Source organism: Lepisosteus platostomus, chromosome 8 (genome assembly GCF_059453375.1).
Source record: "Lepisosteus platostomus isolate fLepPlt1 chromosome 8, fLepPlt1.hap1, whole genome shotgun sequence".
Lineage (NCBI taxonomy): Eukaryota > Metazoa > Chordata > Actinopteri > Semionotiformes > Lepisosteidae > Lepisosteus > Lepisosteus platostomus.
Window position 1 is genome coordinate 6,967,001 of NC_142618.1, and position 279,651 is coordinate 7,246,651.

Genomic DNA, 279,651 nt, shown 5'->3' on the forward strand with positions numbered 1-279,651 from the left:
CCCGTGTTTTGACTCTAGCACATTTGCTCACCTGTTGCCTTATAGCTCTGATACTGATTACTGCAGTGAGGGTTAATTAGACTTATTGCTGTTTTTTTACATATAAGATTTGTTTCATTATAATTTTGTAAATTGTCTATTAACTAGATGTCAAAAATCTTAATCACGTTCAGCATTTCTTGTGGTTCAATTGTATCACTATTGGCAATACAAGGACTTGGATGTGAGTTTGAAATATTTCCAGAGATATTACAGAATACTGCAATAATAATGTAGTGATAATTGAACTGCAAAAGCAGTGAGTACATGATAATCCTCTTTAACTTAATAAATAAATATACAAAATACGAGATATATTTTCTTACCCATTCGCGGATTCCAAAAAAGGATTGGTGGAAATACAAATTTTGCAGTGCAGTGCGACAGTAATAGAAATGGTTAAATCATGCAAAAGGTAATGTAGTAGCAAGAAACATACGAAAGCATCTATAGGCATTTAATGAGTCTTTGCATTTCATATTAAAGGCCTGACGTGAGGATCACACTGCTGAAATGTCAGGTTATAATATATGCAAGTGTCTATACATTTCCAAATTTTCCTTGGAGAGGCAAAAATTAATAGAGTTGCTTTCGGACCCTCCACATACATTCGTAGTCGAACAGTGCTTAATTTAGACATCGTTGGCTGTCTTTCCTGCACACACCACCCCAGCTCCCACACAAACTGGGTCTCTCCCATTTGCATCTTAACAAGTGGAGTCTGCGCAGAAACTTCCAAAGTTCCATTTCCCAAAAGTGAAAGCTCCTATTGTGCACGATCAGGCATGCGTTTGTCTGAATGGAAATTCACAAAGCTGACAATTTACATCCACTCCTTATACAGGCGGACTAAGGCCCTCATCAAATCAATTCAAACCTTAACCCACTGCCGTCCACAAATTCCAAACATGTCAGTGGATGTGGGATTTCATTTCTTCTGGTCAGATACTGCCTGCGTCTTGCCACTGGAATCCTGCTGTTTAGTCAGAATTCTCTAAAGGTCAGTCAGTAGGTCAAACGTGCTGTGAAGAGACAAGACATGAGTTTAATAAGAGAGGAGGGCAAGGGTGTCAGAGAGGTGGACACCCAGAGAGGACTCAACAGTTAAAACAGTGATTGTTCTTTCTACTTCTCAGTGTCCATTAAATTCTTTTAAAATGCTGTGGCATGAGAAGCTTTTAACTTTCATCAATGGTGAAAGTGGGGTTTCTTCAAGCTGCTTTTCAAAGACATGCTGACTATGTCATTTGATGTGTCTAAACACTCCCTCTATGTGAGTCCAGTGACCGATGATGACCTACTGTGCCCCCTGTATCTACATCAGTGGGCTGTGCCACACTGCAGCCTTCTGGATGAAGCAGCTATAGACAATGGGTGGATGATGATGAAAATACATTAAATGCTCATTTAGACACTTATGAAATTCATATAAAGAGTAGTTTATGTAAATGTATAAGCATGTGTATGGGACAATGATGCAGCATCATACATAATGATGATAAAATATAGCCTTCTCTATCAAGTGGTGCTCTGTTTCCTCAATGAAATCCAGTATGAATTCCATTGAGCTGTGCTTTCTCATGCAGGATTGGGCCTCAGCCAGAAACTCTCAGTATTAGCAGTTTCAGATGTCCTTTTAAGGCTATTATGAATTGGATTAGCAGAAATAGCCCTCATGCAATCACCCTGCACAGCAGGAGCACACACTGGCTTGTTAAAGGGGTGTAGTTATACCACTGGGTTCATACCTTCTGGACTAGTATGAATAGTTGGCAATACTGAAAAGTAAAGCCAGGATAATTCAAACCATCAGAAAAAAAGAGTTGTTTTGTTCTAGATCAACTGATAAGGATGGTGTTTTATATAAGAACAAGTAATAGGTTTATTCCACGCTTGAGAAGAGAAGAAAGAAAACACAATGTTTCGGCCATGGTGCCTTCTTCAGGTGTGAGAGAGACAGGGCAGTAGGCAAAGGTAATGTAGCGGGAGAACAAAAGCTGGGAGAGAGGAGGAGCGCGAGGCGGGAGCAGGGGACAGAGAGTGGCCAATCATGGCTGTCAGAGGTGAAATGAGAAACAATAGGCTTGGAGAAATCTTTAATCTTCACAGCCCTAACAGTCTCCTTCCTGTTTCCCCAATGTAGATGGCTGGATATTTAGTGCAAGAGATACAGTAAATAAGGTTGTGGAGGATACAAGATGTCATCTGAGTGATCCGGAATTGTCCTGAGGGGCCTTGAATGAGTGTGGTGTTAGATATGTACTTGCAGGTGATACAGCGAGCTTTGTTGCAGGGGAATGTACCTGGTGTGGATGATTGTTGAGGGCGGTCAAGGGAGCTGTGAACAAGAAGGTTACACAGATTAGGTGGTCGGCTATATGAGATGATGGGGTGGTCAGAAAAGGTGTTTAATATATGTAGGTTTGGAGCTTGTGAAATAGTTTTACACTAAAGGACAAAGATGGTGGTTGTAGAGAACAAGAGACAGGTAATGAGACACTTAAGGGAACATTAATAAGGGATTATTTATCTGAGCCACGGGGCAGTTCTTCCACCTGTAACAAAACATGATTCCAGCACTGAAATAAATCTAGTTGAACTGCACACAGAAAAGTAGAAAGAATGACAAGCCTGCTTCAGGTATGTGGGAGAGAGGGAAATGCTGAGGACCTGAAGACGTGTCATACTTTTCAAACAACGCCTGTACTTCTGGAATTACTGGTACTTTCACCTTCACAATGTGGTCAGTTCAAGCTTGACAAGTCTTATTCCACCTATTGTGAGAACATGCATTTCAAAGGCATTTCAGTTAATTCACAACTGAAGGCAACACAAAAGCAAAGTTCAAGTTTTAATTGAAACAAAATATCTTATAATATAAATAATAATGTAAAAATGCTGCCCTCAATAAAAAAAGATGATTGTTCAGTTCACTTATTCTAGGTGTATATGTAGGTGTATGTGTATGGTATATAAGAAACAGATCTTACATATTAAGCTATTATTGAATAGTACCCAGTGCAACTGAAATTTTAATCAGTAAAATTGACCTGACACAATCAAATCTTGTTTCCCTAATTAGATGGTCAGGAGGACTGCATTGAGTTTAAGGAATAGATCCATTCTGAATCATTTAAAGTTATGTTTCATAAAATATATTTAGAAAAGCCTCCTACCTGAATGAAGCCCCGACTAGCTCTGTTGGTAGAGCATGAGACTCATTATCTCAGGGTAGTGGGTTTGTGTCCCACGTCTGGTGCCAGGTCCTCCATGTTGGAGGTTGGGCACAAGGCTAACAACCCTGGCCTGTAAAACAACTAATGTTACAGTAACAACAACAGGATGTTGCTGCTCCCACATGTCGGAAGGCATAATGGGCAAACATCCATCTACCTGAATGACCAATTATTGTAAATAAAGTAACTGGCTAAGGAAAATGGCATTCAGCAATGTAATCTGTTTTCTTTGTGATAAGGTGTGTTTGCAATACCCAACAAATGTAAATCTATTCAATGTATAAGTAGATTTGCAAAGATTCTTCTTAGTTTATCGGTACATCATCCATAAGGTAAGACAGCATCTAAAAGGTTTTTAAAAGCATTTATTGTACCCCACCCATAATGACAGGCTTTTCTATTAATTCCAAGGCAACCTACTTTCAGATACTACTGATAAAACCAAATTCAAACAGGAGGCTGAGACAAGATTCCTGAAGGTAGACTGTCTTGTTCTGTAACCCTCTCTATCAGTCTGTGAAAAGCTTTCTGCTATGTTTCTGGAACTTTCCTCAGCTACGATAACCCCTAGTACAGAATCCTGTACAACACAGTTTTCGTTTTTATGTCCTTTTCTTTAATACAACTCTATCGGTATGCATTTGACTGTCCATGACATTTATTCCTTGTCTTGAGCCAAGACAGTGCTGAAACTGCTGAACTGTAGTGTAGTTTCGGTCTGAAGACTTTTAACCATGGATATGTAACGTAAGTTTAGATACCTTTTCAAGTGGACTTTTCAAGTTATGATCCAATCTTTCATTTACTTAACATAATATATCTTAGTTCAAGTCCTGTAGGTAGCTGCATCAGCATACATTGGCTGCAAAGGAACAAATAAAGGTGTATTCCATGCTGAAAAGAGAAGAAAAGAAACACAACGTTTTGGCTGTGGTGCTTTCTTCAGGTGTGGTACTAAAGGTGGAGGGGTGGCTCTGTGGCTAAGGATCTGTGCCTGTGGCTAGAAGGTTGCGGGTTCAAATCCCACAGCTGGCAGAGGAATCCTACTTGTTTAGGATTAAGGCCTGAGCAAGGACAATCTGGAGAAATTGGTCTAGCCTAAATTGGATCCCTTGGAGGGGGAGTGTAACCAGGGAAAAGCCATGCAAACACAGGGACAACATGTAAACTCTCCACAGACAGACACCTCTAACTAGAATCAAAACCAGAACCATAGAGTTGTGAGGCAGTAGCACAAGTCACCATGTGAATGTGCTGCCCAATTAGCTTCTTAAAAATTTGCGACAGAAAACGTTTAGCTACCATTTGGCTGCAAGTCTTTTTCAGTATGTAGGCTATTTCCTTATTGGCAATTAGAATTGTGCACACTACAGGTATCTGGCCTCTGAGCTTTGTGAACCATCGTTTATTTTTGCCAGTGCAGTTGAAAAGCAAATCTACATAAGACTTGCACATAGTTGCATGATTTTTTGTAGCATGTGGGAACTATTTTTCTGCTTTTGTGGTAACTATTTTCTTCCCCATGTGAGACTACAAGCTGCTCTCTGGTTGCTTATTACTCATCACTTCCCTGAATTAGAATTAAAGTCAAGACAAACCATGATTTCGCACAGAACAGACACAGCAAATAGCACCCAAGCAAAAAGTATTATCTTGCTTTGGTCCAGATTTTTAACGAGACTTTCCTGTTTACCTTGGATAGTTCCACAGGAGTAAAAGATCAAACGTCAGTAAAAACCTACCCACTTTTTTTTTATCTTCCTTTTTGGTATTCTGCATAAGACAATGGGATCACTACCCTTTCACTTCAGGATTTTCAGTAGGACTTTCAGGCGTCACCTGCGTCCAAACACATCGACACCGGAGAGTGTGATGAAATGAAATACGAATTCTGAAAATCAGGTTTCATTTTGCTGATCAGCAAAAGTGTAAGTCATTCGTGTGTTTCGGTTTTTCTTCTGGTGTATCCATTGCTATACTCAAATAATAACGTCCGCCCCTGCCTGGAACGACCTCCTCTCTCTCTCTCTCTGCGTCTCCTTCCCAGTCCCTCCCAGACGGGACACAGTATTAGACCTAAAACCCCAGCTGCCTCACGCCCGGCCCGGTGTCCTTGTTTTGTACACACAGGACTGCCCCCGGTCCACGTGACGCCCTGACGTAAAGCTCAGCCTGCGTCTCTCGCTCTGGTGCAGGGGGTTTCCAACATGGCGTCCATGCAGGTGAGTGTCCAACGGGAGCCGGAGCCGCTCGGTGTAGTTTGGGTCCGCTTTTTCCTTCTCGCCCGCCTGCCTCCGTACCCCAACGCGGCGGAGGCAGACGGGTGCCCGGCGGGGGTCTCTGCCAGCCCGGGAGTCGGCAGAGTCGGAAGTGGCGGCCGGGGGAGGCTTGGAAGTGCGGAGAGAGGCGGCTGCCCGCCCGCAGCCCGTGTTGGTGTATCACCTAGCTGGAGCGGCGGGGCTGTGTGCTCGCACAGGTGATCGCGGCGGTACCTGCAGATCGGGACGTGGTGTCCAGCTAGTCATCGGAGATGTGTGGACGCGTGTTAAAGTGTGTGCTGTTCTTTTTTTTTTTTTGGCCAAAAAAAAAAAAAGAAACGTAACAACGACTAAGGGGATCTTCAAAGTAGAAACCAGGATGTTTCCTGGAGTTTCTGCAAGGAGACGACTGAAGACGAATAACGACGTAGGCGGCTCTTGCTTTACAGTGCATTTGTTTCCCAAAAGAGACAAACAAACAAAACAAGTGTGCGTTTGAGTTTTGTCGATGTTCTAGCTGGGGGGTGTCGTTCGACGCTTTGGAGCAATTTCTAATTTCGAGAAATTAGTGATGAGCGGTGGTCGTAAAATATTCGTTACGGCAGATGGTTCTTGAATGGGGGTGAAGGTGGTGGTGTTTTTTTTTTCTTCAGGGGTAGCTCTGGCCCTTGTATCAACCCCAGCAACGGGACAGATCAGCGCTCCCGGCGCTCCTGCATTTGGAATAATGAGTTTATTCCTCATGATGTCTCTGGCGTCGTGAACGCCGTGTGTTTATTTTTAAAAAAATCCGTCACAATGACCTTCTTCGCAGAAGTTTTCTGTGGTGTTGTCACGGGTGCTGTATTCAGAGAGGCCCCTTTTTTTTTCGTTGCTAGGCTTTTAGTGATTGAGATCGCTCGGACCACAGAGCACCTACCGGTGTCTGCCTCTTTGTGTTTGGAAGGGCTGTCACGCACAGACACATGCTTTTAGTCGGAGACGGACTTCCACGACCGCTGCACTCAGCACTGACTTTTATAGATCCAGATTCCTACTAGCCTACGAAAATAATGCCCCCCACTCCTCCTCACCGTACTGTTGGTGTCATCTTCCACACATTTTTGATTTGGGAGGTTTTGAGGTCTTTGGTAGAGAAAAGTCAGTATGCACAGTTCAAACTGGTTGCTAAAAGCTTATATAACTGGACTGGTCTTGTATTCTTTTAGCAAGGGTGTCTCCATATCATAGATTAGAAGAAACTTTTTAGAGATTGTCAGTCCTACACTATATTTTTAACCAAGGCGGCTTGGATCAGGTGTTAGACAGTTGCCATTTCTAATTTCATACCGTCACAATCTCTATGCTTTTCTGAAGATGTGAGTACATTCTGTTAGAGACTAGTAAAATCATTCTTGCAGCCTTGTTTTGTAAGTGTAACCCATGTTAACAAAAAGCCAAGAGGAATTTGCTTTTTCTTTTCACATGTAGTTAGACGTGGCATCTCTCTGTCATTTTTACTGCTGTTTTTGTTCTGAAACTTATCTTTCCAGTTGGGAACCCGGAATAAATGTGACTCCAATCGCCGACACTTTTAATTTGTTTGGTTGGCAGGTGCCCTCATCCAGGGTGATTTACAGAATCTATAGACCTTGCATTGTGACTAAGTAAAGGGATCCGTCAAGGAGATACAATAAGGTAAAAACAAATGTATGACAGTAAGGCTAGTGTGATGAGTGCAGCTTTGATTCTGTTGGGGTTTGATAAGGATACAATAGGGTAAAAAACAACAATAGGGACAAACTGGATAGTGATGCAAGTACTGTGCAAACAGTCAAGCTAAAACACGATAATTGCACATCTGTGACAGATCGTTTACGTTACGGTCTCAGTCAGTTTTTAAAGTGTTTTTGCCTGGAAAATTCTTGTAACACCGTAAATGCATTTTGCTCCTCTTGTATCTGAAGAAGGTGACCCAGACTTATGACTTCACCTTGGAAATGTATTGATTCATATCTTGCATACAGTGGACGCGTTCCTTTGGGGGAAGACACCTTATACTCCAGCAGTGTTGCATCAAAATTCACCAAGATCTGAAATGCATGTACTGCAGCCCCCAGGTCAGAAGCTATTTATAGTTGTCATAGTTATTTCTGGGAGCCTTGGAGCTTTCATGTAATCAACAAATTTGACAAGAGACACCTTTCAAAAATTTGTCTTGGATTAGTCCTACTCTAAAAGAAAATATTCTAAATAATTCAGGCAATCAGTAGGAGCTACTGTAAGGCTGATTGTGACTCCTAAGGTCTTCTGTTGATCCCTGATTTTTTCGGAATAGTTCTGTTTTTAAAAGCATTTACCTGAATATGTGAGCTTTATAGAGTATTTCAGATCTTTTCTTTTTTTTCTCCCACTTTATAAGTTTTTCCTTTCTGCACGCCCTCCTTCTTTTAATGAAAAACAATTATTCCTATAACTCCTGTTTGGTGAGTTGTTTGAAAACTTTAGACCGCGTAGCCCTGTGTGGACCTGGATCCCTGAGATGGGGGAAAAAAAACTCATTTGACTTTTTCAGTCACTAGTTAGAAAATTCGTTTTTCTTGCCTTTTTTTGTTTTGCGAAAGCTTGGCAAAGCTTTCTACTTCATGTCCACTGTTCTGGAATAGGATAACTCTACCTTCTACCTTCACGTTGCAGTCTTGCCGTTAATAATATCTGCAGGCAGTTGTCTGAATGACCGTTGTGTTTTTCATTGTTTTCAGCTTTATACCCACGCAGTATAGAGTTTCCAGTTGTTTCTCTTGGTGAATGCTCACGGCTGTCCCCCCTGTACTGCCAGGGTGAATGAGGAAGTGTGGAATTGCTCTCCTTACTTCCTCACTTATCAGCCAGTCATTTTTGTTGTGCTTTAGCCTTCGAGCTCCTGCACTGACTGGTCTTTCACTGCCGACACCTGGAGGGCAGTTGTTCAGTCCAGCTAGGTTTTTAACCACCTGCATTAGCTCATTGTTGTGTCAGATGAGCCAGCCCAACAACTTCTCCCCACTTGTCTTGTCCTGTCCTGCTACTTTATAGAAACTTGGAATACCTTGCAGGCAAACCACCGGCCTTCTAGAACCTGGTTGTATGCTTTTAAACAGTCAGCTTTACTCCTGAGGGGCCAGTTGATCTGTGGGTATTCATTCCAAGTTGGCTCTTACCACGTTAGATCAGCTCGTTCCTGCCTTAACAGGTCCAGTTGAGCGGTATCTTGCAGGCACACCATTTCTTCAGGACTGGGCACCCCTGGTCTAAGTATTTATAACATTCTTTTTTTGTTTTACTACTTAGCTTGTTATTGTATAACTTACAATTTATGTAAGCTTCTCTAAACCTCCCCCACCCCTTACAGTAATTCTCTCATTGGTGCTTCAGGATCTGTTGGCCATTGTGTTATAAATAGAAGATTACTGTAGCGTTAAATTTAATGTAGTTTAAGGTCCAGAGAGACAGTGCCCTAGCAGAATAAAATGAAAGTGTGCAAGTCAGACTTGGGATGAAGACTGAAAGCAATATTAAACATTAAAATGGAAGTGGATTTGTTAGTGTTGAATATTTTTTTTATATGCAGGATTTGGTACCTTGAAGACTCTTGGTTTATGAGAATTGTACTGTGGCGCAGGTTGTGCCCTAGCTGTGTGAGTCATCAAAGTGGCCGTTTTAGTGTGTGTTAATCATAGCTGCTAGTCAGGGTGTCCCCGTCTGAGCTCTGTAGGACAAAATCTGAGATATCATGCTTCTGTGGAAGGCGGTATCTCATCTTTTCTTTCTTGTTTGTGGAACAGATGCATAACTGTTTTGATTTAGATATATGGAATATTTTTGGCATTTATACATCTCAGTGTAATTTAAGAGAGGTAAAATGAACACAGTGATTTCAACTGCAAGCAGCAACTGTGTGGGAAGTCTTAGCTAAACAGGTTTCTTTCCTTGTCCAGGAGAGAGTGGAACAATCGAGAGATATGATGGTGTGTTTTTGAAGGGCACAAATGAAAAACGAGCACCAAGCATTGAAACAAAAAACACTGCAAACTGCACTTTTGTTCTCTTGACCTTTAAGACTTGCATACGGAGCCAGGAAGGCAATCTCAGGTTGCCACTGCATGATCTATCCTGTCTGTGTCCTGTGGGTGAAGAGAAAAGGTCTTGTACAGAGATGTCACCTGCATAAGCAATTGCAAAAAGTGTCATTAAACTAAACACTTGGTTTAGAACAAATTCTCATTGTTTCAAAATTACACAGGGTCAGTAATTGTAAGGGGCGACCAATAATCCACGTTTTAGATATACTGCATACTTACTGAGCTATAAAAAACAATGATATAAAGTTACCTGTAAATGCTTAAATTGAAATTTAGCATGTCTTAATTATAATTTTACCCTAAATGCAGAACCTGTAAGATTGTGAACATTTGTTTTAAAACATTAAATTAAATTGATATAGGTAAAAGTTGTCTACTCCCTTCCCTCTTTTTACAGAAGTAATTTGTTTGTCCTTGAAAACTGTTCTTAAGCTGGAAATTTGTTCCCTGTACTTGTTAAACCTTTCAGTTTGTTCCTGTGGTCTGGACAATCACCCAGCTTATCTTGTTTTTACTGTAACAGAGTACTGAATCGTCAAAATAAGAACCTTTTCTTATGATAATTACCCTTTTAGTATGGTAGTGAACAAGACAAAGAAAGACATACTGAAGATTTGTGTGATGTGGGAGGTCTCCTTATGAGCATAGTGTCTTCCATTGCGCTACACAGGACCCTCCTGCGCTGAAGCAAAAATCTCTTCTTACCATAAAAACATATTGAAAATATTTTTCATGACAGCAAAAATTCGTAAACCATTTTTGTCAACTGAGGGATGGGTGTGTTTAGTATTTCCTGTGATAAATTTATAGAATGATTTTGTTTGGTCCACTTTCTAACAATGTAGAATCGAATTTAGGAGAAAAAAAGCTTGGATATACGAATATATATATACACGGATATAAGAACTTAAAAAGGGCTGCAAACTTAAGAGGAGGTCATGCAGACCATTTTGCCTGTTCTGTAAATAGTAGTTAATAGAACCAAGGATCTCATCCAACTTGAAGGAAGCCAGGATATCAGCTTGTTCCACACTCCCACATGAGTAAAGAAGTACTTCCTGTTCTGGGTTTGAATGAACTTCCCCGTAGTTTCCAGTTGTGTCCTTTTATATGCGTTTCACTGTTCGTTCTGAAGAAGTACCCTGTGTTGCCTTTGGGGATTCTGAGTACTTAAATCATGTACCCTTGTAAAGATGTCTGTTAAAGTGTAAAAAGGTTTAGTTCCTTCACTCTATCAGTGGAGGACATTGCTTTAAGCCCTGGAATGTTTCTGGAGGAGCAGCATCCTTTGTCTTTCAACTGCAGGTTTCATACAGCAATAGCCTCTCTGGTATTGGCGTTGCTTCTGGATTTAACATTTCAGGACATGTTTGGTTTTTCACATAGCTGTTACTTTACATATCTGATCTAAGTGTTAAGTACATCATGGGGGGGGGTGAACAAAATAATGGAAATGCCCAATGAAAAGTCACTCCTGTTGTGAAGTAACTTAAATCACAGTTAAAAAGGATTCTTTAAAAAAAAAAAGAACTTTGAAGGAGTTCCAATAATTGTTGCCTTAATTGCAGGTGAATTAGTCACAGAAATCGCAAGGGGGAAACCGTGTCGAAAGTCATGATGGTTTCTACCAAACAAGGGAAAACAGCATCAGGAAGGGGGATCATGGTCACATGTCTCTTTTCACTGACAAGGAGAGTTGCTGAAATTCACAAAATGGCCTCGAAATTCACAAAACTTACCACAGAACTGAATCTACACCTACATGAGCCTGTCTCAATAACTGTACATTACGAGCTTCACAATGCTGGTGTTTAGGGATGCCATTCAGAGGCTCCTGCGACCAAAGCCAAGGCATAGCAACATTTTATCTGCCACTGTAGAACTGTTCTTATTAAGACCTAGAATTAAATTAATCCTAGTCATTTCATTGTCAAAATCAATTTAGTATTATTATCTTGCTTCCATCTTATTGCTTCTGACAACTTAATCAAAAACACTTGGCGGACTACTCAAAGTCAGCATTGATTGGCATTAGATTCACTCTGGTGTCCAATCTAATTGATGTGATGACACTAACAATCAGTGAATCATTTAAGACTTATGGTATGTCTCTCAAAGTCTAGCTTTGGAAGTGTGGGTCTAGCTAATATCTTTCTGTCACCAGTCTCCATCTGCCTCCCACACATCTTTATTTTTCAGACTTTTTTACTCTTTGGATGTAAAACCTGTAAGAATGGCCCTTTTCTGCAATGAATTTATACACGTACAGAATTGTCCCAAATTTGTCAAGGTGCATTCAGATCCACCTACCTTTTTAAATATTTTCAAAAGAGCAAGAAAAATGTGCTCAAAATGATGTTTTAAATTTAGCCTTTTTTGCTCTGTTTCTTTTTGTCTTTAAAACAAGGACTTAACTACAGTATTTTCTCCGCTCCTTCAACTCATCAATTTCTCTACTTTGATCAATTTAATGGGTGTTTGTTAAGAAGTACACAGTGATAAATTCTCAAAATAATGCGACATCAGTAATAGGTGAAAATTTACTCCATTATTATGAAAGTATAAATAAGCTCTCAGGACAATGTTCTACAGATGTCACGCGAAGAACCCAGTTATAGTGTAATGCAAATGAGACATTTCAGAAGGAAATATAGAATTTATACAACATATTTTTGCTTGAAAAATGTATTCACAAATCATTTTTGTATTATTCCTTTTGTAATCATGGAAAAGGGGGGAACAATAAAACCAATAGAACTTTTCAGGAATTTAATCTGTAAAACATTGCTTCTGTAAATGTTCTGTGGTGTTTTATATGTTACGGTGCTTACTGTAATCTGAGGGCTTTCCTATTTGCCTCAGATTGTATCCGTTTGCTGAACAAGTAGTGACTCTTAAATTAAAAACACTTTTTTTTCTTTGCTTATAGAAACGGCTACAGAAGGAACTATTAGCTTTGCAAAATGATCCGCCCCCTGGAATGACGTTGAATGAGAAGAGTGTACAGAATACAATAACGCAGTAAGTATACCAACAGGGTTATTATTGAACACCTTTTCTGAAGGACTGCTGTGTAGGGCTTGGTATTATTTTTGGTGCTATTTATATTATTTGAAGAGAACATCACTAGGAGCTCATGCAGCATCTTTCTTGATCTGAGAAAGTAAATCTTTCCCACCTGGCATATGTTGTTGTGAGGTCATGTTTTGCTTGAGGGTTTGAATTGCCAAAATCATTCATTCTTTTTTTTCTTTAGCAAGAGTTAGCTTGGATGCTGACTTCCCTTTGTGTGTTGTGCTATGAAATCTCTCATGTCTTGTGTGCATAGATTGACAATATTTTGAATGAATGAACCAAACATTGAGACTCCAGTGCATTTATCAACCTCTGTAACAATTTATATGATACTATAAAATAGTAAAGCTATGTAATAAAATAAAAAACCATGTAATTAAATGTGAACATGTTTTATATCTTTTTTTTTGGGATGTAGCTACTGATAAGAGAGCTTAATCCAAGGCTGTGTGAGTAAAATGCACATGATCTGCTCTTGCTAGTGTTCTGTATGCTGTTATCAGTCTGACTGATCTGGTGAAGCAAACACTTCCATTCCTTAATCGATTCAGTTTAAAAGTAAAGAACAAAAATACATTTAAAAAATCTTTGTTGAATCTGTGTATTACCGTAATTCATATGAGTAATGTATACTTTGCCTGCTAAATAATGTTCCCAAGATGAACAAAGGAATAACTGCCAGACTCAACTACATGTTGGGACCTCCTGTCCTGTTTAATTAAATGAAAATGAATTAAATGAGGTGTTCAGTATGTGGCAACAAAGGCGTTTTGTAACGGCAGGATTTGCACTATGAAGCTTTGGAGGTTAAAAAAGAAAGCTGATGTTGGGCCTCACTCCCTCATTGGAACCAGTTGTTCTGACTGATCAAATGGCGTTGTCATATACCAACTGTATCTTGGGAGCTGGGAAATCCACCTGGAGTAATGGTCCTCACTTCCTTGAAATGGAATTTCAGTGCCTGTCGTGACCCTCTACACGCATTCAATTTCAAAATTTTAAGTATGTTCTTCAGTCCCCTGACTGTCTTTGAGCAAACATGACCAGAGAAAAGCAGAGGAGGCAGATGCTGAAGTATGGGGTGAGTTTTGTTAAGTAAAAATGATTTCTTGGTTGTCTTTTGGAATTCCACCCATCTTCCTGCTTTCCAGCAGGAAAGATGTCTGTTGCTAATTGTCTTTTGTGTGGATGATATGAGGGAGATGCCCTCTGGTCTCAATGAAGATGCTTTTAAAGGTGAACTCCTTCAGAACCAAAGCGGACCAGAAAGACCGTTAACACTGCTTTGCCAAGGCCAGTAAAAAGCTGTCCCCCCTTTCCTGAATCGGTTGCACCAGCAGTATTAATCTTTCTACATTTTAATTTTTTTTCCACAGTTAGAATAGGCTGATTTACTGTATGTTTTGTAGGCTAAAAGCCTGTAAAATTAAAGTAAAAGCAGCTGTAGTTGAAGGCATTTTTATTTAAAAATTAGCCCTTTTCCCCTCATTCTCCAGTCGTACCGTATTAGTCATCTCTTGAATTTACATAGTAATTTTTATCCAGAAGGGTGTCAAAGTGCTCTGTATGTAAGAGTGAATTGACTTAATCTACTGCTGAAGTACAGCTCCCACCTAAATGATGTACCTCAGATCTGCTCCATTGTTAAGAAATCTGCTCCATCAGCCTATTAAGAAATCGTGCAAAGTAAGGCATTTCCGTTGTGTATTTATATATTCTCTTCCTGCCCTTGTCTTGACATTTATGGTATCGTGAGGTTAGCTGGGGCTGTTCTTGGAATAAAAAAAATACTTGAGAATGATTAAATGATTGTAGTTTACAGTTTTGTTTCTGCTCTCGTTGATCATCTGAATAAACTGCATACAAAACTTCAGTTGGACTGCAAATCCCATCCCTACCTCGTCTGTATAGCTGATGGGGTGGTGAAGTAAGAAATGGCTTCACCAGTGAATGAGTACTCTCAATTCCTGCCTTACACAATCCAGCGTTGCTTATAACCCCAGGAAACATCAAGATCAAGAACAAGAACAAGATCAAGATCAAGAACAACCTTTTGTTAAAGTTATACAGGGGTGAATAAACTGAAAACTGACTTTTCGAGTGATGATAATGAATGTATCTTTAACAACTGAATACAACACATTTAACATATAGGACATTAAAACAACAGTGTTCTCTATGGATTATTAAGGCTTGAAGAACCATGATGACATTCGGTATATGTTACTCAACTGTATTGGAGAATTATTAAATGCTTCATGTTATTGTGGGGGGAGGGTAATATTTTTTTCATGTTTTATTTATTCGAATAGTAGAAAGGATTAGCAAAACCTATGGTATTCCCATATGCATTTGCTAAACACAGTCTGATACACTAGAACGAGTCACTGAAAGTATTCGGATGTCTGTGGGACAAGAGCAGTGGCAGCCAGTTCTCGTCCCCTAAAGACTGAGGCCTTATTGCGCTGAAAACAAATTAGTACACCCTCTTGTTCTAATTGTATGTTATAATAGAAGTGTTGGTAATTTGCATATTAATTAATAGAAAGCCTGCTGGCATTGCTGTCAGGGATTTGCAATTTTGAGGTGTCAATTTACAAGCACACGAGTCTGAGATGATACCAGTTGAATGTATTTTTGTCCTTGGTCACTAAATAGACAGCTGACATTGATAAGAAGGTTAGAAACTTCAGGCATCGGTGCTCTGTATAGTGCCAGGTGACTACGTGGACACTCCCAGACTGTGTTTATAAAACTTTAAAACACTTTTATTCACTCTTGATTATATGTAACTTACAGTACCCAACCTGTACTGGAGGGCCCCAGTGTAAGATGTATATAATCCTCAAGAAATCCAGAGCTAGTTGGAAACAGTGGTAATGTAGACCGATTAAGCGAACAGTTGACTAAAGTTTGGAGTGGAACGAAAACTAGAACAGGGACACACTGGCAGCCCTAGCAGTAAAACTGCTTTTAAGTCAGAGCTGTAGATTATAAATAACTTAATATTTGTATTAATATTATTATGCAAATAACTTTCCCAAATGCAAGGGGTGCTGTACATAGTGAAAAATAAGAAAAAGAGGGGAAAAAAATACAATAATAAGTATAAAAGTAAACCAAGAGCTTATAGTATAAACTGTAAGGCAATCTGGCATAGGCCCTAATAAAATCGCAGGTCTATAAAATGAAAATTATTCACATTTTGAGCTGTAGCCTAGCAGTAGGTTCCTGGGCCCTCATTAGCATTAACCCGGGACTTCCTAGAGAGAATTTCAGCAAGTCCAAGTGAGTGCGGATTGGAATCTGTGAAACCAGTCCTTAGTGTGTAATACCATTAGATGTCCCTGATAAAATATAATTAATTTTAAGCGCCATCGCTTTGAAAGTTAATTACCTGAGGAAATTACATTTTCAGCTAATTAAAGTTGACTGGATTTTTGCACAAAGCAAGTGTCTGTATCCAGTATTGTTAGAGCAATCTTTAGACGGCTTTGTATTCAGAGGAAAGAGAAAACTGATGCCTGTACCTCCCTTTGTTGTTCAAATCATTTTGAGCCAGAATCTGTTTGCATATGTTGAGAAATTTGACACACCGTTTAATATTGCTGCACAATTGAGCAGCTTAGATTAATTTTAAGATGGAGCTGGGAGATGACTGGAAATGTCCTGCTTTATTGTGTACTAGATATTTGTTTACCAGGAGTTCAGTACTATCCTGTGACTTGTCATAAGGTTGCAATAATTAATTTAGCTTATAGAAGTCACTGTAGATATTTTCCCATCCTGTTAATGTGATCTTTCACATACATCCCTGTTAAGATTGGCCTAACTGTTATCTGGAGCTACAGAAGACATTTTTGTATCTGGATGTTGTGTAACTGCTTTATCCAATACATGTTTGCTGGGGATCTGGAGCCAGACCCAGCAAGTAGTGTGTGTGAGACTGGTTATCCCCTGTAAGGGATGTCAGTCCACTGCAGGGCTCACAAACACGCACACACTCGCATCAGGGCTAATTCTATCCATTACCAGTATAAATCCATCCTACCAGTATATGTCCATGACATTTTCTTGGCTTAACATGAGAACATGATATTTGCAATGAGAACAGCACCTTTGTCCAAAAAAAAAGTCACAATATGCCCGTTAATCTGTTTATTAACTAAACTGCGTTTCTGAGGCTAGTTGTTTCTAAAAGGTGCCTGTACAATGCCAGCTTCAAGATTAAAGCATAAAGAAGAACAAGCAGACCTCAGGTCTTGATTAAAGGTTTACTCTTGGTTTGTTTCTATTATTTCTAAATTATTAGCCTGGTCGTTCTGGGGAGGATATAGTATAGTTCCTAAGACCTTAAAGACAAGTCTAAATACTGTAAGATCATTATCCAGTTTATCCACAGGTCCATACCTCTGTCCTGTTAATGTGATCTTTCACTTAATTCATTTTCCTGCTAAGATTGGCTGAACTGTTGTCTGGAGCTACAGGAGACATTTTCCTGTATCTGGAAATCATCACAGGACTCCTGTTTGTTTACCCGCAGAGGTTTTCTTTGTGACTTTAATAAGCAAAGCCTAACGGGCAAGCCACTAATCTGCTACAAAACAGGGTGGGCGATCAAGCTTGTCGAGAGCAGCACCCATCATCCAGCTGTTCAGAGCTCTGCGAATTGCTCCAAAGATTGCAGATTAAAAATGATCTGTCTGAAATGCAAATTCATCCTGTAATTTGTGTACATGTATTTATATACCGTGTGCAGTATGCTTCACAGTTTCCGTGTCAAGAATTAAAAACCTCTGTGGGTAGAACTGTGAAGGAAATTAGTTACATTTCCATCAGTGTTTCCATGGAGTTTAGTAGCATGTAGTTTTGTGTGATGCACTGCTGCTTGAGCCCTCTTGGTTTGGAAATGACCAGCCAACAGCCAGATGAATAGTCTCTATGTGAAAACTTCATGTGATACCAACACCTGTAACGTCCAAAAACCTTCCTGTAAATTTAATGTACACAGTTTGGTATATTAAGTACACTATACTATGCATTAAGGATGTAGATTGACTTCATTTGTTCTGTTTTTCTAGTTAATGTCATAGAGAGAAGTAAAAATCACAACATTCTACCTGGTCCAGAATAAGTGAGACGTTTCTTATCCGAGCATTTCAAGGACTTGCTTACTGTGATATACTTTGCAATGGCACCTTTTCAACTAATAGCTTTACTTCCACCACTGCAGTCATACGCACAGTTAATGTATTATGTTCCATTTGTTTGTTTTTTTAGCTTTCTTTGTGTGCACAAAGAGAAGACAAAAGCAATTTTAACAGGTTCTTAATGTTTGTTCTGCTTTTCCAAATGGAAATGAATGTTATTAATACCTGAAGAAATGTTACTGTAGGTTGAATTAATGCAGCAACTTGGTTGTTTAGCTTTAGGGATGCTGCAGGTAGGTTCAGCGTTTTGGTACTGTAACAATTAATGAGCCAGGTTCTTTTTCTGCATTTTATTGCTTTACCCAGAAGTAAAAGCTCTCTTCATCATATGTTGCTCACCCCTGGATTGGTACCCATACTATTAGCAAGAAGTGGTGCAGAAACTAACCACATTTGATTTAAAACATGATTAAACTTTGGGATCAAAATGTGGGACTGTGCTTATTAGTTGGCGCATAACTGCCATAACGCATCCTTATCTTTAGGTAGGTAAGTCTGTGAAAGAATGACTAGAATTATTTTCTTAATAAGTGTAGATGTTTCATGTTGTGCTAATGTTAAACATAATGTTTCATGTTACCTATTACAGTTAATTTTTATCTTTAATTTTATGATTTTTTTGGGTATCTATGTAGTTGTGTTTTAAGAACTTCAGAACAATTGTAAAATAATAGTCCTGTTTCTAGTTAAGCGTGACAGTCTGAAACCTGCTCTGACCAGTTTTGATCCAGATTGCTTCCCTGAGGAACATTTCAAAATTCTGATCCTGCAACTTCTTCATTTGTTGCCTTAGGATTTTATGTAACTTTGATTTGAAAAAGTGACTTTTTCAAGCCTACATCTTGTAAATCGTGAATTTTTGGTAAAATAAGTTGAACTTGTTGTTTTTTAAAACTTTTTGCCCATTTTGTATCTTGGAGGAACTGTCCTGTCTTTGTTAGGAATTCAATACATGTTTTTGTGCTTAAATAAGGAAGGAAATCTTCATCTTGCCACCTCCACTAAAACTCACTTCTGTGATTTCATCCCAGATGTAATTGTCTCTGTCATCTGGTCCTCATTATATCTGGGCAGCCAGAACTCTTGTATACTGCAACTTCATTAACAATGTAATCATTTCTATGTGTACTTTTCATCCTAAAGCACTGTAGAATAGCACGCACTGCACAACAGAAGTAAAAAGAAGTGAGAGGCAAATATACAACTAATCCACTTTGTGATACCAAGAGAAAAATTAAATGATCAATTACAGATTAGAGGTTTTAGTGAAAAAAAGTCTTTTAATTGAGTTTTTAACTGTCGAGAGTGTTCTTTAATTGATTAGTTTCACAGGCTAGGTATTGTTGTCCAGTTTGTAGAGGCTGGTTGTAGAAATTAGGGTAAAAACTGCTATGTATACTAGGGTGTAAATCCTTACAGCATATGTGAAGAGGAGAAGATTGAAGTTTCACTGGGATCCAGGACAGAAGTTAAAATGTAAAATTTACAAACAAAAGAAGACCATTTTGCCCATGTAGCCTGTTTGGTAGCTAGTAGCTAATTGATTTGGTGATCTCATCAAGGCATTTCCATGAAAGAATCCATATATCAGCTTCTGCTTGCTCTTTCATGTTTCCCTGTTCCTGTTCCTTCTGAAGAAATCCAGTGTGTTGACTGTCAGTGCCTTTGAGGATTTGTACTGATACTTGTATCAGGTTCCTTCGTAGCCTTTAAACCGAAAAGGTTTGGTTTTGTAGAACAGAACCCTGGAAAGTATCTGGTTGTTCTTCTCTGGACTGATTCCACAGCAGCAATATGTTTTCTATGAATTCCAGAACTGTACACAGTATTCTAAATGAGGCCTTACCTAGTGTGTAAGACACATTTTCTACATCCCTTGTTTTCAGTTTTATGCTTTTACTGCATGTTCTGGCAGTTATTTGCCTTTTTGAATTATTTTCCCCACATTGTTTAGAGGCCATACATGATGTCATTGTGAACACCCGAGTCTTTTACATAAGTATCCCCTCCTAGCTCACTAAAAACCAAAACACAAATTGGGAAACTATCTGCATGCAAAACCCTCCACTAGTCTAAACTTCATCTTCCATGTGTTTGCCTGCTCGTGAGTTTGATCTTTTTTTTAAATTTCACTGGCTGCTTCTACAGTGTTGACTAATCCTCCTGTTTTGGTATCCTCTGCAAATGTTACTAGTTTATGAATTATACCAGAATCTAAACCTTTAAGAGCAGCAGATCCCTGTGGGACTTTGTTTGTCACTTTGGAGTATTCACTTCCAATCTGTACCCTCTGTTTTCTATTTAAGAACCCATCCTCAATCCACTTGCGTTTCCCTGCTAAACACTTGAATTTCCATAACACCAGCGTTATATTCTAATGCACTGAACCTTTAGTTACCACACATGCAGAGCAATTCTGGACATACTGAGTCCTGTTTACTACCTTAGAATATAAACAGGTAATATGAGCCTTTATTAATTGGATATTTCAGAACTTGCATATATGTAACACTTTTCATTATTAAGGGAGGGACGCACATCATCCACCGATAATGGACCAAGCTTGAGTAAATATGCACCACTGGCTGTCCCACTTCATTATGGTTCAAGTAGGTTTCCCTACCTGATTAAGAGGGACCGTTGGGAATGCCTACTAAGTCCTGAGTGGAATTTATTCAGCACACCAGCAGGTTTAGCAACCTTGTCTTTTGAAAAGTTCCATGTGCTATTTACTAAGTAGTGAGGGCCTCTTTTTAATGTAGTTTTGAATGTATCATGTGAAGGATGGCACTTCCTATAGTGTTTATATTGCCATCCATAGGGACGTGACCCACCTAGTGGTCCTGCTGCACCAGTTGAAGCAGCAACCTGGTTTCCTTGTAGGTCTTCTGTGGCGGTACTGACCCGTCCCACCCTTGCTTAGCTTCTGGGATTGAACGGTGTTAGGGTGCAGTGCATTGTAAATAGTTTTCCAGTATGATGGAGATCTTAAGTGAGCAATGATTGAGCAAAGAAAGATAACCCTGGTGATCATATGTACTTCAAACGACGGTCAAAAGTTCACCAAAATGTCTCACCTCATTCACTTGAGGTTTGATTTCGGCAGCACTGAGCTCACAAGTTATGCAAAGCTGTTGTTGGAAGCCTATGGGCATAACCTCAGTCATATCAGAGTTCCCTTTAAGGTTCTGTTGCAACTATATGTTTATGCTTGGCAGACACCAGTGAGTGCAAAAACTAGTATTTGATGTAGTCTATAAACTGGGGTGTCATCAATAAGGAGCTACTCAGTGTGGAAGTCACAAAAATGTATGTCCATGAAATTGCACTTCCATATCAAACTTAAATAGACAATATAATTTTTATTTTTCACAGATGACTGCACGTCTAGTGTAAAAACAAATGAAATGCTATGCTTTCCATTAATCAATTAATTTTGGCTGTATCAACTAGCTATGCATCCCATGCATAAAGTTAATACAATAAAGATGGTGGACAAAGGGAAAAGAATATTTTACCCCAGGTTTGTCAAACAGTTCCCTTCAGGTGTCTTGCAAAAAGGCAAATGGCGATTATATTATTCCATTCACCTTTTAGCGTTATTCTGGATTTGACAAGAAAAAACAATGGAATCCCACATTGCATCTGAATCCCATATTGAGCAAGATTATAGCTGAGGCTTGTGACAGCCAACCTCACAAGCAAGTGAGATTTACGACAATACTCCAGCGATGAACCGAGAGAGGTTCAGAGACTTACACCACTGCCAGCATACCATTAGAGAAGATCAGCAATCTGAAACTATGGGAATACTTGGACAAAAAAACATTCAACGTGCAAGTAATCTCCCGAGATCAAATACATTTCTTGATTTTCGAGAAATTGTGTTGCACATCTAGTTTTTTAAAAGGGCTGTTACAGAATGTAATTCTATGTTGGCTGTCATTGACAGGATAAGATGCATGGGACTAATATATTTGACACATTTTGTTTGTAGTCGGTTCCTGGAAAGAGAATGGTCTGAAGGTTTTTTGTAAAGGAGTGTTATTTTTTCTGGCAGCAGAACAGGCTTTAGTGAAGGCCTGAAGTAGAATTACGAGCTCTGAAGTAGAATTCAACAAGGTAGCTGCGTTTATCTCGGACAATGCCATGTACCTGAAGGAATTTCCTAATGGACTCCACAGAATGATGACGGATGAAATTTACCTCATCTGCAGCAGTTGCATTCTCTCCCCCGATACGTTTACCCGATAGGGACATCCTGTCCTCATCACTCAAAAAAGCATCCAGACACTGTCCAGGCAGACAGATATGCTACAGGAATTGGTGGCAAGTATGTTCAGAATCCCAGACAAACGTCTCGGCAAAGAATGCATGCAAGTTCATGGAGCTTTTAACTTTGAAAGACCAACGGTTCTAGTCCATAAAGAATTGGAGAAAAGTAGTGTAGCAGAAGTGGTCTCAAAGACCTGTTCCAAGCTGAAAAAGGAAACTCCAGTTGGCTAACAAGCTGAAGGTTTACAGCGATGATCAGCAGCAGCCTCCACCCTTCAGACAGCCTGCAGCCTGCTTTTTTAAGAGCTGTATGCATTTTTCTTCCCAGTTGAGTTCCACTTATTTTTCATGAGCCGGCACTGCTTGAAATTCCTGCGTGGAAGGGAGAGATGACAGCGAACCCACTGCATACCTTAGATTTACAAAGGAATTCCAGTAGACTGTACAACTGTTTTAGGTTGTGGGCCTCTTTCAGCCCGGTATCTTTTATCTCACAAAATTGCCTGATAGTTCCTGTTAATTTAGTGGATGCAGTGTGATTGGTGTAAGGCCAGGTATTCACACCTCTGAGACAAAAGATGTCCACTGCTTCAAAGGATGGGTGCTATCCCTTAAGCAAAAGGAAGTCTAGGTGATCTCTAGGTATTAATCCAAGCATTCCAGCTGGAAGCTGGTGGTCTAAGAATGTATTGCTGATCTCCTTTGTTGTACATCCTTAGATCCATTAATCTCATTTAGTTCCTGGGCTTTCTGCTGTCTTAAACAGTCAATTTTCATTTGACAGTATATAGAAGGTGGAATGGGATACGGTGGATGTTCAAATAAGATAATTTTGCTGTGATCTTACCTGGGGACACTCTTGGGGTTGACTTGATTCTGATGTCTGTATATGCTGAGTGCTGGTCTTTAGTGTGTTTTAATTCAGAATTACTTTACCATTGCCACTTTTATTTTTAATGCTTTTGTGATCTGTTTTTGTGCTTGCTTGTGCCATCATTTTAAATAAGAATATTTTCACAGTTGACTCAGCTATTTAAAGCAATCGATTTGAATTGTGGTTTGGTCCCCTTGGCTGGTCATGTCCAGCCATGGAATTATGACCATAAGGATGTCACCGAGTGGTAGAGATTTAACCCATGTGCATTAGCTCATTTAGTAAATGGTTACTGATTGATCCATGCTGATTGATCTTGTTCTCTTTTCTTGAAGGATTCCAGACTATCATGAGAACAAAGTAAGCAGGAGCCCCTGGAAGCAAACGGAAAATGAGGATTCAAAATGAAAATTACTGTTTAGGACTAAAATACTTATATAAGTAGAAAGTTTTATTAACCAGATTTGAAGAATGCATAAAAAATAACTTATAAACAAGAACACAAGGCACATATTTTACCAAGATAACATTTGTTTTGACATTGAAAATAATAAAATAGGAGCATTCAATTACTATAAATGAAAAACAGGATCTCTCTTCCTTCCGAGTTTTAGCAGATCAGAACCTAGAAGGTCCTGCACTGAAACCTTTGTAGGAAGGAATTGCAGGAATAAGTGTGGAATTACTTAAGACCAAATGGCAAGGGAGGTGAGAACAGTAAGGCTGAGCAGATGGGAAACCTTTTATGAACCAATTTGCCTGCATACTTCAGGTATGCTTCAATCAGCTTGAGCTCTGAAAAGCTTCTCTCAGCTCCTGCTGCTGTGGCTGGGAGAGAGGCTGTAATCCGAAGGCCTACAGGTTGAGTTCCCGGGAACCTCATTAAATGAAGCACAGGAGGAACCGCCAGGAAAACGATGCGTTTTAATGCCGATTACGTATAATCGCTGATCAGTCTCTTGTAGTGCACGTTCGCTTTCACGTTTTTGTTTGGCGGACCAGCGCCTGTTTTTAGCCAAGCGACCCGCCCGGCGTGGGTACGATTGCGGGGAAACGTGAATCGGTTGACTTCCAGTAAAAACACGTCAAGCAGTCCACGCGTCTATCTCGGAAATGTCTGCCGTTCGCGATTTGCGTGGACCTAACAGGCTCGACACAAAATGATGACATTCCCATGCATGTTGTGCATTCTTACAGTGAGTTACTTTGTCTGAGCTTATCCCGCTCCTCCTTTCTGCTTCAGAAAAGTGCTCAATTACGATTGGTCGGTTTTTTGACCGGGCGTCCATTAGGATAATGAACAAGGGGGAATTTGTTCGCACGTATTTGAATGTGATGATTAAAAATGTTGTCGCACGTTGAGGGAGGGGGGCCCTGGCCACCTCTGGGCCCTAGGTAGTCGCCTGTTTTGCCTACACCCATGGCTGGCTCTGGTAGGGAAATGTATGGAACATTGTTTATAAATGCATGTCTCACAAATGTGTAATTTACAGTAATATACTTTTTTGACATGTATGCTATATTTGGTAATGATTAGATTTCAAAACGTTTTTATTTCATTCATCATTGGATAATTTCTTTCCCCATACATGAAGGGGGGACATCTCTTTCTCCATCTTATGGACTGTGGTGGCTGCTGCTTCATTCTCTCGCTCTCTCTCCCCCCTCAGTGATCCGCACACACACCTGTTAACCATTAAAGGCAATAAACCCTGGTGAGCCTGCAGTTCTGCTCTCCTGTCCCTCCTCACTCACAGGCACAGCTAGGGCACGTAAGGTGGGGGGTGTTCATGCAATGGCTAAGAAAGGGCCGCTTCCGATTTCAATGAAATTCAGGATACGTAAAGAGTTGTGGAACAGTACAGAATAACAGAACAGAAGAGTTGTGTTCTGGCCCTCCCATGTTGGAAATCTTGAGGTGTAAAATATTGGAAATAATCATGGAGACAAAGGAAAGGGTGCGTATGTGATCGAAATCCTTCACCGAAGAAAACGTAACTCGTTATCCGTGTTAAGTCATCGGTTTAAGTAGTGGGCAGTGGATCCATATGCATGCACTAGTCCTCACAAACGGGCACGAAATAAAATTGGCTCTGGTTATACTTGTTTCAGCATGTGCAGTCATCCTCAAGGAATTGTTGTGTAATGCTCCTATGTGGAGCAGTGGTGTGGCCTGAGCTGTCCCAGTGTGTCCTGCCTTTGCCGCTGTGTGCTTTATTTAGCTGTTGTCCTGAATCCTGTTATGGTGTGCAGGCTTTCCTGTGCCTGTCTCTGGCTGATTATCACAGCGACTCCTGTGAAAGCACGATTCTCCTGCCAAAAGTGATGCCGGGGCTGCTGGTGCTGTGATATTGAGCACTTGCAATATTGAAGTGATGCTGGGGGTTGTGTTCTTGCCCTTCCGTGTTGTAAATCTTGAGATGTTATTTATTCCATACTGAGCACCAGAAGAAACATCACTCTTTATCCCTGTTAAGTCATTGTTTTACATGGTCATAGTCCTAGTCTAGTTGACTGAAATGTCTGTTAGACGTAGTCACATTTTAGTCACCCTTTTAATGTAGTCGAGTCGACTGCGGTTTGACTACAATTACACCCGCTTTGGGTTGACTAAAACTGAATTAGTTTGTCAGATTTTTGTTAGACAGTTTAATTAAGTTGTACCTTTAAGTATAAAGGTTTTAGTTTTAATTTATATGTAGTCTTTGCAGTATTAAGGAATTAGAGTTTAGTCTTTTTTTAATTTACAATTAAGACTGCCCTAATTTGATTGCCTTTAAATCTATAGAATTGTGTGGCGACTTTTCACTTACCAAACTAAGCAAGGGACAAGTGCATAAAACAGATAAAGAGACCTTATCTATTAATCTAAGAAACTTTAAGTTTACATTAAGACTTTGAGAAAAAGCATTAAACAAATCTTTTTAAAATGGAATTTGAATTTGATTTTATTTCACTGTACCGAGTTGGAATAGTGGAGTGTTTTCGTTGGTCTTCCGAAGTACAGTAGAAGGACCACAGTCTTCTGCAAAAATAACAGGTTTTCTATTTAACTTGACTAGCTCTAATGTGAAAATGGATGTTCAATCAATGCAGAGTTGTGAGGGTGCTGTTAGTCCAGATGGTGTTTTAAAATGTTTTTTTTTAATCTCATAATGTAGCCGTGTCCTGTTCTTTTGTCTTCAGGAACAGTTTTACAATCGCTTTTTTTGGTTTGCTTGTAGGGTATGAAGGTACTGCTAGACTCAAGATTTTTTTTCTTTTAGTTGAAAGCATGGAATATTACAAGAAAGTATTTTTGGAGTCTTCATGACTTTTCTTTATTGTCATAGTGCTCTGCTTTTTTAATCTAATTCGTGATATGGGGTGTAGAGAAGACCATCTGGAAATTAAGGACCGTTACAGAAAAGAAGAGGGAAAGAACACACCCCAGTTCTAGCCCCGAGACACTGTGCAGTCCACCTACAGTCGCAGTCCTGGGATTATACCCATTATAGCCAGCCTGCTATTAGCCAGACAGTAGGTAAATGCTTAAATGGTAAACCTCATCTGATTAAATACATTTTTGCAGGAGTTTTAGTCAAACAAGTTATTTTGTCTCATTTTAATTGTCAAAAATGCAAAGCAATTTAATTTCTCATCGTCAGTGTGGATTATAGCTCATGTGTATCGTTATCGTTAACTAAAATGAAAACCGTTGTTGAGCGTTTTTGTCATAAATATCGTCAACAAAATCAACATTGCTCTATATGCATGTGTGTTTGCAGAAAAATACAGGAAGGTTTCAACATTCTTGGATTCAGTCATTCACAAGCGAAGATTAGCCAGACAGAGTTGGGCTGTTACATGAAAAATTCATTTTGGGGCAAATTCCAAATCTTGTGCACAGACATTTCTGTCTTCGCGCTAATGAGCGAGCACCCATCTGTCCATAGTCACCCAAGTCTTCTCATCCGACGGCCATGAAATAGGCAAGAGGTTCTTTCTCTTGCTGTGCGATGCCCTGGGGTGTGCAGACAGGACAGGTACAGCAAGCTTGGCTTTATCGTGGGACTCGACAAATGACTACATTAAGTAACATCACTTGGTCCGCCTTCGAGATGTATGTCTGGCAGATGGATTTTCTTCCAGAACAAGCCCGTTTCATCTGCATTGAAGACTTTTTTTTTTTCCAGCCTGTATCTTCTTCCCATTTGTGAGCTTCTCGGGAAACTTTTCTGCAGCCATATGACCACCCAGTGCCCTCTCCCCCTGTCAACTTACAAGTTCAAGGAGCTTGAGGATCATTTATTTTGTCTTTTATTTGTGACAAATACTATTTGTTTCCATATTTAACACCTTGTAGAAAAACAAAATAAGAGGTTATACGCTGTGTAGATTTTTGCAAATGGCAACTTTTGCAAAGGGCTTTAAACCTGTAAACCTCAAGAATGTTAACTCTACTGTAAGTGCTGTGATATTTTGGATATTGATTAAATGTTTTCACCGTTTTGGTTACTTGAAATTCATGACTGACTGTGATGCCCAGGCTGGCTAACTTGTTCTGTGCTCCTGTAATCCTTAAAGAGAACTGCATATGTATTATGCAGAGTGAAATCCTGACAAATTCAGCAGACTTTTTCAATTAAAACATCTTTTTCCTGTAACAGCATAGTAAGTACCAAAATTATTTAATCTCTTTTCATCTTTAAAGTGTGAAGGGGGATACCTTCTTTAATTGACAGTCTTTGCACAGATGACCTTTGGGAGTTCTGTATTGTAATGCTCTCTAATCATCACTACTGTGCCTGAAACGGCCAATACAGGTCACAGCACAAGTGAAAATTACAGTCACACTTATTTCTGTAGCATTACTTAAAACCTTTTTTGAGACGTGTTTGCACGTTTGAAGATGTGCTTCCAAAGGCAGTGTATTTCAGAAGCAGACATTCAGTAGTAAATGAGTGGAAACTGAGACTTCGGTTCAGGTATTCAATATTTTATTGAGTGGCAGTAAGGCCTCAAATGACCAGTTCATTTTGAATGAGGGTTTGATTGATTGTTTTTGAGAGATGGTCTTACCATGCCTAAAAATGTATACATTTTCTTATTTCATGCACTATATTGCAATTAAATAGTAAATTCAGTCCAATATTTATTCGGTTTCTTGAGAGAGCATCTTTGGCATACCTTTTGTTCATGAGTTCCTGGTGACCTGGCTAGACTTGATTTGAGCTCGTGTTCCTTAGCTGCTTACATTGATTCTGATAATAGGTAATATTAACCACTTTATTTAAAGTGTTGTACAGAACGTTCTAAATATTGACCAGGAGCATGATGTGGTATTTAATAATTCATTTATGAATTGTCTTTTTACATCCAAATGATTTATTTGTACATTACTGGAGAACCTGTAACCCATTCCTAATTATGCATGTGTAACTGGTGCCCTGTTCTTGTGTAATAGGTCTTTGTTGTGAGATCTGTGAAAATAGTGTTTGGATTAAGACATCAAAAAGGATATAGCAGAAAGTATTAGTTCCAAGCCTGTAGCCTATAGTACATGAACTATTTAAACCTCTGTGATGCGTCCAGGGAAATGTACCATGCTGTTTTGTTTTTTATTGTCTGCATTACTGCAAAGTAGTAATAGATTTTTTTTTATATCGTTCTTTTTTTTTTCAAATTTTTTGGAAGAGAAAGAAAACAATACTAGGCCATGTCCTCATGAAAACGTGTGCAGATTTTTTCAGATTTGTTCACTCAGTCTAACATTTTTGTCAAAGCTAGTAGACATGTTGGTGGAGTTGTCTCCTGAAGAAATAAACAGTAAAACGGGTTTGTTTGTTTTGGATATTCCGTGCTTGTCAGCGGTTACCGAGTAAAATGTATAAAAGAAATGTGAAGGTTTAGACTTGATGACCCTGAATTCTAGACCCTTACCAGGCCTGTACTGTGTATACTTTCCAAGATGATTCAAGATCATTAAGAGTACATCCAGTTCAGGTGGAAACTGACCCTGAGTGCCTTTGGGGGTGGGGTTTAATAGGTTAATATTTTTCTAGTCCATGGGTTTAAGGTTTCCTTGACCCTGACTAGGAATTAGCAGCTTTCTGAGTCTCACGTTTCAGTGCTGCACGATCTACTTTTCACCTTTTAGGGAATCATGAGTTCTTACTGAAAACCGTAGTAATTGAATTTTTTTTCTACAGGTGGATTGTAGATATGGAAGGAGCCCCCGGTACACTCTATGAAGGAGAAAAATTTCAGCTGCTTTTCAAATTCAGTAGTCGATATCCCTTTGATTCACCTCAGGTAGGACTTACATTTTTAAAAAAATGTTTTTAGAATGTTTTCTTAAAGTATTATCTGGCAAGAGAGGTCAAGTCACATTAGGATTAGAAAGTGACTTAAGTATCATTAGTGGTTAGTAAGGCACTATTGTTTTTAAATGTTGAGCAATATAAAATGCATACATTTGTAATTTTATGTTTAAGGTATCATAAAGTTGTCATTGGTACTTAATAAGGAAACGGCAGCATTGCTGGCTCTGTGTGGATTATTGTGTCTCCTGAGCACGCTGAGGCGGCTGCAGTGATATTGTCAGTGATGATGGTTCAGTAATTGCCATCCCTGGGGAAACTGATTCTTGGGGTTTAGTGCCTATTCATCAGTTACTGCTCACATTATTCAAGCAGTGCTTCTGATGGGTTAATCGTGATCTGCACCCATAGGTGTTGATAAGAAATTTTGCTCTTAGACAACATCATATAAACCTAATAATCAAACCTGAATTAATTAAATTAATTAATTAAACCACAGGGTGAAAAGGTTAGTATAAAGATATCCTGATGCATACTTGAATTCCAAGCACTGTTTCAGAGCAAGAAGAAACATTACTAATCAGCAAAATCAAATTTCTTCTTTCAGTGTAATTCATTATTTTTAAAGAACACAAATTCGTAAGAACTTTTGGTTTTTTCTGTTGCATTTTATGGGGGGAAAAGAAGCACATCTTGCCAGAATGTGTGCAGGATTGAAGTAACAGTGAATATAATGCATGTGTTTATGTGCCTATGCAGAAGTTTAGAAACAGCAGTGGTATACCGAGGGGCTGGGGTTGAGCATGGCTTTGTTCTAAGGTCTTCTCTGCAGTCTCTCAGCCTCTGATTTTGTTGCATCCCTTCAGCAGTGAACTTTCGCCTCCAAAACCCTTTGACAGATGTTGATAAGGAGGTTGTCTTATCGGTGTCAAGGCCGCACCTCTTTGGAAGTATAACGCAGGAGATTGAACGAGTGCTGTCTGATAACACCAGCTTTGGCTTGGAGTTAATTGACGTTTTTAGGAAGCCAAAATCTTTCCTCAGTCTGTCTGGGTTGTCTTGCTAATGACCCCATAGCAATGCGGAAACTTCACTTTACCCAAAGCCAGACGGAGACGATTTGAAAGTAAGGCTGGTGTCAATAATTGAACTGGGCAGGCCTATAACATTTTCTTTCCCTTTTAAAGTATATTTGAGCCTTTCAGTGAGTGACCCTTTATAAGCCTTTAAAGGATTTGCAACCATCCCCCTTCCCTACACACACACACACACACACAAAAAATCTTTAAAATATAAAAATATTCTCAGTTTCCTCCTGTTTATATCCTATTTTGTTTGTGCCGTGTTGGCATTAGATTAGCTTTTAGAATTCACAAAACAGTCAAAATTGCATTTCGTGCAAAAAGACGTATATTCCCACCCTTACATAGAAAAAGTAGTTCTGACTGTGTGAGCAGAATGCATATGACATGGCTGCCCTCTGTATGATGGATAAACTTATCTGCGTCTTAAAGGCAACGTTGTTAGAAGTTTTATTCTATGAATTATTACAGATCTGGTTTCTTGCTTTACAGGTAGTATGTAAAAGAGCTCTCCCCAATCCAAAGGGCTTGCTTCAGAAGTGAAGAGTACTCAGAGGATCACTTACTGATTTCTGCTCATGCCTGCTTATTTTTGTTTTGCATTGCTATTGAATAACGTAAAACTATATAAAACACAGAAATACGCATCTAGTTCTCTGGGCACGCAGGTGGAAATATGGGGGTTTTTATCCCAGGTAGGGCACTGCAGATGTACCCTTTTACTGAAGGTGCTTGACTCTATCAAGCTCTGCTAAATAAATTAAGTTTTTAATATCTAAAGTAATTAATATCTAAAGCTTTCTTACAACTACTTGCTATTTGCTGTCTCCATATCCTATTACTTGCTCTCTCTCTTCCTTTTTAAATTATCTTTGCGTTCCTAAAGCATGGGAAACATGCAAATGAAAAAGTGAAATCTGTCTTGAAAATCTTTAGAGGATGAAATGTCATCCTCCCAGTATTACTTTTGTTTCCTTGTTACTAAGCAAGGGTGGGCCTTGCTCTGTTAAACAAAGTATAACTATGAATTGTATATCATACCATCAGAAAACATCTCAAGCCGTTGGCAGAGAGTGGACCAAAAATATGATGAAAATGTTGCAGTGCCTGTCTGAGCTGTTTGCAAAAGTACAAGGATACAATTTTTTTTTCATGACGGTTGTATTTTCTTCTAGAACTTTAGCACTTTAACTTGCAACGTCAGTTCATCCCGCCTTTACTTGTAGGACAGCTTGTTACTTTCTCTCTCTAAGTTGGGCTCACCAGTTTCAGGACCTGTTTAGCCAAGAGTCTACTGTTTCATCTTAACTCTCCAATTAACTGATAATCAGGACTTTTTGAGTTATATTCAGTGGTAGATGGAAGGCACAATGGCACTGCTGGGGCCCTGGGTTCAATTCCTGGGGTGCCATCTGCATGGAGTTTGGTCCAGTTTTCTCCCACAGTCAGAAGACATACTGGTAGGTTAATTGGCTTCTGGGAAAACCCACCCTGAAGGGATTGTGTGCTTGTCTGTGCCCCGTGATGGACTGGCGACTGTCAGTGTACCCTGCCTTGTGCCTGTTGCTTTTCAGTATTAGATTAAGCTTTTAGAAAATGGAGAGATGGAGTTACATCTAGTTTTGGAACCTCCTTTGTAATTTCCTGGTAAAATTTAAGCAGAAAACCAGCTTCAAAGACTCATCACCGTATATCATAAGAAGTTCTTATTTTTTCCACTTATATAAGGCATTTTCACTTTCTGTCCTGTGGAAAAAAATATTTTTGTAATTACCTTTAAAGAAGAATTAATTTTCTCAAGCTGCCATGCAGAGTGGTTTTCCTCAAACGTCTGATGTCTCTTGTGTCCTCCTTGGGGTTTAAGTGTCAGCTGAAATGACAGGCGTGGGTATTCTTTCATTTCAGCATAAAACCAGCACTGCAGCTGTAGTGCAGTTTCTTGCCCTTGCTTCCTTTTTGGGGACATCAACTATATGGACTATTTGAGGTGCGGATTAGTATTTCTGACCGGTGATGAAAATGATCTTGGCTTGCAGCTTTGTGGAAAATGAAATAGTATCCATGTGCACAGTACCTGGTGCAAAAAAGCAATAGAGCACATTTCCAGTGGGTACGTAGTGAAGAATATAAGGTTTTAATCATCCCGAGCAATTCCAAAATAAGAAAAAAGTAGTAGGACTTTGAGAATATTGTGTGTGCTATTCAAGCGCCAACTTGACAGCAAAGAAATTGCTGGCTTTGAAAAGGAATCGTTTTCAGCCTGTTATTCACATGCTGTTACCGATGACCTATATCAATTATCTAGATGCGCCAATCCTTTTGTGGTGGCGACTCCCGTACAGTACAGGACTGTACTGGAGAGCGTAAGAATAGCCCAGCTGTGCTCCTCTGACCCACCCACCCATCTTGACAGTCATCTTTTTAGCAAGCTGCAGGTCCCAGAGTAATGCGTCTCTCACTGGGCCTGGAGCTCTTGCGGCGTGTCGGAATACCGAGTCCTGACTGCGTCATCCCATTCCCGTCCCGGCTGGCACTCGATTGTGCCACCGTTGCCCACCATTGCTTAGCAGTTGGCTGGTGACATAACTTAGACTCATGCTTGTGCTATCCAGGCCTGTGCTTTGGAATCTTGTAACGGAGACGGATACGAGAAAACATGATGTGCTTCTCTAGAATTCTGAAATGGGAAAGCAAGGGTAGAAGTGGAAAGTAATAGGAAATACATTCTGAGACCAAAAGTAGAAGTTGTACCTAAAAATGTCTGGGGGGGGGACTACATAACCATGCTTATGAAGCTTGCTTGAGGGGGACTTTTCAATAAATACCTAGGTGTGCTTCTTGAAACAAGTCGGCTATCGACAACCAAAAGAGGAAGTGGCGCTGAATAGTCTCCTCCTCTGATGTGTTAAACTTAGTTTGTTCTTACACAATCTGCACACGTTGATTGAGCTTCAGCAACATCAACACAAACCAGTGGTTGATAGACGTGAAAGTGGCCCGGGGGGCTACTGTATGTAGTTCGTTTCAGATTGAGCGGATCCAGCCATGCTATGTGTATAGGTTATATATATATGCCAGCAGCCATATCACCCTGCAACTCACAACTGGCAACCCACTGAAACTAAGCAGGTGTGAGCCTGGTCAGTACCTGGATGGGAGACCTCCTGGGAAAAACTAAGGTTGCTGCTGGAAGAGGTGTTAGTGGGGCCAGCAGGGGGCGCTCACCCTGCGGTCCATGTGGGTCCTAATGCCCCAGTATAGTGACGGGGACACTATACTGTAAACAGGCGCCGTCCTTCGGATGAGACGTAAAACCGAGGTCCTGACTCTCTGTGGTCATTAAAAATCCCAGGGCGCTTCTCGAAAAGAGTAGGGGTGTAACCCCGGTGTCCTGGCCAAATTTCCAATTGGCCCTTACTAATCATGGCCTCCAAATAATCCCCCTCTATGAATTGGCTACATTACTCTGCTCTCCTCCCCACTGATAGCTGATGTGTGGTGAGCGTTCTGGCGCACTATGGCTGCCGTCGCATCATCCAGGTGGATGCTGCACATTGGTGGTGGTGGAGGGGAGTCCCCATTACCTGTAAAGCGCTTTGAGTGGAGTGTCCAGAAAAGCGCTATATAAGTGTAAGCAATTATTATTATTATTATTATTATAATTCAGCACCTCCTTTTGAAAACTGAGCGCTAGCCCCTTAACTGGTCTTACTGCTTTTTTTGTAAAGCAATTTGTAAATGCTTTTTTTTTCTTTCAACATCCTACCCGTTTTGTGGCATTTATGTCTGTTATGCTCCATTGCTTTCCTGCCTGATACAATCCTTGTTGGGGAAAAAATGAAAGCGGTATAGTGTGCGCAGAGAAAATCAGGAGGTGCAAGTTCCTGAAATAAAGCTTTAGATAAAAAAAAAAGAAACTTGCATTCTCAATAACACACCAAATACATGGCTGGTGTCCTACACATTAAAATATTTCTTTTGAGTTGTAGCGGTGGAAGTGAATTGTTTCTCAAGATAGTGGTAAGGTCTGTGTTCCTGTGCATGCTTTAGTGGACATCAAGATGATCCAGCATTGTCCAATAACAATAACCGTTTGATCACGATGTAGTGCACAGCAGATGTCTTATTTTCTGAAATGGCTTTTCAAAGGCAGAAGATGCTCTTCATTACCTGAAGGATTATAGGAATTTGGAAAAGGCTGTCCAGCCAGGTTGTTGAGACCGATGCCCTGGCTTCTTTCAGGAAAAGGCTGGATGAGATCCTTGGATCAATTAACTACCAGTTATAAGCTAGATGGGACAAATGGCGTCCTCTCATTTGTTCCTCTGGCATAAGGTATTGGACGTATGTGTTGTTTTGGGTGGAAAGTGGATGAACAATGGGGAACTGAAGACGTGACCGCATTGCTTTGTTTTGTGTAACAGGTTTCAGCCATTGACCAGTGAAACCTGTCTGTCCTCCTTTTTGCTGCTAGAGATTTACCTAACATATTTAGTTTTTGTTCTCTGTTGCATCCCGGGTACTACTTGTTCCTAGGCAGCAGAAACAGAATATTTTGCACCTCCTCATAAAATATATATCTTTCTGCCCTTTGCCTTGTATAATTTGTTGCTTATTCAGTTATAGAACAGTACAGCTTGTTTTGATATTTTCAAAGAGATTTGTGGTTATGGCATTATAAATTTTTACTTAGGCTTAAAAAACATTTTTATGTTAAGGCAGTTGGGCTCTGGATCTGATCCATCATTCATCATGGTCATTGCACTATGAAGTGTTGAAATTATACTTCAAATTGTGGAGTTGTCTAAGTCGAGTAACTCTGTTAGTAAAGAAGATTATAGTACTACATGCCAGAAGCTCAGAAGGAGAGAATAGCATCGGGTGCATCCAATGTTAAAAAAGAATGAAGCATCTGGCTACTGATGCAGGAGCTAAATCTGGATTTTGAGACTTATTTTGTAACATCACAAATTGAATCGGAGAGCTTCATTCCTAGGCATTATACTCCGAGTAGTGTTTTTTTACATGTATAGCCAGCAGCTGTATCACCCTGCAACTCACAACTGGGAGCCTACTGAAGCTCAGCAGCATTGAGCCTGGTCAGTACCTGGATCAGAGACCTCCCGGGAAAAACTAAGGTTGCTGCTGGAAGAGGTGTTTGTGGGGCCAGCAGGGGGCGCTCACTCTGCGGTCTATGTGGGTCCTAATGCCTCAGTAGTGACGGTGACACTATACTGTAAAAAAGGTGCCGTCCTTCGGATGAGATGTAAAACCGAGGTCCTGACTCTCTGTGGTCATTAAAATTCCCAGGGCGTTTCTCGAAAAGAGTAGGGGTGTAACCCCGGTGTCCTGGACAGATTTCCCATTGGCCTTTACCAGCCATGGCCTCCTCTAATAACCCCCATCTCTGAACTGGCTTCATCACTCGGCTCTCCACCCCACTGAAAGCTGGTGTGTGGGGAGAGTATTGGTGCACTTTGGGTGCCAGTGCATCATCCAGGTGGGGGCAATGCATTGGTGGTGAAGGGGAGTCCTTCATTACAGTCCATTTCCTGTAGAGCTCTTTGTGTGCAGTTTTCTTAAAGCTGCTATATAGGTGTAAGGGTTATTATTATTTAATGATGGTAGTAAGATGTCTGCTAAACAAATTAACAGTATACTGTATGTTTATCCAGGATGATTTACAGTGAATGCCAAGGTTTACATTAAGTGAAGTTACTTTAGTATTAATAAATAAGATATTACAATTATAATCAAATTAAATTCTTAAAACTACAATAAGGCAAACTGAATAATATTGAAAGTGCAATGTAAGTGCTGCTCCAAAATAGAATAAAAAGGTAAAAACTAAATTTTGAGGTATCTATGTGAAGAAATGGATACAAAGTGGTTTGAGTTACAGAAGAATGTAGCAGAGAACTGAGAGGTCTTGGTTGTAGCCTGAACTGCTGAGTTCTGAGGAAGTGCGTGCCTAAATGTGGCAAAGGTTTGAAATAAGTAATACTTTTTACTTTCTAACTTAAAAATCCAATACTAAATTTGTCCCTTTTATTGTCAGTCCTGCACAGTTTCATGCGTTTATTTGTGTGTGATTTTGTAATATTCATACCCCAGTTCCACGGGTAGATTATACAGCATTCCTGTCCTGTCTTGTTCTCGGTCATATAACTGTACTCGGATACAGACATTAATATATTTTCCAAAGGTAGATGCCACATGACCAGACAAGTTGATGTCTTGATTGGTGTCCTGTCTAATTCTCAATGCACATGGAATCTTATCAGAATTAACTTCTTTTGGTATAAGTAATGCAGACCCGTTTTGTGACACTTGGGGACTCTATGCTTAACAGGGAGTGGGCATACTATAATTGCTAAATAAATTGTCACATGACAACTGTCCATATCAAACATTGGATACAAATCAGTTCCAGGCAATTAGTCATTGTTTTAGTCCACGGCTGTGGAGCCTTCTTCTCTTTTCAGTGTGAAATAAACCTATTACTTGTTCCTTTGCAGCCTATGCATGCTGATGCAGCTACCCACCTGAACTTGGTTTTTAATATACTGGAATGTGCTTGAATCATAATCATAACAATCATTTTTGCTATAACAATTAATTTAAAAAAAAATGAAGAGTAGTTTGTTAATATTGCTTAAGATTCAAAGGCACTACAGGTGATACAGTGGTAAAACGATGTTGGAATTATACTACTAAACATGCATGCTTCAATTTGACACGTTCCATGTGTAGATTATGTGAAGTTAAAGTTTTGTTTGTGTTTGCACCCTTTAAGATTCAAAACTTTGCAATTGTAGACTTCTCTGTTAGGTGTATAATACCCCTCAAAATCTGTGAATCCTTGTCCTGCTGCCAGGCAAGTATTCCGTTCTCTTCTCCTAATCCCTTGGCTTTATGTAGCCAGGAGTATTAAGATGCTTAGTACACACCTTATTTTCTGTTTTTTAGGCTAAAAATGTAATGAATCCAGCCGAGTGCTATACAAGTTCATCTTTCAATTGTACATCATGATCGTACAATACCCTGTGTGATGTTGAATTTTTTTTTTCAGGTAATGTTCACTGGCGAAAATATACCTGTTCATCCTCACGTTTACAGCAATGGACACATCTGTCTATCCATTTTAACAGAAGATTGGTCTCCAGCTCTCTCAGTACAATCAGTCTGTCTTAGCATTATCAGCATGCTTTCCAGTTGTAAAGAAAAGGTAAGAGACTTAACAACTCAGTAACCCCTTTAAGTTCTTCTTTTCCTACATGCATTTACAATCTTTAACATTCAAGCCTTGTACTTTGTATTTGTAAGAACCTGCTGGATGGTTGGTGACATTTTCTAAAAGGCTTTCTTTTTTTTGTAAATCTGAGACAGTAGCAGGCAAACACCAGGGGAGGGAGGTGTTTTTTGGACAACAATGATTATAATGGTCAGCTCTATCAAATCTAAACGGTTTAGGTATTTTAAGTGTCACTGTAAATGTATCGACCAGTTTTGAAAATGTAGGTGCAGAAGCAGTTCATGTCCTGACTGTGTCCTGTCTGCTGCTGACAAGCCAAATTAATAGCTGATGGCTTTAGTGTAGCTGTGAGTGCAGAGCTGCACGTGCATTATTCAGGATATATGAGATCAGACAAGTGTGAATGCCTTTATCATGGTACCAAACTATCTCAAAATCATTCGAAAAGAGGCTCTTCAATGTTAACATGTTCTTCGTCTTCATCTTATTAATAATGTCATCAATTTGCCTCAATTTAAGGATGCTAGTTTGAATTCTGAAATATCTCTGATTCCTAAGGATGGTCTTCAAAAGTTCCACTACATTTCCAGACTGATGTTTGTTATTATCAGAAAAGAAGAACTTTTCCTTTATGTGAAGTGTTTTAAGGAGATCCCGAGCTGTGAAAGTCTGTTCCATTATTATGAAAACCTTTTCTGTCTTCTTGGAACATCAAGCACACAGAAAGGTTTAGTCCTATAGTTGAGCAGCATGGAGAAGTGTGCCCTCTGGTGATCACAGAGCGCAAATCATGTGTCTTAAAATAAGAGTGAAAATCAACCAGTTGTAAGCTCTGGAAAAGTGCTTTTTTTGTATAAATTAAAAAAGATATATAGTGTTCTAAAGCACATTAGTTTTTTCTAATAGAATATGAAAAATAAAATGAAGTAAACTTCCATTATAAACTACCTACATGAGTGAAGTGCATTCTCTGTTTCTTCATAAAAAAATTTGTTGCTGGTGCTGATCTAATTTTAGTTGTCTAGATTTACCATTCTTCTAGCTTATTAATGATTAATATTTATCATTTTTACTTTCTTCCAACAGAGGCGGCCTCCCGATAACTCATTTTATGTAAGAACGTGTAATAAGAATCCAAAGAAAACAAAATGGTGGTATCATGGTGAGTTCTTCCATAACATTTTGCATAGGAGAACTGAGAATGTCAACACCAGTATGTTCCTTTAGCCCATTTGGTAGTTAGTAGCTAATTTGTCAGGGGATCTTATCCATTAATTTCTTGAAAGAAGCCAGGGTAACGGCTTCAACATCCTACCTGTGTGTCTTGTTCCATCCTCCTTCAACCTTTTACGTAAAGTGACCCCTGTTCTCAATTTTAATCCACTACCACATAGATTCTATTTGTTGTGTTCTCGGTTTCATATGTTGGTGTTCTTGGAACAGGAACTAAAATGCACTGCGGACACAACACCTTTTGGGTTACTTATTTTCAGGCTCATATTTGTTGTCCTCCAGAAAACTCACTGATTTTTAGAACCTAGATCTCACTTGGGTTTATGCTTGTACATTTTCCTACTGGAACGTGTTGGAAAAGTGGCGATGCCACTTTTCTTTTTGCATTTTTATGTCATTACCGTTAACACGTATGTATTTTTGCTTCTTTTAACAGATGATACATGCTAATGTTCAACTTTATAATGTTCCTAGAAGAAAGAAGTCCTACTGAGTACATAAGCACTTTGATCATTCAGTCTTTGAACTTTAACTTGTTGACTGGAACAATGGACACCATGGGCTGAAGACTTCCACTGACTGCATTTCTACAAGTGGGCAGTTGGATGCATGTTGATAGCTGGTTTTAAAAATAAAAGAAAGGAATGCACCCAACATGGATTCATTTGGTATGATGTAGATATGCAGAAATTAAGGAAATTTTTGTAGTGACATTATTTCCTATTTTAAATTTTTTATGTTCTCTTCCTTTTTTGAAGCTTTTTTCAGGTCCTTATGTATTGTGCAATAACAAGGATTAATGCATGTTGGGGCCTTCAAAGACAGATTAAACCCAAATCACATATTTCAGCTGTGGGACCTCAGCATCTTAACCCCAAGGAAAATGTGCTTCATCTTTTATACTTACATAATATGCACTGTGGAAAAAATACAGTTTAGTGTTACATTTAACATCTAGTTCTAGTTAAACTACTCACTACATTTTCTATTCAGGTAATAGGTGTTATTTTATTATATTCTCGACACAGATGAATCGTGAAAAATAATACTTCTTAACTGGTTTTATAGATAACAAAATCCAAATACTGTCCCCTATTACAAGTGACTCGTTTGACCGTTTTCTAAAGTTAAAATGCTGACAGGGTAGGATACCACAGCTAAGAATGAGGAACTTTGCTTTATTGTAAACTAAGATACTTTTGTGTAATTCTTTACACACTGTTCACTAGAGATCTGTCGGCCCTACTTTTTCAGAGCAGGTCAGCACCACCCTTCGTTGTTTTGAATGTGTGAAAAATTATTTTGTGTTTCATTTTTATTTGTGTATATTCTGTTGTAAGATTGTCATGCTTTAATCTTCTTAAAATGTATCTGTTTTGAAAAGCTTTTTTTGTAACTTATTTTTCTTTGCTAGTCAACATCACTCTGAATTTTAATTATGGAAAATCAGTTTAGAACAAATACATTTTGAAGGATGCTAAATGTTTTGAAAAATATGTGTGGATGTCTTATTTATCTCACATGAGCTCCTCTCTGCTAGAGATTTGAAGGTGGTTAGGGATGTCTGTGAGCAATACTAAAATATATGCTCTTTGCCCCCAGGTTATAAGACTAGAGTGAATTGACTCATCTAGTCATCTTTATCTGGCTCAGGTACTTTTTCCACTTAAGAACATTAAACATACCACTTGCACCAAGAAGACTGTTAACATTGCTAAAAATACTTCACATGTCCAAGGAACCTCTTGTAAATTTCTCTTTTTGATGTTAAATAATGAAAAACGCCTAATTCTGCAATGGATGCAAGGTAGAAGGCATTTTCTTTAATGAAAAAATACATTTGAAACTGTAAATAGATGTCTCTTCTGTTGATACTCTGGATTATTTGAAGTTGTGGACGAGTACAACATTTGCAGTCCATAATAGAACGTTTTTTTAGGCCGCTTGTTGTGTTAACTATTGAAAATGCCTTTTGCCATCTGCACTTTTTGCTAAACTTGGCTTGTATAGTCAAATGTGCTGAAAAGGCTAAAACGTTAATGGCCACAGGAATAGGTAAAATTTTTTAGACCTGTGGCACTGCTCTTTCTCAGTAGCATCAGAGTGGGTAGCACCTGTGTTGGGATCTTGAAGTTTAACTCCATATCTGTGTCATACTACAGTAGGTGTGCAAATGCGACCACAACATGAATAAACGCTGCTCGTGAAGAAACCACTCCTCACTGCCGCCTCACACCTCTTCCAAAAGGTCTTTGTAAAGGGAACTTGTCAGTGGGCTCTCATGTGCTTTCATTTTTGGCCCTTTTGTTGATGGTGATTTCCGACCACTGTTAAAATGATTTGATCTACAATTCTCCTGAAACAAAATAGGCATCAAATCATTTCAGTTGGTGTAAACTGCGGAGAGAAGGAATCCCATAAAATGGAAAGGATTTCAAAACATTTTGGCAGTAAGAGTTTGGCATTCAAGCTGACCTCCCTATTGGATTTTTGTAAAAGATTTGTCCCAAGCAGGTTTATATTTTGCTGCAACCTGCAAATTATCAAGCTGTGGTTTCATGGAAAAAAACATTTTCCTAAACTACTTGCACTCTACCTGTTCTATACATGGGCCCTGCTTCTAGGTGTTTTTATAGTGCTAAAGTGAAGTTACTTTTGTAAGCATTGCTGCCCACTGATACTATTGAGAAGCATAAGTACACCAAAGTCAAAATAGGATCCTGAAAGAATGTAAGAATGAGGGCAAATTCTATAAGTGCTGGGAAGAATGTTCTGATTTTTTTTTTTAGATAAGTGAAATTGTTTGGAAAGAAATAACAGGTGTAAGAAGGGGTTGGGGGGAATTCAAGGTTTAAAAAGTTCTCATGTTTTTTTTTTTTTACTGGGAGGGAGGGGATGTTTTTCTTTAGTTGTTGCAAAACGCTTGGCTTCTGGTTTTGTTCAATAAATTAAGATGAGGGTAATGTAAAATCAAAAACTCTTGTAGTAATGTAAAGCTACATGTGAGCTGTGCCTGTCAAAAATAAAGCACTGCTTCACTGCTCTGTAAAGCAGTGACACCTTACTCTCCTGGCAGGCATTGTGTGAGCTGACTTTTCTTTGTAGGATCGAACAGGATTATTCTTGGATGTGGGAATGAGCAGAAACCAAGCAGGTTAAAGATGTCCTGCACTCCACTTTATTTACACCACTTAACATTTGTAAGGTTTACCGACTTTGTAAATTCAATCTGAATGTAATTGGTGTGATTCATCCCTTGCCTGTCTATTCTTTGTTCTACATTTGAGATGCTTCCTTTTACTAGAAACTTTCAAATCAAGGCTAGACATTGGCAAAGGAGTTTCATTTATATTAAAATCCACATTTGGAAAGGTGCGTGTGTTAATTGAGTGGGTGGGTATCAGTATTATATCTTCTCCTTTGTATGTTGTGATGTTAGAAAAGGTGTAGGTTTGTTAATGTCCCTTTCCATGCATTACAATGTCTGTTTGCAAGACAATATCACCTTTAATGGTGAGAATGAAGTTCAGTACTTTATTCATAGTGCAATTCAAAGCTTAAGCTGATGTATCTTATTTCCTAAAAATATTGTGTTTTCAATATACAGTTGTATGCAAATGTTTGGGCACCCCTGGTCAAATTACATGTTTTGTTGATTTTGAAGTGAAAAGAAGTTAACAAAACCTCTGCAGCGAACCATCTTAAACTTGACATATTTCTGCAAATCTTAATGCACAACTACTATTTGCTGAATTTAACAGATTGGGGGAAAAAAAGGGTAAATGTGGCATGCGCAAAAGCTTGAGCACCCTTTCAGTCAGTACTGTACTTAGTAACACCCCCTGTGGCAGAAATCACACCCTCCAAACATTTCTTGTAGCCAGTCGTCAGTCTTTCTATTCTTGCTTTAGGAATTTTTTTCCCCACTCTTCCTTGCAGAATGCTTCTAGTTCAGAAATATTCTTAGGTCATCTTGCATGCACTGCATGTTTGAGATCTACCCACGGATTTTCAAAAATATTCGAGTCTGGGGACTGTGAAGGCCGTTCCAAAACCTTAATCTTTCGGGGGGTTTTTTCTCCAAACGAACCTTTGGTGATTGTAGCCAGAGTTAAATTTTTACTTCAGCAGACCACAGCCCTGGCTCCAAAATGCCTCTGGCTTATCTAAGTGTTGCATTGCACACTTCATACGTTGACTTTCTGTGATGAGATCGCAGGTAAGGTTTCCTTCTGGTGACTCCTCCATGCAGATCATGTTTGTGCAAGCAACGCTGCACAGTGGACCGGTGAACCACTACTCCCCACCCAGCTAAACCTTCCTGCATATCTTTGCAGTGATATGGGGGTTTTGCTTTGCATTCCTGACCTGTCTATGAGCAGTTCTATCAGAGACTTTTCTTGGTTTTCCAGATCTTGTCTTGACTTCCCCTTAAATTCCATTTCTTAGTGTCATTTCGGCCAGTGGAAATTGCAAGCAGGAAGCGTTTAGATGTTTCTTTATAGCCTTCCCCTGCTTTGGAAGGTTCAATTATCTTTATTTTCTGAACCTCAGCCAGCTGCTTAGAGTAAGCACAACACCCTGAGAGGTTTGAAGACTTCGAATTTATTCAGCTCTTTAATTTTCATCACCTGACATAGATTAAGGCCTAATGAGTCAATTACGTTTTGAGACCTTACAAAAAAATGACACTAGTGGATCAACTGGAAGGGGTCCAAACTTTTGCAAATGTCACATTTACTGTTTTATTTTCTTCAATCTGTTAACTTCAGAAAATAGTAACCATGTTGAAATTTGCAGAAATATGTCAAGTTTAAGTTTATTTGCTGCAGAGGTTGTGTTAACTTCTTTTCACTTAGAAAATCAACAAAATATGCAATTTGGCCAGGGGTGTCCAAACTTTTGCATACAACTGTATATACTGTACTGATTTCTGTTTGGCTTGGTTTATGGGTGGCTCCGCATTCATATCCTGAACTGCATGTGTGGTGGATCTGTAACTTCTAGATCATTTCTAGTTCTACACTAAAATCCGTGTGTTCTAGATCTCTGCATTGTGCTCCAAGGATTCCTAAGGGCTTCACTAGAACATCGAGTCAAACTGCTCCTTGGATATTGAAAGGTAACCACGTTCTGTGGGGTTTTGGAATTCTGAATTCTGATCCCATTTTGACAGAGCGATCATCATTGTAAGTAAATAACATCAGGGAAATGTTACAAACTGAAGAGGCCACTCTGTAGCATTATTTCCTTTTAGATCACACAGTTCCCCTTCAGTACATTTTAAACTACTTAATGGAAACTAAAGCTTCTGTTATTACGATTTTGGGAATCAGCTCAACAGTCATCGCACCATATACAGTATGTTCATGATGCATATATGTGGTGATACTGTATAAATGATGAATGTGAATAGAGACCATATCCTAAAAATACTTGAATTCTTGCCCTTAAAATATTGAGAGCACTAGGCTCACTTTAAGTTATCTATTGAACTACAATTTGTGACAGAACAGAGTACTTGAGTACAGTCAGTGGTGACTGGTGGTCTGTAGACATTTGCTGTTGATTGAGGTTTCATGAATGTTAGTGTTTATTGAGAAAAGGTGCTGTATAATGAAAGAGGGAAGGAGCTAGTTATGAATTTAAAGAGGCCATAATTTTTCAGTTGCAGAACAATAATCTGCTGTTCTCTGTGAAAACAGGACTTATGAGTTGCTTTTGAATGAAGGTTATGTAAAGGAATCAACCCTTGTTTATTATGCAACAATTTTTATATGCTTTATGTAACAATAGAAAAAACATTATATCCAAGAATTGGTTTAATATTTTTAATATGCATTTGTAGGTTCGTTTTCAATTTGTTTTTGGCTGTTAATCTTATGTATTAAAATTTGAAAGCAGGTGTCGTATTGATATAGTTTTCATATTGTTTTTAGTTGAATCTTAAGAGAACAATACGTGGTGGTGGTGATTATGCTTTCTAGACCAGGAAGCTGGAATGTGCATCTTTTAAGAACAAAACTTGTGCTGGAAGTGAAGATACAAAAATGCTTTCCATCATACTGCTCAAAAAGGAGTTTACCATAAGGACAGATGCTTAGCAATCACCACTGCGCACCTACTCAGGTTAGGGTAGAGATCTCCTCCAGGGTAGGGACTCTGATTATACAGGGGTGTAGAAGGGTGTAAGTTGATTTAAAACTTTGACAGAAACAGATCACACACAACTTTACTGAAAGGCTTTTTTTACCCTCACAGTTATGCCAAGCCTTGTTGAACTATTTCAGACCCTATTTTTGTGCAACAACACGGTGCATATGCCCACTTCCTAACTCAGGTATTTGTTGTTCTGTGTTCACTCATTAGTTGTAATTCAATCATAAGGTGACGTAATTTTCTGTCTGATTTGCTGTGCAAGGGATCGGCTAGTTTTACTGTACTTTCACTAGTTGTTTCAGACTTGTTTCATGTTTGTTTTAGAACATGAGGTTTTAGAAGTGAAGGGAGAGCCTTTAGTTCACTCGTTTGGGTCCCAGTAGATTAGATCTAAAAAAAATGGATCAGTTTCTGAGAGCATCCCAATCAGTCGGCTTTAACTCCAAGAGTAGGGAGCTGGTTTCAGATTCCCAGAGTCATCTGTAAAAAGCCATGTTTTCCTGTTTTCTGTCTTGAATACTCTAGTTGCATCCCCGAACGCTTGCGTTACTGCCGATCTTGTAGAGGTCCCCTGACTTAACCTGCTCAGTGCTTCTCATGCTGTTGAATCAAGTCTCCACATGACTAAAAGATGCAGTTTCCCTAAGCCAGTCACATGTATTATGACATTTCCTTCAAGCCAGAAATTATTCTGGTTTCCTGGGTTCTTTTTTTCCCCTGTGTGTGCAGTGATATCTTGGAGTCTGATGTCCAAAACCTTTTTTTTTATACTAAGCTTTTTTAAAATATTTTTTAAAAAACATCTAGTGAACTTAAAGCAAGAACATAATGTACATCAGGTGGAGAAGGCCAGGTTCAAGATCTTCCAAAAGGAAAATGGTTCTATCCTGTCCATGCACCTGGCATGCCCTGAAGTAATCTGTTATATATATATAGCCAGCAGCCATATCACCCTGCAACTCACAACTGGCACCCCACTGAAGCTCAGCAGGTGTGATCCTGGTCAGTACCTGGATGGGAGACCTCCTGGGAAAAGAGGTGCTGCTGAAAGAGGTGTTAGTGGAGCCAGTAGGGGGCGCCCACCCTATGGTCCATGTGGATCCTAATTCCCCAGTATAATGACGGGGACACTATACTGTAAACAGGCGCCGTCCTTTGGATGAGACGTAAAACCGAGGTCCTGACTCTCTGTAGTCATTTCTCGAAAAGAGTAGGGGTGTAATCCTGGTGTCCCACACTCTTGACCAATCTTGAATCAAAATCTAATGTCCAGAAGATTTTATAGCTATTCCTTTTGCAGCTTTTATTAAATACTTATTCTTGCCCTTGTTTTATTCCTAGTAAAATCCCTTGATTCCCCTCTCAAGTGGCAATCATTCATTCCAATACTATTGAATAGAAGGAATAGAATATTATGAATAAAATACAAGAGCTGCATGTGGCAGTGATTGTAATCAAATGAATAGTGCATTAGCCTGGGTTGGAACGGTGAACTTTTCATTAATGTTAACCCCTGGCCTCTGGTGGAGGCCTGCAGTGGTCATTGATTTGATAATTGGCTTATTACACTTACTGAGAGGTATTCATCCTAATTATAGAGAGCTCAGAAAAATGTTTTTTAAATCTTTTCGCATCTACCAGCAGATTCCAGGCTTTCAACTGGGAATTCTGTATAATGTATTGCTAAAGAGCTTATCCTTCAATGTTAATGTAGTTATTAAATTCAAATTATCTTCAAATATAGCGGGATATAACACATTTTACTGACTGCCAGTAGTTAAAAGCATTCTGAGCCACACTTCGCCCTGTGCTAAGGAAGGAATCTTCAGTGCATATTGTGCAGCTGCTTTCATGAAATCATTTCACATGGCTACATTTTTAAGGGTCCCGTTTCCCCCGGATAGCAATTCATTAAATCTAAAAATTACTTAACAGGCCACCTGTAGACACTTTATTTCCTACTCAGCTTAATGGTGGCTAGTCTTAGGGAGATGGGTCTCGTTTAAGATGCCTGTCTCTTGCTACTTCTTGATCACCTAGTTAGATCAGCCTCTAGCCCTGTTAAAATATGACACAACCCCTCCCAATTCACCCACTCCACTTATCCCAAAGATATTTCCACATTCACTGCTGGTACTTGAATCCCTTGTGGTTTTCTTATTGATTCCTTGTTGGATCCCCTAAAGACTTCAGTCGTTGACTTGATTTGTTATAAATAACCACTATTCCAAGTATTCAATTCCCGACAAGTCCTGTTAGGCCATCCCTGATAAATATTGACAATCGCTATCCTAAGGTAACAACTTCCGTAACCATTACAATCCCAGACGTTTCAGGATTTTGTTACAGAGTCCTGCAGAAATGGGTTTAAAACTGATAATATATTATTTGCAGCTTGAGCTCTATGTATAAACAATAGTTTGTGTACGGTTCAGAATCCACTTAAGTTCCATGTGTTTTCCATTGTGTCGGTTTCCCCAGTGTCATTTGAATGACGCAGGTTGTGTTTCGGTTTGTTTCAAAATATCAAACATCTTGTCATACTAGAAGGTTTACAGCCATGCAGCTGACTTTTGTCATGGTAAAGCGAATGTATCGTGTTGAATGCTTATGAGCATGTACATTAAAATTGAAGATGAACAAGGGAAATAGCAGAGGTTAATTTCAGGCTGAGTAGTAGCATGAAAATGTTTTGGCTGTTGAACTTTCATTTGACCCAATCAATTTGGTTTTTAGAAATGAACTTGAGAATTCATCCATCTCGTTCTTGAAAGAAGCCAGGGTATTGGTTTGAGCAACATGATTGTGTAGCTTATTCCAGGACTCCCACAACTCTTTCTTCAAAGAATTGCCTCATATTCCCCATTTTAAATGCACTTCTACATAATTTACGCTCGTGTCCTCTGGCTTGTGTTTCACAGTTCATTCTGCTGAAGTCCTTTGCGTTTAATTTGTCGATTTGTCGTTTAATTTGAGAATTCTGAATACTTGAACAGAGAATATGACAAAGGAACCTGGTACAAGACTAAAGAGATTCAGCTCCTTTAGTCTTAGTGTAGGACATTGCTTTGCACCTAGAGTAACAATGGTCTGTGTCTTATGGTCCACAGAATTAAACACAATATTCTAAATTACTTATTTGCTACCTATGACCACTGAGGCAGACATTCAAATGTCTGCCTCAGTGATAGATTAACAAATTTAAATTCTATGCTTCTGACTTGTGTATATCCTAAAATTTTAGATTTTTTTTTACTTGCCCACATTTTTGAAGATGTAAGTCATGCATTTTTCATAAACATTTTCAAGATCAGTATTTCCCATTTTATAAATATATATTTACGTCTGTATGTAATTCTCTGCAGTTGTCTACATGAAGAATCTGGCAGGTGTTTTCCCAAACTTGAATTCTATTTTTATTTTGTAGTTTGTGCAGGGTTTGCAAATCCACTTGCTTTATTTGTGTAATTTATTAAACTGATTGGTTTACTACCTTTATCTGAATCTAGATCATGGATATAAATGAGGAAGAGAAGTCCCAATACAGATCCCGTCACACTCCGGTATCACCTTCCCCCTGTCTACTTCTGAGTATTCACCCAAATTCTGTACCCTCGTTTTCCTTTGCATTAAGCAAATCTTAATCCAGGTATATGCACGTCTATTCTGTGCACTTTAGAGAAATCGTTCATGAGAAAGTTTATGAAAGGCCTTCTGGTAACTTATAAATTCCCGTTCAATTCATAATTTTGACCCACTTTTCAGTTCATTATTGTGCACAGCTAGGATAAGTGTGTACCCCATTTTTAAATATCCGCAGAGTAATGTGAATGAAATCCGATGGCCTCTTATACACGCAGAGTTACGACAGACTGGTATTTACAGCATGTTGACAGAGTTTGTAGAGCTCCCCCACCAGGCTGTACAGCAGGTGTAGTTTAAAACAGTTGCCCCTGTGAGCGAGAATGCGAGTCCAGGATCTACCGCATTAATGGACAAAACCTCTTTTTGTTTTACTTCATGAGGCTGTGTAACGCTACAGACTCTGCGTGGCCGGCAGTGGGAGATGTAAACCCACAGCAATCAGGACAGGGCCCTCAGTAGTCTGCCCTCTTCCTAAATTTGGAAGTGTCTAACATTCATACTGGATGGAAACAGACCTCGGATCATTTGACGTGGCGGAATGTATTGTTCTGGGATGCACCCAGTCGGTCCTGCACGAACAGATTCCGCTTGACAATGCCGAGGTCCCACGGCTTGATCTTTTCACGGGTCCGTGCAGACCACTCAACACGTGTCAGCCCAGCCGGCGAGGTCCCGAAAAGCTTATAAGCCATTTTGTTCCTTTCTTCTTTTTTTTTGTTGTTGGTGCCGGCGGATCTTAACCCTGGCCCGTGTTTTCATGCACGACAGTAGTTCTGGCAACGGCTCTGCCCCCTGCTAATCACTGCCACCGGCGATGCCGCTCCGTGCGCAGGAAGACCCGAACTGCACCGCCGTCCAATTTCGCTCAGGAAACCAGACTCTACCACTCCAAGTGCTCAGGGGGGGTGTGTGTGTTGGTCTACTCTCTGGCCTGGCGTTACTTATTGCACGTTAAAGGCGGAATGCTCTAACTTTTTTTGAAATCGAAACAAAATCCGGACGGTTCGGAATCGCCCGCACCTGAGCCGTTCGCCCCCCTCCCCACCCCCTACGCCGGTATCGCTGACGGATAAAAGTGGTTCGCCCGGTGACCGTCAGTTCTTCTCTTTAGTGTTTGCCAATGTTGGAGGTGTAACTGGGCTCTGTCCCTGGGAAAAAGGTAAAATAACGCACGTTAAATGTGAATTCACGCCTCGCTGAAACGCCTCGGGGGGCTTGTAAGCGTGTAAGCGTTATGCCAGGGATGTTGCGGCGATCCGCCCGGGTCCCAGCTCCTTCCGCGGCGATGACGAAGCCGACGGTGTCGGATGCGGGGCTCGGGGGTGCTCGCCTGTTTTTCAGCCATGATGCCTGCTCCCGTGCTCCCAATGCTGCGTTGAATCGCGCAGCAGCAGCAGCGAGGCGATATGGGCTCGCCAACAGCTTGCAGCACCGCGGGCAGCGCCGGGCGGGTCGGTGGCGATGCAGCCCGGGGGCCGTGGCGCCCCGGTGGCGGGAGGGCGGCGCTGTCAGTCGGGCTGAACGGGGTCGGGTCGGGTCGAGCCGAGCCGAGCCGGTACGTGCAGACCGAGGCGTGATGCTCGGCACCGGGCGGCAGGAAGCGGATTTTAATAGCGACGGCCGGGCGCTCAGCCTGTTCGTGCATTTAATGTCATGTCGTTTTGTGTGTGTGTGTGTTGCACTGTGTTAGCCAAGGTTGCAGGGGTGTGTATGAGGAGGGGAGGGACAGTTCGTACCTGGTTGTCGGAAATAATTGTGAGCGGTATGCATGGTTGGATTGCAGGTCTTTTCTGTAACGTTGGTCAAATAAAGGAAAAAAAAAACGTTTCTTTCGGTTTTGGTTGGAAGCGGGGCAATTAGAAAAACAAACTTTTCTGTGGCGTTTTCTGTTTATTATCGATCAAATAGGTTAAAGCGTATGCAGCAAAGCTTTCAACTGTGAATACCGTTAAAATATTATACAGTATTCAGCTGTGACTACGATTCTTGCAACTAAAACTTTAATCATCTGGCGGAACGAAGGAAAAAAAAAAGAAAAAAAGCAAGTTAGTTCCAACTTTTTGAGGGCCGGAAATGTTTTCGGTGTGGACCCGATATAATTAGGAAATTGACTGCACAGAAGGATTCATGCACTGCAGTATGTGGCGAAAGGTGACGTACGGTTTCGGACAGGTCCAGATGTGCTGTCACTGGTGCTCAGGAAGTGCACGTTGTAGCTGTTGTCCAGAGTCCCGAAGGGTGAGCTGAACTGCGAGGGGGAGCATTTCAGAAGAACGAATCGGCGATTTGTGTAACTGCTGCATTACCGTGCAACTTTAAATAATAAATAATTGCATTTATTTATTTTGTTCTTTTAATTCTGCAGTCTGTTGTAGTCCAGTCCCGTGTCCTGGCTTTGCGGGTTGAGTGTATTCCCGATTTAAAATATCCACAGAGAGTGGTGTGAATGAAATCCGATGATACCTTCTGCACGCAGAGTTACGGTAAACGGGGGTCACAGTACTCTGACAGAGCCCTTTCCCGGGTGTAGAGCTCCCCCTCCTGGCGTTACAGCAGGTGTAACTTCAATCAGTCGCCCTTGTGAGAGAATGAGGGTCCGGGATTTACTGCATCTCCGACAGAATATCTTTGTAACACTGCAGGCTCTGTGCAGCCGCAGTATAAAATGTAGACCTATGTAACAGAGGAGAGCAGCCCATTCGGCCCTTCCAGCATGTTTTAGGTTTTTTACAGCTAATTGAACTGGGGATCTAGCTTCAGCAATGTGGTTGATTCGCTTGTTCCACACTCCCACAACTCTTTGTGTAAGGAAGTGACTCCTGTCCTCAGTGGAAGATCTCTTTCAGCTGTTTCTAGGAAGAAGCCAGGGTGTCAGCCTGAACATATTCCCCTGACTTCACTGGATAAACAGGGCATTTACAGGATAGATAGGACAGGACATAAATCTGTGTAGCTGCTGGATGGGTCCTGTGTTGTGACCCATACAGCAGGAACAGGCAAAATGGCAGCACAGAGCTCTTTATTAGTTATAAGCTCTTGTCTATCCTCATTAGGAGAACTTATACCGTGCAAGCATATTATTCACACTGGAAAATGGAGCAGGCGTTAAAACTGCTATTTGTTTTCGCCATAGCATGGAGAAATGTAAGTTCCGTACCTTGAATTTAAGTGGCTGTGTCTTTCAAGGCTGTTTAAAGCAACAGCAGAGTTGAGACCCCTTCAGCTCGAGAGATGTTTGAGAGACCTGTTGAATATTTAGGATTGGGGGGAGATACTGAACCGATTTCCATGTATTTGGTTACTAAGAAGGAGACCTTGAATTTATAAGGCGAGGAGTGAATCAATACTCTGGAGTGTAGGAATGACATTTAGACTGCAGGCTTGACCCTGCTTCTTTCAGACGCTGTGAAAGGGCCTGTATCACATGACGCTCCTCAATAGCCTTGTCGCCTCGGTTTTGACCAGGAGTGCAGACAGCTCAGGGCTCCTCCGTCGGTGAGCGTGGATAGGTTTCCCTAGTGAGTGTGCAGAGAGCTGCTGGGAGCTGTGTGGGCGTGCCAGGGCTCTGTGCCTGTCAACCGCTTGTGAACAGCTCTAAAAAGCTGTTGTTTTCCTCCTGGCCTCAGATTCTTAAGCAGGTCTGCTGATTTCAGACCCTGCTTCTCCACGTCTTGCAAATCCCGTGAGCGGGGAGTGTCGTCGCTGGCGAGAGTCCGGCCGCGTGTCTCTGGAGGGCAGTTTCCCCGGGCACTGCTCGAGCACTGCAGGGGGCCGCGATGCGAGCTGAGGAGGACCCCCTAAACAGCGCGAGCTGTCCGTCTGCCCTTGTCTTCCGCTTACAGGTACAGAGGATGGCACAAGTGAAGGTGCAGACGGCGGCCGGCCTGCCCGGGCCTGGCATGTCCCCCATCGTGCCACCTGCCGCGGTGCCCAGCCCAGGCCCTGTCAGTCTGCAGCCCTCTGTCAACGGAGCAGTTCCAGCCCCGGTGCCCAGCTGCCCCAGTCCCGCCACCGGCCTGCTGGATTCTGCTGCCCCTGCGAGCCCACCAGGTAGGGAGGAAGGTCCTCGGTTTGAAAACCAGACCGGCTAGTGTCGGCATCGGCCCAGGGGTAGAGCCAGGCACGGTTCTCCCTAGAGAGAGCACCGAACAGGTGTCCCGAGCGTAGCTGCGAGGGACAGTCGGAGAACATCGGACAGGTGACAAACTAGAAGCCCTTCTGCCCTGTTAAATAGGAGTTGATTGATCCATGGATTTCACTCGGCTGTTCTCTAAAGAAGCTGAGGTTTCGGGGTTCAGCCCCATGGCTGGGTTGCTTGTTCCACACTCCCACAGACTTTTGTGTAAAGAAGTCTACCAGAGGACAGAATTGCAGCAGAATTGTTCTGCAGGAAGAGCCTCTCTCAAGGCTTCCTGTGACGCTGTCTGGTTTCTGGTTTTCCATTGGTTAAAACGTTTACTTTTCAACTGTTCCTGTCGGTTTTTAAGAGAAACCGGCTTTGTCCCTGACCTCTACAGGCAATACATTGATGGCTCTGTCAGTGCGGCCACAACCACCAATTAGAGCATTTCCTATATCACTTCACCAACTTCCACTCATTCCTCAAGTATTCAGTAAACATATCTTCCACTACTCTTCCGTTTCTGGACATAAATGTCTCCATTAACCATCCACGACTCTCCTAACGTCTGTATCTGTCTATTACAAATCCATTAACTCGCACTGCTGTAGGTATAGAAGGTAAAGAAGCATCTTCTACCCAGCTGGCAAAAAAATATTTGCAGAGCTGGGTCCCCTCCTGGTGCCCAGGGCAACTCCACTAAACGTTACATTGGGCACAGACCAGACACAGCACATCTCCGCGACAACATCACCATCCCTGCAGTCAAGCATCGTGATGCCAGCATCATGCTGTGGGGATGCTTCTTATGAGCTGGGACTGGAAAGATTTTGAAAGATAAAATGGACAAATCAAAGTACAGGCAAATACTACAGGAAAACCTGTCAGCCTCCTAAAGAGTCAAACCTGGGATGCAAATTCACCTTTCACCAGGACGCCGATCCAAAGCACAAGTCTAGAGCTGCACTGGAGTGGGTTTACAAATAAGAGGGAATGTCCTTGAGTGGACAAGTCCAGGTTCTGAATTGAATCCTGCTGAGGAGCTGTGGAAAGATTGGAAATGTGCTTTCAGAAAGCGATCCCCGAGCAACCTGAGAGAGTTGAGCAAACCTGCTCTGAAGAATGGGCAGAAATTGCATTAAGTCAGTGTGCAACTTTGATAGAGACTTGACCAAAAAGACCTGCAGCTGCTTCAGCCACATATTTCATGGTCCTGAATACTTTAGCGATCAAGATGTTTCCCTTTGTTCTCTTTAGGTTTGCTGACATTAACTGTAATTTATCTTACCCTTAGAGGTCTTCAGTTTGAGTAACCAAGTTCTAAATAAAATAATAAGTTTGAAAATATGTATGCATCATTTTATAATTTCACAGAATGGGACACCATAGTAAGTGTCTGCATACTTTCACAAGACATAGTAATATACTAAAAAGCAATACTAAAAAGGTTCTGTGGACAATCAAAATGTATTTTGATTATTTAAAAAATAATATCAGACCTGGAAAAATCGACTACAACAAACAATATCATAGACACCCACGTGGAGCCTGAAGGCAGTAAATTCGTGCTCTGGATTCCAAACAAATACAGAATGACAATTCAGACATCCAACATTTAGGGGAACAGTACCCATGATCTATTCCTGGAATTGCTTTCGGAATCTAATGAAAAGAAGGCTTTATAGAGAGGAGTAGTAGTGAAAGAGAGGACTATAGTTTTGGAAGGGGCAGGACAGGGCAAGTGTAGATCAGAAAAGGAGCATGGCACTCTTCCAGAGGTGGAGTCATAGTGGTTTGGCTCACACACAGAAGAATCTGCTGATCGCCATTCTTTCACATATTTCAGTCCTACCATGGCAAAAATCCACAGAACTGGCAGACATGGATGTTGTTAAGATTTACATTTTACAAATCACAAATAATTCTCCTGTAGAAAGCATGGCAAAATGGTGTTTTAATCAAGTTTGGGCATCCCACTGCAACTTTATCACATTTGGGGGGAAAGGAATAAACATGGATCGTTAGGAAGTTGTGTGTTATGCAGATAGGTTGGGTCATTTCAGATGTTCAGACTTCACTGGTTTCATTTCTGACTACTGATTTGCTTTGAAGCATTAAACGGCTCATGATAATAGTACACCTTGTGAGAAAGAACTTGGCAAAACAGATTATAAAGACCTGCAAGAGGAGAAGGTATTAGGGGAAATTGCCATCGATAAGTCTAGAAAACGAAATTAGTATTTTTCCTGTTTTGTGTATTCTAGTCTGTAGGAGTTTGTCTAAACAAAATCCACGATATCAGTGCTCTAATTTTCTGTTCATTTATACTAGAACGTACACTATTTTAAAATTTAAAATTAAATTTAGCAGTGTGTGATCTCTTTTCTTTAAAAAAAGAAGGCGGTACCAATTGAAATTACTTGCCAACGTCCCTCCAACCCTCCGTCACCCCTGTGTCTCCTGCGAGAGTAGCAGACGTTCATCCCTCCAACCAAGCGGCCAACGGCCGAAACATCAAAGAAAGACATTATCCTCAGTCGGATAATGGGGGTTTATGTGTGGAACGTTTTTAGTTATTAAGCTTTTGTTGTCCTGCGAAAGAGAGTGTTGCTGCCTGCAGTCTTGAGTTTCCTGATGTGGCCATGGTGCTCTTCAGTCATTAATATCTCCGATGGTGCATAACACTCTGTATGAGCATTTCATAAGGCATCTAGATCCAGCACTTTACAAAGGCATTGAGTCCCTGAGATATTTTAAACACATAGCTGGATGAGAATCTCACATCAATACATTACCGCCGGTGATCTGAATCTGCTCATCGGCCAACCCTTGTCCGATTGTCGCTGGGCGAGAAAGGGCCCTCTTCAGCTCGGGGTGTTCTCATTCAGCGTGTGCCAGATTATAAAGACACATGCCTCTCTGACCACACAGATGGGAAATGTTTTAAAGATACCTTCCAGGTTAGCACTGAGTATTATGCATTACTTTTTTCTATCCTTGTTGTCATAAGGTTGTAGTCTGTGCTGGACACAAGTCATTGCCAGACCTATCTGAGGTTTTGGTAACCTGGCCAAGGAAGACTTAAGAGTTGCCTTGTCAGCGCAGGGCATTATTTCTTTTCTATAATATCTACAGTGGGTATAGAAAGTCACCACCCCCTTTCAAAATGTTCACCTTTTGTTGCCCTAAAGCCCCCAGGGAAGACAAATCAGGGCATCTGGCCCCAGCGGCCTCCTTCGGTCCTGAGCGCTGACCTCTCCTTCTCTTCCCGCAGCTTCCTCCCAGGAAAACATGGCAAACCCCAAAGAGAAAACCCCCATGTGTCTGGTCAATGAGTTAGCCCGTTTCAACAGGATCCAGCCGCAGTACAAGCTGCTGAGCGAGCGGGGGCCGGCCCATGCCAAGGTAAGAGGGGGAGCTCGTGCTGCCGGTCTTCTGGTAGTGGCCGTGCAGATGAAAAGAGGCTTTGCTGTTTGTGCCTCTCTGCTGGGATAGTCAGGCACACCTCGTATAAATATACCGATGGCTTTCCCAGGAGTGAAAATGGAGATCTTGTTTTCAAAGTGCAGTGTGCTTGAAGTGCCTTTTATTGTATATTGCTTCGGGCAGTTCAACAACCCTTATTTCAGACTCAAAATCGATATATATTCCTTTGAGTCTGAAATTTTGGTATATTCTTCATTTAGCAGAGCATTTCTAGGTGTACTTTTCCATCCCATTTTCTTTTCCTTCCCCTTGTTTTCTGCCTTGTGAATACAAAGCGCTGGTGTTTTAACAAAGGTGATGATAACAAAAAAAGGTTTCAGGCTTCATTCATCCTAAATAAATCTGGAAGCAAATGTCCTTTAATTTAGCATTTGTTGTTAGCGCTATCAACATACACAGAGCATTAAATTAGTGTTTTTAATCTAAAGGCTCGATAAATGTCAAAGGCGATCCTAGTGTGTCTGCATTGAGTCTTTGCTTTCAGATTCATACCTATTATGTTTCAGTTGATAGCTCTTTCAAGTCCTGTTCTACCAGTCGATATGTTATTGAGGTTCTAATTTCACTATTAGAAAGTGAAATGTTCTAATTTCACTCAATCCACTCAAAGCGCTTTACAGGTAATGGGGACTCCCCTCCACCACCACCAGTGTGCAGCCCCACCTGGATGATGTGACAGCAGCCATAGTGCGCCAGTACACTCACCACACACCAGAGTGATGAAGCCAATTCAGAGATGGGGATGATTAGGAAGCAATGATTGCTAAAGGCCAATCCACAAAGATCCCAGACAGCATCATATAAATATGGTGACCCACTTTGTCCACTGCTGAAGTACAGCAACTACCTTGTTGACACTCGGCGCCCAAAATGTACCAGCAGTCCCACTGCACAATGAGAGGGTGCTTCATTAGTGTGTAACAGACCGGTAGGTTCAGACAGGATGATAGCTCTCATCTGAACCTCTTTCCCTCTTGCACAGTTTAACCATAGGGAGCATTAGTGAGGGTAGATTATTGAAGCACACCATGAACTTTACCCACTACGCTGGAATTAACCTCCCAGCTCTTCCGTTACGCAACAGTCAGGATTAAAGGATGTCACCATTGGAGACTGAAATAGCAAAAGATCTTGATCCTTTTTAGTCTTGAATGGAGAAGACCGTCGGGGAATCTGATCCAAGCATTTCAAATTCTCAAGGGCACTAACAGTGTCACTCCAGTGAACATCGATATTAACAGTGAGATACAAACAAGAGGGTAGAACTGTGAGCCACGTGGAAGTATGTTTCAATCTGAGAACATGAGGCACTTACCCAAGGGGATATGGGAGAGCAGAACAAGCTGCACAGCCTTGTTGTTGAAGCCGATACCCTGGCTTCCTTCCAGAAGCAGATGGATGAGATCATTGGGTGAAATATTTAATAACTACTAGATGAGCCAAATGTACTCTCATTTGCAATCATTCTTGTTTTTTCATGAGATTCCAAAGTAACAGTTGTTCTTGATGTAATGTGCTGTTTGTTTTGAATGCACCATAAGATGTGCAAGGATACTAATATTGCCGTACAAAGTGCGTGTTCTTTTTCAAAATAGGGCTAACATGAGCATTTTTTTAATTTTAAAATTACAAGATTAATTTAATCCATTCCATCACATCTCATTGTCTTTCACACAGTTTCAACAACTGTTTTGTTGATGAATTGTATTCTTTTGGTTTCTGCTCAGCATTGTGGTTTAGAGCTTACACTTGTGAGCAAGCTATTGTCACAGAAAGTAAAGAGTGATCCATTTTTACTTGTGTTTATTTTAAAGTGAAAATTTCAGATCTCTGTCATCATAGTTCTGTTGTAAGTGGAGACTACAGGTTGCGCACAGGATGTGCTGATCCACAGTTTCCTGTGTGGTGGTGAGTTAGTCTGAATGATATGATTATTAATTGAAAGGAAAAGGTGGAAACGTGGATGTGTTTATGTCCTCTCATTTACGACAGACACAGTCGCACGGAAGAAGGCCTGATGTCTCTGAAGCCACACGCTACACATTGCCTTTTCTTATCCTGTGTTCGTCAGTGCAAGCAAAACGAAAGTCTTTAGCTTCCTCTGGCAGAACAAACCTGTAGGTTTACTTTTCAGAATCTGATGTCCCACAGCTTTTGTAGGAGTTCCTTTTTGTAAGATTGTGCAACAGGTGTTCTCATTTCCAGAGTTCTGTGTGCTTGCTGAGATAGCTCAGTGGTAAATGAAGCTTGCAGGTGTAGGAAGGCAGAGCCTTGTCAGTGCTGTGGTGGGAGAGGTTTCCGCTGTAATGGTATAGGAGGACCAGTAGATGGTGCTTTTCACTCTGCCCCACATTTCCCCACATCCAGTGCCCCAGTTTGGTCATTTCATATCCTGTGGCATAGTTCATAGCAGTGGGGTGTTTACCCTGGCGTCCTGTTTATATTCCATTCTGGGCTTGTACAGTTTTTCCTGAAATTCCCCCTTGATTCACATTTGTGAGGCAGTTTCTCCCTTCGTGGGGCTGTTGGTGTAGAATGGCTGCCATGAGTCACCTACAGTAGGTGGGAACCTTTGGGTTGGGCCGCGCTAGATCGGTGTAGTCAACTGTGATTGTAATTTAACTACAACCGCGAGTTCAGAGCACTCGTCTGTGTAGCAGAGAATTAGATTTGAAAAAATTGTATTTGAGTACAATCAAGTTTCCGTTCAATTTCTGCTTACTGGGAGCACAACACCCAAAGCAGATTTTCTACCATATTTAAAAAGTAGTCAGTGAGAGCCGTGCATCTGTATTTGCAGCGGAACGTGTGAAGCACCTACTGTAGATGTGTGGAAACACTGCAAGAGCCACAGCACTGGAGTGTCACGTGTAAATGCTGGACGCAGGTCACTGAACGTGTGTTGTGCTCTGCTGAGGATACCGCTGTATGTTTTTTGACCCCGTTCTGGCATTGCCTTCCGGTGCTCGCAGATCTTCACCGTGCAGCTGGCTCTTGGAGAGCAGACCTGGGAGGCCGAGGGAACCAGCATCAAAAAGGCACAACACTCGACCGCCTCCAAGGCCCTGACCGAGAGCCCCCTCCCCCGGCCTTCGCCCCGCCCCCCCAAGATGGACGCCAACAGCAACCCAGGTAGTGGCCGCGGGCAGGAAGGGGAGAGTTTCTGTTGGAGGTATTGAAGGTTTCGTACAGCGTTGCGCTTGAGACTGTGTGTCTGTTTCCAAGGGCAGCCGACTGACTGACTGGGCCCATTTAGAGGGTGACGGCCACTTTTTTGAAGCCAGCTCGGTTTGTCTCTTAAGACGTCGCTCTGTGAGTCTCTGCCTGTGGTCTTGCACCAGTTGAGATGTCTGGTTTCTTATTGAATTTATTGGGTGTAAAATGCTAAAATAAACAGATAAAGGCAAAACTTAAGACTGGCCGTGACATTCATTGTAGACGAGGGCAGGGAGTTGCTTGCAGGTAGCAGAGACGTTAACTGTAAATACAATTGGAGGTAATTGGCCAAACGCTCAAACACTTTCTGGGCAGGAGCAGTTTGTGTGATGGGCACATTTCACTGTATTAGGTTCACCGATGGGATATATCTGGTACCACGGAAGAAGGCAGAATTTTACCGGGATATTACTGTAATGAAGCAATTTTTAGCTGACAGGTACAGTATATGATCAAGAATAATGGAATAAGTTTTATACAGTATATTAAGTCCCCAAACATTCTTGACTTTGATCCCTGCAAATGCATTTTTGACTAAGCTTTTGCATGTACATTCCATGTAAAAAAAGCCACAGTTTTTTTGCAGCGGCAGATTAATTCCAAGTGTTCAAGAGTTTAGAGCTTTCTTTTCACGTAAAATACTTTCTCAGACACTTGGTAAAGCTCTTCAGGAGTCTGAGACAGACCTCTTGAAAGGACTTACCCTCTGAAGTGTCCAGCTCTCTCTCTCTACTTCAGAGTTAAGCACGGTAAGTGCTGACGGTGGTAAGTTGACCAAGATTTTGATCTAAGGCTTTAATAATGTTGACTGAAATGCTTATTCTGAAGGCCAGTGATGTCTGTACGGAGGGCAAAATACCATTTTAATGGAAAACCGTCTTTATGATCTAAAAGAGACGTAAATAAGTCAGTAAACAGTTAAAAAGCATGGTTAATCAATCTAAAGCATTGCAATGTTTTTTTTTCATGCACTCACAGGCAGTATAACCCCTACAGTAGAGTTAAATGGACTAGCGATGAAGAGAGGAGAGCCTGCCATCTACAGACCCCTGGACCCTAAACCTATACCGAATTACAGAGCCAACTACAACTTCAGAGGAATGTTCAATCAGAGGTACACTATCTTTGTTTGATATCTCGGAAAAAGAGATGTATCTGTACCAAGTAGCGGAGGATCTTAAAGCGTCATTTCAAGTGGTTGTAAGGTGACGAGAAGCTCGCTTGAAATGCTGATATCGTCTGATATTCTTCGGCTGAAAGTCTTGTTTTTTAATTTGAAGAGCAGATCAGTTTTTCGAATTAAATGTCTTCTGTGCCAAATGCAGGATTTGCACTGCTGCATTCACTCAAGTTAGAGAATCCAAAATAAAAACAGGTGCCTCCTGTCAGGTAAGGAAGATGCAGGTTGTGCACAGGTGTGCTTTTTTTACTTAGTATTTTAACAGTGTCTGTAAGTAATGTGCATTGATCTCGTGGCTGTTTTTAGCACGAAGTTACGAGGTCAACCAAAGAATTTATAAAGCTTGTAGCTGAGTGTCGTATGTAAACCTGAACAGAGATCGCCTGCCTGCCTCAGCCATCCCATCACTTTTATTCTCGCGATTGAAGTTTTCTTTGTCCGTGCTTGTTCTTGAACAGACGGCTTGTTGTTAGTTGCCCTTTCAAATGTAGTATCACTAGATAGAATGTAGTATTTTCACCACTGGGGTTGACGCAAAATTGGGATTGTATTGTAATTTTACTACGTTACCTTCACTAGCTTCTTCAAGCAATAATTAGGGTACAGAACAGATCCGGATGACGTGACTTTCAAAACACAATAAACATTTGGAAAATGATAAGGAGTACTTACTGTTTGACTTATCCACTTGTGATTTTAAACCTAGCCTCCATGTTCCTGTCTGGGTGTATGTTGAAGAGTTGCTTTTAGATTGCAGAGGATTGACAAACTGCATTCTGTGTTTTACATGACTGGTGTCCAAAAAGAAGGTTTCTGTATTTACGAAACACACACTTCATGCTATCAGATGCCCCCAATTTGCAAAAGTAAATTTGGTTTCACAACAAAAGTAAAATTAGCTAAAGAGCTGATTTTCAATTTTTCTTTACGGTGTAATGTGTCCATATGTGCTTGTCATCAGTTGCTTGTGTGCATTTGGAAATCTTGAGCACTCCTGCAGCCCAGGCCTGGTGCCTCAAGAACTGTTGTATTTCATGTCACCCTTTCCCAGACTGCGAGCACATTGTGATGCTCAGCCGAGATGGGGGGATTGAATGCAACAAACAACATTGTTCAAACATGGCTAAACGTGTGCAAAATGATACCCAGAAACAAAAGCTGACATTCTGTACTTTTGTCTCATATTAGTCATTTGATCTGAAATACAGATTTCATTAATACAGAGCAAAAATGACCAATTTTACTTCACCATCCCAATACATTTGGCTATGTTTAAATGATGCATGTTTAGAAATCAGTTTATCAGTTATGGATGCTGGTGTTTATACCTAATGACGCAAAATGAAAACAGCGAGTGCTACCCAGCTCAGTGGCGTTTTGCAATGCAATGTATTTCTTCCACCAGTGTCTCATTATGTGTATTTCAGGTTGATACAGTAACATACAGAATAGTTACAAAACTATTTGTGTTTAAATTGAAGCATACTGTAATCCTGGTTATGTTAATGATAGAATGAAAGTGGGAACTGCTATAATTTATCAGAAAAATATTCTCTTGCACCCCTAGAGGGCAGTAGTGGTTTACTTTAATTACAATGTGGTATTTTTGGAACTACTGTATATACTGAGCATCAAAACTATTAAAGCTATACAAGCTCCCGTGATTTCTAACAGAAAAAAATGACATCTTACAGATGCTCTGACATTTTGTTGAAAGAGCATGCCATAGGTAAATTCAGTTAGCATCGCTGCCTCACAGCACGGGGGCCCTGGGTTCAGTTCCAGACCTGCTGTCTATGTGGAGCTTGGAGGTTCTCCCCTGATTTGTTTCTGTGGGTTTCGTCCTCATCCATCTATGGTTTCCTCCCACAGTCCAAAAACAAGCTGGTATTTTAACTGAATTTGTGGAAAACTGGCCCTGGTGTGAGTGTGTGCCCTGCCATGGTCTGGCATCCCATCCAGGGTGTTTCCTGCCTTTAATAATAATCATTCCTTTTAATTATAGAGCACTTTTCTGGACACTCCACTCAAAGCACTTTACAGGTAATGGGGACGCCCCTCCACCACCACCAGTGTGCAGCCCCTACTGGATTCTGCAACGGCAGGCATAGTGAGCCAGTACTCTCCCCACACACCAGCTCTCATTGGGGGAGGAGAACAAAGTGATGAGGCCAGTTCAGAGATGGGGATTATTAGGAGGCCATGATTGGTAAGGACCAAGGGGAAATCTGGTCAGGACACCAAAGTAACACCCCTCATTTTTTCAAGAAACACCCTGGGATTTTTAATGACCACAGAAAGTCGGGACCTCGGTTTTACGTCTCATCCGAAGGGCAGCGCCCTTTTTACAGTATAGTGTCCCCGTCACTATACTGGGGCATTAGGACCCAAAGTGACACGAGGATGTGTGCTGTCCTGCTGGAATGGGGACATGAAAGGGTGAGCCTGAGTGAAAGGAAACAAGTAATGTCCCAGGACTTGATCAATATAGTGCCCTGCAGTGAGGCTCAGACCATCACTCTTGCACCTCCTCATTGGTCTTGGTGAGACATCGTGACCTGCTGTCACCCATGTAGTGACCTATTATTGACGCACTGTGTTTGTCTGTAAAGCTTAGAAATTGCTAAGCACCTCAGACGCTGAGTAACTGCGTATTGATATGTTACTCTCTTGCTAAGCAGAGCAGTGTTTCCTTTGCGATTTTCCCCCAGTCTTTACATTTAAACTGTTCCAATCACCTCATCACCTGTGCTCAATCAGCTGGCTCACTTGAGGTGATTTTGTGTTTATGCAACCGCGAAAGTCACTAGAATTATCACACTTGTGACTGGTTATTTAATCAAAACGATGTCAAAAACACTTGAATCAGCATCTGAAAACCATGCTCTTGACTTTTCCGACAACCATACATAGAGCAGTAGTTTCTTAGATGCTCAGTACAATGAGTTCTTGGTGTCCATTCTTTGTTTTTGTTTTACCATTTAGAACTGATTCTCAAGCAAATATTTAGTCGCTGCTAACTGACAAAACCAAAAACCAGAAGTCCCACTATGAATATTTGCTACCCTCTAATCTCGTGGGCTAGAGTTTAGATGACTTTTTGTGTCACTAGCAGTGACAGTTTATTTCCCAAATATATAGTTAGCCATCATTTTGCTAAAAAGGTATTGTTTCTTTAATTTCTAGACAAAAGTGTTTATTTTGACGGCCATGTTCAAAATCTCCACTAACATTTTTGCAGTAGAGGAAGAGTAATTGTGACGAGGGACTGTGTGGAACAGTGCAGTCACTTGCGTGGCAGAAGAGTATGATGATGCAAATCTCCCATTTCTGTCATGTTTCCAAAGGGATGCTTTGTAAATATCCATACATCATGAGGCAGGTGCAGTGAACAAGTCAGGAATACCCCCTGGATGGGACTCATGTCTATTGCAGCCACAAAAACAAGCTTTCTCTGACCACCACACATCTGAGGGTATGAGAATCAATTAAGAGCCTCCAGATCACCTGGACAGCATGTCTCTGTACTGCAGGTGAAAACAGGATTACCAGCAGAAAACCGACACCAACACAAGGTGAAAACGTTATGACAAATTTGAATTAAATTGCACCCTGCAAAAGTATTCATTCCCTTCCTCTGATCTCCTTATCCCCTGATTTACCAATGATCTCTGTGCGTTTTTCAGGAAATATTTGTAATCCAAACTTGAATACTGAGACAAAATGCTAGTATGGAAGCCACAAGTCTTCTTAGATAGTGCACTGCCTTTGGTGCATCCAGGATGGTGCACGTTTTCACTGCCTCTTCTTTGCTCAAGCTCTGTCAGGTAGGTCGGGGGTCGTTGATGGGCAGCGTTCATGTCTTGATTAAAAATAATCACTTGATGGAAACATGTGTCTCTTGTAATTCAGCAAAATGGGACAACGTTGGAATACTTTTGTGAGGCACTGCAGATACATGTGGATTGTCAGTCTTTTGAAAAGAAAGAGCATTAATAAGCGGAGACCTTGCCATCGAGCCAGACAGGCAAGAGATGATATTCTGAGACACAGAAGCCTTTGTGTTAATCTGATCGTATCTATGGAGAACAGGGAAATCCTGAGGAGAAACATACTTAGACTTGAGGCGTGGTGGCAGGTTGGAGTGTGTGCCAAGGAAGGTTTTCTCAAGGGTTGGTTCGACTTCCTTCAGGCAGGTATTTAAGAAGGAATTTTATCACCGAACACATCACGGCCCAGCCACCTTGGTGTCCTGTTAGAACAGTCCCCAGTATCTGCTGAGCTCTGTGTATGATATATTAGAAGTTCTAAAGAGCTGTCTCCTTTACCGTCAGCAATAAAATACTAGGAAGCGGAAGGAAGTCATTAATCAAGCTGCTTGTGTTTGAGAGAAGTTCTTCCCCTCCTGCCTATATTAGTGCGTAAAACTTTAAGCAGTTTTGAAGGCTTCCAAGTATCTGTCAGCTTAATCAATCAGTGCAAGTAAACTGAATATAAACTAAGGGGACATAAAAAGACATCTTCCAAATTTGGGTCATTGGCCAAACAGTATTTTTTAAGAAGCAGTATTTCAGGGGGCAGGTGGTAATTCTTTGTGGGTATACAAAGTCTTGCTGTGACATCTGAGGTGCAGGTCTGAAAGATAGTCTTTGTTTTAATGAATGCTGGCAACTTTGAAGTCAGTCGGTGTGAACACAGGAAATCGGACCTACTTCTAAGACGTCCATGGTTTACTTCAGAGTATCATTTTTTTTCCAGACAAGAGGAGACCATGCAGCCTATCTAGTTCATTTAGTTTCTGGATGTTAATTGATCATGGGATGTTATCCAGCCATTTCTTAATGGAAGCCAGGATATTGGCAATGAAGGTTAATGCAATTCAAGTTCAGTTTAATTCTCTTGGGTAGCTTGTTCCATATTCCCACTGCTCTTCATGCTTCCCGTTCTCAGTTTTCAAAACACTTGCCCTTGGTTTCTAAAGGTCCTCAGGGTTAACGTTTTGGTTTGGATCAGGAAACTTGAATCAGTTTCCCTTGTAGTCGTCTTTGAATTTGTGAACAGAATGGAAGTCGGCTGTATTGCCACTAGAATGATATCTACTTTAATTCAATTCAAGCTTTATTGTCCCCTAGGCGAAATGTGTTTTAATTTGTGTTTTGATGGGAGTTAGTATACCCAGCAGTCCTTGGGGGAGAACAGCTTGCGTGTGAGAGTCTGCGGTTCATCAGGTGGCCGCTGCCCTGGCGTGTGTGTGAAAATGAACGTGTTGCAAGGTGCAAATAAGAAGCAGCTTTGCTTGTTCGTGAAATCTGATTGATTCAGTTTGATTTGTGAGAACAAACTGGCGATGTTAATTGTATGTGAGTTACACTGATATAGAGCATGGAGTTAATTCATTTTGGAACAGGAGCAGTGTCTCTGATAGGTTGCATTTCTCAAAATGTTTTATGGCCCTTTGTTGTGAGTGTTAAACTTTTCCTATCAGCTTTTCAGCTGCAAACTTGAAAAACAAGGTCAAGCGGCCACCTTGTAAACACATGACAAGTGTGTTTAATATACTGAAAGCCTAATAAGACTGGAATTTGTGTCCTTGTAGCGTATATCAAATATGCTGAATTTTCACGTCTTATTTTACTTGACGTTGAATAAATGCCTTGACGAAAGTTGTCCTGCACGGCTGTGGCCACACAAACATTCCTCTGTCTCCACTCCCTGCACTAACTCTGGTTTGAAGTTAGTCTGTCGCAAATTGTCTGCGCCTCTTTGGAATATAGTATAGCGCGCACTAAATAAAATCACGCCTCTGCTTCCTGGGTCGCTTAATGTATCTGAAACAAAAACCAGGTGGTTCAGCGGATCGCAGCTGTTCACTGAAGAAGCTTTAAGAAATGTCCGAAACCCCTGAAGGGTTTTGAAGAGGTCCGCCTGGCGGATTGCTTTATTCTCGCCAAGGACACGGGTGCAATAAAGCATATCTAGGATCAAGAACAGGAACTGCAAGCCGGGATGTGGAAAACATAGTGAATACAGACTTTGGCTATTCCATATTGGGTGGGTGTATCCAAATTGTTGATTCTGAAAATCTAAATTAAATTGAAAAGAGACTAGATTCACTGTGTGTTGTTCTGTGGCCATGAAGGGATATCTGCACTGTGTCTTATCGAGCAGAATTTACAACAGGTCAGGTATGAGTCGAGACTTTCTGTTTAACGGGCAGTCATGTTTTTAGATGATAAGGAAAGTGTTGGGTGAATAAATGCTACAGTACCTGGAGGCCATGAATACTTTGTATCTTTTTGCCCTTTATATTTTCCCAGAGTTTTTCAGCTTTGCATTTTCATTTCTGCTCCTGTCATTTTATGTTAAAATGGGCAGAAGGTTGAAACACGGAGGTTGCCCAGATACTGCCTCTGTACAGTGAAGACGACAACAGACTTTTTGTTGTCCTCCCAATGAGCTTTCCTAAACTCTTATATGATAAGAAAGTGGAACATGAGAGCAAGCAGTTGCTTGTGTTCAAACCGCAGGACTCGGCGGTGTTGTTCAGTGTCCCATATAGCAGGGCAACAAGCTGTGTTTCTTCAGCATCCATGCTGTCACTTCTGTCTTCACAACTGAGAATGCCAGAGCTGGTTTAGTACGATACCCTGATTTATCCCCATCTGATTTGCTAAGATTGTGCTTTTAGGAAGAAATGTTTGAACAGCAGAGGGGAATTCTCTTAATGGATCTCCTCTTTTCTCTCTCACAAAAAGGTTTCCGCGTGATTTTGACTGCCGCACTGCACAGTTCTTCATTTCTCGTAAGTGTCGAAAGTAGGCGTCTGAGCCTCTGTCCCGGGCTGCTTCATCACAGGACACTGCCGGGAGTCTGGAACTGCGGCGGAGTTCAAGAGTGCGTCACTAGATTCCACAGGGCAGTTGGAATAATAGTGATATGGGAGTGTACGACATGGAATTTGTGGAAAAAAATGCTTTGCAGTTTTTCATAATGGGTCAGCATGTTCTGATAACATTAGTTCACTCTTAGTAAGTAGAAGATTTATTTTTTTATGATTTCGCATTCATCAGGAATCTGGTAGACCTGAGTAGTTTCTCGGATCCGTTGCGCAGTCTGTCATGTAGTAGCTCCAACTTTATTTGGAAATATTCCGAACCCGGCCAGCAGTCGTAACGTATAACGTATTGCTTCAACAGGGTTTGTGTGGCCTTAAAAGGAATCCCTCGGTGAGTTTTTGTGAGAAATGATGACTAATTGTTTTATCATATTAATCTGACCATATACATTCCAAGATTCCAAGATAAAGCACGAAAGCAGGTGAACGAAATGGATGCCTTTCAAACTTTCTTCTGACATTTTATTAATGTCACAGAAGTAAAAGGGCACTTCTAGTTTCTCGTGTGTGTCACATCAATCATGTGCTCACCTAATTTAAATCCTTTTCCCAATACACTTATCCCCCGGTTTATGAAGGTAGTTATTTCCTTGAAAACTGTTCATAACGTGGCTCGTTCTGTTCCCCCACAAACCTCTGGGTAAAAAGTGCATATTGTTCTTTTGTTTTTAAATAAAATGTTTAAAATGCCCATTACTTTTCAGTTAAAAATGTACAACCCTTTCAAGGTTTAGAAAATCACCCAGTACAACTCATTGTTACCTTTACAGAACACTGAATAATTTATTTAAACGAAATAAACTAAATTAAGTTTCAAGGTAAGAACACTGTTGTTTGACTGATAATTAGCTCATTTGGTTTTTTCCTTTGAGATGGTAGCTGATTGAGAGTCCTGTGAAAAGGAAACTGAGTACATTGAAAGGAAAGGGGTGTCCATCATATCAACCTTTTTAGGGCCTACCCTGCTCTTAAATAACATGGCAGCCGTATAAATGGAACGTTACAATATTATATATATTTTTAATTCAGTCTGAAAACAAAACCACAAAATAGTGCAAACGAAAATACAACAATTGGTCCTGACAAGAAAAAAAGGGGTGCCCAGGTCACTAATTCATCCTAAGACAAGCAAAAGTATCTGGCTGTGCTGTCACAGTTTCTTCAATGGCAAAGTGTAGGTCTACCTCAGCCATACTTTTATCATTAAGAACAATTTCTGCAGGCAAACACAAACGAGTGCAATTTAAGGTTATCTTGGTTTTTCCTCAGCTTCAGTAAAACAGATGTTTTGCCTGCAGTTAAGGCGCAGGAACAAAAAAAGCTTTGTGGGTTAGCTGGTGCGCAAAGAGGAAGAAGATGTATCGTCCCAGCGCGCGTTCGAATCCGGACTGTGGTCCAGCTCGTTCAGACCTGCATCCCGTGCCAAGATCACCAGAAGGGTTGCAATTGCAATTTAGTTAGCAGATTGATAGGAAAGTCAAGAGAATTAAAAAAAAAAAAACAGCACCCGTGCGAATAAAACCAAAAAGTAAAGGCTAATTGGAGTAGTTCTGGAGTAGCTGTGAAAGCACATGTTTGGCGATGGGGACGTGTGCTTTTACAGATGTATCCCACACACGCCAATGAGCTGATATGCGAGTGAGGCTCCTAAGGAAAGGCGGGATACGGGACTCCAGCTCCCTGCCTGTGGAGGTTCTACAGGAGTGGATATGGGGGAGAGGGAAAGCTGTGATGTGTGGGACGTGCAGCAGTGCAATCCCCCTCACCTGGGAGTGTCACTGACTGGATTGAGGAGGAGTTTCACAGAGGCCCAGATTCTACAGGTCCGGGTGGAATCGAGCCAGGACACTGTGGGTTTAACGCCCCCTGGGTGAGTGACCCAGCAGTCGAGACCTTGATTGAAGTTTTCATCCGAAGGACCGCACTCCCACCTCCTGCGGCACTCCTGGTCGATATTGGTGCGATTGGTTTGGACATTTTGGATCAAAGGGAAGAGTATCGCCTATGTCCCCAACACCACTTGGCCCAGCCTTGCTTGGGTCTCATGAGATCAGGCTACAAGGAGGTGACACTGCTTTCTTAAACAACATCGAAACATCAAAAGTGTGTGTTGCATCATTAATATATTTTTGTTCAATGCAAAAATAAGCTGAAATCAACCTGTGTTGGTCTTGGCTTAATGCAGTCCCTGATTGTTAGCGGTGTAATGTAGACACATGGTTATTAGTAAACGGTGTAAAAGAATGCACTAGAATATTCTTATTTTGTATAGTATTTTCTTGTAGAGTAAGACTATACTGTTAATAAAAAAACATCAGGTTTTCTGAATATATCTATAGAAACAAAAGCTGTAAGATAACTTAGAAAAACATGGTGTCAGATGGCAATTTAAAGACTTATCTTGGGTGGCATTCCTGGCTCTTAACAGATACTGTGTCTTTGTAAAATCCTCAGCAGGTTTTATGTGAAACCTCGAAATAGTTGTGACAAAAGTTGTTTCAGATCTCAGAAAAATGCCAAAAAAATCTATCCTGAAACTGAAAAAACTTACGGCCGTGAAGGTCCATTTCAGCAGTACATGTCAATCAGTTCTACAGTTTGAATGGAGCCATTACAAAACGAGCCAAAGAGCAGCTTGCAGTGGCTAACATGAGGATACCTAGTCATCCATAAGAGCCGAAACCTTTTCAGCGAAACACTTAGGAACGCCAGCGAACAGCACAATGCAAATCTAATAAAAAGGTAACAGAAGCTCGCGCCATCATCTTGTCTGCTCTGTGAACAAAAGCCCTCATTTTGTGTTAATCCCGACATAATACAATGAGAATTTTTTTATAAAAGAACTAAGTGGAGCGTCAAAACTCAAGTCAGTGCCCTGTCTAATTCCCAGAATTCTAATATTCCTTGAAGGAGAGATCAGATTAAGATCAGCTAAGGGAAAGGGCACCTTGCTCCACGTGAGGAGCAGCGTCCCTGCCCCCTTGCCTTGCCAGGATGTACTGTTGGCCAGCGTCGCCAGTAAAAGGGTGATATTTAAGAACTTGCTTATTGGTAATATCTTGGTTCTGACGTGTTGTCAAAAAAAGCAAGGGGCAAAGAGCCCCGAGGTTCTATAGAACTTCACCCGACTTGTCTTGACGTCACAGTGACCCAGTGAGACAGAAGACGGAAGAGAAGAGTCAAAATCCTAGCAGCTCTGTCTCAGGAGCCAGTGTCTCCGAGCTTGTTTAGCGGCCTCTGTTACAGCAGCACGTGAGAGTCGGCATCAGTAATATGGGATTGACAGAGGTTTCGGATTAGGTTTGGTTAAGTTGGACACCTTACGTATTTCCATATGAAGACATTATACGGAAACCAAGGTATTATACGTAAACCGAGGCTCGAGGCGAAAATTAAAGAGATGTTTAGGTTGAGGAGTTTTATGCAAACTGTCAGATGATTTAAAGAAGTCTCGGTGCAGTGACCAGGACTGAAAGTAGTGTGGGTCTTGATCCAGTGTCGCTTTGCTGCTGAGAGGTTTCTGAATCTAGATGGTCACCACCTATTGGAATGTCTTACAGAATTCCATATTGGAGAGAATTCTGAAACTTCTAAAGAAAGCAGGATAGAGTACTGTATATGACATGAAGTGCCTGAGAGATCCAAAATGATCAGAAGAGAGTTCATGAAGTCTTGACACTGCTTGATTATTAGGCAAGGGAAACTTTCCGGTAGTTTACAATGCTTGTGAAGAGTGAACCAATAATTCTTCCTGTTTGGGGGAGGCTGGATAAGGGATCTAAAGTAAAAAAAAATGTGGGGTGAAGCAGGTTCCTCTCAATTCAGAAAATCAGGTCTGAACAAATCCGAAGTGGTCATCTGAATCCATGCAGAGCAGGAAAACAGAATTGCAACTAGGAAACAGACTACAGGTGCCTTCTCTCATGTTTTGTCTACGATGGAATTCAGAACCAGTGCATTTTATGCAATAACCAAAGGCTTTTGTAGTTTTTATTGTGAAAAATAAAGTTAATTTGTAAGTTGACCATAGGGAACTATAGTCAAAGAATAAGGACACTAGCTTTTCAAATTAAGAATGTACAGTATAAGCTTGTTTAGTTGATAGTAGACCAAATACTGATCTTGGCTACCTAGAAGAAAGACCTGCAGTGCCTTGAAAAAGTATTTTCCTCTCTTCCAATGATATCCTACCTTCTTGAATTACAAATGAATATTGCACTTGGATATTTTTAATCAAATCTTAAATGATCAAACTGAACACAACAGCTGGGCATCAAAGAAACTGACATTGAAAGAGTTATAGAGTTCAATGGCTGAGATTGGAGAAAAAAGACATCTGAGATCCCACATGAAGTTTGCAACAAGTTGTTTAATGGATACGGCAAACATGCAGCAAAAGGTTTTGTGATCAGACAAGACAAAATTTGGAGATTTTTGTTATAGTTGTAACGCTTTGTAGCATGGTGGCAGTGACATTGGGGCTGCTTCCCATCAGCGGGAAATTATTTTTTAATCATTGTGCAGTTAAATAAACAGCTGCTGTAACTGCTGTTGTACTGATTTAAATATTTTCAAGGTAGATGTGAAAGTTCATATGGAGTATAAGGCACAGACAAATGTAGAATTTTCTGGTTTTGTTTTTCCACGGCACTTCATATAAGTGCTTAATTTCTTTGGATTACTTAGATGAGTTCATTGAGGACAAATCCTTTCTTCCAACAAACACCTAGAGAAGTACATCCATTTGTACTACAGGACATGTACTGGAGCAACAAGAGTGACACATTTACTCAGAAGGTACAGCAGGTTTCTCACCTGGGGTTTGAATGATTGCTGCCGATTGTACTCAATCGCAGGGTCGGCATCTTTCCCACCTTGCTTAACCGATGATACATTACCTAACCTAGCTGTCTCATTCACGGGTAGTTGAGGTATTAGGTAAGACAACTTAATGGAGAGGTTCCATGTTTTATTAAGGCACCTTCCACAGTGTCTTGATCAGTGCGGATGGAAGGTTTTCAAAAGTTTCATGATTTCTGAACGTCATACCTGCTTTTGGTATCACAGTGGCATCTCACTGTTTAGGTTTTGCTAATGCTAACTGAAGCAGAACCAGTTGCACGTTTGCACTGGAAAGCTGGCCAGTGGCTTCACGTAGACCAGGCTGTAACAGTCCCCTTTCACAGTTCTGAAACAGTCTCAAACAGGGCTGGGTTCTGACAAACATCTGCGCTCGGGGGTCAGTGTGTGAGAGAGGAGCGAGTGCTGGAATATCATCCCTTACTGTAACTCGGCACTCACTCATCCTTCCCACAGTTAGTCTTGGAAAAGGTCTTTTCCCCTGGCGGGTTTCCAGATTCTCTCTGTCAGGGTTTTTCTCAGAAAATGGGTTGAGATACAGCGGAGTCTTACAGCAGGGTGACATCAGAGAGGCAAACTTTTCAAAAACACAATATGACCCTGAAGCGTATTTTCAGCCTACGATGGTCTGTTTTGGAATTAGGGTCAGAACCTTCAGACCAGCACGCAGTCACACTCTGGACCCTTCTCGGTCTGATATTTCTGCAGCACGGAAATAGAACAATAGAATCCAAAAGGGGCCTGGGACTTGGCAGTCCTTTCAGGCCAGGAGCCCAGTCTCAGAGGAGATGTTTTCTATTGTGCTACTTTCAAGTAGGGTGGCAGGTTGGCGCAGTGGCCAGCTCTCCATCGCAGTGCTGGGGCCCTGGGTTCAATCCCAGAGGGGCTGTCTGTGTGGAGTTTATATGTTCTCCCCGTGTTCACATGGGTTTCCTATTGGCGCTCCAGCTTCCTCCCACAGCTCAAAGACATACTGGTAGCTTAGTTGGCTCATGAGCTAATTGGTCCTGGTGTCAATGTGTGCATGTTTGTGTCTGTGTGTTACGCCAGTCCATGACGGGGCAGACTTCTGGGGTGTAATCCTGCGTTGTGTGTGTTGCTAGCGAGGACAGACTCCGGCTTCCCCCACCGCCACTCTGAACTGGAAGAAGTGGTTTGAAAATGGATGGATGGAATTCTTCAATCAATACATTTCCTATAAAGCTTTGCATGGTCACTCACAGTCTTATGAATTATTATTTTTATTCTGTACACCCGACCCAAGTTTAACTGCTTTCTATTTCAAGGAAAACTTTGTCAGGCAGATGAATGAGATATTTTGACATTTCTATGAGGGACAGACTTTCAATGTTCGTAGTTTAAATACAAGTTAATCGGGATAACTTTAATGGAAAAAAAATATTTTTCTGAAACATGCAATGATAGCCTATGTGTTGTTGATCCTGTAGCTTTCTGAGCTATGATCAGAGCTGTTTTGTCTTCTTCAGCTCTGTTTCTGTGTCTTTAAAGTCATGAGATACAGACAAGGGACTGTGCAAATTTAACCTTTTGTGAGGATGAAAGACTGTGTCCTCTCTTAAATAAGGTACTGAAGTATATAGGATACTGACTTGCCTTGTAATACCTTAAATAAATTCAGGTTTGTAAGCATGTGTGTTTTGTAATATGTTGTAATGTGTAAATCTGACTGAAATACTGCCAATTTGCACAAATTGGTTTTAACAGAACAAGTCTGATTCATTTGACTGAATTAACATCTTACTGCAGAGATCAGGCTATACTCTAACCTTGCTTTAATGGAAATGAGTTATTCATATTTTAAGAACTTTCATAATTTGAACCAGTCACTTCATTAATTGTAATAGTGGTATGAAGTGCATGCACTCTACATTATTTTCACGTGTGTGGAATTTTTGTCATTTTGAAACGTGTTTTGTTGCCGGTTTTATTAATGAAAACAAATCTTCAAATTTCTGAAAGGACAGCTAATTGTTTAAAATTGTTTCCACTGCCTTCTCCGTATGATATCAGTGCTTTGGAAATGGTTTCTCACCATCACAGAGCGTTTGAGAGACCCTCGACCTGTCAGACAATCTTCCGTTTCCTCTCTCGAGACGAGTGTCTGTACCACCTCTCTTCCGGAAATGACTCGCTGCTCTGGAGAAGGGGCCTCTCGTGCCCTCACCGGGCAGGTTACGCGATATCGTTTTGCTCTGCCATGTTTTTTGCATTTACTTCAAGGAAAAACACTCGAGGGCAAGGAAAAAAAAAATCTCACACACACACACACACACACACTGCTAACCGGGTAGGAAGAGCAGCTGGAGGACTGGAAGTGCTTCCAAGATTGTTTCACTTCAGACTGTGAGTGCGTAGTCCACGACTCGCTCGACAAGGGCCGCAGAGCATCGAACAGGAGCCCTGAGCGAAAGGACTGCATGCCGTTTGACACGGGGCACCCTGGAGTTTGAGTTAGGGGTGCAGCGGCACTTTCCTTTCAGTGAAGGAAGTACAATCATCAGAATTATTTGAACTTGCTTTAGGTTTGACGTTTTTGAATCACTCATAGATATCTGTATTTTTGTTCTGTGATCAGATGGGACATAAAGATAAGCGAGAGGATGCCAGTTTTGCTATTACTCATTTATTTGACTTGGACTCAAAACAGCTCACATCTGCACGCATTTGTGTTTCTGGGTGTTTTACAGGATCAGTTCCCCACAATATGCTGGGTGACTGAGTTTTTAATAATAATAATAATAATAATAATAATTGCTTACAGCCATAGTGCGCCAGAACGCTCACCACACATCAGCTATCAGTGGGGAGGAGAGCAGAGTAATGTAGCCAATTCATAGAAGGGGATTATTAGGAGGCCATGATTGGTAAGGGCCAATTGGAAATTTGGCCAGGACACCGGGGTTACACCCCTACTCTTTTCGAGAAGCGCCCTGGGATTTTTAATGACCACAGAGAGTCAGGACCTTAATTTAAGAGTTAATTAAGAGTTTAGAGGAAAAGATGCCCAAATAACACCACACACACACACACACTTGTCTTTTCATACTGAGAAATTATTTTTCTTCTGTGCCTTGGTTTTTTTAACTGCCAAGCAGGCTGCACTAGGAAAGGGTCACTTTTTGCAGCCTCACAAGCCAGATTAAAGCACTGTGCAACCCTGTAAAACAGCAATATAATTCTTAACCAGGAGGAGTTCAGAGTCCATTACTCTGGCTGTGGTTGACAAAGAAACGTTTAAGACAAATGCAGCAAATTAGTTTACTTAGTAGAGTAGTAACTATACATATTTACCCAGAATTTCTCATTGATTCTGAATAGCCCATCCTTTGTGCTAGCACTTGTATTGGCAGCTGACAAACTACTGCACTAAAAATGGGGCAGTGTTTAAGACTGTGCTGAATAAAGGAACTGCAGGGTTACCAGACTCCCATGAGTTGTAAAATCAAGTCTAGAAAATCGTTATGACAGTCGCAGGACACCTGGGAATTTTTTCTCCTGCACACATTTCATTTGCCAGCAGGGGAGTTGGTGTGTTGTCCCAGTCCGTCACTTTTAGAAGTACATGTATATGAGGGCAGTGGCCATCCTGGTGGGAGTATCCCTGCAGTGGGAAGAAGGCATTTTCTGGATTCTTCTGCTTCTGGTTCCACATCAGGTGGCTCCTGAGAGCATTTATCGCCTTATTAACATAAGGAAGGTTCCAACTGAGAGGGGGCCCATTCGTCCCATCAAGCCCATGTGATAGTAAGGCGTGTAACTAATCCAAGGATCTGATCCAGCTCTTTCTTGAAAGAAGTCAGGGTATCGGCTTGAGCAACATGGCTGGGTAGCTAGATCCAAACTCGCACGACCCTTTGCGTGAAGGTTTCTGTCCAGTTGCAGGACTCAAAAGCAGTTCCACATAGTTTCCATCTGTGTCCTCTGCTTCATGTGTTTACTCTTTTCTTCTGAAGGGTCCCGGTCGTTTGACTTTGTCAATGCCTTTGAGGATTTTGAATACTTGGACCGGGTCCTCTAGCAGTCTTTTGGCCTGTCAGGACAGGGTATTACTACAGTATATGCCTGCTAATGTATGTGGTGGCTCTGCTCTGCTCTGCTTCCAGAGCAATATATTTTTGTAACATGCTCGCCAAATGTGTCCAGAATATTGAAAATGAGGTCTTACAGTACTAGTACATTCTACAATTTTGAAATATCTTTACTTTTAATTATATATACTAATGTTTAAGTAGGAAGCTGTGTCAGCTTGCGTAGGCTGCCAAGGAACAAGTAAAGGTTTATTTACTTGACACCCGAAGAAGGCTTCCCAGCCGAAACGTTGTGTTTCTTTTCTCCTCTTTTCAGCATGGAATACTCTAATGTTTGCCTTTTTATTGCTTCCCACATTGTCCAAAAGATCGAAACTATGTGTCAACGTAAACATTTGAAGTCTTTTTCAGAAGTAGCCTGTTCTCGCTCAATGTTTCCCATTTTGTGTCACTAGTTTGTTTTTGCTACTTGCATGTAATGTGCTTGTCTGCATTACTAATCCGCCTGGTGTCTCCCCCCCCAGTCTTTGAATTCCGTCTAAATCTCTTCGAATTTCGTGACAGTGTTTGCTGGTTCCATTTATTCGGCTCTTCGGAAACCCCATACGTTTGCCACGGAGATGTTTTCTGTTTTTCATTTTTGGGCTTTGTTGGATTTTGGCGGCGAGACATTTTATTTGATTTTCCATGGTGGTGGGAAGGGGAGGGGAATAGTGCTAAGAGTCCCAGGCTTGTTGCGTTTTCCCAGTGGCGGGCCCCTGTGGTAAGAGGAGTCCTAAGGAGAAGAGATGGATGGAAGTCATCAGCATCTCGGGGCACGTAATGGACACTGGTGTTGAGACGCAGTGCCGGGACAAAGAAGGAGCTGTCCCGGCTGGTGATTGTCTGCTGCTGCTGAGCCCTCCCTCCATATCCCCCCACCCCCCCCCCCCCAACACACACACCCCGACTGAAAAACCCCTCGGCATCTCGCTTTTCAAAAGAACTGTCCAGGTGACTGATCAAGTCGGTATTTGTCTTACCGGCTTCTGGACAGGCAGGAGCTTTCTGGCTGCGTTAACAACTCTCGTGCTGCGCTTTTCTTCCTCCTGTCTCTCAGGAACGCCCGGGTGAAGCTGAGCTGCGCCACAGCTCCGCAGCAGAAAGAAAGAGGGAAGTGAGACAGGCTGGAAAGTGTAACTTGGTAACGTAATTGCGATTTGCTTTCTGAGGTCATATCTTTACCTCACTTGTAAGGAATTGTTTCATTATAGCGGAGGGCTTGCGTGGGTACCAGATTCACTGTTGACGACTGTCACGGTCTTCCATGGGCACTGCAGTGGGCAGAATGAGCAGTGCTCTTTCAGCATTACCCACTGCATCAGGCGAATCAGGGGGGAATTATAATACGGTTTCCACTTGTTGCTGTCAGCCTGAGTATCTGCTAATGGCACATGCATTGAATATTCCACTGGCATTTGCACATGCTGTCATTTTTTTTCTAGCCTGGAGGTTGAAAGATAAGACTAGAAGTGAATGGATTCAGACGTGCAAGGGCAGAGATTTATTCTCCTTAATTGTTCTGTACTGTAACATACATCACCCCAGATATATCCCACAGTGCACTGTAGTGCCTGTATTTTGTTGAACATAAACCCGGAAAAAACAAAGAAACAATGAGCATTGCTCTGTGTGTCACCTTTCTTGTGCTACCTGTTGTGAGGGTAGGCTTAGTATGCACTAGATCTGAAATTTCAGAATGCGACTCCGTTAAGTCTAGACATCTGTATTTGCGAAAACTGAAAAACCTGCTTTCTGGATGATTGATGCACAAAAATGAGAGTGCTACATTTTCCAGAACAGTCCTAATTAAACAGGTTTTTTTTTTTAATGAGAGAAAAAAATGAAAAGGAAATTTCACCAAAGAACTGTGCCACTGTAAAGCTCAAAATCACTTTGTCTAATAGGATACAAAGATGTTAAAAGCAACCTGGTATTGTTGACCAGGATTAGATAAGGTCTCATTTTGGGGTGCTCTCTCCCACATTTCAGGAGTGGTACACCTTTCAGAGACCACATTGCCAGAAATGCTTTTAGTGTGGCACATCTCGAGATTTAAGATGTTAGAGTACTTAGAGCTCTGCACGAATGATTCAAGGATTGCGTCAGTACTGTTATATTGTGGACACAAGAACGTAAGAGTTACAGAGTATGAAGAGACCATTTATCTCCCTCTCCATGTGGTAGTTGGTAGTTTATTGAATAATAATTGAATGACAGATAATCTCATTTGATGTTGGAGTCACTGAATCCAACAGCATTTCAGCCTATGGGCTGTTTTAATTGTTGTCCGAGCATCACTGTGTAAAGCATCTGTGATACGACAGTGGCACGCTGGTGGAATCCATCACCGTTATTAGTTCTTCCTGATCTTAGAATACTTGCCCATTCATCCATTTTTAGTCCGTTTGTCCTGGTGTGAGATAGGGTGACTCCATGTGAAGGAGGGAGGACCAGGCGTCCTTTAGCAGTGTCCAACTCTTGCTGAGGAATTGCCAAGCATTCCCAGGCTAGCTGACAGATCTAGTCCCTCAAGCATTTCCTGGTCTAATTAGCTTATTACGGATTGTTGGTTTGTGTCAGTGGTGTGTTTTGATTGACTTGTTCAAATTACATTATGTGGTAGCTTGCTGTTTCATCTCTGTTTAATGTTGACTGAAACATGATGATATTGCATGAACTAGAAATAAACATTCCCAGACAGCTCGGCACTAATGATGATTCAAGGATACCATTGGTAACATTAAAGCTCTTTAATGTTGTGATTAATTAATCTTCTGGTCCATCAAAGTGATTTTTGGTTTATGAAATTAAATGACTAATTTGCGATGATTTACTCATACAAAATGACTATTTACTGGATTCAGTGGTGGCTTTGCTGTGCTATACTGTAAACTGCAAAGTATTTCAGCTTGTTAGCTGGTTTAATTATCTCCACATGCTAGACTGAAGTGACACAATAACATTTGACAGAATGACATGGCTTTGCCATTGCAATAAAATGTAATATCTGTACCCTCGGGTCCGTTTCTTACAAGGAAACAGTAAAATGTTAGTAAAGGATGCGGGTTAAAAAAAAACCAACTTTCCTTTGTGTGTGAGATTGTGTAATCAAAGCCTTCCCTCTTGCACACACACACACACACATGGACGCACGATACGAGAATGCAGTGATTTTAAGACTGGTGGGCCGGTCCTCCCACCCAGCCTCTAGGTGTTCCCTGTCTGGATTGTATTCCCTGTAATTCGGACCAGACGTGGATCAGTTGTGAATTTGGATTGTTTATTGGGTTTAATCTGCCACAGTGTGTCGGCAGTCATTTTCCCACGTTCCACAGAGGGCCTCCTCCGAGCGCTGGGGACGGCCGCGTTCCCTGCACCTGTAACCAGAATGTGTGGTGCCGATTAGCGCCCAGCTATCCTGGCCGGATCCAGTGTTGCGTTTGGCATTTCCTTTGAGATCCGGGTTCCGCTTGACAGCCGATGGCGGACCCACCCTTGGACGACCTGAGCTGCACTCTGCTGCTCCCAGCCCACATGGGGAAAATAAACACTGACTTGCAATAATGCGGCCTTTTTTTTGTTACTGGTGCGACGGATGCACGCTTTTTAAAGAGCCCCACTCGGTCATAAACCCAGGATCTGAATTTGTACTGTGCTGACTTCAGAGATGTAGCTTACTTTCTGGCTTACTTCAGGCTTGTGCTTAATGCAGTTTCTAACGGAAGCAGTGGTCTCTTTTTCTAAATGCGTGGACGTACAGTACCACTTGACCATCAAATACCACGGAACTCGAAGGGCTAGCTTGCTTCTGAAGGCAGTACCAGCAGTTACTGAATCTGAGGGTTCACATATTCATACAAGGGTATTAGTTATGTGTTGGATCATTTAGTTAAATAATCCAAGAACTGTATATCTTTGTTATCTTCATCTTTTCTTAAGACCTTCATGAAGGCAGATGAGATATTTGAGAATATGGTCCTACCTCAGGTGTTCAGAAACCTTTTTTCTGCACTGTATATACGACTCTGAAGGCTTCAGGTGGTGTGGGAGGGAACTGTAAATCCAGTAAGATCTTGAACAGAAATTGTCATCTTCAGTGAAAAATACTGATATAATCCTAATATAATATCAGTTATATAAGATATTATATAATGACATATAATGATACTATCATTTGACATTGTGATCATGAATGTGGCATTTAATGGCTGGGTGGCAACGGAAGTGACTTGAATTTGATTAATTGTGTCTAAAACGCCGCTAGGGCGGTGTGGTGGCTCTGTGGCTAAGGCCCTGTACCTGTGGCTGGAAGGTTGCCGGTTTGTATCCCGAACAGAGGAATTGCCGGCAGAGAAATCCTACTCTGTTGGGCCCCAGAGCAAGGCCCTTAACCCCAACTGCTCCAGGGGCGCCGTATAAATGGCTGACCCTGCACTCTGACCCCAAGCTTTTCTCCCTGTCTGTGTGCCTGTGTGTCTCATGGAGAGCAAGCTGGGGTATGAGAAAAGACAAATTCCTAATGCAAGAAATTGTATGTGGCTAATAAAGTGATCTTATCTCTAAAAATAGCATTTGGACTTGTCTGGTGAAATGAAAAGTGAGGTTTACATTTGGAAGCTCATATTGAAATGATGTGAGTGTGTGTGTGTGGTGGGGTGGGTCATTTTTTAACAACTCCAATGCTGTCCATTCCAAACTCCAAAGGATTGTTCACTAATGGAAACCAAAGTGTTTGGAAGACCGTTATAAACTACCCTCTCAGACAGGGGGCGCCAGAAGAGCATTTACAAAATTCACTCACTCCACTTTATGTGAATAAATAATGACCCTCATTTTTCCTGAGCTTAAATTGTTTAAATATATAAAATTGTTTGCTGTGTGCAATGCTATTAAGTTTACAATATGATGCCTTTTTTCAGCAAAGGGTGACATTATCTAGTCTTTCTGTCAGATTGTTTTTTGTTCCTCTTTTATCAGAGTTATGAATACATTTTGACAGACTGGATATATAAAGGAAAACAAACATCAAAAGACCCATTAACCAATATTTATTGGTCAGCTTTTACATTTTCTTGGCCTCCCTTTTAACTTGTCAATAGTATGAATTGCCGTTTTTGTATTATGTTAATTTCTTTTTAATTATGAATTATACAGTGAATGAGAAAAGCTTTTGTTGTGGATCTTTATATGATTTGTGTTTTGATTCATGCTTTGTTTGTTTGGTAACCCCACTTGCTTTCTGCAACACCCGCACCACAATAGAAAAACAGCACCTACAACATTTTTTTAAGTTAGATAATAGGAAACACACTTCTGTTTCAGCAGAGATTCAAACTTTTGTTTGGCACATAAGACCAGAAGGGTGTCCATTTGTCCCATATGGCTTGGTGTCCCAGTAGCTAATTGATTCAATGGTCTCATCTAGCTATGTCTTGAAAAAAGCCAGAATATCATCCTTAACAACATGCCTGGGTAGCTTGTTCCATACTCCCACAGCCCTTAGCGCAAAGAAGTGACTCCTGTCCTGACTGGAGGGTCTTATCCAGTTTTGTCTTGAAAGAAGCCTGGGTATCGACTTCAACAACATGGCAAAGAAATCACTCCCAATCTCAGTTGGAAATGCAGATCCCCTTATAAAGTTTTTAACACTGTGTGGGCAACCTTGCAGTTGTTTCTTATATTTTATGCCTAACATTTGCAGAACTTTTATTTCAGATGTATGAGAAAATCTCACGGTTCAGTTTTCTTATTTAATATCCTGTGACTTATTTTATGAGAGGCAACTGCAATGAAAACACTTGGATTTAGCACTGATTGTCATAGTAACATTATAGTGCAGCTTGCAGGTTTATAAGCCAGCTATTTTTCTTGGAGTGGGATTCAGAACCTTTCCATATTTGTTTGCGGTTTGGGAAATCTGTTCTTTGCAAACTGTATGAGCTTGTGATGTAAACATTCAGTCTGTCAGATGAGACCTTTATCTGCTGCATTTAAGAATGTGTGTCAGGAAAGAAAAGCCTTCCATTTACTTTCAAACCAGTCCTACATAAAACAAAACGTTGGTCATAGGCTACTGCGATTCTCCTTTTTGTTAGTCTAAGAGCACTAGCAGTCCTTTAAATCTGAAAAATTAATGAGGCTGAAACATTAATTTGCCTTGTTGAGACATAAAAATTGGAAATATTGAAAATCAAATATTATACGCACCATATTTTTTTTGTTGTTTCATCCAGAGCTGATGGAGAGCCACAATTTCGCAGCAGACAGCAGTTGGTATGGAGATGGCCTTGAATAAGGCAGTTAGTGGGCCCTCTTTTTCTGTTTTCAGTAGTCTTAGCATTATGCTTCAGTCTTTTCCTGAAGCCTGTGGCTTGTTTGTTGTCAGGTTTTGATAGAGCCCTGCTGTAGCTTTAGAGACCAGTTGGCATTTGGGAGAGCAGTGAGTGTGTGAAACACACGTTTTGAGCGTTGTGGTTTGGTTTTTGATAGAACGGCTCGTTTTGTCTGTGAGATTTGCTCTGCCCTGCGGCTTTCCCTACAAACGTCCAGTTCCCGAACTGTGACGTTTCTCATCCTGAAGTGCTTCTTTGTTCTTCCTCCCATATTGCATTGATATCATGACAGTGGTACACTGAGAGCTAATTTTCTCAGCTCTCTTGCTTTCCTAAACACAGCTTGTGGATTTACCGACAGAAAGACCTGCTTTCAATTTTGTTTGTAGGATTTTTTGAGTCTTGATTGAAAAAGAATGGCCTTTTAATTTATAGCCTTCGAAGGACAAGGAAGTGTATTTAAAACCAAGAACAGGAGGAACTTCTTTACCCAGAGGGTGGGGGGAACGTGGAACCAATCATGCTGCCATGTTGTCCAAGCAGATACCATGACGTCTTTCACAAAACGGCTGGATGAGACCTTGAGCTGAATTTACTACTTACTACCAAACGAGCAAGATGGGATGATGGGTCTCCTGTCGTTCATAACCTTTCTTAAGTTCTTATGTATTTATTATTTCCTGTCTGGTGTCTGGTTTGTTTAAGGCAATAAAAGTGCCACGTTTTGATAACTTAATCCTTTTATAAATCAAAACCCTGTTTTCCCTTTTGACTTGTTTCCAACCTAGGTACCATTACCCAGTGCCTAAGATATTTTATGTCCAGCTGATGGTGGGGAACAGTGAGTTTATAGGAGAAGGCCGGACCCGACAAGCAGCCAGACACAATGCTGCAATGAAAGCCCTTCAGGTCCTCCGTAATGAGCCTATTCCTGAAAAACCTCCACAGGTAACCAAGTCTTCCCTTTCCTCTCCCTCCAGAAACAGGCCAGTCAGAACCTTTCCCTTTCTCCTTTCTCTCGGAGCGCCCAAATCTCAAATCTCAGGCTGTGTGGCTGAACTTGCACCCTTTTATTGTTAATGTGCTTGTTACTTCAGCAATACAGTGTTACGCAGGCAGACATTTCATGATTAAAAAATACTACCTGATCATGTGAATCGCATTCACTGTAGATCTGAGCTATTCCATGTTAAGGATGATTATTTTAATCTTATCTCTGCCGGAAATCAAATTACAGTATATGCCACTTGCTTGGCGTCAACAATTGTTATTTAAGACATTTTGGCAGCTCACTAGTTCTGTCTAGCACTCCTGTCTCCATAATGTGTTCTTTGTAAATTATTGCTGCAGCGTATTGCTTTACAAATTGAGGGACACATACTGTATGCTGTAAATACCTGGGGGCGTAAGTCTCATTCAGATTGATATCCATCTTTATTGCTGGAGGGGTTGGTTATTTTTTTTTACCCACTCAGTGAGCTGTTGTATATGCTTTTCTTGAAGATTCTTCTGCTTTCATGCCAAATCATAATGAAGCAAACTGGAGGCAAAAGTGGATTACTGAAGATTTTAACCTAAATTGAAGTTTATACCTTTCTAATGGTTTGCAAAGAGAACAATAGAGAATAAGTGAAAATGTTTAATAGGAACTGTAAATCCATTTATTTATCTGATCTTGCAACAATGCTGAAATGCTCAAAGTGAATTTTCTGTTACTAGATTTGCCATGTAAATTGGGAGTTTTTGCAAGTGTTACACCCCATAACCAACCTCTTTAAAATCTACACATTTCATGTTGGTGCAAAAGCACAATTAGGATGAAAGCACTTCTTGAAAAAGAGTGCATTGATACAGGACACCACCTGACTCATCTATCCACATGTTAAAAGTGTTCCTTTGCTAATCAGAACCTGACGTTCACCTGGTTGTGTAAGTGAAAAAATTAAGCCATGAGGCTCACATTTCGGGTGTGAACTATAACATTGCAGTTGGTAGATGGCAGTTGAATCAGGCTGTTACTGGGACGTGCAGGAAAATGAAGAAAATGGGTGGCGTAAATATTCATGGTTCCTCATTAGAAAACTTAAAAAAAATAATCCAAATCACAAAATGCAGTGGTTTGAATAGAAAATGATAACATTTCAGGTCCCGTAGAGAGAAGCACGTTTCACAGCGTTGAAGTTTTTTTTTTTAAATCCTGACTTTTAATCCTGGTTTTCTTTCAGCTCTCTTCTGCTCACTGTGGGATACAGTCATCTCATAATATACTGTTTTCTCTGTTCAGCTGCTATTGCAGTTCTTCTATTGAGAACTCGGAGTACAAAGCAACTAGGGATCAAGGGATTTGATGGCTTTTTCCTTTCAGGACACAGCAGGACATTTTTTATTGGGTTTGAGACATTGCTGATGCCTCCGCTGTGCCGATTAGTAGAGAACTCCCGACTGGAACAATAAAAAAAGGGAATTAATCCAGAGTTTCTAAAGATATAAGATTGATTTGGAGTTTTCTCCCCTTTTGGCGATGAACCATTCATTAGAAGTGCTGTTCAGGGTCCATGTCCACTTGTTGATATGGCCTTTGTTCACAGACTTGAAAGGTTACAATCTTTTCTATCTTATTGCCCTGACAGAAAGAGTTATCCCCGTCTGGGACATGTTACACATTGAGATTTCGTCCATCGGCCTCTGCCACTGTTTGGGAAAGCAGCCTTATTTACTGGGGAATCACAGCTGCTCTGTGGTGTTGATACTTCTCGATAATCCTTCACCTCAGAACCTAGAGTTGCCTCAAAGTAACGAAGAAAAAAATCAAACACTATATAATAGATTTTTTACAGCCTGGCTTGTGTTTCCTGTTTGCTTTGAATTACTGTTTGTTTTTATAGATCAGATATGTAATTCCAATGACGTTACAGGACAGTACGGAAACTCCACTTTCAGTTTTGGCAACAGCCTTGAGAGTTTAAAAATAATATAAAATAGTTATTACTTTTATGACTGTCTTTCGTTTTTAAGAAGCTTTCCTTTTGAGAAGGAACACTGTACCTGCATACAAATGTATTTATCGCGTTTTCATCTGAGAATTAGCAAGGCATGGAAAAGATAAATATGTTCTTGCCACAGAGAGAACTAATCTCCCCACTCAGACAAAACTGAGTCTACAAATCCAGATTATCTCAGCAAATGATCTTATTAAAATATATACATCACCATGCTTTGACAGCTTCTTTAACGTTTGATTGACTCTGGGGCCCACTGAGGAGATAACTATCTGCTTTTTAATGAAGGTTTAAGCGTTATGTTTCACTGTTGCCGTGGTAATGGCTGGTTTTATTGCTGCTGTTACAGAAGACGAATATTAGCAGGGAGTCGTCTGTTCCTTTACGATAAAAAAAAAGAAGTAACTGGCAAAAATTGCAGTGTTTGCAATAATAATGAAAATATTTAGTGTGTAATGCCCTTAAATACATCTGATTCTAAAGAGGTCATAAAAGTATTGCTTGAATTTCCATATTCCACATATTTCAAGGGAAACTTGGTGGCACATACAAGGCTGAAGTCTTGGTCTGTTACCTCTAAGGATACGGTGCTGTGTCTGGACTGTGTCACAAATAGAATTAGACTCTCTGACAGGACAAGTACTGACCACATCACAAATCTATGCAGTCCAGCACGGCTGTGAATGTGTAAAACGTTTTAAATTACCTGCATTATTTATCACCACTCACGCTTAAGTAAAGCATAACAAAGTTATCTTTTTGCAAAGTGCAGGAGAACTATCTGTCCGCAAGTGCTTGAGAACAATGGGGCTATGCGAGGCTCTTGTCACTAGAAGTCTTGTTTGTTAAATCTTGCTTAGCTTGCAAGCCTTTTGATCAATTTTCACACAAGCAGAATCTTATTATCTCTTTTCCTGTCTGGTGTGTGGACTTGCCATCAGAGATATGCAGGTGTGCTGTGGAGTTCTGGAATAAGCCAGAGAGAAAACTAAGTAAATTATAAAAGATTTAATTGTGAAAAATGACAATTTGAACCCACAACCATCTACTTATGAGTCCAGAACCCCGCCCAAATAGACCTTATGTATTACTAGGTAACATAGCACTAAATGGAGGGTTGAACCTGTATAGGAGCTGTAAAGGCCATTCAGTGAAAAAGAATATTAATGGAATGTGGCACTGTTAAAATGTAGTAATGTACAACATTTCTTGCGCGTTCCTTGCGATTTGTGGGAGCCCTCAATGGCCACTATTTCATTGTTTTACTAAAATAAGGAAATAAGCAAGTAACAGGCCAAACTCTTTCAGAATATAGTTAATTTTTGCTTAACATATGTGAACTGATATCGAAATTAGTTCCTGATTTTGAAAGGCAGCGACAATAAAACGTAGGCCGCGATATCATTTTTGACGCCTTCTTTTTTAAACTAAATACATTTGTTTAGTTTAGGCCTACTTAGTGGCTCAACAGGTTCATTGTGTCTCATTTTCATTTTATGTAAATTTCTGAAAACTGGGGCAATCTAAGAAGATTTTAGGAACTGGCTTCCAGCTTTCTTCTAGTTTTGCTTCTTGAAAGAACTGAACTGTCTTGTCACAAATGCCGTGTACGAATACATGCCTTTCAAGGTTGGGAAAATTTCCATAATCCTGTGTAGGCTGACAGGGTTTTGCTTCATGCAGAAGTGAGCACAATTGAAACTTTATATATTTATATCGAGACCCAGGAATGACCCAGCAATGACCATTGTATGGACAACTTCAGAGACACCTTTTAATCTAGCAAGTACGTCTTTGGAAGATGGGAGGAAAATGAGAGCAGTTGTCAACAACTCAAATAAATCTGGGTTCCACTCAGAGGGTAGAGCTCCTGAATAAAAACAATACGAACAAACACACACTTGTCCATGTAAACAGTTTATATGGTTGTATTGAAATGGATATATACAAGGTTTGCTCTATTTAGCACTGTCAAGTGAAATGTGTAGGGAAGACCTGGTGAATGATGTTGAGAATGCATGAGTAATGTGCCCACAGTGCTTCTACACAGCACTGTGATCGTGAGTCCTTCCTCTTTACGGGCCTTTTCAATTCTCTTTATTTTAAAGTCTCATAAGCAATGTTGCACATTTTCCTTTCTCGCAAACGATTGTTCATTGTAGACTACACTGAGTGTACAAAGCGTTAGGGATGCCTTTCTAGTATTGTGCTGCACCTCCTTTGGAGCAGTCTCGGTTCGTTGGGGCATGAGGTCAGCAAGGTGTCAATAGCGTTCCACAGGTCTGCTCGCCCATGCTGACTCCAGTGCTTCCCACAGTTGTGTTGGGTTGGCTGGTACTGGATCTCTACTCCGAATGGCTCGTTCCACCTCTGCCCACTGATGTTCAAGTAGATTGAGATCTGGTGATGGGGCAGAAAAACTGCAAAAAAGCTGAATGTTTGCAGTTTCTTGTTTATCGCTGGAAGAGGTTGAACTCTATAAGGCTGTCAGATGCCATACCCCATTCGTGTGAAGGTGCGATGAGTTGTACATTCTTTTATGGGTCTTTTGGCACCAGTGTTGTACTGGACTGTCGGGTGACTAACTGTAGACCGTGTGTTGATCTGCACGGTTTGTGTCGGCCTTCTTTCACCTCTTTCATGGATGAGCCGTTTTCCACCCCTGGCTTGCTGTTGACTGGATGTCTTAGGGGTGGTGGACCATTCCAGATGCACACGGGACACTGTTGAATGTGAAAAACATAGCAACACTCAAACCAGCGCGCACCTACTATCATACCCAAGGGCACAAAAATCTTTTTTCCCTCACATACATAATCCGGGTCTCAATTGTCTTAAGCCTTGAAAATCCTTCTTTAATCTGTCTCCTCCCCTTCAACCACACTGATTGAAATGGATTTAACGGGTGAAATGAATTAGGGGTCATAGCTTTCACCTGGATTCACACGGTCGGTCTATTTCAAGGAAAGAGCAGGCGTCCCTAATGGTTTGTGCACTTAGTGTATATTAATATTTTCAGCATTTTTTTTGGTTGAACATTTTATTGATTATATTTCAGGTTTTATAAACACATGGTACAGACAGTGTATAGATTTATTTTACTCAAACACTTTAAGACACAAATCCATCATAATTACCTTATGCCAATAGTCAGCAGAATAAATATGCTTACCTTACAGTGAGGATGTGAGCGAGAGAAGGTGTGTGGTGAAAGGTGGCCTGTGCGTTGCTTCTCATCTTGGCACTCAGCTGGGTACATTTGTTGTCCTGCTGCGGACCATGCTTGTGAAAATGAGAAAAAGCTGTGTACTAAATGAAAAAAGTGGCATATATTGCATTCAAAAATGTCAAAAATAAGAGTATGTGAATCAAAAACTGCCTGTACATAAACAGTCTTTTGTTTAAATGATTGTTAGAGGTGGTGTTGGGTTTTGTGTGCCAAACAAGATTTTTACTAAAGCAAGTGGGCCTTAGGTTGGAAAGACTGGGAAACATTGGGCTAATCAATGCATGTGTGGGAATGACATGCAAAGCACCGATTGAGCTTTTTTCCTGATAATTTAATATTTAAATCCCATGAATTTCATCTAGGCAAGACGTATTCAAATAGCAGTGACATTTACTTTAATTGAAATGTAATATTTAAACCCCTTGAATTTCATCTAGGTAAGAGGTATTCAAATAGCAGTGACATTTACTTTAATTGAAATGTAAACAAATATTGTTTGCAAAAGGCTGGGATAGTAAGGTTCAAGTTCAGAACATGTTGTTTAAGGTGTATCAAGCTGGAGAGTACAGTATACATAGTTCCTTTCCCCCTTCCGGCAAGTTTGTCTAGGTTTTATTATCACTAGCTCTTCGATAAATGTTGTAGAGTCCAGAGGAGAAGGACGAGGCCGAGCAGACCAGCGATGCCAGCAAGTCTGAAATCAGCCTGGTGTACGAGATTGCGCTGAAGAGGAACCTGCTCGTCAGTTTTGAGGTGAGCACTATCTTTGGGAACAGAAGAAATGACGCCAGGCTAGCTTTCAAGTAAATCATGTGGTCCAGACACATTTCATGTGTGAAGCAAGGAACGTTCCCTTTCCCCAGAGAAGGAAAAAGCAATTGATTCCGAAGATGCAACTGGATAGGATCAGATATTATTGATGTAACGGTTTGTTCTCCATAATTCGGAGCGGTGTGGTGGCTCTGTGGCTAAGGATCTGCGCCTTTGGCTAGAAGGTTGCCGGTTCGTATCCCGCAGCCGGCAGAGGAATCCTGATACGTTGGGCTCCTGAGCAAGGCCCTTAACCCCAACTGCTCCAGGGGTGCTGTACACTGGCTGACCAAGCTTCTCTTCCTGTCTGTGGGTCTCATGGAGAGCAAGCTGGGGTATGCGAAAAGACGAATTCCTAATGCAAGAAATTGTATATGGCTAATAAAGTGATCTTATTTTGAATTTTATTTGGTCTCATCTCTTACAAGAGTTACAGATGGAGATTTTGCAATGTTACGTCTGTAGCAAGAGTTACAGATGGAGATGCATCTAGCAGCGCTTCCAGAAGAATTCTTTACATGTTTTTGTACAGCTTATTTCCCTTCTAAAATCCCCCTTTTGCCAGAGGAAGTGAAACCCAATCGTGTCCTGCCTGCTGTGTGTCTCCTGTGCTTTACTCACACTGCATGCTGGAAGATGTAAGCTTAACAGGACTGAAAAGGAGGATAGGTGCATTGATGAAGGTTATACGATTCTTTCTTGTTTGTTTATTTTTATGTTTGCCAGCCTAGGTCTTAAAAAGGCTGGAAGGCTCTGCCTAGCTTGCTTGTGGTTTGTCTTGTTGCAAGCCTGTGTTAAAACACAGTACTGTCAAAAATTCTCAAATAAAATGGAAAGAAGAGTATATGAAGGGTTACAAACATCAGGAGGTCATTCAACCCATAAAGCCCAATTGGTTGTCATTAGCTGAGAGATTTGAGGAGTTTTGCCAAGCTGTTTCGTGGAAGATCTTGTTCCATGTTCCCACAACCCTTTGTGGAAAGAAGTGCCTCCTGTTTAGGAAAGTGTGTAGATTACAAAATCATACATCAGTCCTATCTTTGAATCCCCTCTGCTTTTAGAATTGGTTGATATGTACGTATAATACATCTAGAAGTGTAGCTGTTAGCATCACCTTTGCCTTGCTTTTTGAGCTCTTGTTTAACATCCTTTTTCATTAACCTCTCCTTACTGTGTTAGACTTGTGTTCCACAGTCCAAGAGAAAGTGATGTTTGCACACAACGTGTGTGCAGACCAGATGAAAAAACACCTCTTTATTTGAGGTGCAAAGAATATTGACAAGGACAGGAAATTTCCCAAAGTTCTTAGTGTGCTATGCTCTAACAGTTACAGTGTGCTTAGTTTGGTGGCTTGGTTGACCATCTCTTGAAACGTGCCCCTATTTTTTCATACAGATATGGTAACTCTGAATGCCTTAAGATTGATGGGTAACCTGGCACCCATAGCTGTCTTGAAAGTTCAGAATCACAGTTCAGTTCTATGTCTGTGAAGCCAGTGACAACCAATTATTGCTTCACTGAAGTTTCACTTTTAACGGAGTTACTCGTTTCCGGAGCTAAAGCCGTGTCATGATGGAACCAAACCTTTGCATGGGAGATGTGAAATAAGCTATTCATATGCAGACCTGTCTTTGCCTACATTTTCATGACCTTTGGACATTGTTTTGGAAAGTGTCTCATCTTAAATATGAGACCATGGGATGTTAGTGGGATATATCTGTGTGTTTTAATGTGCCATATGTGCTGAATTTGAGCATTAGAAAGGATATCAATGAGAAGAGCTCACCCGGTCCATCTTGTGTGGCTAGCACTTCAGAGGGGCTTAAACAGCTGTTCTCTTGAAGGATTCCCTGGAATCAGCTTCATTGTCAAGGCTGAGCAGCTTGTTCCAGACACCCACCACTCTGCGCGTTTCCTGATTTTAGTCCTAAATGAATTCCGTGGTAGCATCCTTGATTGTATCATTCATAATTATTAATCAATTGCTTATGTTGTAGTGCACTTCTCTCTTGGGAAGTATATACATGTAACTGACCATTTTCCAGACTGTCAAATCGTTCTGTGTGTCTCCGGTTAATTTACAGTCTGCTCAAACAAATGAGTCTCTCTGGCTTTATAGCTGTCTTACTTAGTTACCCTTTTATCATTGTGTTTTTATCTTTATGTATCAATTACCAACATTTTCTTCTTCAACTTTTGCATTCATTAGCCCTTAGGTCTGTAAAAGTGATTTGCTTTTTGAGCACAATTCATCAGCATCTTGTCAGTGGCTAATTAATCCATTGTAAAGCTATTGCTTGTAATGTAAATGTGTGAATGCTTTAATTGGTGCACATTCACTTGTTTTTTCATTATAGTTTTATTTCAAAAGAAATCAAATTCAGTTCTTTGCTTTATTAATGTAGATGTTTTTGTTCTCTAAGAAGTCTGAACCAATCTTTTTTGTACCTTTTATCATACTATATGAAATAGGAAATAGGTTTTTCTAAAAGATCATTTTTATTAAAAATCAAATCTTCTGGCAAAATTAAAAACTGAAGTTTTAGGTTCTCTCAGGGAGAGTGAGCAGACATAAATTGTCTGTAAAGGATTTAGTTTCATCACAAAATATATAGAGAAGTCTTTTTCATGTTATTATCCAAGAACCCCCATGTGATGTGCTCAGAAACTTTCCTTGAGGGCAAGTGCATTGACGAAATACACAAAAGATCTATTCTTCAGGGCTTCAACCCTCTGCAGCTAGATATCCAAAGAGCTCGCTAAGCCAAGCCTGTTTAAAGCCTGGAGTCTCGCAGGCTTATTGCTGTGCCATTATTTTTTCTTCTGTAAATGTTTTTTTCTGAGTGTAAAGATTACTTAATGACTCTGGATTGCGCTAATTGTGCTTTGTGCTACTTGAACTACAGAATCAGCTACATCAGACAGAATCACAGACACTGAAGTGGCTGGAGCCAGAGGAATAAATCCAGAATAGAGCATGTGTAAGACAACTTGCAGTTTGTAGGTAAAAGGCATTTTACTTGTCGTGTGTGGGCACTCTGGGTTTGGATTTAGATCCCTTCCAGAAAGTAGAAAGTGCAGGCTGTTTCATTTTCATAGGGTTACTGTGTTGGAAAGGCAAGGCATAGATCTCTGGGAAACGTCCTTACATTGTTTTCCAGATCCAGGATAGTGTGGAAAAAGAACAACAGAGAGTTCACCACATAACTTATAATTTTTTCACAGAGCAGGGTGCTTCTGGAAAATCATTTTATTTGTTTTTGCTAACGATATTTTTCTGCAAATGTTTCTTTGTGAGGCCAAAAAATGTTTCTTTCTTGATCCTCGAAGGTGAGGATCCCCTTGAGCTACATCTTTCACCCAAAGTAACAGAGGGAATGCTCCCGTTGAGTACAAACTGCTGTGGAGTAAATCAGTACTATCACAAGGCTGCCTGAACTCTTATTATTGTTTTTCATCTTGAGCGTGCTTAATAAGAAGGATGTTCTTTTCCAACTTAAGTCATGAACATATTCATTTAACAAGGCTTTTAGAAATCAATGGCATGATGTAAGTGGAACTTATAAAAATATGATAAGAATAGGTTAGGAATTGGGTTGTTTTGCCGGAATTTAAAGACACAAACCAGGGAAAGAAGATTAAAAATTTGCTACACTTTATCTTGTGTCAGGCAGTTCGGCCCAACTCATTCTTTGTAGTCACAATTTTGTTGTCACTAACACAATTAATTGCATGTAAGTGTAAAAAAAACATTATTTTTAAACTAATGATGTTGAGCTCTGACGTTCTCTGTCATTTGTTATTCTAAACAACAGAAAAGAAAAAAGAAGCAGCAAGAATTGAAATGCTGACTCACTATAAACTAAAACGAACATCAACACGGAGCTCAAATACATAGTCTTTATCGTTTCAAAATAGGCATTTTAAAAAGGCATTTACAAGTAAGGGTTTATTCCATGCTGAAAAGAGAAGAAAAGCACAACGTTTCTACTGTGGAGCCTTCAACTTCACCCGAAGAAGGCCCCACGGCCGAAACGTTGTGTTTCTTTTCTTCTCTTTTCAGCATGGAATAAACCTTTACTTGTTCCTTTGCAGCCTATGCATGCTGACGCAGCTACCTGCTTGAACATTTTCAGCACTTAATTATTGTTAAAATGGTCATTGTTGTCTAGAAAAGAAGAGCTCCTCACCTACATTTACTTCAGCAGTTGTATAGGCTTCTGTGATACTGTAGCATTATAACAGGCAGTATTATTTCTCACTATTTTGGTGTTTCACCTCAGAAGGTGAAGCTTGGACAATTCTCTCATTATGCAGAGGATCTCAAACCTTGAAGCTAGTGCTAGTTTAATGGACATAAAAACAAATATACTAAAGTGAAAAGTATATAAATTCTCCTACATCCTTTCCGGTGGCCAACCTAGGATAAGTGTTTCTCAATGCTTGTGTTTGATTAACTAATGACCTTTTACAATCAGTGAGCCTCTTTTATTAATGAATCACCATTTCCTGATGTATAACACGAGATCTAACCTCCTCGAGGGCAATCCACCTACACTGTTTTTGTTTTAGATTTTTTGATAGATGTGTAAGGCCAAGGAAACTGATAAGGAAGAGGAAAACTAAATGTTTCTTTTTAAATTCTCTTTTCAATTTTGCAGTAGTGTATAGAAAAAAAATGAAACACCATGCATGACTTCACTAAGAACCTTTATGCTTGATGAAATGCATTTTTTGTGAGTGGAGTTTTTATGACCTGTTGGATACATGTATTGAACTATGTGGTATATATCTTTTGCAGAGGTTTTGGCATGTAACCAACACACCTTGCTACTTAACAGGATCCCATCTACTTATTTATTAAATTATACTTGGGCATAACTAAGAGACTCTTCTGTTCTTCTGAAATTCTGAGAAACTGCAGATTTGTTCTCCTGTCCACACAGTTTTTGCATTAACTAGTGAGGCAGTAACAGAGGTTACAGATGCTCATGTATGACTGTACTCCTGAGAGAGACTAGTGCTCGTCTGTCTCCTCAGTCTCAGCAGGCGAATGTTTGTTTCATAGAGACCAACCCACCATGTACACTCCTCCACCCCCAAACCCTGGACTCGTTTTTCACTAATGCACCTCAGTCTTAGTCCTGAAGGATCTGGGTTTAAAGACCATGTCTCTGTTTTAATTAACTATTGGCTTTGTATTCATTGTAAAGACATTAGGTGCTGCCCCCTGTTCTTCCCTGACCATCTTCCTGCAGGAAGGGAGGCAGCTGGCCTCACTGACTCCGCTGTTCCCTTGCAGGTCATCAAGGAAAGCGGTCCTCCGCACATGAAGAGCTTCCTCACACGGGTGACGGTGGGCGAGTTCACAGCGGAGGGAGAGGGGAACAGCAAGAAACTCTCCAAAAAACGGGCAGCCCTCTCCGTTTTACAAGAGCTGAAGAAACTGCCTTTCCTTCCTGTGGTCGAAAAACCGAAACTTCATTATAAGAAACGTCCCAAAACCATACTCAAGGTAAGGGGGTGGAGAGGCAGGCAGATTGTGGGCACAGCTGGGGATTAGGAGGCCACCTGAGACTTTCAGTTTTGATGCCAGCAGCTATATCACCCTGTAACTCACAGCTTAAAAACCCACTGAAGCTCAGCAGGATTGAGCCTGGTCAGTACCTGGACGGGAGACCTCCTGGGAAAGACTAAGGCTGCTGCTACAAGGGGTGTTTGGGGGGCCAGTAGGGGGCGCTCACCCTGCGGTCTGTGTGGGTCCTAAAGACCCAGTATAGTAACGGGGACACTATGTGGTGATTAAAAATCCAAGAGTGATTCTCGAAAAGAGTAGGAGTTTTACCCTGGCGTCCTGGCCAAATTTCCCATTGGCCTTTACCAATCATGGCCTCCCAATAATCCCCATCTATGAACTGGCCTCATCACTCTGTTCTCCTCCCCACTGGTGTGTGGTGAGTGTACTGGTGCACTATGGCTGCTTTTGCATCATCCAGGTGGGGCTGCACACTGGTGCTGGTGGAGGGGAGTCCCCATTACCTGTAAAGCACTTTGAGTGGAGTGTCCAGAAAAGAGCTGGATAAGCTTTAGGACTTATTATTAAATAAGGCACTGGTTGGTCTTTGAATGTGGAATGAAATAGAGGTTAAGCCAATAACGAGTAAATTCAGGTACAATACCTAGGGAACCAGTACGTCTGTTATCATTTGTGCCTGACACTGCTTCCTTGCTCATCCTGTAAAGATGTACAGTACTACACAGGTGCTCATTGCTCTGTCTTATGATTTAACTTCCATTTACTTGTAACATGTGCAGGATGTCTTAGGCCACACTGGGCTCTCCCACAGCACTGTGATGGTCATCCCAGTACTTCTGCCTCTCTTCCTTTTAGCTTCTTGCATTGGAAAGATAAATGGTGTGTAGCACCATTCTTATTAAAACAGATAGCACCTGTGCTCATGTGTTCTCCCTGTGCTGTCAGGCCGGGCCAGAATATGGGCAGGGAATGAATCCCATCAGCCGCTTGGCACAGATCCAGCAGGCCAAGAAGGAGAAGGAGCCAGAGTACGTGCTGCTGTCTGAGAGAGGAGTGCCTCGACGCAGGGAGTTCACCATGCAGGTAATCGATCAGTTCACAAGCAGACACATCCAGCTACAGATAACACTACAGGGTATTGCATCCCCAGTCAGCTGTTCGGTCGCTTTTACTACGCCTATCTGCTTGCAAAACAAATTATGAAAACATCTGTGAAAAAAGTTTCACTCCATTTTTTGTGTCCCGCAGAACAGATTTTGCTCATTTGTTTGGCTGACTCTTTTATCCAGAGCGCCTTCTGTTTTGCGCCTATTTACACAGCTGGGTGTTTTACTGGAACAGCTCAGGTGAAGCGCCTGGGTCAAGGGTACAAGAGCAGTGTCTCACCCACAACCTTCCAGTGATGAGTGCAGAACCCTCACCACTGCTGTCTGGGAGGTGTTCTTATTCCAACATGAAGTAGCAAGGAGAGTGTTGCTAAAATTAATCTGCAAGTGACTTGTTTCTCAGGCCACTGGGAGGTTACAGGGAAGACTAAAGGGGAGACTACATACTGAGGGGGGAATCTGGGACATTAGTTGTTCAAGTGCTGCTGCTGTTCTGTGGCCACAGACTCTGTTATGTGTGCCTGACTAGGACTAAAGCTAAAAACCGTTTAGCGAGTGGCGTTAGCTGCCAGCCACCACCCACGATGCTGAAATGTTTATGATCTTAGCTTGATGGCAATGGCATTTTGCTGGCCCACAAAAGTGCAGAAAGATTTCATTTGGTAGCTGTTCGCGTTGCACATTTTGGCTTTGATCAGTGCAATAACAGGGCATTGACCGCTTCCCATAAATCTGAATTGTCAATCTGATCATTTAAACATTTTAATGGCATGTGGTGTCCGCTTCTACAGAGAAGGAAGATTCTGTAATGCTGAGGTAGTGAAATAGGCACGAGTAAAGAGAATGAGATCAGGGATGCCCTAAAAGAGGGTTTCTTTTTATCTTGGCTTAACCGCAAATCAGTTGAGTTTGATGAAAATCAAGTAGGATCTGCCGTGTTCCTGTGAGTTCATTTGCTTGGCAGAAGGTGCCGCAAAACAGTGTTCAGCATATGGCCTATGTCTCTTTAACTCTAGCTTCCAGCCCAGTAATCTCACCTTTACTGGAGAGCAATGTTTTGAAGTTGAAGCAATACCAATAAAAACTGATTTTGCATTCGTCTTTCAAAGTGAGGTATTAGGCAGTGTTTTTGTGTGTGTTTCTTTTGTAAGTCTCAGTTGCTTCTAAAATTTCCACATTGTTCCCTGCTCAAGCTGTCTTTATAAATGAGGTTCTGTTCTTTGGCGTATTTAATGCAGTTCTCCCTATAAATCAATACCTGTGGTTAAATGCAAATAAACCACAGAGGATATTTTATTTACTTTCAACAGTAAGCGGCCTGTTTCTTCTTCTTTATTTATTACTCTGTAACAGAAGCCACTTGCATTTCCATTTTTTTTTTGCTTTGTTCCTTCTCTGATTTGGTTCCACTGCTGTGTAACATACAGGTAGCTCATCTCACCTTTTTTTAAGGAAACTGTTTTCAAGTGAGTGTTGAAGCTTAATGAAAAACGGCCAATAAAGATTCTAAACAAAGAATATGGGAAGGTGTGCAGTGTGGCCTCCAGAGGGCCCTTAGCTGACCTGTCTGTCCTGACACGTCATCCGGAACCCCTTGGGACAGGTGTTGAAGAGTGTTCAGACAGTGTCAGCTAGTGCGGAAGCCAGTGGCTTTATAAGGATTCATTCTTCCCAGGAGTTTCTTGTACACAAGTGTCCTTTATAAGGTAATGATTAAACCTAGGGCAACGTATGATTGGTTAAACAGCACCACATGACCATGCTGGAATGTGGTATTAACCAGGGCTAGTAAGCAAATTGAGCCTAATCACCCTTATAAATCACTGCACACCACAACATTCCTGATTTCGGTTAGCAGGAGACATCTTAGATGACAAGTGACCTTCTTTCAGTTATTTCCTTCAGTTATTTATCATCCTTCAAGTGACAAGCCATGTTAATAATGATTACGGCTAATTCAACTTTTTTCAGGACAAGCATCAGATAATGTTGTTGTGGCCAAACCAGAGAATTTCCTGTTTTTGATTTTCAGCCCTTACTCTCCCGGATATTAAAAATAGGTACTTTGTGGTCCATAGTCTTTATTTTCAATGGGTGAACTTCATGCAGAGCAGTGTTGGCCATCTCAGGAGACAAGAAGATGTCTTAAAAGCAGTGACTTTCTTGGGGGTCTTGCTGAAATATTGGTTGCATACAACAGTAAAAATATAAAAATCCTTCAGTAAGATTTGTCTGCATCTACGTGATCAGCATAAACTGAAAGAATCAGCTTATTCACCCTTCATTTCATGTTATACGATCAATAACCATATTAACTACTGTGCCATTATCCAAGTTTCTTTACATTTGCAGATGTAAAATAAAATAAATTTCTTTGCCTTCGAAACAAGTGAAGTATGCTTTTGTCGGTCTTGGATGTGTACCAGACATATCTTTTTTTTTTAACTGCGGGGGGAGTAATTTTCAATTGCGCATTTCAAATAAAGATGTGTCGTTTTGGTGGTTCCTGCTTTCAAGCTGGTCATGCAACTTGACAGCCACTTCCAGTATGTGTGCCAGCGTGTCAGCAGGATCATGCGCCCTGCCTTTGTTTCTCCTGAAGAGGCTAATGTGATTTGCCTTTTGCCTGCTCTAGGTCAAAGTGGGCAGTGAGATAGCCACAGGAACAGGTCCCAATAAAAAGGTGTCCAAGAGGAATGCTGCCGAAGCCATGCTGCTCCAGCTAGGATACAAGGCCTCCACCCCAGCACAGAGTCAGCCAGAGAAGGTGGGCCACCCTGCTGCATGTTAGTCTCTCATGGTACTTGTTTAATCACTTTCTATTCTTATTTTTTTCTTTATAGACCTTCTTAATGCTCTTAGTGCAGTAGTTGCTTATTATTATCTTTATTAGACTCAGATTTACTTCCCATCTTCTTGAAAAGACATTACCCGTGTGTGGTCCTGCCTGCAATCAAAGACCGAGACCTTGCCTTTGATTCTGAGATCAAATGCTATTCCTCTGCTTGTAAACAGAACCAGAATTGTCCTGTACAGACTGTATCGTAATGAGTCCAGGCCTTGAAGTGCAACCAGAGGATGCTTTTTCCTGTGTTCATTATTGCTGTAGTACACAGGGCGAGATGATTAGGGAGCTAGTGTCCTTGGTCCTGGAGGGCCATCTCTAGTCAGTCTTACAGGGCACCTGTTTTTATGACTGGTAAACTTTGATGAATGAAGGAATTAATCCGTTCATTTAAGAGATGTCCTGGTCCTTGAGGAAAGAAGATTGTATGGTGAATGGTCTCGAAGTTTCTTAATTTAACAAATGGCCTGTTTAATTGATCACAGTGGAATTATTACACATCTTCAGAAAATTAAAATTTCACTGGAACTTTGCAGGACCCAGGTTAGAGACCCCTGTACTAACTGGACTGGGGCCTCAGGACACGGGTTAGAGCCCCTGTACTAACTGGACTGGGGCCTCAGAACCAGGGTTAGAGACCCCTGTACTAACTGAACTGGGGCCTCAGGACCAGGGTTAGAGACCCCTGTACTAATAGTGCTTTTTTTCCTTCAAACATAGCATTGCGCGTTTCTGCCAAAGACTTCAACTTTTGTCTCATCCGTTCATAGAACATTGTCTCAGAAGCGTTGTGGAACATCCAGGTGGGCTTGAGACTTGAGACGTGCAGCAGTGGTTTCCTCCGTGGTGTCCTTCCATTAACACCATTCTCGTTCAGTGTTTTTCTGATAGTGGACACATGAACGGAGACTTTGGCAAGTTCAAGAGATTCCTGAAGGTCCTTTGCTGTTACCCTAAGGCTCTTTTTCACATCCTTCAACTGCACGCTGCGCTCTTGCTGTAATCGTTGCAGGACGCCCATTCCTAGAGAGAGTGGCAACAGTACTGAATTTCCTTTCTGTGACTGATGGACACCCAGGCCCTTAGAAATGCTTTTGTAGCCTCTCCCAGCTTTATGCATCTCTACAATTCTTCTTCTAAGGTCCTCTGATATTTCTTTTGATCAGGACATGGTTCACATGAACAGCTCTTTCTTGAGAAGAGCAGATTCTGTCGGTAACCAACCTATGTGTGCTTTTTTTTATAGGGCAGGGCACCTCCATCCCACACCTCCAATCTCATCTCATTGATTGGAACACACAACTCCAATTAGGTTTTGGAGAAGTCATTAGCCTAGAGGTTCACATACTTTTTCCAACCTAGACTGTGAATGTTTAAACAATGTGTTCAGTACTGACAAGAAGAAGTACAATTGTTTGTGGGTTATTAGTTTAAACAGATTGTGTTTGTCTCATATTGTGACTTAGTTGAAGAGCAGACCACATTTTATGAGTAATTAATGCAGAAATCCAGGTAATTCCAGAGGGTTCACAAACTTTTTCATGCAACTGTATTTGCTTGTGTTCCTTTAGAGTTTTTCCACCTTAGCAGCAAACCTGCGTGATTCACTTCCAAGCTGTGGGATGAGAGAGCGACCTGTCTGGGTGTGGATGGGAAAGAAAGAGGCCTTACACATGATCTAAGCCTTTTGTAATGTTCCGTTTCTGATGCGGACATACTTTGCATTTTGCAGACCATGGAAAACAAAAGTTGGAATGGACAAAAGACAGCTTTTCCCGAAGCGACAAGTAACAGTAAGAGCTTTTCTTTTCTCAATTTTTGTCAGGGGACACTTGCAGGACCCGCTCTCCCAGCACTGGCAGTTTGTGGGGCTGTTGGATAGAAGCTTGACTGACGGCTCCACTGTTCGCATGTTTGTGCGGGGAGCCTGCGAATTTCCCCTCCCATTCACAGAAGCTTTGCGCGCTGCACACTGGAAGTTAAGCCCTCTTCGTGAGCATTGTGGGACCAAGGAATTACAGATCCTTTGCTTTTCCGGGCATGGTTTTGTGTCGCTCAGGATTATGGCGCAGAGCTTCAGTTAGGGGGGGTCAGCAGTCCTGAGTTTCCTGTGGAGCTGGATGTGGCAGGAGGCCGATTTGTAAAATAACTGCAGCACCAAGGAGATACTGTACCAAGGAAGCAAAGTTCCCCTTGTTAGTTGGTATATTTATATTGCACAAATAAAGGACTTTATTGTGTTTGTGTTCCTCTATAATATTAGACATACAAACCATCAGTGCGCCTTCAGTTGTCATGCAAGTTTGAGTCATTCGATGTGGCAGATAGCACTATTGCCTTACATTTCCTGAGTCCAGTGGCTGAGGCACCGTCTGTGTGGTTTCCATGTTCTCCCTGTGTTTGTGTGAGTTTTCACTAGACCCTCTACTTTCCTCCCACTTGCCAGAGACATGCTGGTTAACCTAAGTGGTGTCTGTCCTGCGAAGGACTATGTAGACAGGCATGGACAGGAAGGTGTCTTCAGCCTTGCGTTTCTGGGATAGGCTCAAGGTTGATACCTGTTAATTATTCTTATATACACACGTGTCCGATTTGTCGTCACCCTTGTGTGCATTTTTTCACATCTCAGCTCACAGTTGTGAACCCTTCAACTGCACAAGGGGGCAGAGCAAAGAAGTGGAAGTGGAGTCTTCCCACCCCTAGGGGGTGCATCCCTCAGCAAGAGCACCACACGCCTGTAGGGAACCTCGGTGCCCAGAGGGGGGCGCTGTGTCAGTTGGGAGGCCGACTAACCCCACTGAACTAAGCATCTGTGATAAAGGTGGCGTTTGCCACCTGTGTTGTCTTAGTTTTCATAACACCCAGTTCAGAATGTACACTTTATTTTTATTAGAGAATGGGGAAAAGTAATTAATGAACGTAATTATTGTTATTACACAAATATTGCTTGGCTACAAGTTAATACAACTAATGATTAGTTGTTTTAAGAATTATATGCCTGTGTTTTTATAATGGCACAATACTTCTTAATTCATACAGTAAGAAACTGTTTTTTTGACAGTTTCTGACACGTTCTTTGGTACAGACTTCTTTCCAAAACAGATTAGTTACTAATGAAGTAAATCACAGTTTTTTTCGGCTGTTTTGTAAGTTTTATAAGCAGAACTCTTATGAAAGCAAGCCCTGTAATTAGATACCCGAGCACAAGGTAATTTGGAGCTCTCCCAGGAGGTGTTTTAAGTTTAACCTAATGAGTAGACACCTCATCTCTTTTGACATTAATTATTCTGCTGTTGGATTCAGTGACTCGTAGGCAAAGTGACTAATCTAAACTTGCAGTGCATCTCACTCAGTGTAGTCTAGGTATCAATATAGAAATGAAGAAGCACCAGTAATGAAGAACATGACCTTTACTGGAAAACATGGCTCTTACATACCCCTTTTTTCTGCTTCCTTCCTGTCCCCTCTAAAGAATATCGGTATTCCCAACAGCATCCCGTAGTTCGTTCTAAAGCAAATCACATAGGAAGTGAACACAACACTCACTCCTCTAGTTTGAGAGCAAATGTTGTTCATCTGACTTTAATTTGACCAAATCTAGGTAACAGATTGTGTATGTATCTTGTCCTGTCATTATGAAGTGGTAAATAGAGCAGTAGTTGACATGGTCTGTAGTGGAGACATTTCCTTTATTGCTTGGACCCACTAGAAACCAAGCCTAAGTTCTATCCTAAAGCGAGACCCAAGTTCTGCAAGTACTGTAGGTTTTGTGAGCTTTTGGGATCAGAGGACAGAGACCGAGTCCTGGTTCACTGGGCTCCTTTGTGTGTTGCAGTATTATGCACAAGGCTTTGAACTAAAATGGCTCTTCGGTGCTTTAAAAACCCTATTAACTGTGTTCTGAGGATGTGTTTCAATGATTTCTCTCAGTTAGCCTTACCGTTACTGTGTAAGAGCAGACAAGCTGAGCTCCTTGGTTTTACTAATTGGATTCAGAATCCATGTTCTCGCCTGCTGCTGTCTTGGCTGTTCTGATCCTGCTTGTGTTCAGTCTCTTAATGTCTCTCTGTACTTCCTGCCACTCTCTCTGCTCATCCTCAAGAAGACGCTCTGCGCCCCTTCGCCATTCTCCTACTTCCTGTTCACTCAGCAGCTTCGCTCCTTGGGAATGTCAAATGACTGACTCCCAGAAGTTGTCACCGGATGAAGACTCTCCTGTTTGGACAACGCCTGTGATCACTCAGTTTTGATTACTCCTTCAGTAGCTCCTGCACTGTATTGCTCTAGAAGAGTTTTAATCTTAACTGGGTATTGTAACTAACTCCTTGCGTCTGTCCACTGAAGGCATGCAATGCAAAACAACAGGGTATCTACATTACCACTCTCTGTGCACAGTTCCTATATGTGCTTCCTGTCATGTTGATATTTCCGGCTTCGTTTCATTTTATTTAACTTGTTTTGTGCTTTTGTGCCCTCGTTTATGGTAATTTCATTTATTTTTCTTCCAGTAGTTGGGGTCATACCTGTTGGTTCTTTACCTGCACTTTATGTAAACCTTTGTTTTATATTGTAAGTCACTCTGGATAAGGGTGTCTGCTAAGCAGAAAAAAAACAACAAAACTAAGCACTGTGAACTGGATGGGACAAGGTTGCTAGAAAGACGAGATGCATTGAACCTCTGTGGTCATGGGCTCACTCACTACGTGTTCCAAGTCAAGGGAGGAAAAAATGTAGCTTGATAGAGATACCAGCCTTTTAAATCAGACGTACAGACTCACAATGGTTGCACTAATAGAATTTAGTAACACTAGATGTTTTACAAGTAATTAGTACACATTGCCATAATAGGCTATCGAATGAGCTGATATGTTAGAGGCTGGGAATATATTATGTTCAGGAAAGGCGATGTATTTTATAATTGAGTTTTAGCCCAAGATGAAACTTAACCCAGCTTCTTGGGAACATGCAGAAGAGATTAGCGTTCTGTCTCTGAAAAGTATTGACTCCTCTCTGCCACTTCAGTGTGTCGTATCGGTATTGTGTCAGCTTTTTGGCAGGACATTATTTCCCTGACACCTTTTCTAAAGTAATATTTTATAGTCTTGATTTCCAGTTATAATCTTTATACCTCTGTGTTTTAAATCAAGAACAAGGCCTTAATTTGGACCTTATCCAGTGTAGTGTTCCAAGAGGAAACCCATTATTTTGGGCGGGTCTATAAAAACATTGAAGGAAAAAAAGCTGAGGAAAGCATGTTTTTTTTGTTTATTCTGTCTTCCACTACCAACATCAGATTGTTGCCAGACACATGTCTCATTTCCAATTAATCTCATGTAGGGTCTTTTTTTGCTTATGAACTTAAAATGTAATGTGTGTGTCAACACACAGACACACACACACACAAGTATGTCTTTGGACGAAACTACAGCACCCAGAGGAAACCCACACAAACACAGGGAGAGCATACAAACTCCACACAGACAGCACCCCAGGTCTGGTATCGAACACAGGGCCCCAGCGCTGCAAGACAGCAATGCTAACCACTTCCACCCTTTCCAAACATGTGCAACAAATTTTATTATTTTTATTAGTATTATTGTTATTGTTTTATTATAAGAGAGGCTGGGACGGGAGATCACATCCTGAGCTGTAGCTCCGTTGACTTTCCTTCCTCAGTAGGATTGAAAGCTGTACTGATTCTGGCAGGAGTGGAATATTTTAGGGAAGAATATTTGTATAATCCTGGTGTATTTGTAGCTGTGCAGCAGGAAGTGCATCTTTGTCTCTGCTTTTCCCTGTTAGCAGTGGGTGTATGGACTGGTCTGTCTCTGTTGATCAGTTTCTATGTCTAGGCTGTTGTCAGGCAGTCTGTCCTCTCTGGGCAGCCAGGTTTGCTTGTATAACCCAGTTTTATTCCCAGGCTGTGGTCACCGAACCTGTTTCCCTTCACGGTCTCTCACCCTGGTGAGATACTCAGCCAGTTTGTATTGTCTCTTTAGGGACCAGTAGTATTCCAGTTTGTGTTGTTTTTACATGTCTGTCCCAATGGGTTGAGGTAGTGTTGTTTGGCTTGTGCTGTGTTTTGGGTGACTTCAATGCTGTTGGATAGCTGTACTTTCTCTTTTTACATAAGTATGAGCCAGCTTCTCATGGATCTGTCTGAGGTTTAAGTTTATTTCCTTTTTTCCGACAGGCAAGCTCAAGAGACTGAAAGAAGCAAAGGTTAAATACAAACTGATAATATTTACAGTACTCCCTGAGTCATTCCTTTTTTGACTGGTACTATGAATTCTATTGTTCCCCGTCAGGTAGGAACAATAGCCATTAGTAATGGGTTTTCCCAGTGTTTAAAACTAAAAAGAGTGCCCATTCCCATGACTTCATCCTACACGGAGGAAGGAAGAAAGGCACTACAGCACTGGTCATTTTTCAGAATTCAGAAATGTTGGCTATTTTCCATGAGGCTCTTACAGCTGGGTCACCCTTACGTTTAGGTTTTGGGCTTTACTGACCTTCAGTACCTCTAATAGAGAAGAAATTGGACTTACTGTACTCCCTTATGGAAATTATCCTCTGTCTTTTGTGTATTGGTTGAACTCATGTGTTTTTTTTTATGAGTATCCTGAGCATGTTTCTGAGGGGCCAGTAGGATCAGAGACCCTTGAAAAAATTGAAAGAGGAGACAAGGGCTGGTGATAACACTTTTACTTAAACTGAATGAGAGTGGGTGAAGCAAAGGAGAGGTTTGCATCTTATATTTGGAGATTTTAAGATCAAAACTTTGTCTGGATGGCTAACATGACTTGTAGGCAAAGTGACTAATCTAAAGACATGAAGATTTACAGTTTGTCTTCCTGGTGTTTGACAATTGCTGAACTATTGTGAATAAAAAGCCTTTGGAAGTATCCATTTAATAATTGTACACTATGTGGCTGATGTCAGAAGTCTTTGTATCAGAGGGAATTAAGCTCCTGCTGCTTCACTGGCTAATAGTTTTTAGACGGAGGTGTCTGTAATTTTCAGATTCAGCTTGAGGTCTAGTAAGGTGGAATGTTTGTATTCATTTCTTTCTTGCCTTGTTTATCTTTCATACAGTGAAATTGAATTTTTAGAAAAGCCACCAATAAGAGCTCAGGCTGGAAAGCCTGCTTTGTTGATGTAAATCAAAAGGCAAGGCCCAACTACAGCTGTAAAAGCACTTGAACAGCCTTTGGGACTCTGACCTGTCAGAGAATAGCCCTTTCTGATTTTACATACACTGGGTTTCAATATATTATTCTCAAGGCATAGCACTGATTGATTGAGTCCTCATAAAATGTAGGAAACGATATTGCTCTTCGTCCAGGTCTGTCAGGCACATGTTAATGGTGAAACCTGGAGCTTGTTTTGAAGTTTAAGCTTTCGCCAGGCAGATGTGGGCCGCTCGGACTTAGCCAGCCCAGCAGCAAAGCCGAAGGCCGGGTTGAGATGAGGCGTTGTGTGCGTCTGTAAATGGCTTTGTTCGGTATCAGTGACAGCCCCCTCTGTCGTTCTCCTTCCGTCCTCAGCTCAGAAGGGAATTCTCCACCTCTCCCCTGACGTTTACCAGGAGATGGAAGCGAGCAGGAACAAGGTTGGTCCCGGTGCTGTGGCGAACTATCTGACTCCCAAAGACATGGGCCAGGGCTCCAGTTCGTTCTTCACCGGCAGCACCAGCAACACCGTGGCCATTGCCAGGGAGCTTTTGCTCAATGGAGCTTCCCCCACAGCAGAAGCCATCGGCCTGAAAGGAAAAGCACCTGCTTCGCCCTGCGCCTCTGTGCAGCCTTCCCAGCAGCTGGAGTACTTGGCTAGGATTCAAGGCTTTCAGGTACGGAAAAAAAAAAACGGAGCTGTTTTGCAGAACTCCCAGCCTTGCCATGGCTGAGCCTGTTAGGGTTTCAGACTGCGGCATTTATCATTCTCCTGTTTGCTCAGGTCTTCCCTATTTTTAGTTAGAGGCTGGAGGATTATCATTTTTTTCCCTGCTTCATTTATAGTTTTCTCAATAAAGTCTATATAAAAAAATAAGAGGAATCGCCTAGGTTTTTTGCATACTGTTTATCACTGTGGATCATATTGATAGAAATATTATTAGAATTCTTATCTACATATACAATCAAAACGTGATATTTTGGGGGCATATTTTCATCGGCCAAAAAACGCTTGTTTTTGCAACAGTGATGGTGGTTGATGTGTATTTCATTTGTTTCGGTTAAAGCATTGATTGGCGGCAAAATGACATCCCAAATGAGGGAGATAATTGCAGGAAAAAGAACTGAGACATGGCTTCTCTCCTCCCAAGAGTCCCTTCAAGTCAAGTTGAGTGCAAATTAAGTTAATGACTGAAAGATATGCTTTACAGTCCGTAGAGGAAGCCTTTAAACTTCTGTCCATGAGACAGGGGAGGTGACATCTTGGCATTCTGAGCTTTCTATTCTAGTGCTGGAGGCTATTGTTATAGTCGTGAAAGAGAGAACAGACTGAATGGATGATCGGTGTAAAGGATAGAAGTCAAGAACCTGAGAGCAGCTGCTGAAGGACTGAGACAGCGTGGAGAGCTCTGGTACAAGTGTGGCGTAGTGGTTAGAGCTGTGGACTTGCAGGTGGGAGGTTAGGGGTTCGAATCCCAGGCGAGATACTGTTGTCATGCCCTTGAACAATATACTTCACCTGAATAGCTCTAGAAGAATACCCTGTCATATAAATGGGCGCACGTTTGTGTCGCTTTAGATTACTGGATCAGCCCAATTAACTGTAGGACTGTGTCCGAAAAGTAGTTTGATCGTTAAGTACCATGTAGATGAGGAATATTGACAAGTTTATCCCATAAATGTTTTAAAATACTGATACATCACTGTTCCATATACCCCTGGTCCGCTGTGAGGATCTGTGGGGAGGCGAAAGATCTTGAGTGCAGTGTGGCAGCTGTTAGTTTTGCAATGGCAGCATGAGGGGCCTGATTTCGTTTTAAACCTGAACTGACATTAAGAGATGTTTGAGACTTCCCGATGATGAGTCTTCCCTATGCAGTAGGTTGGGGACAATAGTAAATACAGGGAAATTAAGGCCTGGAAAATATTCATCACTTCATTATTTAAAAATAAAAAATCCTATAAATATTTCATATATTTCTAGCCACATTATTAACCGGTGTGCAAAAATATTGAGGTTCATCTCTTACTAAAATCCAGGCATCTCTGTGTTTCTGCATTACTATACATTTACAGGAGCTGATAGTAACATAGGACAGTGAGAGTTCTAAGTATATCTGACTACTCCCTCTTCAATCATGTTTTTAACTCCCTTGTATCACCTGTTAAAAGGAGGTGCCTGTTACGCACCTGTAAATTGGAAGCAAGAGTTTTCAAGCACTTTCAACCTGCTGAGAATTCTTTTGAAGATCTTGTTCTTGCTTTGATTTTTCCCGTGCTCTGAAACCTGATGAAGCAATGCAGGAACATAAACATGGGGCTTTAGTTGAGACAGCCGCTGTAAAACATAACATTGCTTGACAGTGTGCAAGACTTCACATTCGATAACAAAAAGCTAACCATCCAGACAACTAACAGTTTTTTTAGTATTATTTTTGGTATCAGTAGCTTTTTTTTGTTTAAGATACACAAGTATCCGCACACCTAATTCAAGTATGATGTGATATTTCTTTTTTGTGTACTATATTTACAATGATGAAAGTTCAGATTAATTTCCCTAAAACCTTATTTAGTATTGTTTTAAATAAAAATGACACAAATTAGTATTATTAGGTGTCAGGATTAGAAGGTGTTGGTGTTAGAAAGTGACACACTCTGTAACGTGATTTGCTGACCCTGCTAAAATTTTCAACAACTCGCATAGAGCTCAGGTAACACTCCACTATCTCTAATGAGCTGCACTGTCACTTTTAACATTGATAAGCATAACCGTTTCTGCCATTTCCACAGAAACAGCTCTGATGACTTTCTAGCTATCGAGTGTCATTTCCCCCAGTACCATCCTAGGGATGTTGGCTAATGTCTAGGGATGTTGGCTAAAGGAAGAAGGTCAGCTTGGACTGGCAGTAATTGAAGTTACCCATCCTGTGTATGCGTCAAAGTGCATTAAAATAACATTAACTGAGTTACGTTTGCCATGAACGACCTGAAATGGGTATTGCAACAATTGGCTCGGTTCCTATGATTGTCAAATTAGCTTCTTTGATTTTGTTGTTTTTAAACCTTTAAATTAAACCAAAAACCTGCCTTTGTGTATATTTAGAGGGTACTCCTTAATTCCCGTTGAAATAGCCCTTCTGTTTAACTCTCAGATAACATCTGTTGCTTGAGTTTAAATGTGTCAGTTGCCTTCACCCATTGTGACCTTGAGGTCGGATAGCCCTTATTACAGATGTGACTAGATAACTAAGCAATTTGAAATGGGAAAATAATCTGATCAACTGCTAACTGCTTTGCAGCCCATTGGAGGCTTTAATGGGGCGGAGCAGTGGCTCTGTGGCTAAGGATCTGCGCCTGTGTCTGGAAGGTTGCCAGTTCAAATCCCACAGCCGGCAGAGGAATCCTACTCCGTTGGGCCCCTGAGCAAGGCCCTTAACCCCAACTGCTACAAGGGGCGCCGTATAAATGGCTGACCCTGCGCTCTGACCCCAGGCTTTTCTCCCTGTCTGTGTGTCTCATGGAGAGCAAGCTGGAGTCTGCGAAAAGACAAATTCCTAATGTAAGAAATTGTATATGACTAATAAAGTGATCTTATCTTCTCTTATTTGGTTCAGAGGGACTAGAAGAATTTGTGAGAAATATTTAGCTTGATGTAGAGGGTATTATTATTACTGCTGCTAAAGAGAAAGGTATTTTTCTTGTTAAATGAGGTAGTTTTGCTGCAACAAAAGGAATGAGGTACTTGTGTACTTGCGAGTGAAATGTGATGTCGCATGATGTGTGAAAATTCTACTTGAACTTCCCCACAAAAACAATAAATACAAATACTGCCATTGTGATTTGAATCTGTGAACTGTTGGCAAGATCTCCTATGTTGTCTCTTTCATTCCACACTGCGAAATTGAATGTAAATCTTATTTTAAGTCAAGAGAAATCATTTTTCACCTTTAAAAGGCAAGAAATATACAAGGGAACTGCAAACCATGAAGGACCTTTTCTTTTGTGATGATAATACAGAAAGGTCGTAGCTCCACAAAAGCAATTCCAGTTTAGGCTGCATTCGGATCAGTTCAATTGCAGGTCAGGTAAGGTTGAAGGAGAATGGAGAAATAATTAGGAAATCCGTCTCAGGATTTCCCAGGGCCACATCTGTGAGTGCGATTTATGTTAAATCCCAAGTAATGGAGGCCGTTTCAAAATAAACATGAAAGTGAACATTAATAGAATCACCACAGACTCGTGGAAGAATCCACTTCATCCCCCGATACTTTAACCATATCTTGGGCACAGTAAATTGTTAAACTTGCACTTTGTCAGTTCAGCAGTATCAGTGCTCACTGGGGAAGGGCATGGTTGGTAAGTGGACTGTACGGGATAGTTACATTTCCAGTGGGGTTGGTGTTTTGTTTTGTGAGCTAAAAGACCGGGGTATAATGTTTTGCTAGAGGTCGCACGTTTCCAGCAGGCATCACTACACATCGCAGCAGCCTTGGGAAATGAGCTCTGGCTCCAAGCTCACGGGTGTGAGTGTTTGCAATTAATTTGACTGTGCAGAGCTGGCTTGCCTCCGTACGTGAGGGGGAGCAGCGCCGAGATCCGCGAAACGGGTAGAGTAATGCGCACCACATGCGCACTCGCGTGAGGGCGTAGTGATGTCTGTGCTTAGCAGCCGGGCCGACGGAGAGGCTGTGTTTTCTGACTGCGGGCCCCCCCCTATCTCTCACACACACACACACTCACACACACCCGTCTGGGGCCAGCTGGGGCCTCACGGCGCCGTCCTCATGAGCGGCTGTTGAGGCTGTGGGGCGGCGGGAGAGCCCTGCCAGGCTTAGATGACTGGAGTGAGGTGGAGCAGAGAAGGCAATCTCTGTGGGAACCTTCATCCCTGCGTCAGGTGCCAGCCGGGGGGCCTTTCTAAAGAGCTCTTTGTGCTGCCGCCCCGGGCAGGCTGCACGCTTACCTGCTCGAGAGCTGGCCTCTCGTCCCTGCTTCCCGGTCCCTGTCCCTGTCCCTGTCCCTCCCCTGTCCCTGCCTCCTGGTCCCTGTCCCTGTCCCTCCCCTGTCCCTGCCTCCTGGTCTCTGACGCTGGGATGCTTCGGTAGATCTGAGGCCCCGGAATGAATGCACGACTGTACAGGATTTGCGGAGTGAGGTTGCGGTGTTCCTCCTTTGCTGCGGCTCCCTGTTTGAAACGCCCTGCTCTTCCCCGTGCAGAGGGTTCCAGCCTGCCGAGGTCGTGTCTGTGTAACTGAGCTCCAGCACCATTTCCCGAGATCCTCATAATTTATGAAGAAGAAACTAACAATTTACATTTGACCTTTTTTGGCTGAACAGACTCGGCGATACAGAACAGGGAGGGTGGTGATTTTGCAGAAAGGGAAAACTGTTACTGTGATTCTCATTTTCGTGCAAATAATTCACTTTGACTTAATTTATATAATGTGTACTTTTAGGATATTTTGTCTCGGAGATTAGTCTGTAATATTTCTTTTTACGATTTTAAGCTGAGTGTGTTGCACAGAATTCTTCCACTTTCTCTGTAGTATATACCTCCATAGAATTGCAGCTTTTATTTGCAGTTTTATGTTTTAGACTCATGCCAGGTGAAATTGGATATATTAACTAACTGTCCACATGCCAGTAATTCTTTGAAAGATAATTTATATCCCCTGCAATGAACAAATAGTTGATCTATTAACCCGTGGGAACTGGAAAGATACTGTACATTTATCAGAATAAAAGATTCTTTCTGTGCAGACATTTCAGAGAGTGGCCCTAAAACCTGTAGTTGAGCAACAGGTCCCCGCTAGTCGAATTCTACAGTGTCTCCTTATTAATTGATACAGATTGTATTTTTTTCAAAGCAACCCATTTTAGCTGGGCATTGTAGGTCCAATCGCAGTGTCGCACCTGGGAATCGGACTCCTGCCTTCTAGTTACAAGTTAATAGACCTAAACACTACTCCACCTCACAACATCGCATTCACGCTTTTTGAATTGAGCTCTGTAACGCCACAGTGTAATGTAATGGAAAACCATTGACAGATGATTCTAATATACAGTGCCTCACAAACATTCTTGTTGTGTCCTGTTTTTTGAAATTCCAAGATGCATGCACATTTGTTAAAACTTAATGTTTTATTCAAAACATTAAATGTAAACAGAACATGCCGGCAAAAAGTAAAGAGAATCACTTGAGAAATGTTTATGTAAATATTTGTATACCTGTAAAGTCAATATTTGGTGGAAGCACCTGTGGCCGCTTGTCTTTTTGGCTTAGTCTGTACCCACCTTGCAGTCCCTTTTTAAGCAGTTTTGTGCCCATTCTTATTGGCAGATTTGCTCAAGCTCTCTTATTGGTGCTTGAGGATCGACAGCAGATTTCCACAGATTCTCAGCAGACTTCAAGCCAGGTCTTCGACTAGGCTTCTCAAACATGTTCATTAATCTTTTTCTTTAACCACTGCAGTGTGGCTCTGGATCACTGTCCTGCCAAAAGGGGAATTTATGCCGCAGTTTTCGTTCTGAAGCAGGTTGTCCTCTAAGATTTACCAGTACTCCGTTCCGCCTGTGTTCCCATAAATCTTAACAAGCTCCTCGATCTCTGCTGACGAAAAGCAGAACTAGAACATAATGCTGCTGCCGTGCATGTGGCTCTCCTAGGCTAATGTAGGGGGATTGAGTGCCATGACTGCCCAAAAAAGAAGGTGCTCTTCTTTGGGGCTCTACTTTTAACAGCACTAACCAGCACAAACGAATGAGACTGTTTTGGTTCTCCTGCAATGTTGCAGGAGGGTTGAGTGATCTCACTCCCTCCAAAAAAGAATCCGTTGTATCTCAGAACCAGAAGCAGCCCAACCGAATGTGGTAGGAGTCATGATTGGTGCTGTTTGTTAGGGGGGCCACTTAATCTAGGAGGTGTCTGGGTGCTTCCCAATTCTTAACCATCACCTTCACCATCCTCAGATATTATGGTTCTTTGAATTTGTTTTTCTGTCCTTCTCCTCATCGGGGCCTTTATACAATCTCTGGAGTCTTGAAAGCTTCTCGGTCTTCATGGATGTTGCTTCAAATTCATTACATGACCGCGGAACCATTCTGAGTCGCTGTCGCACACAGAGGCTGCTCAACTTGTGTGGCTCATTATGGTAATTTTGTACACCTAAAGTAACCTGAATACTTAAGTAACCTGACCTTTACATTTTAATGTCATGTTATCAGTTTTACTTCTTTGTTTTTATTTGAGTGTGTGGAGTTGTATATATAACAAATATTAATAACCTATGTCATGATTGTAAAAGATCTGTAAAAGACAAGTAGAGAAATTAAGAACAAAACCTGGAGGCTTTCTTTTTTGAGATCATTACCTTTCAGTCTTTTATTCCTGGTACGGTTTCAGATTTAACTTCAACTAATAATTCAATTGAAAGATTTTGTATAGCCTACAGATGTCAAAGATAAAGAAAAAAATATTTAATGGTGAACAAGCCTTAATATAGATTCACAAATACAGAACTTAAAAATGTCACCTGTAATTACTCAATCTTCTGCATTGGATTGTTAATCAAGAACATTTTGCCCTTTTCAATGTTAACGCTTGTTGATCCTTCACTTAGGTGTCACGTTTCTCTGAGAATGGAATCTTCAGTAATTGCCCCCCTTTTCAATTAACACAAACCACAGCCCCTGCCTTTGTGTATGGGCAAATATTTCTATTTAAACATTTTATAATTATTGAATTTCAATTACTGTTCGTTGAACTTCCATCTTACATCACTGAGAATAATTTTTACTTTAAGAAAGTAGTGAAACAGATTGAAGGTAGTACAGTCCAAATTCACAGGTGAATTTCAATTTAATTTAAGAGTTTGCCTCAGAGCTATCATGTTGGGCGTTTGATCATTAACAAGTATTGCAGATGTTTCAACCAAAAGGGTGATCTGAGTTGCGTTTTCAAAAAAAACTTTCAAACTCTTCATAAAGGCAGTTTAAAGCATGACATAAATCACTCACATCCCCACCTGCTTGTACATGGCTCGGCATACATACAGTAGTTATGATGGATTTGGATATCAAAATGGCAGTAAGCTGCTTCTGTCTACAGTCTGCTTCACCATTCTGCTCCTACCATATTCTGATTTTATGTGTATTAATTATTTCAAACTGCCCCTGTTAAGAAATAGTCTAGGTTTTAAATTGAATTTTTGCAAGCATCGTCCATTAGAGGTTTCTGATTTTCAAAATCAGAAATGAATTACTACATTTTTATTACCCTTGATGTACTAGATAACTAGATGTACTGTACTGATAAAATACTGTGACACTGATTACTGTAAGCACTATCATTTATATGAGTCTTTAATGCCCTCTACTGGTCGTTAATCAATTAATACATTAGCCTTTCAAAAAACTGAAGACATTTGTCCTTCTGTAAGCCATATTTGGGAAAAAAATATCTATTTACACACTGAGGTCTGAACAATTTCTTATAGGTTCAGAAATATTTTAGCTGGCATCTGCTGTAATTTAGGACTATCTCAGTTATATGCCTGGGAAGTACAGTAGTTTATTGTTGTACGGGCTCAGTTAGTGTCCTTGGCTATAAGCAGATGCATGTTTCTCACTAAAAATCATTCAGGTCATTGCTGTTTTGAGGCTGAAGTCAATTTTGTTGAAAGTACTAATAAATCAGGCGTAATTGTTACTGAAGAGCTAAATGACATTAAATGTGACTGAATTCATCTTACATTTGGGGTCTCGACATTTGCAAGGGTTCGGTGCAGAGAACCATCGCTAATAGCCCAATTTGCATAAAACCAAGTCCATCCCTATACCGGTGCATAATTTAACACAGTATATCATATGTGTGGTTAAAAGACATAAGTAAGTCTTTTTTGATCATTAAAGTACAAATACAGTTGACATTAAGTTAATTACAATAGCATTGATCTACTAACATAGTAATCCCAACTTATAATATTTTGCTAAGGAAAGTAGCTTGAATCCTTCCTCTGCGTCCATTGGATGTCTGCACTTTCTGTCTCTGCCTTCCCAGCTATTTCCGTACTCTGTGACTACCGCATCCCGCTTTAGTCAAAAGGGCAATAATACTCTATGTGAGCCTGTGAAGTCATCTCCAGCATGTCATTCCCTTCTCTGCAGAAAGAACCAGGAGCATTCTAACAATACAAAAAAGACCACAATGAGGATCTAGGTAGTGGGTACTTCGCCTAGGGGCAGGGAGAGTCTTGCAATCCTAGTGTGTTGTGCAGCTAATTTGTAAGGTGCACTTATCAGCCTTCAGCTTGGATTCATCCTGATCTGCATTTCGTCTGTGCAAGACCCTGTCGGGATAATTGAAACGCCAATGATGGAATTTGCCAACATAAATATGCAGATGTTGAGACCCTACTGTAGTAGATCTGTGAGTTTCAGCCTTGTTCTTCAACTTTATAAACCTGTGTGAATACAACTTAGCTTATAAGACACAACACAAATACTGAAATAACATACTGTTTATCCCATTGTTTCCATTTAACATAGGAGATATCTAATTAATTTACATCTGTTGAGGGCAGTAACCACACAGCTGTTCTCAAAAATCATGCAAAGGTTTTAGTGCATTTACAGCTGTTAATGTAGTGAACCTGGATCTGAAATAGTCGATGCGGACAAGCAGTAAAATTGTAGTCTGCCAAACTGGAGAACGTGGAACAAATGTTTGACAAGATGATACTGAGGAGCAATAGATTCTGCCTACCTGCTGATCTCCAGTACACACTCCAGCAAGAAATGTCAGATCTTTGATCCTGTATGCTGTCTTAGTTCAACATTGATCACTTTTTGGCATAATTCCAAACCACTGTGGCAGAAAATGTAAGTGCACTCTCAATAACTAACCCATAAAACTAGACCATCATAACCTGATTTATCAGTGTTTTTCAGCTGTTTATGGAAAAACATTTGTCGTTGGACTGTCTCCATGTTAGCTTTTACATTTTCACCTCACTTGAGTTTGCTAGAAGTCATAATGCAAAAAAGAAACTTTAAGAAATCGACAAGTCGGGCTCTGTCACCTTGTGACCACGTTTCACTGATATCATTCTTTCCCTGTTGTCACCGATGAGTTCTTTGTTTTTCTCCCTTTGAGCTCCCACGTTCTTGAATTCACCAGTCCACCAATCTCTGCACGATACTCTAGATTCATCTGCATTTTTGGTCAATTATTTTCTCAATTTATGTGTGCTTCAGACTAGTAATTCCCTGATAATAGCACTCTTCTGGCTGTAACTTTGACCATTCAGTGGCAGTGAAGATTCATCATCTTGAAACTATACCACCTACCACAGATTTTCTAACAAATACTAATTGCTTGGGACTGCAGTGTTTCTGATTCTGTTTGAACCCACTCTGTCAGTGGCATCGTGTGCAACACTAGGCTTGTGAGGTGGTAAATTGTTGTGCAGAACCAGAACCTGCAATGTGGACTTCCTCCATAATGCATCTCAGTTTGCAATATTGTAGCATTGCTGGGCGAAAAAACAGTAGCACTTGTTATGAATCCCTAAAGTCTATTGATTGTTTCTCGGTCTCAGGGACCAGTGGCAAATGCACAACTCATTGCCTCCTCACCAGTAATCAGAAGAAGTACACCTGAATAGTGTTGATGATCTCTAGCAACACTGTGCAGAGCTGGGATACCCGTCTGGCATAAGCCCTTGACTCACAACATGTTTCTTGAATGACCCCAAACACTTCTGCAAGTTCCGCAACCTTGATTCCTGAGTCATCGTTCTGTTCTCTTGCTTTTCTTGCTTTGTTGAATTCCTTGACCTATTCCATCACTGTGGAATAATGAGGGGCTACTCCCACCACCACGACAACCATTCATTCATTTGTGGATGTGCAATGCAGTTCATCCTTTACTTGCACAAATGTGATGACCTAATGTTGCCCAGGCCTTGATAGGTTCATTATTCACTTTTTCTGGAAATAACAGAAGTGCATTAGTCATCCACAGATGGTGATACGTAAATTCTAACTATATACGCAGCTTTCACTGTTCCTTATTGCATAACCTCATTAACTAACACCTTGTGCAGAGTTCACACTGGAACAGTTTTTTTTTTTCCATTTGTTATCTACAAGTTGTTCTTTGAGTCAGATGATTCTGGTATAGATGTATCTGATGGACACCCAGCCATTATTTCGCTCACATTCTCAGTCACATCACGGATACCTTACTTAGATGTGGAAAACCTAATATAAATAAGTAACAAAAAAACATTTTTTAAAGTTGAATGATATTTTAAGTTTAATTATGTAAAAACTACCGCACCCTGGAATTCTCCTGGCAGCCTCTCCACCTTAGCAAATGCCCTGGATAGAAACTAGAAACTAGCTCTCTCCTCACTGGGAATTCGCATGAATAGAAACTAATACCCCCTAGAAAAATTCTTCCCCTAGGGATTTTTTATGGATAGAGACACTCTCCCAATTAGTTTGTCGGGATAGAATTTACCCTATAGGATTCTACAGGGGAGAAGAATCTTCTGGACTTATCCCGCCTTTCCACAAAGGGAGTTCTCCTAGACAGAAACTACACCTAGGGGATTTTCCTAAATATAAGCTACTCCCCCGTCTTTCAGATGAGACGTTAAACCGAGGTCCTGACTCTTAGTGGTCATTAAAGATCCCCGGGCATTTCTTGATAAGAGTAGGGAGTTATCCCGGTGTCCTTGCCAAATTCCCCCCCTCGACCTTTACCGTGGCCTCCAAACTGTCCCCATGTGTGATTGGCTTGCACTGGCCCCGCGATGGACTGGCGTCCTGTCCAGGGTGTACCCTGCCTTGCGCTCGTTGCTTGCCAGGTTGGCTCCGGCCTCCCGCAACACCGTGTGGTATAAAGCGGTTTGGCAAACGACGTGACGTGACGGAAGCTACTCCCCTGTGTAGGGAATTCTCACAGATAGAAACGAGCCCCCCTGCTAGGGAAGTTTCCATAGCAGATACTAGTCACACCCAGGGAGTTCTCTTGGATAGAAACTAGCACCCTGTAAGTGTAATCTCTCCAGGAGAATGGGTGTCTGGATTAACCGTGGGATGCCCAAATGAAACTGTACTGTAAAAATCCTAGAAAATAAATAAAAGGGTTGTATCGGGAAAAAATCCAGCTGTCAATCAGTCAAGAGAGCCGGGGACTCTGGTGAAATAGTTTTAGCATCTGTTGGTGTGTGCTGTTTGCTGAAATGATATCCACCGTTCCTGGGGCCAAACTCGATCTGCAGCCTGCAGGCAGGGAGCCGGCGTGTGTGGGAGGCTCTAGGTTATACTGGTTTACCTCTGTTTAATTGATGTTTGGATCTGCAAACCTCTGGTCATATCCATGTATTTATGAAATATTATTCATAGTGGTAGAAGTGTAAGAGTGGGATTAGAAGTTGTAGCAGTGGTAGTAGATGTAATTAACCATAATTGCTTGCATTTGTATCATACTTTTCATCCCAAAGGATCAAAAAGCTCTTCACATGTAGGAGGGAACTGACGTCATCCACCATTGATTTGCAAACCCAGGTGCCAGCAGCAGCCCTGTTAGTCACACTTGCAGTCCAGTTGGAATGAAATCCAAAGACGCAGGCATACTCCTGGAGCAGGGCTGGGATAATACTCGGAAACACTGTCTTAGAGGTCTCCCCTCCCAGCACTAACCAGCCCCAACCAGCCCCAGCCTTCCTTAGCTTGTGTAATCTGCCAAGACTGTGGGAGCAGTGATGGCTGAAGTCATGGACAGAGAAAGTCAAAGGGCAGACAGTCAAAGAGAGGCAGTCTCTTTTTATGAGCATGTAAAACAGTAATAAGACAGCAAAAAAAGCCATTTTCAGCACTGCATGTTAGAACTGATGTACATTTGCTTGCTGTTTTAAAAAGATTTGTCAACTTGGAAACATTAGTAACAGTATTGGACAAAATATTTACATCATTCTAAATATATATTACAGTACTGTTCACGTTAGTTGAACAGCACCGAAAGGAACATCATTTAATCACTGTAGGTATATCCCTGCTGAAAACATTGCATTATTAACATGACACATTAAAAAAATCTATCAGACTATCAGGCTATCAGACTTTTGCCTGTTTATTTGCCTGCTTTCCGCCTCATCAGGCTGTGTCCTCCTCAGAAGACTTCACAGGTTTTCTGCTGGGCCTTTGAGGTCCTTTTTTTCCCCATTTTTTATGGTGCGCCGCCCAAATGCAAAGGCCCCTTTCCTTTGGTTGAATGATGTTTACAGTGCTACTTAACAGACAGAAAAAAGTCTTTACCCACTGCTGAGTGTTAGACAGAGCGATTAATGAACCTGAGGCGTAGTAATCAAGCATATGTTTTCTTGACACAATGATTGTGCCATACATCATGTAAAAATCTATGGGCCTTTATCCTTCCTTAATGAGCTAGCAAGCAGTCCTTTCACTTTCTGGGTGATTTCCATGCTCTCCTTGCAGCCTGATGGCAGGAGGGTGTCACAGGAGCCGTCTGATAAACTGGCAGTAGGTCTGCCACCAGCTGAGATTAGTAAAATACGATGTTCTGTAATCCCACGCAGATCAAGGAACTCCAACTTTGCAGGAAGTAGCTGAAAGTGACATTTGCTGGCTATTAATGCTTTTCTGGGACAGGGTTGTGGTAGATGGTGGCTCTGGAATATTTGTGTGGGCATAGCTAATTCTCTGGACGTAGTGGTGTGATAGGTTTTAACATGGATCTGTTTTTTTAAACTTGTGAAGTTTCCTTTTAGTACTTCTTAAGCATTTGTCGTGGATTTAAATATTGACCTTCCTTGTTAAAACACGATTAATGTTTGATAAAGAAAAGTATTCAAAATTTGCCTGACATTTCCTGTTTGCAAACAAAAGTTAGAAACCGCTAAAAACAATGACACACAACAAGTTAGAATCGGGTTTCCCAAACTTCTGAATATAATGGTGTGATTATATTCATTAATTAGTTTAAATTTGGCATTTAAAAGGTGAGGTTCTTTAATGCCTCTCTCCTCTGAGTTTTTTACAGCTTGCTATTTGCAGTGTCTAAGGTAAAGTCAGCATTGTACAGTATATACACTGCCTGCGCTGGAAGACTATATAATTAGCAGATACAGTATCTTCACAGTAATCATCCCACAAGACAACAGAGAAATCCCATGAAGTCAGGAATTAGGCCCGGACAGTTTGAAGTTTTTAATTTACTTGGTAGTTATTCAAAGCAGCTTCCGTTTCTACTAATGTGAACAGCTGGGTATTTTACAGGAATAATTCAGGCAGAATACCTTGCTCAAAGTACAGTACAGCAGCACTGTCTCACCTGGGATCTGAACCCACGACCTTCCAGTTATGAGTCCAGAACGCTGCCCACTGCCAGTGTTAGGACTGCGCAGGTTCTGCCTTCCCTCAAATTAAAACAGATAACAGATATATCTGACAGCATTTAATTGCTTCTCCAAAACATATTTGAAATGTATTTGACTCTTTATTTAACTTCTTTTTTTAACACTAAATTACCTTTTATTGGCCTTGTCAGGACTTTTATGTTATGTGTCTCTTATGTTATAAAAGAACCCTCCCCCCAAAAAACTTGCTTTGTGAGTATGCCTAGTCACCCTAGGGTTGCATGCGCATTATTTAGCATTGTGGCTGTTGACAGGGTTAGTGGGCCTGGGCTCTCCCAGGCTGCGGTATTGTGTGGTGCTGGTCTACCCAACCCTTTCTGACCTGTTTCTCATCAGTCTGGCTCAGCCAAAACCCTCCCCTCCACCCCTCCACCCCTCTCGCTGCTGGGTTAAAATGTGCACATAACTCACCCACCCTTGATTCTCTCACTCCTCTTTCTGGAAAGCTTCAGTCACAGATAATATCCTCCTCGATGAGTTGTTGGGTGAAAACGGGCCCTTAAAACTGATTTTCGCTGCTGGGTCTTCGGCAGCGGCCTCCGCGTAGATCAGATGGCGGCGTAACGTCGTTGGTGCCCTCGAAATGCTCGCTTCGATCCACAAGCAGGCTTTCTGAGTGATGGAGCCCGCCCTGGGTGGCAAAGTGGTAGGCCGTTAACCATTAAGTCTCCGGAGTGAAGCAATGAAACGCCCATACCAGCCATACTTCCGTGAGATTTTCTTTTGCAGCTCTTTGTGCATTTGTTGACTGGCGCTAGGGTGCCAGTGCCATGCCTTCTAATACAATGCCGGTACTGTTTGCCAATTAGTATATTAGTATACTTGCCCATATTTTTCTTGTGCAGGTGCAGTATAATGATGGGCCAAATGGCAAAGAGTGCATGACCTACCTAACTCTTTCACCTGTGCAGATGACTTTCCATGGCAGTGGGAGCTCCATTGAAGCTAGCCATGACCAGGTACCGTTCCCGCTACTCGGATCCACCGGGGGGCTGTTCACTGTGGGGTGGCTAACAGATGGAGGGAGACAGCAGGTCACCGGGCTCCTCTGGCATATGTCCTGTGGCCACATGCTTGTGTGGAGAGTCCATGCAGACGGAGGTAAAACGAGCTGTAGACAGCAAACAGGCCATGCCTTGGGAATCTTAATGGCAAGAGGCAGGGGGGGAACACTTCACAGACATGTAGTGTTACATTCTTTGCAATTTAAGTTAATCTCAGGGTATTCAATGGTGATTGAGTCACAGGGAAGTGCTTCTTCGCGGCGGTTTGTGTTTGTGTGATCCTGGAAAACTCTTGAGTATGTCGACAGCTTCTTGTTTCGCAAAGATAGACCATAGACAAGTTGTCAGTTTGTCCTGTTTCCCTTTGCTCGTAATGACAAACACTATTTGATAGTGAAGATGAAAGGTTGAGTCTTCCATTTTTTGAAAGTCTACTCGGTTTCTTAATCTGTCAATTGAATTAAAAAAATATTGCTTGTCTGATGAGACATTTTCTTCTGAAGCTAAATTTGGAATTGTCTTCTTATCTATCTAGTAGCTGTCTTACGTTAGTCAGGCAACTGTCTTTTTCCAAAGCTGTCTCCTAGATGATTTATCTCATGGGAATTGATAGCTCTGTTAATTTTTTTTATCCCTGTAATAAGTTTGATAGCAATCAGCACTTAAAATTGGGTTATTCACGTCAATTAGGAAAATCCTAATATGCCATTTTTCCATGTTGAGAATGATTATGATCAGTTAATAGCAGCAGTCCTAGAGTAGAAGGGCTGTACGGGGTTTCTTTTTTTATCTCTGAATTAATTATAGTGAAATATCCAGCAGATTGCTTCGTTGTCATACAGGCATCTTATTCAGAAGTTGCCTCATTGTGCATTAGCATTGGAGCAGAAAACCAGTTGCTTACATTATCTAAACTAAACATAGGAGAATCTTTTGTTCTGACCTTCAAAGCCTTCTGTCTAATAAAGCCTGTTCTATAACCAGTAATAGGGTTTTCAGTTGTGAGGACAGTGTGTCAGGATGGGAAAGAATGCTGTTTAAGGAAGCGCCCTGTTGTTGCCAAGATCAGTGATGCAGAACCAACTGTTGAATGAGTTTTTTTTTTTTGCTGCTCTTAATTCCTGTACACAGGGATGAATGTCTCGCAGGACAAATTAGACACTGAATGGAGTGTGATTCGACATGCTTACTCTAAACACTCCCCTGCACGCACATTCTCTGCATAGTACCGTATATGTGTGCTTTTTGTTTTGTAGCAAAGTGATGATGATCATTCATTGCAAAGGAGGAAGAGGCAGCTGGAGAGACTTCTGTATCTTAGCCCAGTGATATACAGTATGTATACCATGAGAGGCACTAAAAATACAATAACTGGCGCAGTAGTGCAACTCATTTTAATGGCTCTCAGTGTATATGTAATATTTTTAAAACATTTTCTAGGGATCAAGATTTTCTGCTGTGATCCGTGATGTGTGCTGTTTTTGCATTAATTTTAATACCTGCAAAATTTGCATCAAGGAATAGAAATGCATATAAGCTTCATAATTACACTCTTCCTTTATTTTCAATTCAAACTTAATTTAGCTATTCCAGCGTGATTAGGTGTTGACTGTTGACCCATCAGTGACACAAGGACACATGGATAACACCTGTGTTACCCTCATGAGAGAGCCCCTAGAAGTCTTGGGGCTCCTGCAGAGTCCTGGGCTTCACTGCATGAGGGTGCTGTGGCGTTCTGTAGGGATAGTCCAAGTGAGTTCAGTCGGTTTCAGTTTAAGGGATCTTGATTGTTAAGCTGGCTGCTCACTTCAGTCTTCTTCAACTTCCGTAGTACTCATCTGTAATGGATGCAGGAGGCCATTAACCAAAATGAAATTTAGTCCTTCTGCACTTCCGCACCTGCATGACCTATATCAGATGCAGGATCTGGCATTTGTAGATGGGAGCAGTGAGCTTGCCATACCCCACTTTGTTCAGTCCCAGTACATCAATTCCTCCCAGCGCCAGGTCAGAGCCTCTCTTTCCATATCTTTTGTAATCTGCAGCCTACAGCAAAAGAGAGACGTCCACCATGATGTATCTAGACCCTGGCCTTCCTTACAGAATAGTTGAGACAACACTGCACAAACACACCCTCACCCACCCCAGATCGTCTGTGTATGAGCGCCCCCACCTGGTGTGCTTGCTGTCTAGTAGAGGTGAACAGTGAAACACAAACCAGAGGGCACAAGTGGAAGCTGCGTGGGAATGTATTTAAAACCAAAAAACCAAAGAGAGATATCTTTACCTAAAGGGTTGTGGGAGCGTGGAACAAGCTGCTAGCCATGTCGTTGAAGCTGATACCCTGACTTCTTTCAAGAAACAGCTGAATGAGTTCCTTGGCCGAATGGCCTCCCCTCGTCTGTCACCTTTGTTGTTTTTGTGAGGGTGTGTCAGGAGAGAATTGGGCTACGGTGACTGGATTTATCCAGATTTTTAATGGGTTTTTTTTTTCTGACCAACTCCTACTTCTGGGAGGATAAAACTGTTCAAGGGGGACCCTGTCCCATCATGTGAGGAAAATGTGCTTAATTGTAGGGGTGCAGGACGTGCGCAGAGCAAGCCTTTTCTGGACGTCATGCTTCCGAAATGTATTCATGCATAAACAAGGTGTGTCAAAAAGCCCAGCCTGAGGTAAAGGTTAAAGAAACTATCCATGCTTCACAGTTGAAAGTTGAATGACATTCCTAAGGTGCCCCCATGACATCGCACTGAACTCACTACAGTGTCCATTGAGTGTCCAAATCACTCGTCTTAATGAAGAAGCCTCAGAAGGGCTTTTATTTAATTGGTGTTCTGTGTCTCATCCCTGCATCTAAACCCTTGCTCACTAGTCACTGTAATGACTAAGGTACTGCGATGTACAAGCGAATCTGTTCCTGTTGTGCAGCAGATATTTCACTGCAGAAATGTTCCATTGTGATCTGCGTGCAGAGTTAGCAAGTAAGTAGTGTTTGTTGGCAAAACTGTCTGAAAGTTGAGAGTAGTAGTTCTGTTGGATTAAAAGAAATGTATTCACAAGCCTGCTTGTTTACAACGTAATAGGGTCGCATCACTCTGCTGGATATTTTGTTGCCTTGTTCTGAATCGAAGACAATGACTGCAATAAGGCGCTGCACATACCTGGAAATTTTGTGATGTAAAGTGAGGTTTTGCAAGTTACTGTGTCCATTTTACTTTAATTGTGGTTCGAAATGCACTCATCCATGCTGATTCTGCAGCCAGTTTTTACATTATTATGTTTCTTAACCTTCATCAAATCCAAGACAGATTTCTATAAAAAAACGTGTTCATTGCGAGGTCGAGCACTGTCTAATCAATGCTTGAACCTCTTCCCTTATCTGTATTTTTTAACTCCTTCTATAGTTAACCCAATAACAGTAAGTGAAAAGTCTCAAATAACTCTTCAGTGCAGCTCTATGTCCTGATACGTCATTCAAGTTAAAGAGCATTAATGTTTAAACCTGAATTATTGAATTGTAAAATCCCCTAATCTCCAACCTAATTTAGATATGTAATGTACCTCTTCTGTAAACCTGGTACTGTATATGCACCACTAAACAGTTAACTCTACTGCAAAGCTGCCAGTGTCTGTGGATGGGGGAGTAAGGTGTTGCTCATGTAACATGTGCTTTGAGATGGCAGGTGACAGGGTGAGTCTGGCATGCATGCCAAGATATTTAGTGTTGCCAGTGCTCGGTAGTCGAGCTTCTGTCTTGTTTGTTCACTGTAAACTTCAAAGAATAGATGGAAAATGTTGTTTCATGTCTTTACATGTTGCTGCAGAAAACTATAAGCATTTCCATGTTTTCAACTATTTGAAACACACTGCACATAGCATGTATTAATTCCTGCAGGCATGTTATGGAAGAGGAACAATTTGCTTTATTAGGATTTAATTTGACTAATTCCTCCTTAAGGTGAATAACCAGAGGGCTTCACTTTGTATTTGCAGGTCTGTTATATTGTATTAAAAAGCTCAAGGATCCCAGTGTGTTTGTGTAGTGTGGACGTTTTACTAGAAATAAAGGAGAGGTGTTTAGAGACAGGGATGCAGAAAGGAGCCAAGTCTCACACAGTTCACTTAGCCATTTAATGTAGGAAGCTGCTGGCTGATAACAGTAGATGAAGAGAAGAGAAAGAAGTCCCTGATGTAGAGGAAGAAAAAAAACATTTTTCTTTTGTCTGCTTCACAATAGAAATGTGTCACTGCACTCCTTATGCAATGACATGTACTGTACTACTCAAACAGAAAATGACAATTTCATTTCTTTTTGCAGGGACAAAGCTTCTTTTGTTTGCTTAGAGTAAATTTTAAATCAGCCTTAATCCCAGATTGATTTGTCTCTGGCCAGTGTTTATTAATAAATTGCAGATATTTGGTTTTGTGCTGTGTTCCACTTTATTAAACCGTTTTACTCATGAATGGAGACATGGTTCAGAAATGTGCTTCTAGTAACACACTCTTAACAGTAAAGAGTTTGTAAACTGGAGGCCAGTGTTGTAATTTAATTTTGTCCAAAAATACAAAGAATGGTTCCAATTCACGGAACTTAAAATGCAAAATTACAGTTTTGCACTGAAGCTTCAAAACTGAATCCTAAATCATATTTTTGTCTGCTGAAATCAGAAACTCTTTTAAGTAAACTCAGTTGTTCCTTTTTACTGCTTGGATGAAGTGTCAAAATGTTTCTCTCCTGATAAAAATGTAATTAAATTGGGTCCTTTTATCGGTATCAGTGTTTGTTCGTCTTTTTTGATGCTGCCTCCCTTCAAATTGAATAAGCCCCTAGGTATCCACTGCGCGTTGGTAAATAGAATTAAACATCTTCTCCCAAGAAGTGAAAATTTCATTTGTTGAAGAAAATTAATTGGCTCTTTGACCTTGGTTTTCCTCTGCCGTGCATTTCTGCTTGCCTAGGAAGCAATTTGTAGTGCCTGCATTCCTGCTGTCGGAAAGAAAGCCTTTCATTATGACAAGAAGGGAGAAATTGATTGGGCTGAAGATAAAGACACCTGTTGAGAAAATGGGTAGCTATTGGCAGGTCTGATTCATGACTGAGTGACTGCTCTGCTTGTCTTCACAAGATCCCCACAGTGAGCCTGCTGGCCACCTACAGACCCCTGGTCGTTTGAACTCTCCTCTTCAGGGTGTTTAAAGATGTTAGTACAGCAGGCCGCCCCTGTTGGGTGTTCAAGTGTTACCTAACCGGCAGCTGTTGAAAACTTTTCAGTTGTGTCATGTAATGCTTTCATAACAGCCTTGTTCTGTCTTTGTTTTTTACAGCCACTGTCTGAACTAACACTGTTTTCCTAAAAACATACTCCATTGCTCTTGTTCAGGCAAACTTTAAAAGATTTTTATTTTGTTCAATTTCATTAATTGACTCATTGTGATATTGTTGTAATTCCTTTCCGTTTTATCCCTGGTTGTAAACGCCAAATGCTCAAGCTCATTTTTATGTGAAATTGACTTTTTTTTTTCCCATGAGAAAACAGCCTCAGAATTTTTTAAAGAGTAGTTTTAGTTGCAGGTTTATTTTTTCTCTAATAGGTGAAATGGATATTAGAGTTCTAGAGTTATGTAGGGTCCTTTCTGCTTGTCTTTCCAGTTTTAACACAACTCCAGATGAACGTGTTTGTCACACTGCTCTGTTGGGTTTTTTTTTTTGCTTTGTTACAGATTTTTTTCTTGAAGTTCTTGAAATAGCATGAAAAAATGTTTTAGGTGCTTATTAGAAATCTGTAAGTTTATCAATTTAACTGCTAAACTGTGCATTGGTAATTTGCGTTGTAAATTCAGTTTCCTGCTGTTGGTTTTATAGCCCCTTTAGCTAATAGGCATTGATGTTTTATGTGTATATTAATACAGCTTTCAGTGCGTCTTACAAGATTTTGCATTCTCCGTTCTGTAATTTTGAAATTTGGCCTAATAATTTTGTAATGTAATTTTAGCATTGCTTTAGTCCTCTAATGGGATTTAAGAACATCTGTCCCATTATTTATAATCGTTTTAAGTTGTGGTTCTTTACAGAAGAAAATGTAAAATGTTGTTACATGAAATCTTTTTGTCATAAATATGTGAAATGTTTTTAGTTCATATCTTATTGGATTTCTATTTTCATTTCATATTTCGCCTCATGAAGCAGCACTTGTAAGGGCTTTGTTAATATTTTGTAAATAAGATTAGTTATTTACATGGTGTGAAAAGTGCCAGAAGACACATGTCAATAACTAATGTTGCTGTGCCTTTAGCACATCGTTCGCCATGTTTGTCAATGATTGTAAATGAGAGGAGGCCAGACCATTCAGACCACTTAGCCTTAGATTAGAGGATTAGACTCAGAGCTCGTTCCATACCCCCACAACCCTTTGTGCAAAGAAGTGCCTTCTGTTGTGTCTTCTATTCTCAGTTGGATAATTCCTCCATGGATAATTCCCAAATAATGATATTGCTCCTGAAAGCAATGTGAGTTTGACTCGGTACATTTTGGATATTGCCCAATGGGGAAATAGACAGTATACACACTGGTTAAAGAGTCACACGATCACAGTATCATTGCAGATACAAATGTCCTCCGGTTTCAAGAATGTAGATGCAGACTGCACTTAATGGAATGTTTTAGGAGTTCTGGTATTAAGTACTACATGTGATGTACTCATAGAAAAAAAGCTGTGATGTTTTGGTTTAGATTTAATTTCTGCATTTAGCTTAAACATGGCACCAAAGTTGTCAATTTGAACCTCATACTATGCTTAGTCATATGTGTAAAGTACCAATACTCGAAATATCTTTGGAATTGAATTTACAAAATACGTGCTTCAGGGCTACTAATGTTTATTTGTACGTGCTTAATTTGCTATAATTATAAAGTTCTGTTTAGTGCATAAAATGTATATACCGTTTACTTTCTCGAATTGAGATATTCCTTGCTACCTTGATTTGCATAAGATGGGGTTTTTGTTGCATTAGGATTCTACACTGATGTCAGATAGATTTTAGTTAAAGATGTTTTCATAGTTTTAATATGTAATGAAAGCACAGTTTAATGATCAGAAAGAGAGTGTACGTTATTGGCATTAATAACTCATAGGCAGATTAATGAAATGTCAACACATTCGGAGCGTATAGACCTGTTAGTTGGTCCTCTACCTGTTTCTGTGTTCATTTCTATGTTCCCTTTAAATTCCTTTTGTGCTCTTTTGTTTTCATATTAACTTGCCACACTCATCTCTCCCCCTCAAACATCAGAACTGCTGCTCAGAGGCCTCACACTGTATTAATTGGGCAGAGGTTTATTCTCAGTGATGAATCGTGTCTTTATTTGCAATAAGTGGCTAAAGATCTTAAATATTGCAAAACACTGAAAAGGGCTGCTTTGTTGTTATAGTGGGTTTTACAGTCTGCAGTACACATTTCAAACTAACATTCACATTTCACAAATTTCAAAGTTTAAGAGCTTGCAGAAATAAGTATGAAAACTCATATGCTAGGATTTATATTGGATAAAAGCTTTTGACTGACTGGAGGTATTTGTCATAAACTACTTGTAATACAAATTCACAGTTTCACTTTTCATGTCCTGTATCCCATTGTAGTGCATAAAAAAGTGAAAGCTGTAACTAAACTGCTTCAAGTTAGAATCTGGATGCTCTAAAATATTCCAAGCCATTTTGTGTTTGAATTTATGAATCCTGGTAATATCTTTGGAATAAAATGTAGAGAAGACCTCAACAGGAAACTGTTTTCATAAATGAGACATTTGTATCTTCAGTGTTACTGATTAGATTTATGTAGTATAATGGGATTTTTTTGCATTGCCTTTCTTCTGTGTGGACACCTACAGATGTGTAATATAGCTGCAGATTACATAGGCAGAACCTTGGGCTGTAGGGCAACTTTTATTTTCATTATGGGGAGCTCTCCTAGAGCCATGCTTGTGGGAGAGTTTTTGCCGATACCCAGGACTCTCATTAAAGTCATAAATCCTGGGGCCCACAGACTAGACAATTTCTTACACATGTAAATGCACAGAACTGCGTTATGGTTTGGTGCAGGGCTAACAGAACTCTCATTATTGTCAGTACATCAGTACATCCTTCTTTATGTGACCTCAGGAAAATGAAAACACACTCCAGATATGAAGGCCAAAAGAGAAAATGCTCTACTAATTAAAACAGGGAACAGACATATTGTTTTCTTTGTAGTTGCTTTATATGAATCCATTTCCTTGCCCTGATTTCTTTCTTTAAGCTGACTGGATTGCTGCATGCTAAAGGGTTTCACCACCTTTCTTTCCGGCCGCGATTTCTAAAAATGAAAAATTTGGAAGTTCTGATTTTGCCACCCGACCGACATGTTCATGTCCTGGAATGCGAAAAAGTATGAATCTTAACAAAGCAGTAATCCACACGGTTCTTTCAGCCTGTGTAAGCTTCATATTGTACAGCCTTTTTTTAAGTGTTTTGAATCATCCCCAGTGTAAGCCAAATAAAAATAAAAGGAGCGAGAAATCCTTCCCAGGTTATTGCATTTTTTGCCATTCTCGTGCGTAAAGCCATTATATTGTTTTACTCTCTAGTCTTCCATCCTCTGGGTCTCTTATCTCACATTCAATATGACTGTTACTGGCTCCATTCCTTTCATGCCCATTTCTCACATCTTGTCAGTTTCCACTATACAGTACGGGGGAGAAATGATTCTGTGGAGAAGAAAAAAAAGTTTTGTGTTTTTTTTTTTTTACTATTTCACTCTGGAATTCCAGGTCCCTCACTTCTCCGGGCTCTCTTGTATAAATCAGAGGCTCCTGTTTCGGGAGGAGGTACAGGGTTGCACAGTGCCCATTTGTCAAGCCTGCCGAGCAGCCGAGCCAGGGCTACGTGAGCCTGTCTTTGAACGGCGCTGAAATCTTATGCGAGGGCCCCCACTCCACTGTCATTTACACTCCCAGCTGCCCTCTCAGAGCCCGCGGCCTCCTGGGAAAACACAGCAGTGCCACAACACAATCACTCATCTGGGGTGTCTATCATCTGTTTATCTTAGGAAACCACTTTCAAGTCAGGAGATTAGAATTCAGAAAATTAAAACGGATGCTCACGGGGAGAGGGGGGTGAGATAGTGGGAGCCGTGGGTAGGTGGTAGTCCTGGTGGTGGGGGGTCTGATTTTCATCAGATCTTTGGGAAGAGGCGGTGGGGGGGGGGGGGTTGGTTTGAATTGGCTTGCCTTAGGAAATGATTATCAGGACAAAAATATAAACATGAACTTGCACATTAAGGTCCCCGTTGATAGTTTAAGCGACCCTCTGGAAAAGAAAACAGTGGGTACGGAGAAACATCACCGACTTCGCCCGTAGATTAAAGACCAAGAAGACAGGAGGGTAACCGACTGGAGAGCGCACACTAGTATATCTTCCACCAGAGCTGAGGGGAGCCTGATATTGGCCCGTTTCTGTTTTTAATTAGTTTTTAAAAAAATACCGGACTTGGAGCTATCACATCTAGTTTTCAATCACAAGTTACATATTCATGCCAGGAAAAAAATAGTGATGGATCTGCCCATTTTTTAAAATAAAATCATACAGACATATTGTTCAAATTAAACTAGTTCTAAGGTAGGAATGCATTCCGTGAAAGTGTGGTCACATGTGAATATGCAGTACAGTGCTCTGAAATAGGCAAGCCCTACAGGCGCACTGTGTGTTTAGGGGACTGGTTTTAGTGTATTTTTGGGTTTGAATTGCAGATGTAAAAAAGTGACCTGTTCTTTGACAGTCAGAAATCTCTGAGAAAAAAACAAATGTCAATCTTCAGAGTCGCTACATTTTTGTGATCCATATGTCTAAGTTAGTGTATGAATGGACCTGAAATTGAATTTGCTTACCTGTAAAAAACTAATGATCAGTCCATTTCAAAATGACTTCAATGTAAATGTGTGTCATGACATATCCATTTCATTGCCTTTATATATGGGGGACACAAAACATGTTTGCTCATTGGTGTTTTACTGATGATAGCAATGATGAGGATAAATGAATAACATGCATAAAGATGGACAAAAATGCTAAACAACTGCAGACGTTTTATTAGACTATATCCCTGTTTCTATATATATTTGCCTGTGTTTACTTCATGTGATATTTGCTACAAAGTACAAACATACAAAGACATTCTGCAATTTAGTAATGCTTAGAAAGATGAATATGTGCCTATGTATGGGTATACTGACCCTATCGTATTTCCAAAATAAGTCACGCTTTTCTGAACTCATTTTAAAACTTTGTGTATGACGGACAGAATTCCTGACATCTTACCTCATGAACTTGAAACTTTGATGTGCGCCCTGTCTCAGAATTTAGGTGTCATAATTCAGACATCCAGATAGACCCATGCATTTCCTAACAGCTTAATCCTATGTGGAGTCGTGGGAGAGCCGGATCCTATCCCAGCAAGCAGTGGGTACAAGACGGGATAAACCCTGGCTGGGAGCCTAGCCCATTACGGGGCACACGCTCACACACTCACACCAGAGCCAGTTTCCCAGGAGCTACTTAACTTACCAGTGTATCTTTGGGCTTTGGGAGGAAACTGGAGCACCTGACAGAAACCCACACAAACACAGGTAGAACATACAAACGGATAGCACCCCAGCAAAACTCCAAGCAAATATCAGCCTAGGAACCGAACCTGGGACTCTGAGGCAGTATTGCTAACCACTCCACCGCCATGTTGCCCTAGAAATCCAGATTCTGCTTCTGGAAGACATCAAATATTCATTGAACATAACTAGCTGCCACATTGACTTTTCCGGTGAATGGCTTTGGGGTCTGCAGAAAACACTGCCGATCTTGAGACATTCAGGGGTTTATAGAAATAAGACGGACAGCGCTACCTCCAAGCTCTGCCAAGTCAGTATTATACGGAAGGCATGTTAAATGAAAACTCTCGGGGGGGGGGGGTAGATCTTGCGGATGATGTACTTAAGGAGTTAACATCACCCCAGTTTTCCTGGGCTTTAAATTTCTCCACTTGTGGCTTGTGCTGATCCCTCCGAATCGCCGCTGTTGACTCAGGCTCTGATTATCTGGTCTCGGCTCTCGGCAGGCAGCTTCTCGGGGAGCTGCTCAAAGCGGTCGCCAGCATGCGGGAGCAGGAACTCGAGAGCTGCATTAACCTGATTGCCAAGCAGGCTTTCACCGAGAATGCTCCCTGACCCCAGCTCTGTGTCATCCATCATGGGGCACCAACAGAAGGAGCGCTTCCGTTGCATTGTCTGTGTCTTCCAATCTCTTCCAACTGGAAGGGCAATGAGTCACGTTCATTTTCTCAGCCGAAACGTTGCGTTTCCTTTCTTCTCTTTTCAGTGTGGAATAAACTTTAACTTGTTCCTCTAACTGCAGCCTACGCATGCTGGCGCAGCTGCCTACTTGAACGTGTTCATTTTCCGATGTGGATTATTGACCGGCGCACAACAAGTGTGTAGGAATAGAATTCAGTGCGCTCCGTCAGACGGGAAGTGCTTCATTGCTAAAGTGGTCTTTTCGTAGAGAGGCCGAGAAGGGGGGCATTGTGTACGCAGCAGGGAGCAGGGAGCAGTGTGCAGACTGAAAGAGACTGCAGAGGCCCTGTGCTGTCAGGTGTGAGTACACCTGAAGTACTGCAGTACTTAAGCAGATAATTCTGCCTCCCAGTGTGGTAGAGGGGAAGCTATTGCAGACTGCAGGTGCGCTGAGAAATGTCACACAAAGTAAAACTTAGATTTACATAACAAATCGTGAAACGCAGAATGAAAGAACAAAATTCAGATGAATTTTCCTTTAATATCTTTTCAAATAGAGGCATATTTCTTACCCACCCTTACCTATCCACAAATCACTGGGCTAGAAAACCATCTGTTAGCACATTTTGTCATTTCATTAGTGACTGGTCATTAGGAGAGTTATCAGAGGTGTTTGAATTTACAGTTGGGTGTAGTCTTGGGTGGTTTTATTGTGCTGGACTGACCCAGCCATTTGCACCTCAACCAATTTATCATGACCCTCTGAAATTATTCCTCAGCCTGAGGATGAAACTGTGAAAGTGGTCTTTGCTAGATACTGCATATAACATATATTCTGTGTATTGGAACAACTTTCATTTCACCACCAAAACTGACATTCCTCCTCAGAATAGCAGTGATTTTACAATGTCCTTGTTAGTATTTGCTTACATAGCCAGATGATAAGAGATTAAAACCTGTTATCCTATAAATGTAGAGGCTGTTTAGGATGACAATATAGATATATATTAATCTGTAATGAGTTAATTTTCTCAAACTTCGGCATATGATTTTTTCTTTCGCCAAACTGATTATAGCTGTTAAAAATCTTCAGATCAAGAACGCTGCAAATAAACTTTACAGCCTTTGTTCACCAAGCTGCAGTTTTTTAGTTTTAGGAGCTACTTATTAAGTGTGCACAGAGAATCTAATTAAATGTATCTTCTTTATTGACATTGTATATCAGGGTAAATAAACACAGCAGGACCATCTAATTTGTCTGGGTGAACAAGTGATAAGAGAGAGATGACACCTTCCCACTGAAGGGGAATTTAGACAGCTTTTTCAATGGGCTATTCAGGCGAAAAGGACAGAGATAATAAAACAGCATTAGCCTTCAGGTGATGATTAATCAAGGAGTTTTACAAGTCCTTTGGCTGTCCCATCACAATGGTATGCCTTGGTTTTACACTTCCCTCTGTCGTCCTGGAGGGCAGTTTGAGAATATTCTGGGGCAAAGGCTAGGAGACGCATCTCTTCACACTTCTCTAGGATAACGTTTTCCAGAAAAGAGGGAAGCTGGGTGGAAGAGGGGGATCATTCCTGCTCTCTTGTGGCATGCTGTCCAGATGTAGATCGAGAGCTCTTGAGCACACTGACCCAGGTGTTCCCACTGCATCCTGCACATTCCCAGGATAGGATTCTAAAGAGACTCGTGTTTGGAGGTTCACCAGGAGGTGATAGTGAATGTGGTGGTGCGACTGTCATAACTTCTAGAGTCAATTCTTCATTTTTAAAAATATATATTATTTGTTTGACTTGCAGTTATTTTTTCAAGTTTGGGGTGAACTGAGTTTTTTTTTCTCTGACAGAAACCCACAACACAAAACGGCTCTGATAGGTTTGTAGGGCAGCGTCTTCACTCCACCTTTCTTCTGTTATTCTATCTATTGTTAAATTTAAAAATTGCAGCAAAAAATTATCTTCAGTAGGGAAATACACCAATGTCTAAAACCAAGAATTCCCGGCTAATGGGAAGCTTATGAGACAAAAGTAATAAAAAGAAATTCTGTATTGTTTTAATTCATGCTACTGTTTCTTTCTCCAGTTTTATGAACTATTGCTTTAATTTCACACCTTAAGCAGTATTTATAGTACTTTGTGTATCTGTTTGCCATCTTTTTGTTCAAATACATGCATTATTGAACATCACACCAGTGGACAGACTACAAAATAATTCCTCAGTAACAACACAGTCCTAAAGTATAATCAGTATCAAATATGTAGAATAAACATTGCCAATACTTTAGTCAACTCTAAGGTTGACTGACAAAGTAACAGGGGTCGGGGAAACAGACGAACATTACAGAAACCTGAATAAGTCACTTTTGCTAAAAAAAGACTGTTATTGAAAGAAAAATGGTTTCAGAAGCTCATTTGGAAAAAAATGGCACTAGGGAGCCATAAGCTCTGATTGTGTAAGTCAGTGCTCATCCTTTATTTCAAAATCCAGATATTAGTTTTCAGCAGCATTAGAAATTATAGCATTTTGAATTAGTTCAAAATGTGATACCTTGCATGCAAGTTGTTTTTTCTGTCTGAATTTCCTGTGGTTAAGCCTTTAAAACATAAATCATCACATAATGATCTGCTAAACACGAATCTACCAAAAAATCATGAATACTTAATTTATACCGGACAAAGCACCTCATTGTTTACAAAAAAACTAACCATGTTCCTGAGATCTCTGCTGTATTATGAACGACCATTGAAAGTCACCCGAAGTTTTCATTTTCCTTTTTAGCAAATTGCAGTATATTTCCAGATTCAGTGAATTATTTATGTGTGACTTGTGCAGTTTTCACAGTGTTTATATGTACCTATATAAATATACAATTTTACAAAAATGGTTTCATTTTAAATTCTTTAGTTTATTGAATTGGCATTGGAAAACAAAACAGCTCCCAAACCTGGGTGTGAAGTCATTCACAGAGGATATTTATCACAAGCATCAAGGGTAACGCTGTAATTCTGTTATTTTATGTAAATGAGAGCTAACTTTGTTTTAAATGAAATCCCACCACAAGCCCTCTCGTCTTGCTGTAATCCTGGGCTTTTGCATGTCAAAGTCCCACACCCCGTGGAGGAGACTGCTCTGAAGGGGTCTATGGGACTGAATGTGTATTAGAACACATTCAGTCCCAAATGTGTTGCTTTATCCAGCAGTTAAACGTCAAACAGGGATTTCTTTAACATGCAAAATGCATCCCAGGTGATTCCTGGCCAAAGGAAAGAGGGGACTGAGTAAAATGGAAAGATTTCATTTTCTCCTGTGTAAAGGTTATTCTGCCATCTCTGAAATACCTACTTTCATAGGAACAGGTAAAGATTTATTTAATAAACCTTTACCTGTTCCTTTGTGGCCTGACGTAGTATAAAGTCCTGAGAGTGGCTTCGACAAGTTACCATTTATCGTTTTTTGTATTCAGGCACTTTGCTTCTCTCAAACAAATTAAGAAGTGACCAAATCTGCATTCTAAGAAGTTACTTCTCTGAAATATATTGGTATTTTGGAACCACCTTTAAACTGGCAAGATACCACAAATTTCAGTGTGTTTTAATGTTTGTTTTTTTTCCATAAAGTAAACCAGAAACACTTCAAAGCACCATGTCAGCAGTGCATGACAGAATGGCTCTCTCTCTCCCTGCTAAATGGTTATTAACTCACGGCTTTAACATCTTAGGTTTCGGACACTCAGTATTCCATTTTTTTTTTCTTTTCCTTGACAGAGGGTTAAGTGTTGTGGCTGTTCCTGTCTGTACTAATAGACATTCCCAGATAGGCCAAAACATAATACTGTTCCTCTTAGTTAAACACTAATCACACAATGAAGGCAACCCAATCAACCCCAACCCCCCCTGTAGTTAACAGTGAAACAGAATGAAGTGCACTGAAATATACACTAACTAGTATTTTGGATAAGGCATGAAAGACAACAGTGTTCTGGTTGTACTGTAGCACTACAATTTGAATATGGATTCCGGTATCCTGAAACCCATATCCCATGGGTTCCTAAACTATAGGTTGTGGCCAGAAGTGAGTCATGGGCACCCTTCCTGCAATCCACAGCACGAGGCTGAGGCGCTCCCTGCCACTTTTGGCTCAGGCGTCTGAAGCTGACAGGCTGAAGGAACTGAACCTTTTTAGTCTTGAATGGAGAAGTTTGCAAGAGGAGTGGATGTGAAGAGGCATAAATCCTGACAAACGAGCCACGCAACACAAACCAGAGGGCACAAGTGGAAACTACATGGAAGGGCACTTAAAACTGAGAAGAGGAGGCACTTCTTCACCCCGAGGGCTACGAGAGTATAGAACAAGCTAGCCGGCCACGTAGTTTGAAATTCTTGGATCCGTTAACTAGATAACTAACTACCGAACGGGGTAGATAAGCTGAATGACCTCATCTAGTTTGTAACCTTTTTTATGTTCTGCTACGAGACGGGCGTCTGAACAGATTCCATTCTGCCTTCTCCACCCATGCTTGTTCTTTATACACTAGGAAAGAGCAGCCCGGCAGGGATCAGTCTTTCTTGGGAACAGGGACAGCACAGCACTACATTTCTGAAGTTTTTTACCCTGCCTCTTTACTTTTGTTGACTAGAGGTTTAATTATGGCAAAGGTGTATGGTACCCCCACCCCCCACCACAAAGGCAATAGGCAGTAACATGAAAACAATGATTTTGCTGAGGTAAATCTGAATCTTTTAAATTGTGAATGAGGAATGAAGGCTCAGATTACTGTTGGAGTTTGTGGGGATTTTTTGTGTGGTAAATTTGAATTGATCAACCCGGATCTCTTGACCTGCAGCCTCAAACCAGCCCTTTCTAGATTTTTTTAGTGCAACATTGCAGCCATGAAGTAAATGTGTAACTGTGTGACTGGGTGAGGTGAATCCAGAGAGGACTTTGAAATGAGATGGGCTCCGAACATCACAGGGAAATTCTACACACTGAAGCAGCAGCATTGATTTATAATACGGCAAGGAGAGGGAATGTTTTTAAAGCTGAATTGGGGGCAGGAGGTCCTCCATTAGTACTCTGACCTCTGATGGCCTAGGCAGCATCTGTACATGAAGAGGTTAGATCTGTTTCTGAAGTCAGCTATTTCCATTTTAACCTTCAAGAAAACTGTATTGTCGCCTGCTGTATACAGAGAAATTGCATTCTCCAGAGTAAGAACTGCCTTCATCTGTGATATTTACCGTTTCATTGTCAACCTGCTACAAGAATCCAGTTTGTTTTAAATGCTAGAGCCATCCTTGTGATTTGACAACTTAGTCTTATAATAAGACTTCTCGTGAGACTGCTCATAAACTTTGACTGCAGTGACAGAATTCTTTCAGTGCACAGAATGTGGAAACAGCCGTTGTGATTAATCAAAGCTCTTAATTAATTGAATGATTGTTTTTCTGTGCAGTAATTTAAGTACTGTAGCTCACAGTGGGTCTCCACCAGCATGGTTTTAATTACAGCATGAATGCAATTTTCAATAAAATAATAGCAATAAAAAAGATTGATAGTAGCAGGCAGTGAAAGAAATGTCTGAAGAAAAACTCTGGAAAAATTCACATCAACAATTACCGATTTAATAATATTTGATAGAAAATGTTTTGACATTTAGAGATGAAGTGACTAAAACCTTCCTGCCTGTCAGTGTTGCTCTTAGGGAACTGTCTGATAAAATTTCTACAGCTGCTGCTCTTTGGTTATTAGATAATCCTTTCTTTTCCTTTGTGGTTATTAATGAAATGCAGGGACATTTAGGTTTCCATATTCGCTGAAACTGTGAAATATGAGCTGTGTCGGGGCTTGACGTTTTACTTGTATTAGCAGTTAAATCATAGTTCGATTGAGCCACAGATGACAGTCACTGAATGCAGTGTTTACTGAAGAGGCCTTGCTAAAGGCATCCAATGAGTGTATGCTGGTTTGACTTAAAGTATAATCATGCTGACGTTCCGTATTCTCTGAGTGCAAAAAAACATGTGCAGGATAAAGTCTGACACAATACATAGCTGATCTTTCAATTTGTGCATACTTTTGTAACTTAGATTATGACAGGTCTCCAGGGACACTCCATTACAGAACACAGCTGACAGTTTTATTGCTGTTTCCAGCATGTGACAGAAGTGGTTAAGTTTGTCTTCAGCCGGAGAAGGCCACATGGGTGTATTCGAGGCATCTAGAGTAAAACGCGGTCTTTCTTCAGACATTCTCCACTTACCAAAGATGGATTGCATTACAGGGAATTTTTTTGCATCTTAAGCCGTGTTTAATATATTTCATGTTGGGAGAGGAAACCACAGTGGTCAAGGCAGAAGTAATCTGACTTTACCATGGATTTTGGAAATGAAGTAGCGTGCTTAAACGTTGTGTTTATGGACGGGATGTGTTTTCTGAATGCTGAGACAAATTATGTCTTAGATTTAGTGAACCTTGATGATAAAGTCTTTTTGCCAATTGCTCGGTAACAAGCTGCTTATTAACCCTTTCACTGCCCGGCTTGTTGTTCACACTGCGTTCCCAGCCCTGCCAAGGAAGATGGCAGTGCATTCCAGAGTCTGACCTGCAGATACTCGTCTCTCTTCCTTTCCAGAGTTCTACATCACAAATTGCATATTGTCACTCACTTTGTTCCCTACTGATTACAGATCATCAAATAGGTAATACTTCTTTTGTCCTGATGTTTATTCCACACACGAACATCGTACAACTGTGCTCTGGCCAGCTTGCTTGTTGTGCAGGTTCTCTGTGCAAGGTCTCATAAATGTCAGGAGGAGCTAAGTGTGTTTTGGCACAAACTACCTTGCTTGCATCTGCTGTCTAACAGCATGTATGAAAGCCAAAGGGTTTTTGAAGAGTTATCGTATACTGGTTTCCAGAGGAACAACCTGGATTTCATACAGCTGCACCAATGTACTAGTGTTTACTGTAATGTTTACTGTACGTCACAGCAACTGATGCATGAGATGTTGCACAAATATCCGTTTCTAAGGAATTTGATCACCAGCAAATTGAAAAAAAAATGCTCAGTGAAGTATTCAGATGAACAGCGACACTGGCATTTTCATTGAGAACAACAGTATGAAGGGAGAAGTTGAGGAAAACAATTCTTTTCTGGCGATTAACATTTTTATTAAAAACAGCATCTTACTTTGCTTTCAACAACAAAAGCAATGATTATTCACCAAAGTTTGAGACCTGTTAAGTTGGAAGTAAACTCCTATCCCTCAAACTCTGTAGCCCTGTAGATATTACTGTCCCAGTTAAATGAAGAGCTTTTTACATAATTCCATTCAGAATGAGCAGTGAAACACAAAGCAGAGGACACAAGTGGAAACTGTTGTACTTGTTAGTAGGTTTAGAACTGAGGCACTTCTTTCTAGGAGTGTGGAACAAGCTATGCAGCGGTGTTCCTGAAGCAGATGCCCAGGCTTCTTTCAAGAAAGGACTGAATGAGATCCCTGAATCAATGCCAAATGGGCTATGTGGGACAAATGGCCTCCTCTCATTTGTGACTTTTCTTACATACATACGGTTTCCCCCCTGCTTATTTCACAGGCAAAATGCGTTTTCACCATAAACTTCACCCTACCAGAGATATGTAATATTCCAAAAAATGTGTGAATCTCAACATGGGGAAAATCTGTTTCTTTTAAACCCAAGTTTTTGCCTTTCTGTCTGATTGGGATTATGAGATAATTGGGATTATTAAGGAAAAGAATAGAATAGAATCTTTTTTGCCACACGACGAGGGCAGTGGAAATTGGTGTTGGTACAGCTGTGCTACAGACATTTGACATGTGACAGTAGCATACAGAATATAAATACAGGACCAGAATGCACAATATACAGTACAGATTATTTAAATACAGGACAGTGAGAGACAGTACACAATACAGATCATAAAAATTCACTCTATAATCAAATATGCCAAAAAATGCAGAGTTGATGCCCTGCAATGTAAACATAGACAAATCAGTGCAATTTAAATGTGATACAGGTCATAAAGCACAATACTAAGTTTTGAAGAATGAGGTATTTACTGCAGTGAACCTTCCCTTTCCTTCTCTTTTACGTGTAGGAATACCCCCTTATCCTGCAAAAGTCTTATTTTACAGATTCAGAATTAGTTACTGAAGATACAGATTACAGTTACAGAAATAACTACATTTTGATATTTGAATAGAAACTGCAAAGTGCCAAATAAGGACCTGTAATCAGACAGTAGCGGCAGTGTTACCTGAGGCTGCTCAAAGCAGAATATAATTGATATGCCTTTTTTTTTCAGTTTAAAATGTTGCTATTATAAATGTTACTCCAGATATGGAAATGGGATCTTTTTTCTGACTTGCAAATTCACGTGCTAATGAATGGACTCTCCCACGTGCTGTTAAGTGCAGAGGGTGTAGGGATGTGACATTTTGAAGTTAATCTACAGAGATGCAGCTATTCTCTGCTATTCCCATAGGGTAATCAGATTGAATTCAGCTCGCCTCATATCGTGCCTCTCAGTCAGGCAAATTCTGAGTGTGGTTAGGAGTCTGTGAGCTGCTGGTTTGAATGTCACTGGAGGCAGCGGCTTTGCGTTTTTCACTGAACACATCATGCATATTTGGGCTATGATGTTCTTTTACGGTGTTCTTACCTTGGAATGTGTCAATAAGCCGAAGGTGAGCAAAGAGGCAGTTCATCGATTGTCTCACACAGCAGCAGTTTTCAAATTCAGAATACCACTAACAAGTCTTGGAAATATAGACCTCAGTGGATATTGGCTGGAGCCATTGCTACAAATGTTAATTCTGTCTTTGTTATTTGCACTCCAACTTTCAGTTTCTCTTTTATTTTTTTGTCTGGCTCTGTTTACCTATAAGCTGTTATTTACAGTTAATTATCAAAAGTTAAATTCTAATGTATTTCTTTTGTTCCTTTGTAAAAAAAAGAAGTTTACACCGGAGTAAAGAGCAGTGATCGTTTTTAAGATGTGAGATATCTGTATTTGTTAATGATATGTCCCACGACACTCACCAATAATATTGACCTTTGCTTTCCTCCAAAAAGCTGTAATACGATTATGAACAGAGTAATTAATCGTACTCCCCTAGTACCATTCATTGGTCTTGAGGGGGTTCACAGTGTTCTAATGAGTGGTATTTAAGTAGTCCATTGTGCTCTAAGTGATATATAGTATATCGTTTGATTTTTATTTTATTGATTTTATGTCTTCCCATGTTAACACTGAAGCTGGATGGGAAAGATGTGGTTTACCTTAGATCCTTTGATTTGGGTAACAGATGCCATTTAATCCGAGGAACAGGGCCATTCCTTTCTTACCACTATCAAAGTTTGTCACTCACTGGGAGGAGTGCTACCAGGGTTGTTGCATAGCCCTGTCAGAAAGATGGTTTTGTATGAAAAGTACAGCAGTTGTCTTCAATGCTTGGTATTCATTTGGACAGCTTTATTTGTGTTTCCCCATTGTCTTGCTTTTCTCCTAACTAGCCTCATGTTTTAATAAATGACGCAAACATTACAACATAATAAAGGCTTAGTTGTTTTTCTGTTAAACTCTCATATTTTAATTATTTCAAATGCAGTGCTAAAACTAAGTAGCCTGTTTTTGAGAAATGGTAGATTGTGCATAAAATATAAAGGCAGATATCCCATTTTGCAGTTCTCGTTGCTTTTGAACCCTGAAATGACAAACAGGTATAATAAGATATGTGGGTATACAGTATGTGTGTTGGTCCACAAACAAGCACCTTGAGGTATAACAGTTTTAGTCCTCCATTAATACCATGGCTCAGGGGAAGAGAGCAAAATCAGTGCACATATAAAGTCACTAGATCACCCAGACCTTGCTCATCCACCAGCAGCAGTCTCTAACTGGTCAACCTTGACACAGCCAGATGTAACTTGGACTAAGGGGTCACTTCTGCACAACAATGGCTTCTCACACAGATGGGCATTATGGGAGACCCCTAGACACGAGCTGCATGGGCCCAGTGCTTCACACAGGCAGTCCAGGTTCGACTTTGACCTCGACGAATGGCGGAACGAAGGATTTGTACTTTGTATGGATGTGCTGGTCCATTTCCAAGACTGTGACAGGCCATGAAATTGATCTTGGTCCATCACAGAAAGGGCATCTTCATGTTAAAGTCTTCTGCTTCACTTACGCTTTTGATGTTGCCACACGAGTAATTACCATCGAGAATGAAAAGCATTTTAGTTTTCATTCTTTTGGTGAGATTTGCAATCGATTTCCTTGCAGCTGGTTGGAGTTCTATATTGGGTGTGCAAATCTGTTTGGATACAGAACACGAAGGCGTGTGTATTATGACAGCAGAGAGGGAAGTATACAGACATCTCGTTGGGCCTATTATCACAATATCAGACATTTTGTGACTTTAAGTCTTACATGTCCGAGGGATTCAGTCTGTCCTCTGGGGCTGTTTATATTGGCTACGAACAGCTTTTTCATTAGCCTCGGCTGCAGACACACACATTGTGTGTTTCTGTGAACGTAAATCTCTGTGAAAACTGGGCTGTTGGCTCACATGTACTGGTGTTCTTTCGGACAGGCTGCTGACACCCGTTGATATTTCACAGAACATGAAAGAATGTATTTCAATTATTTCGGCTTTAATATTAATAAAGCAAGAGCAGAAGCAAAGTAGTTTGTTTTCATTAACATTATCAGGAGTGGTAATGTATTTCTTAAGTAGGCCATTGGCCGAGGGCGCAACCTGATAAATTGCTAAACTTGCTTTGAGCTTTCCGAGTGTTTGAGAACGTTAGACTGCCACACTGAATATGGAAAGCTATAAAAACCAAGTGAATAGTGAATAAAGTGGAATTGAACTAATAACTAATGGCGATGTAAATTCAGCTTTTTTTCCAGCCTGTGTTTGAATGAGAAACATCAATATCTGTCCCTTTTTTTCAGCCCTTTGTGATATTGACTGAAGGTAGAAAACTTATTGACGTGCTGTGCTTTCTGTTGTACCCATCTCCAGTATTCCCTTTGAATCAATGTTTAATTGTCGGGCCTTTAAAGAGTGCAATTTACAGCTTGCTTCTATTTTCGTTGAAAGGTTTTTGTTTATTGGCAGGTATGCAATCTTTAGTCTTAATCCCTGAATGCTTAGCATCGACCAGAATAAACTCACAGGGACTGTGCCAGAGAACATGCATTTTCACGTGGATATTTAAAATGCCAAAGAATAGAGCATAATTAATTATTAGAGCTAGATATGTTTTTTTTTTATTTTAACTAAGTTCAACTTTATCAAATAAATGCAACATAACATATTTCTTTAATTTCATACTTAAAGAGGAAATTTGGGAAAAGTAAGTGACTTGTCCATAAGGAGTAGAAATGTGTGCCTTAATACACCGCTGATCTGAGAAATTAGTGGTGGCTTGGCAACCAGTCCTGGGTTCCAGCCATAACCACCATTGAGAAATATCAATTAAACAGCTGTACACCAAGAATCTTGTCACAAGTTTTATTAAAGCAATTTCTCACCTAAAGCTCATGCACATTAATTGGTTACCAGCTGGGAGTTGTCAGGGTAGCTGCTGGAGAAAAACAGTGTATTTAAACACTTCAAAGTGTATTTAACATGCTCAGACCTCTCTCACCTGGTCATTGAAATAAGCTCCTTTAACAAGGCTGCTTTTAAAGCCAGGGAGCTGTTTTCTTGCCAGCAATACATCTGTGATTCTGTGTTATATTTAAGTATAAGTCAATCGTATTTGCTCTATGCACTTTCCAGATTGTCTTTGATAAATTGCAGCCACCATGACTGTAAATGGACAGATGTGAGTGAGGAGAATTGAAATCAACTGCAACAAGGACAGATTGTGTGCTACTAAGATGCTGTGGATACTATGACATAGAGGAACTTAGAAACCCAGCCTCAAACAGCTACCGTTTCTGGTTTGGAAAATTCCACCAGCGTGTTTATGCAGTGAACCCACAATTTACAGGATGCATTTGTACATTATTGGAGTTAGCGGATGGTAATAACAATCTTATCTAAACCTAAACTACGAGCAATTATTTTTATGCTTCGCTTAAGGTAAATTAGTGACTGCTCATGACTTTATTTTGGATCCCAAGGCTTATTTGACAAGCACAGATAGACTCTGCCCCTGTTCCATAGAAATACTTGCATGTCGTCCCATAAATTGAAGACACTGAAGTACCCTGGACTGGCCCAGGTCCAGTACCTTACTGAAATTCAACAGTTCTTTTTTTTTTTTTTTTGGTTCTTCCCTTTTCTCAGTTTCATAGCTCAGCGAGTTCATGGTCCTAGACTGTCCCATTTTCTTTGATTTCTGATACCAGTTCGCAATCCATCCTGCTTGGTTGTCGCAGTTTATGGTTCGAAACACTAGTAAAAGCAAAGGACTGTGTGTGCTGTTAGCGATGCGCAGCAAGGTGCTGTAATGTCCCAGTAGACACAAAGGAATGTTATCATCAGTCTGCTCTGATGCTTTGATCTTGGAAGAACTGTAGGCTTTATGGGATTCTCTTTCCACTATAATCTCATATTACTGCCATATATTTGAAAAGCTCAGGCGGTTTCTTTTCACATGTCCTTTGGAAAGTGGAACAGATCATCTGCACACAACAGTAACTTCATCCAGAGCAGCCAGCCTTTAAATTTGAAAAGATCTGGACATTTCACATGGTGGGAAAACCCAGTGCCATAACCATCTCTTTTACTTGTAACAGAGACTAGTTCACGTGTGGAAAAACACGGGGCTGTTTAGTAAGGAAAAGCCTCACTCAGAACAGTACTCTGGTTTGTAGAAATGGAAAAAATGACTATATTATATAAAGTGACATTTAATACAGACTGTCAATATTGTAATCAATTTGCTACGCTGCCTACTAATGTGACTGCGGTAGAGGCAGGTTCCCTGTTGTTTTTGTATCTTTAGTCACATTAAATCAAGCAATCACTGAGTTTTATTACATCTGCTAAGGGAAACAGCAGCTGATGGCTTATGTTTTATCCAAGCAGAATTTTAAGAGAAAAGTTGATTTGCTTGGCTAGCACACTGCCTCACAACTGCTGGGTCCTGAGTTTTTTTTTGTGCTATGTTTTTCCCTTGTGTTTCCTCCAGGTGCCCCCACCTCCCAATGACATTAGGTTAATCGGTGTCTCTGAACTGTTCCTGTGTGTGTCCTGCAATGGTCTGGTGTCATGCCCAGGGTGTAATCCTGTCTTGCACCCTAAGATTCCAGGATGTGGGCTCCATGTTTCCACAGCCCTTACCAGAAACAGGTGGCTTCCTGACAATGGATGGAAATTAACACGGGATAAAGAGAAAAAAGACTCTCAACATACCTTTAAGAAAATAGATATTTTCTGTGTTTTATGTCTGATGAGCACTGCACCAGTTAAAGAAACAGCCTGGTGCGACAACCTGAAAAGGGGTTTTTCCTATATGGGCCTATATGGAACTCAGTCATGTGTGATACACTGAGTCATTTTTTTTCTGCGCAATGCCCTAATTCATTAAAATACATTTTTTTTAAAAGTGAGACTGAGCTCTTTTGTTGCATACTTTTTCAAAATATTCTTTCCTCTGTTGTTTAGATCCATAAGAACAAACAAGTTACAGTAGGATTGCAAACAGGAGGAGGCCATTTGATCCATCTGGAACATTTGGTAGTTAGCAGTCAAACGATTTAAGGATTGATTCCAGTCTTTTCCCGTAAGAAGCCAGGGTATCGGCTTCAACAGCGTGGCTCGGCAGCTTGTTCCACACTTCCACAACCCACTGTGTAAAGAAGTGCCTGCTTTCCTCAGTTTTAAATGTACTTTCCTGTAGTAGAAACCTGGTGGATGAGGATCTCATCCAGCCTTTTCTTGATAACCATAACTCCTGTGTCTGGTGGACAGAAAGAAGGGGCCTTCAGTTTGGCCATTTTCGTCATTGTTGGGTTCAGTATATGAAGCTTCAGCCATTTTTAATTTGAAAATACGGTGTCGGAATTCACTTGGTCACTGCAGTAGAGTACAGACTCAATGGGAAGACAAGAAAGGGATATTAAACACATTAAGAGCAGTACCAGGATCAGTTTAACCAGTAGTGGTCTAGGCTTTTGTTCTAAGCAGCCATTTTCCTAGCCAGATTAAAAAATAAAAATCTTGCATTGCCTTCTTAAGAATATACATTTGTAACAGATTGAAAAAAAAGCTTTTTGCTTGGCTAGACACTCAGGTATGAATGCAGCTGAGTGTGATTAATGTGATTTAGAGTTCCTATCGGTGGCAGCAGTTGCCAGACAGGCAATATTAGAATACCTGGAAGTGTAATGATTAGTCTCTGCTGCAGACTTGGAGCTCATCCCAACAGGTCAGCTTGGCTCTAAATTCCCTCATGCAGCTCAGTTGTTTCCAGTAGCGTTTCCCAGCTGTGCTCAGGCAAGTTTCAAAATCAAAGCCTTTTCCGGCTGTGCAAAACGTTTTTGTCTTTCTTCATGCTTCAGAGCGACTCTCTGCTGTTTTCACCCCCTTGATCTGAGGCTGTGTCATGTGCCTGGCTTTATTGCAGGAGTTCAGATCCTTGTCTTGTGAATATCATGGATTGTAATAAATTAAGAAAAGATAAGATCACTCTATTAGCCATATACAATTTCTTTTATTAGGAATTTGTCTTTTCACATACCCCCAACTTGCTCTCCATGAGACACACAGACAGGGAGAGAAGCTTGGGGTCAGAGTGCAGGGTCAGCCATTTATACTGCGCCCCTGGAGCAGTTGGGGTTAAGGGCCTTGCTCAGGGGCCCAATGGAGTAGGATTTCTCTGCCGGCCGCAGCCACAGACGCAGATCCTTAGCCACAGAGCCACCACACCACAATGATTAACTTGGTTTCTGATGGAAAAGGGCACAATATTTCAGACCAGATCTTTCACATATTTTTTTTTTATTTGGCGTGGCTGGTGACACCCGAAGAAAGCTGCACAGCCTAAACGTTGTGTTTCTTTTCTTCTCTTTCCAGCAGGGAATAAACCTTTACTTGTTCCTTTGCAGCCTACGCTTGCTGACGCAGCTCCCCACCTGAGCTACTTCATTTTACCCTTGTGTCCCTTGGTCAATTGCATGCTGTCACTTGAGGAATCCCATTTATAAAACGCCCCCGGTGTGACTGCTGATGCCTGAATCACAGGACTCGGGCTTCGCACCAAATTAGATTAGCTCCAAGCTTTACTCCAAATTCCAGACCTTCGCACCAAACTTTACTGTGTGAGCTGTTAAAAATATTTCATGCCATGTGAGTTAAAGGGCAGCAGTGGTCAGGGTTTTGGGGCTCGTAATTGGAAGGTTGTGGGTTCAGATCACATGTAAGACACTGCTGTGTGATGTAACCCTGAGTGAGGTTACATCACCCAAATGTCTCTCATAAAATCCCCAGATGTTCAAGTGTGTGCAAATGTAAGTGTCTTTGAGCAAAAGCATCAGTCTAATAAATCAGTAATGCACACACTCAAAGAGGCAGAAAGAGGTTTAGATGCATATTTGCTCAGGTTCCCCCGCACATGTGCCAGTTCAGGATAACTGTATCAGTGCAAGTTCTCTATCACTCCATCATAATCAATGCATTAGTCCTCATCACCTGATGGAGTCTTAAACAGTTGCCAATCCCTTGGATCACACATGTAGAACCAACAGATTTTTCTCAATGCTGTATCTGTGCCACAGGCAGCTGTAGTAGTAGGTACTGGATTTGCAGCTCGCCACTGGGAGTTTAGCCAGGCTGGAAGTTTTTAATTGGCTGTGCGTCTCAGCTGAGAGCTGTTGTTTCTAAAATGCTATAGGCTTTTTACTTACATTTTATAACCCAAACTTTCCCTGGAAAGGACATTTCTAAATAATTTTAAAACTGTTCACCTTTACTTTCTCTGCATTAGTGAATATTTATAGTATGCAAGGATTTTTTTTTAACTTTATTTCCATAAATGAGATGAGCACAGGATGTACAATAAGCATTATGAAATCACAATCGTAGTAGTGCTGGTTCGTCGCTGTGAGTCAGCTCAGCAGTTTTCTAAAAGCATAGTGTCTTGGTGCTTATCAGTTGGTCCAAAATTGTTTTCATGAGCAAAATAATAAAAAAAACATTATATGTATGGGAAAACATAAAGGGTACAAACAAGCCCATTAAACCCTATATAGCTGAAGGAATCGGATAGAAATGCTGCAGAAAACACATTCAATTGCTTTGCTTTTCTGAAGGAGAAACTATTTTTAAATGAAGGGCACAGCTTTCAATTTCTTTGTAATGACTGCACTGATAAAGGACTTTTATAATGCAAATATTGCTTTCTGTTTCTTTTCTTTGTTGTGTCAATTTCCAGCCAGCAGGCAATGTGGGAAAATGATAAAGGTGGTCACCAGAATGTTGGGTTGTAAGGTGAAAAGTTGTTAGAAAAATAATAACAATTTTGTAGTACATGATTAAGAACACATTTTGAATAGTGTGCACCTTCTTGGTCATCAGCTACCAGACTTTGCTGCCTCAGGAAGAGTTTAAAGAAGAGTATCCAGGAATAATTTTGGTCTTGGAAGAAATGTCAGGCAAAGACAAGGTTAAAGAACTGTCTTTCTCAGCACTTTTAACGAATAGATCACCAGGAATCAGAATAAAATTAATCTTGCAAGGTGCAAAAATGAAACAAGCAGACTGCTTCAGGCTCAGAGATGAAACAGGGACACTCAGGTGGAGAATCAAGAGGAAATTGATATTAATGTGGCATTTAAAATAGCTGGCATTTACTTTCACTGGGAGTCATAATTCCTGGAGGAAAAAAATCTGTCAAAATCTGTGGATCAATTAACAACCAAACAAGTTGGGTGGACTGACTGGACTCTGACCATTTCTAGTTGTTGTTTTCACTTTTATTCAGTTCTCTCTGGTTTATTCTGACACCTTCCCAAATTAGTGTTCAAGTGCGTCTCTCTTAGAAGAGTACTTTATGAGGTTACCTGACTCCAAATTTCACAGCACACTTTGCTTTTGCGATACTTGTGTGGACATTCCTGGTTGGAAATTGAAGAGCTGCTGCTTTTTTCTGTACCACAAATGAATAAAAAGTGTCATACTTCTGCAGTCAGTTAAGAGAGTCTTTGTTATTGTCTTCAGTCTTTACTATTCTTGGACATGAAAGAAAGGAAACAGTTGATTGAAAGCAAATGTATGATATTAGGATCAAAAGTGAGAAAGACTGTCTTGTTGAGTGGATGTGGTCACAGTGACAATCTTCTGATGATTCAAGTATACACTGTAAATATATTTTCCAATAACACTCTATCTTGCATGATAGCAGGAAAAGCAGGGCTTATGGCAGTGACATTGAGATTGTGGGAGAAATATAATGTATGTTTCATATTGTATGGTAACAATACAGGTCATGCTAGCGAAGCTGGGTTGCTTTTATTCTAGGAGCTGTCCTCTGTATCCTCATGAAAGAGACCATGGTCACATTTAGGTACCTCTGTATCACACAGAGAGCATAAAATACTATACTGAGTCAGTTGTGCATACATGCATGTCTTGAAAAGGGTTCAGTAAGGCATCTAGGCTGAACTATCCAGATGAGGTTTTGCTGTTGTTCATGTACTTTGTTCATGGACAGGGGCAACACAGTGGTGCAGTGGTGAGCATTGCTGCGTCACAGCACTGGGGCCCTGGGTTTCATTCTGGACCTGGAGTGCTATCTGAGTGGAGTTTGGATGTTCTCCCAGTGTTTGCGTGCTTTTCTCCGAGTCCAGCAGTCCAACAGTGGCCTCCTGGGGAAATCAGTGAAAGTAGGCATGTGTCTATGTGCCTCACGATGGACTGCCCCCCCCCCTGTTGTGGTTAAAAGTGTTGTATGACATTCTCGTCTTCTGTGTATGTCTGTGAGGAGTTTGCATGTTATTCTTGAGTTTGAATGGATTGTTCCCAGAGGTTCCCCCCATCTGCCTGAGACATGCATGTGAGGTTGAACTGGTTGCTCTAAATTGCCTCATTAAGGTTTATCCCTGTATGGAAGGCAGCTGGGCTCTAATTGTCAGCTCTCTAATTGTCCACATGTGAAATAGCTTCAGTTCCTGTCTCCCTTGTACAAGTTCTGGGGAATCCACAGACAGACAGGTGTCTAATTACTAGAGAATTCTGGATTCCTAAAACTGACACCCTTTCTCTCACCTCGTGTGTTTTAGATGACTAAAAATTGATATTTCCATAAACTGTATTTCTCACCCAATATACTGCACATGAAATACATTCACACATCACAAAATATTTAGGAAGTTATGGAAATGTTACTTCTTCAGAAGTAACCAAGTGCCCTAGTTACAAAGGAATAAGTGAAGGTTATTTTCTCACTGGAAAACAGAAAGGTAACTTGACACATAGCCTTTTGACCATTGAGTCTTCTTGAGGTGTGAGTCAAGAAATGAAAGGTAGCAGAAATACTGAATACAGTGAGTTCTGGGCGAGAGGTGTGACATTCTTTATCAGAATATCAGCTTTAGTAGGCTTTTCGCCGTTTATGATATTTCTGGTATTTTCTGTGAATATATCCCAATGATAACTTGCACTCACTTTGTGATTCTCTCCACACTCGATATTCAGCTGAAGAGTTTCACACCCTGTTAATCACCTTCCTCAACCGCGAGGAGCCTCACACTCACAGGAGACCATCTCCCCAAGGGGAAATGGGATTGCTGTGCCAAAGCAGTGAAGGAAATGAAAAACAACCAGGAAAGCGTGTGAAAAGGTTGTCACAAGAAGTAAGTGACTGTCATTCATTTGGGTCACTCAAAAGCCCTTTTTTAACTGTTGTCAATTTGCAAAAAAAAAGTTTTGAACTGAGATGCAGACCATTTTCTTTGTGTAAATTGGACGAGAAACTATGAATGTAAACAAATTAAAATCTTAAATTGCCCTGTTGGAGATGAATAAAGTATTTTGGATTTTGAATTGAATAAATAGGTCCATATAGTTTATAACACTTGATATTACAACATAGGCTGTTCAGAGAAGAGGAATTTGTCACTTAGGATGTGCATGTCTTTGTGAAGATTTATAATCAATAAGGGGTAGTTTGCAAATGAACTACATTGTCTGTCAGCACATTTTATTTGTACAGTGACAGAGATGGATGGCTAACCAGGTCTTTGTTGAGTAGACTAAACATTTTTCACTGTGTCTCAAGCAATTGCACTTCAATGACCACTTTATCTCATTAGAAAAATAATGATGTAATTGGCTGATGTTGCGATAGATAGAAGTGTATTTATGTTTGACCGTGCTGTTTAGTGATGTGTTGCCAGAGATTTATCAGGGCTCTGTCTTTGTAATGATTTATAATGTTTATCTCTCTGTAGGAAGCAGCTGTATTCTTGTTCTTTTGAGACCATAAGACAAAATCGCATTTAAACTGTACTGTCAACTGTCTTTGTGATTGCAATTTATAATAGGAAAAAAAGATTAAAAACTACTATTTCCTTTGATGTTTTGGCTTTTACAAAGGTAGTCTATAATTTTCAGCTCTATTAGGCAGTAACCCCCCAAAAATCAAAAGAAGCCTGTATCAACTGCTTGGTATAGCAGGTTTTGTTATTGAGAAACAGGGTCAATGAAATTAAAAGCATTATTGCATGTTCTGAAAGACACAGAAAATAAGATTTTGCTCTCTTCTATTGAATTTGATGTGGGACAGACAAATTTAAAGAGTATTTCATGTCTTAGAAGCCTATGTAGCTACTAATGACAATCTTACCCCCCTGCATGGGACAAGACATTTGTCCATCATACTTATCAAGGGTATCTTGTACCCATTCGATCCCACGGGTGAGTTAAGCTTGTATTGCAGTGTGGAAGGTGTCAGAAAGCATCCAGACAGAGTAAATTCAGAGTAAATATTAAGGAAGCTCTGATATATAGTAAGCTCCATTTCCCTTCATTGCCTGCCATTGCATGGCTTTCAGTCTTACTCAGGAAGCTTCATTGGTTACACAATGCCCCGAAACTTAAGGGAGTTGAACTCACTTACAGACACACTTACAGGGCTTTTAAATAATGTGTTCTGGATATAGCATATCCACAATTTGTCATCTTCCCACTTAATTTCTTAAATTTCTTTGCAGTTGGAGAGAAAGCTTTCTAAAATATACAATCGGTTGATATAGATTGCACTCAGATTCTTTCATGAACAGCGAGACCACAGCTGTATGCAAGATTTTCAGATGGGATTAATGTGAGAGTCTGCTAATAGAACATACTGTATATTTCAAGAAATAAATTTTAACGTTGATTTGGGTTGATTGACTGTCTATGCAATTTGAAAAATCGTAATAATATGATTCATATTTTGGTCTTTGTGCAAGCCTTTGTTTCGTTTTCAGGCTCTCCTGAACTTTCCAAAAAAATAACATCAGGAGATTTCTGCAATGCTTTGTTATGCAGTGCATGAGGTCATGGAAGTATTGGGTTTCACACGTGCATGTAGTGGATTCGATGTTGCATTTAATTAAAGTAGAATATTGACCAAATGTATTCTAGGACATACTGACACTGGCTGATACTCACGGTACAATATCAGTGTGACTTGGGTATGAAAGTCAGATTTAAAGAAGTTACACTTTTTTTCTGACTAACCATTATTGTAGGTTTTTTTTTGGGTTGAAACACAAAAATGTTGGATTTTCACCTGTGCCTTCATTACACTGACTTGAAGGTTACAGTGCCCTCTCAATGAGTCCTTCATTCAAGCCAGTGGAATGCAAAAGGAAGGGAGACAGGCTGATTCTGCTGCGGGTCTTGTCTATCAGGTCATTTTCAGTGTTTTTCTTCAGTAAACATTAAAATTAGAGGTGTGTGATGTGCTGTAGAAATGCATCTCTCGGAACAATAATGAAGGCTTAGCTCATGATTTTCTCTGTTTGTTTTTGAGGGGGGAAGGATGAAGTACTTCTTGGGGATTTGGGGCTGGGGGTGGCGGGGTGGAGATAACTGTGAGTGGAGCACCGGACTCTGGGAAACTACTCTTGCTTTGCACAACAGCTGTGAGGTTCACACCATCTGAAATGTAATTGAGGAGCAGCTAATTCCGGATTAATTTAGGGTAGGAATGCATACATCTGTCTTCGTATCCAACAGCTCTCCTGGCCATGAACAAGTCCTCTGTGAGTGGCCTAGAGGGAGCTCAGTGGGATCTCTGTCAGCTGCAAGATTTATGTCATCTCCTTCCATCCTGAGAACCACTCCGTTGCCTTCAGACATCTGGAGTCAATTGTCAGGGAGCATCAACACAGTCGTGGCTGCAGGAAGGCCAGGTGTCTCTGTCCTAGCTGGAATCATTTTTATTTAAAGGTGTTTAAAAAAATATGTGATCAGTCCGTGAGCTAAAAAAAAAACGTTTGGATCATTTAGTTATAGTAATGTCATAAAAATACTAAACGGACTTGATATTTAATAAATCAAGTTTCTTGTTTTGTGAGAAGCTGTGAGGCTGTGGTTTACAGTACAATGTATTGCATGTTACAGTACATAAACTGTAAGGAAACCTTCTAAAGAGCATAGTGAATTAATGTAGAGCTCTTTGTTTTCTGGATTTATTTATAATCATGACATACCTTTAATGTAAACCTTGGCTGTTTCCAGTTCCTAGTTAAAACCACAGAAACACTGCTGATTATGAAACTAGGCAGACTGCTTTTCACTTAACATCACTGCCACCGAGTGAGGGATCATCAAGCCCTAGAACAGAGACACTGAGCCATAATCCCAGAGCCTTACACACTCACTTCTTGATCCTGTTCTTACTGTATATAATTTATAAGAGCAGGCTTTCTGAGATTGCAGGCTTATTGTCTCCAGTAGTAGTTAAATGAGTTGTCCAGACATATTATTTTACACAGAATGGGAATGTATGTAGTGTGCGACAATAACAGTTACTGTGTTTCAAATCGTTATGGTTAGTAATAATCTTGATTAACTTGTTGGGAAATGAATACTTTGCCCTAAAACAAAATACTTTGCAGACAGTACTATAGGTAGTTGAAATGTGACACAGAAAACAAAGAGCCACATAACTAAAGTTACAGTGAGAAATCATCTCACTGTATGATGCATGTGGGAGTAAATCAACAGTTACATAAACAAGATCATGCTTTTTGTCTTGAACAAATCCCCATTGCTCAGAGGGAGTGTGGCCTGATATTTCGCGTATGCTCCACGTGTTGGGACGTATGAAGCCAGGAAGCCAGGAATGTGGAAGTCTTGGAAATGGTGTTAGATCGCTGGGAAAAACAGACAGAGATTGGCTGCGATGTGTCCTGGTAATAGTCTTTCTCTCGCCAGAGCTTGACCCCAATTACTTTACACATGTACTTACAAATATAGTAATAAACCAGATTTCTTTTTTTTTTTCATTTACTTTAGCCACTGTAGGATGATCGTACATTAGAGCACCATTGACAAATTGTCACAATGTGGTTTTGGCATCTTGTATCTCGTACTGCTCTGCACACTATGAAATCTGAATCCAACAATATTTATTCTTAAGAGCTTGCAAAATGTTGCAGATGGGAAGATGTAATTGGGCACGTCTAGCAAGTTTGGGTGTTTGATAGCTTAGTGAATCTAAAATGTATTCAGCTGTTTCTTGAAAGTGTCCAGAAGTAGGGTCTCAATCACCATGAGAAATCCATTCCATATTCCCACAAGTCTTTGTATAAAGAACCATTTCCTGTTGTCTGCCTTAAATGGTTTCCCTTAGTTTCCAACTGTGACACCTGTCCTTGTGTCACTACTGAGTGTGAAGTAGTCTCTCAGTTTGACACTGTACCTCTTAGGATATTTTTTCTGGGGATCTAACCTTTTGTTTTGTACCAGGATGAGCACAACTGAACACAGTATTCTGTATGAGGTTTTACTAGTGCACTGCAATTCTAAGTTGAAAGATTTCAGTGTTTGAGCTTAGCATTATTTGATTTAAATTCCACACTTTTCACTGTATGCCCAATAGTTGTGTTTACTTTTGTTTTTGTAACCTCCTCTTCATGAGACCTTGCAAGAATCTATATCAATATCCTTTAATGATTAGCTTCCTGGAGTTCAGAATCCCTTAAGCAGTGAGTTTAGCTCACATTCCTGTTTCCTTTGTGGGTCACTTTGCACTTAACAATGTTAAATTTAATTTCCCATGTGTCTGACCACTCCATGATTTTATCTTTTTGTATTTCCATTGTCTCTGTTTCTGTGTTTGGCACTCCTGTTTTTATGTTAACTGTTTTTTATGTCCAGATTGGGAAAACCAGTAGGCCTAATACAGAACTCTGTGATAAACCTTTGCTTACACGACACACTTGGAGGTTAAGATAATGTGCTTTTGCCTGTATTTTGACCAGTTCTCCATCTTTCTTCATGATGGGATTTATCCAGGGCTTTTTCAACACCAATTTGTTCTTAAGTGCCTCACAGTATATTTAAGATTTATGTTTTAGTGGTATCAATGGTCCTTGTTGTTTGATCAATTCTGGTACGTTACTTAAACAAGACATTCATGTTATACCCGGGCAAGCCTGAGCTTACAGCCTTTGGTCTCCATGGAAAATCAGTCGCACTTGCACAAGGAGTCGAATGCCAAACTGGGACTGTGAGGACTTGTTTGGGGCTGCTAGTCGCAGACACCCCTCCTACTTAATGGGTGATTGTCATATTAAGTCCAGGATATTTAAACCCTGATCTGCCTATGGTCCAGTGCTCTGCCATTGAGCTTCCTTCTACCAAGGGAAGTGCTTCCAGCACAACAAGCCAGCTTCAGAGACAGATAACCTGCCTGAACTCGCCCCAGCTATCCACCCAGTTCTCAGATCGCCCTCCCAGCTGACCCACTGTCTGTTATCCTACACCACTACAGCCCAGCTGAGCACTGGACCAGTGTCATTGAGCCAAACCCCTGCCTTCCAACCCTGCTTGCCAGCGCAGCTTCTCAGCCCCATACTGCCTTCTTAGCTGTGCCTGGCCTTCAGCTTCGGACCAGACCATCTCCTAGCACGCACCCTGTTCGGCACTCTCCATCCACCCTTGCAGCACTTAGCCTGTCCGGCACTGGGATCAAGCACAGTACCTCAGCCTGTCCAGCAGACAGAGCTCATTCCATCTGCCCTCCGCATCCTTACACTTCCCTCTCTAGACCTGTGTTGGCTGTCTCTTGAAATGCCACTGTTTTGTAAATTTCCGCCTTGTGCTCACTACTGTATATTTTCCATAAATTTTATAGGTAACAGAAGTAAGACTGATTGGTGTGTCGTTTCCTGGTTTTGTCTTAGCAGAACTGGCCAGGAACAGGCTCCAAACACCTGCGGTTCCTCTTGTACTGAGCAATATTATTACTGCAATGAAATGTCATTAATACTGCAAGACTTAAGAACAGGAAAAATGCAGTCAGTGTTTTATTACTTTTAAATCCACATAAACCCTATAGACCCACAGTATCAGCTTGTACTATAAGTATCAGCTGAATATTGATTGAGCTCCTTCTATAACCCAAAACGTGTTATAATGTATTCTTTTGGAACAACCTGTGAGAAATATTCATTCAGGATCTTTGCCTTATCTTTCCTGCAAGAATCATATGAATACCGATCAAGCTCCTTCTATAACACAGGGCTTGTTATGGTGCATACTTTTGGAACAGCTTACAAGAAATATTCATTCAGCATTCTTCTTCAGCATTCATTCATTCTTTGCATTATTTTTTATACCGGTTTAGTATGAAATGTGGAATATTCTTTTGCATGTTGCATTGTTTCAGGCACAGGGTTCCAGTACTCACAGTGTTGTGTAAATGTTTGGTCTATTTAGTGGGAGAATATTTTTCTTAGGTCTTTGTTAGCAGGATAATTATATTTCCAATAAACTTGGGATTGCTGCCATGGTAAAAAAACGAATCTCTTTCCAATTAGATGATTTCCAGATGGAAGTGCATGTTTTTTTTTAGTAACCACTTACACTTTTCCTTGGTTAACATACAAGTTTTCTGACCCCAAAAGCTGAGACATATTCCAGACCAGCTTTTTATCCATGTGTGTTTCTCACAGTTGGCTGTAGTGAATACACTCTACAGTGCAGTAATGTTCACTGACTCTGAACAAACTGGTGTTGGTGTCGAGATCTGTTTTCCGTTGTCTACTTTTTGGGTTCCTTGTTGATTTAATTCTTCTTAAATTATCGAGAGGTATCGTGTCTCTGTAGCAGCCAGCTAGTGTTCTCCTAAAGGTGTGGAAACTATACTGATATTCATACTCAGAGCTGTCTCTCTGTTGTTAACTGCACGCTTGGCTTCTGTCTCTTCTGCCAACCCAGTGACTATTAATGCTGGTCTTGTTTCGGAGGTTATTTTGCATGGGAGCTGTGTTTTAAGGGTCTGCTATGTCTGAAGTGTTATATGCTGTAGCACGCTCCGTTTGTAAAATCCCTTAGGCTTCTTTGCTGTTTGCACTCTTGTGAAGACCTCTACTCAGAGTGTGCTAGCTCTTGCACATTAATCATATGTCGTTTCCTTCTTGAAAAGTCTTTGGTTGGTGCTTTTGTGCTTTGTGCCAATTAAATTGATTTTTTTAATGAGACTCTTTTGGCAGGCGGTTATTTTCTATTTCTTTTTTATGGCATTGGATGCATGTTGCAAATATCTGCATAAAGATGAATCAAATGTGTCAACTATTGTTTCTAACAGAACTGTAAAGGATGAATTTCTTTGTTTAAAGGCAAACTTGAATGAAGTTTGTATGATGATTTCAGCCTGGACTTGCTGGCCTCTTTATTTTTATTCCCAAGTCTGGTTTTCTTCCTGTTAAAACTGCAAAGGGCATTGAAATGGTGCGCACCACAAAGAGGCCTTCCATAAAATAAAATCAGATGGGGGTTTTTTGCATTAAAATTGATTACGTTAAGATTAAAATCCAGCATTTTTTAAGAGCGGCTCTTCGGTACTGAAAAGCTTTTGAAGTGTTTCCTGTGGAAAATGCTGTTTGTGTGACGTGTTGTTCCTCACCTAACTGCCTTTGGCAAAGGCTTTCCTCATCTGTGGAAAAAGGAAGGTTCCGGGTCTGACAGTTTTGTTCTTGTTTTCTCAGAGCTCTTGTTCTAGGAAACCATTGCATCATGGATGTCATATGTGAAAACCTGTTATTATCTAGCCCACACTATTGAAAATAATGCAAATCTCTTTAAGGATTCGAAGCTCGGGTTTCTTTCTGATTTCATTAAAACGGTATGAATATGAAGAGTGTTTTTGACTTTTTTTTTAAAGCTCCCAGTTCCAATTTCCAGATTAAAAATATAGGGATCATTCATCTGTCCTAGAATTTTAAACGACTGCTGATGGGGTTTGGAAGGATTTACGGTACAGTATGGGCAGCTGTACTTTAACAAAACGGTTAAAACAACCCTTCTCTTTAAAAGCGCAGTGGAAGGTAGCAAGCATGAAGACTTCATTTTGGGTCCATTGAAATGAGACGGTTCTGAGAGTAGGTGTATAGGCTGACATGTACGACTCAAGTTACATTGTTTGAAATTTGGGTTCAGTCCACTGTCACAGAGAACAGACTCAACCTTGTATGACTTGGACTTAGTTATTCAGGCTTCATGATTTAGACATGACTAAGAGTTGTTTTGTTAAATTTGACAAGATATTGAGCGGTGAAGCAAGCAGAAAAGAAGAAAGGCTGTCGTGTGATTATGCATTGCCTTTATTTAAGCACATGGTATTGTTTGTTTTTTAATAGAGTGGGTGCATTTCACCAGACAAATGTGACAAGAAAAGGAGCCACTAAGAAATTTCCTTCTGTCAAATAGGCAAACATATTACATTGAAACAGAAGAAACATTGCTGGTAACAAAAGAAACACAACTTCTCCAAATGAAAATATTTATTGTGGATGAAGAAAAGCAAATTGCATACCAAAAGTATACTGTGCATAAATAGCAGAGAGAAAACGTGAAGTACATGAAACAGCATTTAAATATGCAAACATTAAACCATATACAGTAAATATAAAAAATAGGGCAATGAGAGGAATTACCCCCATAAAAATTCCCTTTCCACTTAATTAAATTTCACAAACTACAAAGTAATACATAGGAACTAGGTGGCATTAAGGAAAATAAAGTAAGATTAGATCACAAAACAACATAGTGTTGAAGTTTCTGAAACCAACTGCAAGGAAAGGAAAGTTTAGGTACCAGACAAAGGTACTGCAAAAAAAAATGCTGGAGTCCTTCCAGTCATAGAAAGAGTCTTAAATATTTGGAGTAATGTTTACAGTAATCCACTTTAAAGGGAACTAAATAACCTGTTAAGATAGGTACTAGAACTTTAAACATTCTTGAAAAGCATTCGTACATACTGTAACAGCTCTACGTATCTACATTATGCATGTCTGTTAGCTTCAGCTACATTTTCGTGTTCAACAGAAATATCCTTAAGGTAAAATTCTCCCCCCGTTACCTCCCCTATAGGCATTCTTAAAAAGCAAGAAGTAATAAAATAACCGTAGAAAAATAACTTCCCATTGAGAATGCAGGAATAAATAATAACGAGATGGCTGCAATAAGCTATAAACAACTGTCATTTTATCCCATATTGATGTAAATATTGTTAATAAGTTGAATGAGAATTTTGATTTGAGATGGTTTCAAGAAGCCTCTCGAAGAGGCTCATGACTCGGACTCAGATGATAACAGCTCAGACTTGGACTTGAAGTTTCAGGATATGACTTCAAATCTGTCTTCTAGTGATGGCCTAAAAAATATCACAAAATGGAAATGTCCAGTTATGATGTGTAAGTGTATTTAAAGGCAGTCCAGCCAAACATCTAACATCAACAGCAGTGGGGTCTGAGGGGGGACGCTGTCACCGTGTGTTGGCTGCAAAAGTGCGAGTAAAGGTTATTTCCATGATGAAAGTCAGAAAGAAGAAACACTGCATGTCTGCTGCTGAGCCTTCCTCAGGTGCGTCTTCTGGCTCTCTTCTAAACAAAGAAATGTTGTGTTTCTTCTTCTTTTTACTTTTTCAGTGCGGTTTAAACATTCGCTTGTTTCATTAGCAGCAATGTCAACTGGCACTAAGTTCTGGACAGACAGTGTTCCATGAGAGGATGTGTTTCACTGACTCATCGTTCTGCTTTGTCCTCCAGGCCGCTCTAAGTGCCTTGAAACAGCTGTCAGAACAGGGACTGGATCCTGTGGAAGGAGGGATTACAATGGAGAAGGGATCTCGGGAAAAGTAGGTGTGCACTACGACTGCAGCTTTTTGGTGTTAATTTAACAGAAGTTTGGGATGAGGTCGAATCCTAACAACCCCAAGTCGTTGACACTCATTCATGCCACAGGTGCAAGCGCATGGTGTCTGTCTCCACTGAATCCACTGTCTCCCTGTCCCTGGTGCAGCCCTAGCTGCTCTGACAACATGTTTCCCTCACCCCTTACTCCCCTCCCTTACTTGGTGTCCAAATGGCGTGGTGTTGGCCCTTGACTCTTTCCCCACCCATGATCTTACCTGATATTTGTTCTTCTTTCGGTGGTTCTGCTTGGAATACTTCCTCATCCATTCAGATTTAGCAAACTTCAGCAAAGTGGTAGCTCTCTACTTGTTCATTCCTAATGCTACACTTCCTAGTCACCGCTAACCGACCCGCCACATAGTTCCAGTCTTAAGCTACCAACTACTTCATGCTGCTATTTCACAACTTGCATTCCATCAGCATCATACATGCATCTCATTCACTTCATTCTGTCCTACAGTTCCTTCCAATTTAATAAGCTCAAGTCTGCATCATATGAGCTTTAAATTATTTCTACGCTGTGTACGCATTTTCCATTTTTCTTGCATAACTTTGCACCCAAACTGACTCCCTCTTGGCTCATTGTTCGAAATCTGTGTCACTGGGATCCTTTTGGGTGAGTTGTGATAGCACTGATCTCTGATAGCGTACATAAAGTACAATATCTCTTTATATTTGTGAACTAGTTTTGCTGTCAGTAGAATCTGATCAAACTACTGAAATGGTGTTGTCTAACAGGATTTTGGGAGGAATGTCAAATTCTAATGTCACCCTTCCACGCCCCTGTGTAGAAATACACCCTGGCTGCACACATCTCTGTGCACACCTTTTCTAGCCTCCCTCCCTCCACCCCAGCTTCACCATTACAGAATCCTCCCTGTTTCAGTCTTCGTAAGTGAGAGATGGTTGTCACAGTGCCGATCTTTGTCCAGCGCTGTCATTTCTTCAGCCAGGCAAGTTAATGCCAAAATATTAAGTGTGTATCCCTTTATGGCCGTTGGCTCAGTTGTTATTAGAATTTGACCAGATTACTGAAAAATTAGTTGAATGTGAAGGGAATGAAAAAATACAAAACTACTAAAACTTTGAATGCTATTGGAGAAAATGAAATTTTTCACACCCAGCAAGACAGAACTGGGATGCCTTATTTCAGGAGCCATAGTGGAGAAACCCCAGGAGTGTAGTGAGTAGAGAAGTAGTGAGAAGTGCTAGACTGTTACAGGAGCAGGAATTATTTTTCTTTTACAACAAAAAGCAGTGCCAGGAACAGGTGATGCAAATCGGAAAAAATGAGAGATTGGTCTTCCTTAATGTCATGTCATTTGGTGTAGAACACAGGGACTAGGGTTTCCACCTGGAACATTATTTTTCCCTCTCTCTGACAGGCTTTTCAAAGGATAGAAATACATTTTCTTCCTTTGCTTATCTCATTTGATAGGAGATTTCCTCTATGAATTCAGGAACTTATATATCCATCCCTGGCAGTGCTACAATTTAGTTTATGTTTATAAATGTTTGAAAGTTATGTCATTCTGCAAATAAAATAGAAAAAGTAAATATAGTAGTCACAATGCATGTGGAAGATTCAGCTTTTTATGTTTTTATCCTGTTTTTTACAATGTTGGAAATGGATAATTTGATTGCGACATCTGTTGTAATTCTTAAATCAAACTGCTATTCTGTAAATCCAGTTTTTCAGAACTTCAAAATAATTTGTGAAGTTCCAATCCTAGCAATCCGTTTTAACATATATTTTAAAATGCTTATATTATTATTTTTTTTACTTTTACAAAGATGCACATTTGCATGGAGGCAACAAGACTATACACATTATCTTTCATGCCTGTTCACGTTCAAGCCCGCTTTGAAGTGCTTAATTCGCCAGCTCGGACAATCATCCGAGAATGAAAAACAACCTCTAAGACGAGCGGATGCTTTTGAAGGTGATGGTGTGTCACCACCCCATTTAACTACATCTGATGAGACCGCGACAGAGAAGACTCAGATTCGCCCGAGCTGGGGAGTAAAATGGCAAACCCAGACACGCATCGAGACACAAGCAGTGAATGCAGCCCTCCCTGCCCTGCCTCTGCTGGATTCAAGCCTGCTTGCTCACAGGCTCCAAACCTCCTCTCCTTACAGACCGGGTAGCCTTGCCATGCCAACATGCTGATCTCTACTGCAGCAGAGATTAAACTAGGGGGCTAGGGTCTAGATTTCTGTCTTGGGGGGGTGATGTCACTTTTGTAGCTCTGTGACACACGTGTGCGCAGTGAGCCTACGTATCCCAATGGCATTTACAGTAACGGAACCTGCGGTGATGTGATGTCTTACCTCACAGGAGACATTTCCGTGAGTACAGCTTCCTCCAGTGGAAACCTACACATTGGTCATTTACATAGGGCACTCCATGTTAATTGTAGCCTGATTGAATGTTTTGCATGATTCTTATCGGCTCCAACCAAAGTGTACTGTAGGAGAGATTCATTCCTTTCCTAGTTAAGCCAGCAGTTCAACCTTTTGACTATCTCTTCCTTGAAGAGAGGTTTGCACAAGAATGAAATATGAGAATGGAAATCACAGGCAGGCAAAAGGAAGTAGCTGGAATCATTCAAGAATATTTTCATAGTAGGTGTGTCTGGGAAAGATTACAGAAATGTTTTCTTCCATGGGGTTTTGTCTTTACTTTAATGAAGAGTCTGTTAGAACAAAGAAAGGCAAAAAATCTGCATGATGTAAGGTGTGGATTTATCTCCATTGTAAACATCACTAAGGGGAACACAGTGTTTAAAAAAAACAATATTCTTTTGCCGAAAACACTTTTTTAGCTATGAAAAAGGAGGAGAGGGTTCCAATATGATCTCATCCCTGTGTTATCTGAATGTAAATATTGTTTCATTTTAAAAGGTCACCTATGGCAACGGCCTTTGACCCCAGGGTGGCGTTTGCGTATAAACATGTCTTTTTAGATGGGCTGCCCTGGATCTCAGCACGGTTCTTGATGTATTCATCTTTCAGACAAGCGAAACATCTGGGCGAGAAGGCAGACGAGAAACAGACTAACTCAGGCACCAGCACTCAGGACTGCAAGGATTCAAGCGCTGTCGTCTAGGGAGCCTCTCCGCGCCCACGACAGCCACTGCATCCTTATAAACCTGTCAACACGCAATAGGGTGGATGTGTATGAGGACATGAATGACTAAAAACCATTATATGAGTCTATGTGAAGACAACACTATCCTAACACATTAAATTTAATTAAAAATAGTAATACTTAGAGAAAAAGAAATGGATGAATTAATGCATGGTATTCTTCAGTCAAGGGAAGTTGAACAAGAAAAATATGTGGAAGTTTCCCCCTTTTAAGGCTTTCTAGAAGTGTTAAAGTTCAGTGCCCAGTGGCATTGGGGGAATAAAAGTTATGCTGCTGAAAGAAACGAAAAATCAATAGAAGCGAAGAACAAAATAGCGTAGCTCGATTTCAGCTTATTTTCTTTCCTTTTTTATTACGTTATGAATAACAATGCTTGAGTATTTTAAAAGTTAACCAATGACAGTGCTGTGAAAGTTGTAGTTGTTGTCTTCATATATAGTCACCCAGCTTGTCTTTTATGCTGACATTAAGCATTCATCATTCTATATGGATATGTATGACTTGCAATTACAAATACCGTATGCAGAAATGTGAAAGAAAGTAAAGAAAACGTAAAAACCTTGACAAAAAATAATAAAAATGCGTATTAAACACATGAACTGATGTTAGCAGTAATGGTTAGAGGTAGTAACTCCAGGAGCAGCAGTTCCGGCTATTGGGATGTATGAACTTGTACTCTCTGACAAGGTTGCTTGGCCTCTGGTTAACTCATTCTCCCCTTCTCCTCCCTGTTGTGTGAAACACATCTACACCCATTTTGTGTGTTGTATTGACCCACCATTTGCATCAACTGAGTGTTTTTAATAACTGCATTCTGACTTGGACAAGCACCGTAGGCCTAGAAGCAGAACTGTAAAAAAAAAAGATTTAGAATTACAACAGAATCTTGATTTGATTTAAAAATCCGGAAAAGAGAGTTTTTACCTGTTGTGTGATTTTTATCCAATATCAAGATGAAGGATATCTGCTGTTTCTGGGTATGCTGTGTAAACACTGTCTCTTCCTGAATGGCCAAATGCAGTAAAACCACATCAGTTCATGTTAAAAACTCTTGTGTTGTGTTTTTATTTGTTACATGGGAGGAGGGTGGGTGACAGGGGGAATGATATATCTTCTGTAAACTGCTTGGTTCAGGACAAACACAGCAGTATACACAGAGGAGCACCGATCCTGGGTATCAGTAGGTATGACCAGTTTCTTTCATTGTTCATTGGCATGTTGAAAACAAGAAAAGTAAAGATGCACAACTGAAAATTCACAGACACCTATTGGTTTGATTTTATGACACTAAAAATTGTGTTTTCTTTACTCCTTTTCCACCACATGCATATGTATGGGGTGTGGACAAAAAACATGGAAACACCACTATAAAGGTCAATAGGTCACCTGTTAGTTGGGCTACCACTTGTGGCCTAAAGTCTGCCAGGATCCAGAATTATGCAGGAGCATTTCAGCACCCTTCTTCTATGGAAAAGTCAGCCCACTCACACCTGGTTGATGGAAAATGCTGTTTCAGGTATCGCTCCGGAAAATCTCAGAATATCTCATAAATGACAGATTGGGCTCAGATTGAGTTTTAGTATCTATGAGCGCCAAGATCACCTGAGTCACGGGGAGAGGGGCAGCACAAGTGTGCCGTCCAAACCACAAGGTTGGGACTTTCCTGGTTCCAATGAAACAATATGGGAATACTAGATTGTGGGAAGTGCTATCTGGCTGCCTACTGGGAAGGTGTAGGCTGTTTCCCACTTCCCTGTCCACAGCTTTCCATTCCCATGTTGAACTGCCCTGGATCTGGTTGAATTGCCACCAGATTGACCCACCCTGAGGTCACGAGGTAAGATTCGCCGTTCTCATCCTTGCTCAAACACAAGTGCAGAAGCAACAAATGATATTGATACCGTACCAGCGTAGCAATAATCAATCATAAAACTCTGTCCAGCATGGCATGCGATCCTTCCACCATCTTGCTCGTATTTTTGTTTTCTGGATGTCAAGAAAAGAGGGACTTTCAAGGTTCCAGCATGCTCCTTCGCTGATGTTTAGGGGGATGGTGACACTGGCTACAAAAGAGAGAGCAGCAACTGTGGTGTTTGTTGTGTGGCAGCGGTCGTGTCCATTTTCAGCCAGGGCTAGGCGTCACCCTGGTCCGTTCACCGTTGTGACACAGCTTGGTGTTGCCGACAGCCGGGTCTCACCGGCAGGCAGAGAACCCAACTGCAGGAGCTCGGTGTTTTCCAGTGGCCGACGGAGCTTGCCAGGGAAAATGCAGACTAGATCAGGAGAGAGGGCTGGATACAGGCAGGTAAGACCGCTACGGGAAAGGTGTCGGCAGGATGGGGTTCAGGCTGGTTCTTGGTCTACACATCTCGGGTTTCAAATTGCAGTGGTTTTTGTGGCAATCGGGTTCGCTGGTAGCGCGTCTGAAGTCAGGGCTGAGCGCAGCGGATGTCCAGTCACTCGATGACGGAGCAACTTTCTTGTGGCGTTTCAGGCTTTTCAATAGGGAAACTGCATTCATTTAATTAGGAGATTGGATGCCAGATTGGGACAGGGAAGCTCAAACCGAAAGGCGGCCCGTGCATATTGGAGTCAGAGCCCACTCGCTCCGTGGGCTACGAGCCACTGCCAGTCTGGGCATGACCTTCACATCTGCTCTAGGTTGAGAAGTTTCAGTTCCGGTCATGCGGAAGGATGAGTTTGGCCCAGGTCAAATTGGTATCGTGGATGCCCTTGCCATTTTTACCAACCTGGTAGCCCAGGTAAAAAAAAACAAGGGTAATTGGTCATTCATTGAACATTCTGATTTGCTCATGTCTGGAATGCCCACCGAGTCGTTTTAAACTGGGCAGTAATCGCAGTAAAAGTGCAGGTAAGAAGAGTGAAGTGAGGTCATCGTGCAGGCAGGCCACTACGAAGATGGTGGGGTTCAGTTTGCCCATTTGGTGTGTTAGTTTTGGGGAGGACTGTCTTGTGTCAAATACCAACCAAAAAAAGATAACATTGTCGGGGTGCAGAGTGATGCTGATATGTGCCAGGCTTTGAATTTTGTTTTGTTTTTTCTGCGTTTCCCCTCTCTCACCCTTGTTTTTATAAGGCCCTCAAACATGAAGCCATCTGTGTTGTGGTGATGAAACAGCACGTAATGCAGCAGTCTGTGATCCTGCTTTGAATTCGGCTGGAAAAATCAGATATTTCCATAGCTGAAGAGTGAGAAGAGTATGATATTAAATATATTTTTTTTCTTTTTCCAAAACACTGTGGTTAGTGGAATTTTATTACCCGTGCAGGCCTCTCCTGGTACACGCACTTGGTAAATGAACAGAAAAATTCAAATTCCTATTGAGGTGTTGGGGGATTATCAGTAGACTATATTATTGAAACACCAGGCCTCTTGCAATTGTTTACTTTTTCCATCCCTTTAATTTAGGTTTGCCGGCTGTTAATCAATTCCGCTCATCAGTAGGACCAGCTCAGAATAAACAAAAGCAGTCTGTACACGCCCTCCGAAATGTGCCCGGTCAGCATGTCTGCTCGTTTTCGTGCTGGCAGCCCTCTGCGTGGACTGCACAGGACAGAGGAAGAATGCTGCTCTGATACACTGTCATTCCTGCTGCTCGGTGAGTGGGCACCCTTACCAGTGCAGGTTATGGTGCTTACAATGTTTTTACACCAGCTTTAGTGTTTAAAGGACATTATTACAGAAATAATTCTCCATAATAATAGTTCCCTTTGTTTGGATAGTGCTGGTCATCTCAAGGGAAAGCAAAGCAGTTTTACGTAAAGGGGAGGAACAAATGAATCCACCACCAGATCACAGCACCCACCAAGTTGAAGACGGTTGCCATTATATACCAAGAGTCGCACTGCTCAGCAGGTGGGCAAGATCGTACAACCCCAGGGTAGAATTTAATCCAGACACCAGGTTTAACTCCCCCCTACTCTTATAAACAGTGCCATGGCCTCTTAGAGGTCCTGAATAGTCATTACTTTAACATTTCATCCAATTAATGCTGGCCAAGAACATAAGAAAGATTATAAACGCGACGAGGCCGTTCAGACCTTACAACGTCTGAACGGCCTCCAGCTGTTTCCTGAAAGAAGCCGGGGTATCGGCTTGAACAACATGGCTGGCCAGCTTGTTCACCACTCCCCCAAGTTTGTGAAACAGGAGAAAGACACATGCTTCCTGCTTTCAGTTTTGAATGCGATTCCGCATAGAGAACAAAGTGCCACACAAATACAAAACAAAAAGAAAATGAACTCATAAGAAACAATAGCATTCCTTACAGGAACGAGTAATAGGTTTATTCCATGCTGGAAAGAGAAGAAAGAAAACACAACGTTTCGGCCGTGGAGCCTTCTTCAGGTGTGAATTGACCTATCACTGGTTCCTTTGCAGCCTACGCATGCTGACGAAGCTACCCACCTGAACTACTACGGCATTCCTTATATACAGGCGTTGTCGACATAATGTGGACACCTAGTTAGTACACGCAATGATAAATGCAGAAAACGAGTCCTGCTGACAAATTGAGAATTGAAAATATTCAGTGCAGTACGGAGAAGGAGTTACGGAAATGGGTAGCTGTGAGCTGAGAGATCACAGACTCAGTCTAAACAGATGTGTCTAGAAGACTATCTTAAAGATGGGGAAGAGTCTGAGTGCTACAGTGCTACCAGTGCTGCAATAACATGGATACAGGTAGACGTTAGCACTCTGGGCCCTCTCACATATTCTTTACTTCCAGTGGGAGGGGGCCCTCTTGTGAATTTTTCTCTCTTAAGAGGGGAAAGGAATCACATTTTTTCATTTTAGGAGAACGTTACGTGCAGGGGCTTATGTGCAGACTAAGTATCCTGGTAAGGAAGGGGGCAGATTCTGGAAACGTTGCTCATAAAGAACTGGCAGCAGCATTGTGGAGAATAAATGTTCTGGCAATAGAAGAGGGAAGGGTCAAGAGCCATGCTGCGCCGAGAAAGAAGGGAGACTGGATGGTCAAAGGGAATTAAAAGGGATCCACAAAAGGAAAAGAGGAGGAAAGGAAAATGAGATTGGACTTAGATTGAGGTTAATTTGATAGGGAGCCATTCAGGAGGTAAAATGGGCAGAGATATGGGAAAAGACTTAACGTTTGAGCATCCTCAGCAGAAAAATGATAGCAGAAACCAAATCACAGGAAGAGATAAGAAGACCCATAGAGTGGGGGTAGAGGGAAAGGAGTAGGTGACACAGACAACCTTGTAGCGAGAGAGAGGAAGGGGCAGAGAGCTTCACCAGGAGACCTGATGTGCAGCCAGAAAGATAAGAGAACAAAATTTGATCAGTGCTGGAAATCCCCAAGTCAGAGAGCACTGGCAGGAGAATAGTGTCGGAGAGATCAAGAAGAATTATGACAAAGGTTGCCAGCCCTCTGGTTTGGCCTGGACTCTCCTAGAATTGGCACCAATCCCTTGCTTACTACTGAATAAAATCCAGAATATTTTAATAGGAATTAAGAAATGCAATTCATTCAAAAGGTGGTGTATTGACATAATATGTAACATAAACAGGTGATATTACCGTACCTGATGCATGCAGGCAGTCAAGAATCTTTCCATCTATTAGACCACGACTTCCCATCCGACACAAAAATATTAATCAGCACTATCTCCTTTTGTCATTTTAACACAAATGCTGCAGACAACTGCATTCTAAACTTGGCAAAATTAACAAAATTGCAGCAGAATGCATTTCTGTGTCAGCAAGGATTGGTAGTGAAATACGAGGAAGGAATTAGAGAATCAACTGCAGAGAGCAGCAAACAAAACTCCTGGCTCATCCCAACAAAATCTGGTGCCCCTGGCTGGAGACAGGCAGGTTGATCATAGTAATTTGCCATCCTTAAATAATACACGTGATGCTTTTTTTCCCCATATTCTGAGCCTTGCCAGAAAAATGCCCAGTTGATGGACCAAAAAGCATAACAGAGTGCAGACTTCTCTTGCTAACCGCAGAGTTTGCTCATACAGTACATGGTTTCCTTATTGAGCATCGGTCCTCCCAACCACAGGGAAACGCTTGCTCAAACATGATTCTGCCCACAGAAACTTTGAAAAAGCGCGCAGCCTGTCCAACATGCTTTTGTTCATACCTCAAAAATGGTTTGAGGGCACTTTTTTGTGCGAATATTTTTTAAAATTGTATTTTCAACTTTAAACCTCACTTTCTAAGGAGGGGGGAAAAGTACACAATTGTTGTGTAATTCCAGCAAAAAAAATACAGAGCAGGAATAAAAAACACAAAATACAGTGCAGTAATGAGTCCAGTGATATACTATAGTGTACAGTGCAGTAATGAGTCCAGTGATGTACTATAGTGTACAGTGCAGTAGTGAGTCCAGTGATATACTATAGTGTACAGTGCAGTAGTGAGTCCAGTGATGTACTATAGTGTACAGTGCAGTAGTGAGTCCAGTGATGTACTATAGTTGTATAGTGCACGGTGTACAGCAGTGAGTACTGTGCAGGACACAAAACCAAACCTGTACGGAACATGACATCACAGAACTATGTCATCATAGTGCCCCAAGCTGACAGTCTGGCAGAGGATTCAGTGTGTAACTGATCTGTGGATGATGTCGCTCCATCAGTTAGGTGAGAAACAGACAGCAGGCAGCAGCCTGCTCTTTAAAGTGGGTTTTCTTAGCTGGAGTCATCCCTGCCACAAAATAAACTGTATTTATGATGACAACTGAGAGCCTTCTGGCAACAAAAGTACCTCTGGATGAGGGCACTATTTTTGGTGCAGAAAGGTTAGGTTTTGTTCCCCGGCCAAGAGGACAGTCTTTTATTGAGTCTGTTGAAATGGGACGCGAAGATGTGTTTCAGTAGATCACAGCAAGGGTCTGCCTCTTCCGTGGACTGTGAACTTAGTTCAAAGCTGACCAGCACTGAGGACACACCTCTTCTCAGAGGGGAAACAGCATCAGTGTGCCATGGGCTAACTTTCGTGAGTTCTTCAATAAAGGACCTAGAGTTGTGAAGCAGTTGGCAGGCAGTTGAAATACATATTTAGGAAGGAAATGGAGGGCAATGACATTGCTCAAATGGAGGTGTCTTAACGGTATATATTTAAACCAATGACACGTGTATACTTTACCATACAATCAAATGATATTGTGTATAGGTCGAACAGAGCAGATAATAATGAAATCATGATGAAACGATTGCTTTCAGCTACAGTGGGCAATCCTAATTATGACAGAGGCCCTTGTCCTCTAACCACTACAATGCCACACCTGTTGGGCTCAGCTCCTGAAGGAATCCAAGCAGCAGTTAGATAGCAGCCAGGCTCGAACCGGGGACCAGGCTTCTGGACTGTGGAGTCCAGGCTTTACTCTGAATGCAGGCCTTTACCGGAGAAGCCCATAACAGGTGAGTTCAAATGGAATAAATGCCTGCAAAAGAGACGCTGAAATCAGAATGGATAGGTGTTCAACAGGAAGATCTCCATTGCTGTTTCAGTCATATCCTACTTACTTACCTCCACTGAGGCAGCAGCAATTTCTGCAAGGTGACAACATTTTAGAAACATTTTTGGAAAGTCAATAAAAGGTAAAGATGGTTAAGAGCATTTGTCTATTGAGTGTTTGTTATTACGATGTTGCTAAAGTAAGGGGTTTCCAGTCTGCATTTCCTACCATAGAGCAGAATCTCTTTTTACTGAAATTGTGGCAGGAGACAAAGGAAATATGATCGTCCTCTGTTCTCATATTCAGGTTGGATAAATGATGCAACTCTAACACCAAGGACGTTGCCTAATTCATGGGTGGTTCACTGTATATTGTGTAGCAGGGACTTTTTTTTCTTATTCTCATTTATCATCTACAGATTACTACCAGGAATCATCCAGCCACTACATTTCAAACTTGATTTTTTTGTATTGCAGGATTTTTTTCCCCCCCAGTATACTAAGAAAGTTTCCCCAAGTTAAACCTTTCAATGAATGGACGTATAGACGTGAATGAAAAAAATAACACAATAAGCCTGTTGTTGGTGCCTCTAATGAAGGTTATTACAAGGACTGTGGAATTCTGACAAGAATTCCGGTAAATCCCTCACGGATGTTGAGAAAGTAAAAGCTTTTTTTCAGAAGTTTCACTTTTGGGAATCCTGGAGTGAGTGGGATTTGTTTACTGGAACTTGACTTCCAGTCTGAAAAGAAGATTTAGTCAAATTCCACAGACTTCTTTAGCATCCGTCGAGTGTTATTGAAAATACAGTAGAGACGCACTGTATGTTACCTAGCACACTATATTTAAGATATACACAGGCTTTCATTATTTACCTCTTGCATGGCAGTTACCTGTGCCAAATGTATTTAATAAAAGGGTCATTTCAAAAGAAAAAAATGAAGAGATAACGTTATCTGGTTTCTGCCAGTGCTACAGAGGCACTAAAAATGACTGATTATATTTTTTGTACAGTTTTCTTTAAAATCTGTGTCTTCGAATAGCTGGATGGTTTTGTAAAAATTTTACACAGGAAAGGTTACAAAGCTAGTAGCAAATCTAGATTGTTTGGCTAATTCGTTTGAGGATCACATTCATTCTTTTGCTAAATGAATCTGAGGGACAGGGTTGTGTTTAGCCATGAAACAGTCTTCAGTAACAAGGCTGGGGAGCTTCTTTCAGACCTGCACAAGCTTTAGTATAAATAAAATGCCTACTGTTCACAAATTTAAGTGCCCTTCCTCATAATTTCCATGTGTTTTCCTGTGGTTTGTAATTCTCTGCTGAGGAATTCTGAGGAAGTCAGTTCAATACAAACAGTCGGTGAAGATCCTGAAAAGGTGAAAGCCTTCTCTGATCAAGATGAAAAAGCTTCTGGCCGGTTATTCTCTCAGAGTAGGCCTTTCCTTTATGCCTGGAAGGTACTGTAGCTGGTTGCTGTTCTCTGGACTGATTCTGGAGCAGAAATATTTTGTTTGTTACATGCAGATCAAAATTGTGCACAATATTGTTAATGATGTTTTAATAATACGATGTTCAATTCTAACATTACATTCATTAATTTATATTGTTTCTGTGCTTTAAGTTTATATCTTAACATTCTGTTTTCCTTTTTAATGTTGTGCCATTTATGAAAATGATGGTTCAACACACATGCTCAGTATTTCCCATTTTTTGTTTATAATTTATGTTCTAGCTGCTCACATGTAGTATTCTGTATTATTATTTTCTGTACAGACACTACAGTTTTTTTTAATCCTCCTATTTTTGTCGAATCAAGAATTTTAGAATTCTAGAACATGCTGTCACACTTCAGTTACATAACCACCTCATGACAAATAACCTTTTCAAACCCCTCCAATCTGGCTTCCGTCAACTTCACAGCACAGAAACTGCCCTGGTCAAAGTCACTAAGGATCTTCTAATAGCTTCTGATTCTGGTTCTCTTTTCATACTCATCCTTCTTGATCTCAGTGCTGCTTTTGACACTGTTGACCATAATATCTTATTTTCTCATCTTGAGACTGTGTTTGGAGTTTCCGACACTGCCCTCAAATGGTTCATATATTACCTCACTAATCGCTGTCACTTTGTCTCTCTTAATGGGTACAGGTCTGAAATTGGTCTTGTTAAGTCTGGTGTTCCTCAGGGCTCAATACTGGACCCCTTGCTCTTCAGCATTTACATGTTCCCACTTGGTCAGCTTTTAAGATGGCCTCAGCTTTCATTTGTACGCTGATGATACTCAAATATACATCCATACCAAACCTGACACTGATGTGGCTGTCTCTATTCTATCTAATTACATCTCTGACATAAAAACTTGGATGACTCAAAATTTCCTTAATCTCAACAGCAACAAGACTGAAGTCATGCTTATTGGCACCCCCCATCAACTTCGTAAAACCAGTCCTGTAACCCTATCTGTAGATGGTTTTGTATTGAACTTCAATTAAAATTGAAAAACCTTGGGGTTATATTCGATTCTGGCTTAACATTCGACCCCCATGTGCATATTATTTTTATAATTTGTAAACTACACTATTTCAGAAGCTATATCATAAGGATCTCTATCATTACTATAAATAAATAAATGATCCAAATAGAAATCCTTGTTATACTCTATTAATGACAGCACAGCAATAATGTTCATCCCTTATTTGTACTCTCTGGTTTATAGTAATCACTTCTCAATCTAAACACACATGTCCCGAAATACCTACCTAATTTGACAACTAATCTTTCAAATGTAACTTTATCAGAAGATTTCTAAAAATCTAAAATCTAAATATACCTTAGATAGATAGATACTTTATTGATCCTGTGAGGGAAATTGCAGTTTTTTTTTAATAACATATACAGTTTACATAATATATACAGTTTATAGAAAAAAAACTTATTGTGTGTTTTCTACAGTATGTGTCTTTTACTGTTGTTTTTGTATTCGTCTTCATGCTCAGTGCTTCATATCTAACATTTATGATGTTTTTGATACCTGCATGTAACACTCTACTTTTTGCATTAAATAGCTCATTCCTTTTCCAGAAGAAACACTTGATTTGAAACACTAATTTCTCATCTTTGGTTTGCTTACTCTTGGGTCAAGTGTAGTATCTTTAAACTGTTGCCATCCATTCTTCACTGATTCCAGATTCATCACATCCCATTCTTAAAACACTTAAAACTTGTTCCTTGCTTGTCTGTTTTACTGGAATAATAAGCCTTTGTTCTGCACTCTCCCTGTGGGCTTCAGAATATACTTAATAATATATAACTCATACAGTACTATATTTTGATCACAGTTCTCTAACTATTCTCCTAACAAGATCAAAGAAAGTTCAGTGGCATGTCTTTATTGCACTGGATATTGTAACATTTTAGAATGAGTTTCAACCAAAGACTAATAGATCAGTTATCATTTCAGCCGAGTGGTCATTATTATGAAAGAGCATGCAGCTGGTGGAATAAAACACTTGGCTTGGGCTTTTTATCAGCTCCCAAGAGCTGCTCCCACAATATAAGATAACATATACAGTTTTCAGGGAATTCCACAACATCTTGAGAGTATTTACTCCCAGGTGCAGGATGTTTTTATCCTTGTAGTCCTATGATCCACATCTGACTCACAGTCCAGTAAAAACAAGTTTCCTGAAAGGGGCATCGTTAGCTGAAACACACACAAAAAAAAACATGACACAAAAACCACCCTGCCAGCTAAATGAATCTTTGCAGTTAGGGAAAGGACATCAAGTCAAGTGGCACATGCTATTATCTGGCCAATGAAGAACCACTATATAGGGCAGTTTATGTTCTAAATATATATAAATCAGTATGGCTCCCTCCCAACTTAACCTGTCTACTGTGTTTATAGCAAGATCAACTAAGCTGTCTTTGGAAATTCTTTGTTAAATTTTAAAAAGTATGCAGAGACAAGCCGACAACATGCCTTTTTTAATTCAGTTAAAGTTGCTTTTAGTATTTGCTCTTTTTCACAGTAGTATTCCTTTTCAGTGTGCCTGATATATGTAAATATTATTTACCCAAGAATTATTTTATTTAAATCAGTTACTGATCTGTGAAGATCTAGTGTGCATGTTACATTGTGTAGCACGGAATAACAAAGCTTTTAGTTGTGTTGGACAGCAGAAAATAATAAGATATTGCTGATGTGTAAGAGCTTTCCTTAATAAAGCCAGGTGCCATTCTGTATATATACAGAATATTTCCCAGGGCTGACTTCTTCAGGGCTGGTAGACTAGAGAAATTTTGGTGTGTGTAATTTGACAGTTAAATACAGACCTTCTATTGTGGTCTTAAACCAATAAGCTAACGTCTTGGAGACATCAATAATTTTTTCACTACTTACCGACGTTTACTGAGGCGTGACTAATCAGAGGATGATGAGGTGCTTTTATGGGGATTAGGTTTAATACAAAAGGGAGAATTGTCACGGAAGCTTAATCTTTCGTCAGTCAGAGTGACCACTGAAGCACCAGACTGAAACAAGTGGAATGAAGCTATTTTTGTTGTTGTATCAAGGTAGGAGAAGACCTCTGACCATTCTCATTCACTGGACCAGTGAGGGTGAGCACACTGCCTCATAAGATTAAACATGGTCACCTGGGTATAAAGACTTTCAGAATACACTCCTGACATTTATTAAGGGTTGACTTTAATAAAATTCAGCCGTTGTCCTGCATTTTGTTTTTTATTTTGAGATGTTACGCTAGGTTGTTAACCTATCTTGGGGATAGATAGACTGCAACTCGACAAGACAGTGACCAGCAGGCATATAGATCTGCAGAGAAATCCAAATACATCTAAACTAGACAGGCTGCAGAGCAAAATAAAATTATATGGAATCAGTACAGAATTTTGAATGTAGGATGTGGCAGGCCAGGTCAGGTAAAATTAATATTACAGGTGACTTGTTACTGGAGGCCCTTAAAGGCCTCTGATCACTGTAAATAGACACACAGGGTGACTATTAGTTAATTCATTGGATAATTGGTGAAAGGTAAGTAGACACTTTCTCACATGGGTGTGATTAAAGGAATGTGTGGTATATATAAGGGGTTCTACAATGTTAGTTGGTGGTTGTTTATTTATGCTGTAGTAGGCTTTCTGCATTGATACAGATGTTTTGCTGCATTGTCTTTCTGCATTGCTCCTTGTACAACTCATCTTCAGTGCATTATGATTTTTTAATGTGCTCAGACCCCTTGAATCACATAAAATAGTTTGGGTTTGTTTCATCTGACCTTTGTTTCATCTTGTTCTTTATCTGAACTGATTTTCTTTTCAACTGCTTCATCACTGAATTGTCTGGAAAGCTCTTTAGTCTTCATGGTTGAATCTTTGCTTGAAACTCACAACCTGACTGAGACACCTTACACAGACAGGTGTATTTATTCTGAAATGGTGCGTCTCATTATTGCACACAGACTGAGATCATTAATCTGATTGTGCAACAAAAAGTAAATTTGTGCATCTAAACTAATTTAGGTTTGCCACAGAAATAGGACATAATACTTATTCAATCAACATAGTTCTTGATTTTTTTCCCTGCAGCTTTTACTGACTTAAAACCTTATGGCATTTACATTGTGATTAAGGATATTCTTTTAAAAATGTGTATGGATAATTTGTAATTTAACACAATGGGACATCACTGGACGTGGGTGAATATCAAAGACTATTACATGCAGACAGCAAAACAATAACTTCTGGCCATAAACAAGACCAAAAACACTAAGCTCAATAAAACTACGTAGAAAAAAGACTTAGATGTTTATGATATATGTTTCAAATTCATATCTTGTGGAAAATTCATATAATAGGAAAACAGAATGTTAGGATTCTTGGTTATGGGAAGATCTGATTCAAGTATTCAAAATGATCAATGGCACTGAGACAGTCAACCTATTAGATCTCTTCAGGACCAACTGTGAAACTTCAATCAGAGGATACAAGTGAAAATTAAGGGGATCTGCATTTAGGATTGGGATAGGAGACACTTTTTACGGAGGCGGTTACAAACCGCCCAGCTGAGTTGTTGAAGTTGATAATCTTGGCCTCTTTCAAGAAACAGCTGAATGAGCTAGCTACTTAATGAACTAGATGGGTCAAATGAACTCCTCTCATGTGTAACCTTTCACAAGTTCCAATAAACACATTGAAATGATGTTAACAATGTAATTTTATATTCCTTTTGTACATGCTCATGCAGTACGGCATGTTATGTTTAGCTTCTTAATTATATGCATATCACATTTCAATGATGCAGAGATAGGCTATTGGAAACTGAATAATTCATATTGTTAATTTATATACATGTCTGAGAATAAATGCGTCTTAATAAACCAGTCCTGAATGTATACCACTTTGGTACAATACTAACAATAAAAAAACTGAATAGTATTTCCAATAATGCTCCATAGTGCACAAAAGGTCATTTTTTACATGTTGGTCCAACTATGCAAATAAAGACAGGTAAATTTCCTACATGGCTTTCCTGTGTAAACGCCACTTGGAATTCTCATCAGATTGTTTCTGATAATCATGTATTCAATATGCACAATGGCATAACAGTAATCGATGAAGAGCTTGAAAGTAGGCTGGTCAAATTTGCATGGAGTCATTTTTTAATCATATCAGATGAGTAGTTCCCAGGAAGCAATCATGGATTACAATGACACTAATCACAACACAGATTTCCCTGATGTTTAATAGCCTCACATACTGTATGGGGTGTGAGAATTAATTCTTTACTCAATTTTTAATCTGACATTATATTGGCCAGACTGATCAAGTGAGTCTGTCATACAGTATGCCCGTGTGTAAATTAGAACACAATACGAATTATGTTAAACCTGTTTATCAAAAATAAAAAATAGCAAAAATATAGTTATTTGGATCTGAACTGTAGTTAACATGAAACAGAATACAAAAAGTCTTGCAGTGCAAAGAGATTCATTGATGTAGGGTTTCATGCCTGCTGGAACACTTGTGTAAGCTCTCCAGTGACCCCACCACATGACCCAATGGATTTATGATAAACTGGTATGCTGTGCTACACACAGCATAGTCTGTATTATACCTATTGTATGCATCCTGCACACCTCAGAAGAAACACATTACTGCAAGGATGCTGTGGTCATGGGAAAATGAACCTTGTGTTCCTGTAATCTGCAGTTTTTATTAAAAAGACCTACATTATTATTAATCTTCCCGTAACAAGCATTTGGCTAAGATGCAGCACAACATACAGACCCCCAACAAAGGAAAGTTTGCCTTTGGCCATGCACAAAAAAAACAGCAGGGATTAAAAGCCAAAGAAGATGTCATATCCTTCTTGCTAGAGAAACATTGTGGTAGCTTTCCAGATCCAAATCTCTTTTTTGTTTTGGCAATGCTGCCAGTGGAAGGTTAATATTGTAGCAGTTCCCGGACTCGTCTTTAGCTACTGTACAGTATATGGGATGGCCATTGTCTTCTCCCTTCTCCAAAGGGTAGCACATCTGCTAGGTTTCCCCAAAGGGGCTGTTGACTGCAATAAAAGACTGATAATCCTGGGGGTGCTTGGTCATCCACTAGTCTTAGCTTCCCATTTGAGACAATTTATAGTTCATCTCTGAAATTTGGCAATTCATTTCATAATATCTAATTAATTAATGTGAATGCAAAGGGTGAGCATTGAGGAAGCAAGCAATAAAAATTAAACCTCTTTTTTTACTGATCTTGGGCACATGTAATAGGATTATATCAAGCCACTTTAATATTTTATGTCACTAAGAAACATTTTGTGTATATATTAGATCATGTGGTATTTATTAATTATTGCATAGGTTATACTACTTCTTAAAACAAGACGTGTGTTAAGATATTATTGAGGTATTTAACAAAACAATCTAAAACAAGCCTTCAGTTTTAGTCATACAGGCCGAGAAGGGTCCCCATTGTACAAATCTGAAAGTACTGGCCCTTGTGAGGATGAGGGTTAAGTAACAGGTTAGGTTAATGGATCAGTGCAGGGTAAAACCAGTGACTGGCCAACACACTGCTGCACTTGTTTGTCAGTTCTTTGGTGTTGTTGCCATGGCATTAAGAACTGAATGGCCCTGACTGTCTCGGAGTGAAAATACAGGGAGAATGATGTGGATAGTCTTCCTTCAATCGCCCTCTGCTCCCTTTCTTTGTTTGGCTTTTTTCACAATAATTTTCAATTTCTCTCCAAAAGCACATCTATATAACAGCTTTTGCCTAATTTCTTATGGCCTTCTTAATAGTAAATCTTCATTCAGTCTTCCAGAGATTGTTTCCTCCTGCTTCACCATTGGAACCATATACTTTAATCCAGTTTTTGAAAGAAAACTCAACAGAAAGACACTTTCATCTTACAGGTGATCACCAGGGTAAAAAGAAAAGGTATTTTCCTAGAGCTGAAAAGCTGTTTGAGAAACTCTCATGTAACAGTGATTTCATAACATTTCCAGTTCAAACAGTGGAGGCAGTAAACCACAGAAAGATCAAAGGATGACATCACAGAAACACTTTACTCTTCTGTTGTGTTTTTGTTGGGGATCTATTGTTACGGGACTTTATAAAAGCATAGGTAGCTCTTGCTTTGCGTGGGCGTTCTTTTAGAGAAAAAAAAAAAGATTATTTGCCTGTGTCTGGGAGGGGCCTGTCAGCCTGCAATTTTAAAAACAATGGTTTAGCAAGGCCTTTACTGACAGGATTTAACTGACTGTTTCATAACCATGTGGAGGTCTTGGAAGGTGATTTGTACCTGGGTGATCAACTTGTAAATTATGTCTCCAAGGCAAAACCCACACTACAGGAAAAGATAAAGACAGTGAAATGTTTACTATAACTATATGGTATTACTATAACATTGACCTTTTTTTTTTGCTTAATTCTGTGCAGGGTACACAACAGTCAGAATGATGTCTTCACACAGGAGCTTATACGGATTTCTGTAGTGTGAAGCAGATATACTCTAATAGTATCAGAAAGGTCACAAAAATGAGGAGCCATTTAATTGATCCAAGGATCTCACCCAGTCATTTCTTACCATAAAATGCCAGGGGTGTTACAGACTGTTCTTTTTGTTTGACTTTTCCTGATGTTGACAGTCCCCCAGAATCTCCCAGCAGCGATATGTTGTTTTGTTTCCTCCACTCTCCACCATCCTCCTATTTGCTCTCCCTATAGGAGCCCCCCTAGTTACTGACACCCCATTCAGCATTTCCCAGTCCACCACAGGGGCCCCCAGCCGCCAACTCCCACTCCCCGCAGGCAAGAGTACAAGCAGCTAGTCTGCACCTTGCTCTCCCCCGCTCAGTCTCTCGAGCTCTGGCCTAGACTACAACAGCAATCAGACCTCTCCCATTTACCCCCCTTTTGGCTGGCGTCCACTGGTCAGTACCAGCCATTGAATCGTCCTCCTCCTATGCTTCCAGCTGCATATATAACGGATATTCCTTTCTTTTGGGGGGATTCATTTCGTGATTAGTTCCCATCTGTCTACATTCGACAAGAAGCAGCTCTCTTCTTCATTCTGCATTAGACTGCTTTTCCGGGCCAGCAGATTTTTCCGGTTACCAGTGTCCCCAACTGCAACCACAGAGTTCCATTCTCAAACTAGCTAGCACAGCTACCTGCTAACCAGAAGCTCTCTTCCTGCCTCCCTCCAAGCTCAGCAAGCCACCATGGCAACCAGTACTACCTTACTGATGACATTGTTGTAAGCTACTCGTACGGCATAGCTGGAAACCAGAAAACCAAGAAAATAACATCCTGCTCACTTCCACAAATCCGCATGTTGTTCCTATTCCACTGCTGGATCACCAACTTCAGCACAAATAGCTATAGGCTGCTCCTTCTGAGTAGGTACAGAATGTTCCCAGTTACTGAACACCAGCCCAAGATGAAAATCTGGTCTAGCTCCTAGGTATAGATTCCAGGAACCCCAAGAAGTTTATTTTTCCTGCCAGGCATTTTATTTTCCTCTCTGCCGTGTGTCGCATGGTCTTCTCTAGCTACACCATGTACCACTCTACACTTCTGCAATGCGTTCCAGCGCAATTCAGAGCTTCTCAAGCACCCTATCTAAACCCATTTACTCCTACAAGCGCAGCCAGGCATCTAACATGCATCTAACATGTTCTAACGTTTGACATATGCTCATATTTTTTGGTAAGAAAAACAGCTCTACAAACAAAATACAAACCCCTTTATCTGTTCTTAGTTTGTCTTCTAATGGTAAGAGAAAGCAATCTCCTGAAGGAAGCACCCATACAGGAGCAAAACCTAAGACAGTAAGGCAACATCACATAGCTCGTCTTTAATGATGAGAAGAAAACAGCTTTTTACAAAAATGAAGATGCAAAAGGTAGCGGCTTAATGAAATTATCTACAAAGAGAATCTGGAAAGATGGAAAGATTTTGAAAGCTTGAACTCACAGAGCAGAATATCAAAATGGGTCAACAGTGAAAAATGTCTTGCTTATTCTTTTTACACTGCAGTTATAAGAATCCAGAAGGGTGGATTTAGCATTAAAAATTGAAAACATCAAGAACACAAAGGTCACAACCTCAGTTTAATCACACCTTGAGGTAGTCCTTAAAAAATAAATTTAAACAAAAACAAATCTACATTAACACTGTGCTCTTTGGAAGCTTCCAGAATTTATAGAGGCCTCTGAGGGTTTCCCATTTCCCTGGGGGATAAGAGGAGCTAACAATCGGAAGCAGTAGTACACACCATCACGTTTGGAGAGCTCTCTGAACACTGCAGGCAATCGTCAGTGGGGGATTGGAATAAAAAATATGTAAATAGCTTCACCTACCACGTTCCACCCTCGTGTCCATTATTTAGACCTTTAAGGCTACAGCCCTGACAAGAAGCAGACAATCCGTAAGAGGTGAAGAGCGTGTTGGCAAGTAAAATATGGAGTGTGATGTAACCTATAGAGAGGGAAGGATCTATTGCTTTGCATATATGGTCCCAGGAGTCTCAAGAAGATAAGTGGATGCACGAACTCCCTCACAATACCTCAGTGCAATCCAACATCTGTGCTTCAAACACAAGAGAGCCATTCACGAACAGAAACCAAAGGGTCCGAAGAACCCAGCACTGTTCAACGTGGAGGAAGGGTCACTTTGTAGAATGAGTGTGATCTTCTAGGACACCACAGAAAGCATCTCATCAGTGTAATCCCTGCCAGAGGTACAGTACATACAATTACAATACTGTAACTACAGGGTGTGAATGTAACCTTTTTTGGTTTTCTGGCCTTTATGACAAACGACTGGTTGCTCAGTGCATTGTGTCGAGATTACAGTATAACATTTTACAATTTTAAGTAGGACACATCCATAAATCTTTGTTATATCACTTTTGTTTCCATTTCATCAGGATATGACTGAATCAAGAGAGCACAGTCTAAAAATATATATATGCTTAACATTTTTAATGAAATTGCTATTGCTGTACTATTTGGCTTCTGAGGGATCAGATCTTCACTTGTGTCCAATTCTGTTCCACAAATTTACAATTTTAAGTAGGACACATCCATAAATCTTTGTTATATCACTTTTGTTTCCATTTCATCAGGATATGACTGAATCAAGAGAGCAGTCTAAAAATATATATATATGCTTAACATTTTTAATGAAATTGCTATTGCTGTACTATTTGGCTTCTGAGGGATCAGATCTTCACTTGTGTCCAATTCTGTTCCACAAATTTCTCTTGATGAATCACCACACCAGAATGAGTTGTGGACATGGGGACAAATTAATACCAGACTAATTTCTTAAAATTCTGGTGTACCAGCAGCCCTTAGAAGTAATTTAAGTACAGGCATTACCATTAACATCAAAAACTCCCCCCCAAAAAAGAAACTGCAAATCACCCAGGAATGTACTTGAAGTTAATTCGTTCTCCTGCATAGAACATTTATGCTGGGATTGATCACCTAATTGCAACCACAGGAGAACAGTGAATAGCCCCCTTTCATTTGTAATCCTTCTTACATTCTTGTTATATGGACACTCCAGTACTGCTTCAAGCTTAAGTTCCCTGCTCACTCCTACCACCACTTGTTTTTTTGTCCCCCACCATCAGAGCTTCAGTCCTGGAAGGAACAGGAAAAGAGTTCCTGACAAAACCGTTGCTGTACGCATTTATTCTGGGACTCCACCAACGCAGTGTAAGAGGCATTTTCACCATTGATTACACAGAAAACTCTTAATCCACCCACAGCCCTCAAAAATAAAAACTTTAATAAACTTGAAAACTCCTCTTGGTATGGACATCACCAAACCCCACCTCCACTTGACTACCTTGTTAGTTTTAGACTCTCACCTTTGAGCAGTTAAGTTGCATTTGCATGATGTATTTGGCTTGAACTTCTGTAAACTCAGCTCCCAATTTCAGGTCCCCAAAAGTCACAGCTCTATCAAACCTCATGTACAAAAGAAACAGGATGACGCATTCCATTTTGATCATTTTTATTAATTTAAGTTAGGTAAAGACACTAAACATCAATAAAGAAACATAAAAAATTGCTCCGCTCAAGAGCTGTCCTACAAAGAATTTAAAAAAGGCTTATCTTAATGTTCAAAAATGGCATAAAATTAAGAGAGGTAGAGATTTAGGCTCATATCTGTAAGTGATGGAAATAATTCCTTATTGGTGTTTAGTTCAAATTGTTTCCCAAAAGCATGTCATATTTATGAGTTATCCAAACTGGAGATTGTTTATAGTTCCAGTTCAAACATGGATTTTTGGATGCTAACAGTGGTGTAAAGGAAGATAATCAATTCACATTTCTTAAAACGTGAGCTTAGCTATATTTATAGACAAGCTCCATGAACAAAAATAAAATTTCTTCATACACAAGCTTGGATAGACTCGCACTGCAAAAGCAGTATTTCTTTCAACAAATTTTCAGGAAGTCAGTAGTGTACATGGAAATTTTGTTGGGGAAATAAAGAGGACATCTGCCACTGTACATTTATATAAAATTTCCATTCCTAGAATACAACAATCCAGATCGAAAATAACTCCACTGCATAATGGAAGTGTTCAAGAACACCAGACCGGAAGGAAAAAGAAAAACTGCTGTTTGGTACATTTAAATGCTTTGATAGAAAATGAGAAAACTGTTCTGCAATTGTAGAACATTATTTGGCTCTGGTCCCTTAAATTGCATGACTAACCTTAGGGGTATGCGACAATTACTACCCATCAAAAAGTTTTTTAGGGAGTAAACAATTTTAGTGGTCTTTCATAAATGGAGGCTAGAAAAACAGCTGTAACTGCCAGCTAATGAGCAACAGACAGTCACCCATTATGGTCTTGTATTGACAAACCAGGGACGGGAAAAAAAAAAACTTAAAATGGGCATCACTTGGATGTTTTGCATTACACAGCATTTTTAAATACTAAAGTTAGTATTTTGTTGTGGCAGGGGTTCAAGAGAATGCATTGTACTCTCACTGAAGAGAGGCAGAAAACTGGACAGGAACACAACACCATACAGCTGTTCTTCATAGCTTGTGAAGAAGCCCATCACATCTGGCTAGGACAAGATAGTTCAGCCCTGTCTCAGGGCTACAGAGTGGTTCGAAAGTATTTGAATACTTAAGAGAAGGGAACCCCAACATGAGGAACAGGTCCAGGTAGCAGGGGGATAAAAATCAGTAATTACAGTGCATGTCTACAAGATACAAAAGTGACAATTACCATTTCATACAGTAACATACTGTATATTGCAACAAAGACACTAAAATAATGCTGGTCACTACATTAAGTAAATAGTTAATTATGGAATACCTTTTGTATAATTTTTTAAAAAACTATTCTGTCAACAGCTAATAAGTTTACAGTATATAGACAGCAGGTTTATTTAAACAAACCATGGGGGGGAGGGGAGGGGGAAACTTAGTGTAGTACACAGCTTTCTTTGTTCCAGAAGAACAATATATATATGGTAAACCTTTGCATCTGTTCAATGCAAGTGCACCAGTCATGATTCAGTCTCTTCGGATGCTCCTTCAGTGGTCTCTCTCCCCCAGCAGGGTGGTGCGCACCCTCTGGTCAGTCCAGGAACTGCACCGTCTAGATTCCATTCTTTGCCTCGTTGTTGTTCATGGCCTCCTTTCTCTGAGCGATGAACGGGTACATGCACTTGTCTGCCCCCAGAAAGCGGTACATGCACACCACTGCCTCGAAGGGCAAAATGCTGCAAGAGAACACAAGCCGTCGGTTTAGTCTTTAACGGAACTCCTGCCGTCCATGCGTTCCAAGAATTAGCACAAGTTAAGTCACTCGTGCTTGACTACTTAAACAAGAGAAAAACCTAACGGCGGGATCGACAAAGCACACTGCAACGTACGGTGCAAATAAAACCACAATTACTCATGCTTCTAAAGCAAGCAGGGCAGGAAGGACACTCACCTTTTCATGAAGTTGACCATGTACATGAGCCGAGGGGTGCAGACCATAGGCTGGTCAGTGAGAATAGCCCTCATGGCCTGCTTCACGCAGTACTCCGGCTTCAGAGGAGGAAGGAAAGGCTCAATCTCTTTTCTGTTTGTGGGGAAGGAAAGGACATTGGAGTAAAAAAAAAGTACATTGACTATTTGAAACATATATACCATAACTGAATAAAATGTTCTAGATTCTCCCCCCCTCCCATGAAAGAGGGATGAAACATTTAGATCACCAAAAGCCATGCCCAGGCTATACAACCAATTAAAAAAAAAACAAGGAAAAAGTTCCCAGCTGCTGAGTTAAGGTAGTTTGATATTTGTTTCAGAGAAAACGGTAACTTTCATCTGTTTGGCAGAATGAAGATTGACCAAAGCAGCATCTCCCACCCAACCCCCCTCAAGTTCAGTCATTGCTAAGGAAATCTTAATTACCTAGATTTTAATTCCCAGGTTTAAAGTAGCTTTATTGTATAAAGCCCGGTATAAACCCATTTTTATCAAGGGCTAGTGTACTATAAAATGTAAGGGGACATCAGCAGTGCAGGAAATCATGAACTTCATTATCTTATTAAAGCTCCACATTGCTCATTGCTGACAAGGCACATGCAGGATTAAGCCTTTAGAACCACAAAAGTGTTCTCACCTGATCCTGCAGCCACGGAACATGCCTGTGTCCACCAGATAAGGGCAGACGAGCGTCATCTTAATGCCATCTTTCTCTGCAGCCTTCAGCTCATGGCTGAGCGATTCGTGGAAGCCCACTGCGCCAAACTTACTTGCACAATAATCCTAGACGCACAAACAGGAAGAGCTAATGAGAAAAAGGCAGCCTTTTAAATGCAGCATTAACGACAACCATTAGTGAGCCTAGGGACAATTTTTCCTCTGTTGTGTGCAAAAAAAAAAAAGGTTACATCCTAAAAGGACTAGCAGGGAGTTCTTCAGTTTCATCAGCTTTATTCTTTTGTATGCTGAAGGTTTGTCTTAGCAGGAACCGTTTGATGTGGTTCAGCATGGAAATAATGTTCAAAGAGGCTTTGGCAAACACAGATGCATAAACATTAATGGACAAAGAGATCCGATTGTACCCACATTCTAAAAGTTCCAGTTCAGCTCTAAATTACGGCAAAGACCTGAAACCACTTACAATTAATCTCTGGAAAATATCAATATAATGGGGAGGGGATGAACATGCCAAAGTTTTCTTTGAATTAAGTGTCATGGTTGAATGCCACTTAAGAAACACACAGCTATGAAAACAAGATCTGTAAACACTGCTAAAGCTTAAAGAAAATGACACTAGCAGGCACCGAGCCACAGGTGAAAGCACCGAGTGAAACTGGACTGCTCCTACACTATAATTATTAATTAAAAAAAAATCAGGAGCTTGCACTTAACTTTAATTACATAATGAATCCAAGCACAAGACGTTGCATAACAAAATGGTTTCAAGAGCTGAAAGGTCTTGCATAGATGGGAGAGGAATGAGGAAATCTTAACTTATTCATGGCCCAAATACATATGGAGACCATTTAAAATAAAAGAGATGCGTGACTTAAGTTTTCCCAACAAAACCAAAAAGGCTTACAAGCAGTAATTTATTCGATTACTGAAAACACTCTTAATGAAAGGATGAAGAACTGTTGTTTACCTACTTAAATGCCTCAGTGGGTCTCTGAGAAAATTAGTATAGAAGTGGGGTTTTACACCAGACACTCACACAAACAGCCTAACCCAGGTCTGTTCTCCAATATACCTCCACAGGTTTTACTTTAGCTTTCACCTTGATTACCTTTATTTCTACAGAACACTGTTAAAAAAAAAATTCCTTTATTGAAAACGTATTCAGGATTCAAGATGCAAAGATACCCTCTCCGTCGCTACAAGGAGATGTAGGTGTACTAACCTCCACACCAGCTGTGCTGAATAATCCCAGGGAACTGGCCACTGTCACAATGTGTCCATGGTTCAGCTCCAGCATCTTGGGAAGAAATGCCTTGGTGGTCTGAAGCAGGAAAAGAAAGAAAATTACTGAACTGTTGCAACTAAATGGAAAACAATTCGGATCAAAGGTTTCTGGCAACCACTGACAAAACCAATCAAAGCTCATCTCCTTACTGCGATCCTACTACATTAGGAACAGATTACACTGTGGCTAGATATAAGCTTTAGAAACCTTTTTATTGGAAAATGAATGGCATTTTCCCCCATAAACCCAATGCTTTAAAAAGCTGAATGGGATTTGCAACTTAAATGTGGAAAGCCCTTCCAGAACTCTGCAACGTGCTTCATTTTAAACCCTGAAGTACCAGGGTTTTTTTTAGCAGTTGGGAAGGATATGGAAAAGGTCCACAAAATGTTAACATGGAAGCACATACAATGGTGTTAATCAGCAAAGGGGGGGGGGGGGGCTTTTCTAAAGATGAAGCTCCTTTTCCCACTTCAAACAGAAGCAGATCGGCAAGAGTCATGCGCTGACTAAGCTGCCCCGTATCCAGGCCCAGGGCTGGAAAGAAAAAAAGAGCAGCTCTCCCTTCGCTCACAACTCAAACCTGTCAAGTCACTCCACAAAGGGGCCGATCTGTGGAAGCCACAAGCCCCTGGCTCCGGGCTTCAAAGAGAAAGTCTCCTGCCAACCGTGCTTAAGAACTAGAGATGCAATCATGGCTAGCTCTCTGCCCAGCCTTCTGTCTCTGTCTTGCCAAGGAAAAAACCCTTTCGGCATAATTTAAAGCGGCAGGAGTAAAGAAATCCCATCCAGTACATTTCCCCGAGGGGAAAGATATGGACGGATTACGTCCACGGAGATTGGGGGGGAGCGGCCAATTCATTCCGAACAGCAACACTTGGCTAGAGCCGCCGACCATGGGAGAGGAGGAAATCAGATCACCAAGACTGGGAGTTGTTTAAAATAGAAGAAAACCGCTTAGGCTGCAAATCGCTGGAATATTTTAAATATGAAATGCACAACTACACCCGCAAACTTTGTGCTCTGCCACAAAACTTGATTAATAGCATGATTTAGTAATATAACTATGTCTTAAAGCGAAAAACTAATACTCCATGTTGAGAAGGTGATAATACGATTGAGACTTACACCAAGTTCAGTACCTTTTCTACAAAGGTCTTTGTGCAGTGAGCTTCAAGTCAGGGCCGTTAGGATTTCTAAACAAGAATTTTGCAGAGGGAGAATACATTTAAATGTAATGTTTACCTGAACGTAAATCCTCAAATCCACAAACAATCCAATTATTTCTACCTTTTTTTTTTAAAAGCAGAAGAGAATCCTGGCAAGTGAAAGTGTAACATCTGTATTCAGAACTACACACTGGGACAGTTTTCCTGGATGAATTTCTGAATACTCAAAATGCTGTGATGAGGTCCATTTAAAGGCAAATCACCCCCCATGTGGTGGAAGTTAACATTAGGCAACCACGTCAGAACACTGGTTAGAAGGTCTGTACACTTAAAAAAAAAACACACATGACAAAGTAGTGCCAAAAGGGCAGCACTGGACTCAAGGCTCAGAATAAGGCTGAATGTGGTTCTGGGAGACCATGCAACACTGCAGGTTTCAAGGCCCAATATTTGAGACTTTCCTGGTTCCATCCAAGCCCCTAACACAAAATGGATCATGGCCTAATAACCGGTTATTTAGCCAATTTGCATTCAGCTCTGCTGCCGATTAAACAAGAGGATCCCTGCAGCACCTAAGGACTCAAGCTACCCACTGCAGTCCACGAATCAAGAGCCCTTCCCCGCGTCGCAGCTCCAGACACTCGAAACAAGCTAGTCATGGCCAGCATCGCCGTCTCCCCGACAAGAGGAAGGATCTTTAATGACTGATGAGACCTTGGTTTCTTGCAGGGATGTCGGGCCCTGTTCCCAGAGTTCCCATTTCACCAAAGCTGTAAGCCAAACCAGCCAGCCTGATCATTTGTGGACTCGGGCACCCAAAGGACATTTAAAGGTCTTTCACAGTTGACAGCTAAACCATAGGACACTCACTTCATTAAGAGTTACCTATAAAACACTTTGGAGGCAGGTTAGAGATGCTCCACGTTTCGATTACTGTATTATGTAGGGGGCTCAGGTGGTACAAATGCCAAAAGACAAAATCCCATGATGCTCTTTGAACGGTGAAGGCCTTAACCCAGCAAGGGCTAAATTTAACTCGAGACCTGCACAACCTAGCCTGGATTAGGTTCTCCTAAAATTTACCAGGTGAAGAAATATCACCCCCAAAACAATGTGCAGGCACACGTCCCCCACGTGGGTACTGCACTTCAGGGGCTGATAATTTAGGTCGTTTCTTGTATGCCAAGAGCCCTGGGATGAAAGGGACCATACACCTCCCCTCCTTTATTTTCCACAAACCCACATTTCTAAATCAGTGCCAGAAGGGTTTTCGGAAAAAAGTCATTAACAGCGAAAAGCAGAACGCTTACAGAAGCCAGTGCCTCACATGACCTCCCAGACACGAAACGTGTGAAACCAAACAAGAGTTTTTCTTACTTCAGAGCTTTTATAATTGGTTCTCAACGCTTTGCGTTTACGCTAAATTAACTTCCAACAGCGGAGAGCTTCCTTTACCACGCGGTGTGGTTCCAGGCCTGTTGTGCTTCATAATTGAGACAACTCCACTGGAGCTTTTCAGCACAAAGAACCTCACAGCTGCAGTGTCACCCCAAATTAGCGCAAGTACACCCTCAACAGGAACATGCAAAAATACTGCAGTTAAGGGACACCAGATGGTTATACTAATTAGTTGCCTCTCCGTAAACACTGTTTGTCTTGCCAATGCATTTGAAAGTGTATTACAGCTGTTGAACCACTCTGGAGGCCATATGTAAATGTGCTCATTACAGTTTAAAGTTATATTGTGGATCTTCAGTTTTAACACTAACAAGTCTCTCCCCCGATTAGGGTTTCAGGCCCTGAAAGGTTAAGCTGTAGTTTTTCTGGACTAGGTTTTCACACTCCTATACAAAGCTCACTTACTGGTAAAACCAAAGGGTTCCTCTCCCATTACCAACCCAGACCTTTGGCAATTATGGTGCAAGTGCATCAAGACTGAGGAGTGTCCTTCCTAAACGCACAGGAGACCAAGACATCGCTACCAAACCTCGAGTCTGAAATCCTACATGTATATTGGGTGAATAGAAGGAAAAGCAAAAATTACTGCTCGAGGTCTGCCGAGTGGATTATTCCTATTCCAATTCATTTGTCTTCCTTTGTTCAGACAAGAGAAGAATCATAAAGAGACCATTTAAAATCAATCCTTGCCTTTCAGGCAATGGCTGTTCTAGACAGCACAGGAATTAGGTTTCCATTTGATGCCACAAACCTATACAAGTTCTTTTTTATAGCTTATTTAAAAAAAAAAAAAGAACTTTAGGTCTCCTGCCATTAGCAGTTCAAGTAGGTTGCTGCGTCAGCATGGGTAGGCTGATGAGGAACAAGTAAAGGTTTATTCCATGGTGAAACGTATTCCACAGGCAAAATGTTGCGTTGCATTGCCTTTCTCTTTTTAGCATGGAATAAACCTTTACTTGTTCTTCCATTAGTATTCCTCTCAGAAAAGAATGTTTCTTGGTACAACTCCTTTCCCACACCTTGATATTAATAGCAAATGAGAAGATGTCAAAGCATGATCCACCCCTTACTTCTGGGGTTGGATTTAAGAACTTAAAAAAATATGGATTTTCACATTCATCATGAATACCACCTAAGAACACTAGTGACAGAAATACTCCCATACATAAGCCCATTTTCATTTTGACATCTGAAGAACAGGCACTGTAGACCCAGGTCAGGAACAGCATTGTTATTCCCATCATGAACCTTAAAATGTTTATTTTAAATTGCTCCTGCCGCACTAATGAGGCAAAGGTCACAGAAGAGATTTTAAGGGACAGAATCAATACTCAAGTTAATCCATAAAAAAGCCTGCTCATTAGTAAACTCCTACCAGCTCTGGAGAAGGTTTTCTTCTATGCAAAACCTCACATAATGCAGATAGACTAAGGGCAGTTAACTAGGATCTATAACTTATAGTCCACAGCATCCAAAAATGCTGTCATCAACACTGCCTTGACAGGTAATTAACACTTCTACAGGAAATGTACCTGTGGCCTGCCCAAGATACTAAAGAGAGAAAAAAAAAAGTTAAATTGTTGCACATGGAGAACGACTTGAATGTGCATATTTAAAGAAATCTTTAGAAGAGCAGAATGCAATCACGGCACAAAACCAGACGAGGAGCTGTTAAATGAGCATGCATGCACGAATGAACCAAGAAGCACATGACTTGCTAAATGCGAGCAGCATCAAAGCCAGTAACGGGAATACAGTTGTGGTTCCATCCTCTCAGTCCAAAAGACCCTTTAAAACCCACAAATGAGACACCTTCTGCATGGCCGCCCCCCCCCACCCCACCCCCCACCCTGGCTGGGCAGGAGTGCTGCTTGAAGAACTTGGCTCCTGTCGCTTGGCATCTCGTCAAGCCGATCCCAAGACAAGAAACCGATTGTCAAGTAAGTGGGTCAAGCCCCAGCTCCCCGTACACCAGCGCTGGTAACAAGACATTGCTGCCTCCGAGGCTCCCTTTGGAGGGCGGACAGGGGGCAGGCCTGTCTGCTTCCTGCATGGCTCCTGTTCCCCAGTACTGTGCGGGGAGGTGCCCTGGGGTCCGGCAACTTCAATTGGGAAAAATATTTTGGCTTAAATCTGAGGTGGACACCGAGCACATGGGCCTAAAACTTCCTGAAGCGAAGGAGAAAGAAAACGTCTCCATCAACGCCCTCGAAAGCAAGGCATTCCTGGAGAAAGGGGGAATTTTCAAGTTCATGGATGACTAAGAAGTTAAACAAAAAAAAAAAACTCACAACTTCACTAGTTTCGATTAATCATTAACTCGGTGCTGTGCTGGACTGCCTCAACACCAGTTCCAACTACAGCAGCCACACTGGGGGCAGACTGACCAGCAGCAGGTTCAATAGCCTCACTAAAGAGCCCATGAAGTAGGCCATTTAACTTGATTCTTAAAAAAAAAAAGTGTTCCTGAAGAAAAGCCATTTCAGAACTCAAATAGCTAAATATGGATTTACTCAAGCCTACCACAGCTTTCCCACAACTGTCAGTAAGCCCCATTACCGTTACAGGCAACACTGCTAAGTGGGGGGTGAAAGGGTGTTTTAAGCACACAGTGATAAAATCGTAAATGGCTTCTAATAAATGCGAGTTCTGTGCCAGGGATTGAACTAGTTATAAAGTCAAAAGGAAACATTTGGCATTATTTCATTCCAATTGAGCAATTGTGTTGGCAGCTAACAACTTTAGTCATGCCAATTTAAATGTACAGTGTTTGGTTATAGAGGTACTGAAGTGAAATTTAAATACCATTATGATTGGGGTAATGCAGATTTTTTCCGGCATGATGGACAAGGTTGACGGGAGGGGGGGAAAAAATGCAAATTTTAAGGGATTAGGCTGGCTCAAGATGGCCTTTTCTGGTCATCACAAGGCAGGCAAAAGCTCTTTAACATCTGTGAGAGGAACCACAAGAATCCAACTGTCTTCTTGTACACTTCCTTGCTATTGGAACACAAAACATTTGCAGGATTGCATTGGTGGTCATGGTTTATAGGTTACAGATTATTTCAGCAATTGCCACAGTACACGATCCTTCCAATGGCCAAAAGGAATTCATTTGCCTCATTTCCACATGATGGATCAGCTTCTTAATTGAGGGCTATTACAGCTTAAGATAATTTATACATGATCTGCTCTGCTCTCAAGAATAGAAGATTCCAGCTATCTTTCCACAGCATCCCCACAAGATGAATCCAATGCTAGTGTCCTTCATAACCATATTCAACAGTTTCAAGACACCAAGAGGTCAATAAGGACTGGTACATATTCTTCACCTAGAAGACAGGCTGGGGGGTCATCTTGATTTCTTTCCAAACCGAACCATCAATTAAACCACTAACCCAATATGCTGAATGAGGCACAGTAATGTCTCTTACAATGTTATTTAAGCCAAATAACTTAAGATGGTCAGAATAAGAATCGGAAGAGACTCATCACCACCCCCCAGGAATGGAATGAAATTAGCCATTTGCCACATTTCAGGAAAAAAGATGGGCATCTTTTTAAACTTATGATTTTGCTGTTAAATGTGAACAGTTTTAACACCACACATGGGAAAATAACTATGCATGAGATCAGGCTGCCAAAATAGCTTAAACTATTAGAATAATAGCTTGCACTTATATAGCACTTTTCTGGACACTCCACTCAAAGCGCTTTACAGGTAATGGGGACTCCCTTCCACCACCTATACAACCATGCCATCAAAATCAACCAATTTCAGGTTACATTTTTAAAAAGTAACAATATACTTCTATAAGGAAATAAACTTTTAGCCAATAAACATTAGCAATATCTCAACTAGTAGAAACTGACAGTAAACTTCACCGTTTCTAAAAGGAGTAATTTGTGGGTGGTGGTGGAGAAAGTAGATTAGAGGGTGGTTTGGGGAGTTTTTAGAAGTTATGATCTTTCCTGTAATGGGGGTCTTCACACAGTCAAGTCTTTAAGGATGGGTATGGTGGGAGGTCTCATTCTTGAGCACGATGTGCAGATCAACTCCAGCAGTAAGATGCTGGAACCATAATGACTAGTATAGCCACCACCACCCCCTCCTCCTCCTTCTCTTCCCCTGAAGGAAGAACGTCCCTCAGCAAGCCATTCGATTTACTCAGACCAAGAATCTCCTGCAGACATCCCAGGCCTGCTGCGGACACACAGCTGCACGGAGATCGCCGCTTCAACCCGAGCAGCGCCGCTGGCCCTTCTAGGGCACGAGCGTGCATGTTCCCTCTCCTGAGAAAAAGGAGCCTGGCAAGAGACCACATCAAGATAATCGCTTCACTTCCTGCTGGCTACTACGTCTGTACCATGTTCCCAGCGTATATTCCAAAACCGGCGGCTCATCTGGAAAAATCTTTCCTCCCTTTTGATATGCAAGAACCGGCTTAAAATAATTCGGCAAACCGACTGCCAGGTCAGGTTCAGCCGCAGAAGATGGGTCGCAATGATGTCCTGTGAGCTACAGCTACAGGCACAATTGCAGGAAATCGCCAGACTTCCCCGCATCTCTAATTCGATAATCTTTAAAGTGGCAAAGCTTTCTTCGTATGCAAACCAGCTCCTGCGATAGTCTTAAAATAATAAGCAATTCAAGAACTGCCAACTATAGATGACAAAAGACATTACAAACCTCTTCCTAAAGACTTCCCGATACCCACTCAGTAAGGGTCAGCTGGATTGTGGCATGCTGGAAAGGGTATTTAGGCTCGTCAACAAGACCAGGGAGCCACAAAAGATCTTTCTGCTCATCGGTGACGGGTTTAAGAAGCCTGCTTTTTGTACAAGAGGATGAAGCTCTGAAATCCCCAGTGCATCACAGCATACCAGAATCCAAATACAAGAGAAGGTTTGGAAAAGCAGCTAGGTATTTGTAAACCCAAAACCTGTTTTGTGCTTTTAACTGCAACCTAATTCCAACTTCAAATTTCAGTAACTGATCACTTCAGCAGACAATAAGAGACCAAATTTCCTGTGCATTAGAAAAGATTAAGTTCTATATGGTACAATATCAAAACCTAAGCAGCAAACTGCAAAATTAAAAGTAGCATTACATTAAACTTGAGGATCGACCTTCACTTTGTCAGATATTACTCAAACAGGTTCTCCAATTTTATCTCCCACACCCTGCTAAAGAATGGATTACCAAGCCTTTCCAAAAACCTGCTAGTGATGTATTCATTTGACGAGTTACAAAGGTCAGAATGCAGTGGTCGCAAAATTAGAAGGAAGAATAAGTCAATGACAAGTGCAATAGTCATAAAGCATGTACAATTCACCCTAGATCAGTTACAAAGCCAAAGAAAAATACTTTATGACTGTGTAAAGCCAACTGGCTTTACTCCCTGCAGGGCTGTATTGAACAGATGTCAGATATATGGATCTCCAAACCCAATCCTGGGAAGTCCCAACCCAGTTAATCTCACACATCACTAGTTTCTAAAAACCAGGAACCCGTGCAGGTTATTCATGAATTTAAGCAAGGAACCTGCTGGGGGGCAGTGGGCTGAAGGGTACTCGGATTTTGGTCTCTGTGAATAAAGCTATTGACCAAATCTACAGCTCTACCATGATGAAACTGTTCTCGCAATGACCTCAGAAACTCGTGACCCAGTTCAACCCAGGTCCTCACCAGAACACGGATTGGAGAACAATACACTTGTGAAGGGCTGGCCGGATTATCCTTCAAAAACATGGAGTCCTGCTTGGTCTCCAACAAAACTCATGGCTTATCACACAAAGCAGTCCAGCCATAACTACTTATTTCCTTGACTGCTTTGAACTCTAGTATGGCAATAGTTTTGTTACACAGAATAAGAAACGGATCGGATATTTACACAACTTAATCAAAGATGCAACTGTTTTGTTTAAATAGTGGGCAAAATGATTAACAACCACAGACCATCTCAGCTCAACTATTAGAGAATGGGTTTGTCTTGGTATGAATGCATTCCCCTCCCCCACCCACACACTGGGGAAATATCCATACAGAAAGTTAGAATAATCACTAATGGGGTAGAAGGTATAGATTTAAGAAAGGGCTGTTAATAGGCATGGCAGGGGATGACATTAATGAGTGAGTAATCAGGGTCAGCAAGCCACTACACCTGTGTGGACAATTCCTCATCCAGAGTACAGCGAGAACTCTGCCTTGGTGTAGTTAAACCATTAGACACTCATAAGTCTGGAAAGTGAACATGTCCAGTCTGGACACCAACATGAATTTTAGGGATCACTGAGGAACAAAAACAATTTGTACCATTAGAACAGTAAACCATAACTCCATTAATCATATCTCCAATGTATAGTACTTACACAGAAGTGCAAGTCACAAATAATTCTAATTCTTACAAGAACAGGAGGAGGCAAGCACCAACAATACAGAATTCAATGATCTTTTTATGGTTTTTAAAATTGAACTATGAATAGCCCTTCACTGTCACCCAGAAGTCTAGCAAATGGTTGACTAATCTGTACAAGTCACCATATGCAAAATGGAAAGGAAAAAAAAATTCTGGGGTTCAGAAGGATTCAAGCAGGTTCATCTTATAGTTTGTACCGCTAAAAAACTGTGCCACATTATCTACTACAAATAAAACAGTGGTCTTGTAAAACACTACTGCTTCTCAAATGGTCAAACACTGCAAGTGTTTAATTGGAGCATAGAACTACAAGAAAGGCTCAGCACAATGGCCTGTCCCAGGGGAGTATGTGCCATTAATTAAGCTTTATCTTGCAAGCACATAACTTGCTGATTACTCCTCAAGTGAATGAGAATTGCCTCAGGCATGCTCAACAAGTGTCACACTTCAAGACAAGACTTATCAAAATAAGCCTGCAAGAAAGTGCACCTGCACATCATAAAAAAATAAGCACATATAGCATATCCACAGGCCTAAATTAGTTGAAACATGGTCATCCATCCAAATGGATATAGAAGACTGGAAGGGATGAATTACCTACTCTACTTTTTAGTCATCTTATTCTTAAGAACACAAGAAGCACTTAAAGGGCAATTGGAGATTATGCAGGACAGGCTGAATTACAGACTGACCTGAAAGTCAGGGGGGGGGACAGGATTTGATAAGCCCAGAAACAGTACCTTCCCCACCAACGGTGTGGCATATTGTCAAGGCTTCAACTACCTTCACACACACACCACTTGTGTAGCAGAATCGCGACTACAGCAACACGGCGTCAGTAGGGTCAAACTAAGCAGTCTTTAACGGGTCTGTACCCCGCTGGTTAGGAGCCGGGGAGACTCACCCAGAAATGCGCGTGGCAGTTGACCATCATGGTCCTCTCGATGAGCTCGTCGGGGCACTCCAGCAGGTGGTGGCCCGACACCACGCCGGCGTTGTTGATCAGCACGTCGATGTCGCCCACCTCCCGGCGCACCTTCTCCGCCGTCAGGTACACGCTCTCGCGCTTGCCCACGTCGCACACGTAGGTGTACACCTTCGGCTGGAACGCGGGGACCTCCTCCACGCCGCCCGTGGGCCCTGCAGCGGGGAGGCAACATCACCCACCGGGTTTAATCGGCCGGGAACCACGCGGGACCGCCTTTCACGCCTCGCAAAGATACCGAGTGTCCGGTTTACGCTCTCGAGTGACCGTGCTCGTTAACTGCAGCAATGCCTCCATTCACTTGTGTTCAGAATCCGTTTTGGTCAACCTCGGGTTTCATAAGCCTCCCCCCCCCCCCACGACAGAAGCGTCCCTTTAAACTCAAAACCCATCTTCGTTTTTATACGCTGCCCTCCAGATTTCCTTCATGCCCTCCCCCAATGAAAAATCAGATGCGTTAGGATTTGGGGAAACTCGCGTTTTCTGGAAATCAATTAAATGAGCACTTTGCCCTGTACAACGCTATAGTGACGACCTTAAAACGACCTCGGATCTGCTCCAATGAGAGATCCACTCGGCAATTCATTCTGCTATGCGTGTATATATATATATTTTTATCCGGGGTAAGGATAAAACAGATTTCAAAAACCAACCCCGTGCGTTTGGAAAACGGCCACCGAGCGGTCTGTACAACACCACACATTTACTGGCACCAAGATAACTTACTGCCACCGGTAACGGAGAGAAACTGAGAAAGTGTGCTGCTCAGAGCCGAGTTACGTAACGGGGAGCTCAACTCCCATGTCGTCGCAAGAGGCTGCAATTTCCACATGGATTTTAGGCATAGCCAGTCCGTCCCCCTCGGCGCCAGCTGGACAGCACCCAGCTCTGTAAAAACCCTTATGTAAAGGGTGCATTATGTCACGTTAAGACTATGAAAAACTTCAGGCTCCGCGGCTCCGTCTTCGATCGCGTTACAGTGCAACCCAAACCCGGACTCCACATTCTCCAGGTTAGAAAACGGCAACGTAGAGACGCTTCCTAGTTTTAAAAAAAAAAATAATAATCTCATTTTTAACTCGAGAATGAGATTCCGAGCGAATCAAGGGGTTTGAGGTTCGCGTCCTGACGAACAGCACAAGAAGCCCAAGGTAGCGCGAGTCTGGAGACATCCTGGGAAGGGACACCTCTCGATTAGTACCCATTGTAATGTAGGCAAAAGGGGTAAAAATCGAATTAAGCATTCGGGACATCGACAACACGCTTAATATTAACCCTGGTAGCACTGACGCCACTGGCAGCAAAGCGCGTCGCTTTCAAAGTGCGGCTAACGGTACCAGGTGCCGCTACCAATACTACAACAACCTCACCGCTTACCAGCGGGAGTCGCAGCTCTCGAAACTTCATCGCATGCAAACGACAAGAAAAAGTACCTGCTACTTCACCTGGCCATAATTGTGTTAAAAAAAAAAGCCAGAGGCTTCTCTTTATTACCCTCACCCTCCCTTGCGTACTATTTGGCACCCGAGTGTTAATCGGTCCTAAAAAAAACAAAAACAACTACTAGCCCGTTGAGGGGACAAAACCCGTTTGTGCAGCAGATTCGCAGGACGACGGCGGCGGGTTACTAGTTACCGTCTCTGGGCACGTCGGCGTCCAGCTCCCGGTAGATCTGCCGGACCATCTCCGCCGTCTCCTCGTTGCCCTGGCTGTTGATGTCCCAGAGCACCAGCACCGCCCCCCGCCGGGCGAACTCCTTGGCGAAGAGCCGGCCGAGGCCGCTGCCCGCCCCGGTGATCACGCACACCTGCCGGGCCACGCTCTTCTCCTGCGGCCGCACCAGCCACTTCAGCCCCGCCAGCACGAAAGCCCACAGCACCTTGAAGGTGACCAAGAAAAACTCCGCCACGATGTTCATGCTGGCCGGCGTGGGAGCAAGCAAGTACCTGGGGGGAGCCGGGCGTCGCAGAGTAAAATAAAACTGAGGAGCGAGAGAGGAGAGGAGGAGGAGGAGGAGGGAGACCAGCCTTAGCAAAGGCGAGTTAGATTCCGGTTACAAAACAGATTTTGACAGGGCAAGCCGCCTGGATATGCACCAGCGCTACGACTGCTAGAGCTGCCTTTGAGCTAAACAAAAAAAGAGCTAAACAACGTTGTGACTGAACTCGGGATCCAGCGCTAAACTTTTCCTTCAGGACTCCGATCTCAAGTTAGTGGTTAAGAAAGTGATCGCGGAAAGAAAAAAAAAACCACAGACGAGGACACGGTCTGTGAGCCCCGTGTTGAAAAATAACCTAAAAGCCGTGTCTGGATAAGCGAGTGCACGGTTCAGTTAACCAAGATGAACTAAAACGTTCCTCTTCTTGCGACAGGGAAACTACAAGCTGAGCTGCTTTACTTAGGAGTGGGAGAGAATGAAAACCGACCTTCTAACAGTGAGCTTCTCATTAACCGAGCCGAAGCAAAAGGGGGGGAAAAAATGGACAAAACACTGCCAAAGAAACAATTCGCAGCAAACAAAAAGCAAAGTAGTAGTGAAACTTAACGAGACCTCCCCCAGAGACTTGCTACCTTCCCGCCTGTGCTATATACCGTGCCACTACAATCCCCTACAGCTCCCTGCCCGCAGAAGCGCACAACCCAGCTCCAGTGTATGGATGAACCGCTGTGCAAGTACCCCCGCCCTTCGCTTATTGCCCCCTGCAGCCTCCTCTTTCCACTGACTCTCAGCCCTCTGAACATTTTCGGGCCGCTCTCTCGCCTTTTAAACCTGCCTGGCACTGCCGCCGGACCCCTTCGCGGGGGGGGGGGGGGGGGGGCGTGACGTGCCAGTTCAAAAAGAAGAGGCCAGAGAGAATCCCTACAATCTCTGCTGCGAGAAATGGATTCTCACACGCAGGAAAATAACGTCATGCCGAGAAATCACTAGTTGATTTTGTTGAATTAGCGGCCCTTAAAAAAAAAAAGTATTCAGGCAGTTAAAAAGTCGCTACGATATGGGAATCCTAGAGCCTCATGTCCAGACCGCGCATGCGCAACGCCACTAAATGCATTATCGACAGTTATAAAACACACACTTAGGGCACAGTTTGCTCATTTTAGTCCTTTTTTAAAAAGGGGGACATTTTAAATGCCCTACAATCGTTTTTAAATTGTAAGAAAAATAAATTACTGAGGCACTCACGCAGCCAGCTACCACTTCCTCTGTGGTCTTCCGGACCCCGGCTTTAAGTCCGCACTGCGCATGCGTACCTCCCTCTTTTACGGTGGCGACAATGGCGGGTGAAGAGTAAGTGGGAATTTATTCTCCGGTTGTAATCTGCTCACATCCACTAAACCAGTACTCATCCAATTATATATCCCTTTGAAATTTACAAATAAAACCCCTACGTTTTACTTGAGCATGGTATTAAAGATGGGGGGTTTTGTATAACAGAATGTCCACTTAAAGAACGGTTGCTTCAAATAACCATGTGTATTATTAACGTTTGGATGCGTGTACGGACAAAGCACAAATGTAACTTGGGAAGTTTTTTTAGTTTAATTGCATCTGTCCACCAGGGAGTTTTCAAGGAACATTGTGTTTTTCAGAAAATCATCTTTATGTGCTTACGTGTCTCATAATGTTACCAGGATGCGAGGTAGGCCCGGTTTATGAGGAGCGATTTCTTAAGTTGACCTGTGTTCCCCTAGCAGGTTCCCTCTGTAACACGGCTCTAACGCAGCAATTCCGCTTGAATCGTGTTTGAAACGCTGCGTTAAATGCAGTCTCTTGAAGTTCTCGCGTGTATGTGGATTTTGACTCCGTCCACAAGGGTGATGGCTAAAATCGGAGAAGAGTCGTGGAAATTTCGACTGTTGTTTCTGAAGCGTGCGAGAGGGTTGTTCTCTGTGCTGGAGTACGGGGGTTAGTGCACACTGTAACTTGATTTTCTTATTTTTAGAGGGAAGAAGGTACCATCGGTCCCTGAAAGCCTCCTGAAAAGGCGAAAGGCTTTCGCTGCTATGAAGGCTCACCGCCTGAAGAAGCTGCAGGCTGAGAAGACCGTAAGTGCCGTTCTGAAAACGTGTTTGTCTTTCACTTTCCTCAGGAATTGAGCTTGTAGTGTATTTGCTCCAAATAAGTATCGCAATGTGTACCCACATAAACATGAAACCGTCTGATGTTACAGTGTTTAAATAGTTTCGTTTGTGCCCAGGGTTTTGTAACGGGTTGAATTGCATGTTAGTTTCTGTTAGTCTCACAGTCTTTCAGACTGGGGCTTCCCAATCCAGGTCCTGAAGGGTTTCGTTCCTTCTTGGGTAGTTGAAGCCCTAATGGATCTAAGAAGTGGCTTCAGTGGAATATTAGCATTTGGGCTCTCGTCACAAGTTCAGTATTTTGTTTCTCTTGACAAGTAACGTGGTTGACGCTCTGGCATGTTTAAGAAGGGTTGACAGGTTTGTGTGAACTGGGGGATCGGCTGTAGCAAAAATTGACAGGTGTGTGGGTCACCAGGACCAGGATTGGGAACCTCCGTCTCGGGGTGAAGGCGTCTGGATGTTTCAAGATCCTCCTTTTTATGCGCGCTGCAGCATGCCTGCCATCACTTTCCAGTGGAGAATGTCTGCCTCACTCGCCCCTTCTCTTGTCTTTCAAAGCTTCGGCGGCAGTCCCGCAGGCTCATCTACAGCAGGGCTGAGTTCTACCACAGGGAGTACAGGAAGATGTACAGGAATGAGATTCGAATGGCTAGGATGGCCCGCAAGGTTGGAAACTTCTACGTCCCTGCTGAGCCCAAACTAGCCTTCGTCATCAGGATCAGAGGGTAAGGCAGTGGGCGAAATGGAGTTTAAACATGGCAAAGGACTCTTGAGAATGTGGGCATTGAAAATCAACATTGGAGGAAAAGTATAATGTTTGTAAAGCTGTGGTTAATGATGTTATGACTTTTTTCCCCATCTTATCGACCATGGTGAAGCAGTTCTGACTTTAAGCCAATCTTCTGAAACCACGCTTGCAGAACAGATGTTTTGTTTAAGTCCCAAAGCGGAGGTTTGTTAAGTGTTTTTTTTTTAACATCTGCCAACTTGTAGCATCAACGGCGTCAGCCCCAAGGTGCGAAAGGTGCTTCAGCTTCTCCGACTTCGTCAGATTTTCAACGGCGTGTTTGTGAAGCTGAACAAGGCCTCCATCAACATGCTGAGGATTGCAGAGCCCTACATCGCATGGGGGTAAGGCCTGCAGAGACGTAGGTGGTTTGGTTCCGATTGGAGACTGGCTTGTGGGGAAAATGATGTTCTTGGCTTTTGTTGGGAGTCTTATCTTTTGTGTGGCAACAGTGCTACGTTGTGGATGAGGGTTCAAATCTTGGTTGGAACACTGCTGTCATACCCTTGAATGCAAGCAAGCTGCTTTGCTTGAATTGCTGTAGAGATGGGTCTTCTCCAAACCATTGCTGTAAATGAAAATTTCCTCAATTGACTTATCTGGTTTGAAGAAAAAATAAAAATGGGGGAATCTTAATGGTCTTTGGCACTGCAGAGCCATTTGCTGTTTTTCAGTGGGGGTATATTCCTAAATGTTACGTGTATATATAACATTAAGGGGTATATTCATAAATGTTAGTGAAGGGTCCTACTACTGTGATGTAGCTTGTAAAGCGGCAGTTCTGAAGGCATTTACATCTTCAAGAACAGCTAACATTCAGCAGTGATTGGCCATGCGTGTCAGGTGAAAGAGACAAGGATGAAATTGTCTATTTGCTTTGTTCAGCTTGTGGCAGTGAGACCTGAATGTGGGCTGGCTTTGTCTGTTAACTAATAGCAGGAAACAGTTATGTATCATTGGGAGTAGATGTGTATTGGAGGAAAAAATGCAGTATATTGTAGAAATTTAAATTGAAAGCAGGCGTCAGCCATAAATACCTTTTCAGACTGAAACTGACACTAGCAGCCAAAAAGTTCGTACGAGGCAGATATTTAAATTTATATTTTCATAAAATTTCAGTCATTGTTGTATGGTCTTTAACAGTGACCTAGCAGAACAAACTGAAGTATGTGTGGCATGAAGGAGGATACAGTGATATTTAACAAGCAAGCTGTAAGCAATGGCACCTTTAGATGTCATGTGCTAGATTAGTCACCCAGCTCAAATTGAGTTATAGTCATTACTGGGAGCTTAATCTCTTCATTATAGAACAGAAGATATTGGATTTGAGTATATGTGACCCAAAGGAATATAGATAGTTAACACAGAGATCTATTTCACATCAAGAAGCAAAACAACCAACAGTCTCACAATTTGAAAATAGTAAGAAAATTAATTTAGCAACAGGGACTAGGAGTCACTTATTTACAGTTTTAAGTACATGGTACAGGCCTCCCAGCCAGATGCTTAAACTCGGGGAAGACTCAAGACCTTGGATACAGGTTTTTAATATTTGGGGAAAATAGAAATCTCTTCTGTTAAGATCATTTTGGTTTTATGTACACAGTTTAACCCCTTGGTAACTTTATAGAGGTGTTTTGCGGTCTGATGCAGTCTCGTCATTTCAGGTATCCCAATCTGAAGTCTGTGACTGAGCTGGTCTACAAGCGTGGCTATGGGAAGATCAGGAAGCAGCGCATTGCCCTTACTGACAACGCCCTTATTGAGAAGAGCCTGGGTGGGTATATCGCTCAGACCATCTTGCACTCCAGTAGTGGTCAGTTGGTTTGAGTGTTTTACTGCAAGGGTTGATTTAGTGAATATTTTATAGAGAAATGAAAAAACGACAGGCCTGCAGTAAAACTGACATTTGGATTAACTAAAATTATTCTGTGAAACAAAGGGTCTGAGTTTTGTGAGTTGAGAGGTTTGGCCTCTTAGCTACATACAGTTTACAAAATATGCAAATACTCTATAATAATGAGAATCACCCTTAATTCTGGATGTAGCACTGTGCTGTAAGGTTTTTATTCACCTCGTACAATTTGTAAATCGTGCATTGGCACTGGAGGCAGCTCTCCGTCGAACGAAGCCTTTACATTTCTTCTGACATCTTTTAGGCCAGTATGGTATCATCTGCGTTGAAGACCTAATCCATGAGATCTACACGGTTGGGAAGAACTTCAAGGCTGCAAACAACTTCCTGTGGCCCTTCAAGCTGTCTTCTCCCCGTGGGGGAATGAACAAGAAGACCACGCACTTCGTGGAGGGCGGCGATGCTGGCAACCGAGAGGACCAGATCAACAGGCTCATTCGCAGGATGAACTGAACATGCACGGTGAGGCGCGTGGCTGATCGCTGGAAAACATCTTCAACTTGCACTTGTGATTTAAAGACGTCGAACTACGTAGGTTACTCTTGTGCACAGAATCCTCCCGGTCCTTGCAATGCATCGTCGGTTTCTGACATTAAAACATTTTTGCTTGGGCTGCGGGTGTCACGATCTGCGTGCCCTGTTTGTCAGTTTGCATTGCTTTACTTGTGGAACTGGAAGTGCCGGGCAGCAGCTGGGACCCTGTGTGGTCGTTGCTTTCCTGGTCTGATACTACATCAGCAACATTCCTCAGGCGGCAGGACCCCATTCTGCATTAAATGTAAAAGAGGCAGACGAATCTAGGGTCCAGACGCACGTGAGATTGAATAAATCCCCAGGGCCTGATGGGCTCCAGTTTTACTTAAGGCAGTGGTTCCCAACCACGGTCCTTGTGAACCACACACCTGCTGGTTTTCATTCCATCTCACCTTAATTAGATCATTGAAGCCTTAATGGATCCAAGATGTTACTTCGATGTCCTAATTGCATTTTGTTTCTAGTCACAAGTTAAGGAGTGTTATTTCCCTTAATGATGCGTCGGTTAAACCTCCAATATGTTGAAGAGATGGGAACAAATGGTTCACATTAATCTTATGTCGGTGAAGGGTTTGATTGTGTAACTGAGGGCTCACCTGGAACCAAAACCAACAGGTGTGTGGGTCACTGGGACTGAAATCGTGAACCATTGACTTGGTGAACAATTTTTTTCGGAAGCCAACTCTTCCAATAGTCTCAAGACACATATAGTATCCACTGACTGCAAGAATGCCTATGTAGTGCCTATCCATTAGAACCAAGTAATTGATATATTAAGTCTAATCCCTATTACGTATAAGGTTATGAAAACTACGTTAGCTATAGGTTCACCTATATGGAAATTAGATACTAGGGTATGGGTAATAATAATAATTGCTTACATTTATATAGCGCTTTTCTGGACACTCCACTCAAAGCACTTTACAGGCAATGGGGACTCCCCTCCACCACCACCAATGTGCAGCCCCACCTGGTAGTCTTGGTTGACTTGTTAAAGGTGTTTTAATGAGCAACAGTAATTGACACAATATAGGTACAGTGTAGTTAGATTTCTGGAAGACCTCTGATCGCTTAATAAAAGAATACATATTGGTTCATAGAAAACAACAAATAGGGGGTGAATGCCTTTCAGTTGGGGCAGTTTAACTAGTGGAGTACCATGGGGTTCTGTACTGAGACTAAATACTGCTCTTCCTAATTTGTCGGCTATCTAGGTTCTGGTATAGTTAGTAAACTATTGGAGGTTGTCGTTAAACTAATCGGTACCAAAACGGGGGAGTTGTCGACCACTGTAGAGACAGTAAATGAAATCTAAAGAGCTTTAGTTAGAATTGAAGACTGGGCAGACGCCTGGGAGATGACATTTAAAGTGCAGAATATTAATAGTGAAACAGGTCACTGGTGATGTGACCATGCTTATGTGGAAGAAAGGTTGGCATGTCTTTACACAGAGGATTGCGTCCGTAAGGAAAAGACTTCTCACCCATGTTATTGAGGCTGAGACCTTGGCTTCTTCCAAGAAACAGTTGGATGAGATTCTCGGATCAGTTAGCTGCCCAATAGGCTTGATGCACTGAAGGGTGTTCTCTCATATGTAATTTGTTTGTAACTTATGTATTTAGTTAAACTGGAGGCATTATACTGTAAGTGCGGTATAGTTTCTGACTGCACAGCTTGAAGCAGTAATGTGGCCAATAGTATTAAAATGGAATGCTCAAATTATAAAGTTAAGAAATAAGCACATTCAAATAGAATTTCTAAAGAAAGTGTTATGTTTTTGTCCTTGGAGTCCATTTCTGTAGGATTATCAACGATTTACACTAGTTTAGAGGGAGGGAGCATCAATAGGAACTGGATTGTGTATTGTGTGGTATTTGTAGTCGTGCTTGTAGCCTTCATGCAAGGCTGCTATGAAACAATGTACATGATTTGTTTTGCCGGGATTTCAGTATGAAATGTCCGCATATCCTTGTTTTGTTTTACAAAATTTAAACGGTACTTAGTTTCTGTCATACTGTGGAGGTCGGTTAAGGACAGAAAATGGAGGTTGCCTCTTCATGAAATTTAAACATGTAATCTGTTAGCAGTGCTTAATTTGTGCTGGTCTTTCTGGCATCTGTAACTGGAGTTTCAGCTCTGGCATGTTTTTTTTTTTTTAATTCTCAACATGCTTGTGTTCTCCCAAGCACTGGTGTGAGTCAAGAGTAGACGGGGGTGTCTGTGTGAAGGCTAAGTGACGTGTGGGTGGAGGAATGACCTCCCAAGATTGACTTGATTGTTGGTATTTGTCCTTTGTTTTTCTGGACAAAGTATTGTTTTCTATATAACAGTATGTGACTCAAATTCTGTGGGTTCAGGATATAAAACTGAAACTGTTGTTCCTCACAACATTGTTTTTGTATTTTTAATAATGATTGACATGCATTTAAAGAGAATTAAATGTTGTCTTGAAAATATTTTTAAAAATGACAAAGGTTCTTTATCTTGATTGTGTTGAGTAATGAGGTTGATGGATTTAGTCGGTGTTTTTTTTACTCACCAGGGGCCCATCAGGATTATACTTTTTTAATGGTCTTTAGACTAATTTTTTGCTGATAAAAACCATATGCTAATATTGATCAAGAAATAAGGTGAATTGGAATAATGTAAATGATCCTGATATTCCAGGTACTAATTCCTCTGGCAAGGACAGTGTGATGTATTTCATCCTGAATGGGTTTAATAATTGTATATTTTGTAGATAAAAGGTCATTTTTTCCCCCCATATAATTAAAATTTGAGTGTCTGTAGTACTTCTTATTCCAAGGAATTCCAAAGCACTTGTGTGAAGCATGGCAGCCCTTAACATACCATAAAGTGGAAAAGAGGATTTGCCAGGTGGTAAAAGGCCAAAGTGGAATTTAGCCAGAACACAGCTACACTTTCCAAGTGCTGTGTGACTAGCACTTGGATATACTAGTAGTATATACTACTCTGGCATTAATGCCAGAGTAGTATATTTTCATGTCATGTTATCTGAAGGATAACTGCTCCTAAAGCAGTAGTACGTGTTAAACTGGGACAGAGGTTTTAGAAAGTATGGTCCAGTGCTACACCCAGCCTGATTTTCTACAGGGGTTTACCCTTCCACGTGCAGAACAGGCCAGAATTTGCTAGCCTATGAGGTGCTAACATTATGACAGCAGTGTTGTTTACTATTTGTTACATTAACAATAACAAATGTTTTTTTTCTTCTTTTTCAGGTGTTCCACAGATTGTTCTCTACCCAAACCATCATTCTGTATAATAAAATTTAAAAAAATCGTAAGTCTGGGGTTGATTCATTTGTGACATGTCCGTGTTTTTGAGAACAAATCACAAGCAATAGTTAAGTAGATAAAAACTGAAAAACCTATTCAACTAGTGAAAATCGAGTGATGGCACCATTTGTGTTTGATATAGGATCTCATCTTTGTTAATGTACAGACTTGCAATTTGAAGCCAGAGCTCCACCTTGTGGATTTAAATAATTTTTTGATTGTGGATTCAATATTATAGCATGGATTGGAGTAGTGTCCAATATGAAATGCAGATGTAACCTTAATGTATCGCTTTATTCATGTGAGTTTTAGGTAGCTAAATACAAAGTAAAAAAAGATGCTGTGGGACTACAAATATTAAGAGGCTTTTGCCCCAAAACATGAAGAATTAAGACAGGGGAAACTGGTTCAATCCTTCTGAGTAATTGTGCATGAAGCTTAATTTCATATTCTTCTTGGTACCCAATCACTACACACGATGCTCAATAAGTCCTCCTCCTAAACCAGGAAATAGAGGCACAAGCATTTTGTAATCTTAGAGATGTGGTATCTGCTCATTGAGTGTCTTCATTTTCTACATTGACCAACACGTTTCCTGACTTGTTCTTTTTGTTTGTGAGAAACGCTTGAGAGTTGATGATGGCAAACATTTACTTTCTGCCGCACAAGCCGCTGCTTTTGTTACAGCTGTCTTACATTAAGGCAAAGGAGATAAGGTCTCCTCGCAACAGGGAAGGAGTGGCAGGTAGCAGGAGATTTGGCAAGGTGTTTACAGTTCTCCCAGTTCAAAGGTAATAACTCCAAGACCAGGCATTGTACTTGTTGAGACAGCGATGCAGCTAGATACGTTTGAGCTGTCGGTCCTGGGGAACGTTGCTTTAGAAGGAGGACAAAGTGCCAGGGATTGGTCGATTTCCAGGTATGGCTGGATGGCTAGGTATTTGCCCATTGAGCTAGGCTGTGGGGGATTTTCAGAGCAATCCCTCTACAATGTCAATTGTGTTTTAATTACACATGCAAATAGGAGAAGAGCTATTGGTAATTCCAGTGAGGCAATGGAGCAAAACTTAATGATCTACTGGCTCAGGAGGACTTGGTCTACGAGTGCAAGCTCAATTCCTAATCGGCCTCTGCTGTGCTGCTTGCACGCTGGTGTCTGATGTTAAGGTGTATCCATGAGCGTCGTCGGATGAATGTTATCGTCCAGACAAGTGCAGTGATGGCTCGGGTCACACACCTCGTCGTTGTCCAGATCATCAGTTCGCTTCTCTGTTCACGTTCTCCCATGCATTTTGAACGTTTCTTCTTGTTGGGAAAAACGCTCTACAAGTGGATGATTTAAGTTTGGTAAAGTGACTACATATTTTAAAAAGCCACCTTCCCTTGCTGCCGTTTTCCAACGTCTCCAAGCTAATTGCATATTTGTATTGTCAGTTGGCATGCAAAAGGCTGTGGATGATGTGGATCCAGGTGGGGCTGCACATTGGTGGTGGTGGTGGAGGAGGGGTTCCTCATTACCTGTAAAGTGCTTTGAGTGGAGTGTCCAGAAAAGCGTTCTATAAGTGTAAGCAATTGTGTAACAACTGTGAAAATGCATCGCTCAGGCCATCAGAAACCCAAATGCCAATCCCAGGAAACCTCAGCTTCACTAGGATAGTTATGATGACATACTAGAGGGACAAATATCTGCACTGGACTTGTCAAGCATTATCCACTGAAGCAGAAATGAAATTTATATTTAACCTTTCTTGCCTTCTGAACAGTTTTAATGTATATGGGCAACAAAACAGTGTGTAATAAAAGCAGATTTTTGTTTCAAGTCTTAGCACTTAAAGATTAAAGAAAAGATATTTGCAATCCCCCGTTTATTAAATCGCCAACTAAAATAACATCAAAGATGGATCCCATGTTAGATTAAGTTTTTGATGTCATGGTACTGCAGTAAAATGTATGATGGGTGAAAAATAATGACTCAATGGCTTTTATTGCTTTTCACGTTTTGGCAGTACTGGCATTAATTCACATATGACTAAAAAGTGTTTGGAAATTTCACGTGTTTATTAATAGTTTAATTTAACAACAGCTACGCTTTAGAGACGGCAGGACTATCCTGTTTGGAAATGAACTGACAGGTCCTTCTTATTTTAATTTAACTTTGGAACTAACGCCTCCAACTGTTAATCGTGAGTTCGCATAGAAATGAAAGGACCAAATGTCTTCTTAATTTATCTCCATCTGCCATTTTAATCTTAAATCTGCAACTTTATGATTAAAGATGCAGTTGCAGCAACTCAACGTATATGCACTCGAAATTTCACCGAACTGGAGATACAAGATTCAGCTGGAGCAACGTAAAATCATATCCACTGTTTGAAGACCATAAATAAATAAAACTTTTTTATTCTACGTGTACGCAGTGATCAGAGCACATGATTTATATTCGTGGATACTGGATTTCAAAATGTGTTTAGTGCCCTGCAAAGCGCGATACATTTTTGACGCAAAAAAATCTGAACTGCGTATTTTCCAATTCCAGTCAGCTAAAAGGTCATTTAAATTTAAAAATATGAAAGATGGCTCGACTTAGAATAAACCTCCAACGCAGAACACAAACAAGGTGCTGGGCACGTCCCTGCGTGTTTCTGAGTAACTGATTACACAATCAATTAAATCAATAACCCGAATACAAAATTAACTTGAACAATTCTCTGTTTAAATCCTATACCTACTACGGCTTGAAAAAGAGTCAGAAAAACTGCTGGTTTTCTGTGGATTTTATGAGCTTTCGTCTCAAAACCCGGTACACAGGGAAAACCCACGCCAAATAAATCACGTCACGCATGCGCCTAGGGGCTGATCTCCCACTCCTGACTTCCTGTTGCTTGTTGCTTAGCAACACTAATGTCTGCCTGTGAGAGCGTGGGTTAGTGTTCGCCGCCGGCGGCAGGTACGGTTGACAGCCCGGTTTAAAGGCTGTCAATATAAAAAGATAAATAAACATAGCCACCGCCGGTGGAAACACGCCGATACGTCTGCCAACGAGAACATTTAACGCGCAACAGATGATGAACTGTAGTGGTGCGTCGAGAAACGGACGACCGGAGTTATGAAGGATAAGCGTGGGGCATGAAACCCGCCTCTTGCACGGGCGTGTCGGCTCCTGTGCGCGGTGGCGATGCCGAAGCTGGTGACGATAGCCGCGGCCAGCGACCTGCGGGACCGCAGCCCGTCCAGCCTGCAGCTGCTGGAGGGGCTGGGGGCGCTCGGCCAGCACATTCAGCAGGCTAACCTGAGGCTGGCCGCGGGGAAGCCCAGCGCCCTTCCGCCGCGGAGGAAACACGGCGGGGCGCCGTCTCCGCACCTGCAGGGCAGTAAGTTTGCTCAGCGAGGCTGGAGACCACTGATCAGGAGGCTAGTAACAGTTTATATACCCTCTTATCGATGGGTCACTTCCTCGTATAAGAAAATAACCAGTCAAAGTGCTTAGCACCTCAGTCTCTAATGGTATTTCTCTGGGTTGCACCGACTCCCCCCCGGTTCGCTGGAGATGCAGGAGGTGTCATTCTGGTGTTATTTTATATTTTATTCTGTTCTTGTGTTTTCTTCTGTTTCGTGTTCCATGTTCTGTATCGTTATTTGTCGCTTAGTAATGCACAGTTTTCAGACTTCAAACGTGTACCATAGGTTGATGAGGATATTCAGACAGGACGCAATGACGAAGATGAAGCTTAAGTAACGTTTTCTCCTGCAACAGGGGGTGGCAGGTTTGCTTTTGACTGGACGTGCTCTCATTTCTCCTCTGCTCTGTTTTCACTGAATTAACATCGGCAGAAATCGATCAAAAATTATGTCAAATATTCAATTTGCCTGTTAAAAAGGTAATATAAAGAATGTTTACACACTGATAGCTACACAGAATCGTATACGCCATATTAAGAAGAAATATATACTGTGTATACTGTACACTCATTCCTCGCCAAACGAGCTCCAGTATTTCTGCTTGTAGGCGAAAAAAAAAACAACTTTAAATTCCCATTAAATACATGTAAAAGTCTCCGATTCATTTCAAGTTCACGTACTGTAACGGGACATGTTGAGTTCAGGTACTTTTATGGTGTATTTGAATAGTTTGACAGCATAAAAAAATTCTATGTATGTTCCCACAAGCAGAATTTACCCACACTTCTTTATATGCAACCTGTTCTGTTGGAAGTGTGTTATGAATTAGTTATGTAGAGAAATTTAAATTTCCATGATCCCTATAGTACGCAAGAACAATAAATATGACATAAACTAACCAAAATGTCTTGCTAAACCAAAAAATATTATGTTAGTAAATAAATATTGGGCAGTCAGTACACAATAAAACCCGTACCTGAAAATAAGAGCATCAAACTGGTGATATCCATACTGTGCATAGTGCGCATTATCAAAATAAAACAATTAACTGTATAAAATATTAATATTCGTGAATGAATACTCTTTTTTATAAATTATATATTCAAAATAAGACGACATCAGCCGCTTGGAGTTCGTCTTTGTAAGGGAAGTTACCTTCTTATAAGAAAAATAGGCATATATACGCACCGGTCGTTTAAGCGAGTACTCGTTAGTAAAGTGCTCGTTTAACGGGGGATCGATGTATATCCGATGATATCATTGTTAATATGTTAATATTATACAAAAGCGTTTAAGAACACTGGACTGGATCTAACAGAACATGAAGTGTGAACGAACAGAATTGATTGAGGGGAAGACTGGATCATTGGATAAAGTTGTCGAGAACTGGAAAGCATATCAGCCACAAAGTAAAACATAATAGTCACTATTAGACCCGCTGAATGTGTATTTTGTATTCTTAAACAAACCTTCAAAGAGACTTTTGTTTCCTTTTAAGGATTAAAGGACATAAAGGACCCAGAGGCCAAATGTATCATAGAAGGGTAAGCATGGAGTTCAGGTGATTTCATCTGTCCTTCAAGATCTTGCTCTTGCTTGAATGTTGTTTTTTGCAGTGCAGTTAAGTATTTTTTTAGTCCAGCAATGATCCGTCACTTAGTAGTTTGTCCAGAGCATTGCCATTTTGTTCTTTTCGCTCTTGGGATGATGTCATGTACTTGTGTCTGTGCTCAAATCTTTTAATTTTTTTTTTCTCTTTTTGTTTATAGTATACATCAGACATCTTCCTTTATTCCTCTACAGTTTTTTGTAAACAGTATGTACTCGGGGCGCAGGATGTAAATCCATGTTCTTGCGTGCACCACACATTGGTTGCTCAGCAAACAAAACATCTCCCGGAAACTGGCTGTAGAAATCTATTTCTAAATTTCGGCGCATTAGGCATTCCTGTGGCAACCTGCAGTTTTCTAAACTTCTATCATTTTTCTTGCTTTAAGAAAGTACAGTTGACACCACGTGTTACAATGTAATGAGAGCAAGAGCATGATGGCTGATTAGTAAACACAGCTCTATCGCTCTTTAGTTCTTTACTCTGTGGGCTCCCTAACACTCTCCCCTGTTGCAATTTGTCCAAAACGCTGTAGCTAGAGTACTAACTCTGACCAGACTTTGGCAGTATATCACTCCTACACTGAAGTCTGTCGATTGGTTGCCTATTAAATCATGTATTCAATACAAGATCTTATTACTGACTTTAAAGGCTTTAAAAAAACTGGTTCCATCATACATCTCTGAACTCCTTCACGTTTACGCTCCCTCCCATAGGTTCAGTTCAGTTGAGACTGAGACGTATCCAGGACTAAATCTCTGCCTTTGGTGTCGTGCCTTTTCTCCCACTGCTCCTTTGTTATGGAGTGCCCTTCCTCAGATTCTGCAAGAGAGAAATTCTTCCATCCCTTCAAATCCAAACTAAAAACTCACCTTTTTATCAGGACCTATGTCTGATAGCCCTACATTCTATCTGTACGAACCTTTTTGCTCTTGTTTTTTTTCTTTTACTTTTTATTGTTCTTTTTTTGTTATTTTTTTTTCTTTATATCGTTGGGTTTGGAAAGGAGCTTTATAAATTAAATATATTATTATTATATTATTAATAACCAGTAAAGATTTCTGTGATAAAACACTGGCCGCAGTACTACCCCACTAGTAATTCAAGCTCAATGATTAAATGGATCTTTTTAAAAAAAATACTATTTTAATTTTCAGTTTATTATTTATTTCCGTGCTATAGGTCCAAGTTTTCTTCATTGGTACTGAGAGATTACCAGAGAGTGACTACAAGTGGCTTCGAATCCAGATGCTCTGACATGGAATTATCTGAAAGACCTTCTCTGTTTCACAAGAAGCGGAGGAATGACATGATGGAATTCAAGTATGATGTCCAAGGTAGCTAACAGAACAGTGTGTGCCATTCATATTTACTGTACTAGAATTAATGTAATGCAATAGTTATTTTACTTCATGGAATTAGTGTGTGAAAACAGCATTTTTATTTCCTATTAGTATAACTAGAGCACAGTCATGCCAGACTATCGGTTGGATCCATCTTAACATTTATTAGAAGTTAAACTACATAAAGGGGATATGAATCTATTCAAGTTATTTTCTTACATTTTCACATCGAGAGAAACAGGTTGGTTTGCCCATGTCTGTATCAAACTGACTGTAGCCTAAGGTGTCCTCCCACTAACTCAAAGCTAGATATGGTCATTATAAACATCAAGTAGCTCTGTGTGTGCCTCATATCTGATTGGTCTTAATCCTGTAAAACCAAACCAAATATAGTCAGCAAATGTGCATGAATAGCTTTGTAGATGGTATGACATTTTCTTTAATACTGTACCTGCTGTGTACAAAATAGGAGGACTTTATGTACCCTGTCATTATGTTTCCACTGTGTTTAAGAACACACATTTTGTAAGTTCCAATTTAAAACTTTTGTGCATGACAGTATAGGAAAGTACAGAATGTCATAGATGTCCAGTTGTAATATGTTCCTATTACAAATCACATAAAAGCTAAAAACACAGGAGAAAACAGAAGAATACATAGATCTGTGTTACATACAAATACATATATAAGTATAATACACTTTTTTGGAGAGGATGGTTAAAAATAGAAGTTTAAAAAAAATAAAACTGAACGCTTTGAACAGAAGTGGAAGAATGGCTGTTAGCATTTAATTTCACCAGCAGGTGGCACTCTATATCTTTTTACACTTTCCCAGAAAGTCTGCGCTGAGAACGTGAGCATTTGAAACGTTTGCCTTTTTACTTATCTTTAGTTTAGCACACCATTTATATAGTTAATTTATATTATTTCTATACACCATTTATATAGTTGCATCATAATTTGTTATGTCAAAGCTAATGATTATAATAGATAAATGCCGTTGCTTTAAACTAATATAAGAATTTTAAAAGTAGCACAAAGCTGGGCGGAGCGGTGGCTCTGTGGCTAAGGATCCGTGCCTGTGGCAGGAAGGTTGCCGGTTCGTATCCCATGGGGCCCCTGAGCAAGGCCCTTAACCCCAACTGCTCCCAACCGGAACCAGTAGGTGGCGCTCCGCTGTCTGTGTGGGTACTAATGCCACAGTATAGTGAGGTGGGTATCATACAATAAAAAAAGGCACGATCGTTCTGGTGACATGTGAAACCGAGGCACTGACTTTGGTTTCTGCTGCTGTCGCATCCTCCAGGTGGGGGATACACATTGGTGGTGGTAGTCCCATTACCCATAAAAGCACTTTAGGTGGAGTGCCCACTCACTATGTAGGTTTAAGTCTTATTTATTTAAATTTTATTCTGGTTAATTTTAATTCTTCAGGGTCTCTGACGAGTAAGAGTAGAATACATGTAAGTATTATTATAATAAATATTACACTTTTCAATTCCTTCTTCCTCCTGTTATAAAAAATAGCAGTGCTAAATATATAAAAATATAAATTATAAAACTTATGGTTTATGTTTCTTTCCCAACATTTTTGTTTGCAGAAAAGAGATTACCCAAAGCAAACTCTTCTGCGCCTTCACTCCCTCGTGACTTCCTGATTCAGAAGTCCAGCCCTGTCCACAGGCTCTCCTTGCACAAAGAGCTCTCCCAGGGTCCCTCAAAGCCATTCGCCTCTAGGTAAGCAAGAATGTAGAGTTGCTCCTTGTCAGGACACAGTTTAAACATTTTTCTTCTACTACTCCTTTGGATTGGTGTTTCCTTGATACATGAAGATTTTTTCCAAGAATAAAAATAAGATTATCCTTTTGGAGGCAAAGGAATTATAGAATGCTGCATAGAAAATCATTTCCTGTTTTCTGGGGAATAGGTAAGCAGTTAGCATGTGAAATGATCTACACCCAGACAGCAGTTGAGGACATTTTTTGTTTGTGATTAAGACATTGCTGAGTTTTGCAAATACAATAAGAATACAAGAAGTGTACTTCATTGATTATCACAGCGAAGAAAACCAGGCTAACATTTTTATAGTAGAGGTATATCTTTAAATATATTTTTAATCAAATAAAATTAAATTCCAAAAATGTTCTTTGCCTGTCATCTTTAAAACACACAAACAAATGTATTAGATCATTGTATAATGATAATTTTCATAATGCCACACTGCCACCTGATAATATATGAGAAATTCCATTCTCATATTTCAGTTCCTATGCAGGATGTGATCTTCCTTCTGTACCAGAAGTTTTCTTGCCAGCTACTACCTCTCCAGCTGTCAAACAGCAAAACGTGTCTGTAGAAACCTGCATGAACAGGTATGGTACTTAAGTTTTAAAGGACATGCTGTGTTTAAAGAAACTTCTTGAAGCATTTTGTTTATATTGTATGATTATATGATTAAATTTACTTTCATTATTTTATATATTTTACTCAAATTCTACACGCAATTAAACACAATGCAGCTCTTTGTGTGTGAGTAACATCTAATTGTAACCAATCCTGTAAAATAATTATTCATTTACAGGACATGCTGAGCATTGATTCTGTATGTGTATACCTAATTACATGTTTTAAATGAGTCCCAATTACCTGTTCTGTTATTGTCTTCAGTGATTTTTTTCCCTAAATGTTTAATATCTTAATTTTCTTAGGCCAAGAATAAGTAATAGATCCTGCAGTTTATTCACAATTGGTGCTCTCCAGAAATGTAAGTAAGATTGTTTAGCAGCTTCAGGTAATTTGTTATAATCTATAATATTGTTTTTATGAAAAAAGGCCTTAGTTTGCTTAAAACTCAGTTTTGTAAACATAACTTCAAAGAGGTTGTTCAAAGAGATGACATGACAAGACATTAGGAGCTAAAAGTAAACCATGAGATTTTGGAATCAACCTTGATTTTCAGAAATGAAATCAAATTAATTAATCAAAAGTGACATACAGTCAGATAATAAGCTATGTGTGCTTCCCTTATTCCACACCCCCTATTGTTTTTGTGTTTTAGTTTCTGTAGCTACACAGTGTAATGGACCTTACCTACAGGAAAGGCAATCTTAGGATCACCCTGATGAGTTTTTATTTACTGCTTGCTATTTTTTTCATTTCCATTAATTTCCCTCTTTTCAAGCTTAAGAGGTCATTGAGTGTATTCCTATGGAAAAGCACATAATTTTCATCATGGGAGATCCATGCGGATAAAAGATGCTTTTATAGCACAAATAGATACTTTCATACAGTTTTGAGTGCTTCCTTTATTTCAGGGGTCCCCAGTTCTAGGTCTAGATGGCCGGTGTGTCACCAGCTTTTCAGTCCAGCTCAACTATTAATGATCTGAACCAGCTTGTTATTGGATCAGTTTAAGGGGTCTTCCAGCTGTTCGGGCACTAGTGCAGTGTTTCTTTGATCTGCCCACAGGTGGGAATGACACTATTTCAGATACCCAGAGCAGGTGGGAATTATACTTTTAGACACGGCCACAAAAAGTGTTTTTTCCTACTGCAAAAGTTAATTTGGTTGCATGTCAGGCAAAACACTTGACTTGGAGTATTCTGAAACTCACAGAATGGAATACGGTTGTTACAGATTACAAATTCTATTTGACCTTTTAAGACCTGAAAGCAAATTGATAAATATGCCACGTGAAGAAAATTGAAATCAATTAGCCTGTGACTAAGAGCTTGGCTGGAGCATAAAACAAGAAGACTCAGTGTTACTAGAGGACCAGGGCTGGGAACCAGTGTACTTGTTGCTTTAAAGAGAATGGGGACCCCTGCTTTATTAATTATTAAGGTTCCTTCACCTTAAAAATAATAGCCTGTTCTGTTTGGTAACGCTGTCTGTGTACTTGTTCCATAGCTCATGTCTATCCTGATCCTGTCCCTGGAGCCCCGACTTCTTTCATTCAGAGGCTATCAGAAATCTCCTATCTGGAATGTGAGACTGTGCGACAGGAGAAAATTAAAAAGCTGAAGAAGGGCAAGAAACAGGAATCCTAAGGAAAGCATAACAGAACAGGAATATAACCAGCAAGAGGCAAGAAAGCAGCTTGACTTATGTCGTGCCAAAACTGAACCTTTCACTTTTTTCTTCTTCTGCAAAATAAACTGGTGCCTTGTAGAAATATAGTTTTATTTTTTTACAAGCACCTTTGACACGTGTTTTCTTCGAATAATGGCTCTGAACTATGGCTGAAGCATTACCTAATTATTATATGCATTTTTTATTTTCAATTTATAATTGTACAGTAAAATGAAAAAGGTTGTTTTAGCTAGGGAACATGAAATACAACTTGAAACAGTGGAGGTCAGGCAAACATTTTCATCTATGCACTCATTCTGTAAGAAACCTTTTTTACTGTGGTTCCATGTTCTGCCCTGACTTGACAGACAGACACGGCTCACTTCAGTTACTTGTTAAAATCTAAACAGAAAAACAATAAAGGATTATTACAAACCAATTACATATCACTGAAATGAGCAGTGATTGCTTTAATTTTTGCTTCTAAGACATTCAGTGACCTTATCTTCTTTGGAAGCAAAAATACCTTCAGGAAAATAAACAAAGATCCAGATTATTTTAAAGATGATATCACCGTGTTTTATTCTGAGGCCACGTCTGCACACGTTATACGATTTACCTGTCTGAAACTGAATAAGACAGTAGCCCAGGTTAAAAAAACCTTTCCCTTAATAATGTCACTTTTTTCTAAGTGTTCTCCTTTGCATTACAAGACATATGGGCTATCAAGTTATGACACAAATAGGAAATATAACACAACTCAAAACTGAGAATAGGAGACACTTTTTTAAGCAAAGGTTTGTTGGAGTCTGGAACTAATTACCCAGCCATGTTGTTGATGAGATTCCTTGAAACAATTAGCTATTAGCAACCAAATGACTTAGATTGGCCAAATGGGCCTGCTCTCATTTCTAACTTTTCGTTTATACTGTATTTTGTTTTAGTTAATCACTTCTAAAATCACATTAAATCCAACAAATAAAATGATAGGTTTAGCAGTAAACTATAAGTTATAGAGTGGTTGTACCACTCAAATAAGACCTGATAAGACAGAACAGATGTTCCTCTCAAAGTCATACTGTATATTGCTTTCAACTTTCTTCCACCTAGCTAGAGAGATAGCATTTGCACAGTTCTTTGAAAACGATCAAAGACCGGACCTGCTCATGTATTGAAATGACTTTGACCAATTACATTGGTAATCACTGCAGAAGACACGGCTACTACTACTATTAGTTAATTGTGTTATCTGATTTCAACATATCTAACATTCTAAAATCCAGAGCAATATCATTGACTTCACAGCCTTTTTGGAGTTTTCGGTGTTAAGCACACCTACATAGTTGGAAAAGGTGGACAACAGTTTTAATATTAAATGTTACATTTTTAGGTAATCAAAATAATTCTAATTGTTATGTGACATTGTTATTTCATTTTTATGTATTTTTTACATATTTATGTAATATTGTCATCTTTTTCTTTTCATCATGAAATTATGCCCGAGTTGTTCCTTTGTAGCTTGCCTAATGATGCAGTTCCTCTTTCTAATCCATAGATATTGAAAAATAATGAAGTCTGTAAAAGAACAGGTTGATTTATAAATGTAGCAGATCATCTGCCAATTTTTTTAATAAACTGCCAGATTTATAAAAATAAAAAAAAGATAAACTATTACAAATCTAAAATGGCCAGCTGGTTAGCATTGAGGCTCAGCTCTTCTGTTCTTCAGACTCATATATTCTTTGCTAAGTCCTAACCTTTCATGCTTAATAATAATCACAACGTACTGTAGATAAGAAACTGCAAGAAATCCTTAAAAGTATTATCCTTCTTACACATTCATAAGCTATCTTCTAAGTTCTATTAACCTTTCATCCAGAACAGCAGCATTATGTATAAAAACTCTTAAATTAGATAATGCTGAACTGAGCACTGAAAAGGAAACATTTTCTCCAATAGAACATGGCTTTGTTCTAGTTTTACATGGTAGTTATATAAACACATTGTGGGTGGTAAAAAACAGAAAGGAATTCATAATGAAACATCATAGATACTGGGAAAAAAGGCAAACAGGCTTGAAGTGCCTTTCCATGTCTAAAGAACTTTTAAGTTACCTCTCAGCATAAAAATGCTGATGTGAGAATGTGATGTGAATCCTGTTTTTTCATCCAAGTGCCCGTGAGCTGGCTGAATATCTCAATTTTGTCCTAGAGTCTTTGTGTTGCAGCATAATGTAAATCGTAATTAAATCAGGGCAAATTCTTCTGTACATCCATGTTTCTCAAGCTCAGTCTGCAGATTAGGAACAATCTCTGGAGCGATGCTGACTGCCTGGTCCCACCTGTAACCCATTCACATTACCAATTAAAATGGATTCTTGATAGCAACTGTTTCTCTTTAGCCCAAGTGGTCATCAAAAGAGGAGCACCTAAGGGAGCTGGCTCCTAGTACCTAGCTCCTAGCTCCAGAAGCCAAATAAGTAAGAAACAGGGTTCAAGATGAGGTCACACCTGGGTCTTATTGCAGTTTGACCTTCTTTCTGTTGTGACAGTTTGGAGTTTGGAGTCCTCACTGGTCATCCTCTAGTAGTAGGTGGGAAACCAGCCTCTGGAACAGGTTGATCCTAATAATATGATGCTTTACTCCTATACAATTCCAGCATGTGTGAGGTTTCAGGCTTTGGAGCCTTAGCTTCCAATGCAAATTCTCAATTATCCCACAGGTTGGCTGGCTGACCTTTTGTTGTAACAACCTGTGGCCAAAGGAAGCTACAGTTTAACCCCCAGTCAGTCTCTCAGTCTCTCAGTATACCAATCAACCAATCGAGAAAATACTGAAAGCAGGTCCTTCAACAACAGACCAAGAGCTGTGCTTGCCATGATCTTTTATATTATGAGAGACAGCCAAATCACTAGCAGCTGGGCTTCATCACGTAAGAAACAAACACATCATCTAGCATTTAAATGTAGCTTCCTCCTGGAAGCAGGGTAGAGGAGCTCCAAACTTTAGCAGACAGGATTATAGTTGGTAGACACTTCTTGTAATTCTTATTCTTATTCCATAATATACTCTTTCTATAACCCTGGAATTAAACACTTTTCTTTCAGATCTGTTAGTTTTTAACTGCTTTACCATGTAGACTGGTTGAAGACGTTAATATGTGACTATAAAAGCCTTCTCTGTCTTTTCTGAGGCATCCTAAACCTTTTTATACCTACAGTATAATTCATATTATTGTCTGCATTAAATCTTTGACATTGTGAATATTAATGGTCATGTTTCTGTTTGTTTTTGGTTCTGTTCCAAACCCTTTTGAATTTCCTTCACTACCGACAAACTGCCCTCTACACCATTAATTTATTTCCATGTATAATACTGAACAGATTGTTTAGTGTACTAGTGTCCATAAATCAGAAAGAACAGTAGTCTTGATAGTGCTCCCCGAATTACGCAATTGAGTGACGTCAACAAATATTGATTTCTGCTTGGTAAAATGTTTATTGATATGAATTATTATTATATCCTGTCTTTGAACTCTGTGTGTATGGAGTTTTATTTGGGAGCTGCAGAAAAACATGAACACTTTCAAAGTTGAAAAACAATGGGTTTGTATCCAAAGTACACACGAATCACAGCAGTCATGGAGGTACTGGAGGAATAAATCAAAATATGAAAACAGTGGAAACAGCGGAGCGGAGCAGCATATGAGACGCATAAACACTGTGTGACATCTGTTAACCCAGAGGAACTAGGCCTGAAGAACAATCTGATAACCTACTTGCTCCTATTCAATTTTAAGTTACAGTAAGGAACAAAGTTCCAACTCCGTCAGAGGCACCGAATTTCTGTGGCTTACATCCTTTTTCCATATCTACCCTTCCTTTCGGGTTAAAATGCATCTTTCTAATTAATAGATTAATAAAATTTATGTATAGGACTCTGACCCACTCACCTTCCAGCCACAGGGATGCCAAAATAATTTGCTGTGGTGGGCCAGATGTGATTTACATGTAGTTCAAGCGGGCATAAATGCATGTTATTTATTTTGTAGTGTTTTTCATTTTTACTGTTTCTTTTTTAATGATACTGTTAAATATTTACAGCCTGTCGATTGTGACGGAAATGCAAATGTTGGGATGGAGAACTGAAAGGGCTGTTAAGGAGAAAACAGACGGGTAAGGTTTAATCTTACTGTTTTTTTTTTAAACTTTTTTTTCCAAAGGTACTGTAGTTAACCGTCAGTATTTACTAAAACAACTTCCGAGCAATGGAAGCTCTATAGATGCATTTTACAAATTCTACATTTCAGATGAGGGGTGGTTCTAGTAAGAAAAAACATTGATTCTCCCGCTTGATATGTTTTTAAACATTTTTGATTCTACTCAAGTTTCTCTCCCGTCTTCTCTGCCTTTTCTTTTTCATTTCTCTTCCTTCTTCCTTTCTGATTGAAATCAGTGTCAATCAGCAGGCACCACCGTCACCCTTCCCCCCAGTTTCACAGTGGGGTTACATGGGGTGGAACGCTAGACCTTCAGCAATCCTGGATTCTTCTTAATAATGAAAGATTATTCTTTTTGCTTATTTCTGTTCTTCAAATAATCCTTCGGTACCATCGCAACTTAAAGAGAAACTGCAGTCCCAATTTCTCAAACTGGTTGTTAAATCTTGGTAACAAAATAAATTCATTGACGGCACAGAATTTATTTTTGCGTTAAGTACAAAATCGTGAACTTTGTGAAAGTACTGTGAATCGCCATGTTGTCGAACTTTGAGAGAATCCTGACATGTTGTGGCCCTTCCTGCTCGCTAGTCACTGTACTGATTAATGTACTGTGATGTACAGGTGAACTAAGTACAGGTTGTGCAGAAGATATTTCACTGCAGAAAATGTCCAACGTGATTTGCATTCAGAGATAACAATTAAGTTCCATTTACTAGCAAAACCATCTGGAAGTCAAGAGCAATATTCTATTGGATTAAAAGAGATGGATTCACAAGCCCGCTTGTTTACAACGTAACCACAACAAAACCAGAAGTTTTGTTGCCTCGTTCTGAAGCTCAGAACATGGCCCTGTGCATATCTGGAAATTTCAGCCATTTTGTCGTGTAAATTGGAGGTTTTACAAATACTGTGTACATTTTACTTTTATTGCAGTTCTAAAAGCACTCATCAAAACTGATCTTTTCTGACACAGAAATATAAAAGTAGCTTTGCTGTTCCCCTTTAAGTGACTTTTAATCATTATTATCTCAATAAAGCCATGAGCACAATCTAGACATTTCTCTTGTTTTTCTGGGCTCAGAATCACTGTGGGCCATACAGTAGGGGGTCTGTTTGCTTTTCAGGCGTTGCCACTTTCACACTGACGAACTAACTTCCCATTCTTTTTCAAAATGGCATGAAGGTCATTTCATATGGTCTGATGTGTCTGATTTGTTCTGTGAATCCTATAGGTTTGCTTTACTGTTGTAACATTACTGCATGTCTGCTCAATCCAGAAGCCAAGTCAGAATTGAGCCAAAGAGTTTCAGACAAATATTCATTTAAAATTCAGTTTACAGATCAAGGACAAGAAGTGCCACGTTTTCCCTGATCTTACTCTGTCTGTGATGTGTCTTTCAGCTTGTAAGGTGTGCTTTATCCATTAACATTGTATTGTGATGGTGGAAGTAAAATTAATTGTTTGTTGCTGTTGCATAAAATAAATCATGTGCTGAGAATATGTAGTACTTTTCAAAAAGTTATTGAAAAGGAAAAATGTTTTTGATGGTTGGAAGCTGAGGAGAGTAAATTGGACACACCTGCCTTGAGCGACTGCTTGAACTCCTGCGGAATGGAATTCCTCAAGCAGAAAACGGGCTCATCTGATTGGCCCTGTGCATAATTGTACATTCCTCAGAAGCAGCAGTCAGAGTATATCACCAGCGTGGTGGAGAGGCTGGGGGCTGTTTCTAAGCTCTTGTGTTTCAGGGAGGGAGTTTTAACAGGAATTGTCCCTAATTAAGATGCTATAGGACAAGTTATTTTTCTCCTATGTTTTAACACCAGTAGCCAGCTGGCAGTCCTAACACTAGTTAAATGTTAAGGAGCTGAAAAGAGATAAGTTGAAAGGTTATTGTTATGGACAGGATTTAATGAAGAAAGATGGCTCCAAAGTGAATTTAGTATTTTTTAATATTATAAGCCACTAGCCATTAGTATTAATTTCACCCTACAGCTCACAACTGGCAACCTACTGAAGCTCAGCAGGTGTGAGCCTGGCCAGTACCTGGATGGGAGACCTCCTGGGAAAGTTAAGGTTGCTTCTGGAAGAGGTGTTAGTGGGACCAGTAGGGGGTGCTCACCCTGCAGTCTGTGTGAATCTTAATGCCCCAGTCCTTTGGAGTAAACAAAACTGCTACACATTCCTGCCTGGACCTTCACCCTTGGACAGTCACATTCATCTTGGTGAGGTGTCATGACTCTCCTAGATTGTGGCTTATCGTTAATGGATTGTTAAGCGGTGTTGTTAGGTTAGACATTGCTGACTGTGAGCGATTTCGGATGACAGACAACTTTGTCCAGCTTCCACCATACGGATGGCATTGTTGTCCGGACCACACATAATCAAACACCAGACCTTTCCCGCAAACGCCAACACATTCTCGCGACCACAGGCAATCAGACACCAGCTCTTCCCAATTCCCCCAAACGCCGGCGCATTAACTGATCGTCCAGTCGTACCTCTCCCTCTTCACTGCACCCTCTGCCTCCCAGTATACTTAAGGGCTCACCACCATCACCACAAGGTTCAGTATTGGTTTCACCAGTGGAGCCCCCGTTGTTGAACTTCAGATCCTCCGGCTTCCTGACCTGTGACTGAACCTAGATGACAATATTTGATCCCTGGATTTGGCTAAGTACATCTGTCTTTTTCTCTGTACCTCTTTTTTCCCCTTTCTCACTCAACGCGTGGGATCACTAGCTTTTTTGCATAGGGTCCATCGAATCTCATAATGGTTCTCTGGTAAATAGGGCATACTGGTTTCTTTCTTATCACCAGGTTATTTCACCTCATCACTGTGCCCAGTCAGCTCTCATATTGTACTAAGTGCTTCAGTGTTAATGGAACAAAGACTCTCAAGTACACTCATCATGAATGATCAATCAATAAAAATTACACCAGGAACAATCGATCAGTATTCAAAAGCTGTATATTTTATTTTTCTAAAAACATGCGTAAATTAAAAAAATGTTTCTTTTGAACTCTGCATAATACAAATCTTGAGATTATGTAAAACATTTTGACAAGGGTCTTTTCTTTAAAAGCATTGTTTTCATGCAATACAGTATGAAAGGAATCAGCATGTTTTCTGTGGTTGTTATTTTTTTACAAAAAATATTTCTTCACATCATGAGCTTAAGCATCATCCGAACTTGCCTGTCACATCACACTGTATTGTGCATTCATCAGCCTCATCTATGGTATCCCATGAGACATATGTTGTCAGCATTACATTAAGCCTTTCAACATGACAGTGTGAAACTGACTAGACCTGATGTCAAACATACTTTGTAAATAGGGATGAGTGGGAGAGGAGAAGAATGATGGGATTTTCCACTTAGAAAGTAAAAGAACAGTAAGCCTTTGTGGCTTTTAAAAGATGTTATCAAGTATGTGTTTTTTATTCTGAACAAAAACTTAATTCACATTATTTCCTAAAGATGGTTAAAATGTGTTAGTAACTGGTGAAGAACAATAAATAACCAGACTCATTTATCTGAACAGTAAACAGATTGTAGATAACATACAGTACGTAATTAGGCATGTGGACTGGATTTGTCGGCAACAAAGACCAAGGTTTTCCAGTGTATTTTCAGTTTTACTGAAGGAAATCCTTTGAATAATTTTAGTAAGTTTAGTACTTTAGTAAGTTGAGTCTACTGTAGGTTATATATTGTAAATGGTGTATATGGTGATGTGTGTGCAAAATTATTAAATTAAGAACTGTTTTGTAAAAGGAGTTTATTACACCACATTTATTATTAACTTTTCAGAAAGATTTGCTTTCTTAGGCCTCTTCCTCTCCTAGACATTTACAGTGAGGAAATTGAAGCAAGTTCAAATTGAATAGTTAAATAAGGGATAGTTAAATACCAGCCTTTTTGATAGAAACTCACTGTTATGTTTTATTCCAAGGATAGATCTAGAGAGACTATCCCTTGGTCATTGTTTCACTCAACAGATGTAGGGCAGTGTTAGTCTAATGCCTGGACTTTGTCTGTACATGATGACCTAAATTTCCTTGGACACAAGGAAATGCAGATGCAGATATGCTTTTGCTCAATATGCAGATTGAAGACAGTTGCATGTAAAGACTCACTTACAAACTGTTAAAAGTCTGCTTTGCTAAAAGCTCTTGCATCCACAAACAAAGACAACATTACAAGAGCACTTGAAAGAAAACTGTGACAGCAGGCTCAAACAGGAGCTAAGATTAATCTGCTCAGCAATGTTTTGAGCTGCTAATAAACATGATGATTTTCACACAAAGAATCCAGTCTTTTTACCCTTCTTAGGAATTTTGAAGTAACCAGATGAGGTCTCATTGACTGTTGTGTGATAGGTAAAAATAACGACAAAAAGCCATTCCCACATTAAAATTGATTTATTATCTTCTGTTTGTCTGTGCTGTTTTAAGGTGTCTCTGCCCACAGCATATGAAGGATCCTTTTGAATCAAATGATCCGAGGGCTGTTAGAAAAGGATGTACTCTTTTCGCTTTGATCATTTGAAATGAATGGTTAGGAATGCCCTGAGAATACATGAGGACCACAGAATCCTGGTTGTACTGGTGACACTGTTCCTCAGATATTCAGTACCATCCCTAAGGAAGAACTCTAGACGTTCTTGCTAAGGAACAGGACATTTCTCATTCATTACCTCCCAGGGTATTCCCAAACAGTGCTTTATCTTCTGTGCTGTACTTCTAGAAGGAAGCACATACTGTATTAGTGTGTGCTGGGGGGTGGGGGCTTGGAGACTCAGAAAAACAACTGTCCATTGGTGTGAGAGTAGGAGCATTCCTTTGTGTTCATTGTTTGCGCACAGAATGGCAAGAAACCATGCCATTGAAGAATGTCTGGAAGATAGAGGAATGAGATTACATTCTGATTGGCCAATGATCTCCAAAGAAGAAAGGTGCAGTCCAACACAATTTTAGGGACACTGTGGGTTGCATAAAAATGTGCAAGAGCCATACTGTAGCTAGACTGAGTGGAGCTACTCACTGCTTGTGCACTGACCCCTGGACCAGCAAAACACAAGAACCTTCTAAACACTTTGAGTACAGATATGAATTTTATGAATAATTAGACATCTTTCAGATCTGTAACCCTGAAAAGTCATCTCTATCTTTAAAACAAGCAATTGACACTACAACGAGGACTGCAAGCACTGCTGTTGATGTAACGCTGTGATGTAAAGGAGAGTGGAGATACAGACCTTGCTGGCACTGGACAAGGGCTAACAGCAGGTGAGACAGCGCAGTGCCAATCAGGTTCGCTTTCGAATGGCACCTTGGCCTCTTACTCTGGAACCTGAAATGTAGTCTAAAGGGAGCTTGTGTGGCTCTAAAATAAAATAAAATAAAGCTTTGCTACGGTACCTTGCACTTGATTGGACAAGATTCCATCTATTTCATCACATATAAAAATAGTGACCATTGGTAAGTCTATAAATATTCTGGGTTAATCAATGACTAAGAATAAGAATACCAGCTGATAACTGACACTATTCTAAGTAATAGGAAAGAGCTTGTTTCTAGACTACATCCAGCCACAAACAGTCTGTGACTCTATAAAGTAAAAACTTGCATTTATAAAGCTATTTCATACCAAGGTTTTCATAATATAAGAAGCACATAATGCTAATGCTTGGATTAAACTCGATTGCATTCAGAGAGATTTCACAAAGGATTATTATTAAAGCTATGTTAATGCCATCTGACTAGGCTGAATGACCCTTTTCTTTGCCTGAACTTTCAAATTATCAACAGACAAAGAATTTCCCACCACTTCATGTTACAGTCAATTATGTATCTCAAACAGTTTCATAAAATTCTACATGTTGACCATCCATCTCAAACGCAGCAAGAACATAAAGTACAAATTATTTTGTTCAGAGATGACCCAGAGAACAAAATATTTGTGTTTTTATGGTTCCCGTGGCACAAGAATGAAATTCTTCAGAAACACACAGTCAACAAATTAGGACTTCAGATTCTTCATTGATCCAACTGACAAAAATATGTAAGTGACAGATTTAAATAGTAATTGAATGCCTTGCTTGGGCTTGATTCTCCTGGGAATCCATTTTTGTCCTTGTTGATGTTGGAGAACTAGCAGGAATCCAGTTTGGATTAAAGAAAATAGTGGCAGGGGAAGAGGGGTGGGTGTTGTGGGATTGACAGGGGAATTAAAAAGAAATCTGGGAATCTAAAGAAACAAATAAATAATGAGGGACTTCTCTCTGACCTTTTCAAATATCACAGTTGTACTTTAATTTGGAAGTTCAAAAATATAATGTGTTGAAAGGTATAGACTGACAACTGCGTGATTGACCGAAAAACCTACTGTATAGGTCCAAATTGGCAAACTGACCTTTCTGAGCCCCCAAATTAAATCTGTTGTGTATTTCACTTAATTTGAATCGGTAAGGTTAATAAAACAGTGGGGGAGTGAGTGTGGCTCTTCTGGGTGTATTTGTAATGGCCGATTCCACCAACAAAGCAAAAGGGGGCACTATACTGTAAAAAGGCTCCGTCCTTCGGATAAGAAGTAAAAGCAAGGTCCTGACTCTCTGTGGTCATTAAAAATACCAGGGTGTTTTTAATAAGAGTACGGGTGTTACCCTGGCATCCTGGCCAAATTTCCCATTGCACTTAACCAATCATGGCCTCCTAATAATCCCCATCTCTGAACTGGTTTCATCACTCTGTTCTCCTCCACACCTAGAGCTGGTGTGTGGGGAGTGTACTGGCGCACTATGACTGCCCTCGCATCATCCAGGTGGGGCTGCACACTGATGGTGGTGGAGGGGAGTCCCCATTACCTGTAAAAAGCTTTGAGTGGAGTGTCCAGAAAAGCACTGTATGTAGGAAGGAATTATTTTTTTTACAGGAAAGTTGCACCCAGACCATATCTGGAACCTGAGTGGTCCGTTTGGGTTGGCTGACTTGGCAGCCTCCAGGGCATGAGAACATATACACCCCTGACTCGCTAAGAGTCGCCTCAGGATTGGGGGCTGGGCCCTCAGGGGTAGGGAAGCAGAAGAAGTGATTCCCTGAGAGTCACTATGAGAGGCACTGTCTCACGACTGGGCTAGACTCTCGGGGGAGAGAAAGGAGGAGACAGACCCCTGGCTCGCTGAGAATCACTCTGAGAGGCGCTGTCTCACGACTGGGAACGAAGCCCTCAAGGGGAAAGAGGAAGAACCCCTGACTGGAGGAATCGCCTGGAGAGGGGCAGCCCGGCGGGTTGAGAATGAAGAGAAGGAAGTGAAAGAAGTCCCCTGGCTTGCGGTGCCTCGCAACTGGGCCGGGCCCTCAGGGGACCGAGAGGAGGAGAATTAGGTTGGAGCTGCTGGGAACAATGTGGCCGGGGCTCCCCTCTGACTCACACTGTGAGAACCTCCCCAGGAGGGGTCAAGGTGGCACTGCCAGCCAGGGGTCGGGTTAAGTGAGCTTCTCTCCTTGAACCTTCACCTGTCGGTTTCCATTTAGAGCAAACGATCTGTCACCAACCTGTAAATAAAGAATATTAGGAAGGGCCTCATCCTCATCAAGGTCTGGGGAACCCAATGAAACACCTGTAAAAGTAAGAACACAAATGTTCTTATAGTTTTAGACTAAACTATTCCACCTTAGCATACGTTACCACAGGAAAGGTACCGTGTAGCATAGGAACCACATGCAACATGGCAAATCTAGGATTGCATAATAAAACTGAACATGAGGGATAATACATTAGAGCAGATGGGACAATTTAAAGCCCCTGCTGGAGATGTTATATAAAGCTTAGCACAAACAGTAGCCCAAAATGTACATGGGCAAGCCAGAAAGACTCTAGACTACTAGCAAAATTTTGTTCAACCTACTGTTAGGCATGATGACAATGCCAACACATTATAATGGTGGCTTATTTAACATTTTCATGGACTGAAAATGCTATGACAGCTACGAAATGCTATGAAAGCTACAGTATGACAAATAACACTGCATTTGAATAGTGATGGAAATGATAGTTAAAGGTGAAGTAGCATGCAAGGGCTGGAGAACACAAGGGTTAAAATGCTACATAAAACCTTCACAGACGTAAGGAGACCTTGTGTGTTGCAAAAGTATCTGTCCATTGTAACATACAGTGATGTTGTTGAAGGGAGATCTGAGTCCACACAGAAGACATTAAGATAGCCACATACTGGGAAATCTGCCCAAGGCCCAGCAGCAATGATGTCTTTTTCTCACCAAAACTGCATGACAAGTAAACTATAAACACCTGACTATTTAGATCGATAGATACTTTATTGATCCCGTAAATTGCAGTGCAACAGCAGCTTAGCACAGTCAACACAGCACAGCGTAACGAAATGATACAATAATACAATACAGTACATACAATACAGTCAGTGAGAAGTTCCCTAAGAAGAGTTTCTCACAATCCAGAATATACAAAGAACAAACCAGAACAGTACATTTCTGAATGAAGTGAAGGGAGAACCGAGTCCACAGAGAAGACATCAAGATGATGTCTTTTTCTCACCAAAACTGTGTGACAAGTAAACTATAAACGCCTGACTATTTCTGTATTCTTTAGGTCCTGAGCTGTAGCTCCAGCACTTTGGAGAACTTCACAGGTGTTCTGCCTTACAACAAAACTTGATAGGAAGTGAAATCCAGTTAAGCTGCCACTACAACAGCTGTAGGAAATTAAGTAATATTTTCTATATTCCTGTGTCCTGAGAGTTATTTCACCACAATCCAGGACATGCTTTCACATTTAAACACCACAGTGATCTGGTGCACATTGCCAAGTCCGTTACAGGATTTCTAAAGCCAGCCATTGCAAGTAGTTGAACTGATCTGCCAGGAAAGCTTCCCATTTGAATGCATTTAAAAGTCACTTACATGAAGGAAAGAGAAAAACTATGACAGGACAGACACCATCAGCTCCTCCATACCGTAGATACAGTGCATTCATCTGTGCACTAAAATTAGAGTCAGAGGAAAGCTATATACATGTAAAAACTGTATGTTTGAGAAATTTTGTGCAGAGATTAAAATATTTTTTAATATTACTATTCTTACATATAGGGGTTACGAAAATGCTGAATATCAGAAAATGACCAATATAAGTAAAATAAATAATCATAACCTCCTAATTGTAAGGATTATGCCAAGAATATACCGGGAGAATTAGAGGCATCTGGGTTCTTCTTTCTCAGGTACAGCTTTAATAAAAAAAGGAGAATAAATGAGACATACTGGGTTAAACACATATTTATTAATAATGACAATAAACACTAAACAACACACAATATAAACAATACAACACAGAAGTTACACTATTTACAAATTTACAAACAAGGAGTCCGAGAGGCCTATGTCCTGACCAACCAGAGAAACCCCAGACCGCTACCAAGTATACAGAATCCTACAGTACATACTGTAACACCTACACAGACCAAAAGAGATATAAACCTGCTATCTGTTGTGATGAAATGTTTTGAGAGGATTATGGTATCCATGCTGTGCTCAGAAGTGAACACTGTACAGGATCCATTACAGTTTGCATATAACAGTGGGGCACTGATGATGCAATTAACAGCATTATGCATCTGGTTCTTAAACACCTAGAGGACCCCGATGTCAATGTGGCATCTGCATTTAATATGCTGCAACCCCATCTATTGAAAAGCAAGTTGAAGCAAATGTCTGTTAACCACAACATTGTAAGATGGTAGCACTCATTTTTAACAAACTGTACACAGTATGTCAGGGTCAATAAGACTCTTTCAGAGTCACGATCCATTAGCACAGGTGCCCCTCAAGGCTGTGTGAATTCACCAGTTCTGTTCACGCTTTATAAAAATGATTGTATGAGCAGTAGTCAAAGCAACATCATTTTCAAATTCTCAGATGCGAATTTGCAGCTGTGCTTAGCTTAATGCATAGAGGAAGCAGTTCGTCTGTGTACATGTCAGAAATCCAAAGGTTTGTGCAATGGTGCGACAACAATAGGCTAATTCTGAACGTTAATAAAACAAAAGAAATAGTTTTTGATCCCAGAGCAGTTGGTGATCACTCACATGTAGTAATCCACAACGTATCACTCAGGTTGATTCATATAAGTACTTAGGAGTACACATAGACAGTAACCTGTGCTGGACTACTCATGTTGAGAGTGTTTGCTCCCAAATTGAGCAGCGCTTATATTTCTTGTGAAGACTAAGAGTGTTTGGGGTTCGACAGGAAATAATGCTACTCTTTTACCATACCGTAATTGAGTACCATCAGATATGGTATAACAGTGTGGTTTGGTCATTTTATCAGTTCACTTAAGATAGCAAATTACTCCTCTCATCCAAACAGCTTTGAAGGTCATGGGAGTTATATGTAACATATAAATGTTATATGTTGTTATGTGTTATACATATGCAATAGAGTGATGTGCAATGTTTTTTTTTTCTGCATTATATTTAAATGTACAGAAATGCTGTGAATCCACAAAAAAAAAAATCCTTCAGGGGACAATAAATCTGATCTTATCTACATCAAACACACTACAGCCTACACTTAAATCTCACTCTATAAACCCGGATGCTACAAAGTGAATGGGAACCTCTCTCCCTATTCCAAAAAATGTATTCGCTAACCAGGAGAGGCCATGTCAACTGAGGGATTCTCTAGACCGGAAATCTAAATTTCCTAAAAAACAACAGAACGGCAAGCTCTCTTAACAAGGTTGGAATTCTTACCTCAGATCTGCTCCTGCCCGGTTTTCTTTCACTGCCCTCTCTCACCTCTCCAATTTTGGTTCTCCTGTCTTCTCTCCTCTGTTTGCCTGCCATTCTACGCTCTGGACTGTTGCTGTCACTTTAATCATTTACCCAAAACTTAATTAACTAGATAAACCAGACAATTTCTTAGATCAGTATGTCTACACCCAGCACAACTAAATAAACACCAATAATGGTAATGGAGAGAAGAGGAGATACTATGACCAATGTTGAGGAGACAAATGGAGGAAAACTGAAACAAGTTGATGACTTTAAATACCTTGGATCAAAACTGGTAAAGGGAGGAGAAACACTGGAGGCAGTAAAACAAAGAGTGAAAGCTGGATGGAACAAGTGGAGAGAAATAACTGGAATAATCTGTGACAGGAAAATTCCCAGAAAGTTAAAGTGCAAAATGTACAAGACTGTGATTAGACCTGTATTACTATATGGAGCTGAATGCTTGGCAGTTGGAAAGAGGGAAGAGAACTTGATGAGAAGAACTGAAATGAGGATGTTGAGATGGATTCTGCAGATTTCAATGAAGGATAAGATCAGAAATGAAGAAATCCGTAGACGATGTAGGGTGGTGGATGTGGTTGAGAAGATGCGAGAAGCGAGGTTACGGTGGTATGGACATATCATGAGGAGGGACGTTGAGGAAGTAACAAAGAGGGTAATGGAATTTGAGGTGGAAGGTAACAGAGGAAGAGGCAGGCCTAGAAAGAGATGGATAGATTGTGTGAGAAAAGATATGGAGGTATGTGAAGTGAGTGAGGAAGATGTGCTCGACAGAGACAAATGGAGAAGAGCAACCAAAGCAGCTGACCCCAGGACAGTCTGGGACTAAGGCTGTGAAAAAGAAGAAGAAGAAGTTCCCTTATGGCTTTGAAGCTCCCAGGTATGTTTACTCTAGCCAGATGTTAACTATTGTGTCTACATTCTTAAAGACACTTAGCTAGACACTCAACTAGTCACTTCCAGTAGCAATAAGAATATCACATGAAATCTATTCTATGGTGGTTACATAATGGATAAATCTATTTGAAGTCTGAGGGTGAAGGTTAGAGGTAAGTAGTGACCAGCTGTGGCAAGTACACAAGCCAGAGAAAACGAAGAGAGGACCGGCCCACATGTAGCCCAGGGCATACGAGATCTGGAACAAGAACATAAGAAAATGTGGACAAAGGAAAGGTATGAACAAGTGGAAGCCAGGATTTAGATTTTGTTTGATGGGAGTCAAATACAACGCTTAACTGGGGACTACCTGTCCCTGGGCAGTGTGGAACAGGTGCAATAGTTTAGAGTGTAATTTTTAAGTTATCACATCTATCCTATGGGTAACCTTGGTGTAGTCAGGTGTTAAGGACATGATAAAAGAAACCAATCATGTAGTATACTGGGTTTAATTTGTGATTTGGAATCAGAATTTGACATTCAGGTAAGAAACTGTTTTTTTTTCTAATCTTGTTTGTACAGTTTCTAAACAATAACACATACAGTAGATCATTCCCCAAATGCTTATGCAATACTTTAGGAAGCTCAAGATACTTTATACATTGCTTTACCTTCATGTGGCTATTTCCAGCATAAAAATCTGACATAACCAATTTGAAATAATTACATTATTTTGACACTTGTTGCATTTAATGTTCCTTATTTTGTGGAGTTCATGCAAAGTGGGTGAACATGTTTTGTCTTTACTGTAGCGTATTTGAATTTCAGAATTCCACTTCAGCCACTTGGATCAAAAGATGAGAAGCATATTTCCATCTTATTAAAATGCCCCTTGTCAGTGGATGCCTGTAAAATACTTTTACCATTCTTCATCATAAGTTAATCTTGGCGTTTATGTGCGGGGATATGAGAACATGACTGGTTCAATGACCGACTAAAGTCTTGCCAAGAACGTGAATGAAAAGAAACCAACTTTGGCAACAGACTATAGTTGGCTTAAAGGACTGGTGTCAGTTTAAGCTTCATTAATGCAAAAGATGCATTTTACATCCAAGTACAGAAATGTCACATTACATTTTCTATCCTTCATGAGATACTACATAAGGACTTATCATAAGAATGACAGATGTGCAGCCAAAAGGCAAAAGCAAACATTTTTTACATTCCAGGTGATTAGCTAAGTTGAAAACCCACATATTTTTAGAAAGACCAATTTGCAAATACAAAACCAAGAAATGTTAGACTTGTTCTTAAAAGAGTTCTAACTTTAGAGATGATATTACTTTTGTTGTGTTATAAAGTAGATGTAAATAACTTATTCATATCTGTAATACAATACTAAAAACTTATGTTTAAACAAAGGCAGACATTGCACTGATCATTAATGCAGTTTTGCCTTTTTTGTTCATTTTTGCCATTCAACAAAAAACATTAGACCTCTTACACATCATAAAAAGTTTAAATGTGTTTGCTGAATATTTCACTGAGAAACCAATGGATGATAGTAACTGCATGTATAAAATATAAAACAACAACAAATTGTACAAAAACGGTATATTAGATAATATTAGGTAATAGGTACAAATCTTTGGAATTTATCCAAAAGTAGGTTTTATGAAATGTGAATCTGATACTACAATGATGATGAATGATGATGATGATTATATTATGATTATATCTTTTATTACTCTCTTTTTTCTTTTTAATTGTAAAACAAATGTCATCTGAAAACATCCTTCATGGAATCAAAGCATCAATTTAAAGAGGACAGATATACGCAGTGATGTGTATTTTAAAAGTATGTCGAAATGATATATATAATTGTATAATATATATTTATATAATAATTTAAACAAATATTTATATTACACATATATTCTATATATACCCTGTAATTAAATCCTGAACTACTAACTCTCAGAATTGCAAGTATGTTAACTAATATATTTTTAAATCCTGTTAAAAAGATGTTACAATGACTAGTGATCTTCATTACTTTTTAGAAGTGTACAATAGTTGAAGAGTTTGTTTTCTCGATCAATGATTATACATTAAACTATTTGTGAATTAACTTCTCATTTTTTATTGATCTGAAAAGGAAAGATTAAGCAACAAACTTAAGGATCCGACAAGCTGTATTTTAAAATACAATATTTATTGAAAATGATGGATTTCCTGTCATCCTAAAGGAAAGAAGAAATACTGATTCATCAATTCCAGCTCCTTCCTTCGGCAAGAAAAGCCTCTAGGAATATTAAATATGAATGCTGCTTATTGTGTATTTCGATGAAGCTAACTGAGGTAATCTCAACACAGGAATGAACAGTTACGTTTGAGCGAGCAGGTTTTTTTCAAAACACGTTCTGACTTCATCCCCGTGATTTCAGCACTCCAGCGTCATTTTTAAGTATTTAAAGAACATTACTGCTCTTTCCAGTCCGTATATTCTGTTAAATTCGCCATAGCATTTCATTGGATTTTAAAGAGGATTTGCAAAAAGTTCTTATCCACAACTGTCTCCCAGCTATCACACGCTGAGCATAGCATGGTAGATGTATGTTATAGGGTCTACTATGAGCTAACACGGTGGATGATTTCAGTTTCATACTCACCTAAAATGATTGTCTGTTCCTCTCTTGCACCATATACCACAAAAAACATGGACCAACATTAGTGGAATAGCGATGTTCCACTGATTTGGCATCCTTTATTTTTCTCTGGAAAACCATGATTGCACTGAAAACCATCTTGACACTTCTTTGTGTCTTACTTCCGGTCTCTACTCTAGCGCACAATTGACAAGGATGGGCTTGCCACACTCAAAATGTTTTTGTGATCCTGTGTGGAGTGTTTTACAGCAACAGAAACTGGGTGTTCCATGGGTCATTTACTTCGCAAATTAAACTCAAGCTATCACCAGTTCAGCTTGAGCAGTCTTTAATCTAGATAACAGTTGGTCCACCCAATTCATTTCTGAAAACAAGTTCTCCTAATCATTATTTTTATTCAATAGACTATTTATTTTAATAATACCCATAATTTCAGTATTTGAACAGCTCCCTTCCTTTTTGCTTACCAGAAATCCCAGTTATGCAGTACAGTGTGTGCAGTGTCTTAATGTCTATTGCTGCACTATCTATGAGTCTTGTTTGAGTATGGAATGTGTAGAATGTTTTAGCAGCACCAAGTAAACCACATCAAATTCCTTGGACATGAAATGTACTTGACAAATAAAGGTACTTCTAATTTAAATTCTGATTTAGATCACTGATATAAATTAAGAAGAGCAGTGGTCCTCTTACCAATTCCTGTGGTACTCCATTAATTATACCATCATACTTATATGTATTTATATAGTTATTTTTGTCCCAAAATGATTTACGTATAAGGAGATAACTCACTTTATCTGCCTCTGAAATGCCTAACTCAGTGATATGCAACAGTCATTATGCACCAATGCTATACAGCAGGTTGTGTCAAAAACTTAGAAATTGCTTCACTAAATGAATTAAGGGTTGAAGCATCAAGGTTTATTATTACACCAAGAATTATGTTTTCTAAAAATCTTTCTGCCTCAAGCAGACAATAACTCCGGGTTAGGGTTATGGTTAGGGTATGATGAGTTCTCTCATTAGCAATATGTCTGAAATGGGCCACTCAAATAAGCAGCATGTTCTGAATCTAAAACAACCCAGGACATCACTAATTGATCCAGCTTTTGGCACCTGTTAATCTGTTTCACAAAGAGGTTCCCCATCTGAATTGAACCTCAGATGGAGGTCAGCAGTGAATCATCCAAAAGATAACCTGTGGGATGGAGAAGGAAACTGCAACTGATGAGTTGTCAACTAAGCACCAAGTGGATTGGTTGTCAAGTCTTTAGTTCAAGGAAATTGACTTTAGTTCAAGGTGTCAGGCTGAGAGAGAGTCCCTGTGTCATCAGAATTCTGCCCACGACTTTCTCTGCAACAAGAAAAAACCTTGTGACTCTCATGTCAATTGTAATTTTGCCTGATCAACAAAACATCCACAGTTGGACTTTTTGTTGACACGCCTGCATATCAAAGTATATTCAGTAACAGACCTACACTCCAGAAGGAATTAACAGTTTCTCCCCAATTCCATTTATCTCCTTTGGAACCTTGTTCACAAATTGTTGGAAAGCCAAACTCAGAACAACACTAATGAGGATTTCCTTCAGTAAAAAGCTAAGCAATGTTCTCTGTCTTTTTCCCTAACACTGAGCCAGCAGAAGGAGACAGGACACTGTGATGAACCCAGATATTAAGTTATCATCACAAACACATTTTATAAAGGCAGAATGATTCTGATATATACTCTTGTTGTTTTTAATGCATGATTTGTTGTATTTATAAATTATATATTGTATACTCTAAAATATATGTGCAAATATTGCCTTTTGTTTTGATCGATTGATTCCTAGTAGTCATAAAATCACTCTTGCAAGTTTCAGATCCAGATTCTAATTGCTTCAGTAAATTCAATCATCACACAAGTAATGCGATACGTCAGGTTGTGTAACCCCAGGACACAAAGGTTAACACTGCCACTCAATAGTTATTTAATGGCCCAGTGGTCAAGACCTCAGTTTTAGCCAGCAGCTATATCACCCTGCAACTCACAGCTGCCAACCCACTGGAGCTCAGCAGGTGTGAGTCTGACCAGAACCTGGATGGGAGACTCCTGGGAAAGCTAAGGCTGCTGCTGGAAGAGGTATTAGTGGGGCAGCAGGGGGCGCTCACCCTGCAGTCTGTGTGGGTCTTAATGCCCAGTATGAAGATGGGAACCCTATACTGTAAAAAAGGAGCAGTCCTTTGGAAGAGATGTAAAACTGAGTTCCTGACTCTCTGTGGTCATTAGAAATCCCAGGGCATTTCTCGAAAAGAGTAGGGGTGTTATCCCAATGTCCCAGCCAAATTTCTCCCTGGCCTTCACTAATCATGGCTTCCTAATAATCCCCATATATGAATTGGCTTTATGACTCTGTTCTCCAACCTAATCAAGTCAAAATGGCACAGAATAGTGGAACGGGTATGTCTTTCCTGAAGGGAGCAGCTCTTCTTGACAGCCTACATAAGAATTTGTTTTGAGGGGTTGTCAGAAATGAGCAGGCATTTGTCATCTGATCAAAGGGAAGTCTTTCCTGTGCTTGCGTGCTATAAGCAAACCAGGGTTTCATCACATCCACAGCTGCCATTTAAGAGCTGCAATGTTTGTTGAGTGGATGCCAATTCGTATGAATTCATTTTTCCAGGAGGTATCTCTCAGCCTCAAAGTTGTAAAGAACATTGTGTGTTTTTTGTCCTAGCAACAGCAAAATGTTATCTGGAATCTCCATGCTTCATTTATCTGTGAAAGAGTTCAAGTTACCACAAGGTTTAATATGCAATAACCTGGTAATACAGTAAATCCATCAAACAATTCTATTGTCTTCTGTTTGATTATTTATGTAAACACATATTTTAACCTCTGACTCATATTCAGAAACAAGCATGCTTCTCATTGTTAGGTGTTTCAGTGAAATCTTGTTATTAATTTATAATCCTTGCAATTTGTTAAGGTATTTTTAGCTATTAAACTCAATAGATTTTTTTAAAAAGTCTGGGATGGCTTAATAAATAATTAAATTAAATCCAATGAAAACTCTTTTACACAGCAAGAAGCTGCATTTCTTTGGCAACAGGCTGTTCATGAAGCCATTTCAATGGGCTTGATTTTTTACATAGTCCAGAGCAACACAGACAAATGTTTCCAGTGTCAGTAGAGGATGGAGGCCTTGCCCCCCTATGTGACAGCTGCCTGCGATAAGGCAAACAGCGTAGAGACAGGGATTCTAGTCAGAGCAGAGTTGGGATGCCGTAGTTCACCATCACAGTGCTAAGCAAGTGGAAAACACTGAGAAACAGACAGCAAATGGCTTTGATATCTCTTAGTAACAATCATAATCTACTTAACACAAAGAATGAAAACAGGGATAAACGATAAACGCACTAAAACAGCTTGTAAAAGCTACAGGGAAATCCAGAAGTGACTATCTGTATTAAGAGTACAATTAGATGTGATTCCTTTGGCCTGATGTAGGGCTTGAGAACACACATTCAGCACAGAGAGGCAGGTGCAGTCTGACAGCACTGCTAATCACTAACTAAATCAACAGCAGTCTCTGACACTGGGAACCTATTCCAGCTCAGACATGGCTAGAAAAAAGAACATCTATTACAGACAGTTTACTGTAGATAGGCTGAAAGCATGAATTATGTATGAAGTAAACTATATATCAAAAGAGCTAGTTGATCGAATGCTCAGCAGGACATCTGTAGCTGTTTTAATGTTCTCATTAATAATAAAATAATGAACTGTGAATGCAATGAACCAGAACTGCATAAAAAATTGTTTGTTGACTGCGCATTCTTCAGTCAAATGCATATTTATCCTTCAAGAACGACTGCATTACTGAATTATAGCTATATTATAAAAAGTAACAACTACAATCGAGGTGTAGCCTTTACAGTAAGAGCAGTGTTTTATCAGCTGGCAGCTAATGACCAAATAATAATAATAATGAAATTGAAACAACACACTAGCCACCAACGCATTTATTTGTACACCTTGTCAACAGCACCCACCCACACAAATATCTGGAAAACCAAAATTAAAATGTAGCGGTAATCACAACAATCCTGCCTCTGACCATTTCTCTTCAGCCGCCAGCCCACACTAGCAGGTCCTCATTATGGTCTCATAGGAAAGAGGTCACCAGAGTGCCCGGAATGTACTTCAGCAACATGTACAAAGAGAGGATGTGCAGAAGGAAGGGGAAAGATTGACGTGTGTGACAGGGAAGGTTACAAGGGAGTAGCAGCTGCTGTATAGCTCAGTCTCCAAGACAGCCAGCTTCTCGGACCTTGGCATCCAAACACAGGGCATCTTCTCCAGCCCGGACACCCCTTGTCATTCAGCCCACGCAGCTCACCGCTACGTTTCTTCACACTGGGGCTGGGAACGCGACAGAGGATTTGTACCGTCGTCTCCTATTGTTCCGGTGAGTCGAAGCTCATAAAACCTGCTGTGCGCTTGGTAGTTCACGCCGCCTCAGAGGGTTTTCACGTCAGGCCCGAATCCGCCTCTCGTTTGAAAGCCCGCGGCAGAATTTTCGGTTTTCACACACGCTGACGCTGTTCCCCACTTGAATTTGAACATGTTCCAGCCCAAAAGACAGACTGGTAGGTTAATTGGCGTCTGGAAATCTGGCCCTGGTGTGTGCGAGTTTGTCTGTCTGCCCTGCGATGGATAGGCCTCTTGTCCTGGGTCTATCCTGCCTTCTGCCCTTTGCCTCCCCTGCGACTCTAATTGCCAGAATTGGCTAGAAAATGGATGGATGTTTATGGTACCAAAAGATGGCTTTTCAATCTTTGATAAGATTGAATAAAGGTGATTTATTGAGGTGAATTTATTGAATGTTTATTGAATCTCCTTATTAACCTTTTTCTCTTTGAGGGACCACCTTTCAATACATAATTCTCACCAATCTATTTTTAAGGGGGAAATCCAATTTAAGCCTTACATTATTACTGATAATGCTAGTATTAAGTATAAAATATTAAAAGAGCAACATGAAGGAAAGCACATTCACTGAAAATGCACTCAGATGCTGTTTTTTGTCATCTACAAGACTCAGGGTTTAGAAAGTTCCCCTTTGTTCCTGACTACCCAGAACAGACTAGACGGTCCCTGAAGAGGACCAGCAGGGGAAACGCTGCTTGAAAACCCCTTGCCTTAAATGAAGAGAAATTTTTAAATGTTTTATGATTTTTGCCTTAGTGTCTCTCACCACACCGCTCTGCCTTGCTTCAGCAGGATACATTTCAATGTGTGTGGTGTCATTTCTAGCAAGGTCTTGAGGCATGCACCTCGTGCTACACATTCTTCAAGTATTCTGTGTGCCAGTGAATCTGAATGATTTAATCACAGCAAGAGAGCCAGAGCTGCTGGCGAGTAAAGAAAGCACCATTTTAGTGTGCTCATACTTTTGACTATACAGAAGCTGAACAAAAGAAGCAAAACAGCAATCTAGATGACCAAGACATCATCTAGTCACAGTCTTTATTTGGAATGGTCGATAAAGTTTTAAACTGTTATTTGGGTATATTTTAATATACTTTATCTCAGTTCTTCAGGTCTCTCAAGTGATACATGTCATGTCATGTGATGTCATTTGTCAAACTGCTTTATACCCTACGGTGTCGGGGGAAGCCGGAGCCTACCCGGCAAGCAACGAGCGCAAGGCAGGGTACACCCTGGACAGGACGCCAGTCCATCGCAGGGCCAGTGCAGGCCAATCATACATGGAGACAGTTTGGAGGCCATGGTAAAGGGGGAAAATTTTGCCCCGACACCGGGATAACTCCCTACTCTTATCGAGAAAAGCCCAAGGATCTTTAATGACCACTGAGAGTCAGGACCTCAGTTTAATGGCTCATCCAAAAGATAGAATCCACTACAATATAGTGTCCCCTCCACTATACTGGGGCATTAGGACCCACACAGACCACAGGGTGAGCGCTCCCCCGCTTATCCCACTAACACACTTCCAGCAGCAACCATAGCTTCCCAAAAGGTCTCCCATCCAGGTACTGACCAGGCTCACACCTGCTGAGCTTCAGTGGGCTGCCAGTTGAGAGCTGCAGGGTGATATAGCTGCTGGCTGCTCAAGTGACACAAGACTTCTAAGAACAAAAGCCCTGGTCTTGAGACACTGGCTTAAAGCACATGCCTGCCTTTAGAGGAAAACCTCACAAAATGTAATCACAAGCTTTGCAACCAGATATCGATACTGATATGCAAGGATATTAATTTGGTCTTTGCTTTCGGTTTTGCAGAATGTCCTAGTGTGTTTTTCTCATGCGTAGTGTAGTCATGTCTTGGGCATCATGTTAGCGTTCTGGGGCAACAGCCTGCTCACAGCTCCCCCTTCACTGACCTCAGGCCCACAGTTCAAAGACGTGCCGGTACGTTAATGGACTGCCGGGAAGCTTGGTCCTGGGTGTGAGCGTGTATGTTTCTGTGGTTGTGTCTCTGAGCCTGTGCTGGGCAAGCGGTCCCACCCAGAGTGCAACGCTGCTCTGTAGAGGTGAAAAGGATCCGATGCAGACGCAGGAGTCGTAGGGAGGTAAGTAAGCGTACTGAGCAAAACCAGGAGCTGAGTCGTAGTCCGAAGGCGAAGGTAGGTCGAGATCCGGTAAAGGCACTGGTGGCGAACAATCCAAAATGTGAGACAGAATCGTGGTCGAAAAGAGGTCTGCAGGGTCAAATCCGAAACAGGCAAAGATAGCAAACAATCCAAGGGGCGAGACGAGATCCGAAGTCCGAAGGCAAAAGGTGTAGGCAGAATTCCAGGAAGGCAAAAGGGGGTAAGAAACGCTAGGTAGAGCAACAAGTAGTGAACTCAATACTGAGCAATGGGAAGTAGGTAAGAATGGTATAAATAACCCGGCGTGCTGCACGGTAGAGCAATTGCAGGTGTGTTAACTCGCGCGGCAGCACTTGTCAATAGTAATCCGCTGCTGGTGCTGATTAGCTCGCTTACGTGTTGATCTCTGCTGGCTGGTGGTCGTGACACAGAGTGTACAATACCTGGCGTTGCGCCTGTTGCTTGTCGGGATAGGCTCTGGCTTCCCCATAACCCTGAAGAGGATGAAGTGGTGAGAAAAGTGCTTAGAAAACGGATGGAAGTATTTACAAATGCACCAGCTGACAACACAGGTGTCTGGCACATTGATTTCTGATACAACTGCACCATACCTTCTGATTCACAGTGCATGTACTGTATGTGGAGTACCTCTAATATACAGTATTGTGAGCATTGCTTCGGGAAGATGGGTATTCTGCCGTTTTCTAGATACAGGTTACAGTGCAAAGTGCAAGTAGCACTGAAGTTCAGTACCTCCAAAAATCAAAAGTAAACCAAAAAGGAAGTATCACTATTGCTGAAAGAAAAAAATGTAACATGTACATAGTTAATCAAATAATATGAAAAAAATCATTTCTGGTGGCAAAAAACCACCAAAATAACTTGACCTCAGTTATTTTTTGACATCCTGTGCATGGGAACTCTCCTTCTGCATTGACCTTTTAGTCTACAACTGCTACACGATTGTAACATGAGCCGTAACACTGATTTTCATTACTCTGTGAATTTTTGCTCACCTTCTGTAGGGGCTCAATTATTGCAACATGCCCAACACAGGGTTCCTGTCAGTTTGTTGAGAAAAAAAGATTGACTTCAATAGAGAATATCGAAGCTTTGTGCAGGTCAATAAAGTAATGGTGAATTAGATTAATTGTATTCTCAGATTGGAACATGAATGAAAAAGGCAATTGTTGAAAAACGAAATATATATGATTCATATTATAAAGTACTTCAAAATCTCTTATAATATTTGTTTGCTGTTTCTGAATGTTCATGTAAGCTAAAGACTTGAAATGTTCTTGTTTGCTTCATTTCTTATCCTAATTAAAGATGCCTTTCCTCATCCCGATTGGTACTAGAGATAAAGTGCATACCAGCTTGTTCAAATTCCTTGATGTTTCTTTACTGCTTACAAACCCAGCAGGCTCTTCCTTGACATCTGTATTGATATGGATATGGTGATACAGGTGACCTAATTGAAATCTGGCTGGTTCTCCATAGTCATGCACATTAGTATGATGGGCTCATGTGCATGACGTAAACTGTAGAGATTTTCTGTAGATTTCCTAATTCTACAATATAATGAGCATTGCATTACCATTTTTCTTCTAACCAACAAGGTCTATCTCTGCTTGGCGCACATAAAATATCATGTTTTATAATGTTTTGTTGGTTTTTCATGCCCCCCAAAAAGCGAAAATACGCAAAGTCAGTTCCACCTGGATTATTAAGTAATTGGAAGCGTAAATAATCCAGAAGCAAAGTATCTGAAGCTACAAGCCTCATTTCAGGGCTGACTCATTCCATGGTTGAATACACACACAGGATAAAGTTTACCTGTGTAGAGAGAGGGGAGGTGACTGTTTAACTCAGTAATACATGTTTTTAGGGATCATTAACCATTAACCATTGAAACCATTGAAACGAGAAGACAACTGAAGGGCTGATCTACGTACCCTGGGCGCTTTCATCTGGAGCCAAACCAAATGCTCACATTCCTCTCAGCTCTGCGAGAGGCTGGTATAAAGGAAGCCGGGCACAGCAGTCTGATCCGATCCGACTCCCGAGCTGCGCCAGGACAGAACAGCCGAAAGACAAGCGAAAAAAAAACCCCAACAACTTTCATTCTTACTCAGCGCATTCTCCAGTGTTTAAAAAAAAGAGAGAGACGCTGTGGGTGACTGCTTTCAGAAAAATGTTAGCTCTACAGCCAAGCTACTGTTCTGCGCTTTTACTCGCGCAGAATGGGTCTGTTATTTGAGAGGAACACTCTGTAAGCCTGTTTCATGGGCACACAGAGGACCTGTGTCGCAGAAGTATTCCGTGTCGCAAGCATTCGACTCAAGAATAGCGTCGGCCTGCGTTGCAAGTCCGCCTCCTCACAGTTGACAGGATGGGTGCTGCGCATTCAGCTGAAAACTGAATAAACAAAACGAGGGCGGGTTGCATTCAAACTTGAGTTCAAGTCAAAGGATTCGGTTGACCCACAGCAGGCTTTCGATACCGGTGAATCACACACAGGGGGTCGTCCCGTGGTCTGTTCTCGGCTCAACTCGTGATGAGGAGATCGCTAGCTAAAGGTGTTGGTCTTCTGCTGCTGACTGCTCTTCTGGGGAGACTCCACCTGGCTGAAGGAGGATGCTCTCAGAAGTGCTGCCAGGACAAAGACCTGACGTGCAGGACCTCAGACTGGAGGGTGGACAGGACGTACGGAACCTGCTTTTGTGACGAGGGCTGCCAGCTGACCAGAGACTGCTGTTTCGACTACACCGCGGAGTGTCCAGGTACGAGCTTCCCTCAGCCAAGGAGAAGGCTGGGGTCACCAGGGATTAGGAAAGGCTCAGCGAGTGGATATCTAGAAACCCATACTGAAACAAGAGCTAATATGTATTCATCACAACGTAGACAAACTGACCTGTGTGAGAAAAATGTTTTCAAACCGGTTTCGAAGTCCGAGAAGTTTCACTGCGCGTTTACTCAACTGCAAAACAAGAACCAGTCGCGCGTGTGGAATTCTTGATGGCGATGTTGATTTGATTTTGTGCTACACTCAATCGGAACTTGTGTGCTTGCTTTTCTAATGGCAGTGATCTGTTAGGGTACAAGACGTGAACACATTTCTGGAAGGGTTGGAAACTTAATCTTAAATTCATAGTCCGGAACCTTGTAATCGGTGCATGTACATACATTTAAAAACCTTCGATTTTTGGCAGAAAGAAGATAAAGAATCGAATAAAAATTGCACTTTCTTGCTAACATTCAAATCGAATACAGCATTATACAACACAATCCCAGGTTGTGCACTACTATCCTGTAGTTCAAGAAGAAGTTACCACAGTTTTGCGTGCTTTATCATACAGCAGAATTTCTTCCAATCTTCAGAAAAGGGCTACATAGGTATTTAAGCAAAACATGTGTTTTGATTGTATTCAGGGGTACAGAGTTGTGTATAAAAAGACACAATAAACCCACTTTTTCATTCTATATAATGAACACTTCTTATTATGTTCACTGTTATTTTAAAGTTTTGGGGATTGCCTGTAAAGATAATGCATTTGTTTTATTTTCTACATTTGAAATGTTTTTTTTTTCAAATGCTAAATTGAATTATCCTGTACATAAATACATAATACATAAATACTCCCTACAGTTTTCGTGTAACAAATGTGTGGTGGCAAAATTGCTCCTATATTACTTTTGTGAAAAGAAAGAACAAATATCATACTATTCTGGATGACACGAGAGTATACAACAAGCTCAGTGTTCAAATAAAGCTTACATAAGCAAAAAGTTGAGGCTTGGAGGGAACAAACCAACAGGCAAAGACCAGACAAAAAAAACATCCCCGTATTTCTCACTTGAGACATGAGCCATTTCTCTATTGAAACAATCACAGCATTATCTGTTAAAAACTTGGACTGGAGTGCACCCTCCACCTTATAAGTGATTCAATTCCACTGGCTTGCACACGGTAATTGAAAGAAATGCTAGCTAATGTGATTCACATGTTTTATTCCAGCTTCAAACAGTGAAAACTCAGCAAACCATAAGCAGTCAGGTTGTAGTTACCCAGTCATGTGGCTAACCTTTCAAACCTCCCAAGGTGTAGGAAATCTAAATAGTTTATAAATGTAAGGAATTAAATAGTATTGTGGTATTTTCTGCTATTTGGTATAATATCAATAATGATATTAATAATATTACAACAGGGTTACATGGTGGTGCAGTGGTTACATTGCTGCCTTGCAATGCTGGGTCCCTGGGTTCAGTTCCTGGGGTGCTGTCCGTGTGGAGTTTGCATGGTCTCTTCATGTTCACGTTGGTTTCCTCCCATGGTACCAAGACATGCTGGTAGGTTTATTGGCTTCTGGGAAAACTGGCCCTAGTGTGAGTCTGTGTGTGCCCTGCAATGGAGTGGTTTCCTGTGTTGGCTGTTTCCTGCCTTGTGCCCAATGCTTGCTGGGATAGGCTCTGGCTCCCCAGCAGTCCTGAATTGGATAAAGTTTGAAAATGGATGGAATATTATAAATTTATTACATTTTATTGAAAATTAAATCCATGGTAAAATGAGCATCTTAAAAGCGGCATTTGTTGTTAATGCAGTGAACTGGATTCTACCTTTTATTAAAAATGAAGATGACCTTCTTCAGCATATAACGCAAAAGCAAAATCTTTCCCACTGGACTCTCAGTAAACACCTCTTTCTTCTGGAACTGGTACTGTAGCAATTTAACGAATAACTCAGAAAGACCCACTTTGTTGAATATTAGACAGTTACAGATGTATTGTGCTTGCCAGAGTAATAGAGGTACTATGTGTTATGTCATGTGTTAGAAGAGAGTGTTACAATGTCAGACATAAATAATTAAAATAAGGTTAGGATGAACTGGCATTTCAAATTTTGTCACTTTCCGTGGGGCTGGTGTCTGAGTGGATTGAATAGATTTTACACCTTGGGGTTGTTTCTGGGAACAGACCCAAATGAGTTGAGTGACCTCTCATCTGTGGATGATGACCTGATATCCCGATCTAAAAATAAGACTGTTGTTCATAGTATTCATAAAACGTACACAATATTTGAAAAACAACAATGGTAAACCAGCGACATTATTTTGCAATGTTCTTAAAATGATGACATGTCAACATTGTATAAATGTGCTGTATGCCCTGGAAAGTCTACTTACTGTTTAGCTAATAATAACAAATCAGCGATGCACATATTCATTTTAATTAAAATCATTCAATATCTGTTAAGAAGAGCACACATGAGGCAAAAAGAGTCAGATGATTACAGTATTATTATTGTATTCTTCAGAGTCTCCTGGCCATACAAATAATATGCAGTTTGTAACTTGAGACTTACCCCTCTCTGGTGGTGAGAGATGGTAATTCAGGTTTTGTTGAACCAGAAAACTGAAACTGGAAAGTCATTTGATACCACTGGGTTTCAGAGTTACCCAAACAGTTTAAGGCTGTTGCGTAAGATTGGGTTTGAGACCCTGAACACACCTCGGCTGCAAAATGCTCTCAACACATTAAAGTAGTTATGCTGGCAGTCCAGTTTTGAAGGAGGAAAGGCTGATGTATACTGTTGACTGGTGTCATAAAAATATATATTTTTAAATATAAGAAAATAAGTAGTCCATTTTGAAGAGGGGAATAAGGGCTATGTTAGCTCAGGGTCACAGGTTACAATTTGTCTTGCAAGGGCAACTTGGTTTTGATGATTGCCAAGTGACGTCATTAAGCTTCACTGTCGGGTATTTATGCCAAAACTGCAGCGCCCTGTGCACCTTTGGCAAATAAGATTTTTTCCTCTGAAAGATCATTTCCAAGCTAATATCCCACTTGATGACCAGGAACAATGTGCTGTTGAAGATGATATGATCCCATGGTTCGTTGCAAGAGAGTAGTGGGTGTTAACCCCCGTGGCCCGAATCTGCTTCCTAAATTCCTCTTTAATTCAGATGAAGAAAGAATTACTCACTTCTCTACCGAATGGGCTGTGTTGTGGGGCAGCTGGTGCTTGATTCTGCCATGCTTCAGTGATAGATGAAGTAGCGTCCCCTCATTATGAAAGCCCTTTGAGATGGAAGGCACATTATTACTGTACATAGATAGATTTAACATTTATGTAAAACACCCCACCACTGTAAAGCAAGAAGCAACAATTCAGTGCCTATATTATTATTCATATCAACAACAACAATAATAATAATGCACTTTATTTTCTATAGCACCTATACAGTAAGAAACAAAGATGCCCAATGAGAGCAGACAGCAGTACAGTAGGAAAGCGAAGGGGCAGACAGATGACCAGCTAAATATAAGCCCTTGTAAAGAAAGAGCTTCTGAGTCTGGATTTGGAAGAGCTCGGGTAAGGTGACTCTTTTCTCCAGAGCTCTGGGGCAGAGCAGGAGGAGTCTCTGTCAGCCACAGAGTGTAGACGGGCCTGGGGGACAGACAGGAGACTGGAATCAGACCAACGAAAGGTGGCCCGTTGAGGAGTAGGACAATAAGAACCGTTTTGTTATCGTAAAGAAACGACGAGCGTCCTTTGACAACCCGGCTCTTCCCCCTTGCAGCCCGGCCCTGTGTGGTCGGCGAGTGGAGCCCCTGGAGCGGCTGTGTCCAGCAGTGCCGGCCGGCGTACCGGGTCCGCAGACGGCGGGTGGAGCAGGAGCCCAGGAACGGCGGCCAGGCCTGCCCCCCGCTGGAGGAGAGGGCTGGGTGTCTCGAGTACCTGAGCTCCAGGGGCCAGACCTGCGCACAGGCCCAGGGTAAGGGCAGCTCCTTCACTCCAGCTCACTCTTCCCTGAGGCTGGAGCAGGTCGTCGACAGTTAACTCATCATTGAATTTGCTCTGTTCATGTCCAGTGCTAAAAAAACAAGACTCTTAAAAGTCATTTTCTAAACAAGAAGATATTATATTTCCTGGAGCGCAACAGAGCATTGCACAGCTTTGGCAAACTAAAGGAATTAATTTGCTTATTATATCACAGGTCATTTGGAATCGTATTGTAATGACAGAAGCTTTTGTGGTGTTGCATGCTGGAGAAGTATATTCCACATAAACACGTTTCTTCAGCATGAATGCAGATCTCAATCCTCCAAGCAAGTTTTTGTTGTGGTCCCAGATGATGGCACCTACTGATACACTTTTCTCTGAGCTGGGGACACGATAAAATTATGACTCTTCTTGCTGCTATTTGTCGCAATCACCATGCTAAAAATTATTCAGATCAATTCAGTCTCCAATCTGTCACAGGCAAGCAGAAATCGCAATGCATTTTCGGAATGTCTTTGCTGTAGGCGCTGCCTTCATAACGTCATTGGCGTACAGCAAAGGAAGACGAAAACGGGACCTATCTGCAGAGTTGGAGGACCCTGGGTATGTATTTCACTGTACGAGGTACCAATAGCACAGAGGCATCCTCACCGACATAATTATGAAAAGCAAATTATAACAGTTTTTAGCGATCTTTCTGCAGAAGCCTTAACCATTTCTGTTTAAATCAAGAACCTGAGATGTTTTCACAAATAAAATATCTGAAGGAGCAATTTTAATCACTTTAAGGGTATGTACTTTATGTACTTTAGAGAAGTATTAATGAGTCTATATATGCTTATTTTTTATGATTTAGGAGTCTGAAAAAGTTGAGGGAGTGGAGCATGTTTCTCAACCTGTTTTTGTTGTCGTACTGGAAATAATTTCATAATAAAATTCACCTCTCGTTTCTGCCATTAGTATTTTTGTTTAAAAGTATAAGTAGAGAATGCTGTTCTCATGAATTTTAGTAGTGTATTTAAAGGTACATTAAGGAAGCCATGAGGTTGTAAATGAAGATTAAATTAATTGTAGTGTCTGAACCATTTTTGTGCAACACAGGGGTTAATATTCACTATACCACCTAATGTAGGACGTAAATGTCTGAATTCATTTTTAGCTGATTATAACCATACCAAACTAAAATTAGGAGGAGTGCTAAAACGTACACATAAATAAATTCCATAGCTGTTTCCGGACTGAAATATGCTTTGTCACAATGAGGGATCCCTTTTTTATCGGTGGCACAGACTGCTGCAAAGGATAGTACCTACCGGAATTGCCAACAATACAAACATGACTTTAAACCTCAGTATCTGATCTGGGGGTTGGTTGACTAAATATATAGAAAGATCTTTGACAACTCTGAACATTTTCAGCCTAACAGTACAACAGCTTACAGTGGTGGAACCGCCGAAGCAGTTTTCAATCACATCTGCAGGTGAGGCATCCATACAGGTAACGCTGCAATTCTCACAGTGTACATGGGCTCTAAAAACGATCATATCTGATGCGCATTACGGCAGCTGGAATGTTGTCGTGGTCAGACTGAATTTCACGGGGAGGCGGCGGCGCGTCTGAAGCGCTTGGTGTCTGTCCGTCAGGTACTGCATGGAATTCCAGATGGGGTCGCTCTCGCACCACTGCGCCCTGGAGAGCCGCGCCCACGCCCGGTGGATGCAGTATCTGAGGGAGGGCTACACGGTCTGCGTCCTGTGCCAGCCGCCAGCGATGAGCGACGCCGGCCACAGCTGTCAGGGAGACGGCACGGGCATCGAGGGGTAAATAATGCAGGTCTTTTGGCACCAACAACACGGCAAAGGTTCCAGGAATGCCTCGGCAGGTCCAGTAGGTGTGGAAAACTACGCATTAGGCGAAAAGGTTATCGTCTTGACTCAACACTCACGTACTTGCTCGGATTTCCTGTATGCAACTGGGAAAGTGGGAAATGAATAACTTCCACAAACCTTCTCTCTTCCACCTGTATTAGCTTTCAAAGTTCATTTGTTTTTCAGTACCACTTTCCTGTCGCAGAAGGATGCTCATTGATAACCCGAATATTTCATCTGTCTTTTCTACAGGACTTTTTCACACGCTTTTATTGTCAAATATAGAGAAGAGATGATGTTAACACAATTAAAATGTTATAAATTGTGTTAACAAAACACTTGTTTTTAACTATTTAGAATGTAATATAATTAAACCCGGAACAATTTACAAGCTTCTGCACTTTAAGTTGGAGTTCATCATATTAGTGTTGACTTGATTGTGGGAGAAACAAATCACAAAACACCCAGCATATAAAATGACAGTAGAGATCAACGGAAATAGCCAGCCTTTCTAACTGAACTCTTTTACTACCAATAATTTTTGATAATCAATGTTATACTTATACAGTGTAGCACAAATACACATAAAAATACAGTAAATAGAAAGAAAGAGAATGATAATAGAATTGTGTATAAATGTGAAATTAAGAGAATGAAATTGAAGGTTAAGAATTGAAGGGCAGCAAAAACAAGTTTGAGGGGAGATTTAAAAACATCCGTATTTGTAATACAAAAAGGGTCAGTCCCCTAATGTACAGTACAGTATGAATTTACATGCTGTAAACATGCATAGAATAATGGAACTAGTGTTCAAGCAAAGCCAACATCTCTCTCAATGGGGATAAAGTGGTTTTAAATGTTGAGAACTCTAAATAAACTCGAATACACCACTAGGAGTCGATTTCCTTCGGGTCCTAGTCTTTTGTAAAACAAACCAGATTATCCCGATTCTCCATACTTATGTTGGAGGCCCTGTCAGAGCTCTTGTAACAGCCCATAATGATGCTTCTGTTTCCACGTCCACTAGGGAGTGCAATTCTCCAATCAGTCAGCTGAAAAAGTACTCTTACTAAAACAGGGCAGGCCGTTTCCCACAGGGGAAAGGACATATCCCTTACAGGGGTCTGGGGAAGTTCTAATGGGAGTTTCCATCTTCTTGTTGCAGAAACCGAATCCTTCAGTGGCAGGCAGTGGGTAATCCCAGGTGCAGAGGAACATGGAGGAAGATTCAGAAGGTGGAGCACTGCTCATGCCCAGTGGTACACAGCTTTGTGTTTATCTGAACAGATCACAAAGGCAGCCATAAAAATATGTAAGTAGATCTGCTGAGGACCTGGGGTATATTAGATGTGTGGAGAGACCTTTATCCTACAGGAGGGGGCTGTACACATTTCTGTGCCCTCATTACTTTCATAGCAGATTAGATTACTTTCTTACCAACAGAACAGACAGAACCAGAGTAAAGGAAGGTGTAATTGGAACACCTGTCCTATCTCACCATGCACCAGTTAGATTAATACTAGATTTAAACTTGTGGAAACAGAACCATTTATGGAAGATGAACTGTGGTGTTTGAATAATATCAAAGAGGACATTAAACAGGGTTTTGAACTGTTCTTGACGACAATATAACAGCAATAATATGGAATACAGCCAAAGCAGTACTTAGAGGGGAAACTTATCTCTATTTGCTCAAATAAGAAAAAAGTAAGACAGGCCAGATTGAAGAACTATAATCCGACTTAAAATATATACAACAAGATAAGAAGAAAACGCCTACTCAGAAGATATCCAAGAAATTAATGAAAACTAGAGCAGAAATACATAACCTGCAACCTGTCTAGAAACAAAATTAAGGTTTCTAAAACAAAATGACTACGAATCAATGAAAATATTAGCAAGAAGATGATGTAAAAAATAACAAGTCAAATCCACAATCCATAAAATTATTGATTTGGGTACACGGCAACTGCATTACAAGCTAAAGGAAATACAAACAACCTTTGTTGAATACTACAAAAACATGTAAAATACAAACAAACTAGAATTCAAATTAAACAGCGACTACTAGAGACTTTAAACTTTCTTGTTCTGAATGCCAAAAACAAAGCTATAAACACTATATTAACTGCAGTATTAAACAGTGAGGAAATGTATAATACTATCTCTAATCTTAAACATCACAAATCGCCAGGGGCTGATGCTTTCCACATGATATACAGAGAACAATTAGCTCCTCGTCGTTTGCCCTCTTGTTACAGGATAGAGAAAGGAGGAGGTCTGCCTCCTCCTAAATTAAACCAGAGGAAGGGAATAGCAGAGTAGATGTGGGTCTTTTAACCCAATTTCCATTTGAATGCTTCAATCAATACCAAAAATAGTGGAGAAAATTTTACCTTATTTATAAATGTAGAAAAGTAGATTAAGCCTTTTTTATTTAGAACAGTCCAACACAATGCATTGTTAGATGCAGTTTAAATATTGTGAAGCCCATTTATAATGAAAAGATAGAGGCCATTCTGAATAGTTTAGAAGCAGGAAAAGCTATGGATGGGATCAGTTGGGAATATTTATATCAAACACCTGAGAGAATTTGGATTTGATAACAAATTAATGGCAGGTGTGCCAGAAACTGCAACATTATTGAATGTGTCAAGGGGATCAGTGTGTGGTGTATTTTTACACCAAACAAGGGTAAACAGCCTCAGGAAAGAAGAACAGTGGTTGCAAGTCCAATCTCACCAACAGGGATAGATGGATAGTTCCTACAAATCACAAAGCATCGGCTTCAAAAATTACCACAGGAATTGAATCTACATTTCTGTGAGCCAGTCTCAACAAAAACTGTACATCATGAGTAGGGCTGCCTTTAAGTGCTTACAACAGTATTCCAAGAAAGACTGAAGCTGTTCTGAAGGCAAAGGATGGCCCAGCTCCTTATTAGTTAATACAAATTCATATATTGCTTGGGGTTTCCATTATTTTGTCCAGACCCGTACAAGTAAAAACAAAAGAGAAGAACTTCACAATGCTGGAGGTTATGTGGAGAGCAGGTAGACTCTTTTACATATATTCTGGACCTGCCCACAAACAGTGTTATTGGCAATTCATACACATAGACCCTAATAAGATAATAAACCTAGTTATACCTTTTGAATTCTCAGCTGTGTATCTGAGACGTTTTGTTTTTTATCAAACAGAACCTAAGCACAGATATATACTAATAATTCTTCTAGCTGCTAGTAAAAGCAATCACAAAAAATGGCTTATTAAAGACCTCCAGCATCTGAACAGAATGATCATGTGAATGAGATTTACACAATGGAATGACTAACATTTTCTCTTAACTTAAGGCAGAAAAATTCAGCAAATACTGGGTAACCTGGAAAAAAATGTCCCCAGTAAAACCTGATTTCACTTTCTGAAGTAAAATGAACTAAGATTTCTAGACCCTTTTTGTTGTTGTTTTTCTGTAATAACTAAAAAATAATTAAGAACTGAGAGAGTAAATACTGTATATTTCTGTATTTAAATTCCCTTCTCTGCTGGAACAATGTAAATAGTCCTAAAAAGTGTAATTGTAAACTAAAAGAAAAAATGGAAGAAAAAAGTTGAGCGTTGTATGCATATTTTACATGTAAACTGTTTCTTCAATAAAACAACAAAAGCCATAAATACACCTCTCACTAATTTAACCTCAGTATAAGAACTGAACTTCAAGTGTACTGTACATTGTAGTTTTGAAAATGCTGAACAGAAACCTGGCACATGTGAAATACACAAACATAAATACAACAGCACACAAGCCTTATTGGTCTGCTTCAGCAGCTACTTCCAAAATCTGACTCCAGGTAAAGAAACAATGTTGGCGATAATGAGCTAATGGAAAGAGTTTGGACTGATGAATGAGGTTTTTAGGTTATTCAGCATTCCAGGCCTCCCGGGCAGGTTCAGATATCTTTTATTTTGAACGATTACTTGTTAAAATCACTTCTTCCTAATCAAATCTTTATCAAATTTGGCAACCTCACTGGGTGAGTTTTTAAAAAAAGGATTATTTGATTCTGCCTGTATCAGTACTGCATGAATTTTGAAAGGAGCAGAGCAGGAACTTGCTGGAATTTCTGGTGCAGAGTAAAGAGCACCACCTACTGGTCCACCACCACCACCTTCCTTGTTTCCAATCCCCAGCACTGATCATGGCCAGCCTTGCTTAAATCTGAAGGGCTCACAGGCTACAAGGTGGCAGGTACTACAGAATGTCAGTGGATATATATTCATGGTCTGTACAGCCACCGGATAAGTACATTTAACTCCATAAAGTCATAAAAATTGTAAACAATGATGTCTGACATTCATGTAGACTGAGTTCATCCCCCCGTACAAAAATAGACTTCTGTAAAAAAACACAAGGTTCAGCCTATGAAAGTCTTTAACTGTCGTAAAAAAAAAAAGTATACAGTATGTCTAAAAAATATTTTTTTAGGAACATCCAGGACAATCAAGAAGTAAAACTTGGGCATTATTTCAGTTATTGTGCTTTTTGATCATTAAAAATACATGGCTGAAACTGACATAAGAGGTTGTTAAACAGATGTCGTCATCCCTGGACTATGGCTCTGTGAAAGGGGGTTAACAAAAGACCTCTGAGAATGGAGATGGTTTTACAGAGCTGGCAGTTCTGCCATCAAATAGGGCTGCTGCTCTGTCAAAAGCTCAAGGAGCCTGTTCTTTCCCATTAAACCAGCAGACATTACAGGGCTCATCTGATCCTGGGGGGTTACTGGTACTTTGATGATGTACATCTCCATATTCATAACTCTTTGACATCCAGGATGGGCATCACTAGGGTGACCCTCTGTATGAGAGCATTCCAGTGTTTATCCACAAAATGCACCTTTGTTGAAAGGGAGATGGCAAGAGAGAGAGAGGGGGGAAAACAGGAGAACATCAGAGTTTTGCCCGTCCTGTTGTAGGCCAAAATTGTTTCTTTGTTTCCAAATTTTCATTGTGTATTTATTACTTTTTAGCACCTGAATACTTGGTACCAGAGAACGGTTTCAGGAACAGACTTTGTGTTCTCCTGTTACAAAAGTCAGTATAGTTTCCTGCAATATAATGACAAACAGCAACTTTAAACTTATGGATGAAGATGTGTACAACTTATACAAAAATAAGGTAGTATCTTGCTGGCTCACTATAACATGAGAAACAGAACAATTTAGTTATACATATATATTTTAAAAGAGAGCTTCAGAACCCTTGTCCACATGGACATAGAAGTTTTTGTGTGATAAATAACTGAATGGGGACTGATACTCATCTCACCATTCATATTGCGGCTAACGCAGTTGCTTCTCCACAAGTTCCCCCTGCTGTAGTGGATCCTCTGAATCTTGTGTCAGAGTATGTCTGCCTATCTCATAAATACACTGTATCAATTACCAGTCAGTATATATATTACTCGCCAGGTTGGACAAAGTGCACAGTATGTTTTGAAAGATGGTTACGTTTTTGGAGTGAGGATTCAGGATCATGACTCTCCCACGGACTGGCCAGTTACCAGACATGAACTCCCCTTTGCATGCAGGAGTTATCCACAAGCTATCACTGCAAAAACATTTAAGGAAATCCATTCCCCAGTGAAGGCTGTGAGGATTGGTCTGGTCTGCAGATCTCATGCAAAAAAGAACAGTGCAGCCTATTATAAAGGAAAGGCAGGAATCACACAAAACAGAGCACTAACAACACTTACATTGTCAAAAATTTATTTAATCAATTTAAACGACTATTTACAAGAGGATCTTAATCCTTATACTAGGTAATATATTACAATGCTTTTTATGCAAGCTCTGTACAATGCTTTCACAGCTCTGTCAGTCTTCAGAAGAATTGTTTTCAGAGACCAGATCCAATTTCTTCATGGTTCTCCACCTGTCCTTTAACATGACACCAGTACGATTATTAAACTCGAAATGCTTCAGTATTTTAGCCCAATTTCCTTCTCCATAACGTCTCACCCCTGCTTTTAGCGCCTGGTTTTCCTCAAAGGTCCAGTGCTTTAGGGAAGAAAAAAAATGAAATATATTCACAATTTAAAGTCAACCACAGTGAAACAAGAACCAGATCACACAAGGAATGCATTCAGAAAATGATAACAGGAGGTGCTTCCCTACACAAAGGGTTGAGGGAATAAGGAAAATAGTTGCCCAGCCACGTTGTTGAAGGTGATACTCTGGCATCTTTCAAGAAATGGCTGGATTAAATTCTTGGTTCAATTAACTACTAACTACCAAACAGGCTAGATTTGCCAAAAGACCTCCTCTTATTTGTAACCTACTGTAACATTCCTTCTGCACTGCATTACATTTCATTGCAATAACAGTATCGCTAAAAAATGAGAAATTCTCTCTGGCTCTAAGACCATTTCTATTCTAAGGCCAAAGCCACACTGAATGATATGTTAATGTTTGTTTTATGGAGGTCCCAAGTAAGTCATTCCATAGAAACTTTGCAGGCTCATTACTTTACTTCAATACCTCAAATCCATAGTATTACTACCATTGGCACGTTCCCTTTAAATTAAGCTGGAAATTCTTGTGCTATTAGCTTTTAACATTAAACAGACGGTGCTTTTTCTTGACATGCGTAATCAATCCCATTGAACTTTTTCCAAGTCACAATAGATTTGACAAAAAAAAACTTTTCTCTAAGTTAATATTCATTCCATACAGTATAAACAACTTGCTGGTGTTGCTAAAGAATCACCACAGTTATAAAGAGAGTACTAGGGCACCCCTATATTCTACCAACTTACTGATGACTTAAAAATATCATGTAACATCTGAATTAAAACGTTTGAGGCAAAAAATGGGACAAAATGTAAAAAACAAAGAATGATAAAAACTTACCCTCTTTACTCTTTTCTTTTTTAATTCTGAGGTTTTCCTTTTTGTAAAATCAAAGGATAACCGTGTTCCTGTGACAAGACAAAAAATAAAACAATAAAATTAGTCTGTATAATTCAATACAGATTTGCAAGGAAGATGTATTGTTCACTGATTTAATAAATGTTTTGGGATCCTTCAAAAACACACTGGAAAAATCAGTTAATTCCACTGTCTTCCGTGAAAAAAAGAGACCTTATGATGTAATGCTGTCCTGAGTTATATCTTTTAGAGGCAGCGCCCTTTTTGAACCGGGTCGAGGGCCTCCCACTACTCCTCGAACGGGATGAGCGTGTGGGTGAAGCTCGTCGAGCCCTGGAATCCACGAGCGAAAGGCTCCGTGATGTGAGGGACCTTGTAATGGTCTTGGAGAAGATGATTCAGGACAGAGACTTGGGGTCTGAGAGCCTGTGAGCCTAGGCCCCAGAGATCTTGACACGCGCCCTGCACCTCCTGGCTGCCCAAGGCAGGGGGCAGTGTACCGCAGAGTAAACTGCGTTTAAAGAAAGCAGGGTGTGTGTAACACAAAGCTTTTGATATCCGAAACTACCCAGTTAAAGTATATTATAAAGTATACTATCAAGAACAATGGAATAAAGACTTTATGTAGTTTCCCCTTGACATTTTAATTAAGAATTTGCTCCATTACGTTGCACTGAAATCCTCTTAACAGATTATAAATTCACGATGAACAGACAAAGGCAGTAATAACACTATCAGGCACACAATGATAGTGTTTTCCTTTTCCTAACATCCAGGTATTTACTTTTAAAATGGCACCTTAATGAGGGCAGTCTTGAAAATCAAGAATTGGAATATAGTTGATATTAATGGGGAACTACAGTCCCAATTGCTCAGATAAAATAAATTGATGGTATGGCAAAATTTACAAATTCCAAATTAAGCACAAAATCGTGGCCTTTGTGAAAGTACTGTATGGTTTCCATTTTATTGCAAACCACTGGTCTCGCCATGGGCGAGAGTGCAGGAGAACTATGACATGAGGTGGCCCTTCCTGCCCACTGTTCACTGTAATGACCAATGTAATGTGATACTTGAGCAAATAAGTACAGGTTGTGCAACAGACACGTCTCGAAGTCGAGAGTGATATTTCTATTGGATTAAAATATTTGTGACTGTGTACATTTTATTTTCATTGTGGTTTCGAAATACACTCATTAATGCCAGTTCTATTTACTCCAAAATATAAAAATAGTGTTGCAGTTCCCCTTTAAAGACAAACACCATATCGCTCTTTAATATTTGAAAGAAAACTAAAAAAAAACACCTATAATATAAAATCAAAATCTATCTTTCTGGGATTAAGACTTTGGCTGCCACAAACCTAGTAGAGAAAAGAGAACCAGGGCTGTGAACTACTGCACTTCACAGAAGGCCCTCAGCATCTTCAGTTAAATGTAAACATGACAATACTAGCCTCTGATGCTGTAATTTCTCCGACAGACGAGAAAAGATTTTCTGGAACTTTTCGGCTTCCAATGTTCGATGTTTTGCACAGAAAAGAGTTTCCTTCTGGGCCTGTAAAAAAATCAAAATAACTGCCATCAAAGCTATTGTACAACATACAGACCTAACCAAAGCAGAGGTGACATTTGATCAAAGTAATTGTTAATAGCGTGTTTACACGGTCCACTGGCCTTTTTCTAAGACCTTTTCAATTTTAAAGTGATTCACTTAAGCAATTTGAAACTTTGCTTTCAGTGAAATTGCAATTTCAACTCCTGTGCTCAACGTCATTTGTTCAAATTATGGGGAGGACTTCTTCAGACAGAGTTGCGGCAGAGACTATAAAGCTACCTGCTGAGAAAAGACTTGAGTAAGCAGTGTTGCAGAAATTATATGTTCTACAGAAAAGTGCAGGCTTGGGAACATGAAGACCAAGAAAACACTAAAGGAAACCATGCTGTTTCATTGATTCAGATCACAAGTAATAGCATGGAAGGTGTAAACTGACTTTGTTTAAGGTGTGTGTAGAGGTTTGTCATTCAGAAAGATACAAAGTCTTTAAAATTATGTCTTCAAAACTTGTATTTAAAGTATTTCATTAAGAGTGTCTTACTAGAGAACTAATTATAGGAAGATGGCAAAAGAAAGCACATACAAGTTGTTTTTAAAAAATCTGTTTAGTAATATATCCCACTGTTATTGGAAAGTTACAAAATATAACCTGGTATGATTAAAATGGATTTTCACACATTCTAAATACAAATGTACTGCATTTAACATCTGATAAAATAAAATAGTTCACCTTGAAATTGAAGGTAGCAGTGCTACACTTCTACTATCAATGAATGTTTAATTTTTAAACATTCATTTGAAACATTCAGACTGGCATTTAATTTTCAAAAACTGCTCAATTAAAACCAGTTAATATTCTCATCAACTGTACAGCAACGCCTTTTACCTGCCACCTAGTGGAAAAACCTGCCACCTAGTGGCTCAAAAAGACTAAATAGTTCTACATGTACAGTTCTGAAATTGCTTTGCTGCTGCAGTTGCTGCTGACTTCAAGATGCAAAATGTTGCTTCATGTTGGACTCTATGAAAGCTGGAATAAATCAGGAAATGAAAATCTAAAAGACTAATAAGGGTTAAGATGAGTACGTCAGCCATACATGATGACACATGCAACTTCAAACATGCTAAAGCTAAATATCTTTATCTTTTAAAAATCTTTATTTTTACAAATATTGTGGCACAGCTGTTGATTATAAACTAACTTTTGAGGAAAACTCGAATGCCATACGCAAGAAGAGCCAATAGTGATAAACTCTGTTCTTTTAACACGCATACTACAACAATGAATTTCACTCTACAGAACCTTCATTGAAATCTGTCCTCACATTTTCTGTGTTAGCCTGATTTGGTAATCTCAACGGACGTAATAAAACAGACTGAGCAGGATTGTGAAGGCAGACAGCAAAATTAGCAGTGCACGACAACTACAGCGCCTATACCAAGTCTACACCCCCCTTAGACCTTTTCACATTTTATTGTGTTACAGAATGGAACCATGATGTATTTAACTGAGAATTGTTGCCATTCATCAACACAAAATACTCTATAATGTCACAGTTAAAAAAAAATCCAGACATTTTACTAAATTAAAACTAAAAAACAGAAAATAATTGAATGCATAAGTATTCAACCCCCCCAGAGATAAGACCAAGGGGGGTGTAGACTTTCTATAGGCACTGTATGTTAAGCAAACAGTGCAGAAGGTCAGTGTAATTATTGTCTGTCGTGACCACCCCTTTAACCTCCCTCCATTTAGCCACTGATTTGGACTGCCTAGGTTCAACAGCAATAGAAGTAGGTCAGCTTTTATTCCCCTAGCGATAAACCTGCTCAATTTGGACAATTGACTGTATATTATATTTATATAAACTTATTGTTTCTCATCATATACTATGTGTCTTATTTGTTAATGGGTGCAGGTTGTGTTAAATTAATTGTGTATGTCCAGGTCCAACTAGTGTTGATATGATTGATGGAATTCCAAAAGGAACATACTGACAAGCACCCAAAACACCAAGATTGACCAAATGGCATCTTCTTGTTTGCAACCTTTCTTATAAGAAAAACAAACAAAAAGAAAGGCACTACTAGTCAATGAGAATCCAGACCTTCAATTAAAACCAAATTTAGACTCACCTACAAGTCAAAAACGATAAAGCCCGTGCTGGAGAATGGGGGTGCATCACCTACTGGACTAGACATCTAATAAAGGGTTTGTGACTGCTAAGTGAGTCAGAGGCGTGATTGAGTCTGGACCAGAGGGAAACAGGCAATTCTAATGTAGTGTTAGCGGTGACTAGGCACCCACTTTTAAGATCAGTCTTTAAGAAAACATGCTGATATTAAAAAGATACAAACTTTAGCTTGATTTGATGAACCTGTTATGTTTATTACAAAATGCCTGAGGTTATCTTCACAAACATCATCATCCATATTTGAATATTTCAATGTCTAAAGCATTAGCCTCCGACAGATCAAAGCTTATGGTCTATAAAACTATTTGAAGATGATGGAAGAGGGAATTTAATGCTTACAAAAATGATTTTGCTTAAAAGCTCTGGGGGGGCACAATTCTTATTTTCCAGATGATCTTGCTTATTTCTTAAAATACACTCCTGCAGTGTCACAAATTGATTGAGTGTTTGAGTGTTTTAAAAGAAACTAACACTTGGTTTCCAGAGAATGTTTTATTCATCAAAAGGCCATCAAAATAACAGGACAGAAATCAAAGGAATACATACCTGAATGTCTTTTTTGCCAACAAAGAAGCAGAGGGTGTCAAGCTGAACACATTTCCATTACTGCTAAGAAAATTAACAAATATTCTACATAAGAAGAAAAGCTATCAAAATGAAAAATATTAAATAAGAGATCTAGACTTATGTAATAATTTGAACATTTTTCCAACATTTTCGACAACTTTGCACAGCCAGCTTCCAAGCAGCTATTAATTTGGCCTACTGGCCTTATTGCTAGTGGAAGTAAGACATGCTCATAAAGGGATTCAAGTGGCCATGATGATGGATTTCTAGATGGCTCTTGTTCTACAAACATTACATGCATTAAAAAAGTTTTCAAAAATATTTCTCCCTTACTAGTTTACATCTGTGATTTTTGGCCCAGTGTCAACCCCTTCTTGTTGGAAAGGTCCATCACTGAAGAACAAATTAACATATTTCACCTGCATTTAAACAATGCAATATATATTTAAAATCTTCCATTTAAGGGATTATGCATCTCAAATGCAGTAAAAAGAGGTTTATACCACTTCGCGCCTTATTATAGCGAGGTTATAATAAAAAATTAGATTCACTATTTAGAGTATATGTGAATTTAAACAATCTTTAAAAAAACTGGTTTATTATACTTTTTATAATTTTACTCAAAATCTCGATCCAGACAGCACATTTAAGTGCCTTCCATCTTCACTAAGAGTAACTATTTATAAGCAATGTTAAGTGTCTCTCCAAGAAGTAGTAAATCACATTTGAGGAACAAATGGCAGGTTAGCGTGAAAGTTGGGAGAGCCATCAAAGACCGTTTTAAAAAAGTTCATATTTCACCAAGTGGATTTTCTGATGACCTAAAGTTTATTTTGCCAACAATAATCACTTTATTCCACATTCAAGTACATCAATCTGTGTGGTATAATGAAGCAGCATAAACATTAAAGGTAACCCCAATAAGAACCTGCTGCATATCTCTTTAGAGTAAGCTATACCTTTGCAATTGTGCCTCATTTGGGGCTGCTGTTCCAGACTCCTGAATTTCAGTCGTTTCCTCTTCCACTCCTTTTTCCTTGCTGGCCTCTACAACCTTTGATGCTGCCTTCAGACGAAGCACACATTCAAATCTACAGAGCTTGTGCAAACATTCCATAAACAATGCAGAATACTACAGCAGCTGCAAGAACTGCATTTTAATGCTCACTTCATACAGGACTCCTAAATTCTAATTCTTACAAAAAGTATCTAAAAAAATATTTCCACTTTCTACTTAATGAAAACTAATAATTTATGTCTTGTTTATGCCACTGATTCCCTGACACAAATTCTTGATTAACCAGAAAAGGGCACATTAGCCCACTGAAGCCGATACTGATACCAGCGTTTGTGTTGAGGTAGCCTGCCAAAGTGGATGTAAAAAATATCTGAATGAGGTACATTTCTCTTTTTGCCACTGTTGCCCTGAAATTTGATTACTCGTCTTTCATTCTTTACTTGTGTCTCATGTTAATTACTTGTCTTTCATTAGTTCTACACCATCATCACAAATTGCCTGGTTATGCAAACAATTTTGATATGATGGTTATTTAAACACGACTGAATTAGAAAATATGGGAATATTTTGCATTTGATCTGTACCAATTTGAACTCCTCAGGGAACAAAAGTGGTGTAACATACCTTTAGTAGGAAATCAGACAGATAGTCTTTTTGAAAGGAATCAAGTAATATCTTGATTTTCTCCAACAAAACGTCAAAACTGAAGTTCAAGAGAAATTGATGATATGCATCCTTCTTGTTCACAATCATGGAAAGTTTCATTCTTAGGTTCTGTAGAAGGAAACAAATGTATTAAAAAATCATACAGATCTTGAGTCTGAAACCATCTTAGTACAGTATATTCATCAGGACCCTTGAGACTTCATGCCTCTTCATTTATGAGTGTTAAATATTCACGTCAATCAGACAAACTGAATTATTTTTTAAAAATGTCTGTTTCCCTTAATTTATAAACTCATTGAAAGATAATTTAACATCCCTTCAGGTCTATCTATTTATTACACAGACTTATACATCTAAATAATAATGAAGTAGTCTTGTTTGCAGATGAGGATCAGGCACACTGTGCCTGGGTGTCTGTGGTATTCACCAGTTCAAGTACTGCTAGGACAGGTTCAGCAAGGCCAGCTTGGCATCAACAGTAAACTGCAGTAGCAGACTGAACACTTGATGTGGGTATTAAATAACAGAAAGATTAAAATCGAGGAGGCTATTCGACCCACCTGCTGTGATATGGGTGCTAATAAAAATTGATCCAAGAACCTCCCCTAGGCCCGTCTTGAAAGAAATCAGGGTATCAGCTTCAACAATACGACTGGGTAGTTCAAAAATATCTGCTGGTTTCAGTTTTAAAGGCATTATCAATAACGTATAAGGCACTGTGAAATTATAAGCACCAACTACAGTAAGATGATCCGCTGGAAACCTAAAGACATTGCTCCCATTAAAGGGATGAAAAGAAGAACCAACTATTGGGTAATTATAATGTATCTTGAAGGAGACAAACATTTAACATGACCTCAAATTATTAGGTCAGGTCCTTAAATTATTAGATTAGATCAATGTATTTGATAACGTGGTATTTGTTACTCTAACCTTTATTACAATGCATTTTCACCATTGCACAGTTGAGGCTGAGGGACCAATAACTGAGAAGAAGCTTATGCATAGGTTAAGATTTAAATGTGACAATACTGTTTGTAGATAAAAGCAAATACACCCATACCTCTTTTAAGAACGTAAAGTGCTCTCAGAAACCCTTTAGAATAGCGAAAATTAGTGAAAAGAAAAACCTACTTCCATTATTTCTTATGGGGAAAAATTACAATCTGTTCCGGAACCCAAAAATGTCCCCCCTACTTTTACTTTCTTCACTAAAAAATGACAAAAGAAAAACATTTATACTGTTAATAATAATAGCTTACCTAGTTAGGCATCATTAATCATACCCAAGTACAGTAACCACTTCATTTGCTTTTTGTGTTATAACACACACACGTACAGTTTTCATTTTCTTAACACCTTTAGGGTCCATGATGAAGTCTAAACCACACATTTCTTACACAAGATGTAAGAGTGCACACAATAGCAAACAACACACTAAGCAAGACGCGGTGAACTGTATCACACACTTCTCTCCTGCCAGACCGCAGGCTCTGTGCTGGGTGTCACCCAGACTGACTAGTGGAATGTGATGCAAACACTCAATATGGAACAAACACTCTGCATCAGGCAGAGGTTTTGAAACCTTTCTTTGTATCACTTCTTCATAATTTCAAAGTTGGCTTTGGTTATTTGAAATAACAATTCTCATGCTTCATAGGACTGAAATGTCATAATAACATCTGAAAAAATATGTACATGTGTAAGTGTGTGGCAAAAACACCAAAATTGTCTTCAAACATTTTACTACAGATTTCTTTTTTGTCATTGTAAGACTTAGCTTAGAACTGTAAAACTGCACTGCTAAGCAGCTTAGTCTTGTTTTTATTTTCTACAAGTGTTGAGAAAGATTTTTTACATAAAAAGTGTAGGAGTTCAAATACAAAAGAGGGCAGCCTGTTTCTGTGTAATATTTATCTGCACTGGCTATGCTCAACGCCAAGTAAGTGTCTGTAAGTGGCAGCGTGGGAGCTGATGATATCCAAGTAAATGTAGTTTGTACAATTTCTAATTTAAGAGAACTTTCACACACGCAACGGGATCTCCAGAATACATTAGAATGATTTCACAGTAAAGAAGAATTCTTGTTCTACAGTAAAGAAGTAAAAAAATCAACTATTGCTAAAGCATTTCTTAAATTGGATTCATCCTTTTTTCCCCACTTACAGTCCCTTGAATCCTTAGGTTTCGGCTACTCGACAAAATAAATACTATTAACAGCATAGGGCTTGAACCTATTCTATAATTTATTTTAAATGCAATTTCCAATATTACCAAGTACTATCCAGAAAGTACCCTACACAAACCCCCTACCTGCGGCACTTCAGTGGTTTCTGTCAGCCTCTCAAGAACCCATGATGCCTTTTGATGTTGTCCACTTTGCAAACAAACTGCTACAGACTAAGAAAGAAACCACAAATTAGTCATTAATCCATTTCCTGTAATAATGGTAATGCATTCTACTGTATGATTAGCTAATATTAGGATTCCTGCAACTTTCTTTGCTTTTTGTTCTTTGACAGACGATGCTCAATTATGTAGGATACAGCTCATTGTTCATTTTGTGCAGATGCAGACAGTAGCCCTGGAAATAATATAGGCTATGTGCAAAGTAAATAGAGAACAAACATATTATAAGTGGTGAAGATATATACAACCTCCATAATGTTATACAGAACAATTGAGTGATAAATATTAGCTACATTCTTTAGAAAGCTAGCACAAAGACAAATTAATTCCCCTTGCGATTCATGTTAAAAAGACCAAATATGAAATCAATAATTTAATGACACTAGTTCCGATCAATCAGTTGCTATTGAAGTAAAAACTTAAAAGGAATACTCACCTGAACAAACAGTAACCTTTTGATATCTTCATATAGTGTCTTTTGCTCAATCTCTTGTTCTATTACATTCCAAATGTGGGAAGCAGACATTAAAGGTGTAATTCGTGCATCTTCTTCGTACTGGAGACCTGTAGTTTATTTAAAAAAACCCATCAAAATCAGTTTTAAGACAACTTTAATCCCTCACGCCTTTTCATGTCCACGAACCAGAAATAAATCTGAAATCCTTGGGAATTATTTACATAGTGCTGATACTTAATAATCATACTAAAAACAGTTTGCATTCTTGATCATTTCACTTGTTTAGTTAAGGTGTTGCTTGAAATGTCAACATGACTTCAAGGTAAGCAGTTTCCTTCCAGCTACCAAAGACATGCTGGCTAGGCTAGCTAGTGTATCCAAACATCAATGTGTGTGAGTGAGGCCTGCATTGGACTGGTGTCCTGTGAAACGGTGTACTCCTACTCTGCATCCTGGGTTCCTCGGATGCTGTAGCTTTTACTAGGAAAAAGCAAAGATTAGGAAAAGGTTATATCATTACATTTTCCCCTCTGGTTTATTTATATTCCTATTTAGGCCTTGGTTTGAATTGTTTTTGTCTATTACTGCATAGTGTAATGCAGAACCTTGTCATTTAATTTTTTAAAACTTTTGCACCCACATCTAACTAGATTTCAAACAGCCCACTAATAAAAAATGAGAAACCCAGCACTTTCTACAAATAGCGTGAAGCGAGCAACCTTAACTTTACTTAATGTGGCCAGATTCAAACTACTCTTTCCACAGGACAGAAGAAAGCTGAGCAAAGTTACCATCCAGTACTGGTCTGGCTGTGGTCTGGCGGCAGGCAGATGAGATGCGTATTGGTTTAATCCAGTTCCCCATGTGCTTTTGTGCTACCCATTTCCACCCACCCCCCAGGTGGAGAAGTTCGGTACCTACTCGTTTTTTTCCCATTCACAATCCTGGACAGGACAAAACAGATGTTAATCATCTTCTTCTGATAGGACTTGAACTGACCAAATCCGGGAATCAAAGCTAGAAATACACAAGGGTAACACTCAAATTAGGGATAAAAAGTACAGCTGGTACATCTTAGAGCAATCGAGCATAGTTGAGAATTTAAATTGCATGAATCATGTTGCTGTGGTAATATCACCATTTCTTCGAGTCTACCTTTAAAAAGCATTATGCCACATTAAAACACACCAGGGCTATTCTGATTGCTTGAACTGCTATAACAGGCTGACTATCGCACATTTGGACAGACTTCTTTAAAAGATAAGATCAGAGTTTTAAGTTTTCTTCCAACAAAAGGCAGAGCAGATGCAGATGTGAATCCAGTACTGTATGTTAGGTATAAGCACTCCAATGGTCTAGACTCTAGAGTGTAAACGTGGCGAATTAAGACACCAGAGAGACTAGGGTAGCTCAAAATGTAGTGCCTAACAATTTATTGACACATTTCACCTTCCAGTCCATTTGAACAGCCGGAAAGTCTTTTATGAAAGTTGCTTTGATAAAACTTTGATATTTTCTGAAACGTATTTGCAGAAAATCGTAAAACTGAAAATAAGACCAATAACGTTGCAACATTCTCACACTGGAGAAAAAGATGTACTGTGATCACCGGGTACTGTTATCTGCACTGGCAGCTCCGCTTAATGCTTAAACGCATAACTGCAGAGCAGTTTTTTCTCAGAAACTACTTTACAGCTGTCATCCTATCTGATCTGCAAAAAAGCGTAGGAAGGCTTCCTGCCTTCAGATAAATAGCCGTTCCTGGAACCATAACAAATTTTAACAGCAACATCAACGGAGCTATTAACACTAACACATACCTTCTAAAACACTCAGCGACTGGTTGAATTCCTTGTACTTGTCGTGTCTGAAATGATGACACAAAGAACCAATTACAAAGTCCAGCATCCAACTTTTAGCGACATGTTCAACTTCTGAAAACTCCGCAGACACTTCCGAGCGGGACTCCCGCTCCTCCATCTTGCCTTCTTGTTTTCAAACTTGAAAATCGCGCGCCCGTTACATTTGGGGACAGCGCTGACGATTAAGAGCCCCTGTCTCCATTCCACAGCGCCATCTAGCGTTGCGGCGTGTAATCACAACTCAACATGTGCTGTTGTATTTAATAATGAACAACTTCAGTGATTTTAAAATAATGTAGAGTACTTTTAATGACTGATTTTTGTCTTAATAAAATATCGTTGCTTTGTATGTAGACGTTAAATAAATATTATACATATATAATAGAACGATACGCTGGCACAAGCATAAGTGGCTTTGGACAACAGTTTCAGCTAAATACAACAACAACAACAACAACAACAACAACAAAATAATAATAAAAATAATCAACATTGTTACAAATAAGTTTATACATAAAAAATACATCAGATTTCTCCCCATGAGCCAATCAAATTTGATGTGTGTTATAAATATTTTCGCATTTGTTGCAACCTAAATCTGCCTTAGAATGTTGTATGTTGTATGTGCTGTCCTTGTGGTCAACAGAAACTGGCTTATAACTACATTATAAATACAGAAACTGTCATTGCTACTGGGTAAAACTTTCTTAAAGATCACAAACAAATCATATCACTTCTTAAATAGTTCAGATAGTGCCATGATTGTAATAGGACACAAACAGGAAGCTGTATGAACAATATCAAAAATGTCCTTTTCCCTGACGTTTGGCATCTATTAAAGTTCGACTGTCAAACTGCACAGTAATTAAAACAGGATATGTTGGCTTGGTCACCAATGACCCCTGCTTGCAGGTATGTTTTTGAGCTTGTGTCTGTCTCTGTTTTTGTACCGTCTGAAACTGAGCGTACAGCTTCAGAATGTAAAATTACAGAGAAGCCTGAAAATAATAAAGCTACTTTTCATATTTCCAAATTCATTTTCTTCTCAAACTTTCATGCCAATTCAGAGTAGATATATATATATATTTATTCCTATCTGACTGTGTGAATGAAGATGCATACACCTCACAGAGGATATGAGGGAGTTCAAGGAAGTGAGAAGATTTTTTTTTGTGTGAGGATCTACAGGAGATGAATCATGAAAAATGGTAAATGTGTCTAGGAAGTGATTAAAAACAGCTCAAGATGTGGCAACAAGCAAGAAAGATATATGACCTAGCAGGTCTTGAGGTAGTGCAGTAAAGGTGGCTCTGTGGCTAAGGATCTGCACCTGTTGCTGGTTCAAATCCTGTGGCTGACAGAGGAATCCTACTCTGTTGGGCCCCTGAGCAAGGCCCTTAACCCCAACTGCTCCAAAACTGCTGTATAAGTGGCTGACCCTGCGCTCTGACCCCAAGCTTCTCTCCCTGTCTGTGTGTCTCACGGAGAGCAAGCTGGGGTCTGCGAAAAGACAAATTCCTAATACAAGAAATTGTATATGACTAATAACTTAGATCTTATCTAAAGGGAAGTGATTGGATGGCATGCTATGCGGTTAAATTTATACATTTAGACCAAAAAAACATTTATTCAGTGTCCACATATCAATAGTAATATAGCAAAAAATAATAATAGCGATAGTAAAGATACTGTATGTGAAGTGTGGCTTTTAACAGGAATGTGCAGAGATTCCCAAAGTTGTTCTTGGAGACTGAGATTCAGCAGGTGTTGCACATTTTCCTTAGCCATACACAGCTTATCCCACTTGGGGAAAGTGTTGTCTCGATTCAATTAAGAATTAACTGCATCATTTTGTCCCTCTCCCACAGCCTTAACTTCTAGAGAGATTTAAAGAGACACAGAAACCAGAAGTAATACGTCTAGTAAACCAGTAGTATTCTGTGCAGTAATCCGTCACTCCCACCCATGGAATCGCCTATGGGATCATTTCATAGGAATGTGCACACAATGTTTCCAGAGGGGCATCGATTCCATCGATTAGGATGCATCTCGAAGCCGTCATGTGTGTGAGCTACTGGTGGTAGTAATCATTCGAGCCTGGAGCGGTTTCATTGCAGATTGCTGTTGTCATGCTGCGGTCTCGGAGAACCAGGGCTCTGGCAGAGAGTTAGACGAGCTCCAGGCGCAGGGTCTCGCGTCTGTGTGGGGAACCTCAGACGGAGTGAGGATTAAGGAGGCAAATGACAGAACCTGGTCAGGTTATGAGGGCGATGGAAATAAGCTGCTAATGAAAAAAAAACGGTTTAAAGCAATGGGCAGGGTGAGTTAGGAGCACATTAACAGCAGTGAAAAAAGTAAACCTTTTGCCCGCCCGCTCTGAGGCTCTTTCTCCCAGCTGAGAAAGACTGTCTCCCCGAAGGCAGAGGTCCCACAAGCAAAAAAGAAATGCCGCAAGGAAACAAAGCCCTGCTCATTCAGGGCTAAAGGAATAAAACAAACTTAAGGTGCAGTCCCCAGAACAAATGTACCTGACCCTGCAGCTCACTCGAAGTTGGAGCAGTGAGGTGAGCAGAGAGAAAGCCTTAAATAGTTGCTCCTGGAGCTGATCGTTGAATTATTGGTTGCCTGATTGAGAAAATGACAGTGGCAAAGAAAAGGAAAAGACTGTGCTTGTACGGGTTCAGATCTTAACTGAGACCTCGTGCAAATGCGCTGATTGTTTGTGGGAACACCGGGACGCAAGCTGTTCCTGGCCTGGGTGTAACAAGACCATCATGGCTTAGATCTAATTGTGATTCCTTGTATCCAAATACTTTTAACCGGAATTTTACATGCAGGTAGCAAAGACAGAAATAAAATGAGAACTCCTGAGCCTTAAGAGGCTATGTATGAAAAAGGCTCAGGTTTTCAGGTTAATAGGTCAATCACCTCTTCTAAACAATGCAAAGAACCAATATAAAGGCAAAATGTTAGTTTAAATAGCTAAGCGTATCAAACTTAAGTGAAGGGAAGCAGTAGAAAGAGGTGACTTGATTCAGCTATTTAAATCTCTATAAGACAACATCACACCATGTATATCTTCCATCAACAGCAAAAACAGAAAACCCAGATTAGAATTTGTGGGGTTACAAAGACTAACCCGGAAAACCTGGAACTGTGAGAGTCCTGTGGACATCAACTCATCTCCACTTATGGTGGAGGAACTGTCTCTCTTGCCAATTGATGGCAGCAAAAGAATGAATTCTATAGGTTACAGAAACATTTTGTTTTCTTATGTAGAAGAAATGCTTCCATATGTAATGAGTGTCCCAAATCACACAGCCAATACAACCTAAAGAAGCTCATCAGGAGAAAAATCTTAGCCCAAGTCAATACTTATACTAAGTCAACCTCCAGATTTAAGTCCAACTTAGTCACTTTGAGTAAGTCAGAACATGACAAGAATGGGCAATAATGCAGCAAAAGTGTCTGAAATGATCACATGAAGAGCTTTGTCAGTTCAGTGGGTCACCATATACCAAATACTAGAATGCCAGTCTCTCCCATTTACACTGTCCCAATGATTATTGTCACTTGAAATCAATGAGTTCAGTACTAGGTTTTTTTGTCCTTACACTATTAAATATATGCAGGTATTAATCTAATATATATACTGTACTAAATTGTGCTTATAGTATCATTCATATTTATCTTATGATCGCAAATACAAATTGCTTGACTGCCCATAAGAAAAATTAAAAAGCACGTCATGGACCTGTGAATGCAGAGGAGCACTATTCGAGTGAATATTTTACATTTCTAGTGAGTGCGTTTGTACACAGACTTCAGTAATGACATCACAGTATCTGCTCATCACCCTGAATCAATCAGAGAGGTAGGACTGCAGCAGGAGTGGGAGGACAGCCCACGGACTCAGATGCTAATTCCCATCAACAACATGTGCAGAGCTCAGTAAAGGACTTCTGTTCTTTGTTAACCTATGCGGAATTCCTTTTAAAAAGAGTGTGAGATCAAAGGAAATCTGCAAGGATTCCTTAAGACACAATCCAATGCATTGTTTATGAAAAAATAATTTCATTTTTATTTTTATCCATTTTTTTTAGAAAGCAAAACACATTTCTGGGCTTGCGCACACCGTTAAGCTGCAAAATGTCTCATGGTTTATCTGTTGCCTAAAGTGAGTTTATATATTCCAACAGTCTATCTTTTGCAATCTGAATAAAGTAAAACATGATGGGCAGTGTTTTTTTACCTTTAATGATGTCATTACATTGAGAATTAATCCTTCCACAAAACAGTGTTCTACATATTTTTTCTAGATAAAAAATAAAAGGCTCACTTTAGATTTAATTGTAGTGTATTGAATTCACATTTCCCAGGACATTACAGAAGGAAATCTATACTTTTAATACCCAAACTATTTTTCTGGGTGTCTATTTTTGTGCACACAATGAGACAGCGTTAAACATTCTTTTAAAGGGAATAAGGGCTTTCTATCTGGCATCCCAAACATCAATTCTATGCAGTTTGCTTTTCAAACTCCAGTGGGAATAAGAAGTATTGATTGATAATCAATTTCACAAATGCCTGAATTGAGATAACTAATTTATTACATATACAGTGAAATTGAAGCTTCTATAAATGCACTTGGAAGGTGGAATCGTAATGAGATTGTGAAATCAAGTATTGTATGTTCTGTTGGTCTCAAACTCATTCCCAAAAATGTCTTGAGCGTGCCTGTATTAAAAATGATCACTGTGTGCCTTTTAATACAAAATATTGGAGGCATGAACCGTGATTGCTCCAGAGCAAGCCTAATCTCAAAATAAATCACACACACAAATAACAGTCCAATTTTAGAAAATAAATGGGTGCTCACTTTACAGAAGCCAGTGGTGTGAGACCAATTCGGATGTTAAGAGTCATTGGAATAAACCCATACTAGGCTGTTCGTTCCTGCTCTGTTTCTAAATGTGATACAGCGAGTAGATCAATTGCCTCCTTACATAAGCTTAAATTTGTTCATCCTTCCCTGGTGATTTATTTGGCTGAAAAATGTTGAAGATTGGTGGTTAGTCACTCGTGACTCGCATTGATCAAACAGGGAGATCAGACGTGTGACGTCTCCTGCCTTCACATTTTCTGATTTATATTTGTCAGAGAGAACAGCTTCCAATATGATCTTCTGAGGAAGGAATGCAACAGGGAATTCCTTCCTGCTGGGAGTGTTTCACACACACACACACACACACACACACACACACACACACACACACACACACACACACACACACACACACACACACACTGCACTGCCAGTGATGAGCAATACTTAATAACAAAACGGAGGCAATGTTGGCGCAAACTGAAAGAGCTTGCAAATTGGTTTTCCGGCTTCATAGTCATCAAGGCACTTCGCTTCAGGAAACAAAGAAATAAAGAAATTGAGCTTTGATTTGCAAAGTGTGTGTCTGAAGTATGACCTTGACACCATTTACATCCCTACTTGCTCTTTGTTGATTCTCATTTTCCTTTGACAGGTTTTTTGCATGAAATTAGGTAACGCGATGAATCAACAAATTCCTAAGTGGGAAAGTCAATGCAGTTCCTAATATTTATACCTAGTGCTTCCCTACATACAGTATATTACAGAAAAACAATTGAGATGACAGTGCTATGATGTGATACAGAATATAAGAGTAATGCAACACTGTATTCAATTGTTCAACAATTAATAAGCTGAATGGCATATATCCTGCTCACGTGGATGTTACATGTCCGCTTTCTGAGTGGATGAGATTCATTCTCACCTGTCCGTGTACGGATCATCCCCCACTCAAAAAGACAGAGAAGCGAATGGATTCCTGAGCGAAACCCCACTTGTACTGCTGCTTTGTTCACAACTTTAATTGGCATCTTCGACACAGGTAGTAGGTTTTTCCATGCTGAAAAAAAGAAGAAAGAAAACACAACGTTTTGGCCGTGGAGCCTTCTTCAGGTGCTCCTGAAGAAGGCTCCATGGCCGAAACGTTGTGTTTTCTTTCTCCTTTTTACAGCATGGAATAAACCTATTACTTGTTCCTTTGCAGCCTACGCATTTTGACGCAGCTACCCACCTGAACTAGCTTCGACACAATGAGAGCAAACAATAAAAAAGTCGAATTAACCAAAAGTTCGGATACGTGTGAAGTACGTCCATCCGTCTTCTCCCAACTTCATCCGATTCAGTGTTGCGGGGGGCAGCCGGAGCCGATCCCAGGATACACCCTGGATGGGACGCCAGCCCATTGCACGCAAAGACACAAACATGCCCACACTCACAACAGGGCCGGTTTTTCCAAGAAGACAGTTAGCCGACTACTACAACTGCTGGATAGTGGGAGGAAACCAGAGCACCCAGAGCAAACCCACGCAAACACATTACTAAAATAATCACCTTCGCAGTATTTTAACATCCAATACTTTCTCATGTAATTCTGCATGTATCACTAGTCTAGCTGCTGTCCAAAATAGACGTAGTTCAGGTGGGTAGCTGCGTCAGCATGCGTAGGCTGCAAAGGAGCAAGTAATAGGTTTATTCCATGCTGAAAAAAAGAAGAAAGAGAACACAACGTTTCGGCCGTGGAGCCTTCTTCAGGTGTCAACAAGTATGTTGACACATACTTGTATGTGTATGTGTACACCCCACAAGTATGTGTGCAATGTGTCATGGGTGCAAAATAAGTAAATGCACAAGTATCAATAATAACAATAATAACAACAACAACAACAACAACAATAATAATAATAATTCAATGTGCGACTACATCAGGCATCCATGATGGCTGAAATGCATTACATAGTGATAAATGAAGCGCTTTTAATACCCTTGGTTGTGCAGTGTTTGTCCTCAGGTACAGCATGTGCTCCCAGCTCTGCAGTTTGTTTTTCCAATAGGTATGAACCCGATTTAACTGACCCTCCCGGGTTCACAATTGTCCATAAAACATTTCTTTGAAAAGTCCACATAACTTTTCAAGCACCCTCGGCTATTGGTATAAGAGCTTTTACATAGTTTTATGGAGATACTACTTGCATCACACAGAACACTATCTTATGCAGCACACATAAGAACATGGGAACATTCACAAACAAGAGGGGCTCCTCTGACTCGTATTTTGGTAGCTAATTAATCCGAGGGCCTCACCCAGCTGTTTCTAGAACGAAGCCCAGCAACGTGGCTGGGATACTTCATGCTCTGTGTACAAGTGCTCCCAGTGCACTTCCCCGTAGGTTCCACCTGTGTCTTCTGTTCCTGTTTCACTGTTTCTTCAGAAGAGGGCCCGAGGATTGTCTTCATCAGGCCTCCTCATAGCCTTCTCTATGAAAAGGATTTGGTGTTTTTAGCAGGTCATTTTAAGAACCAAAGAATTTACAGTAGGTACTGTAGTTGATCTTATCTTTACTCCTTCAGTGACATACAATTCAAACCCCACAAATATAGTGTATATAGTGCATTAAAATCTCAGAACAGGGGGCAGTGTTATGCTGCACATAAAAGGTTTATAGGAGTCAGGAACAAACTACCCAGTGATATTGTTGAAACTGGCTTCTCTCAAAAAAAGGATAGATGGGATTCTCAGATTAATTAACCAGCTGTTTATTGGTTAATTGGAGCACCAGAATTTGTATTTTGGTGATCAAAATAGAGCATAATACTCCAAGAAAGGTCTGACTAGTACATTATAGAAAATTCCTTGAATTCTATATTGTAAAATACACAGTATCTCTAAATTCTCTCTGCTCTTACATAAACATCTTAGACCTTTTCAGTAGTAGCCACTTCAAGGCTAGAGTCATCCACTATCAGCTATATGCAGTACATTTATAGTTTTGGGTTTTGTTAACTGCTTGAAACACCTGGTACAAATTCACTTTAAATGTAAGCTGTCATTTTGAAAAGACCTGAATTTTATCGAAGTCATTTTGAATTTCTTTTGCAGCTTCTACATTGTGCGTGAATCCTTCCAGTTTGATTATTAGCTAATTTGACTCCTGCTAACTTTACCAGAATATATATCATTGATATGTATTGGGAAGAGCAATGATCCTAGTACAGAGGGCTGGTCTTGAGATTTCTACTAATTACTGTACGTCATTAAAGATGGCT

General features: G+C 40.5%; 7 protein-coding genes, 1 long non-coding RNA gene and 1 other non-coding gene across 23 annotated transcripts; 6 read left to right on the plus strand and 3 right to left on the minus strand.

Annotated features, from left to right (window-relative positions):
- The first annotated feature begins 5,338 nt into the window (after nt 1-5,338).
- ube2wb (ubiquitin conjugating enzyme E2 Wb) lies at nt 5,339-42,003 on the plus strand. Of its 3 annotated transcripts, none has more exons than XM_088642216.1 (6): nt 5,339-5,497; nt 12,563-12,654; nt 29,259-29,361; nt 37,524-37,679; nt 38,793-38,868; nt 39,376-42,003. In XM_088642216.1, the coding sequence occupies exons 1-6, from the start codon at nt 5,483-5,485 to the stop codon at nt 39,387-39,389; spliced, it is 456 nt and encodes a 151-aa protein (XP_088498342.1). In that variant the 5' UTR covers nt 5,339-5,482; the 3' UTR covers nt 39,390-42,003. The 3 variants fall into 3 exon arrangements, with proteins under 3 accessions (XP_088498342.1, XP_088498340.1, XP_088498341.1); XM_088642214.1 differs by lacking the exon at nt 5,339-5,497 and adding an exon at nt 5,898-5,960; XM_088642215.1 differs by lacking the exon at nt 5,339-5,497 and adding an exon at nt 7,521-7,632.
- A 7,742-nt stretch (nt 42,004-49,745) lies between these two features.
- stau2 (staufen double-stranded RNA binding protein 2) lies at nt 49,746-165,991 on the plus strand. 9 transcript variants are annotated; one of them, XR_015940731.1, is made up of 15 exons: nt 49,746-49,902; nt 52,586-52,793; nt 56,138-56,268; nt 59,322-59,481; nt 60,544-60,679; nt 83,712-83,871; nt 89,797-89,904; nt 95,264-95,476; nt 96,443-96,580; nt 99,239-99,370; nt 101,181-101,241; nt 106,996-107,297; nt 121,913-122,026; nt 152,071-152,228; nt 161,643-161,727. XR_015940731.1 is itself a non-coding variant. In XM_088642224.1 (15 exons), exons 2-14 carry the CDS (start codon nt 52,595-52,597, stop codon nt 161,733-161,735), a joined length of 1,947 nt encoding a protein of 648 aa, XP_088498350.1. In that variant the 5' UTR covers nt 49,746-49,902; nt 52,586-52,594; the 3' UTR covers nt 164,808-165,991. The 9 variants fall into 9 exon arrangements, 6 of the variants coding, with proteins under 6 accessions (XP_088498350.1, XP_088498348.1, XP_088498349.1 ...); XR_015940732.1 differs by having other exon boundaries at nt 121,979-122,026; XM_088642224.1 differs by lacking the exon at nt 152,071-152,228 and adding an exon at nt 164,808-165,991 and having other exon boundaries at nt 161,643-161,735.
- An 18,947-nt stretch (nt 165,992-184,938) lies between these two features.
- On the minus strand, nt 184,939-201,714 carry LOC148655576 (retinol dehydrogenase 10-A). Of its 2 annotated transcripts, none has more exons than XM_088642218.1 (6): nt 200,577-201,714; nt 198,861-199,096; nt 188,848-188,946; nt 187,585-187,730; nt 186,907-187,038; nt 184,939-186,691 (listed from the first exon to the last, which is right to left on the minus strand). In XM_088642218.1, the coding sequence occupies exons 1-6, from the start codon at nt 200,857-200,859 to the stop codon at nt 186,568-186,570; spliced, it is 1,020 nt and encodes a 339-aa protein (XP_088498344.1). In that variant the 5' UTR covers nt 200,860-201,714; the 3' UTR covers nt 184,939-186,567. The 2 variants fall into 2 exon arrangements, with proteins under 2 accessions (XP_088498344.1, XP_088498345.1); XM_088642219.1 differs by lacking the exon at nt 200,577-201,714 and adding an exon at nt 199,668-199,788.
- A 373-nt stretch (nt 201,715-202,087) lies between these two features.
- On the plus strand, nt 202,088-209,567 carry rpl7 (ribosomal protein L7). The gene is made up of 7 exons (XM_088642221.1): nt 202,088-202,230; nt 202,886-202,988; nt 203,583-203,749; nt 204,018-204,155; nt 205,479-205,588; nt 205,971-206,188; nt 209,503-209,567. Exons 1-6 carry the CDS (start codon nt 202,217-202,219, stop codon nt 206,177-206,179), a joined length of 741 nt encoding a protein of 246 aa, XP_088498347.1. The 5' UTR covers nt 202,088-202,216; the 3' UTR covers nt 206,180-206,188; nt 209,503-209,567.
- Nucleotides 203,849-203,939, plus strand: LOC148655578 (small nucleolar SNORD12/SNORD106). Its single transcript, XR_015941108.1, has one exon. It is a non-coding gene; the product is annotated as a small nucleolar SNORD12/SNORD106 (small nucleolar RNA).
- A 2,890-nt stretch (nt 209,568-212,457) lies between the features above and the next one.
- On the plus strand, nt 212,458-220,121 carry c8h8orf89 (chromosome 8 C8orf89 homolog). The gene is made up of 7 exons (XM_088642220.1): nt 212,458-212,930; nt 214,457-214,502; nt 215,750-215,904; nt 217,512-217,647; nt 218,175-218,282; nt 218,619-218,674; nt 219,820-220,121. The coding sequence occupies exons 1-7, from the start codon at nt 212,735-212,737 to the stop codon at nt 219,957-219,959; spliced, it is 837 nt and encodes a 278-aa protein (XP_088498346.1). The 5' UTR covers nt 212,458-212,734; the 3' UTR covers nt 219,960-220,121.
- A 22,457-nt stretch (nt 220,122-242,578) lies between these two features.
- LOC148655580 (uncharacterized) lies at nt 242,579-247,278 on the minus strand. The gene is made up of 2 exons (XR_015940734.1): nt 247,143-247,278; nt 242,579-245,681 (listed from the first exon to the last, which is right to left on the minus strand). It is a non-coding gene; the product is annotated as an uncharacterized LOC148655580 (long non-coding RNA).
- A 466-nt stretch (nt 247,279-247,744) lies between these two features.
- sbspon (somatomedin B and thrombospondin type 1 domain containing) lies at nt 247,745-257,517 on the plus strand. The gene is made up of 5 exons (XM_088642228.1): nt 247,745-247,970; nt 251,772-251,966; nt 252,499-252,577; nt 253,618-253,794; nt 255,008-257,517. The coding sequence occupies exons 1-5, from the start codon at nt 247,745-247,747 to the stop codon at nt 255,123-255,125; spliced, it is 795 nt and encodes a 264-aa protein (XP_088498354.1). The 3' UTR covers nt 255,126-257,517.
- A 2,076-nt stretch (nt 257,518-259,593) lies between these two features.
- Nucleotides 259,594-271,650, minus strand: terf1 (telomeric repeat binding factor (NIMA-interacting) 1). Of its 4 annotated transcripts, none has more exons than XM_088642230.1 (11): nt 271,461-271,650; nt 270,562-270,657; nt 269,620-269,747; nt 269,088-269,174; nt 266,733-266,882; nt 266,050-266,156; nt 265,424-265,483; nt 265,070-265,129; nt 262,228-262,328; nt 260,754-260,821; nt 259,594-259,901 (listed from the first exon to the last, which is right to left on the minus strand). In XM_088642230.1, the coding sequence occupies exons 1-11, from the start codon at nt 271,618-271,620 to the stop codon at nt 259,719-259,721; spliced, it is 1,200 nt and encodes a 399-aa protein (XP_088498356.1). In that variant the 5' UTR covers nt 271,621-271,650; the 3' UTR covers nt 259,594-259,718. The 4 variants fall into 4 exon arrangements, with proteins under 4 accessions (XP_088498356.1, XP_088498355.1, XP_088498358.1 ...); XM_088642229.1 differs by having other exon boundaries at nt 265,070-265,132; XM_088642232.1 differs by lacking the exon at nt 265,424-265,483.
- Between the last annotated feature and the right edge of the window lie 8,001 nt (nt 271,651-279,651).

What these genes read in the sequence shown, in the direction of transcription:
- ube2wb (XM_088642214.1), top strand. Translation starts at nt 5,913, where the DNA reads ATGTTTCCTGGAGTTTCTGCAAGGAGACGACTGAAGACGAATAACGAC. An exon ending in GACTGAAGACGAATAACGAC is followed by an intron (nt 5,961 to 12,562) that starts GTAGGCGGCTCT and finishes CTTTGCTTATAG; the next exon opens with AAACGGCTACAGAAGGAACT. An exon ending in TTTCCAGTTGTAAAGAAAAG is followed by an intron (nt 37,680 to 38,792) that starts GTAAGAGACTTA and finishes TTCTTCCAACAG; the next exon opens with AGGCGGCCTCCCGATAACTC.
- stau2 (XM_088642222.1), top strand. Translation starts at nt 52,595, where the DNA reads ATGGCACAAGTGAAGGTGCAGACGGCGGCCGGCCTGCCCGGGCCTGGC. An exon ending in TGCCCCTGCGAGCCCACCAG is followed by an intron (nt 52,794 to 56,137) that starts GTAGGGAGGAAG and finishes CTCTTCCCGCAG; the next exon opens with CTTCCTCCCAGGAAAACATG. An exon ending in GGACGCCAACAGCAACCCAG is followed by an intron (nt 59,482 to 60,543) that starts GTAGTGGCCGCG and finishes ATGCACTCACAG; the next exon opens with GCAGTATAACCCCTACAGTA.
- LOC148655576 (XM_088642218.1), bottom strand. Translation starts at nt 200,859, where the DNA reads ATGAACATCGTGGCGGAGTTTTTCTTGGTCACCTTCAAGGTGCTGTGG. An exon ending in TCAGCACAGCTGGTGTGGAG is followed by an intron (nt 187,731 to 188,847) that starts GTTAGTACACCT and finishes TTGTGCGTCTAG; the next exon opens with GATTATTGTGCAAGTAAGTT. An exon ending in TTCCGTGGCTGCAGGATCAG is followed by an intron (nt 187,039 to 187,584) that starts GTGAGAACACTT and finishes CCCCACAAACAG; the next exon opens with AAAAGAGATTGAGCCTTTCC.
- rpl7 (XM_088642221.1), top strand. An exon ending in GAGCCCTACATCGCATGGGG is followed by an intron (nt 204,156 to 205,478) that starts GTAAGGCCTGCA and finishes TCGTCATTTCAG; the next exon opens with GTATCCCAATCTGAAGTCTG. An exon ending in CCTTATTGAGAAGAGCCTGG is followed by an intron (nt 205,589 to 205,970) that starts GTGGGTATATCG and finishes GACATCTTTTAG; the next exon opens with GCCAGTATGGTATCATCTGC.
- c8h8orf89 (XM_088642220.1), top strand. Translation starts at nt 212,735, where the DNA reads ATGCCGAAGCTGGTGACGATAGCCGCGGCCAGCGACCTGCGGGACCGC. An exon ending in GTCTCCGCACCTGCAGGGCA is followed by an intron (nt 212,931 to 214,456) that starts GTAAGTTTGCTC and finishes TTTCCTTTTAAG; the next exon opens with GATTAAAGGACATAAAGGAC. An exon ending in ATTCAAGTATGATGTCCAAG is followed by an intron (nt 215,905 to 217,511) that starts GTAGCTAACAGA and finishes TTTTGTTTGCAG; the next exon opens with AAAAGAGATTACCCAAAGCA.
- sbspon (XM_088642228.1), top strand. Translation starts at nt 247,745, where the DNA reads ATGAGGAGATCGCTAGCTAAAGGTGTTGGTCTTCTGCTGCTGACTGCT. An exon ending in CTACACCGCGGAGTGTCCAG is followed by an intron (nt 247,971 to 251,771) that starts GTACGAGCTTCC and finishes TCCCCCTTGCAG; the next exon opens with CCCGGCCCTGTGTGGTCGGC. An exon ending in GACGGCACGGGCATCGAGGG is followed by an intron (nt 253,795 to 255,007) that starts GTAAATAATGCA and finishes TTCTTGTTGCAG; the next exon opens with AAACCGAATCCTTCAGTGGC.
- terf1 (XM_088642229.1), bottom strand. Translation starts at nt 271,620, where the DNA reads ATGGAGGAGCGGGAGTCCCGCTCGGAAGTGTCTGCGGAGTTTTCAGAA. An exon ending in GTCGCTGAGTGTTTTAGAAG is followed by an intron (nt 270,658 to 271,460) that starts GTATGTGTTAGT and finishes GTGTATTTCTAG; the next exon opens with CTTTGATTCCCGGATTTGGT. An exon ending in TGTCTGATTTCCTACTAAAG is followed by an intron (nt 266,157 to 266,732) that starts GTATGTTACACC and finishes CTTCGTCTGAAG; the next exon opens with GCAGCATCAAAGGTTGTAGA.